The 288,358-nt window shown below is 39.5% G+C and overlaps 6 protein-coding genes across 9 annotated transcripts; 1 reads left to right on the top strand and 5 right to left on the bottom strand.

Moving 5' to 3' along the window:
- Positions 1 to 4,874: 4,874 nt before the first annotated feature.
- arhgap21a (Rho GTPase activating protein 21a) lies at positions 4,875 to 84,146 on the bottom strand. Of its 2 annotated transcripts, XM_079447655.1 has the most exons (24): positions 84,010 to 84,146; positions 36,102 to 36,287; positions 34,999 to 35,020; positions 26,044 to 26,136; positions 25,235 to 25,313; positions 24,488 to 24,542; positions 20,275 to 22,129; positions 18,043 to 18,189; positions 17,859 to 17,961; positions 17,733 to 17,775; positions 16,317 to 16,442; positions 15,255 to 15,542; positions 14,753 to 14,817; positions 14,515 to 14,663; positions 13,675 to 13,817; positions 13,438 to 13,596; positions 13,273 to 13,351; positions 13,048 to 13,121; positions 12,855 to 12,944; positions 11,964 to 12,089; positions 11,817 to 11,858; positions 11,631 to 11,736; positions 9,705 to 9,736; positions 4,875 to 7,269 (listed from the first exon to the last, which is right to left on the bottom strand). In XM_079447655.1, the coding sequence occupies exons 1-24, from the start codon at positions 84,079 to 84,081 to the stop codon at positions 5,710 to 5,712; spliced, it is 5,694 nt and encodes a 1,897-aa protein (XP_079303781.1). In that variant the 5' UTR covers positions 84,082 to 84,146; the 3' UTR covers positions 4,875 to 5,709. The 2 variants fall into 2 exon arrangements, with proteins under 2 accessions (XP_079303781.1, XP_079303782.1); XM_079447656.1 differs by lacking the exons at positions 24,488 to 24,542; positions 25,235 to 25,313; positions 26,044 to 26,136; ... (1 more) ...; positions 36,102 to 36,287; positions 84,010 to 84,146 and adding an exon at positions 22,316 to 22,423.
- Positions 84,147 to 91,206: 7,060 nt separating this feature from the next.
- Positions 91,207 to 97,888, bottom strand: prtfdc1a (phosphoribosyl transferase domain containing 1a). The gene is made up of 8 exons (XM_079447704.1): positions 97,563 to 97,888; positions 97,356 to 97,462; positions 96,621 to 96,804; positions 95,890 to 95,955; positions 94,558 to 94,640; positions 94,389 to 94,435; positions 94,222 to 94,298; positions 91,207 to 91,656 (listed from the first exon to the last, which is right to left on the bottom strand). Exons 1-8 carry the CDS (start codon positions 97,668 to 97,670, stop codon positions 91,609 to 91,611), a joined length of 720 nt encoding a protein of 239 aa, XP_079303830.1. The 5' UTR covers positions 97,671 to 97,888; the 3' UTR covers positions 91,207 to 91,608.
- Positions 97,889 to 98,259: 371 nt separating this feature from the next.
- enkur (enkurin, TRPC channel interacting protein) lies at positions 98,260 to 102,327 on the bottom strand. The gene is made up of 5 exons (XM_079487718.1): positions 101,943 to 102,327; positions 101,173 to 101,318; positions 100,793 to 101,022; positions 98,719 to 98,865; positions 98,260 to 98,614 (listed from the first exon to the last, which is right to left on the bottom strand). The coding sequence occupies exons 1-5, from the start codon at positions 102,020 to 102,022 to the stop codon at positions 98,441 to 98,443; spliced, it is 777 nt and encodes a 258-aa protein (XP_079343844.1). The 5' UTR covers positions 102,023 to 102,327; the 3' UTR covers positions 98,260 to 98,440.
- On the top strand, positions 102,319 to 106,100 carry thnsl1 (threonine synthase like 1). Of its 2 annotated transcripts, none has more exons than XM_079487715.1 (2): positions 102,319 to 102,516; positions 102,786 to 106,100. In XM_079487715.1, exon 2 carries the CDS (start codon positions 102,811 to 102,813, stop codon positions 104,992 to 104,994), a length of 2,184 nt encoding a protein of 727 aa, XP_079343841.1. In that variant the 5' UTR covers positions 102,319 to 102,516; positions 102,786 to 102,810; the 3' UTR covers positions 104,995 to 106,100. The 2 variants fall into 2 exon arrangements, with proteins under 2 accessions (XP_079343841.1, XP_079343840.1); XM_079487714.1 differs by having other exon boundaries at positions 102,325 to 102,351; positions 102,786 to 105,297.
- cfap52 (cilia and flagella associated protein 52) lies at positions 105,374 to 110,505 on the bottom strand. 2 transcript variants are annotated; one of them, XM_079487716.1, is made up of 14 exons: positions 110,348 to 110,505; positions 109,528 to 109,727; positions 109,246 to 109,382; positions 108,902 to 109,030; positions 108,614 to 108,713; positions 108,389 to 108,505; positions 108,101 to 108,201; positions 107,825 to 107,995; positions 107,547 to 107,695; positions 107,191 to 107,336; positions 106,701 to 106,852; positions 106,442 to 106,544; positions 106,159 to 106,270; positions 105,374 to 105,858 (listed from the first exon to the last, which is right to left on the bottom strand). In XM_079487716.1, exons 1-14 carry the CDS (start codon positions 110,496 to 110,498, stop codon positions 105,683 to 105,685), a joined length of 1,944 nt encoding a protein of 647 aa, XP_079343842.1. In that variant the 5' UTR covers positions 110,499 to 110,505; the 3' UTR covers positions 105,374 to 105,682. The 2 variants fall into 2 exon arrangements, with proteins under 2 accessions (XP_079343842.1, XP_079343843.1); XM_079487717.1 differs by lacking the exon at positions 110,348 to 110,505 and adding an exon at positions 109,847 to 110,086 and having other exon boundaries at positions 105,375 to 105,858.
- A 1,841-nt stretch (positions 110,506 to 112,346) lies between these two features.
- dpp6a (dipeptidyl-peptidase 6a) lies at positions 112,347 to 228,301 on the bottom strand. The gene is made up of 26 exons (XM_079447605.1): positions 227,955 to 228,301; positions 183,356 to 183,470; positions 169,251 to 169,349; positions 152,786 to 152,880; positions 152,178 to 152,252; positions 149,138 to 149,190; positions 147,928 to 148,009; positions 144,798 to 144,918; positions 138,222 to 138,376; positions 138,046 to 138,143; positions 137,779 to 137,902; positions 136,111 to 136,149; positions 135,481 to 135,588; positions 133,408 to 133,499; positions 132,954 to 133,001; positions 132,742 to 132,860; positions 126,854 to 126,901; positions 124,445 to 124,543; positions 124,267 to 124,336; positions 122,321 to 122,515; positions 122,092 to 122,146; positions 120,451 to 120,550; positions 117,378 to 117,436; positions 117,219 to 117,291; positions 117,063 to 117,136; positions 112,347 to 115,109 (listed from the first exon to the last, which is right to left on the bottom strand). The coding sequence occupies exons 1-26, from the start codon at positions 228,009 to 228,011 to the stop codon at positions 114,960 to 114,962; spliced, it is 2,403 nt and encodes an 800-aa protein (XP_079303731.1). The 5' UTR covers positions 228,012 to 228,301; the 3' UTR covers positions 112,347 to 114,959.
- Positions 228,302 to 288,358: the final 60,057 nt, after the last annotated feature.

Here is a 288,358-nt window from a genome sequence, read left to right on the forward strand (position 1 = left end):
CCTGTGTATGCCTTTCGTTGGGGTTTATTCTAATTCTTTGGGTGAAATTCCCAGAGTGGCGTAGTCGGAGTGTGAATGGTTTAAGAAACCCCCTTATTGCCCTTGTGCCACCCGCCACATATGCAAGATTAAAAAGATGCGTCTTTCGTGTAGATTTAAACTGACAGTTTGTCTGCCTCCTGGACAGTGCAGGGAAGACTGTTCCAAACTTTAGGTGCTAGATAGGAAAAGGATCTACCACCTGCACTTGATTTTGGAATTCTAGGTATAACCAACTGACCGGACGCCTGAGAGCGTAGTGCACGTGAAGCACTGTAATACAAGAGAATAATATCATCATACTTTTCCGTACGTGTAAGAACTCGAGCTGCCGCATTTTGGACCAGTTGGAATTTTTGTAATAAGCCTGCAGGGCAACCACCTAATAGTGCATTACGGTAATCTAGTCTTGATGTCATGAATGCATGAATTAACTTCTCTGCATCTGATGGTGACAGCATATGACTGATATTTAGATATATTTTTAAGATGGAATAAAGCAATCTTACAGGTGTTGGCGACATTGTTCTCAAATGACAGAGTACTATCGAATAAAATACCAAGATTATTTCCTGACGACGAGGGTTTTATGTAACATTCGTCAATATTTAAGCAGTATTCTTGGTAGTTACGTATGGCGGTTTTCGGTCCAATAAGTAACACTTCTGTTTTGTCCAAGTTCAGTAATAAAGAATTGCTTAGAGGAAATATAAAGTTGTGTATCATCAGTGAAAGCTAACTCTGTGTCACTTTATTATATCTCCTAGAGGTAGCATGTATAATCCAAAGAGCATAGGCCCTAAGACTCAGCCCTGTAGTACACCATACTGGACTTGCGATTTGCGTGACACCTCATTGTTTATTGCTACATATTGAAAACTGTCTGCTAAATTAGATCTAAACCATTTCAAAGCTATTCCCTTAATGCCGACATAATTTTTGAGTCTATGTAGGAGCGTGCTGCACCAATAAGGAGATACAACCTCGGTCAGACGCCAAAAGCAGATAATTTGTAATTCTCATCAAAACAGTCTCTGTACAGTGATGTGCTCTAAATCTAGACTGGAAATCTTCATTGATGTCATTCCTTTGGAGAAAGAAACACAATTGAGTTGAGACTACTTTTTACAGAACATTAGATGTGAAATGTAGATTTGATATTGGTCTGTAGTTAGCTAGTTCTCAAGGGTTGTGTTGGGTTTTTTTGACAAGGGGCCTTATAACAGCCATGCATTAGGCACATGTCCTAGTGTCAGAGATGAGTTAATAATGCTAAGAAGAGGATCTATAATTTCTGGGTCTTTAATCACAGTGTTAAATGAAAACCTAGGTTTGTGCTGGTTTTCTTCTATTAGTGATGGAAAGTAGACGGATCTAGACGTTTTTAAGGATTTCCTGTATTTTTTTAAAACTATCCTTCCATGCTGTACAAAATACCTCTAGTTTAGTTTTCTTAAAGATGCGCTCCATTTTTCATGCCGCTTTCTTTAGAGCCTGAGTGTGTTCATTATACCACGGTGTCGGGGGGCCATTTTTAATCTTCCTTAAGCGCAGAGAAGCAACTGTGCCTAGTGTTTCCCAAAAGGTGGAGTTAAAATTTTCAATGGTAAAGTCAAGATCTTCAACGTTATTACTCATACTAGAGATTTAAGACAATTCAGGCAGATTATCACTAAAAGCACCTTTGGTAATTTAAGTTATTTGTAACAAGGAGTTTGATTTGCAGCCATAGGCCAGTGAAGCAAACATAATACCACATAATGATCCGAAATGTCTTTGCTCTGCTGAAGAATTTTAACGTCGTCCACATTTATAGCGTAAGACAGTGATAAATCTAAAGAATTATTACGAAGGTGAGTGGGTCCTGACATATGTTGTCTAACGCCCATGGAGTAAAGAGTGCCTTTAAAATCCATTCCTAAGGCATCTGTATCGTTATCTACATAGATGTTAAAGTCACCAACGACAAGGACTCGCTCTGATAAAAACCCATTTCTTTAAAAAGTTGAGCTTTCCTGTAGCTCAGTGGTAAGAGCATAGTGTTAACAATGCCAAGGGTGTTGGTTTGATCCCAGTGGTTTGCACATACGTAGAAACAAAGGAATAGGACAATGCAATGTAAGTCACTTGAGATAAAAGCGTCTGCCGAATGCATAAATGTAAATAAGAAATAATCTTTAATCAAATCTGTGTGGTGCCCTGGAGGCCTATATACAATAGCCAGAATACATTTTAAAAATGTTTAATCCTTAGTTTTAGGTGTGCATACATGAAGTAACATGACTTCAAAAGAATTGTATTTAGGGCTAGACTTCTGGAAAATGCTAAAAGAGTTATTGTAAAGTGCAGCAACACCTCCACCTCTGCCTTTTAGGCGAGGCTCATGTTTATAATAATAATCTTGCGGGACAGACTAATTTCAAGTAATATAGAGTAATCATCTGGCTTTAGCCATGTTCCTGTCAGACAGAGCATGTCTATTTTATGATCTCTTATCATATGGTTAACAAAATGTGCTTTATTAGAGAGATCTAATATTTAGCAATCCGAGTCGTAACAGTTGATTATCTGTATTTTGTTCATGTTTAATTAGTTTAACGTTATTTAAATTACCTTTGAGAGATTTACGCATCATTTTATGTTTGCTAATCCGGTGAACAGACACAGTCTCTATTTTATGATGTTTGGGATGAGGGATTATCGCATGTTGTGTATTCTGCGACGTGAGACGGCAAGCAGACCATTGGTCATGCCAAACCGTCTGAAAAGTGGCTTGTCACTGTTGACCTCTATTTTATGATATGCATGATGGTGGCATCTAAAAAACCTCAGAATGTCCTCAGTACGAAGGGGCGACTGAATGACAGGAAGGAAATAAATATCATATAATTCAGTTAAAGGTTTACTCAAAAGTGCAAGAAGGCTCGAGTTGCATTTTGGCTGTACTTCCTTTATCGGCAATTCTGGATCCAGGAAGTTTATGGGATTGTGTTGTGATTCTATTAATGTATGTACAGTCCAGACATTTTTCTTCAGCTGACATTGAAGCTGCCAAATATGTTAAATATACAAAGAGAAGCAGGCCAAGTAATTCTTCATGTTTGGTGTACTGTGACAGGTCCAGTGTTGAGTAAATTACTCTGGAAAATTTATGAATTACTAGTTACTAATGACATATTCAGTACAGTCATAAGATTACTGTACAAATGACTCTCTCCAAAAAGTATTGAATTACTTGAATTATTAATGACTTTATTATTAATGACTTATATCAAACTTGATTATTTAAGTGATTCAAAGATAGACACAAAACGACTTTAATTCATTCCAGTAAATAATATAAAACTACACGAATGATTCTTATTAACTGACTAGTATAACAAATCTGAGAAAGATACATTAATGCATGCATTTTAAAGTTAGACTTTGAATTCTAATGTCAATTCCACGATTGCATATATTACTCAGCATTTAGATCAATTACATCTGAAGTAACTGTAATTAAATTACAAAAAATGTAATCTCTCACGTAACTTTTTCCAATTTATTCAAACAGATTCTGGGAACACTCATAAACGGTTTGTTTAAATCTAGGGATGTCAGAATCGACTGAAATTTTAACAGTTTGTTGAAAGGAAATCATGAAATCCTCCTGAATAGTAGTACGGCGCATCACTGATTTCCTGTCGGCATTAAAAACGGAACAAACAACTGTTTGGTTACAAGTCTGACGCTATAACCAATTGACCATTTATTTAATTCATTTCAACAAAAATAAACAGTTTATTGGATTGTCATATCAGTTTAAGCAAATACTTAAGAGACTATGATGATATCAAAATGCATCAAGATTGGGACTAAACAGCTGTTTGGTCACAAGAAAATCCACTAATCTGAACCAAAGAATTTCAGGGAGTATAAAGAAAGACTGGACTGTGAGATGGATTGAGAGCATTAACAAGGGCATGTGGCCTGATAGGTCCATATGTATGGAGCAGGGCTCAGATTGTGAACATGTTGTTAAGAGAGCATAAGCAGTCATGGACTGGCCACTATACCCTCCCCATGTTCAGTCCAAGATTTCGACCAAAATGAACGCAACTCCGAACGGAGAAAATGTGACATTGTATAAGGTTGTAGAAACAATGCCAACGACAAATGCAACAGAATCAACGTGACTCTTGATTTAGTCTGGCAATGTAAATGCTTCACCCCACTGTTTTGACTAATGGTTGTACAATGCCCTCTTCTGTTTAGAGCATGAACAACACGAGCATCAGTCTAAAATAAAGCACACTCGCATGAGCCGTTTTATTCTACATGGAACTGATGTGTAAACATCACATTACCGTGTAAATATTCATCACTTGAGTTTTTGTTATTGGACATTTTCACTCAAAGAATAACAAGAATCATGAAAAACGACAAAGATATGGTGCATTTCTACAAAATTGAACCACTTCTTTACTTATTAGTCAATGATAAAGAAAAAAGAACGACAAAAGACAAAGAGGATCATTTAATTCCAGTGTTTTTTTCTCTTTCAGTTGAGAGTCACACATATGAGCATACAGCGGCTGATGAAATCTGTCATGCACACTCTCCTGAGGAACTGCTTTCATGCTGGCTACTTCACTGGTCGGCTCTGACAAAGTTTTGTTTTGACAAAAGGTAAAAATATTACACAAATTTAAGTGATGACTTCAAATAAAAGACCAGGGTAAAGAGCAAAAAACGACTTAAGACTAGACTGAGGAAGCAGTTGAAGATCTGGGTCTGCTTTAGCACTATTTTGTATTAAAACGTTTTTTTTGTGTTTCTTTTTCTATCTTAAAAAAAATCTGTCATATTCCATACGAACAAACGACACATTTAACGGATGGCACCTTTTCTGTCACCAGAACCACTTGAGAGGCACTTTTTCTTGTGAGGAACTGTAATTTGACGGCATATTTGCTGTTAGTTTGCATTCAAAAGGATTTACCGTGACAGTACCAGTTAGCCTGGTACCGCTACAGAAATTCTGGCTCTGGTGCATTCAGTTAAGCATTCACAATCCTGTAGAAATATAAAAACATCCAGGTATGCGTCTGGCTGTTACGATGCACCGTAAAAGATTTTCACAGTGCACAGCTCAGAAAACAGCCCCCATCAGGGCTCACCTTTAGATTAAAAATTGTTTTTCATTCAAGTACACAAGCTATTTACACTTTTTCACTCATGAAAACTGCAACAAGCCATTATTGTGTTAGTCAATATAACAGCAAGCATATTACATTCTTCATACGAGTAACATTGGACGAGTTTTTGACAGCCGTATCCTTGGAGACGCTTTTTCTTTTGATATTAGTAAATGTCCAAGTCAGAAAATTTGTGCTGTCGCAGCAGCAGGGCCGGGAGGTACTTCATAACACCGAACCACTTCATCTGTACACCACATTAATAAGAAAACAGTTCTAGGACTCCAAAAACAAACCATTGTTAAAATTATTCCAGTAACTTCGCTTATAAGCCTATACATATAGATATATACAATTTATATTTATAATATATATATTCATATTTATAGATGCTTTGTAAAAAAGGGGGATGGGGTAAATAAAGGTGAAGTAACCTTTCCTATCATACACATACATTATGACACACGCACATTCAGATGATCCTTCACTTTCAAATATATTGGTAAAACCGTGAGCGCACCACCTGGGCTCCTGAAAGTTTCTGTGGATGAGCATCAGCTCCTGGATTCAGGATGTTTTTGGATTTGCCTTTTGACGCACCTCCGTTCACTTGCTCGGAGCTTGACTGGACACATGGAGAGGCAGAAGTAGTCAGCGGTTCCGTACTTCCTTCTTGATTCCTCACCATTTCCACCTTGTCTGAAGCAAACTGACCCTCCGATTCCACTCGACACTGCTCGCGCGCAATCCAGTTCCGGATAGAGAAGTCCTGAGAGTTGCAATCGGGATTTAAGCGCTCCACAGCAGGCAGTTCTGCACCTTGATCAACCCCGCCCTGTTCCCTCCAGTCATGAATTACATCAAGCTCCGCAAAATCCCGCTGACCGCCCAAAGTATGTCGGCGTCTGATACCCTTTTTCTTGTTGCGTGTTTCTGTTGAGCGGGTCTTCACACCGAACATGTCATCAGCGGAGCCGCGCAGACGCAACAAGAGTCTCTCTGTGATTTTAAGATGCCAAGCTGGCTCAACGCGGTCAGATTCGCTGTGGCCTGATGCACTGAGGCTACCGGTGGAACGGCCTCTCTTCATGACCCTCAGAACTCGAGAGAATCGGTTTGATTCATTCTTGACCCCTTGATTCCCCGTTTCAACTGACGAATCGCTGTCCATCTTCTGTCGGAGAGACCGCCTCCTCGATGACCTGTCGCTCTCTAGCAGCTTTTGGCAAGATAACCCGTGACCGTCCAGCTTGACTGTGGCGTTGCTATCACCCACCGTGGTTGGTATGCCAAAGGCAGAGGTGCCAGGACAGAACAGGGGGAAATCACTCTCGCTGTCCGTCTCCATTGGCCGTCCTTCACTAACAAGCTCACTGCGCTCATCATCTGCTTCATCCCCTCCCCGGCTCTCTGTCACAGACTGAACTTCCGGGCTTAACGTGACGGACTCCATCCCCGTCAGAAATGTGTTGGATGAAGTGGTAGAGTAGTCTGAGGTAATAGAGCACACCTCTGCAGTCACGCATGCCCCGCCACGAACCTGTAACAGTTCAGAAGCCACTGACGTCACTGTGCCCCATTTTCGAGGTCTGGTTCTGGAAACCGAAGCTCCAGAACTCATGGTGCCCAAGTCTGAGGTGGTCTCATCGAACAGATCCGAGAACGACGATTTGGGAGGGCAAGAGGTCTGGCGGATGAATCCAGGTGAACATGAGAGCTTGGGCGAGGTCTTCATGAAGAACGAGTTCCTGTGGTCTTTGTTCTTCGGGGTGGACACTGCACCGATGCCGTTCTTCTTTTGTCCAGGGGACTTTCTGTCCGCGCTGCTGCCGGACCCTCCTGGAAGTTTCTCAAGGTTTTGGTGTTTCTGCTTTTCACTCAGGCTTTCTTTCATTGTGAAGATGGTATCGAGGTCGTCTTCAGAGCTGCTGGGCTGCAGCTTGGCCTTGTGCTTTTTTCGTTTGTGGTTGGCTGCAGCAAAGATGGAGGAAACTTGTGGCTGAAGGAACTCCCGGCTGCAGTGATACTTCCCTGAGCCCCAGGAACCCTGCTGAGAAGACAGAGCGAGAGAGAGGAGGAGACAGAGAAAGTGACAGATTGAGAAACTGTTGAAAGCACCGAACACACAGTCTACACAGCACTGAGACCTAGCAGAAATAAAAAACCATAACCGCTGCCCTCGTGGGTTGCTAAACCAGATACTCCACCTGCTTCTCTGAAAGCAGCTCAAATCAGAGGTTGAAGGACTTGAACATAGAGAGAAACATTAGAAACATTTACAGAGCTCCATAGAAAGCCCCTCATACCCAACAGTCACATGGCACAAGCAGCACTTGCAACACCAACAGCACCGGTGCATGAAGAAAAGCTGCATAGTTTGCAAAACAAAGCTGGAGCCAAATGATACGAATAGGGATGGGAATCTTAACCAATTTAACATTCTGGTTATGACTTTACTTAACTCTATCCAAGCCAATGACGAGTTATCTCCTCAATTAAGAGACAACGCTTCCCTGCCAAAGATGAGATTTTACAGCATTCCTTGTTTTTCGCATTTTTGTAGGAGCTGGCACTGTTTTACACCTTTTAAACAGTACAACACACAGGGACAAAAAAGTTTATATTCTGTGTACTCTTAAAGACCCCCGGTGGTGAATGTATCATTTTAAACCGTTGGTGAGTATTTACTCCATAAAATTGTTTACCAAAGACAGCTTGAAAGATTTGGTTTTAAACTGCCCCGGTTTGTGATGTCATAAACCTGTGACCAATCACATCAACTCATTTTACGCATGAGGATCAGCAGTTTGAGGCATAAATATGCAAGGCGCATATGATCGGTCTGAATCGATCGCTGCATTGCTGTGTGAGCTCTCAGTTTCACTTTCACTGCGATGGAGTGGAGGCGTAGCTAATTTGCATATTCATCTATCTGTGCATACTTAATTAAGTAAGGAGCTACATTCAAGGAATTCTAAGGCAAGACAATTTATTTTCAAATGAAAAAAACTTAAAAAAAATGATTTTGATAGTCAAAGATTAGTTTTAAGAGATAAAATGATGTACCACAGGGGGACTTTAAAAATGCTGGTGGGGAATGATTTATGCCGGGGCCTCGACAAAATATTATGTTAATCTTATAAGAGTTTCAATCTGTGACGGACCACAAACATGAGGACCAAAAACAACCGCACAACAACAGATTTTCAAAGTACTGACTGTGAACACAGGAAATCTCGCAAAGTCTCGAGAATACGTTTTTATTATATCACTGTATTATATATGTGTACATATAACCTATTATGTGATTTTTCAAATATTATTTATCGTTGAGAAATTGCTCAAGCAGCGTCGTCTGAAGCATTTAAGGTGGCACAGCACTAGACATAATTTTATTGCAACTCAAATATTGTTGTCTTCACAGGAATTCAAAAAGCATATTAATACTGTTTTGAAAATAATAGCTTCAGACATAAACTTCACTAGCTCCACTGGACCTATATTTTCAGTTCTACCTTAAAGCATCAGCACACTTGGACTCCAACCACTACCGTCACTTGCACATAGCCTCATTTATTTGATTGGATTGCTTCGTAATTGCGAGGATAGTGTTTATAATGCTTTTGATTGAAAATTGACAGAATAAAGAAAAGCGTTTGGTTGAAGTCATGACTACGGTGGTTGTGCTTCTGTCAGCTGGCTTTCTGATTGGGTATCGTTTGTTCCACATGACAATCAACAGAGTTCTTGTGCGTTTGTCCTCGGGGTTTCCCCCACGCATCCGGATTTCTGATCGTATATATTCAACATGTTCAACATGATTCGCGATAGGGGGTCTCCGATGTTCTTCCGATTCACGCTTAACACACATCACAACACAGGAAAATCTGTTAAGACAATCTCTAGAGCCGTTTAAGATCTTTACCTAGCATTGTCAGATCGGCCCGATTATCATCTGGTGAGGCCCCGGCTTTAAAGGAATAGTTCATATTTTTCCTTTTGTGGAACACAAATTTGATAAAAAAATATCAGCCATTTTAAACACTTGTGAATGTTTTAAAAAGCACATTAATACATCATTAAAGTAATCAAAATGACTCGAAGACTATTAAAAGTTAACTTTTGGTACGAATTAGCTTCAAATCTCGATAACTTCAAATCTCATTGGTTCTTTTAAGACCCACCGACTGAACCATGTCAAGAAAGTCTTACGGTTCCAGTATTTTCGAAATAATAAGAGCCGTCTCTCGATTCCCAACCCTAGACACATACTGCACATTTTAGCACCGACTCCATTTATGGCAGTGAATGCAGTAAGCATGGCATGATGGTCTCTGATCCATCTGTCTTTTTTTTTTTTCGCGATAGCATGGCTCTCATGTGCTGCATTGGAAGGGGTGGAGCGTGTCAGACCGATGCAAAGACAACACTCACCCGCTACACCTGACCTATCAGAGAAGCGGCCACTGTCCTGGTCAAACTCACCTTAGATCTGGCAGAGTCACTGGTTGGTGAATCTGTGGAGTAAACACAAGTAATACACAGTTAGTAGCTTGATCGTGTCTACACAATATTATATCATGAAACCCACGTTGTGCATGACGACGAGAGAGTGGCAAACAAGGAGAGAGAGGGATAGGCAAAGATAAAAGACACAACAACAGCAGGCATGCATGCAGATGAATTTCAGTGAGGAGCGATCATGCGTGCTTTGGACCGCCCAGCAAACACAGACTATAAGAAACGTTCTCGTGGTTGCAAAAGAGAGCAGCTGACATTATTATTTAAATGCCCTCAGTCAATGTTTGGCAGTTGGTGAAATATTAAGGATAATCTGCTGGATGTATGGAGATGACACAAGTCGAGTGGACATGAGATGATGAGTGTCATGCAGTCAAATATCAATGACTTTGATCGACTTTAAAGTCAACATCAAATTAAATCAAACCTGTTTACTTACAGAGACAACTAAAACAAAAAAGTCAAGAATCTGCTGCGATGAAAATTATGGATTACATCACGAAATGACCACGCTGAAGCTAATATGGTGCGTGTAGTCATCACAACAATAAAGACGAGACATTCAAGGCAGGGTCAGAGGTGACAGGGGGTCAAAGAGGGGCTAGCTACTGTACGCACAGCAGATGCTCTATGGGAATACAGAATTCAGCGGGGAAAAAACTACACAACTGATTCACAGCTTCCATTTCATTGACTGCTACGGATTTTGGAGGGTTATTCCTTCAGTGTCCAGCCCCCTGCACACCCCTTTGTGGTGACGAATGGTATGACCGAGTGATATTCCTAGCCGAGGAGCATTACCATGCTGTCTCTCCGTTTGTCCAGCGTTCAGAGAGAGAGAGAGAGAGAGAGATAGAGAGGGGCGAGAGATGGCGGAGCGCCTTTGAGACAGCAGCACTGCTCTACGCCAGGTACACTGACAAACACCACACACGCCCCCACAGAACCCCACGCTTTCCCTTTACACTGTTTCTCAGTGGGCGACATCATCATCATAAAATGCCAGTGTGTCTGCAGACTAGGCAGCTACACTGCGGGCAACAGTCCTCCCTCTTCCTACAGTTCCAGCTGCCCATCACGGACACTATTGAGTCCATCAGGGACATCAGGGTGTGATAGACTCCGCCCTCTTGGCCTGTGTCAAGATCAGTATGTGAGAATGCTGGGAAAGCCTTTAGGACACGCGACAGAGGGGCACTAGGGACAGAGGGATCAGAGATTGGCAAGCGAGTTCGGAGGTTTGGCTTTATGCGTTGTTGCCTTTCCCTCTTGGAGAAACAACACATGCCGTGTTAGCGCAGACAGCGAGAGAGAACATAATAGAGCAAACATGAATCTCAACAAAAATATCCAGGACCTCTTTCACCCCAAAAAAAGAAAAAAAATATGCGAAAACAAAATAACTATTTCTATTACAATTTAAGCACCAAAACACAAACATACACACAAATCTAAATCTAAATAAACTAATCTTATATAGCAACAGAAATAATAAAATAAAAAAATTGCTAGAAATGTAACTAAAATTTAAATTTAATAATTAAAAAATATGAATAAAACTGAAAATAAAACTAAAATAACCCTGCTTGACAGGTTTTGTGAGATTCATCTAAACATTGATAATAGTAAAAAAGAAATAATCAAAAAATAAATGCGAAAAGCCGTCTGAAATCAACAAAAGGGATAAAGAATAAAAAAAATCACGATCGAATGTCACACAAAAACAAACCTCCTTACAAACCTCTGCTTCACAGCCATTGTAATTGTCATAGCACAGCTATTATACAAGTGTAGAAAGAAAATGCTTCTGTTTCCAGAAAACCAACACATTTTTATCATTACAGATGTGGAACCCATCTCAGAGAGGGTCCGACCCAGGGCACACATTACCTGATACTTCCCCTTGAGAGGTACCGGTCCGGCCAATGTTCGTCAGCAGGTGATCGATGTTTGGGACGGGTTGAGACTCCACAGCACTCTCCTCCTGAACCGTCGTCTGAATAGTGCAAGGGGAACACAAGTCACAATTTTAATTTAGGAAAGAAAGACATAAAGTTGTTGTGGGTTAATACACACCGTTGGCTCCATGTCGCCCTCCTCAGTGAAGAACCAGTCATACTGTGAGAGAAGACCACACTTCAATTCATTTTATTGAGGCTCAAAATTGAGATTCATTTAGGAGAGATGCATTCTTTTTTTTAAATGATGAGAATGAAGACTCACATGCTGAATGAGGGTTTCCACAATCTTGTACTGGTCCGGCATGTGTGTAACCATGTGAGTCATGTTATCCTCTGATGTCCTCACCAGTGTTGGGCCGAACACAATGGCCAGATTCCGTGGCTCCATCTGAAGAATGAGATGAGCTGTCAGTATGAGTAGAGATTTTCTCTTTCTATACATTACAAACACTAATACCACGGCACTGTTGAATGTCGAATTTAACATCACCTTCGCATAAAAGGCAGCGTTTCATATGATAGCAGCCCCTATTTACAGCTAATTTTGTTTGTTATACTGTATCTTAAATGTAAAATAACCTGTTCTGTTTCAATATACCCAAGCGTTTAACATACAGGTTTGTGGCGCTTCATTTCATTTTTTTATTCACCATTGTAATGTGATATTTACTAATCTTTTTTAGAAATATCTATAGGATTTCTATTAAATCTATAATCAACAACTCGCTTGTGAATCGAAACATCAGAATCGATACCCAGCCCAAATTATGTATTTACGGTAGGAAATTTACAAAATATCTTCATGGAAAATGATCTTTTATCCTAATGATTTTTGAGCATAAGAGAAAAAACGATCATTTTGAATGTATTGTTGGGTACTCTATTGCTACGAATAAACCTGTGCTACTTGTGACCGGTTTTGTGGTCCAGGGTCAAAAATATCTTATGTAATTTTGCTCACTGTATGTATCTTGACTTAAAAATGTTTAGTTCATTTGTACAGGAAAACAAGACAAAAATACTAAATAAGAAAATATTTGAGCTTTTTGTAAGTATTGTTTCAACTACATTACAATGAATCGTACAAAATATCATCAGAAAACCACCAAAGCCTTTTACTGGGATTCCATAAGACCATCTCCAAATGTCTTACCTTGTTCTTTTCTGAATTTTCAGCTATGGTTTTAAGATGTGCAGAGAGAAACTTCAGTGTTTCATAATGATGATCAGGCAGCTCGTGAAGCTGAAAAACCATGAGGACTATTCAGGATTTCCATAACATCAAGTAAAGCTATAAAGGCTTCGAACAAATGTTTCATGTGAGGTGGCTGTATACGGCTTCTTACCAGTCTCTTCAGCACTTTGAGTCTCTCTACAGGATCCTCTATTCTGTTGCCTTCAATAAAATCTGCATACCGTTCTAAAGAGAGCCAGAAAATTATAGTCAGCTTATGAAATAAAGCGTCTGCTCCTCTCACATCCACTAGAGGGCAAACTTCAAGTGCGAAATGCACAGATGAAATGTGAGTCATAGAGAGCCTGGGGCGCGGGATTTCCAAAAGGACTTTTACCGTCAGTGAAGAGAGGTTCAGGAAGTTTCCTGAAGAAGGATTTGAGTAAACTGCTGATCACATTTAAGTCCCTCCATTTCTGTCCAAAGACACACACCCAAAAGATATTAAACATAGGTCCGGTCCAATATGTTATAAACACCAGAACCAGAAAAGTTCACCCACATCGTCCTGAACATCAATGTCTCCCATGCCCTTGTTGTTGAGCTCCTCCTGCATGATGGAGATGGCGGCGTTATTGCCCGGCACTCTATAAATGCCCGTGTATTCCAGTCCGCGTTCCTCTACCAGCTTACAGCACACTTCCACTATCAGAGGAACAAACTGAAACACACATTTCAGTCAAATACATGCGAAACAAACCCTCCGCGAATTCTGCGAATCATGCAAGCTTGTGTTTACTCTGTTAGTGTGAGCTGGAGGACAGTCGTCTAGTCTCACTCCAAACGTGACCCCGTGAGACACTTTCTTTTCAAATGGTTTTCTCATCAGTCCAGGGATGCCCTTCCTCCAGGTGACCTTATCCTTGGGTGGACTTGTTTCATCTGTTCACAGCGTGCACAAAGATGTGTCAAAGAGACTGTTTCAAAACCAAGGGAGCTATTAAAGGGACAGTTCACCCAAAAATAAAAATCCTGTCTATAACTCGCCCTGAGGTTGTTTCAAACCTAAATTAATGTATTTGTTCTGCTAAACACAAAGGAAGATATTTGGAAGAATGTCAGTAACCCAACAGATCTCATTCCCCATTGACTCCCATAGTATTGATTTTACATTTTTCCAAATATCTTTCTTTGTGTTTAGCAGATTTCTATAGCAGTGTTTATACAAGTTTGGGCGAGTTATAGATTACAGAATATGTCCCTATAAACTGTCCCTTTAATGCCCGCATCCCACAAAAAATAAATAAATACATCTTCTGCCAGCTGGGACACCATATTTCAAAGCGATTCAGTTAAAATGCTATGATCAGAGGACCAGTATCGGCCTTAAAGGGATAGTTCACCAAAATATTTAAATGTATCATTTTTATGTCATTTCAAACCTGTATGACTCTTCTGCAGAACACAAAAGTAGATATTTTGAAGAATGTTGAGAAGCAAACAACATTGGCCCCCATTGACTCAACCTCAGAGACATTCCTCAAAATATCCACAGAAGAAAGAGTCGTACAGAGCTTTTTGAACATCACGAGGATACATAAACGATACCTTTTGTAACAGATAATTCACATGGTGTTACCTTTATGCACTGCTTTTCTGTCATAGTCCTTGTTTGGTGAGTGAGGGCTGGTGGCTTTACTCTCCCCCTTACCCCCCAACAGCGTCTGTCTGAAGCTCAGAGACTGGCGGGAGGCCTTCGGAGACGCTTCTGCCTTACTGCTTGTTGGACTGCAACAAAAAAAGCTTTCAGATCTTTCTACCGAAGAGAGAAGACCAGTGAACTCGCACCGATGGGAAGCCTTGAGTTTCCTGCTCACCTCATGAGAGTATTGTACTCTTTTATTTTCCGGTTGATCAGGTCTGTGCTGGTAACAGTTGCATTCTGTGAAAGGAAAGAAGGAAACAGACGGGAGACAAAAGCCGGTGTCAGATGAGCAGACGTAAAAGTGGAATCCCCAAACACACCAGAGGGCTTAAGGATATCCCAATGCTATCTGAAAACTGGAGACATGTGATAGTGTAAACGTCATGTGCTTTTCCTGAACATCAGGCCCTAAGGATATGCTCACATATTGTGAAATGGCCTTAAAATAGGCTCATTTCTCCATGTCATATAGATGTTCAAAACATCCTCTGTATCAAAGATCAGGATACACTTACTCCATATATGCCATTTATTAGGAGTATAAAATGTTTTTTTGAAGTTCAGATTCTGTCAATAAAATGTTTGCAGAGTTGCATACGCTAAACGTATATCTCGCTTAAATGCATAACATTGGTATTGTACAAGCTTGAGATTGATGATCGCAGATGGTCCACCTCATCATCCAAGTTGCTGTTTTCCTGAATGACTCGTATCCAGGACAGCATCTCCTCGCGGTCCTCTGCCTGGAACAGGTATTCGGAGTTGGACGTGGTCAGCCGCAGGACGTTCTTGCGCTTTGTATCACTGTACGAGATGTCAATCAGACAGGCTTTGATGCTGATCGCAAGAGGCTCGTCTTCTGTCAGAGAGTTTTGGCCCTCCTTGTCTTTATACAGATAGAGACAGTGACCGCGCAGCACAGCGTAGATATGCTTCCATGGTCGCATGCCACTGGCAACACGCTGCAGAAGAACAGATGAAGTCATTAAGAAGCTTAGATTTCATAGTTCAAACAATTTTTTTCGTTTTCTTATGTCCACTTTTTCACCTTTTAATGATGAAATTATGCGTTGTCAAATTTGACAGGCACTTTTCAATACTTTTATTAATAAGGTATTTGCAAAACACAGAGACAAAAATTAAGGGTGACTAATATTAATAATTTGCTGTGAAATACTTCACATCAAGTGAATGAGTAATGTAAGATAGGTCGCAGGTGTAAACTTGTTTATTGTCATTATTAGTCATTATTTGTAAGTAGTTTTTTAAATAACAATAATAAATATGTGAAACTCTGCCGGTGTCTCAAATATCAATAATAATCATAATAGTTCCAATGGTTATTCATAATGGTAAGTAGTAGTATAATTAACAATAATAGTTATTATTATTATGGCTGCTAGTATTTTTATACGTTCAGAGTTTTAAAAAATATTGTTGTTTTTAAAATGTTTGTCTATATATTTACAAATAACGACTAATAAATTAATAAACATGTTCATTATTATTATCATTCTTGGAAAAATGTATATTGAAGCAATAAAATACACTATAGTGTTTTAGTTCTATGTAGTTTTAGTTCTTCATAGTTGAAAGCTTTGGCAATACTTTGTGAAACATGAAATGACTCATCTAGATTGAACTATTTCTCAGTCTAAATGTTTGGAATAAATGGTGTTTCAGTGTTGGTGGATGTTAAAGCACCACAGATTTGAAGCTGTGAATTTTGGTTGTACCTTGCCCTTATCTGAGTTGAGCTGGCGGAAATGAAGCAGACCCTCCTTTGTGGCATCAGTGAAGACATCTGAAGTGGAGTCTCTTCTGGAGCTAGAGCCCGAGTCCTCAGATGACTTATCAACAACCTGAACATGATTCACATTTAATTCATCAAACATTCTGCTGAAGAAAACTATAGAAGATATGTTATCAGTCTAATGACTGAAGACTCATTGTGTCAGAATGGAAGGAATCGAATGATAAGTCAGCTAAAAGTTTATCTGGAAGCAGTTCACTAAGCCTTTAACTTTCAGTCGTGAAAAAATCTTTAAGGGACAGTTCACCCAAAAATACAAATTCTGTCATCATTGCTTCACCCTTGTGTCATTTTAAACCTGTATGACTTTCGTTCTTCTGCAGCACACCAAAGAAGACATTTTGAAGTACATTAATAACCAAACAATACTATACAATAATAAACAATGCGCGATAAATTATCGTCCTGATCTGTGTCGGCCGATAAATTATCATTTTTAAGGTTATAAGTGAAAAAATTGGCCGTACAGTACAGCACTGTCTTTCTGTTGTGATCATTCACTTACTGCTATTAGCAAAACATTGATCTAGGTAAAAGCATGTCGTTTGAATCAGACTGCTGTCTGAATGCTTTCTGTCTTGAGACCCATTAGACTTGTGGCTACTGAGAACATTTTTCTGGGTGGCTCGGGAAGAACATCTATGGTTTGTTTATTAAATCAAAAATATACCAGAAAAGTTTGAAGGTTAAAGAATCGTTGTAAAGTAGGTTTGGTACACGATTTTCAGGGTCCACTTTTTTCATTTTGTTTCAGTCTTGAGGAATTTTATATTAGTATTTAGATACTGAATATCAGCCAACATATCGGTTATCGGCTTCCAATGCTTAAGGATATCTGGTTATCGGCCAATATTTACATATCGGTACATCCTTAACCACTGAGACATTTCTCAAAATATCTTCTTTTGTGTTCCACAGAAGAAAGAGTCACATACAGGTTTTCATCCACATGAGAGTAAATAAATGAGAGTATTTTCATTTATTTCCTCAAGTGTAACAGCATGGAGGCAAAGAATATATTTTCTTAGTTAGAAATAAAATACAATAAAAATTTAATCTGGTGATTTAAATTTTTGCCACGGCCTTGCCCAGTCAGTATTAAATATATCAAGGTTAGATTTTGTTATGTTTTCTACATTATGTAGGATGATTTTACAGTATGTAAAAAACGAATAAATCTGGGTTTTCACAGACTGGGTCACAATTGTTTGACAGTCCAAGTTTTAACAGGAGCTGAAGGAGCGGCTGGTCGGACTTGTACCTCTAAGGTGTGAACTAATCATTATGAACTTAATGAAAGTGTTACAGCCATTTATTACTATCTCTAGAGAAGTCTCACCTTTCTAAGGCCTTTGAATTCATGGGTGTGTTTACCGGACCTCCTGTACAGACACAATAAACAAAGAGGTCATTTAGTGACAGACGCAATGAGGGTTCTTAATACAGGACCAATGCAGTAACTCACCCTCTCTCCTCTTCTCTGTAGTTATCCAGGCCCTCATCAAAGGATCTGGAGCGCTCGGTTTTAGCCCCCGAGTCTGATTCCAGAACCGCGAGTCGTAAAGAATCTACGAAGGATCAATTCAGAAATAAAAACACAAAGCCAAACAAAGTTATAATGTAACCGTGTGGGTAAAGCGGTTTCTCACCCTGGTCGTGGGAAAGTTGGCGGCGTATTATGGGACACAGGGAGGTCGGACTGGGTGGGATAGTGGTTATGACAGGCGTGCTGGAAATCACGGCGGATGCAGGAATGTGTGTGGTGTCGTGGTCATTACTGGAACTCGATGGCTCATCTAATAACAACAGAGAAACGTATTTCAGAGCGAGAAGCACTGAAGTCCAACAGGGACATGAAAGCACAGAATCAGACTGTCTGAAGGAAACAAGATTACTCATACAGGAGTGAGCAGTCATTACTCTGATAAGCCTTACACACACAGAAAGATAAGAAGTAAGCGACAATATTGCATCACTGGAGCAGACGTGCTGATATATGGTTCAGCAGATAGATTATACTGATAAAACATAAGGCTTGAATGTAAGTAACTTTGAATACAGGCATCAAGAAATGTTTTAATAAAAAAATGACGGTTCATTTTTCCACAGCTTTGGGTTTATTATATTGCTTATATTTTGCCATCTAGTGATCTCATGTTTGTACACTGCTCTCTAAACAAAGAACCGATGTCAATATCAAATCGAACATAAAACAATCTAACAAATCAAACCCAAACACATTTTACTACACAAACCACACAAATGTTGGCGTTTGAAATTGGTATCAAAATCAGCAGTTTCCACTGAGATGTCCAATTGCTTTATTATGACATATCTTGTTTGTTTTGGGTTTTGGAGCTGTGGATGAACTGGAAAGAGTGTGAATATGTCAGGGAAGGAGCAGTGGAAGTGTTTTCCTCCTTCCTGCTGCTTCGGGTGGAAAGTATCAGTATGTCACATTATCTGTGCCCCTGTGGACTATGATGTCATGACCTATCACTGTACTGGTGTACATTACACTTTGGAGATGCTCCCAGTGATGCTGTCGGCTCATGTTCATCGCGGTGTTCATGACACTTTCTATAAATAAATGTGCAAGCTGGTAAAGTATGCGGAGAAGCATCGCTATAGAGTACCTCAGAGTATTTTTGGAGGCCAACCCAGAAGTTAGTGCTGGGCTGGTCCCCAAAACCGAAAGTCAATGCCTTTGAAAGGCACATAGACTTTTGGAAGATCGCAAAAAATACAGAGATCTTTGATTAACCAATGTTCATGATGTTTACACGATTTGTCTATCAAGATAATCTTTACAAATGAGCACAACGTGTGTTACGTTTAAAGAAAAAAAAGAAACCAATAGACGTTGGGGCACTGGAACCGGAAGTCCTAAAATGCAAACTCGCTTCTGGTTTTGCATACAAATATCTCTGAGGTACTCAATTTAGAATATATAGACTTTGTTTAAGGTGGTTGTTGTGAACAGTATGTTATGCCTAGAGTACACAATATCTTAAGGAGCTGATAACTCATTTACATTTTCATGCATTTAGCAGATGGTTTTATCCAAAGTTACATCCCTACATGCATCATATATGTGTTCCCTGTAAATCCAAAGCATAACCCTTGAGCTACAGGAACATGAAACATATCAAACATGAAAGACATTTACATTGGGCTGAATCTTTCATCCTTATCGCATGTAAACACCACTGTTGTAAAACACTGTATCTAAAGCTATATGCAAAGCTAGTACTGTTATGGACGGAGACACAGTGTAGCTTTTATGATTTATCTGATTAATGAAAAGCAATTTGATCATGTCCTACCCTTCTGTAACAACGCAAAGAAGCAGACAATGACTGCCTTGTTTTGAAAGAACAGTAATGGTTAAAGTTCACATATGGCTCACTATGAGCAATGTAGAACAGCAAAACAAAGTGTATTTCGTTTCTATCAGCTACTAATGAAATATACAACAATCCAGTAGAAACTGTTCTGAGAACCAAAAGCTGTATAGGATCTTTTTGACTTGGACAACAATGAGGAAAACAAACATAACAGCACATGATCACGAAAACATTCACAAATGCCCTTTGCAAATGTCAACATCTAAGGTATGGCATCAAACTCATTGGACAAGTCATATACATTTACATTTATAAATATCATCTAATAGCATCTAACAGACACACTTATCCAAAGCGATGTATTGCGCTGCCAATTAAGCTACAAGAATGTCTGAGCTAGAGTTTTAAACCAGGATAACAAAAAACTACACAGAAAACATTTTTGCACAACCTATTAGCCTACAACCTATACAGAGCAGTTGCTATAGTAACAACATCCACAGTACTCTTATAAAGTTAAAAAAGGGTGCTTACCTATGAAGGGGATGGAGTCCAACGAGCCGTCAATGTTGCTGCAAAAGGAGGCTTTGCACTGGTCACTTAGTTTCCTCATGTGCATTTCACGCCGGGCATTATTTGGCAACAAGCATGCGTTGGAGTCGGCAGGCGGTTTCGCTGCTCCCTCCGTTTCATTAACTGGCAGAATGTAAGAATAGGGTTGGATGGGTTGAGATCCAGACTGCTCCCTACGAACCACTACTACAGTTGCGTCTGGACCCTCGATACCCTCCTTCTCATGGGGTTGTGTAATTTTGAGCTTGGGCTGCTGAGGACCTGTACAATTACTGGGCTTGACTCCACCCTGATTTGTTCTATGTGGTTTGGAGACGGCCGAGCAGGAGGAAGAGCGGCCTCCACGGGCTACCTCTCTGAATGGCTCCCGAAGGCTGTCGGCCCGAACTCTGTGCACTGACTGTTTTGCATTGTGGGGTAGGTGATTGGCAGTGGGAGTTGTTCTTTGGTCTGTGACAGAGTTGGAGCTGTCGCGGATGTGTCCTTGTATTGAGGCCAGGGCAGAGGCTATGTAGGAAGCGGCAGCAGCAGAAGGGTCCAGTTGCATTGACTGTTTGTTTACAGAAGCTGTGTTACCTGTGAGGAAAGACTCTGTACCTCTGTTGAAAAGGGAGGTGACTGGCAACCCTGGGTAGCTTCCCCCTCGCCTATCCGGACCGAACACCCCTCTGTGGTGTTGGGGAACCGTTCGTAAAGATGCAGACTGTCGGCTGGCTCTTGCATCATCCCCTGTACGCATGAGTAACCGCTCCTCTGTCTCTGTTCTGCAACACATCTGCCTGTCCAAAACGGACAACACACTGTCATTCTGTTTGCCCAAATAGTCACAAGAATACGCCCTTGGTTTAGGCACTCCTGTGGGTGCGGAAGGCAGGGAATCCTGGGAAGCACTGCGAGGCCAGTTACGTGCCAGAGCACTCCGCTCTGCACCCCCAATCCTCTCCTGAGAGGTGCTGCGCAGAGGGGACAAGCTGGATCCCTGATAGCAACGATCATGAGAGGCGCTCCTTTGTCTCAGCTGTGCTCCACAGAACCCTCGCGAGGGGGTGGCTGTTGTAGATGCACTTTTCTGCTTGTTGCAGTCCGGAGACGTGGCTCGCAGACTGTCTAGACGCTCCTGAATGGTTCGGCAACCGTACATGTAGAGTCGCTTGTTGTCAATGTACTCCTTGTAGGTCGTGTAGTTCCTCCAGTCAATATTTTGGTGAGGGGAACAGGGCGAGGGGGTGGCTGGTGGAGGGGACGGTGTGTATGGGGTGGGAGAGGTGGCTGACTGGACGGCATCTGCTGTTGTAGTCTGTCTGTGGCAGGTAGCAGGGGTATTGTCCACATACGTCTGTGCAGTGATGGACAACCCACTGAGCTCTGCAGTTGTCGTAAGTACGTGTTGAGATTGTGCTGTTCCAGATTGAGATGAGGTGACTTTTGAGTCTTTTGAAGCGACGTACCGGTTCTCTTCGGTTCTGTGGCTGGGAGAAGCCCAGGTCACGTGTGAAGTCCGATCCGAGGATTCGGCAGACACTGCTGTTGTCCTCATACTCTCATTAAATACACGCACAACAGTTTGGTTCTTCTGGTCCTGAGAGGTTTGGGGTGGGGCGGACATATCCGCATGGTATCCTAAGTCGGCCTTGGAGCATCGATTTGCTCCGTGTCCTGTTCCACATGAAACCTCTGCATTGCGCAAAGGATCTGACAGCTGCGTTGAGGTGTTGGGCTCTATCCGTGGGTAACATATCGGGGGAGGCTCAGGAATGTTCTGAGCATTTCCACTATATGCTTCATTTCCTTTAAGGTACGCATCTTTAGAATAGGCCTGAAAGAAAGAGTCGTTTTATTAGCAGTGATAAATAAGCAACAAATAAATAAGCTTAGGTTAACCACTAAGTCAAGTCCTTTCCAATTTGTGAAAAAATCACAAGAACAGTCAAAGGGAGGGTAAGGTCAAGTAGTCAGACTCAAAAACCTGTAACCTCAAGAAGGGATCAGATGGCTTACCTACCTTCAGCTGAGGACAGTCAGCAGTGTTTAAACAAGAAGACAGAACAAGAGGACGACAGCCTTTCACGGAGCATCCAACAGATGCTAGTGGCAGCTCTGTTATCATCTCACAAAGTCAACAACTGACTAGAACCCTTAATACTAAAGTCCGCTCACTCCTGACACTGGTTCATACATTCAATTATTTACATCCCAACTGTGTTAGGGACGGACCTGAAGTAAAAATGAGAGCGTTGAAGTGATAGCTGGACTTTTGACTCTACACCTGAAGAGTCAAGTTACATTACTCTTCGTCAACAGACCTGTCTGTCCCTCCCTTCCTCGCTCTCTTTATCAGCCCTGCCCCTCCTCTAGAAATAAATATGACTCACATGGTTACAAGTTAAAGGTGCAACCCCACAGCAAGGACAAATTATTGTTTGTTGTGGTTGATGTGTTCAATACATATGCACTGTTTTAAAGAATGGTTGAGGCTACTTTTGTAGTTTAGCATCAAAAAAGGCTAAACGAGAGACAGACATGCACTTCCATGCACAAGCAAAGAAACACAGACAACACAGAGCGAGACAGAGCATGTGACAGGTTTAGCTCCTTCTTACCAGAGCTGTGATGTCCCGGGAGAACTGCAGCCGGAAAGTATGATTGACAAAAGGAAAGAAATAAGAAAAATATGAAAGGAGCTTACACCGGGAGATTTCAGCCACTTTTCCAGTGTTGCTGTCATTCTAGTGCAGGATAAAGTGTTCTATAAATATACACTGAGGGAGCGAGGCTGCTGGAGAGGTGCCATTTCAACACCAGAGATGAATTAGGTGGAAGAGGACATGCTTGAGACTATCAACCGCTGTATCTCCTATGCTTGCATTGTGTACACAACAATTCTCATTTAAAGACTACTGTTAATTCAAGATTATTTCAATTTAGCGCAATTCCTTTGTTAACCAAAATAACAAACACAAGTTTCATTCATAAGTTTTAAAGGATAAGTTTATCAATGTCAGAAAGTGATTGAGGTATCAAGCTGTGGAAAAACAGTAAGAGCTTGTGTGGCTGGGCATGTAACAGCCTGAGATTCAGATTTTTGTGTTCAGGTATGGGGGTGGTATAACAGCACCCGTTTCTGAGGAAAACCTCATTATAAGTGAATATAACATGCTCATACAGTACAGGCGCCATCATGCTCCTCTGCTCTACTGGATGACTGAACTCCGACAGAAAGAGCATCACGATCATACAGAAAAGAAAACTCCGCTATGCTCTCTTTCCCACAGTTCCTTTGACTTGAGTCATTTCATTGTGCACTGCAGTTTATCTATTCAGAGGATCTTTAAGACAAAACAAGTGCTTAGCATTCACAACTGACATCATATTCCTCAGATAACAGGGTTAGATATAAACACCTACAGTATTGTAAACTGGACCGTTTAAAGGGACAGTTCACCCAAAAATGAAAATTCTGTCATGAATTACTCACTCTCTAGTTCTGTGTACATTTCTTTGTTTGGTTGAACACAGAGAAGGATTTTTGGACGAAGGCTTGTATCCAATCAGCTCTTGGAGCCCATTGACTACCATAGGAAAAATAAAAATGGAAGTCAAAACTATCCCAGAACTTTTTGCTTTCCTACATTCTTCAAAATATCTTCTTTTTTGTTTAACAGACCAAAGAAATATAAAGTAATTAGTCCTACTACTTTATGGTAGTCAGTGGGGTCAAATAACTGTTTGGTTACAAGCATTCTTCCAAATATCTTTCTCTGTGTTTCATCAGAACAAAGAAATGTATTGAGATTTGGAACAACATGAAAAGTTGTATACATGATGACAGAATTGTTATTTTTGGGTGAAATATCACTTTGAGGTTGATAGTTCGCATGACACTTGTTTAAAACGAAAAAAGTTAATTTTCCAATAAGATTTTCCCTCTGCTGTGAAAGACAACATGCTGAAGAATGTACTGGCTTTTTTGTTATTGTCGTCATGCTAATACAACAAGACCAAACCAACATCACAAGACACGTTTGAGTATATTTGATCTGAGAGGATTTTCAGTGAAAAAGACTTGAATGTAATGTACTAATTAGCATTTGAAGACAAACCTATCATCATTTCTACTCATTTTCTTTTATATTGACTGATTTTTAAGTCAAATAAAATGAGAAATACAACCTACCAGCTGTAAAATGTCTTCATCTTTTGGCATCACACAGAGCTCCAGAGATGTTTCACTGTTAAGAAAAGTTTTAAAAAGTCATACCTTACATTTTATAACGTGTCAAGTCCTGACACTATCATCTTTAAAAATGTGTATAGTTCAAGGAAGCACTATTATACCAAAGAAAATTGTGTAATAGGGAGAATATCTGCTAAACTTCCTCAAGGACCGAGACATTTCTGTGGAACACTTATCAGGAACAAATGAGGAAATAAGGAAAATATAAATGATGCAGAGTAGCAGGTTTCTATTTTGAAGGAACATTTCGCCCAAATACGTCATCCCAGACAGGACAAAACGCAACATGCAAGAACCAATGAGATTCCAACGTGCCATCATATCTAATCGATATAAATACTGTATGTGAATATAATCGTGCTCTGATCGGTTTGTTTATATTTCAGTTTCACTCGATAAATGATTTACGTATTACTTGTTACTAAATACATTCATTACACCAGTGGCTCCATTTTGGATATTATATGAATATATTATTTTTTGGAGTACCATATCAATTGATATATTTCTGCGATGGCATACAAATTATGAGAAATTCTTCATTGTCATATATCTCGTAACATTAAAATGTAAATCGAGTCTCAGCTCAGAAACTACAGTATTACCGATTTGCAGTCCTTATCTTTAAACATGAGTCTACACCGCTCCTGAAATACACAGAAATGAACAGTGAAACTTCTGCCCTACCTGTTTTGGATCAAGGCGATTACTTGGGAATATGTCTTTCCGATAATGCTCTCTCCGTTGACTTTAACAATACGGTCCCCTGAGGAAAGACAAACAGAAAGACAACCAGATGCTGTTATTTAGTTACATGAAAAGACTTTTGAAATCTATACCCAGATTTGTAACACAGTGTAACATCTCTTCGACTGCTCATCCGCATGATGCTCTGGTAAGATCAGATCAAATCTGTGCTGAGAATAAACGTACAAGTAATTATGTTTGTTCAAATACGCCGAGCGATTTGTGCTGCAGAGGAGATCTACAGGAAGACAGTCAAAGAGGGACAGCGGTGGGTAATTGTGGGAACGTGTGTTCCAGACCCTCCCAAATGTCTGTCCACAGAGACGAAGGCACTTGTAATAAATTCTCAATGTTGTGTTTCAGTCCAGACCGATCAGACTTGCGTAACGCTTTATCTGCGTTATGAGTCCTGCCGATACATTTTGGATGGAGGTCTTGCTAGTTCAGCTCCAACTGTTTATTATTGAAGCTTTCCACAATAAGACACACAGACCGTGGATTTGTGTTCCGTTGGGCCAGTTTTCACTTGTCGGTGGATAAACATATGTCAGATGGATGTCTTTTTTATTTACGTCAGAGTTGCAAGGCAGAAAAATGGACAAACCTTTCACGCATGTGTGAAAGGGGCTTTCAATTATTTTTCAATACTGTGTATACGAGACATGTCTTGAGACTCTTCATTTCTGTTCTGCTTTGTTTAATGATGTTTTATCTGAGACACAGCATGTCATGTGAGTACAGTACAGTACCTGTGCAGAGGCCAGCTCCGTGGGCGGGGCCTCCCTCTTTCACCTGCTTCACAAAGATGGTGTCCATTGGTTCCAGTCTGTTCCGCGGTCTCCCTGATGATCACACACAAAAGATCAACATGTGTATTAGATGTTATGTGCTACAGCATGGAAACTTAGAAGTTACCATGAAACTTGAACGCTATCAAAGCAGGTGCCTTAGATGTTAAAGGAGTAGGTCACTTTCTAAATGAAATTCAACATTTACTCTTATAATTTCAAACCTTTATGGCTTAGAACACAAAATAAGATATTTAAAAAAATGTTGGTAACAGAACAGCACAGCCCTCCATTAACTTCTATCGTAACCAATGCAAGTGAATGGGGGGGATGTTAAAGACCAACATTCTTCAAAATATCTTATTTTGTGTTCTGCTGAAGAAAGAAAGTCATACAGGTTTGAAATAGCAAGAGGGTGAGTATATGATGACAGAATTTCCATTTTGAAGGTGAACTACTCCTTTAAACGTTCCTATTCAATTGAATTCGATTGAATTTGCATTTCAGAACATACATTTTTGCAGTAGAGACATTAAAAAACAGCACAAAAACAAGGAAAAGTCAAATAAATGTATACTCCAAATTAGCAAATTCACGGTGCCGTTGTACTCTTTAGATGTGCTGACACAGATTCTGTTGATGGCGACATTACAACATAACCATATCGCCAAGAAATGTGGCCTATAAAAATGAACAGCCATCAGATACACTCTTCTTACACATACTGTACATGTTTGCACTTTGTTGGGTAACAGTGACAATAACGTGGTGTGTGACTCCCTCTATAGGCCAAAGAGGCATTACAGAAGATTTCTGTCATGTACTGTATCTGAATTTCATAACTCAAACTACTAAACTGACCATATAAAATACTGTACAACATTATACTGTATATGACTTAATAAATAATAGTGTAAATATTCTGGAGGACGGCCTACTGACGGAGTTACAATGCACAGCCCTCTTAAGGGTAATGCACATCAATCTGTCAAAATAACTGCCTCATGGTCATGTTAATGTTACGGCACACCAGTTACAATCTGGTCAAAGCTGACAGACAGTCGAGGTTTAAAAAAAACGTGAAATGGAAGTCACGACTCAGTTTACATTTACAATCCATCAGGAAACATCTCGAACTGGCATCCCGTTAGTGAGGAGAGTACCGGCTGTAACTGTAATGCGGTCTGAAAGTGTCCACAGCTCTCTAATCTGATATCTAAAGCGATGATATTTCACACTAGCACGTTTGCCAAATTCTCTGCCGTCCCTTGGGTGATTCTTTCAAAGCCAGATTGCTTGGACACATCAATAGCGGGCATTCTAAAAAGACAGGTTTGTAAACCTCCAGCCCAGCCTTTCGTCTTTGTTAGACTGTGTGTGTTTTGAGCTTGTGAATCAGGAATAATGTCCACACAACAAACGAACGGCTTCATTTGGCCGTGATGTGCTTCTCCCTAGCTCGCATTAAACCCAAGAACCTCTGTGCCGGAGTTAAGATCATGTCCCAGCCTTGTGTTCTCATCTCGAGCGCTCTTTTCTCTTTCACTGTGAGGTGTATAAATGGCAGATGCTTTCAGCTTGAACCGCATTCACCCTCCAAACCCAGCCAGTGTCATCACAACCTTTGGGACATATTGTGGGAAATCCAGGGAACAATTGTCACTTCAGTTGTGGGGCGGGTCATTAAAAACCAAATAAAAAGAAAACGTGTGGTGTGTGCAATTCCCTATTGCCTATATTCAATATTTGGGAATATGTATTTTCATATTTTATTATATGTTTCATATTTTATTATATATTTTATTATACGTAGGCCTACGCAGCAATGTAACTTTTTTTGTGATGTCCCCAAACCAAACACGTTACGAAAGCGCCAAGCAGCTCCAGCCACAACAACAAAACAAGCTGAGAAATAAAAGTGAAGAGGTGCAGGAGAAATTAAGGTCAGGAATTTACATCATTAAAAGAAAAGAAGGTCAAGCTGCTAATCTTTGGGACCGGTTCTCAGAAATAGTTGCAGCAGGAGACAACAGCAGTATATTGGCTACGTGAAGTGCAAGTTTCTATGGTTTCTTAAGCGTGTGTTGTTGCCAGTTTACGGTGCGACGCAATCTAACGGCTGTTTCCAAGCACTTTAAGGCTGAAATAAAGTCGGTTTTCATTTTCATTACAATGCCTTGTATGTCTATTTAATGGTCGCGGGTGCGGGCTGGTTGTAAAAATAGATACAGTGGTGCGGGGCATCACTAATACGCAACTCAGCCGGCTAACACGCGTGAGGAGAGAGTGTCAGGCGGTTGTCAGGTACATATCGCTCTTGGGTTTGAGGGGCAAATGAGTTCAAACAAAAGCAATAGTGAGACTTCTCAAATATATGCAATTTTCTGTTGTATATTCAATACTGCAAAAGAATGCTGTTGAATATCAGCAAAAAACTAAACAGATGCACCGAAATATAAACTTTTTATCCTCTGGTGTATCTTAGTCTCAGAAGAATAGACTCGACAACATTGACCTGCCAATCAAAACCTATTAGAGTTTAAAGGGACCATGCATTTAAAATGTAAAAAATGCAGCACGCAAGCTTAGAACGAACATATATGTGTATTCAAACATTTATTCAACATGATCGCTTTTTAATATAGTTATAAAAATCTATCTTGGTGTGCGGGCCTTTCGAGTCGCCATCACATCATTCCCTTCTTTTTCTTCTTCTCTTTCTTTATTGTTTTGGCTAGTGTCTTGTGCACAGCTGGACCTCCTGTTGTTTTGTGTTGGATAATGTTGTTTGGCAGTGGCTGGGAGGACGCCCATTCTTTTTATTTTTCTGAACGTTACACAGCAGGACCAAATTCCTGCATTTCACAGCCACGGACTCTCTTTCTCTCTCTCTCTCTCTCTCCGTCTCTCTCTCTCTCTCTCAGAAATGAGAAGCACTTTATAACCAATGATATTTTTCAATGTTTTTTGGCTCTGCCAACGAAAACAGCCCAAACTAAGCAATTTAGGCTCAACATTGCATGATGGCACGCAAACACATAGACTAAGTTTTTACAATGTGTATATATAGGAATGCTGTTATATGAAATTATGGGATCAGAAAAAAGAACAGATTGATTGTTTAATTCTACAAAATGAAAACTCATATAGGTATGTTTGTCATGTTGAACACAATGAAAGTTGATTTTAAATCCAGTATACAATTACCAGATAGAAACATAAGTGACCTGATCAATACTCCACTGTGTTTTAACCTTTAGCCCAGGGGCGATTTTAGGGTTAGAGCTTTAGGGGTGCTGAGCACCCAATGAGCCCCACTGCCACCACCCACCCTCTTTACACACAAAAACAAAAAATGTGTCTATTGAAAAATAACTTAATCATTTTAACATTGATTCAACTAACTCCAAAATCCAGATTTTCTTTTTAGACACCTTTTTTGAGACCATTTTTTGCAGAACAGAACTCCTTGCATGGCAATCCCTTTAAAGTAAGAACGTCAGAACGGAGCCGTTTTAACTAACTAAACCTAAAATACTGAATGAGTGGTCGCGAACACATACAAACAAGGTTTGAGACCTTTTTAGGACACCAGCTTAATTGTGAGAGTTCACACATACAGCCCCCTGTAACAAACACAAAACCTTCTTCACACAGCTTTCCCTGACCCTTAACTCCATATTCCTCCTTCTGTATCAACAGTCATCAGATTGGTTAGATTAGATCTTTATCGTCATTGAACAAAGTAACAGGTACTTGGACAACAAAATGTAATTCATCTTCTGTAAATTATTTACAAATGGCCATCTCTAACATATCTGGTCGCACGCCAGTCTGAACTTTCATAAACCAATATAAGTTATCAATAAATAAAATAAATTTAAAAAAGAAGGTAAAACCAAAAAGTCCAAAATATCCAGATAATTTATAGAGGTCTTGAAAATACTTAGAAAGTAAAGATATAAAAAGGAAATAGAGGGAAATCTTTAAAGTACTTCCCCTGAATCCCCATTTGGCGCCGCACTTTGAGGCTGGCAAACCTGTCAATGACCCTTTGGGGTTCAATTATTTCAAGCAACTCCTTCTCAATAGACATCACAGCTAGGTGCTGGAGTCTGCTTTGGCCTGTGGTCCTCCTGAGTCATGTATGGAGCCGACGCAAGGCACTAAAAGACTTTCAGTGAAGGGAACACGAATCTGAACTGTACCAGACTCACTCTTGCGCTTCAGAAAGAATCACTGCCACTGACACTCTGGTCCAAACGCCAGGGCGATCATGTTTCCATGACGACTGACCAGAAAAGACGCACGTGACGTCATGTTTACGTGACTCCAGACTGTTAAAATGAGTATCAAATGAATGATAAACTTTAACAACAGAGACACAGGTCCGCAGTTTAGTTGTTTTTGTTTCACGCGCTAGCAGTTAATAAACAGAACTGAATGCGTCTTGCGGAAGAACATATTACCCGGCGCTACTTCTTTCCGTTTATGACTATAGACTAAAATAGTCCGAAAATAAACACTTGTTATAGGTGTACCAATGTGATTCAGGATACTGACTCCAGTACTCACCGCTATGGTTTCGGAATCGGAACAACTCTATGTAAAAGGAAAGAAGTGTGAGACAGCTTTGGAGCAACTTAGTTGATTCACAACACTACATAAAGGGTTCTCACTCCGCGTGTGTTTCGTGCTGGATGACGCTCGCGCTGAGCGGTGCAGGTACAGATGAGAAGTAGAAGAAGAGAAGAGGATGACACCATTTGCTAAGCGAGGATGTTTCATTTTCATCCTTAACACATACATTTTAAACAAAAAACTACGGAGTATTTTTTGCACATTATTTATCCTTGTAAAAGACGATTTTTCTTTTGGAATAACAACATTTCTTACTCCAAGTTTTAGGGGTGCTGAAGCACCCCTAAAAAGGGGCTAGCTACGCCCATGCTTTAGCCATCAGTTATCACACATCGCAATACGGAAGACGCAAAACATGCGGCATTGTTGTTGAAGACACGAGGCATCTGAGTAAAAACACACAGGGGTCAATGCATCGACCGATCATACAGTCACGCGTCTGGATACTTGTTGGGGCTGCAGTTTGCTTTGACCAAAACGGTTAAAAATCATATTGTGAAAGAGATTTATCCTTTCCTGCTTCATCAAAACTTCACCTCATAACACTGAACCTATAAACAGGTGCAGCAGTTCAGGACAGCAGCCAAGCCCATTCCGCTGGGAAGCCAGAACTCTCTTATTTATGAGATTTGTCCGCATCTACTGCACCTGAGCCAGCAGATACACTGGAGTTCACATCTGAAGAACATCCAAACTGTAGGTGGAGCTTTACAGTAAAATTTCTCGCAAGAATTGTGAGGAATTATTTTTGCTTGTGCTATTGCACATATCCCTGTGTTCATGGACACCACCCAAAACATTGGCGTGAAAATACAAATGAAATTCAATATCTCCAGCATGTATTTTCACAGAAAAAGGAGGACAAATATTTAAACAGATGTTGAGATTTTCTTTTGCCGTGGCATTATTAAACTGTTACAAAGATAAAACTGCAGTTTTCCAACTGGGATCTTGAGGTTACTGAACAAATACTGCTAAACATACAAACACAGCGTCATTTTGCAAAAAGGACACATTCACACAGAAAACAATGACAAAATGTATTTTAAATAAACCCGAAAATTAAAAATGTATGTGAATCATCTATTGCGTAATCACCTTTTATAGGAGAAAACATCGCAATATTATTCTATTTAAAGTAGTGCTGCCAATCGATTAATCGCGATTAATAGCATCCAGAATCAATGTTTGTGTTTATACAATATATGTCTGTGTACTGTGCGTAAAAATAATTGCATGTATAAACACATACACAAACATGCATACATATAAAGAAAATATGTTTATGTATTTTTTATATCTGGATGCGATTAATCGCAATTAATCGTTTGACAGCCCTTATTTAAAGTGATGGGATGTGAGATGAAACTGTGAGGAATAATTTCAGAGCTGTAAAACATGAAACACACACACACAGATGCATTCAGTCATGCTTTCAAACACATTTTTAAGTCATTGAGGAGCGACGATCTCGCAAAGCTGTTTACACACAGCATCTACTGGAGCACATCCAACCGTTCCACCCAGATTGTGTACACGTGGTGAGCAGATTTCCATTCACACGCACACACACGCCTGCCTCATTAATATTCGAATACTGAATATTCGTCAGAGAAAACAATCTCAGGGTGACAGAACCCAAAAGTGTGAACGTAAATATTAAAGACAAACAGATCCGCAGGCACAGCACTGCTCTTCCTCTGAGCTTTGAGAAGCCTTCAGTGGAGTAACACAAGCTGCTAAATGAAGGCACGTGTTACATATACAGGGCAGCATTTCCTTAATACTACAATACATATGTATGTGTGTGTGTGTGTGTGTGTGTGTGAGAGGGACTCAGGTTACACCCCCCCTTCTCTGGAATGCACCATTTAGGAATGGTAACGAGACATTTCTGCAGCTCAATTTCCTGTAGGAAAGCCTCTTTATCAGATCTATGAGGGCAACAGGCTTTATGCCCAACATCACAGGCAGAAACCGGAAAACTGGTCTCATTGCATCCGGTTCAGATCTTTTGCTGATTTACTCAAAATCCTTTCAAAGCTTCGTTATTTTTCTTTGCCTCACTGACATTTCAACTTTAAAGGGGATGTGCAACAGTGTTTCATGCATTCTGACTTCTTTACAATGTTAAAAGCGTTGTCTTCTCACGCTTGATATGGTCAACTTGTCAAAAAACAAGTTGGACGTATCACGTAGTATTTCTGTGCTCGATACACTCCCTCAGCTCCCTCAGTTTGTTACGAACATGAAAATCCGTTTCGTAACGACTTTTCTTGGGTAATTCTCCCAGAAAAGCACTGCGTTCGCGAAGTTCAGCTATGTTTGTTGGTTCACTGCATTTTGGTGATGGATGTTAAATAACTGGTGTATATAACGCTGTATCTGGAGATCGTTTGCAACAGATTGATGAAGCGGTGCCAGCACTAAAAGATGGCGGACATGAACCGCATGTGGTAAGTGTAACTGAGTCATATGTCTGTGTTTTATTGGTAATGGGTGCGCAAATAGTTCCGCCCCCGCCCACACGCACCGTTCGTTTTCGGAAACAGTCGTACAGCTGCATCTGTCTTTTATAAATGTGATCAAACAAAAGACTCTAAGGATATTTAGAGGATGCGATACTGTTCTGCAAGTACTCCAGATTAACATGAAACAGTTTGAGTAACAGCCATTTTTAAATATATAAAACACCAAAAATGAAAATGACAAGCTAGGTTTGCTGATTACCACAAATATTCACCTATTGCTGTTAGTTCACACTGCTGTTACAAATTTCTATGACAAGCGGATGAAATGAGACCCCTTTCCAGTTAAGTCATGAGATTTTTGACGGATATCCTATTGATTCGCCACGGTCGTCATACAGTTGACACACAACAGCCAAAATGATTTGTCATGGGACATTGTCATGCAATTCACTCAGTCAGTGAAGGACTAAAATTGGAAATTATATTACGAAGACATCTTTACCATGTCGTAATGTTGCTTCAATCGTGTGTTTCAAAGAATGTGTACAAAAAGCGTATTGTATTAGTGTAAAACCATCAGCTCTGTAAATTACAGTGCATACCTGTACATTAGATGTAGAGTATGTATAGTATGTGCTAAAAATTATCTGTGTATGTGGAACAGATGAAAGCCAGCGCGGGTCACGTTGGGGTGCAGAACACCTTGCCTGTCACACGTTTCTTCTGTTTTTCTCACACCGATCATTCAGACACGCATCCCATGATTCAATTCACAAACGTTCACGCACTGTTTTTATGGGGCAGATATTCTGAAGTCGAGCGTCTGTCAGTGTGAACTGATAAAGTCATCTGACTGCATATCTTTGGACACGTGAACCGAGCTACAAGCGCAGGAGCATAAAAATAAGAAATAATCTCAGGTACTTAAACAATGGCCTCGCTGTTTATGCGAATAAAGCGACAGAGCCAATGAAATGTCAAAAGTGACATTAATTCATACTTTTTATGATTAATTGCACAAAATGCTTATGAAATCCTCAGTGCTGCATTATAAGTAAAACATTTAAAGTGGTAGTTCACCCAAAAATGAACATGCTGTCATCATTTACGCACCCTCTTGTCACATCAAACCTGTGTGACTTACTTTCTTCAGCAGAACACAAAAGACGATAATTTGAAGAACGTTGGTAACCGAACAGCACTGGCTCCCATTCACGCAAGTGGATGGGGGCCAGTTAATAACATTCTTCAAAATATATATATTTTTTTTAGTGAACTATCACTTTATGCAAATGTATATATTTCAATATAATATACATTATTCTCAATGTATTTATTTATTACTCTTTATTAAAAATAAAGCCGCGAAATTGACTTTATTCCAGCTATATCACACAGCTTTATCTTGTGTATATTCCACTGACTAATACTATGTGAAATACAGATTCCTACCACTACACATGTCTTTTGCAGTCCTACAGTAAGAAACCCCAAAACACAGCTGCTCAACCACCAGACAACACTGCACTGCCAGCTGGGAGTTTTCCTGCCCCGGACTTCATCATCAAACATTCCCAACTACTCATATGGTCCAAGGTCAAATACAGGCCGCTGAACTCTACACCTCGCTCATGAGTTTACAGCAGATCCTGCTGGTGTCATCTTGAAAATGTCTAATTCAAACAAACGATCAAAATCACCTCAGCTCTAGTTGTGTTCATGTGACGCCTCGTTGATTTAGCTCTGTCCAGAAAAAGCCTTAAAAAACCCAAGGCCAGGTAATGTGGATGACAGGTAAACTCACCTCTGCTGCTGTAGTCTTCATCCTGAAAGAGAAAACAGAAGGAAGAGAGTTAAACTGAAGGTCTTGAGTTAAAATCGTCTTCGGGGTCACATACATGTGCAGTGTGATTCAATGAGTCGTGTTCACACAAAGGAAGGAATAACAAAACACTACATTAATATGTATTCATGAAATCCAAATGGGTGAAAATCCAAATAGTTCTACATTATCTACAATATCATTAGTTTACTTTTAAGGCTGTCAAACGATTAATCGCGATCGATTGAATCTAGAACAAAAGTTTGTGTTTACAAAACATGTCTGTGTACCGCATAATCATTTTGTATTTATAAACAAATATATTTATACATATTTAGGATAATATTTAAATGTATTTTTATATCTGGATGTGATTAATCGCAATTAATCGTTTGAGACGAAACTGTGAGGAATATGTATTTATATTTACCAATAATTAAAATAATATATAAATGTTTATATTTAATTTTTTTTACTAAATATATGCAAGCATGTTTATGTGATTATAAATACAAAATAAATATGCTCAGTACACAGAAATATATTAAGCAAACACAATCTTTTAATCTGGTTGTGATTAATCGTGAATAATCATTTGAAAGCCCTCTTTATTTTCAGTTAATAATAATGAACTAATACAATTCATGATTTAAGATGATCTTTTTCAGCAATGCATATGAATTACTGGGACCTACTAAATTAAATACAATATCATTTTTGCCCCTAAACTGACTTTGCTTCATTGATTAAAAAAAGCATCATGCATATTCATGTTGTGACCGTGCTTTGTTTTCAGATTTGTGGCGATCACAGGGATTACCGCGAATCACATGTTTGCTGACATTAACTAAGCTGTAAAGAAGCATTATCTGAAAGCGACAGGATTGATCTGCCAGGTTTCCATTTGAAGCTTTATCTCCAGAAGCTTCAGAAATTCAGAAATGGATGGTGGGAAAACAATTTTACACCAGTTTTTTGCGCTGTTAAATTCTGTAGAAAATACACAAGAATGTCTGCTGAAGAGTGACAAGAACAACCAACCCAACCATCCGAATGATCCTTAGTGCGAGCGTGTGTTTTCTGACCTTAAAAGAGGATTGCACGGCAGACTCCGGCGGGTACACGATGAAGTGCCGGAGAGTGAACCCAAAGCCGTGCGAGGTGCGGTGTAGATGCAGCGTTTTAGGGCCCGGCCATGAGAAGAGCTCCTCTTCAGCGGTCGGTGATAGAGCTGAGGTCTCGCTGCGCTCATACCCATCCTTCTGCTTGGCCTGAGAGAGAGAAAAGAGAGAGTAATTGGTAATTTAACTGCTGCTTTTATCCAAAGTACCTTTAAGTACATCCATGACAGAGAGACCTGTGGTTAAGTATATTGACTGCTTGAAAATCTTCCCCATGGCATAGCTCTCAAATCTCATTTCCACATGACACCTCAAGACAGATTGCACCATGCATTTCAATTGTTTTGAAATGTATGCATATGATAGTGGTCTCCAACGCTTTTTGAGGTGCCCGCCATGCACAGGGCTCGTGAATTATGCTCATGCACATGCACATGAATTTTGCTCTCGACTTTATCGATCGGGCGAGTGCTGCATCGTCATGAAAGTTTATCATTTGCACGTATTTTAAAGCTCTGCTGATGTAAATAGATGCAAGTGAAAAAATATGTAAAAGGGAGGTCAATTTTATCCATTTGAGCTTGAGAAGATGTGCGTGCTGTGCGCAGACATCCTGTATCAAACGCGAAGACACACATAGATTTTAAAAAAGCGCATAAAAAAGTATGCGCTGATTTAAGTTGGATACATTTTTATCCCACAAGAAAATGATCCCACAAGTTAAATAGAATTAAACAGTATATGATAAATACTTAAAGTGAAGGTAGGATTAATGTATTTAACTTAAAGTCGAGTTTATGCAGTATTATTTTACATTTGATTATTTTATTCAACTTCTTTATGAAAACTGAAAACTGTTTATACAATTATAGGTGTAATAGCCATAGGCTCTGCTATCATGTGAATGGTAGAGGTAATTGACTGTAACAAAAAACAAAAACCTTAAAAGTTAAGTATAACAAAAAATTATGCAACACATTATGCATCAGACAGTTTAAAGTTTGAAATTATTTTCTCATTAACAAAAAGGTTAAACACCCCTGGCATATGAAATTGATTTCAGTCTTCAGTTATCTGTGTAGAACAATGAACATCTCTGAAGGGCAATAGGTGAGGAAACAGAATATTCTGTGAGTGTTTACAAAGCATCGCTAACATGACATCTCAAATATCTGTCATGACATTCGCATCCACAATGAAAACACAGCGAATCAAGGCAGACGTTTTTCTTTCCTATGACCGATGACCCACACATGCATGTACATGCATCAAAATACAGTCAGCCCTCCCTGACACCCTTATCAAGTTCCTCTGGTAGTCAGAGATGGCATTTCACATTGAAGCCCATTCCCCATCTTCTAGAGGAAACTAACTTCATGTCATTTACATGATAAAATAATGCCAGTAAAATCCCTCTTTACCGCAGAGTGTGTGTCTGTGGTCAATTCTCACAACATCGTATTGACTTCAGATCAGTCTTTGACTGCCAAACAGAGCATACTGCGGAGATGGATAATAAGCGAATGGATGTATTTTAGCTGGTGGCTGGGCTCAGGTACAGACAGCTGTGGAAACCTCTAGAGTCTGGGCTGGGCTTTTACATAATTGAGCCTGTGAATGACATCACTGACTTTCAGTGCTGGACACAATCCACAGCAAAGGAGAGAGAAAGAGAGAAAGAAAGAGAGAGAGAGAGAGAGAGAGAGAGAGAGAGTGAGAGAGTGAGATAGTGAGAGAGAGAGAGAGAGAGAGAGAGAGAGAGAGAGAGAGAGAGAGAGTGAGAGAGTGAGATAGTGAGAGAGAGAGAGAAAGAGAGAGACAGAGAGAGAGAGAGAGAGAGAGAGAGAGAGAGAGAGAGAGAGAGAGAGAGAGAGAGAGAGAGAGAGAGAGAGAGAGAGAGAGAATGGAATACAACTTTACTATTTTTGCATTACGCATAATGTATACTGTTCATGCAATATTTTCAAAGTTAAGGATTTTTTGGCAGTAATGCAAATGTTTATTTCATGTATTTCCCAATGCACAAAGAAAACAATTTGGAAGAATGTCAGCAACTTACTAGATATCATCCCTTTCTGACTCCCACTGAATGTATTTTTCCTATGGCATTAAATGGGGGGCGGGATCTGCTCCGTTACTGATACAATTTTACAATGAAGAGTTGTGAAAAGCATTTTAATATAGAGTTAACTTTAAACTTGAATATGCATTCTGCACGCATAGAACACCTGTTAATCTTACTACATTTGTAACAAATGCAAAACTTCTATATTGACTTGTGCAAAGACAACATGACAATGGTCTTTACCATTTTATTAAGGTTACATCATTAATACTGATTCTTATATATAGAAAAAAAATCATCTAGTTTTTCGATAGTATGCTGTAGAAAGCATGCAATAAATCATCTTTAAATCATAGCCAATAATAGAGGAAGTCAAAAGTATTGTTGACTTAATTTACTACAAATCAAAAAACAATGATAATATAAACGTTTACTAGTGTCCCCCACAATCCAATGCGGTTCATTTGCCCCGTGATTTCCAGGTGGATTTTTGGTAATGCCACCTTGATTCACACACATGGTTTTACAAACGGTTAACAAAAGTGTCTAACGAAACTTTCCTCTGCCTTTCATTTTTTATTTCCCACCCAACAGCCAGTCCTTGTTTTTGTGTTGGGCATGTAGTTCTGTTTCCAATGCTATATTTAACCTGTTAAATTATACAGCAGGAAAAAGCACTATTCTGCACTGCTGAAGGTCCTGCAGAGGAGAATGGCTGCTCTGTCCGAGACTCAGAAACACCATCATTCAGTCTGTCAAAAAGCGTGAATAACACACCCAATCCCATCGGTCACATTCAAGAATCAATAACATGCTCTCATTTCACAAACACATGCTGTTGTTGTTTAAAACCTATTTTGAAAAAACTACTTGTACGGTAAAGATATAGTGTAATATAAAGCATCTCATTTGTTTCTCCTGACATTAGAGGTAATAAATAAGCTAATGCTGAAAGAGGACGGTTTGCTCCAAAATAGAAATGATTTTATATTTTACTTACTGTCATGACATTTTAAACCTGTTTGACTTCCTTCTGCAGAACACAAAAGTAGATATTTGAAGAACGTTGGACAGAACAACATTGAACCCCATTGACTTCCATTGTATGGACACAAAACCACAGAGACATTTCTCTAAATATCTTCTTTTGTGTTACACAGAACAAAGAAACAAGTTTTATCCCACACGATTTTCCCACAGAGATTTTTTTTATATGGTGTGAACTATATGCTTAATTTCTGTCGATTAAAAATAATTAAGAGATCCTTAAATTAAAAGTACGCATTTTCCAAGCTGTGACAGAGTGACTGTAAAGCAAATTTTCTCCCTAATGTTGTTAAGATGAAATGCATGAATATTTGTCCTGTAGCAGTTTAGTTATGGCAGTTGTGAGTCATTCCCGAGCCTCAGTGGAACTCTCTGTGAGCGCACAAACCTCTCTCTCTTCCTGAGACACACATGCTTTTCCGAACATAAAAACATAGCAACTCGACCCCTCAAAAACGCACTTTCAAACAGATATTCCACTTGACGATAAGATGCCAGAGGTTACCCACAGCTGAATTCAGAAGTCTCTCTTTAGGACCATTGCTTAAAGATTAACAATAACTGAAACGTAAAACCACGGCACGTACACGCATGCCTGAAAAATATGCTAGATGTTGGGTCAATACGAGACTTGAGCAACCACCCTGGACGTGAATGACGCACAGAGCATTCCTGAGATCTGTCTCCTCACCCCCCTCAGCCCTGCGTAACTCAATACACCACCAGGAGCCAAAAACCTCCATCCCGATGCCAGATATCCTTACCCAAGACCGCATGCAGTTCCTCGGGGATGTCTTCCTCGGCCTACGCCAAGAGACACCCTTCTGGGCCTCCCGGAGCCCCAGTTCCACGTCCCCCCAGTACGCCCTGGCCAGAAGCTGGAACCAAAGGCAGGAGGTGTCCGATAAACAGCCGTTCACACCCGCTAAACAATCCCAGGAACAGTCACCTATGGAGCAGGTACAGTCCGTAACGTCCACCTGATCCGAGGCATCTTTACCGGGCGGAACGCAGCTGACACACGCCCCGTTCCTCTTAGTTAGCATGGCAAAGCCTGCTGATCTCTGCTCTTCCAGCAGTCCTCGGCTGATCTTCTGATGTTGTGATTCTTTCTCCTCAGCGTTCCCTCCCTCTCTCTCTTTCGGAGTGGGACGGGAGAGCACACATGCATGAGGTTTCCATTGAGACTTGTCAGGGAGAGAGTGAGGCTGGGAAAGAAAACGTCAGAGTAAACCGAATTACCGCACACGCTCGCATCTGACGGTGCTGAGAGCATTTCCTCTTTTCTCTCCGGTCACTTTTTCTTTGACTTTCCATGTTCTTTGATTTGTTCTTCGTTGCTCAGAGGGTTTGCAGCTGCCAGAACTACCCGCCAACACACATAACATTAAACGGCATAGCATGGAAAAAAGATGCTCTTTTGAAAGAGTTTATTCTACCGTGTACACTCTCCAAGGGCGTTTTCAAACCTGTAGACAGATGGCTCTGTATTGAAACAGGGATTACACTGGTACTGTATTGCATTTTTTTCTCGGTTTAGTTCGAGATGGGCTCAAATTTGTTTACAAGAGCCATGTGTGAGTGAACTATCCTCTCACTGGTCAGTGTGTATGCGTTTATGTTTTGGGGGTTTCTTCTGTTGTAGTCATCCATCAAGACAACAGTTTTGGGAATACCCGAGCTTTCTTTGCAGCTCTTATACTATTTTATCATTTTGACTGCAGCATTGTTCAACGCAGGGATTCGAGTGCAAGTTGTTCAAATGCTTAAATGATTTATTCCATTAAAATGTGAAAAAATCTAAACGGCACTACTTGACCCATCGAATGAATATCTGTTACCAAAATAATGAACAGCAAATGTTTAGTTGCATATGCAAAACCCTCTAGGGCTGTCACCGTTATGACATATGGCATTTGATTAATTGTCTATTAAAGGGGTAATATGGCACGAATACGTGTTTTTCTGTGTCTTTGGTGTGTTAAAAGTTGCCCATGCATGTATTAGACACGTAAAATAGCAAAGATTTAAGCATCAGAACAAAAGATGCATTCTATCTAAAAGCGAATGCTCATCCAGACCTGCCTGAGACGCCTCGTGTAACCACACCCCACAAATGTACGACAGTTTGGGTATGACTTGACTATGACCTGTCAATATAATTGCTTTGGAACCTGATGTTCCAAATATGGTAAGAAGCGTTACATTTCCATCACACGCTTACAGTAATCGACCAATCACTACGCACTGGTTAACTGGCCAATCATAGCACACCTCGCTTTTCAGAGCGATGAGCTTTGTAAAAAAATCCTCGAGTACATAGATCAGTGGAGCATCTCCATCTGTTCATCTGTTGTGTAGTGTTATTTAAGGCAAGAGCTCAGTGACAACCAGAACATGCACTTTAGACCCTCAGTGCAGCTTTATTTTTAAGGTCCACATCCCACACTGACCAAGTAAACAGTATCCCGCTGAGATACATCTCAAACAAGTGCACTGATGCGGATCCAGACATTCCTGCATGAAGCCACACAGCACTTCCTCAGAGAAGCAATAACTTGTCTATAAATTCACACTCCCTATTCCACAAGCATGTTCTGCTCTATTTTTTGCGAGATACACAGAAAATATTCCGAAATGTGAAAACAGGAAACCGACGATGGCATGTTCATTTTCATTCCTCTACACTAGCATGGCATCTCATTACCACACGCATTCCTTTAGACATAAGCAACCGCTCACACACACTATTGCGTATGGAAAAATATCACCAAAATAACTCGTCCAGACATCCGAGGCATCCTTGTTTGTGAGCCTCGGGGTGAAAGAGCTCTCAAAGAGGGCACTGTGTGAGCCCTGCCCATATACCAGCCTCAAAAAAAGAAGCCACGCTGCGGTATAGCTTGGTGTTCATGCCGACGGCTTTCGCTCTGGACGAAAAAACGTTCCAGTTCGTCTGACATCAACGTCTTACAAAAGACAGCTCATAGTTTGAATGCGCATTAATGAAGTTTAAACACGGTGCATGAGTGCTGAAAGTTGTCCGCGTTTATGGCACATCATAAGAAATCCACAAGCTGTATATAAAAACGTATTCCAGCAGGCTGATGTCATATTCATGGAGGTTATTTTATAGAATCAAGAGGGCAGGAACTCCCTGCTGCCATGGAAACAAACAGAATCACAGGACATCACAGCGTGCTCGACCGTGGGTGTTTCCTTACAATTTAATTATAGACAAAGTGGTCCCAAAAGTCTTTCAACACTTAAATCACACTTTATGTATAAATGCCTCTGAATTATATATGAAAAGTTTCGTTCCAAAATGAGATGGATATGTTCTTTTTCTTCCCAAAATCATGTTTATTTTGCATTACAAATAATATCAATCAAACTGCAGTTGGTTTTGTTTGGATTTAACCCATAGAAACCCCACAAATACAGCTAACTAACACAAAAAAAACATGATAAAAACATGATTTTTGATTGAAAGAAAGTTCTCATTTTGGAACCAAATTCTTCATATATATATATATATATACACGGTATATAAAATAAATGTTTGAACCATTATGAGCATGTATGGATACTGTATGTAAGAAGTTTTATAATACTTTCTGGTAGTGAGATGTAAACAAAATCACTAACTATGCAGTTTTTCCGAAAATAACACTTTAAAGACAGTTTTATCTCAACAACATAAACAAACGGTACTTCGCAAACGCACTTTTGTGACCCTACATTAACTTCCAGTACACATTCACAACCAATAGAGTGCCTGTAGATTATTTCTGATAACAATCCAAAGAAACTGAGAAGAACCGTTACTTGGCTAAATTTGTCCCTCCAATATTTTGAATTGCTCAAGCTCAGCCGCTAGATGTCAATGTACCGTACGGTGTTTAAATGCGACCAAACTACATAACCCATTCCAAAAAAATAGTTTATTAAATAAAATGAACAAACAACAAAATTCAACAAATCGTTGATTTAATACAATTATTATTCAATAAAAAAATCATATGAATTTATATTAACATAAATATATAAAATAAATATATAAATATATAAAATAGTTATATTATTAAGACACTAGACAAACACAAACCTGAAGTTAACTGGGTATCAGGCACACGCACGTCCGAATGAAATGGTCTGTGCAGCCACTAAAATCACCTTGTACTACAAAAATGTGAACACAACTTCATATTAGTATTAAAGTTGAACTCGCAATGATATACAACCATAAGACATTTGATTATTTCAGTAAACCAACCGCATGTTAGACTGGAATGTGATCGTTCAGTTAAGGCCATCAACCACAGCTGGGCATAGAGTCAAAATGACGTACTTCAACAATGAAAAGGATGAAAAGCCATGTTTGCAAATTTTTTTCAAAGGCTCACATGCATTCACTTCAAAGAAGCCACACAGTGTCTTTTGAAAGCCAGTTAGTAAAAGCCTTTTGCCGTCACAGGTGCTTAATCAATTGCTTTTCAATCTTTTAGGTGGATCAATAATGAAGCAGCATAATAGTTTTCCTATGACTCTGCAACATATACTTGTATGTTCTATAAAAGTTTGAATAATTGTTATTATTATATTTATTGAAAATTGTTACAGACTATCTCTGCTGTGAATAACAAAAAAGATATTTGACACATATCCCAGTGGTTTTGTGTTCATAAAATGACGTGAGGGTGAATTAACAATGAAGTTGTTTTACTGCAAATACCATAAACACAAATTAATAATTTCACAATGACATTTTAAGCAAAGCTATGATACAAATAGTAAACATATGGTAAATGTAACAAGATCCATAAAAGTAAGGAAGGAGGCGGGAACCAGCGAACGTAACAAGACTTTTAATAAAATAAACAAACAAAGTAAAATGCCATACACACACAATAATACACAACATAAAATCCAGGCGCGGTCCTCTCTCACTGTCGGTCCGGTCGCTCGTCCTCTTACGCTCCCGATCTCCTCCGTGATATAAGACGTACAGCTAATGCTCGTTATCACTCACCGGCCTTGAATCCCAGCTCTCGTCCCGCCTACCTCACTACAGTAAAAAATTATACTATATATTTTTACTATAATAAAATCATGATAGGTTTCATAAAGGCTGCTCCAAGCTAGGGTTGGGCCGATAGACAATGACACCATCCATCGCCGATGGCTGACAGCCATCAGTTCCTTCCTTACATGTTGGGCTGACATCGTGATTCCACTGCATGACGAAATGTTTGTCATCAGGACGGTGCGTGGTCGTCCACACATCCATTAAGTGTACAGCAAATTCCCAAGATAAATGTTGACAGCCGAGTCCACAGTATGACATTCTGCACATGTGTCGAGCTCGTCTATTCCCAGCTAACACAGTTACGTTGTGACAACGTACCTGGACCGGACCGTATTCGTTGCCACGCTTTACCATAACAACGTTCCAGCGACGTAACTTTGTAATTGGGACATTGCGATTACCTCCTGAAGACATACCTGGAACGTACCATATTTGTCATAGCGACGTTCCAAATAAAGTTTCGACCAAACAGTCACGTTGTTAAAATCGTTTACTTCATATACAATTACCGTCCCTCACATGGAGGATTAAATTAATTTATGATTTTATCTGTCTGTTATTAAATTTTATCTATAATTGGAGTAATTCTCTATTCAAATATGTATATTTACTCTGATCATAAAAACATGTTATTCGTGGGATTACGTGGCTAGGCTACGTTTGTAGAACGTTAGCAACAATGACCAGATTAATTAATCAAATGACCAGTGTCCAGGTTATCTGAAGTCCAGTATATCAAGTCACTACAATGTTCTCCATGAGATAAATTCACAACGTTATTTGATGATGTGGCTTAGACGTTTCTGGAACGTAAGCAAACGTTCTAAGAAATGGAAAGTCCTGAAAACGTGGCCACAAAGTAATGTCACGGTGACCAAATGAAGACGAACTGGCGATGTTGTCAGAACGTACCGTGTTAGCTGGGTTCGCACTTATCCGCAGTTGAGTATTACTTGGAAGCTGTGCAACGCGTGTGCTCGAGACTGACGTAGAAAGTGAAAGCAAACAGTGAATCACAGTGCGCTCACGTTGTGTGTGTGTAAACTTGTCAATGACGACCTGAACTGTGCGCATCCGCAACGGCAGCAGGAAACATCAGTGACCCGAGTAGTTAACTAATAACACACAGCCTACACTGGCGGGTCTTTACACATGAAATAACAATCTGGAACAAATTCCTAATTCGCAGGTCGTACATGCGCGAGTACTAAATGCTCACACTGTCCAGCAAAATGCAATTTTGTCGCAGTCGGGAGCACTGATAAAGCCCTTGCATATTGCCATCTAGCAAACTGATATATCCCCGCCTCACGGTATCATCGTACATCGCGATGTTTCACTGTAGGCATTGTCCGTTGCCAATTTGGTTGACATCGCCCCACCGCCTTCCCAGCTTGTCTTGCTGTAATAAATGCCTGTAGTCAGAAACTGAGTGTGAAGATGATCCCAGCTCTGAGTTCCTCTACAGATCATCTACAGACAGCAGCATTTCATTAAAGCTCTTCTTGTAGAAGGTTACTTTCCTAAACCGCAAAATGACTGCCTGTTAAATTAGCAGCAGATTTAACATCCCTCTGAGCTATCGTCTGCCTGCTACCTTTAACACATTTAGACACTCACACACACAGACAAACTACATTACAAACTGAACCATAACCGCATCAGACGTGTACAGTATAATATTGTGGTATTCACAATTGTTTTAAAGCACTTTGAAGGCTGATGTACAACGGTATCAGAGTTATCCTCTAAAACTGCACCATCACCATTCTATAGCAGGTTTCACTTGATTTCTACATTTTTTGTCTAATTTGTTGTCTTTTCTCAAACCATAAGTCAGCCCTCATGGCACAGGAGTCCTGTGAGTGGCTGTGCAAGTGGATTGTGGGTAAATGCATTAGCAGACTCCAGGTGAAACTCACTGAAACAGAGGCAGGTTGTTTGGGTCTTCTGGTCTTTATAATTTGGCAAACTATAAGCAAATTAGTGTTGAAGAGATCGTCCTAAGGGGGAAAAGCTAGCCAGCTTGTGGATGTAGATGGTTAAACACCATATTGAAATTCTCCAGACCAGTAACTTTTCCAGCATCTGATCTACCTCAAGGTTTTTCTTAATATTTTTGCGTAAAAAGGAAAACCTTGCCAAATTAACATAAATGATGCAACATGTTTTATAATGTTACACTTAAAGGGGTCCTATTTTGACAATTTGACAAGTCTTTATTTTGTTTTTGATGTGCTACACAGTGTGTGTTCATGTTTGGATTTTAAAGAAACTTCTATCATTGGACCTCCCCTTTAAATAAAACTTTAATAATAAAATATTTAGAACTATTTAGATGTACACAATTAGCAGATGCTTTAATCCAAAGCGAATTATCAGTCCGTTTGTTCCCTGGGAATTGAACCCTAAACCGTCGCGCTACCAAAGGAAACCACTGAACCACAGGAATACTAAACAAAAAAATATACTCGTATTTTAAACCGAAAGTTTTGTCAAAAAGGGACGATCCAAGCCGCTGAGTTACATTAACCCAAAAATGGTTAAAACAATCAAGCATAGAATAAACAACAACCCAATGGTGGGGTTCATTCCCTTTGAACCCAGTGCTGGGAGGAAAATAACCCAGCATTTTTTAGATTTAATCTTAAATTTAAATCTGAAAAATTATAATTCTGTCCCTCCGAATCATCAAATTTCATTAGTGATACAAAAAAGGATCTTTGTAAGACACAGCCGTTTATTTACTTAAATTCTGCGGGCTCAGATTTAATCAGCGGGATTTGTGAGACAAAAGGAACCGGGTTACGCTCAAAGACAAAAGGGATGAAGTGGATCGGCAGAAAGAGATTACAGCCACAAGACATTCACAAAGGAGTCCAAGAAACCCTGAACATCCATACGAGAGGCAGGCATAAGAAAGATTAGCCTCCATTCAGAATGAATTGAATCTGGACAGACTGCATCTGGACTCACTGAGGTATGCCTTACATTAACAAAAGCAGCTCTTATAAAGGCAACGGACGAAAAACCGCACCGAGACCTCTCACACAGCCCCCTAGTCATATGACATTTAGTGTTATAGCAGTCTAACTAGCTCTGCCTCCTGACCTGGTGATACTGCCACACTCCACTTCACGACATGCAGAGCAAAGCAGCGAAATAACAGATGGGCCATTATGTGTAATAGAGTTTCACATTGCTTATGTCCTAGAGGTGTGGAAGTTGTGGGAAAGTCAGAGGGATATTTCAGCATTGCTGGTCATGAGTAAAGTCTGAATGTATGTGGCTGATATGTGGCAATAATGCTTAGATTGGGTAAGTACTGTTAGTCTAGTGTTGAGCATGACTGACCTGAGAGGATTTAGTCACACACTGGTTTTCCCCTTCCTCATGAGGAAAAGAATGAAATGAAACAAACTCCTACACACATTTTCTGCCAAAAACGTACCAGTGAAAATAGACCGACGCAAATGATCCAAAACGTAGGCCTATTTCATTTTTGCACAGCAAGTGTGAGTCACACACCAACCACATTTTTATCAATAGAATAGAAACCATATGACAAAATAAACAAAGCATGGATCTACACGGAGAACACAGTGGTTTCCATTAGAGAATCAATACAAGCTTTATTTACATCATTTGTAACATACTGAATAAGGCGATTTATTTATATTATTATGATTTATTATCTTATTGTGTTAGTCTTTAGCACCAAATATATATTGAATGACTAGAGCTGCAGGCACAGAGAAGATCCCTCGTTCCTATAAAGAACAGTAACAAAGAACCCAACGCAGTGGGGTGGGGGGCTGCTGGGTATGAGGTGTGGTGGCTATTGCTCAGTGGAGAGCTCAGCTATTGTCCCCATGGGTCCCTAGACACCTACGGACAAATGCTCATGTCAATCACGCAACCTTTCATTCATTTCACAGCAGCTGCTTGCGTCCAGAAAAGAAGAGAAATATTTCTGCGACAAAAGAAGAGAGTGATGATCCTTTGAATATTTGCATGCAGACAGATTGTTCCTGAGGGAACCAAGATCTGAACCAGATCTGACAAACAAAACCTGAAAACTGTAAGGCCTGTGCATGACATTCAATGAAAGAGAAAATCGCAATGTGTGTAGCTTTCCTTGCCGCCACTACAGTTATTTTAATAAGGAACGGTGTTCAGTTAAGGGACATTCTAACGGCCGATCACACATACTGACATGTGCATATTATTTCATGTGCCCATGTTAACGGATGGGATCATTCACGCAGCACGCGGATGCGGTGCGGTCCGTCCGTTACAGATGCGGTATGTCAATGGAGCGATTGTTTACACATCAAGTGTATTTTTGGGGTACAGCACGGACCTTTTTAAAGTGATGGCACACGAATCATGCTTAAAATGACACAAATTGACAGAGAAATGCAGTGATTTCCCGATAAATGCACAATTTCGTTTAATACCCTTTTTAATGTATGGGATTTGTTTAATTAAGCAATAAAAGCTGATTAAAATGTTGTGTAGACAAAAAGCACCTTGGAGAAACTCAACAGCGGTGCAAAATATGAAAAGACAATGCAGAAAAGCAGAGCGCTTGTGGCGAAAGACAAAACTTGTAGTCCATTATAACATCTACAAAGACACCATCCATGCTTTCAATATGGAACTAGGCAAATCTAGGCAGACTTTCTTCTCAAATATTATAAACAGCAACTTAAACAACACCCGGACTCTTTTCGCTACTGTAGACAGACTGACAAACCCCCCCAAGCCAGATTCCCAGTGAAATGCTCTCAGACAGCAAGTGCAGTGAGTTTGCATCTTTCTTCTCTGATAAAATCAATAATATTAGAAAGGTGATCAGCACATCCTTGAGTAGCGCTGGGGTCGGGCAGATCACACCACAACCTGAGAAAGTAGTTACAATGTCTGATTTTGAAGAAATTGATGGCAAAAATTTGGAAGAAACCGTTCAACACATTAAAACATCAACCTGCGTCCTTGACGCACTTCCCACATCTTTTTTCAAAAGTGTGTTAAACTGTTTAGAAGCAGATCTCCTAGATGTGGTAAATGCCTCACTTCTCTCTGGAAGTTTCCCAAACTCCCTGAAAACTGCTGTTGTCAAACCCCTCCTGAAAAAGAGCAATCTGGATAAGACCATATTAAACAACTACAGACCGATCTCAAATCTTCCCTTCATAGGTAAGATAATTGAAAAAGTTGTCTTCAACCAGCTGAACAAATTCTTAAGCTCAAACGGATACTTTGACAATTTTCAATCTGGGTTCCGCCCGCATCACAGCACAAAGAGAGAGCGCTCATTAAGATAGTAAACGACATTCGCTTAAGTACTGATTCAGGCAAATTATCCGTGCTGGTCCTACTCGACCTCAGTGCTGCATTTGACACGGTCGATCACAACATACTTATAGACAGGCTGGAAAACTGGGTGGGGCTTTCTGGGATAGTCCTAAAATGGTTCAGGTCATACCTAGAAAGCAAGAGGTTATTATGTGAGTATAAGTGACCATAAATCTGAGTGGACATCCATGACATGCGGAGTCCCCCAAGGCTCAATTCTTGCGCCTCTCCTATTCAACCTGTACATGCTCCCAATGAGCCAAATAATGAGAAATAACCAAATTGCTTACCACAGCTATGCAGACGACACACAGATATACTTAGCCCTATCGCCTAACGATTACAGCCCCATTGACTCCCTGCTCAAATGCATTGATGAAATAAATAGTTGGATGTGCCAAAACTTTCTTCAGTTAAACAAAGACAAAACTGAAGTCATTGCGTTTGGAAATAAAGATGAAGTTCTCAAGGTGAATGCCTACCTTCACTCTAAAGGTCAAACAACATAAAAATCAAGTCAGGAATCTCGGTGTGTCTCTAGAGTCAGACCTTAGCTTCAGTAGTCATGTCAAAGCAATAACTAAATCAGCATACTATCATCTGAAAAATATTGCAAGAATTAGATGCTTTGTTTCCAGTCAAGACTTAGAGAAACTAGTGCATGCTTTCATCACCAGCAGGGTGGATTATTGTAATGGACTCCTTACTGGCCTCCCCAAAAAGACCATAAGACAGATGCAGAAAATATGATCATATCACACCAGTCCTCAGGTCTTTACACTGGCTACTAGTTACATATAGGATAGATTTTAAAGTTTTATTATTGGTATATAAATCGTTCAATGGCCTAGGACCTCAATACATTGCAGATATGCTCATTGAATACAGACCCAAAAGAACACTCAGGTCATTAGGATCGCATCAGCTAGAAATACCAAGGGTTCTCTCCAAGCAAGGAGAGTCTGCATTTAGCTATTATGCCAGTCGCAGCTGGAACCAGCTTCCAGAAGAGATCAGATGTGCTCCCACAGTAGCCACATTCAAATCCAGACTCAAAACACATCTGATATACTTTGCATTTGATTAATGTGCCACTGTGCCTCTGTCCGTCCGACTGTTTGTGCTGTACTTTATTTTATTTATTATCTATTCTAAACTATGTTTTATTTTATTTTTATTCTCAACTGGTTAATTTTAATTTTTATTATTTCTTCTAAACTATGTTATTTTATTTTTTATTCTTAACTGGTTACTTTTATCTTTCTTATTTCTTAACTGTTTTATCAAATGGATATTTTTAATTTCTTCCATGTAAAGCACTTTGAATTGCCATTGTGTATGAAATGTGCTATACAAATAAACTTGCCTTGCCTTGCCTTGTAGTATTCTTTAGTGGTTTTATTTGCGTGAGGAAGGTGCTTATATGCAGATAGTGACACGCAGTTGGTCCAGAAAGTACAAGACGGCAGGGCGATGGATGACACGTGGCTTATTATTGAGGTAGAGATATTTTATTCATGTTTCCAGAAGTGATTTATGACTCAAGTACTGTTTTTATAAAGACAAGAATGCTAAAGTAAAGGCATGGGAGGCAGTTTCATCGGCCACTGGAATGGATGGTAAGTTATATTGAAACTCTTTTAATAGGCTTGTCTAATATGTGTGTCAAGTAAGCATCAAGTGTTGTGAAGTACCATCCTAACATCAAAACTACAGATAAAATATCATTTAAATAGTATGTTCTTTTCAGCTATGTGCTTAGTCCTGAAAAGGTTCATAATTGTATTTCTGTGTTGTCCTACACTTAATTCAAAGTCATGTTTTTTAAACTGGATACACCATGGAAGTTTACGGTGGATGCCGTTATATATCTATCAACCACTCCCAATAAACAAAACAGACGATCGCGATGATGAAAAAAACATTTGATAAACCCTTTTTACAAACTTAAGTTTTGATTAATCATATATGGGAAGTACCCATTGTTGACTGAATAACACAGAAGCGCGCTACAAACGTAGTATGTGTGGAAGCACAATGGCGCATGACGGATCTGTACTGTATACGTGTTGCTCTACGCACCGCATACCCACTGCACACGGAGTATGTGTGAATGTAAACATAGGGGAAGTGTTGTGTTTGCAAAGCAGTGATTAAAAATAAACAAACAAACAAACAAAACAACAGAGTTTAATTTAAAAACATGCATGAACGTTTGAAAGAAATAACACTAAAACAAAACTACACAGTGTTTGAGGTAGCACCCAAAGCAAGTTAATGGGCACATTATTAAATCTGACTGATGTACGATGAGAGTGTATTTATGTACAGTATATTAGCATTTTACAGTGTTGCACATACAACCAGAAAGTAAAGTTGTCAGATTTCTTGATTTTGTCAAAAATAGCGCTGTAATGCTATCATCTGAAATTGTTTAAATTCTTTGCATTCCACATTTCACACACGTGCAAGTCTACACCGCACAAGCACCTGATTTATTCATAAACTGCCCAATATACAGAACAAACAAATGGAAATATAAGGAACACGTGAAGGTATAGACTAACTTTGCGGTGTGTCAAATGACTCATACGCGTTCCAGTGGGATGAAAGAGGTCTCAGTGAACGTTTGGAAGGACTACATTAACTTAACTACTGACATAAAAGAGACGTACAGCAAAAATATATCTCCCTGAGATCACAAAAAACATGTGTCCTTGCATTTCTTTGTGTCTCATGTCTTGTGTACTATGTGATACACGCATTGGAGATAATGAAAACTGAGGTTGTCAAGCTCCACCCCTTTGAAGATGTGCCGATTTTTTTGCAGATTGATTAAAACAGTTTTGCAACACTAACCAGAGTGTAAATGGTTTAACTATAGTTACCTTTTTAGGTTTTATTTGTAGATAAATATTTCCAAAACGGCTATAAAGACCAAAACACAACCTATTTGTCAACATTGCACATCACTAGTTTACCAGATTGTAACTGTCAAGCACAGTGCTCATTACTTCTTATTTGATGGACAAGAGCACCGTGAACCTTTTGCTAAATATTTTCTTTTGTCGTTAAACCATCATGGACATGATCAGGGTGATGTGCTTTAACAAGTGTGATGCAACGTACCAGGTAAAAACAGAGAGAGGCTGAAAAAACAGTATAAACAACATAGCACAGATCCTCCTAAACTGTTCAGGACACACAAATCCTCTGTGTTTTTAATCAAATCCTCTGTGCCTGAAACTGCCATGAGAAATTGATTTCCTATTCGTATTGCTGAACTTTATAAGCAGGCTTGAAACGTAACACTTGGTTGAAGCATTCTCAGGTATACACACACGCATGTTATTGACTGCGTCTGTCTATTTCTGTGTCTGGTGAAATATTTACAACCCGAATCTAAAATGTATTAGCGCTTTAAAAGACACACTTAATCTAAAAATAGTGTGTACATGAAAGTTTCCGTTGGTCAGTTATATAGTTTACATAATATTTCTTAAGCTTCCAGCATTATGATGTCATATTAAAAGTAAAGTGAAGTAAACATGACTTTTGCCAGTTTGGCTGTTGGTTTTAAAGGGCTTTGAGTTTACAGAACGCTGGTCCAGACTTCAGACTACTGGAAACAGATCTTCTGAAATCACTGGAGCCATTCATGTGACAGAGCAGCCCACACCCTTCAAAACTAAACAGCGAGTCATAAGTTGCAGAGTGGGTAAAACAATATAGAGGATTGGGGCACAAAAATAATGATTGCATAAATTGAGTCATCTGAACTATCCAAGCATATGCAAGTAAAATGAGCCTGCTTAGACACGGCACTTTTGTTTTTTCCCCATGTAAACAAGCCTTGAACCTCGCAAAACAAATGAAACAACAATGTGTTTCCACCACTATCGGCAGATGGGTGTGTGCTGCTGTTCCAAACCTGCCAGTCTTATTCATTCTGTGCTTTCAGATGAATAGTTTACCCATGAATAAAAATCCTGCCATTGATTTACCTTCACATCATTACAAACCCATATACGACTTTTGTCTGTGGAGCACAAAAAGAGATGCTTGCAGAATATTCACACTAATGTTTTCCATACACTGCAAGTAGATTTACAGGCTAAAGATAAGCACTAGAAGTAGTCCATACACTCTTAAAAATAAAGGTGCTTCACAGCGATGCCAAAGAAGAACCATTTTGCTTTCACAAAGAACCATTTAGTTTAAAGAACCAAATTAAAATACACTATCAAATGGGTTGATTCAACTCATGGTTTGGGCAAATACGGACCAATTGACCTAGAAAAACCGGTCTGAAAAAATGTACAAAGTTCATTATACGGTGATTTAACCCAGAGGCTGTTGGGTACAGACTACAGGATAAAATAATGTTATTTTAATAAAATAAGAAAGACTTTGGCTGAACTGAACTTAATTTTTAATACAAAGCATCGTTTTGTATCTAGCTGGATTCATGCTGTTTCTCGAAATGACAACATGTGGCATTCTTCTTAAAACTGTTTAGACTTACACCGTTTAGGTGCTTAAAAAGTTATTTGATGCCATAAAAGCACCTTTTGGTACCATAAAGTACATTTAACATCTGAATTTCTGTTTCACAAAAGGTTCTTTGGCATCAGTCGAAAAAAAGGGTTCTTCACATTAAAAAGTAAGAAAAAGATGACTGAAAGTAAGAAAGATCAATTTACTGAATGCTTCTCCTATGGCATTGCTTTGAAAAACCTTTTATGCACCTTTATTATCAGTTGTCACGTGGTACTTGCTGTAGCTCTCTGAAAACTCACAGTCTACAAGCTGTATCTACAAGCTTTAATTCAAGATGTGAAAGCGTCTTTATTTTCCGGTAGACGTTACACCTTTTACAAAAAAACGAACACGGTTTGAACTGGTTTGCTTTCCTGTAATCTCTGCCACCATGAAAGCCTATGATCACCCATCTGAGATAACAGGGTACCCTGAAAACAGTAGAGGAAATAAACCTAACACTGACTTTACAAGCTGACTGTCCATCTGACTCCTCTGAGGCATTCCTCCACAGCTGAGTAAAGCGATCTCAAGAAAGATTTGCTTTGATTTACTGTCTCTTGTGTTGTAAGCTGTTGTAATCAGTTGCTTTGCGTAACGTCTGACGGCGCTGAAGCTCTGCCATGAGGACAGGATTGAGGTCAGGTCAGAAAATGCTGAAAAGAGTGAGGCTGGACCGCATTACGTAATAAAACTCTACAGGGCGTTCACACGGACAGTGATTTGTAGTTTATAAAAGTGATAAACGCTCAACTTTATACAAAGTGCAGTGACTCTAGATAGCGACTTCCAACCAGAATGCAGTCAGTGAAGCCACCACCTGGTAGAGTTGATAATGCAGATGGTCGTGAATGTCTCATACCATGCCATAAGCATGGGTACGTTTAAATTAAATCAAATCAATGATTTGTCAAAAATACATCTCTACTAATGCATTGAATAGTTGTCTAGAAACAGCATCTAAGCACAACCAGGGCACATGATGTGTTTCAAAGGGGAAAACCAAGGCGACTGTGGATAAATTTGGTTTAATCTTTTCCACTTAGTAACAGCAATGCAGTTTCACAACGTTAACAAAACTTCCGCAGATGTTTGTAGTGCATTACATGCATGTTTTATCAGAATACAGGGTCTCTCCACAGTGCGGTTTCTCATTTGCTCTTAAGTCGTGCTTATGCAATCGGTGTACCAGAGCCAGAAGAATGCTGGAACATACCGTTAAACACTCCACACCTCCATGAAACACTGCGTCACCAACTCTTGGAATTCTGAACATCAAAATGCGCATACACTTACCTTTAGTATGGTTGTATCACTGTAACTCTTTATCACTAAAATGGTTCATACGGCATGGCGTCTGTTTGTTTGCATCTTCGTGCAAAGACTCAGAAGTGTCTTGGATTAAACTAAATGGTTATGTTCTGTTGCATTTCCTTTAAAACAGCATCAGCTTGTGTGTAATAAATCCAGAGAAATTGAGAATGCAGAGAATGTCTTTAGTGAGAGCATGCTTAAGGATGTTGAAAGACAGGGTCACTCATTGGCTGCAGTTGTAACTCGGCTGGATACAATTACGCAACTGTAAAAGCTTTGTTTGCTGCAAGTTTGTAAAAGCAATGCTTCTTCATAATTATATTTTCCATGGTGTATCTGACATTTATTTAATAATTCATTCATCTACTGCTGTGACATAAATAATCTATGGCAACCCTACCCCTGGCCTGCAACTGTGAGGTCTCTCCATGGATTACCAAGAAGACTTAATCAAGTCAAACGAATGAATCAATCAGTCAAACGCCAGAAGTGACTTGCATCCACAAAACAAACTCTTGCTTTAGAACCTCACCCTCTGTCAGACTGATCTTGTTAAATTCAGTCATCAATCTTCAGTTAAGTAAAAGGGACTTATTTGTCAGTTATGGTGACCCATAACCGAAATGTGACCTCTGCATTCAACCCATCCATTGAGTAGTGAAAACACACACCCGGAGCAGTGGGCAGCTATGGCTGCAGCACCTGGGAAGCAAATCAGGGTTACGTGCTTTACTCAAGAGAACGTCAGTCGCTACATGCTGGCCCTGAGAATCAGTCGAGTTCGAGTCTCTAACCCCTAGGCCACAACTGCCCAAAGAGTGTGATGTTTGAGATAAAAGACTCTGGGATGTGTTTTCGCTGGAGAACATAGACCTTATGGTCATCAAGCTATCTACGGATTCAAAACAACAACATAAACATACGTTACTGCATTTACATAAACAGACTGCCCTTACACATCTATACCATTTTTGTTTTTAGAAATGCACCGATATTGCCACAGATGCAATCATTATTCATAGTGATATTTGCAGACACTTATTCTGAAGATAAAATGAATATATCAACTTGAATGTTATTACTTCATTTAATGACTATTTACATTGAACATCAAACTGGTGATGTTTCTTAACATTTTCAATGCTGATTATTGGTCGACATATTTCAACTGTATTGCAAATTAACTATAGTTCAATAGTATATTAACTAGGAAGAGATTGAAAAGTGAACCGATATTTTACGGTTTTGAAATGATTGGCTGAAAACTGCCCTTTTTGGCCAACTATCAGTATCAATACTTTCAAGTGTCTTTCTCAATATCTACAAATAGTAAAACATTCTTTTTATGTTTGTTTGTATGTTTCAACTCTGGAACTAAATGGACTTTCTATGATGTGTAGATATCAATATTATTTTTACATGTGTGCGTTTGTCAGAAACTTTTATTCAAAGCAACTTACATTTTTGTTTGTTCCCTGGGAATCAAACCCACATACTTTGCACACAATGATCTACCAGTTAGGTTACATGATCACAAACATACAATACAATATATCAAACACTGGCCACTCTTTTGGATAATGCCAAATCAGATAATGACTAATGATATCCCTACAGTGAACATCTAGTGTACACAACTGTTCAGTCCTGTGAGAAGGATCATAGGACAAAGGATTTTTCAGGGTGGAGCTTTGTGATTTCTGGTGAGAATAACTGTTGTGAGAGAAGCTCACGGTGCCGGTGCGGTCCCAGATTGATGGCCAGATGGCTCCACCAGCTAACACCAACATGAGCTACTCACGCTGGGTGGGGGCTGGTTAAGCTACAGTGACTGATTAAGAATCAGCCCTTAATCCTTGAATCAGTGTGGGCCACAGCCTCCGTCTGTCTTTATGCCAACATTTAGAAGAAAAAAATGGATGGACTTCGAGAGAAAGAGGTAGGGTGGAGAAACAGGGGAAATATACTTACTGACAGCAGGTGCTATGCACCTGCAAAATAAAGTGCAGTCCAGTTTTCTGTTAGACTAGTAGAAAAGTACATTTGATCTGTAGCAACCCCTTAAAAACTTTGCCAACCTGGCACAGGGCACTGGCAATACAGTTACAGAGTTTATCCTGCATAGAAAAATTAGACCACGGCAGTGAATAATGGCAGTTTCTCAATTCCAAGAACGCAAAGAATGGACTTGTGTTCTCATGTAGACCAGTCTTGTGAGGCAGCCTCGGAAGGACGAACTTGCATGGACGCGCTGCAGTGACTTCTTGGACTTCAAGCGATTCCATACGCACACAAGGCTGCATTCGATGCCTCCTTGATAGTTTTCTCATTGAATCAGCGTTATACTGTACACACAGAGTTCGTCAGTATAAACCAGTCCTGGGCATTGGACGGCCCGCGGGCCGATGATTCTGACCTGCCTGCGAAAGATTACATGATAATTAGAAAATAAAACATATTTTCTAATTATCTTATGGGTGGACAAAAACCGCATTGCTTTTATTTTGAAGCCCATTTATTCTGACAGTGCACGCAATCGTGCACGTGAAATGCGTGTGATTGACAACCTGTCTACCTTCCTTGTCACCCCTGAAAAATGCGAAAATGTCGGCTCATGCCAAAAAGAGGAAAGTGGATGCCGAAAGCAGAACTTTCAAACAAATATGGACTACAAATTTTTTCTTTACTTAAGTCAAGGGTAAGCCTGTGTGTTTGGTTTGTGGGGAGCATATCGCCGTGTTTAAAGAGTACAATTTGAAACGGCATTACGAGACGAAACATGCCGAGAAACTTGACTGATGCCGAACGAGCGCTGACATCCACGGACTTACTAGCAAAGCTAGAAAAACAACAAGGCTGTTTTACAAAGCTGCATGCAGCCAGAGATGCAGCGACCAGGACCAGCTTAGCCCACAAAATCGCCCAGAACAGTAAGCCATTCTCGGAGGGGGAGTTTGTGAAAGAGTGGATGGTCGAGTCTGCAGCACTGCTATGCCCAGAGAAAAAAGAAGCGTTTGAAAACATCCCGCTGTCCCGCCGCACTGTGACGAGAAGGGTGGAGGACATAGCAGAGAATCTGGAGTTTCAGCTGCAAAGTGAAGTGGGAAGCTTCGACTTTTTTTCTTTGGCTTTGGATGAGAGCTGTGACGTCCGTGACACAGCCCAGCTGCTCATATTTCTCCATGGGGGTAACGCGCGACTTCAAGCTTACGGAGGAGCTGGCAGCAATGCGGCCAATGAAAGGAACCACAACGGGGAGTGATCTGTTCACTGAGGTTAACGCATGCATGCACAAACTGGGACTCGAATGGGACAGACTGGCAGGTGTCACTACGGATGGATGTCCGAATTTGACAGGGAAAAATTTGGGGCTTTTGAAAAGAATGCAAGATAAAGTGAGTGAACTCAACGCAGAGCAGAAATTGGTGTTTATACATTGTATTATTCATCAGCAAGCGTTGTGCAAATCAGTGCTAAAACTTAGCCATGTGGTTGATGTTGTTAATACAACAGTTAATTTCATCAGAGCGCGAGCATTAAATCACAGGCAGTTTGTTTCACTATTGGAGGAGCAAGAGAGTGAACATGGTGATGTCAGGTACCACACAGCTGTCAGATGGCTCAGCCTGGGCAAAGTGCTAAAAAGGTTTTGGCTTCTGAAATCAGAGATTAAGGAGTTTTGTGAGATGAAAGGCAAAACCATCCCAGAGCTGTCTGATAAGGACTGGATGGCAGATTTAACATTTGCTGTTGATGTGACTGCAATGATGAATGAACTGAACTCACAACTGCAGGGCAAGGGCCTTTTTGCTCATGAAATGCATAGCCATGTGAAAGCCTTCATGACAAAGTTGCAATTAATTTCAAGGCAACTAGGCAGCAACAATCTCGAACACATGAAAACCCTGAAAGAAGTCAAACCATCAGCTGATCACCGGCACAGGTACTCATCCATGTTAGGAGCACTGCATGATGAATTTTCAAGGCGTTTTCAAGATTTCAAAAAGGTTGAGGATGAAATGCAGCTGGTTTCCTCTCCCTTTACCTGCAGTGTTGATAGTGCACCCACTGATGTTCAGTTTGAACTCATTGACCTGCAGTCTGATTCACTACTGAAAGAGCACTTTAAGTCAGCATCACTGCTAGAGTTCTACTCTGCTCTCAAGGAGGAGAAATTTCCAAACATGAGGAGACATGCTCAGAAGATGTTGGTTCTCTTTGGATCCACCTACATATGTGAACAGACATTCTCAGTCATGAAGTTTACCAAATCCAGGTACAGATCCTCTCTCACTGATGAACATCTGTCAGCTGTGCTTCGTATCTCCACCTCAGACATTCAACCTGACTTTGATGGACTTGTTAAAGCTCAACAGAGACTGGATTTCTCACACTGAATGAAAAAATAAAAGAACTGAAGAACACTAAAATGTGGAAGAAAATTTTATATTATGCATAATTGAGTTCGGCATTTTGGCCCGGCCCTCGAAAATATTTTCAGTTGCTCATTTGGCCCCCTAGGAAAAATAATTGCCCACCCCTGGTATAAACGCATGTTGTGATCAGAATGATTCGAAAACGAATGATCCATTTGAACAGATTCGTTTGAACAATCGAAACTGCTCAGTCATTTGGCGAACACAAGATGTCATTGAATAATTTATAGCTCAGTGAACCACAAGAGAACGCAGTTTGTGAATGAGATTTGCTCATTTAGCAAAACTGGTTAATTCAGTTGGCTACTATGGCGGAAAAGTTAGTTGAAAACGATAAAAAGCTAATATTTGATTTTAAACAACGTTTCTGTAAACTGTAGATAAAACTGAGGATGCACAAACTCTTGTTATTAAAGCAAATCATAATTGTCGTTTTTAACTACATTTTAGAACTTTTGTATGTTGTTTGTAAAGTGTTTGGTTAAGCCACTTAAAAGTACGGTAGACCAACACATCAGGATCAGGATGGCACCACCTCCGCCTCATTTTGAGACAGGAACAACCCTTTATATGTGTGGAACATGAGACAGCTAAATCTGGACTTGCTCACAGTCAGTAGTAATACATTGAGAAATTTCAGAGCATGATCATAAAGCACTACATATAAGCCATATATAACTGGGATGGTTTGGGTTCACTGGTTCAGATGCATTTCGTAGAAAGCTCTTTATAGACGGGGAGATGGAGCGGAGCTGGCCAGTGATCTGAGGATGACCATGTTATGACAAACCAGGCAGAACTGAGAAGGACAAAAGGGGACTGTCCATTGGGCGAGGCTAAAAACTAAAACTGAGAAAAATGTTTAACAGCTTTCAAACTTGGAGACAAAAGTGTGGATGCACGAACGCTTGTTATTAAAGCAGAAGGATTAGGTCATTATAAAACATGGAAGATATCCAATGCATTACTCAAATGTATCTTGGTCAAATATCCTTTGTCCCAACAACTGACTAGTCAATAAGTGAGATTCAATGAGTGAAAGAGTAAAACTAGTAAACAATGATTTGGAAGACCATTAAGTTGACTAGTAACGCAGGCAAAAACAAGTCGATTTATATACAGTTTTAGATATTTTGTTTTAGACATTTACTAATCATGGACTGTCATGTAGTAGTCCACTGGGATGTCTACGCAGCGTTTGATAGACCACATCAAGTGCAACATCTGAGATACAAATGTGGACAAACAGCACAAAGAGAGACAGAAATGATGAATTCTGAAATGTGTGTGAGGCTTCAGAATAATGGCTTCTATTGGAGTGCCAAGTCATTCCTTAATGTGCGATTTGAACCTGAACAAAAGACGAGCAGATGAAAAAGACGAGATTGAAAGCCCTAATCTTCCATGCTTAAATTCAACATCACCGCAAAACCTCATCTCATCCCTCCCTCGGAGTTTGGCATTGAACATGTTCCCAGAAGTTTGAGGCTTAGAAAAAAAACGAAACGATCCTCTAAGCCTTTAAGAGGCACTGGAATCTGCTAAACTGCGGATCTATAATGCAGTCCTGATAGGCTGAGAGCACGTCGCTCTGGGTGTAACGTAACCCCTCAGAAGAGGCCAAACATGACTCTGAAGGGTTCTACTACAGTAACCAGGTAACCTGACAAACACTGCCCGAGCGTTTACTCCAAAACAGTTTCAAAGTCCTGTATGAGCATATCAGGAAATTACATCATGAAGGACCTTCCAAATACCACTGCAAAGGAGGGAACGAGGTGATATTAGTTACAGGTATCCCCCAGGTGCAGTTTAGCATAGAGTAGTGATGCCAGCAAATAAACAGAGGCTTCGCAAAACAGAGTAAACAACGTTGTCTTCTCATGCATTGTCATGGGACCATATTCCTGGCTCATGACCCGTTCAGGCCCAGAGTGTCCACAAAAGAGTGAAATACAGGATTTGAATGACATGAGAGTAAATAAACGACTGAATTTTAGATACTGAAAAATGTGAATGAAGAGCAGTGCAAGCACGTTCAGGACAGCCACTAAAATACCAACAGAATACCAGTCACAGAAAAAGAAAGCAGTCTGAGCGAAAAACAGACTTGTTTGAGCCAAATTCTTCTTTTTTTGACAGCGCTCAGGCCTGCTCTCAGCGGAGGGTGAAGTCATACAGAGAAGAGGGCTGGGTCTAGTGAAATATGTTCGCTATTAGAGTTTAGGGTCTCCCCCTCCCTCTGCTGTCCCACCCAAACCTAAAGCAGCTGGGCTGCCTCGTGACCCACATGATTAAAAGCAGTTGGGGCCCTTGGTGAGATATGGCGACTGGAATGCAGCGACTGGATATGTGTGTGTAGCTTAAAATGATCCTTCAGGAAACGCATCAATCCACGAGAGGACACGTGTTCCCATACCTGCGTCACACCTGATGCATGACATTACCTCAGTCTCTGTAATTCATGGCGTTTATTCAGACCCCAAACTTGCGCGTATGAAAACCACAAAACTAAAAACTTTTGCCTAGAGTTATACTGTTGTAGCCCTTTATTAATGCTCGTTTTATAAAAAATTCATGAAAATTATTAACAATACAAAAGCAATTATGTTATACTTATACCAAACTATTTAATTTTTAACTTCCTATTAAGATGCCAAATATGTAGATCCAAAGCCAAGGGCATACAGAACACTGTAACCCAAGTTAACTCAAGTATGTCAAATGATGACGTTTCCGTACAACGGGTCAGATACAGGTCGTAGACTGTAGGTGAGTGGTGCATGTTTAACGTGACCAATCACAGGATCGGCAAAGTCTGCCATTGTCCCGCACCCAAAGTCTCAGAAGTCAACACGACGAAAAAGCGAGTGTTGGGCGGTTGCGAGAGCGTAGAGAGAATTGAGCGATACTGTTCTGCGCGCACGTAAAGCGTAAATGGACTCTCACGAGGTGTGTTTACGCTCGTGGAACTGTTCTGTGCGCTTAAATCACGGTGCATGTGTGGTTTTCATGCACGCAAGTTCTGGGTCTAAATAAACGCCATAGTAATTCCCTGTGCAAAACAGAACACAATGAAACAAAACATAACAGAAACAAAATGTAAGCAAATATTTCGAGGGTGTACTAAAGTCACAAGACCACCGGGCTGATTCTAGGAAACACTTCACATAATTCCGACCACATCAAAGTAACAGGAAATGAGGAACAATAATGCTGATTGAATGTGAAGGGAAAGAAAACAATCCACACAGAAAGATCAACCCACACAGCTTTAACACACTCCCTGATGACCCAATACAATCAATCAGCTAATTCAGGAAGGAATTCAGCAAGGAATGTATAAGTCATTACCTATGAGAGAGTGCAAGCCATGGGTTATAAAAGAGTCACATAGATTCGCTAAATGTAACCCTAGACAACAAATGGGTCTTATCTGGTGGAGATAAAACTGTTTAAAACTCTGGAATCTGAGGGTGCAAAAAAATCAAAATACAGAGAAAATTGTCTTTGAAGTTGTTAATCAAAGGTACTGTAGCAGGCCATTCACTTACATAAAATAGGTTTTTAAATATTTAGGGTAGGAAATTTACTAAATATCTTCATGGAACATGATCTTTACTTAATATTCTAATGATTTTGGCATAAAAGAAAACTTGATAAGTTTGACCCATACAATTTATTTTTGGCTTTCACAAAAAATGTCCCTGTGGTGCAACTTAAAACTTTTTTTTGATCCAGGGTCACATATATCAAAAGTTAAACCCCATTCCAAACGAAAGCCAAGTCAGCCATCACGGTTCCTGCTTGAACTTCAGGTTAGTGGATTGTTCTAATCTTTAACCCCAAGTATTCAACTTTGGTAAATAACTCAGACAGCACTAATAAACGCAGTAATAAAAACATGTAGCTTGTAAGGAGATGTATTTTTTTACTTTTCAAATACTGCAGATCATAACCTGGGCAAAAAATATCATATTTAGATATAAGGACCCAAGCTACATCTACAGACCAGAAGAAATTTTAGATTTTGGATGCTGTTGATTAAGGAAAACCAGTAATCACTAGTAAATCCAATCATTTTTAGCAACTTGTTAGCAAACGCTGTTTTTAAGACAAAATAAGGCTTTAAAAATCACAAGCGGATTATAATTGGTGTGTTTTATGTCGTATAAAAAAACGTGAAAATATTTAGAGGTTTTGTTTACCACAGACCTTATTTCGGGCGATTTATCAAAAACTCATTCAAAAAACCCATAGACTTTGGAGCAAAAGAACTAGAAGTCCTAAAATGCTTAAAGACTTCCGGGTTTTGCATACAAAAATTTGTCATCTCTGAGCCTCCCTATAGCCAGAACAACACTATTACCACCTACAGTGACAACAATACCATAGCAACCATGTATGGCAATGGCCTACGAACCACCCAAAGAAATGCCTTAGAAAGCACCTACACCAATACCCTGGCAAAAACCAACAGTAATATCCTAGCAACCACCTACAACAATACCCTAGCAGCCACCTACTGCAAATCTCAAGCAGCCATCTACTGCAATTCCCAAGCAGCCACCTACTGCAATTCCCAAGCAGCCACCTACTGCAACTCCCAAGCAGCCACCTACTGCAACTCCCAAGCAGCCACCTACTGCAACTCCCAAGCAGCCACCTACTGCAACTCCCAAGCAGCCACCTACTGCAACTCCCAAGCAGCCACCTACTGAAACTCCCAAGCAGCCACCTACTGAAACTCCCAAGCAGCCACCTACTGCAATTCCCAAGCAGCCACCTACTGCAATTCCCAAGCAGCCACCTACTGCAACTCCCAAGCAGCTATCCTACTGCAATACCCTAGTAACCACCTAATGCAATAACCAAGTAACCACCTAAAAATAAATTCCCTATCAGCCACCGACTGCAATACCATAGTAACCACATAAAGCAATACCCTAGTAACCAACTACTGCAATACCCATGTAACCACCTACAACAACACCAAAGCAGCCACCTACTAGGGCTGTGACGGTGACAGTGACAACCGCACCACCACGGTGGTTAAGTGCCATGACTGGTGGTAGTGCACATCAGTGTGCCAAATATCTATGTGCCATCTATAAATTTGTGCTCCTGTGCACATCTTCTAAACACGCATTTAGAGCAGGTGTGCACATCTTAATCTGGACATTGTCAACATGTTAGTTTTCCATCAACCCGTAGGAATCTGAATAGGAAAGCCAAGGTATGTTTAATCAGTTTGTTTCAAATGGAATTCTTTAGGACTTAATTGTTTAGGGTTAATACGTTAGGTGCTGATACAGAGTTACTATTTTCAACAAAAGCTAGACCACTACCTGTTGAGAGTAGAGGGTTAATGTACAATTTTCTTTTTTTTCATTTGTCTGTCAAGTATTCACAGAAGAGGTGTGTTTTAAGTAGTTTTTCTGAAGGTTGTGAGAGATGTGGTTGACCAGACCGCGTTAGGAAGAATGTTTCACCAGGAAGGAGTTGTGAAGGAGAATGAGCGGGAAAGAGATTTAATGCCCTTATGAGAAGGCATTACAAGTCGCCGGCCATTTGCTGAACACGGGGTTCTTGATGGGGTGTAGGAGTGTAGTAGGGTGTGAAAGTATGCCGGTGCAGATCCAGTGATAGTCCAGAAGGCAAACATCAGTGACTTGAATCTGATACGGGCTTCAACCGGTAGCCAGTGGAGAGAGATGAAAAGGGGTGTTACACGAGCCCTTTTGGGCTGTTGGAAGATGAGGCGTGCTGCTGCGTTTTAAACCAGCTGAAGTGGTTTGATAGCCTTAGCAGAAAGACCAGCAAGGAGAGCATTACAGTAGTCCAACCTTGAGATTACCAGGGCCTGGACGTGACAAGTAATTGTGCTGCATGCTCAGTGAGGTAGGGTCTAACCCTTCGAATGTTGAATAAACATTTAGTAGCCACCTAAACAACACCATAGTAGCCACCTACTGCAATACCCTAGTAGCCATCTACTGCAATACCCCAGAAACCACCTACTGCAATATCCTAGTAACCACCTACAACAATACCCTAGTAGCCACCTAAAACAATACCCCAGTGGCCATCTACAAAAATACCCTAGCAGCCACCTACTGCAATACCCTAGTAAGCACCTACTGCAATACCCAAGAAACCACTTACAACAATACCATAACAGTCACCTACTGCAATACCCTCGTAAACACCTACTACCAAGGCCCAGCAACAACCTTCAGCAATTCCCTGGTAACCACCTACTGCAATACCTTAGCAGCCACCTACAGCAATGCACTACAGCAATACCCTATAGTCACAGAGAGCAAAACCCTAGCAACTAACAGCTTACCAACAACACAGACACAGAGAGCATGAACTGGTTGAACAATGATAAAGTTAAAAAATAAACAAGTATGTAAGTAGCATTTTTCTTAAATACGGTGGATTGGGTGGTATACACTTCAGTCCCGTTCCAGGCAATAAACAGAACAGGACGTGCTTGCATGACAGCTGACCTGTCTGCCCAGAACATGTCACAATCCCAAGAGCAAAACTTCAACCAGCTATTTATGAACGAGCAACTCATTCATACATGATCGAGGTGGCATCACAGACCCAGGCATGATGGGAGAGTCAGTTGGCTTCAGACTAGATGCCACTGCAATTTCTGCCCTCATATGCAACCAAGCCAGCACACACACTCGTGTAAGACGGGGCCGTTTGGCAGCGTGCTCAGAAACTCTGACTGTAAGCTCTCTGCGGGTCTCTCAGCCAATGACCACACCCCGGGCCAGCTGGACCCAATAAAGAGCCTATTATATACTGCTCTATTCAATCTTTATATGGTTATCTCGCACACATAATACTTTTTCGTTTCTGTTGCATTCTATCCATCATTGTGTTGTTCATTGTATCTGCGTAATAGACCGGGTCAAGCGGCTCACAGAAAGGAAATACTCGAGCACTGAGAGCTCATCTCTGGCATGCATGCAGTCTCTTCAACCACAGCAGCACAGATCACGCAGTATCATGTGAATGTGGTCTGCTACCCAGACTAACCAAAAACACACAGTCAACAAGTCTCAAATGAACTTTAGATAAGTTTCATTTATCACAGAGCAACCGACATGTTTTCAATGAGCTATAAAGTGCAGGCTTGAAATTAAACCATCTTCATAGCTTGCGTGGTTCTCGTCTTTGATGTGTTGAAAAAAACTACATTGAACAGATGTTTCATTAACAACTGCTCTAGTGCAAAGAAACTCGCTGTGAGCAAAACAGACACTTGTAAAACATGCAATGATGTAACAACTGAAAAGTTTCCTGCAGCATCTACAAATGGCAAAGAATCCCATTTTACATAACTGAATGTGAAGTGTTAAATTAATTTACCATTTCTTTCTATTGTGTTGTACTCGCTGCATGCAAAAATAAACACACAGTGCAGCTCTCGTTCAAGTAATTTGAGTCAATTTTACAGAATGAATTATAAAGGACCACACACTATGTGGTTGAATCACTTGAATGAATTATTCACCGAGTCAGTTCACCAAACAATTACCTCCAATGCCTTCCATTCAATGAACACAAAACCATGTTTCAAATTATTGTATTGCAACATTTTTGTAAATGTCCTGGATTCCAATAATACACAAATTGTATGCATGGCTGCAGTACACGGTGTGCGAGTTCTGTCATTTCTCTCACTGCATGTGGATTTACGGCCGTGCATCACCGCTGCTCTACTTCTTTGGCCTTCATGCTGCATGTGATGGTACCACACACTGTTGCCCTGGCAACCGCCTCTTCTTTGACCTGCGTTTGTGATATGCATGTCAAGAAAGAATCATTTGGAGCAGTAGTGTAGTACTGTGCATGTCAATTGCATTCTATATCTGGGTGTGACAGAGAAGCGTAGTCATAAAACCAAACTCCTCCCACCCCGACTCTCCGTCTAGCCACACCCCCTCCTGCCTGCATTGCACCAAAAGACCTGCGTCGTTTCACATGAGATGTCTCACATGCTCTGCCTCTCTTCTGCTTCACATTCAGAGCGCATTACACCCCGTATAACAGCACATAACAGAGAATCAATGCAGAATGACTGGGTATTCTCTGTTCATGTCACTTACACGTTAACCAGAAAAGAAAGATACAGATTGAATTCCACAGAACAATGTGTGCATCTGAGATATTACTGCAATTGTTGTCTGTATTTGTTAAGGCAGCGTTAAACATATAAAACCTTTATAAAGTGTGGTTCTATAAAACAACATTCGTGTCAATATCATAGTTATCACCATTTACTGCTTTTAGCCCTTTACCATCTTACCAGCACAATGCTTATGTAAGGCCAGCAGTTTCATTTTAGCATTTCTATTAGAAAATTGGAAAGAGTATTTCTGCTGCATAAACACAGATTGTCTCAATGTGAATATCAGAGCCAAGTAACTGCACAAACAGTGTTTTATACAGCAAAGATCATTCTGATGTACCCAACCCGATCATGCTCATGTCTTTGTGTATGTGTGTGTATTATCAAATAATTTTTAATTTAAGTCTTTAATTTAATTTCGATCACAACTCTGCAAAAACATACATTTCTACTGGATATCTGCATCTGCACAACTCCACAAAAGAATTTCTATAGCTGGCATGACAATGTGTATGGAATGTTTGAACGTAGGGCTGGGCGATAAAACGATAACGATATGTATCGCGATAGACATGTAATCAATATCAATAAAAAATGCGCTCGATAAAAGTTCGATAAAGTTTTTTTTTTTTTTTTTTTTTTCTTCGTCGGAAGAAACCCATGAAGAAACCAGAGGTTTCAAAGCAAGTTTGGTTGCATGAACAAAGGCACTCGCTCTCTGGTAGCCTAGCAACGTAGGGAGTGACAAGCTAACAGCCAATCGTGTAACAGTATCAAGTTTGGTTGCGCTGTTTCGTTGTCTCGTGCTGGTCTGCTGGATTCCTCTCAGAAACCGGCGACTGATAAGCAGAAAATGAGTGCCGCGGCGAGCGAGGAAATTGTAAATAAAAGAGGAAAAGTCAGCTCGCCAGTATGGCAGTTTTTTGGATATTACAAGTCTGACCGTAGTCAGACCAATGTTGCTGCAAAGTATGCAAGACCGTTGTCCCCGCCAAGACTGGTAATACCACAAACTTGTTTTACCATCTTAGTCGCGCTCACCCTTTGGAGTACAGCCGTATTCAACCAACAACTTCTGCAGCTGCTGCAACACCGCACAAGCAGCAGACTATCATGGAGAGGTACTCTGCATCAGTGCCTTATGACAAACAATCTAAACGGTACAAAGATATAACGGAGGCAGTGGCATATCATATAGCCAAAGACATGCTTCCGCTTAGCACTGTCGAGAAGCCAGGTTATAAAAAGCTCATACACGTGCTTGACCCATGCAAGCATTTCTTACATTTTATTTCCATTTTGCACCTTAAATGTTAAGAGATAATTGTTAAGTGTTCATTGTGACTTTAGACTTATGTTTACATTTTAATTATTTGAGTTTTGCATGATTGTGTTGACATTTCTGTCTCAATAACTGAGGGGTTTATGATCAGAGGAAGTTTAAGTTTAAAATAAAAATGTTTAAATGTACAATATTTTTCTCCTGGTCCTTATTTTAAATGGGTCATAAAAATATCAATAATTATCGATATCGACCGATATGAAACACTGATATCGTGATACAGTTTTCAGCCATATCGCCCAGCCCTATTTGAAAGCAAGATTATAAACGTTACTGCACATCCAAACAATAACGGTAACACTTTAGTATAGGGACCATTCTCACTCGTAACTAGTTGCTTATTAGCATGCATATTATTAGCAGGGCTCCAGACAAAAAAAATGAAGGAGCCCTTGGCTTCTATAGAGCTTGTCAATCGACATCACAGGGCATTGCATGCTTGGGCGGCGCCGCCATCTTTGAAGGTTGTTTACTAGCGCTTGATACATGAAACATGATCCTCGATGTGATTTCCTTCTTGTGGTTTACAAGTCAGAAACCTTGTATTCCGTTGTCTAGTTTCTGTCCTAAATGACTGTGCGACTTTGCCGTTGCAGTTTATAATACAGCAAAACCGACCCACCATGTTTATGTCTTCTCAGTAAAACGGAACAACATTGAACTGAACTCACTAGCAGAAAAGAGCTGCTACCACCTACAAATATGGACGCGGCACCCAGCATGCAACACGGCGTGAGGTCAGCGCCACATTCTCTATAGAAGAAAAACACAGGCACAAACTACTTTTTTAAGAGCCACATAACATGAACTTACATTTTAAGTGACGTATTTTTAGTTATCCTGTTGTATGTACATCTTGCCTCTCATTGGTTTTGCTCACATAAAGTATTTTTTCAAGTTGTTTATCCTCATAAGCAAGGTCCTACGGAACATGCAGACTTTTCATGTCAATTCTGAACTAAAATTTGCCAATATCCAAACTGAGGCAAAAATTGTAGTTAATGCTTTGATAATAGCGAATTTTTATTTTTTTGTTGCCTTTATACATAAACTTTACATTGGCAGATCATTTACTGTACAAGTTTGCTCTGTTTAAGAACCAGTCTCAAAAGTACACAGCTCACGTTTGCAAGCCCTCGTACAGTAAACGATACAAAACATGGTGAGGACACTTGCCATTAGCCAAAAACGGCACCACTGCCCTGCAACAATCTCGTAGTCCTACATCTCTACCTCTCTTTCTATTTAGTCCTGTTTATTTCCTCATTAAAGGTGATGCCATATGTGGCCCAAGTTCTTCTTTGTAAAACAGCGAGAACCGAGGAAATCGGAGATGCTGCAGTCTCGATGCATCTCCCCATGAATTAAACAGACAGCGGGTTCTCTAGGGAGCGGGTGGAGTGAAATGATGTCAGAGTGTGTGGTTATCAATGTTCGATCTGTCTTTGATAAAGTAATCCCTCTCATGTCTCTTCCTCCACACACTCAGATTCCTATCAGCTCTCTCTGAGTGGACACTGCTAGAAGGCGTTTCCTTATTTACCGTCACGGATCATGTGAAGACGCCCTGTGAGAGTTTGCATCCCAGAGCCAAAGCACTATATTTAAAGTACTCTACCAACTACTCTCATCCACATTTACAGAAGCGTTTTGGTAAAGAAAAGCCCACAAAAGAAGCATGTGACTGATCTGATGGGAAGTTTTTTCAATGACATTAGGGAGCATGTTACTCTAAAGAAATATGTTTTGAATCAAAGTGGAACGTGCAGTTGTGCTCAAGTACATCCCAAAAGAAGTGAATTTGATACTAAATGCACTGATTCACATTTAAAGTGTCCTAACAGACATGAAGACATGAACAATAAAAGCTACCATGTCAATGTAAATCACAGTGCGTGTCCTAACCAGCCTTGACAGTAATACGCGCCAAGCACCAATGGATTCAATTTTGGAAACTGTTTTTATGAATTAATATGAATCAAACATGGATTTACTTCAGATCTTACTAGAGGTATAGGAAACAAGAACATCGAAAACCACAAATGTCCACATTCCAAATGGAAAAAAACATTCTACGATTTAAATACTGTTTTGTCGGAGTTGACAAGCTCTTTTAAATACTTTTTAAAAGTTCGATATTTTCAAATCCCAATAACAAACATCCGTGTTTCCCACAGAAAATATTGCATATTTTAAAGGTAAATGCAGTGATCTGGTGCATTTTAAGAGCAAAGTAAAAGTGACTCAATCTATAAAGAATACAATAGCTATAGTAGGAATTTAGTCATTGGCTCCATATATAAATAGTGATAATAGGGCACAACAAATGCTAAAATGGGAGTTCACAAACAGTCAAAACATGTAGAGCATGAGCCATCAAAAAAATGGAGCAAAAAAGTGTTAAACAGTAGAACTAATTTATTTATTACCACACATTAAAATGCGGGCCGGGTATCAGGCCTTTTTCACAGTGCCATTGTCCCACTCCCCTGCAGGACAGTATCCCTTTACTATCCGGACCAGAGCAAACACACATTATGATGCGCCGACTGTTTAGAGTTAAGCCGTAAGAAATCGGTACACTCTCTCAGTGATGTTAAGATTGTGATTTATTATGTTTTCAACCTTAGTTGATATTAAAGTAACACGAGAGCTATTAATGACAGACGATCGGTCTGAGCACCGCTGCTTGACCAAATATATTGACACGGTGACACAGGTCAGCATATAATCGTGTGGGGCGTGCACCAGTATACTTTTACTTCTTTTTTCGTACTTTTTTCTTACGGGGACAGCTGAAACTAATGGAGGAATTTAAGCAGACCCATGCATTCAAATCATTTAAATTGGCGCGGTTGGCAATCAAACTTTGCATTCTGCACTAGAGCCACAAACCAAAAATATTCTAAATTAACTTAATAATTTACGACAAAACTAAACTATCTCTACTGTTTCATTCACATCATTCATTCAAATCCGCGCTTCAGCGCAGTTAGCAATCAGACTATGCGTTCTGCAACTGGCTGAGCCACAAACCATTAATAATACAACTATTTATTTCTAGGGGTGTCCCTGAATAGTGGAAGATTCGATCCTTTGGAGGACCCCGATTCGACTACCAATCTCACAAGAGGTGTTATACAATGGGGATCATGCCATTTTGGTTATATGGGCAGCAAAAAAAATTATAATGTAAAGAAATGGGACATTTTAAGGGTTGGGTACCGAAACCCCCGGTACATATGAGCACGAAGTCTGGCTATGACCCAGTGCGTCGTCTGTGAGACCGTGTACACAGTTTCCACACATTTCTCACTTACTGATTGTTTGGGCATATAAATATGAATTAAAACGTTGTCTGTAAATGCACGTAGTTCAGTACTTACACTGAACTTTGAGCTGCATGATACAAAATGGCAGGCCGCCATAGTCTCGTCAATGGAGAAACAAAGTATTAGATAACAGCAGCGATGGGCAAACTCCAAATTAAAAGAATAAACAACTGTATTTCATAAAACAGTATTGTGAAACAGTCTTTAACTATGTATTTTAATTAGGGCTGTCGACGTTAATGCGTTTCGCATGCGTTTAATTTTTTTCAGAATATTGAAAATATTTAACGCAATTAATGCAGCATTCATGTATTTTGTCCTCCATTGTCTAGCGTTACATTATATAATAACGCTCTTATTTATGTAAAGGCCTTTAAACCATTTTTAACTTTTGCTTTGACACGTTCAGTATAGAAAGACAGCTTCTAGCTGTGGGATGCAACACAACACGCAACATGACAGCTGTCCAGTCTGGTGTATACAGTCACAGGCTTAATGTCGCGTCAGTGAATCTCTGTCAGACAGCGCATCAGTATTAAGTTCTCTTTCGTGCTCGAATGTACAAAAACAGACAAGATTATGCCAGAAAGCCCGTTTTGACGAATATCTTTATAAGCACAGATTTCAACGTGTTAAATAAAATCCTAAATGAATGCAAAGCATTGTTAAAATGGGCAGCTCTTAAAGGGGTCACGTTCTTAAACCTGCTGCTGTGACTCCTGTGACACCAATAATGTTAATGTTAATGTCTGTATATTTCCTACCTGTTGAACATGATAGCTCTCAATTATACCGTACTTCAATGTTGAACGGCTATAATTAATGTCAAAATAATGAAAAAATAATACATTTAATGGAGACATCAGCTGCAATACTAATATCAGAACGACAATGATGTTGTTAATGAAATCAGTTCATTCTACATTCATCTTGAGATTAAATGTGAAATTATTAGCATGTAAAAGTATATTTCAAAACATTAATCTTGTATGCGATTAATTGTAATTAATGATGAAAAATCGTGATTTGTTCCATTTATTATTTATATTGCGTATTTTACCATTTTCTATGCCAGTGCCAGATGGCGGCATGCTTGCAAAGAAAACTCGACCAACTTGACCGTCTCCGCCTTCTGATTGGCCGATTTTGTTGCATCTCATAGTTGAGTTGTGTCTAGTGAGGACAGACAAACAGCTTCTTATTGGAATCCTATCTAGGACAGATTGTTAGGTATCATGATCTATAGTAGAAAGTGTTAAGTTGACTCCAAAAAAACGTTAAACTTGGTAAATGAGTACTAATTCCCATTAATAATTAATATTATATCAACTTGGCACACAAAGTTGGTTTAAATTACTTTTTTGTCACTCACACAGCGGCACAGAAGGTAAAGCCCACAGGCGGCATCATTACTGCAGCCCAAAAGTAAAACAGCTCAGTCTGGTGTCTCTCTAATTCTTTACTTTCCTTCAGATCCTGTTCGCTCTCATACAGCCATTCACACATTCTATGCACTTCTCTTCTGTGTATTGTCAGGGCGGTGTACTGGAGGGCGTGATGTGTGCGAGAGCCGGGGCCCCTCACCCTCAGCGGAGCAATTAGAGTCCCCATGGCCTCCACAGATGCTCTCAAACCCCAATATAATTGGGATCTTCACTGCCGGTCACTATGAATTATTAACATGCACTTTGAAGGATTGGATGGACAGTGCCTTGATGATGAGACTAGCAGACATGCACATTTAACCTAAATGAACCGAGTTAAGACAATAGGACACAATAAGATGTTCTTCAAACAGCATTTGGCCGTTCCGCAGGGTTAAGGATTTACTCAGCATGGGGCAGTCTGTTTTAACACTCTGACCAGGTGCTGGAGAGTGAATACAGAATATTATACTACAGACGGAGCACAAAGACTGGTTTCACAGTCTTTAACAGAGGCCCGTCAGTTCTGCATGCTCACAAACAGAGCTAAAATTAAATTAGTTCAAGGGGTAAAGCAGGCGGGTACTGGGGAGCTAGAGCCGACACAGCACGACCCGCGTCTCAGATCACACGGAAAGACAGAAGCTGGACAATGATTACAGTCTCTCACTATTCTGTCTACGAACCGCGTGCCAAATAAACGCACACACAAAACACATACCAAGCATGTACCCACTATCTGTGTGCTGAGGTTGCACAGCATACTGGAGAGAAACCGAGCTAACACAAATCTAAAACAACATTGTACACTTATTTCAACTCATGTTGGAGGACATTATTATAGCAGTTATAGTATAACAACTGAAGAAATGTTTAAACATTCAATAGATTCAGAACATAATACACTAAGAAAAAAGTGTAATATTCTACATACAAGTAACAAGTAACATTCTACATACTGTCTGTCTGTGTTTGGTTTGCATTAAAGGGATAGTTCACGCGAAAATGTTTATTTGTTCACCCTTTCATACCTGTATAAATTAGAGAAATATATTTGGAAAAAGTTAGCAACATTAAATTCTGTGACATCATTGACTGCCATAGTAGGAAAAATTTAATTGTAGTCAAACGTGTCCCGGAACTGTTTGTGTTCCTAAATTCGTCAAGATATCTCACGTTGTGTTGAACAAAACAAATAAATGTATATAGGTTTGAAACAACCTGAGGGTGAGTACACAAATGTAAATGTTAGTTTAATGCCAATACAAATGCTTTATAGTTCGCTGTGCATTAATAATGTTTGCAGATACAACATATCTTTAAATATGTATATTTGTAAATGGTAAAATGATCATGAACTGCGCTATAAAAGTATCGCTCATTCATGTTAGCTGAAGCATTTACTAGTGTTACTAAATACAACATTGTTGTAAAATCAAAACATCAGAGATTATTCACAGTAAAACTAGACGCCACTGCGTGATCATTTGTTGTTTGTTTTTGCTGCATTCCCATGCGGCAGATATACACTGCATAACTCTTTGGTTCAGATGAGTATTTTCAAGAGACAAACTATAGGAAGTGCTGCCAGGATGAGAACTAACAATTCTGAATATCTGCAGAACAGTGCATTTTTTTACTAGAAATAATTTGCATTATAAAAATGCATGCACGCTAAAACAAGCCTCATGCACACACAGTCGCATACTACCTGACTGTTAAAAGCACAGTAGAGGTCACATATCCGGCTCCATTTGTGGCTGATCATGCAATCCAGGACTCTTAAGTGAGCCATGATTTAGGCGGCACCCCCGCATCCAGCTGTACCCGTGTGATCTGTTTTAGCCCGGCTCTCCAGTCGCTCCCTTGGAGCCTGCGTCTGGCACAGAGGTGACGGGGGCGTGAGGACGCCGTTTCTGAGCCCATCTGTGTGCCCAGCAGGCATGCTTTCAGCCAAATACATCTTTTCCAGAGCTCATTAGCGCTGGATTAATAATGCATACGGGCACCAAAATCTACTCCTACAACACTGAGAAGGGTCCAGATAATCTCCAAATAAAAGGAAGGTGATGACCCCCTAAGGTGCTAAAAAGCGTTCAGTAATCTCTCTTCCTCACGTTCGCTCTGCGATTCGATCGGTCCATCTGCTTCTCTTCTCGGAGTGCTGAGTCAGGTAGCAGTGCCGCAGCAGGCTTAACCACTGCAAGAGTGAGACAGGACAGAAGTGCACAAGACAAATCACATCCCTTGGACCACTAAACACCACACTTTAAAGAAAACACTCATCGTCTTCTCACGCAAACATAAGACTAGAGCTGGTACAGAACATGACAGTTGGCTGAAATGTGTTCTGCATAAACTTGGAACACTATTAAGAAATAATGTGACTGGTTATTCTTTCTCACACATTTAAGCTGTTTAGAGTGGAGGCTTGGACTCAGAAATGATATTCTTTGCGTCTCATGGTACATTATATACTGTATATACCTCCATTCGTCTCTTATCATTCGAGCGCCATTGTAATTTTCAATTTTCAAAAACTAACACAAAGTGAAAAGCTACATACAAGGGGTCAACTACACATCTGTGTTATGACAGACGTGTTATGATACTGTAAGCATCGGATTCGTGATATCTCAAGCAGAGCTGTTGCAAAACAGTGCCAAGGTGATTCGGCAGGACTTGGCGCAAAAATGATGCACCAATCACCAAGGGAATCCAGCTGTCAGCGGATTGGTTCCACACATGCATTTTTAATAACGTCCAAATGCCAACTGTCAGTCAGGCAAAGGGAACTGGCAACCAGAACCACGTCAGAATCAGTAGCTAAATGAAAAGCAGGGAGAGGGTTGAATGCAAGCTGTTTGGAGACATCCACACTACCGTAGAGATGGTATTCTCTGATTATATCTTGTATATCGTTTTTTTATGTTGAAAAGATTAGCAACGCTGGAAAAAATAGAAAAATACATAAAATCTGCATGGAAACCTGCACGAAGCGAAAACATACAAAAGCAAAACATACAAAATGCAACGTATATAGACCGTCTATGATATGCGGTTATCTTGTTTATTTTTATTATTGAAAGTCTGTTCAACAAGCCGACGGTTAACAAGCCTTCAGCAGAGAATACATGATGCTCTTCTCTAACTCCCGGTAACAAAACCCAGAACTGACAAGAATATCTGTCTTTATTGTGTGAGAACTTAAAATATTAAAACTAGCTTGAGATCTGACTGAACAAAGATTAAAACAAAACCATGCCAAATTATTTTTGGTGTTTTCTGTATATGATAAAGTCATTGCAGACGAAGTGAAGAAGCGTTAAAAAAGACGAGACTATTCTAACCCTGTGGTGACGCGGTTTTTGTATTCTTATGAAAGATATGAATATTCGAATTGCATTTGGAATTTTTCGAATACTTACTGCAGATGGAATTTTTGAATATTTAAACATCCGTGCACATTTTATTTTTATTACATGTTGTTGTGACAGTAATGAAGAACTGTGTGAATCTCAGCCCAACAGAGACCACAAAATGGATCAATCTGGCATCCACGACCTCGTATCAATGATCTCTTCTAATCAGCCCAGGGGACTATTAGATGAAACCAATACTGGTGGTGATGTACCAATTCTCTCACTGCCACTGAACAGGACAATCTATAGAGAACTGAAAACACACACATGACACATGGGGTTACCCGTGTGTGTTCAATGTGACCCAAACTCACATGAAACTAAGCTTGAACATAAGTCAGCAGATGAGACCGAAAAGAACAGTTTCTTGGCTAAAAATATTTTGCATTTAGACTGCGATGCCAAGCTCAACCGCTAGATTTCAATGTACCATACGGTTTGTTTAAATGCCTTAAAACTAAAGGATGTCCGATGAAATGGTCTATAGCACTATTTTATATTACAGACTGTGAACCTGACAAGTCCAAATCTGAAAAAAGGACTTTACTAGGTTCTGTGCTGTAACAGGACTTCATTTCCAGGCAGACATGTGCACCTGATTCTATGAAGCTATGAAGAAATATGGGCGAATATAATCTGATATTAAAAGCAGATCTAGATACGATCGCAAAACACTGATTCAAATACACATGGGTGAAATAATCTTATGATAAACGCAAATAAAAATTTGTGTGACACAGGCAAACAACTCAAATATACCTTTATGGCTGTGGTCCGCATCACATGCTAAAGTTATACAAAACATTCACTTTATCCGGACTAAATTCAGCAGGCCGGATGAAAACAGTGAAAATGGAAAGTGTAACAGAGGAATGTGGTGTCTATCTGCTGATATTAGAAAAAGCTAGATTGGATTCAATGTTAATGAATGTTTAACAAGCATCTCTTCATTCATATGGACTTTTGGTCTCAGCTAACATCTCTACAGAGTGAAAAGTAAGAAGAGAGAATACAGTGGCTTAATGCATCCTTCAGAGGTATTACTGCTCGATCTGTAAACATTTACCATGGTAACCGTGCATCATCAGGTTATAAGCTGCATCCGTGTTTTACCCGCTGTAAATTACATCAGCGCAGGTGGCAGCATACGACGCAGGTGTGTTTCATTTCTCAATGACTAAATACTCTCAATGTGATCCTTCAGTGAAAACCACTGTGGAAAACACAATTCATTCTTATTTTTTTGCATATTTTCATCATTCACTTATGGATTATGTACACAAATGATTAAATACACATTATAATCTAAATGGCAACAATCGCTTTTTGATTGAAAGTTTTTCTATCCAGATGAGACACATGAGCGTCTGAAAGGCTTGGCTGAATGATAATAATTGGGAATGGGATAAGTGGCTGTTTTGTTTACACAGGGGAAGTCTTTAAATGAAACACTCCTCATGTTTCCCAGGAGGCCTGAAGCTCTGACAAGCTTACAGACAGAAATGTCTGTCTCCAGAGTGGATTGAGGTCAGGGCCTGGCACATTAGAGCCGAGCTTCACTGACAACTATTGAATCCAGTGGCGTAACATCAGACAGTGCAGACAGTGCCACTGGGGCTCGCAGCGAACGCAGGTCGTGCCCGCATCGCAAGAGGACCCCTGGTGTGCCTCGATGGTCAAGTGGTTGAGGGTTCTAATCCACCCTCGTACATTTTTTTTCTCATTTTAACCTAAGGTGTTCACATTGTGATTGTATATCAAGAGCAAGAACACGTTTGTGTGCGTTTTGTTTTGTGCTTTTACCGGACCGAAGCGCTCGATCGCCTGTGTGAAGAGAGAACTGATAACAGCATCAACGACCGCTCGCCATGATTTCAACAACACCACATTCCTGCTATTTAACACGGACCGATATATTTCTTTACGAATGGAGACGTTTCTTTCTTCAAGGTTGTCTACACCCCTGCCAGTCCATCTTTGAAAAGTATACTTCAGACAGATTCTGGCAGAGACAGAGGGCTTGCTTACTTACATTTAGCCCCGTTGCGCTCAACCGCGCCCGAAAAAGATGGTCAATTGATTGAAGTACATAACAAGCGAACAAACCATGTCACCACAGCCTCGGGGTGAGGCTGAAACAATACGTTGTTGTGTTTTTAATCCATTTCTTGAATACATGTTTTAGACCTACTTAGAGTAGATTAGACACACACATTCGCTTATACCGGTTCCCGTCTATAGACGAGCGTTGTGTGTTTGCATATGCTTCATATCCTTGCAGCCCAGGAGGCCATCGTAATAGTGATGACGGGCCCCAGTGCAGGCTATGTCACAGCACTCATTGAATCAAAGAGGTTTAGTATTCAGGGATGAAGAGTATTTCGCATTTTGGTTCACTTTCGTCTATTTAGTGAAACAAATCCATTTTCAAGACTGTATATATCGGTCAGTGCAGTCAGAGGTGAATCCACATACATACAGAAATCCAGCAGCTAACTCACTATCACCCTCGGTTTATCTGAACAGACAACAGAAATCAATGCACTGAAAAACAACATCGGCGGATGGAGGCCTGGACACACAAACATCCCACGTCAACACTGGATTATGGTTTGATCTGTTTGATTTCATAGGACAGTGTTCAGATTTAAAAGGGCTGTTTATAAAGGGCGTCTCCACATGATCTGCAAAAGCATTAGGGCTGTACGTTAACGTTTTTTGCACGTAGCGCCGTTGCTACAGAGGTTTGAAGTTTTGTAGCACTGGCCAAACAGTTGTAGCACATCTTTAAAAAAACGGAAGTGCAGGTCATCACATAAGTAGACAGGTAACTGAAAAAGGATATTAACGTTATACAAATGGATAAAGTAAAACCATATCATTTTTTGATCTTACCAAATTAGTTATTTCCTTTTTATGAGTTCTGTATTTTCAATGCTTCACTATACAGTACCAAGTAAATACATTTCTCCATAAAAATACTTTAATATCCTATAGAAGTTAAATTATTGTGCACCATTGAACCTTACTATTAGGGCTGCAGCTATCGATTATCTTACCAATCGAGTATTCTACCGATTTTTCCATCGATTAATCGGGTATTCGGATAACAAGTACTTTTTCTAAATATAAGAGCAATACTAAATATACAAGAGAATACAAGACAGGTCTCTTAAAATTTAGAAAAGTGAAAATTGCATACGTTAATATCCTTGAAAACTAAACCCATTTAGTGCATTCCATTGCCATATTAATTTCTAAATGCTAATAAGAAATAAGAGACATGAACAAAAATAGAAAGAATAATTTCAAAGGAAAAAAACTAACTTCAGTTTATGGATCATAATGGTCCGTGGGGAAATGCAGTGCTCCGTGTGTAAAGTTAGTAAATGGATTAAACAAAGCTTCCAGAAAACAAAAATTCCCTCAATGATTTTTTGTATTCAAATTACTCGTTTACTCAAGGAATCGTTTCAGCCCAACTTACTTTACACTGTAATAAACACTTTAATATTTACTAAAGTATTATTTTATCATCTGGTTCAAATGAAGAAGAATGTTATTTTTTGCGGGTCGTCACAGAGACAATTGAGTTTCAGTTTGTTTGACAGTAGCTTTACTCAAACAGTGAAATGTAGACTTAAATTTCTTAAACTTAGTTTATGTTCATGTGTTCATTTCCTCGTATAGTAAGATACAGACAAATCCACGAGTGTCACGCTTGTAACATGTTAAAGTTTGCAACTCTTTCACTCGCAGCACAAGCAGATGACATATTTAAATAGTATAATTCTGCTTTAGGGATTCCTGATGTTTTCCCACATCGCGTAGATCATAGGGCTCTGGATCAATGTACTTGATATGGGGGCCATAAATAAATAAAATAAATATTGGGGCGCCATTAGTTAACCTTACACAAGAACAAGCACAATGACAAACGCACTTCACACAAACAAGCGGCTCTGTCTAATGCACCTGGCAAACCGAATAGCACGCATGCTACACTTTTACATTTATTCTTGGCACAGTCAGATTTTTCCTAGCTTGTGCATCATACTGTACATGTCGCGTTGTACAGCCCTGCAAACCCTTATTTATTTCAGCAAACCATTCACAGATAAAGTGAGATGTATTTTAAAGGCATAGGTAAAGAAAAATGTCATTCTAAACCTGTTGAGGGATTATTTATTCTTCAGAACACAAAAGACATTGGTAACCAAACAACACTGAACTCCGTTGACTTCCCTTGTATGGACACAAAACCACCACAACATTTCTCAAATGTTCCACAGAAGACAGAGTCACATACAGGTTTAGCCATTGCCAAACCTCAATGGTTGATGTTGCAATTTTAAGAACAAGCGAGCAATGCTTTGAAAGCACCAAAGAGCAACAGCGTTTACACTTCTTAGGAAAATACTGATACCTATGAATGGATAACTAAAAGCTGCCTTTTTAAATGTGAATAAAAGGAAATGTACAAATCAAAGAAAATACACTTCAAATTGGAGGTGTATAGACAAATGTGGAAGTCAGATAAGTCAGACAAGGTGACCCCAAGGGGGAACACCATATTGTGTGTGTGCGGGGAGGTGTAACAGCAAAGAGCAGCTGGGCTTTAATTACCCTCCATGGCACTGGTGCACATACAGGGGGCTGGGTGACCGAGGGAGAGAGACACAAAGAGAGAGAGACAGACAGACAGAGACGCCCTCCTATCACCCTCATTAAACATGGAGGACTAGATGGAACAGAACATTGGGTCCACCTGAGACCGCCGGGCCTATTGAACCCTGGGAGGTGTCTAATAATTGTCAGGGGAGATAGATGCAGGTACAGTCCCGCACCTGCCAGTGCCCTACAAGGAAGTACATAAAAAATAGCTTTATGATTGAGGCACTCCCGCATAATATATGTAACCTAATCTCACGTTGTGTGAGTGTGTGTGGGGGGTGTTATTGAGGTTGAAAGCTGGTTAACTCATGTTTGACAGGAAGTGGAGGACTCCGGGGTGATAATGAATTAAACAAGCAATAACAGGCGTGAACACAGACGGCCCCAACAATAACAACAGTAATTTGCACTGATCTAATAACAACATTTTAGGCTTTTCTAACACAATCATTCATTTATTGTAGCTTGACGTGTATTGCCATCGCGACTGGTGTTTACAAAAAATGTATGGTATTTATTTGCAGCGTCACGTCTGGGGTAGACATAGTGTTAGATTCAATCCTTGGCGTCAGTTAGATTGTTGTCCATATGAGCAGTAGACAGTAAGGTAGCTTAAAAGCTTTTGAACAGAACTCATATCTGTTTTCCACTTCAAATACAATCTATGATTATATTGAAATATTAATGCAAATGTGAATCACGCTGGTGGAAGGGTAATGGTGCTTACTCGAGCCCACAAACAAAACAGTACACAAACAGAGTGTATCATTTAATAGTGTGGATAAAAGCATTTTCTGCTGGGGGAATTCAGATACCTGCTGAGAACTTCAGTTATCGTTTAACCTAAGTGGACAGCACACGGATGACCTGATGCACCCTGGACTGAGACAACCAAACCGGACTATAACATCTCGTGATCTGAAACCGTCTGACAGCGTGAACTATGTGCAACCAAACAGAGTATTCAGAGATTTCAGAACACATTATTCAAGTCTACGGTAAATTGTTAACAGTTCAGATCACATCCATTATAATGAAGAGAATAAAAAGCATGAAACAAAACAATGTTGAAGTTACATAACAAAGCTCTTTGAAAAAAAAGCGTCCCTTCAAATAAATCAGTGTTATTTAAAATTATTTTAGCATTTTCACTGCTGTGTTTAAATTTTGACTTTTGAAGGACTGATAGTCTTTGAACACATGCTAAGTGATCCGTCCACATGTTCACCTCTGATCCTGTACAGTTATGACACCCATTTTACTCTGAGCTTACTCAGTAAAGACCTTATAAACACTGGAATCCGCTCTAACTGATAGGATCATTCAAGCCCTGCGTTATACACTTATGACATGCATTCATCGGTCAGGCTCTCAGTGATGATGTAATGCCGTGAGAAGAGTCACAACTGCCAGTGTTGTTCTAGTATTCGAGAAAGTGACATTACAGCATTGGCAGCACTGACGCTTCAGACATTATCGAGATAAGATAAACAAGAATTCTGATCATTCTGATGATCGAGACAAATATTCATATACACGTAATGATGCAAGCAATTGTCTCTACGCTACTATAATAGTAGGAAATGATTTTCTCCGTAATATTGTTTTACAAAACAAATGCTTGAAATGCATTAAACCCTTACGGATAAACTTTCAATGCACTTTCACTTACCTTGCAAACTGGCGACACGGCAGGATTGGTCTTCTCATCGTGGTGCGTTGACGCAGCCCGACGCGTTGCCATTATTTCATTTCAGAGCACAAAGGCAAAGGTCCTCTGGAGGCCAACATTGAGTCAAGAGAAATCAAAATCTTATATTCCAAATGATCTAATCCACACCGTCTGAACTCTTCATGCCCGTCCACAACACAGTCCTGCGACCAAAGAAAAGTTACTGAAAAGCCACACAGACCCAGTAGAGGAGAGATATTCATTTAGCAGTACAGCAGATAAAAGCAGATGGGAGCTGGGACACGGGTACAGTACAGTAGCTAACAAAGCATTCTTTAGGGTTTTGACTATATTTTTGTGGCAGACTGCTTAACGTTTGCGAGGCCACGGTTCACTTGTTGTGGTGAGACCATGGCCGACGTAAAAACTTGAACAGAAAGTTCATTTCTTTAAAGGATGGTTAGGAGTTGTTAAGTAAGGAGATCAGCGGGTAAAGAGAGAAGCGGAGCGAATAAAGCAGAAAGTTGACATTTGGACTTACCAAAACAGAGCAAATGAAAACAGCAAATATAATGTTGTTTGTGTAATGTACTGAAGATTTGGGGGAAATAAACATCACCCCACTTACATTAGTAAACAGATATGTGTGATACTACTGTAGTCATCTGAATGCTGTATTATATTGGTATGATGAAGCGCAGTATGAGCATCTGCTCTGTCTGATACACTATAACACGAAAAGCTTGTCTTTTGACACACTGTCCGTCACAAGCATGTCAATTCTGGTCTTTTTCACGTGTTACACATAGGGATGCTCCGATCCGATATTCGTATCGGGTATCGGCGTCGATACGTAATAAAATTCTAGATCGGGTATCGGTGCAATTTGTCACCGATACCCGATCTGACATAAAATTTGTGCTAGACGATGTTAAAGTTCATGGAGACACCGGCGCTTAAACTCTCTCGTGGGCGGCTGTGCTTTGCGCAACGTGTGACACCATACGCTAGCAACGTGTGACATCATACGCTAGCAACGTGCGACATCATACGCTAGCAACGTGCGACATCATACGCTAGCAACGTGCTCTGTACGTAGTGCACGTGAACAAGTGAACATATAGCAGCGAACAGCATGGAGCGAGCCAAAATATCTGTCATTTGGAGTTATTTTACAACCGCTACGCCAATAAGTTCCACCGCTTTCATTGTTATGGATGGGCAACCGCTGTCCGTCGTTGCGAATAATGGCTTCAGACTCCTTATAAACCACCTGGAGCCGCAGTACGACACGCCGAAGCGTAAATATTTAACTCTACCTTGAACTGTACCGAAAAGTCAAAAAGCAAACACATATCCGAAAAAATTAAAGATGTCAATGCGGTGAGTCTTACAACAGATATCTGGAGCTGCGACGTGTCCCCCGTGTCGCTTTTAAGTTTAACCGCAAACTGGTTGGATGAGAATTTTGTGCCACAAAATGCCACGTTAAATGCAACAAACATGTGCAGTTTTACTCAGCTAGGGAAGCTAGTGTTTTATTCATCTGTTTCTGTGTTGGATGTTAAATTTTATTTTCACTAAACTTTAGTTTAGTTAAGTGGACTTTGCTTTAGTAACTAAAGCATTAAAAAGATCTGATTCATGTTATTTTGAATATCTAAAGCAGTAAAGCTATTACTTTTTTGCTCTATTTCAGCAGCTTTTTTGCGAATTGATTTTTTAATTATTTTTGCACTTTCTTAAAAATTAAGAGATTTTGTTTCCATTTATTTATACCCGTTTATTAAGCTAGTGAAGCTGTTGTTATATTCAGCTGCTTAATTTGCACTTTAATTTTGAATGTCTTTTGTCCAAAGATAGTGAACACTTTTGTTTTATTTTTCATTTGTTTTGCACCGGTGCTGGTTTAATAAACTATTTACTAAATTTGTGAATCATTAGTTTGTTATTTTGTTTTACGGGGTCAGGAAATTTTATGTTAAGTCGAGCCTGATGTCTTGCACAGCAATGCACACAGTTTATCAAGTAATTGTGCACTTTAAATTTTTTACCTTAGTATCGGATCGGTACTCGGTATCGGCCGATACTGAATCTCAGGTATCGGAATCGGTATCGGAAGCAAAAAAGGTGGATCGGAGCATCCCTAGTTACACAGCGATCTGGGCTATTCATTTCAGTGACTCTGGTCTATATGAGTAGAGAGGGTCAGTCCAGCACAATGGACGCGCGCTGTCAGATGCGAGGGTCTGATCGTGACAGGAATGTGTTGTTGTGTATTATCATATTGTTTGTTATCGTTGATCAGACAAACAACGTGACGGAGTCATTTCGATCCGATTGTCCCCTGCCAGCAGCATCTAACGTAATGTTCATCCTCACCATCCCGTTTCCCTTCATTTCTGACACGACACCTTCCCATTCCTACAATAGTACACTGACTGGGGTTTTAAAGTGCAAGCGATGGGGTCAATAAGACACATACCTGTTCCGTTTAGTATGAGATGACCATGAATCAAAATGCATCGTTTCGGTGCCCAACGCGCGATTAATATCCACATACGAGATGCGTCGCGATCGATTTTCTGTCTATCGACCCGAGATTATATACAGTATTCCGAGGCGTAAAGTGAATCTTCATACTGAAATAAAACAACACGGGAGTACGAGCATCACACCGATGCGGATGAGAAGAATGACGGTCGTTTAAAATGCAGCCCGCGTTTGTAGCATCGATTTCAACGCGAGCAGATTGATCGCGGTTACTTCCAGCTGGCGGCGCGACAAATTCTGGTGAGGTCCGATTCGCGGAGGAATCGCCCTTGCGAACTGGTCCCTGTTGGTGAATCGTTGTTTGCGTATAGTTTGAACCGACTCTCCTTGATTTGCGAGTCGTTTCGCTGTTGAACTTGTCGTAGAAGATCGTCGCGCTTACAAATTGCAAAACTACATTAGTTGCAGCGAGATAATGTTGTTTTGCAAGAAAACGCGAGATAAACGCGTCTAACTCAAATGTATTTTAATATCTAAAATGCGGGATGTCACGGTCAAATAACGACTTAGTGACTCGGTTAGTTTGAAGTACATCGAACACTTGAATCGATTCCCTCAACTGAATCGAACACCCCGATCCTTGCAGAACGTCTACATCGACTGACCTTCACATCCCGCCCCGTGGACTACCCGCCGGTCTGGTGACCAATAACATGCGATATTCAAATTTTCCTTTAGATTTCAACCAACCGGATTTCTTCTTACGTAAGAAATGCATGCGTATGTATTTTCTGCTCTATTACACCTAGTCAATGTTATTAATGCGGATTGTGATGGTTTGTGTAATTCATGCATTAAAGCTTTATAATGAGATTTCTAAACAGAAGATATAAGATCTTGTTGTAAACATTTAAACTGCGTAAAATTGAAATGTTTAAGTATTTTTCTGTGTGTGTGTGTGTGTGTGTGTGTGTGTGTGTGCGTGCGTGCGTGCGTGCGTGCGTGTGTGCGTGCGTGCGTGTTTTTATACATTTACATTCAGTCATTAAGCAGACGCTTTTATCCAAAGCGAATTACAAAGAGTTCGGGGATGTGTCATACAAAGAGCAATAGTACAATATGTGCTAATACAACGTTAATATTTTATAACATTAATACTACAGCAGTGCAAACTGCATCTTTCTGTGTTTAAAGAGCATGAATGGATGCATGCAGCTTTAAAGGACAAATCCATTGGCTAGCAGTGTTTTTTGTTTGCCTCTTTTCAGCACAATGCATTGGAAACAATAGAACAAATCTTCTGAAAGAACGCCTCCTAAATCTCAAAGAGCAGCTTTTTTTCTATTGTTTGGAGGCCTGGTGTATGATTAACCAAGACAATCTGAGGTATACTACTACTTTGGTTAGATATCCAAAAGAATAACGTATAATACCAACTACAATCCAGCCAAGGACCGGTACATGACCAGCTATGCTTCTAAGCATACCTAACCAGCATATGCTGTTTTTTCAACAGGGATGTTAAATGATGGAAATTATTGGCATTTGCATTTGCACCCTAAACATTTATTCGGCAAATCGGCTTGTCCTCTGCCAGGGAGCCTAACCCAGCATCTTAGGCAGGGGCAGGGTACATCCTTCATAGATGGGCATCCTAAACAAACAGCCTTAAAATAATAATGAACACTGTTTACCTATGTTGGTTTAAACCCATGTTTTGGTTTAGGTGAATTCATTATAGGTGAATACAAATGGTGACTATCCACCCAAAACATTTCTAACTCGTGTAAACTCCCTGGATTAAAATAACTAATATGTAAGTATGGAAATGAACAATTGAGATTGTGTACAAAATTGTATTATGATGTGTATTAAGTTATAATTAATATTGTTCAGAGAAATATAATTTTAATACAGCCTTTAAAGGACATTGGTATTCATTGTGATATGAAACTGTATTCTCTTTTCCAACGGTCTTCATACAAAGACACTCAAAGGTGCAGTGTTTATTGTGTCTTTTGTATGTCTTTTTTCTATGATGTTGTACCTCAGAGGCCTGGGTCAGCATGAGAAACTCACCTGTGTCTTTGTGTGTGGATCTCTTGCTTTGGATTGATGGGAGAGTGCCAGACTCCCACAGAGGTGTGCAGCGTTTATCCGTCAGGGAAGTTTGGCGTTTCTAAGTGCCGATGTTTGATAAGAGTGAGCGAGTCACAGCCAGACCAACAAAGAGTGACTTTGTCACCACTGTCACATAAACCCAAAATGCCTCTTTATCCAGAGGACAATATATGGTTTTTATTTCTGGGTAATCTCTACCTATACATTGGATACTCTAACTAAAAGAGCCCTCTGTTTCATAGCCCTTTACTAACATGAGGGGTACATAACACATAACACTGAGACCTATATGAACGTATTGTAAATTACAGCAACTCGATACATTAAACGTTGGAGACTTTCTTTTATTATTTTGTAGCTGTTGCTAATCTTCACGTTCAACCCTTTTCAGGACTACAAAAACTGATTCTGTCAGTGTAACTATCACATATAGTAACAGCATTGGCATGGTTCATTCCCTGAAGGGGTTTCCTTCCATCTCTGGTTCCATGTTCTCCTACAGACTCGAGCATTAGGTTGTCATCGGGAGCTGTTTAATCCCTCATCAAGCTCAACTGTCTCCGAAATGTATCTGTCAAAAAAAGAAGAAAAGCAGATTGAAGGAGGGATCTGAGCCATATTCGCAACCACCATTCATCCACCACCCTCTAGAAATCAAGTAGCAACCACGCAGAACACCTTGGTGAACACAGCAATGCAAAAACAATACGTAAATGATAAATAGAAATATAACCAATAAACAAATGAAACCAATAACTACAAAAACTATGAACCACAAAACTGCTGTCACAAGCACGCCAAGCCCCACACGCAAACTCTCCTGAGTATTAATCACCTGCACTTGAAGATCATCATCACCTCATCACCATCAGTATTTAAGCAGCACGCGAACACGCAGTCACCGTCCGGTCTCGTTAATACTACACAGACATCAAGGACTCTCACGATCTCCCTACCTGAAGCAAGATTATCTTCTGTCTCCATCGTCTCCAGGAGAAAAGACACAAACTGTAGAGGGCTTTTCTATCAGTCTGCCAGGAAACTGAAGAAAAGGAATACGTTGGGGGAAAATGTACAATCACTGGATTTGTAAAATTGTACAGGTGTATGAGATTATATGTATGGTAATGCAGGCTAAATTAAAGGGATAATAGACATAGTAAATGATGTCCCATGTCTCACTATGTTTTGCACAACACACAAGAAACTAGACACAAGGGAACCAATGAGATTCCAATTTTTCCTCGTACAGCTGCTTTGCAACAAAGTAACATTACAATGCCAAGAAAAGCTAGAAAATAATTTAACTCTGATTGTGTTCAGCTAAAAAAAGGAAATCATATATACCAAGGATGGAGGCGTAAGGGTTAATAAACTATGATTTAATTTAAATGACCAGGTAAAACAGTCTTTCAATTACACATACACAAGCAATATATGAAGTTACTTGTACTGAATTTTTCTGATGTTCAATTCTGTCAACCAAGTCAAAATCTAGTCAAACAAATGAATTGGTAGATTGCCTAGGTTTAATACGAAATGGCTAGTGATGTTGTGACTATGTGATGAAAATGCCGATTCACTTTGGCATGCTGGGAGATTATAAACCTGCTTCTGATAAAACCTGTTGGTCCATTTCACATTGTGAGGAGCTGATATATTTTCACAGACAAGGCTTAAAACGAAAGTTTGAGCTGTCTCAACTGAAATTAAATTGCTCTTACATATCTTAAAATATATCATTGCCATTGTTTTGTCTCAAGATGCACACCAGTATTGTTTTTATCAATGGTATTTTAATAAAATCAAACAAAATGTGCTGGTTTAACTATAAGGCATGGTAAGGCTTAAGCTAAGCTTTGTCTGTGAAACCGGGCCATTGAGTTTGAACTCATATTAAGTGAATAATAGCCTTTATTTAAATGCTTTCTACAACTTTACAACTTGGTCTGTGATGGTTAAACTAAGTTCACAAGACAAATAGTGATGCACTTTATCGTCATGCATTGTTATTTGATTGAATGAAATAGAGTGTAATTGTGTGTGCAGTGCAGCGCTGCATTCTCCAGTCATGAGGTCCAGTAACTGATGGCAGATGGTTGTGCGTTGGCATCTGTACCCGCCTGGCGCCCAGACTGGGTCATGGAAAGCCATGTTCACGGCACAAAAAGCATTCACTCGGCACTTTAAATGACCCATGCAGAACAGAATCATAATCTCCCTCAGACACAAAGAGAATAAGTTTTATTAATTGATCATTGTTTGCTTTAATTTTAGTTACGAGAATATCTTTTCACATTCCCTTGAGTGCTTTGAGACAACAGATCCAAAGCAGATGAGCAGCATTTTTTTTTTGTCAGAGAACATCAGCTTTGAGTTGTCAGTTAGCAAAGTAAATTTCCAGCATGCTCGTGGCTTCTCAGAGATGTGAGATAACAGATAGCAGGTTGTAAAGTAAATCAAACCCTCATGTCTTTTGTCTGCTGGTTGTACACTGAGAAAGAGGTCAACCCTCAGACCAGACGCTGCAATAACAGCGTGATCCAAAGATTCAATAGAAATGACTGATAAATCATCTTTATTCATGGCTGTTCAGATGTTCTTTATTTAGATTCCTCGTTTCTTTAGAGCAACGCAGAAGTCAGAAAGTACATACAGTTAAATTTATTGGTGACTTACCAATGTTTGTGTAAGACATTTTGTTTCATTTTTATATTTTATTTTAGGTCAACTTTCCCTTCAGATTTTTAGAAACAGTGTGATGACAAAAGAGACATTTGCTGGGTCCCAAAAAGTGATAGAGCATATAAAACTGAACAGTTATTCTATTTTCTGCATCACGTCATATGTCAATAATGCAACGACTATCCATTGCGTCTAGAAATCACATCTCACATATGCAAACACAGTCCTCTTGTGTTAGAATAAGGTATACATTTGTAACGGTCATATAAATGCAAATTCCTTTCAAAAAAGAGGAGTTTATCACACTTTATATTTCTGTTTCCCCGTCTCACTGATGACGCAGATGTGCTGTGAAGAGAAAGAGTCACTTTTGTGAGTCCAATGATAAATAAAACAAAAGTATACACTCTAAAAATCAACCATTGTTGGGTCAAAAAAAGGCCAATCCAGTTATAATAACCCAGAAAATGGTTTATATTTGACCCAACCATGGGCTAAAACAACCCAGCATTTTATGTTAAAACAACCAAGAATAGCTTCATAAATAACCCAACAGATGGGTTTGTCCCTTTTTGACCTAACACTAGGTTAAAATAATTCAGAGTGTCATTGAAATATGTTTCCTCGTGCTTGTTCTGCAGTTTGATGTTTTTCAGCATGTTTAATGCTTTAGGAGGAGCTGCACACATGATATGAAATACTGATTAGAGTTTTCTAGGAAAGAGAAATGCAAATTTGGATGTTCCCCAAGCCTTGTTTAATATATTACAGTTCATTCATGGTGTAGATTCAAGATTCTTGCGTTATATAATGATGTAGCACAGTATACTGTTATGAGTTTTGTTTATTGTTGAATGTCTTTGCATTTAAAGCTGCGGTGTGTCATTTTTTGTGCAAAGATAATGGTCCAAAATTCGCAAAAACCCGCCCCCCTCATTCCTGTTGCTATCGTTGGGTATCAGCCATGCACTCCCAGTGTAAATGGGGAAATAGTGAGGAATTTCTGAAAAAATGACACGCTGATTTCAGACCGAAAGTTCTGCAATATGCATTCTCGGGATACATTAAGGATTTGAGATAACTGTAACAATAATTATACCTATATTTCCCCGTCCACACCAGCAGATGATAACGTTACGTTCATTCTAATCTCGCGTAATGCAGCAGGCTACCACTGTCACACAAATGGATGTAGGCCTATAGCTAACCTAAATGTGGAGTAATACGTGTTATTTAGTCCGGAATTCGAAGTAGCGAAAGTTTTAGAGAGAGTGACTTCTTGTAGATTTTTGGTCGGCCGTGATCCTTCTTTGCGAAAACTAAAGTAAACCTTCAAATATTAGTTGAGTACAGAAAAGACTAGCAGTCCATCAGTGTCAATTATTTTATGATGTAAATACAGCAAACACAGCACTGCTGTTGCTTTACGACTTCAAAATGTCTTTCCTTTAATATGTCACTGCGAATGAAGGCTGAGGTGACCTCATCGCATCACAGGGACAGGAAAACATATCTCGCCAGCTTGCTCATACATGTAATGATATGTAAGTAATATATCAATAAGTATTATAGTCCGCCTTAAAACACCACTCCCCGAACGCTTCCGTTTGTAATTCATACATTAATGATTCAATACAATACAACACAATATCGTGTCTCCTATTTGTATTGGTATAGTTGTGATGTGAACTCCACTATTCTCCTTCATTTATAACTTAGTCATCGTTTATGGTAATAGTGTGAACGTCCATTAAAGCTGGTTGGCTATATATCTCTCTGTTTACTATTACAATAATTAAAATCACCAAAGCTCTACTACGCCAGGCTTGTTGGACTGGACAAATGGCGCTTAGTCACGGGGGCACATAATATCGGAGTTATGATTGGTCAGAATGCCTGACGATTAAACTGTTTGCGAAGGGTCATTTATGTAGCTTGTGAAACGTAAAATATGTTCTTTTTTTAAGTTTTGTTGTTACACAGCGTTTGGTTAACAGACGACTTAACGCATATTAATAACAAATATTGCTAGTTTGCTCTGGCATCTTTTTCAAAGATTTCCCATGATTTGATCGTGACAGACCCACGTTTTTTTGTGTGGAAGCACATGGCCATTGTTTGTTTTTGGTGTGCCATGTGCTCTCCTGTCTCGTCTCCTCACCCCGCCCCCTCTTTCCTCATATATTATCTTGTAATTGTTTCATGCCCCTCACCTGTTTCCCTTTATTATTTGTTCCCCATTTAATGCCCTTGTGTTTGCTGTCTTGTGCCGGTTCGTTTTGTGTGTATTCATACCCGAGTGCGACCTTGTGTCATTTTTGAAGTTCCTGAGTAGTCAAGTCTAGTGTCAGTCAAGTTTATTGGTCTAGTTAGTCTGTTATTGCACTTTGTCAAGCTCCCTGTTATTTTACCCCCTCATGGGATTCGTTTTTCCCTGTTTGTGTCAATAACTCGCTGTCTGGGTTATTTTCATATTGTGTCCTTGTGAATGACAGGCCCATTTGTTAACTGTGCACGGTTGGTGCTTTCTGGTTAAAATTGACTGCCTGTTTTTTTATTTACTGTATTTGTCTACACACACAGTACAGATGTATGAGGCTGTTACAGAGAATAATACTCTGATTTTGGTAGTATAACTAAATTCATATTGTAAAAATAGTAAAAATATTAATAAAAGAATATTTGAGTACTATTGTATTTGCATTATCGTATTTCAAGATTCTGAATAAATTATAGTATAACTATGATACCATGTTAGAAATACATACTAACTCATGCGGTCAAATTTTGTTAATGGTTCGAAATTCCAAAATTACAGTCTGATCTGAACTCTGGACCTTATCAATCTCTAAAAGGTCATGAAAGTATAAATACAGTTGATCAACGTTGAACTGATGTGATTTGAGCCCTTACGTTGAGGTCTCTGAAGTATTCATTGTAGTCCAAAGCGTAACCCACCACAAAACGATTGGGAATGACAAATCCAACATCTGTGAAGAGAAACACATGACAACACTAAGAATCAATCCACCCTGCTGATGTTACATATTCCCATTCACTGAGCAAACTCGAGTACTCACAGTCTGGGAGAGTTGCAGCCCTTTGAGGAAGCCGCTTCACCAGAAGCCTGAGACACGGACACACAAAACCATCACACCAACTCAAATATAAAACCTCACTCAAATCTACAAAATGTTTGTTTGCCACCAAACAAACCGCATGGTTTAACACACTTCATTCTGCTCTCACCCTGCAACTTTAACCAGTTTGGGTTGGAAAGAGTTCACATGCTGCAGAAGAGCTCTCATGGTTTTTCCTGTGTCCACTATTGCCTGTGAGGAGATCAATATTTCACTAAAGGATGTCATCCGAACAGCAATGGAACATTATATGTGACTTATCTTAAACACGTTACAAAGAAAGCAACTAAAACTGAGTATGAAGTTGAAAACCTGAAAATTGACTCAATATATATTGAGTATTTGTATTTGTATTCTCTCATCTTGCAATCTACATTTTCTATAAGGCACACATTTTACTTTGCTTTCGAAATAGGCAGCTCACTAGCGTCAAACAAAGTTAATGATTCAGAGAAGAATGTAAACAAATGAACAAAAATGAATGTTTTGCACAACATTCCTGCAAAGACATTAAGCGTTTAGCAAGAGTTGATGGGGGGGAACGATAAATTCACCGCACTCTCAGTCAATAGAACGGCACACGTGTGATTAAGTGATCAACATGGGTGATTTCAGACTGGAAAATATCTGTTGTCAAAATGAAAATCTGAAATGAAAATACCTTTCCCCACTATTGTTTTCCAGACAAATCCCAGACCACCCCGAACATGTGCCATGAGGATTTTACATAACCAACAAGACAAAACAAAAGTACTGAGATCGCTCTTTTTCCCTTGAATATATTTCATAATAATGTAATATTAAGCAAGGCCTAATCAGATAAAACTGTTATTTCTTTTCTTTCAAATGTTCATGTTTTACTTTCCACGATAAACAACTAGAACAACTTTTAATCAGTCCGCATTCCTCTCCACCCAAAATGAAAACACTTGTGTCTTACCTCCACAATCAAGACATTCTGCGGAATGCATTCATGTGGAAAAAGAGAGAAGGTGTCAGAATTAAAAGATGCAAAAGATATTCAACTAACATCCAATAACAGCAGAGATGTCCTCAGAAAATGATAACCGCACCCTTTGTGATTGTTATTAGTAATGTAACGGTTTCCATGGCAAATGGAATGATCACCTAATGATCTGCCAAAGACTGAACTGTTGTTTTTTGTAAATGAAACTTTTATGAAACGCTTTCGAGTGTAATATGACAGTAGTATTATGGCTGCAATACACTAGAGATTTTTTTAAATCTAGACATGATACACTAACTGATCAAATCTGCAGACTGGCACAGACTTTCTGCAACAAGTCCAGACTGAAAATGTGTGTGTGGGTTGTGCCAAGTTAAATGTGTATATATGCCAGCTCATGTGAACCGAATCAACAAACAAAACAAAAAGTGCACGTAACATTTTCTTGTGACTCAAACTGGTTCATGTTGATACCTTTCCTTTCAGCACAGAGAGGTCCTCTGGTCCAATAATTTGCAGGTCTTCGGTAGATTGATCATTCTGTAAAACGCACAAAGTCTTCTGCTATGGGTCTGTCAGCACATGTATGGTTTTACATAGACACAATCGAACACTGTCCACCGGTTAGACACAAGCTACTCTTTGTCTGTTGAGATAAATGGGTCATGTCTTCTGCTCGGGGTCAAGCTATTTCTCTGTAAAGGGGTGAAGGGGTTCTTCAATGCTTGATAGATTTAGTAGTAAAATAGATTTGAAGCAAAAACAACCGAAAATATCTACTTTGCCCAGCTTTATGACTCGTCGTGGCATTTTGTAATCGTACCGTTCAACAGTGAATGTTTGAGGAGCCATTGGTGTCTTCATAAATCTTTGCATTGTTAAAAGCAATATAGTGTTGTCATTGACACATTGATGTTTAACAAGAGAGCCTGTTTTCAGAAGTACTTCAATGGCGCCATGTCTATGCTCACTAGATTTAAACGATTTTTATATTTACTTTACATTGACGAAATAGTTCACAAAAAGCTCATAAAAATAGTTCAAACACATGTGTTGTTATTTTACAGCCCTAGAGCGCCACCTGCTGCTTACAGCTACACTTGAACATTTACAATCCTTCAAAATATTAAAGGCATTTGTGTGTCAAGGAGAAACATGACTGTGATTTTATTGTTTTTGCGTGTGATCCGTGTGAAAGATCTCACCAGATAGCTCTTAAAGCGGATGAACTCAACTCTGGTGGTCAGTCTTCTGTCAGTGCTGCGGCTCTGAGCTTTGATGGACTCCACCAGATCACAACAGAATTTATATCCTCCCTTCAGAACACACAGAACCATCATGTCATCACCTCCAGTGTCTTGAAGAATGTCTCTGGCCAGACACTCAATCCTAACAAATCAAGTTAAAATGTCATGTGAAGGTCATGTGAATGTTGTCTAAGGGTCACGTGAAATGAATATGCAGAGTGGCAGCCCGGATTTCTGAAGAACCTGATCGCAAGTCATGAAACTAAACACATTTTTAAACAAATCATTTAATGGTGTCAGTTGCTGTTTGCAAATCATTTCTATAAAAAATAGAAAAAGAAAAAAAGAAACGATACGCGGAAAATATAACATATATCAGAAACCCTATATATATAGACATATATATATATATATATATATATATATATATATATATATAAACAGAAAGTAAATATACAGAACATATATTACAATTATATCAGAATATATTTGTTACATTTGCAACACGGGTGATCGTAAGGCAAAATGATGTCAGATGAAAGATCAAATAAAAATCTAATAATTTGTCAGTGTAACAGTTGGCTATAATAAGACAAATATTTCAACATTGCCTTTAGAGTAAAACAATTCTCTCATTTATGTCTATTTTATTTATCTATTTTAATCGAAAGTTGATATTTAAAGAGCGCTTACCTGTTCATGATGACTCCATGAGAAATGTAAACACACTCCAGGTCACCGTGATAATGCTCAGGATAATTGAACAACTCTAAACTGTAACCTGGCCAGTCGTCGTTTATCTTCATTATTACCAATAATCAAATAAACATAAGCCAAACAAAAGCTCTTATCATTTAAACTGCAACTGTAATGAATAGAATCAATGTGAAATATATTTACCTCAACGGCTTGTTGATTCCTCTGCTCATCTGCCATGTCGGTGCTCATTGGGATTTCTGAGCAACAGGAGGAACTGCTTGTGCCTCCGCCCTCATGCAATGTTTCCATCTCTTCTTCAATAACTGAAATTTTGTCATATTCTCATGAAGGAATATCTACACATTTCTCAGTAACAATGTTAATGAAACGTGTGCAGCTATGAGTAAACTAGCCCTAAGCATGGAATGAGGAAAGTATTTAAAAATCTTTCTCATAGATTCCATGAAGTGTGTTAAGCGGATAACATAACTGAAGTCATACTGAAGTCATTACAATACCAAAGACACATTCGACACGAGAGAATTCTCTCACAATATAAGCACATGATATTGCTCTGACAAATATTCTAAACACACGGCCTGTAGGAAATTGCTATGCTATGCTAAATTGTACAAAGAATCGTTCGTGCACAAGAGAGGTTTTGTGAATGATGTTAAAGGGTTGTATGAAACCACAGCCTAAAGTGTGACAAAGAACCTTTAGTTTTAAGAGTGAGGTAATGCTTGCTTAACAAAGTACTGCAGACAAAAAGAAAAAGCATGAAAATGAATCAAATGTCTTTTGAATTGAACTGAAAACAGTTTATACCGTACTGTTTGGGCGAATCATATCAAAACAGCTATTCACAATAACATCATTTGCAACAAAGACTTCCACTCATGGTTTAATCTAGAATGATCTTTATTGTATGCAAACCAAACATTAAGTTGTGTGAGGCTTTATGATTGATATACTGTAATGTTTTAGATGAAAGGAGAAGACAAAAATGCAGTGGCAGTTTAACATGTTTTGACTCTCAGTCAGACATACAGTAGTGCCCAACCAAAATAACATCGCACTCAGTAGTTAGCAATGTAGATGGTTTTGTATCGCTCAATCAGTTCAATGTCTCTCTCCAGCTGCTTCATTTCCAGCTCGAGACGCTCTTTTTTGTATTTTTTGGGGGTTGTGTCTATGACAACAGAGAGGCCTTGATATTGGTGATGGAGATCATCCCAGTTCTTCTTCAGCGCCTGTAAACACAGCATTAAGTATAAAGTTTAAAACCTCCTTACAGAAAAACATCCACAAGCACAAAGTTCCTCCCGTTTCTTCAAGACTCCATTTTTCAGTTTACCTGCAGGATTTTGTGGCGTTCGGGGTCAGACAGCTGTTTCATAGCTCCATCTCTCATACGATCTTTCACATAGTTGTTGTATTCCTGCTGAGCCTTCTTCACCTCCTTTCTGCGCTGTAGCAGATACTCTGGAGTTTGACCATAATCCTGACGACAAAGACATGTATCTGCATTATCGTTTACAGCATGTTTATATTACAGTCAGAGGAAAAGAAATATCACAAAAGTACAATACAAGGCGTCACGATTCATTTTAAAGACTTTAAAAGACTTTTGAATGATACATCTACACCAAAATATCAATAACATGTAAACATACAGTATACACTCACCAGCTACTTTAGGTCATCTAAAAAGGATTTGTTTTCTCATAGTTTATTCGCACTCATCTCATTACAAACCCGTATGACTTTCTTTCTTTTGCAGAACACAAAAGATGAAATTTTTATGAACGATGGTCACCAAACAACCAATTGACTTCCATTGCATGGACACAAGAGACCTGATAACATGTTCCACAGAATGACATGAGGGTAAATAAAGTATTAACTTTAAAGTATTAATTGTATTAACTATCCCTTTAAGCACTCCTGTTCAAAGGTTTAGTGCATGGTCTGAAAAAGGAAACATTGGTGGCAGTTTTCAGAATGCATAACACATTTAAACTGTGACGCAGATGGGCAACTGTTGCTTGCAGAGAAGCCACACAGGAATGAATACAGTAAAGGGGTGATGTAACGCTGTTTCATGCATTCTGACTTCTTTACAATGTTAAACGTATTGTCTTCTCATGCGCAACATGGTCAACTTGTCAAAAGACGAATTGGCTGTATTACGTAGGATTTCTGTGTCATGGTTCTGCCTTCTCTTGTCTTGATTTGATTTTCTGGTCTAGGGGCAGAATCATGACAGACCCACGTGTTTTATGTGGAGAGAAACATATTATTGTCAATCAGGACATAATATGCGTTCTCTCCAGTCTCGTCATTTGGCCCCGCCCCTCTCGTTCCTAGTATTGCTTTCCACTTGTGTCTTTACCCACACCTGCCCATTGTTATCTCCTTTGTTAGTCTACCTATTTAATGCCCTCATGTCTATTGTCTTGTGCTCGTTCTTTGTTTCAAGGTCCCTGTTATAGTTTCCTTGACTGCCGTGCAGTTGTCCTGTTGTAAAGATTTATTATCTTTTATGTTATGCCGTGTACCCTTGCGTGGTTCTTTGGATTACCCTGTCAAGTGTGTTCCCGTTGGTTTGTATAAGTCTAGTTCTTTTTTGATCCCCCACGTGGGAAGTGTTTTGTTTGCGTGTTAGTGTTTATTTACCGCCACCCCATTGTGGGTCTTTTGTTTCATGTCATTTATTAAAAGTCTTGTTCGTTCATCCTTGCTGCCTGCACTTGGGTTCTTCCACCACGTTCAGCCACACAGTTCATGACATTCTGTGCTCGAAACACTCCCCCAGCTTCGCACACGTTTCGTAAAGTTTTTTCCAACATGAAAATCAGTTGCATAACTACTTTTCTTGGCCCCTTATTGGGCAATTCTCCAGGATAATCACGCCCACGGCAAGGAGAAAGAAATAGCCATCCACGACTCAAACGACGAGCAATAGGCAGACCTGCTTACTATCAAGATTGGCTGTGCAGCTGCAGCTGGTTACTCTTGTGATAGTGAGAGAAGTTGAGGTGTGTATGTTTGTTCAAGGCATTTTGGTGATGGATGTTATATAAATGGTGGATATAACGCTATATTTGGAGATTATTAGAAATTTATCGATGGAGCAGTCCAAGCACTAAAAGATGCTGGACATGAACTGCGCGGTAAGTGAAACTGAGTCATATGTCTGTGTTTTGTTGGCAATGTGTGCGCACGTGCCTTAGTTCCAACCACCTAAAGCTGTATCTGTCTTTTATAAAACTAAAGACTTCAAACGGATATTTGAAGGGTGCGATACTATTCTGTAAGTACTTTAGATTAACATGAGATGCAGAAACTGTCTGAGTTATGGAGGTGTACCTAATAAAGTGGCTTTGAGTGCGTGTATACATCTACGTTCTGAGAACAAATGTGCTCACCTTCTTCTTTATGTATTTTGGGACAAGCCCTGAGTTTTCCAGGATTTGTTTGTCTCCCTTCTTGGTATCGGCATAAGTGGGGCGTTGTTTCTTAGGGACTGCCATGATGTTCTCAATGGCGTTGGATTGAATATAGTTCTTGTTGCTGTGGATACCCATGAGTGGCTTGTCCGTCCGTGCAGGAACTGGTGGTTTACTACATGTCACATCCTCATATTGAAAGGATTTCTCTGTAACAATAAAAAAATACATATTCAGTGTCACAGGATTTAAAATAACCATGCATGATTACAGCGAGTAAGATTGTAATGTAAAAATTGTATCTAAAGTTCAAATAACAATTCATTTATTCATGAACAAACAATGAAAACAGGATATACTCTCAGGAAGTTTAGGCTCTTTGGAGTGTTTAAGTAGATATTTCTCTGTAGATGGAACATCCACTTGTGCTGGTCCCATTGTTTTATTGGAGGATTTGTTGATGTCTTTCTGCAGCTTCACTTGCTCGCTGAACTTTGACATGTACCTGAAGACAAGAACATTATATACAAAAAGACAAATGACATTGAAACTCAAACTGACTTCAAACACTCAGAAAATCAGTAAAGATACTGAACATTTATTTATAAAGTTTATAGATGATATTATAGAAAACAGTCAAGAGACAATGAAGGTCATATCAGTTTTTGTTTTGATATCTCCATGCATGTAAGGCACTTTTCATAAACGAAATTAGCATAATGTGAAAATCATCATTATATTTAGCCTACTGCAATTTCTGTACTGTACTGTACTGTACTGTACTGTGCCATGCCATACCATACCATACATTATTATACTATATATTATACTATACTGAACTGTACTGTACTGTACAGTACAGTACTGTGGCATGCCATGCAATGCCATGCCATGCCATACCATACCATACATTATTATACATTATTATACTATACTATACTATACATTATTATATTAGCAGGCTACTGTTTGTGTTTTCCCTGACAACGAATCAGACAAAATGTAGTTTCTTACCCAAATGAGACCATGAAGCTGTCAGTTTACCCTCAACAACATCACACAAACCATAAACCACCATTTAAATCTTGAAACAGGTCAAATAGTGGATGACAAGATAACGCGTCTCTACCTCGGCGATTTGATGATTTTTTCTTCCTCTCTGGGAATGAGGTTATAGATGCTCTCTGGTGGGCAGATAATGTCACTCATGATGACCGGTACGGAACAAAAAGCAATGAAAGAAAACAGAGAGGTCACACACTACAGGTCGTTTTAAGACCAGCTTTATGAGCGATGGCCGATAGAATCCGTGTTTATCAACCGTCTCTATAGCAACCGCTGCCTAGCAACGTTAAACAGGTTCCCTTTAAATATACTTGTTTCTGTTCTCGTCATATGATGCTTTATAACACACGGTCTATTGCAATTAATACGTAAATTAACGAATGAAGATTTGATTGTTTTAGCGCAGAGCGGATAAAAACGCAAACGGGAATTGTCCCTTCGCTGTTGCTGTACGGACGCGCTTTGTTTACACGGTACATGCTGGAAATCTCGATCTGAGCGTATAGATCAAAAAACGTTGTGGTTTAGTTCATGTCTGTCTTATAAACTCAAAATATTGTGTAATAGGTCTATGTGCGAAACTTCTGTGTACATATTTTGTAACTGATACGTGAATACAAAGCTTTACCATATCCAAGGTAGATACTCGAGATGTATGTACACTATAGCCTACATACAATACTGTTTCTATATTTATTGGTTTTATTTATGTTTTTAAGTTAATCAGTACAGTTATAATGAACAACTTGTTTGTGTTGTTAAGCCTAAATAAACTGCCACATGTCCAGATATAAACTGAATTAGGATTTAAGTTGCATACCATCTGACAAGTGTTCAATGAATACATGTCGAGGTCATATTACTGTGTTACTATTAGATTTAATTGTAATTTATCTCTACTTTCCAGACATTCCGATCCTTTACTGTCCAAGATGAACCCTGCAAATGTCTCTCAGCTGTTGGCCAAAGTATGCTCACTTTTTCCACTTGGGTCTTCGTACTTTACCATACGTAAAGCGTGGCTATCAAATCAAATCTCTAAACCTCACAAAAGGAACATTCTTCTGATGGGTCCCCCAGGAGCAGGAAAGACCAGCGTGGGCCGGATTGTGGGACGCAGTTTAAGAATGCCTGTTATTGATATTGATGACGATGTTCTGGAGAGGACATGGGGAATGAGTGTAGCGGACAAACTCTCTGAGGTGGGTGGAGATCGTTTTATTGAAGAAGAAGGTAAAGCCGTGTGTGGATTCACCGCTGCAGGAAGTGTTATCTCACTGACCGGCTCGAATCCACTGCATCCGGACGCTATGGAGTATCTGAAACGCTCTGGACTGGTTGTGTATCTTGATGTTGAAACGGAGGATATCATCCAGAGGCTCTCCAGAATGAAGGTGAATCGGATTGTGGGTCAGGACGCCGGTATTTCCATGCGAGAGATATTACAGTACCGGAAACAGTTTTATGAGAAATGGCTTGATGCACGAGTACTATGTGGACCAGGAGACTCCGTGGAGGACGTGGCAAGAAAAGTGCTCAGGACTCTAAGTAGATACGAGGACTCAGAATCAGAGACGTTTATCTCAACAAGGAGTGAGACTTCAAGCGAAAATGATCCTAAATTCTTCAGTGATGTGATTGTAGAAGGTCTTGCGCCAGACGGAGGGCTTTACGTGCCGAAGAATGGATTTCCCAAATTAGATCAATCAGACTGGTTGAGGATTGCCGACATGCCATATGCCATGAGAGCCGTGGCCATACTGGAAAACTGTATTCATCCTATGGATTTGTCCCCTTTAGAACTGAGCACGATGGTGCATCGTGCCTACCGGCAAAACTTCACCAGTCCATCAGTGGTACCTCTGAAACACCTAGAAGAGAATCAATATGTTCTTGAACTTTTTCACGGTCCCACTGCCTCTTTTAAAGACCTCGCGCTGCAGTTAATGCCACAACTCTTCGCTCACTGCCTTCCTCACATGTGCAACTACCTCATTCTGGTGGCCACATCTGGAGATACTGGCAGCGCTGTGCTTAACGGATTCAGTAATCTTAAAGACGCCGACCAGGAGAGGATTGGAGTCCTTGTTTTTTTCCCTGAGAATGGTGTGAGTGAAATCCAGAAAGTGCAGATGACCGGATTTCAACAGGGCAATGCCAGGTCCATCAGTGTTTTATCTGACTTTGACTTCTGCCAGAGGACCATTAAGCGTATGTTTGGTGACTCGAGCTTGACGGGACACATAGCTGTAGAATATGCTACGGTCCTCAGTACCGCAAACTCAATCAACTGGGCACGATTGCTACCGCAGGTGGTGTATCACTGCTCGGCCTACCTGGACTTGCTTGAAAACGGAGTGTTGACGTTTGGTGAACCTATCGATGTTTGTATCCCCACTGGAAATTTTGGCAATGCCATGTCAGCCCTATACGCAAAACAGATGGGAATCCCAATTCGTAAGGTTATATGTGCATCCAATGCTAACCATGTCATATCCGACTTTATCAATTACGGGGAGTATGACCTTCGAGACAGAAAGTTGCTTGTTTCAAGCTCTCCTGCTATTGATATTCTTAAATCCTCTAACCTTGAGAGATTAATCCATCACGCGTCCGGTGGGGATGGCAAGCTTGTGAGAGACCTGTTCTTGAAGCTGGAGAGAGATCAGTTTTTTGACGTGTCAGAGGCTTTGTTGCAGGAGATAAAAAGGGACCTTCAAGCAGGCTGGTGCTCTGAAGGCGACTGTTTGAGAGCCATTCACGAGGTGCACACCAGAACAGGTTACGTCATGGATACACACACAGCGGTTGGCAAAGTGGTGGCAAGCCGCATACATGACAAAACCTGTCCGCTTGTGATATGCTCCACAGCACACCCTGGGAAATTTGCCCCAGTTGTGTTAAAAGCCCTCCAGTGTCAAAATATCCCAAAGGACCCTACTGAGCAGCTGGATAAACTCTGTACCATTGGAGGCCAAGAACACATGCATGAAAGTCTGTCGAAGTGTCTGAGAAACAGCAGAGATCATACATATAAAATATGTCCAGCTGACTTTAATGTGCTGTCAGAAGAAGTAGAAGCGATGATTCAAGATTCCTTTATGACAGTACATTAAGAAGACCCACAATACATTAGATACTAACACCAAACATTGGTAAGACCTGTCCCAAAAGGGTGGCATTTGGTGAAGTCAACAAGACTGTTGAGTGTCCCGTTTGCCATTTTAAAACTGTGTTCGAAACCTTTGTGCACTCAATGTATATTTTTGTAATACAGACTCAAAAATATTTGATACCCATGAGTCCTTGCTGCATATGCCGTTGCCCACAGCGGATGCGGAAGTGTCATGGAATGCAAAATCCAAAGTGTTGCATGCCGTTTTTGCACAGTATTTTGTAAAATATATGATTGTAAATGTAGCATCTTGTTTGAAGTCCCATTCGTATCAGTAGAACATTTTTAAAAAGGTAAAAATAAGGTTCCCATGTTCCTTTCAGTTCTGGCAGTAAAATACTTTATTATACAATAATGTTGTTCTGAATATTACAGTATAGTGCCAAATTACTGTAAATATAACACTATCAAAATTGTCTTGCATTCCACATGCAAATGTTTGGTAAATATGATGTAACAGCATTGTTAATATCTAATATGATTATTATTTAAATATCAAGGGTCTTCTGTATTCATAACCAATACATTCTTCTTCGTCAGAGATATTCAATTCATGTGTACGTAGTCTGTATGAAATATAATCTGGATGGAAACATCAAGAACTGTGTCAAATGACCTTCATCATAGTTCTATGGACTTTGTGGGTATCTCCACCTCAGGACAGCTCCATCAGCACTGGTGCTCACGATATATTTGCTGTTTGGACAGATCCTCACATTTGTGATGCTTCCGCTTTGTCCGATGCCAACGTGTGTCACTTCACCATCAGTGTAGAGCCAGAGCTTCAGTAGTTTATCATCTCCACCTAAAAGACGTATATGTTTACTTGTCAGCTCATTTTAGCCACAAACACGTTAGTCTGCACTTAAGTACATGAAGAGTCAAAACAACAGCAACAAAACATTAGATTCACACTTCAACTCAAAACTGTGAAACATTTTATTATTTGAAAATATGATTGGAAGGATCACTATTAACTATGCAAATGTTTAAATGACATCTATCAAACAGTGTTTTATTACTGTATTCAATTAAATGTTCTATTTTATTGCCTTGGTATTGTTAGATCCATCACATGACATAATGTGAAATAAGAGGTACACACCAGTCACAAAGTATTTTCCATCCTCAGAAATGTCGATGCCATTTATAGCCCCAGACAAGGAGCCGTCAAGTTCTCTGATCGCAGAACCGTCATACACCTCCCAGTAGCCAATCTGATGAACAGTTCAAATTTGCATAGAAGATCTAGATGTTAGTTGGTGGTATAAATACATGACAAATGTATTTGTGTGCATCTGACCTCTCTTATCATTCGCTACTTCTTCCTTCAAACATACAGAATTCTTTCTCCCAAACACCCAACAGTCACATAAGGAGTACTGTACCTTCCTGTCAGTGCCACTGGTGATGATCTGGTATTCTTCAGGGTGGTAGCACACAACACTGAAAATAGTGTTGGCCAAGACCATTTGATTCCTTACAAACCTCCTGAATGGGAAGAACCCAACACGCATCAATCCCAGTATGTTCACATAGCAAACCATCAGGGTATATGAAGGTTTTAACTTTAACGCCAGCTTGTATTGAGAGGAATAGCAGTGTCTATCTGTAAAAAAGATCCCCAGTGTATAATCTGAAACTTACTCTAGGTCCCAGATGATGCAGGCTCCATCCGAGCTGGCCGTCACACACTCTTTATCATTACTCTTTATCTTAATGCAGTTGACAGCAGCTTTGTGCTCCTTCATGGTCTCGATGAGTCGGTATGAGTTCTGGAACAACTCCCAAAGTCTCACCTTCAGTACAGAAAAGGAAATATTCCACAAAGACAGTATTGCATTAATAAAAGCTGAACAAAGAACACAATCAATTACAATGAATCAATACATATCATTACTTATGAAAGTTCTGGTCCTGTGTGCCCATTGGTCAAGCTGTGGTTTATCCACACATATTATAATAATGACCTTTCAAAGCGGTACTACCTGTATATTAATATCATTGAGCTAGCCAATCCTTATTTCTACTGCACAACAAACTTCCTGTTTAATAGAAATAGTTTTTGAATAAACCAATAAACGTAGCAAAGACTTCTAAGCAATGATATATTGATGGGATATGATGGTCTCTGTACCTGCCCTTCTCCTCCTCCACTGACAATCCTCCTGCAGTCATTGGTTGCTGCTATAGCAGTCACACCCATACTGTGGGCATTATGAATGATCAACCTCAGCTTCCCGGTCTCTGGAAAGAAGACTCGGATCTTCCCATCATTCCAAGCTGACAAAAATGAAAAGTAATAATGAATACTTTCTCATCTGCAACCGAAGCCAAGGTAAGGAGTCGGTTTTAAATACTCAGTAAGTTCTTTTTTTATTTAAAATTCAAATAAAATGATGGATCGTATCTTTAACACGTCGACACAGAAAGGAAACCACTGCTATCAGAACATTTCCGCACAAGCATTAAACCCATCAACCTGAAACTCACCGCTGAAGATGCTCTTGCCATCCTTCATAAGGCCAAGAGCATTGCAAGTCACGTTGGGCACCACAATCCGCAGAAGCTCCTTGGAGGACTCAGTATGCCATACCCGGATATCATTCTGTGAACATGTGGCAAAGAGCTCGGAAGTCCCACTGTTGAGAATGTGATAGAGATGATAATAAATACATTTTCCAAGTCTAGCTAATGCAAAGGGCGTGTCTCCCTCTAGTGGCTAAACAGAGGACAACACAAAACTTTCAATTCATGTATTTATTACTCACAAGGGAAAGGCCACGTCCTTCACAGCACTGTTATGATGTGTGGCAATAAGCTCTGGTTTAAAATCAGTGTAGCCCAAAGTGTAGATCTGTGCTGTTTCTGTTGCGATGAAAATCTGTTGTCCCTCTCCACGCAGGGCTACTGATGTCACTGATCCTTCTAGCTGAACACTCCTGTCATAAATGAAAAGGAATTCAGTTAGTGCTAGTGAAATGAGACAAGAGAGCAGAACATATTTTAAAAGTGTAGACACACGAAAGGAGAGGTTTTTTACTAACCTTATAGTTTTGAAATTCCCTCCTGAGCACATGGTTAACATGCCATCTCCGGATCCAACTAAAATATCACCCGTCTTCAGGACTTTAAGAGTGTTCACTCCCTGAAATAACAAGAGTCCCTCTCTTATTAGAAACTATAGTTTTATAGAGAACCTACAGTTTGATCTCCTTTTTATGCAAAAAATGTGTTAATATTAATACAAATAAAATGTAGATTCATAGTATGAAGACAACCGTATTGAGGTGTAAATTATAGCAATATTCAAAAATGTATAGTTGAATATTCACCTTGCTGAATTTTTGTTTAACAGGACCACAGCTGTTCAGCAATCTAGTCTTTAGGTTCACTTTCAGAATATCTCCACTAGTTGTTCCACAGTAGAAATAACTATCATCTTTTTGAATCTGCAAAGCAAAAAAGCATATGTAAGTGACATTCTACATTCATATTAAAATGAAACTGTTGCATCAGTAGATAAGAATCAGAAGACCCAAACCAGCAAAGCCTCCCACCTCGATACATGTGACAATTCTCTTAAGCTGGCCTGTTTGACATTCGGTGGCTCTGATCTTTCTGTTGGCCAAATCGAGCTCCCATACACGCAGAGTGCCACTTTAACAAACACAATGACATCACACAAATAAAATACATACAGAAATGTGTCTATCTATATACACAAACAACGGATTTCTCAATGCCAGACAGATATATTAAAGCCACGGGTGTGAAAAAGCTCATTTGATGTGAATTCTATTACAGTCTATTCCTATAATGAAAATAATGAATATAATGAGACTTACTTTCCAGCTGAGATAAAGACTTCATCACTCAGGTTGGTGTACTCTATGGTGAGGCAGTGACCAGCACTTTGTGCTGAAGCAGGACTGCCACAAATTGCCTCCTTAGTCTCTATGTTCCACACCACAATACTACAACCATAAATGAAACATGCTCTATTACAAGAAAGCACCATGTATATTCTCCTTTAGATTATTTTCATCCATTAAACAGTATACCGGCAAACGTGAATGCTGACATGGTAAATTAAAATGACATTTTATGCATGCAGTTACACATGTTTGTGCGTTCTTTGGAAATGATCAATTCCATCACCTCCGGATCAATGACCCGAGAAACACTTTACCTGGCATCGTCCTGCCCACCCAGAGACACCAGGTACTTTTCATTCGGCGAAAAGCTGAGATCTTCAACTTTAGCTTTGTGGAGCACCAGACGGGCATAAATCTCTCGCTGCTCATAGTCCCAGATGATAACATCAGCCTGGGGACAGAAAGAAACATTTTCCTTTCACACACGCTTTAAGTGTGGTGCGGGTAAAGGGTCCACGCTCTCTCGGTATAAAATGAAACACTTACACTGTTATTAAGTCAAGTGTAAATATAGGACCAGTGTTTCACCAACTCACCTTAAAGCCCATAAAAGTGACCTGTCCGGATGCAATATAGCGTCCACCTCTGGACACAGCTACGCAAGAGACATTGTTGGTGTGGCCATGGAGGAAAGCTTGCTTTCCGCTCTTCAGACTTTTAATAATAACAGTGGAGCCCAGAGGGTAAATAAGATGTTCTCTGTCAGGGTGAAGTTTGAGGCCAGAAAACACGTGTCCTGCGTGAACAACACATGATGCACATGTTGGTGAGTAGTAGAGCAAACATTTGGGTTACGCCTCATTCATGACACATTTGATATGAGTAAATTCCCATTCATTTACGCGTAAAACGGACCTTCCCGGAAACGGTCCTCCGGATTCACACATACTTCGTAAACGTCACATTTGATAGTGAAATGTGTATGTTAATGAATTACAATCGCTCGTGAACACGTTTCTGCGCTATCGATGAATGGATTCTCAGGTTTGGCTACATTATATAGCATAAATGCATAAGAGACTAATAGGATATATGCCTAACAATACATTAATACATTAAACTGTGTTAACCAAAGCGTTTATAGCCAGCTGACTTGATTAGTCTGACGTCACGAACCATCATATATGGAAGGTCATATACAGATGCTCTGGTCAAACGAGCTGTAAACGGGCTCTGAGCTCTCTCTCTCTCTCTCTCTCTCTCTCTCTCTCTCTATATATATATATTATATATAAATATTATATATAAGCTAAGGGTTCGTGCATTCACAGGGCCGTGAGTGACCGTATGACCCTTCGAAATTCGCACTACTGAACTACACGTACACCTGTAAAATACGACGTTCACATAACTTACCGTTGAAACCAATAACTGCTTCTAACTCCAGCTTCGGGACCTCTTGCGTGTCGTCTTCGGCCATTGTGGTCAATTCATTCAGTTTTGAGTGAAATGTGTCGGGCTGCTGGTTGCCGGAAGCCAAACACTTGTAACCAGGCAACAGTAGCATGTTTACTTTCGTCGCTTAGCAGCGTTGATCAGAGTACTTATCAGCGAATCGATTCATTTGATTCATACGTACTGCCTCATTTGATTCATATGTACTGTCTCAATTGATTCATACGTATTGGCTCATTTGATTCATACGTACTGGCTCATTTGAGTCATACGTACTGTCTTATTTGATTCATACGTACTGTCTTATTTGATTCATACGTACTGTCTCATTAGATTCATACGTACTGTCTCATTTGATTCATACGTACTGGCTCATTTGATTCATACGTACTGTCTCAATTGATTCATACGCACTGTCTCATTTGATTCATACGTACTGTCTCATTTGATTCATATGTACTGTCTCATTAGATTCATACGTACTGTCTCATTTGATTCATACGTACTGGCTCATTTGATTCATACGTACTGTCTCAATTGATTCATACGCACTGTCTCATTTGATTCATACGTACTGTCTCATTTGATTCATACGTTCTGTCTCATTTGATTCATACGTACTGTCTCATTTGATTCAAACGTACTGTCTCATACGTACTGTCTCATTTGATTCATACGTACTGTCTCATTTGATTCATACGTTCTGTCTCATTTGATTCATACGTTCTGTCTCATTTGATTCATACGTTCTGTCTCATTTGATTCATAAGTACTGTCTCATATGTACTGTCTCATTTGATTCATGCGTACTGTCTCATTTGATTCATACGTACTGTCTCATACGTACTGTCTCATTTGATTCATACGTACTGTCTCATACGTACTGTCTCATTTGATTCATACGTACTGTCTCATTTGATTCATACGTACTGTCTCATTTGATTCATACGTTCTGTCTCATTTGATTCATACGTACTGGCTCATTTGATTCATACGTACTGGCTCATTTGATTCATACGGATTGGCTCATTTGATAAATCCAAATCATTGTTGCGACTTCATAATGATAAAAGTCCTTGGTTTTCCATGCTTGATTATGTATATGAAATAAAGTTTATTCCATATTTACCTCTACTTACACACATCATTCATGAAACATGTGCCATTACACCTAATGTGCCATTTCGGTCCGCAGGACTTTATATTTATAAATATTGGGGCTGTCAGATGATTAATCGCATCCAGAATAAAAGTTTGTGTTAACATCTTATATAACTGTGTACTGTGCATTATAATTTTGTGTTTATTGAAACAACTGTATCTATTTAATCGGGGTGTTGAAGCTCAGTTTCAGGTCGAAGGTGGAGGCATGTTTTTACATCGATATATTTATTTAATGGAAATTATTTTGACTTAATTCACTCATATTCACGTTCAATATGAACACAAGATGGCAGTGTAGTATTAAAGTTTCAATGCAATCGGATATGTTAAGAACCTGTTACTGCAATATGCACCAATGCCTTCTTTATTTCATTCCTATATTTAAGACGGAAGGCTACTCACAAAAACAAATTGATAACTTTTCAGCATGTTTCATGTCAACATAGTTATTCATGTTCACGGTGCATTAACTAATGTTAACAGTGACAACGTTTGATTTTATTAATGTTTTAGTAAATACTGAAACTAACATGAACTAACATTAATAAATGCTGTAGAAGTATTGTTCATTGTTAGTTCATGTTAGCTAATGCATTAACTTACGGTTAACAAATACAACCTTATTCTAAAGTGTTATCATATATTTCTGTAGTATTTCTCGCAGAAATGACACATTCCTCATTACACTCTTCATGAAATTTTGGTCAATGAATGGGTCAAATAAAACAAATATTTACTGTTCATTTGTCACAATGAAGGCTCACAATTGAGCAAAAATTATTACATATGGTAGTGTGCTATTATGAACGTATGTCGGCCCTCCCATCATTTATTCTCCATATTTTAAATATCCATCATCAGTGATAACATATTATTTACAGGATTCATTGTTATCGAGCAAGACATCAGGGCATCAAAAATGAAGGCTTTCAGTTTATTTTGGTTACTTACGTATTCATCCCTTTCCCCCAAGTGAGGATCAAAACAAATAACTGATGAAACAATCATTTGTATTCTTACAGTTGCCACAATATGTCTAGTCCTTACTCGGTCAGTTAACAGCAATCCCATTGTCTTGGTCCCACGTGATTCTTTCATTTCATTAAAGTTTGTAACAACACTGACCTCCACCACACCACATTCTGTTGGAAACAGTGAAACAAAAAAACCTTCAAATGCTTTATGTACAAGAAACACTCAGATATTCAGAGACAAAAATGATATTTGAGTAACATTTATACATCAAGCAGACAAGACTGAGATCTTACCCACAAAACTACTCCAAATGAAATGCAGTTTGGTAAGGAACATTCAAGCTGTCAAAAATACTATGCAGGTATTTTTAAAAAATAGCTTTTGAGTTTGACATGCATCGAGATTAACCAAGAATTCATTCCAACTAAATTTAAGACGCATTTCATCCTCAAGAGCTTTAACAGTATATGCAAAAAGTACAACCGATAACTGTTACTGTACAGTACTGTGCAAAACATTGAGACAAACACGCAAAAATACTATTGATGACTACTTCTTGAAAATAAAGAAAAGATGATGGGAAACATTTGCACAGTACTGTACTTTATGAGTGTGAAAGGAATGGTTTACTCAAAAAACTCTGAATATGTCATTTCTTCACTCTCACGCTGTTTCACATACTGCATGACTCTGGAAAAACATGTTTAAACGAAGGTGCAAGCTGCTCTTTTCCAGTGACCGTGGACGAGGCTGGAAAGAGTGTCATAACAGGAAAGTATACAAGTAGTCTGTATCAATACATATAGTGTAGTGTATCGAATGTTTTAAGAATGACAATTTTGGTGTCAAATAAAATCTATGGCTTCCGAAGACTCGCAGATGTTGAGACTGAGATTATTGAGGTCTTTGTCCACCTCACACCACCACCACTAGAATTCATGTCATTTTATTAAGTATACTTAAAGCAAAGTTCAAGTGTTTTTGCAGTAGTTTACTTGCAATTTAGTATTTGCAATAGTACTAAACTGGCCCAAGTTGTCGTTTAATGAATGTTCTTTTAATAAATATATTTTAGATGTAACAAACATCCCTCCACTTCGCGTGGTTCTTGGCCTCCACGCTAGCTGTGGATTATCCCTTACTTATGCAACTCTATTTACTCTCATTGTCTGGAAAAGAACAAGTGTGAACATTATCTTTTGTGATCCAGGAGGGCGAATAAAAGATTCATCATTTTTGGTTGGACTGTTTCTTAAACACCCGTCACGCTTACTGTATGATACTTACTCAGATATTTCGGGCGTGCATCAACAGATGTACTACAAATGTACTACAAACTGGCATTTGAAACCCTCAAAGAGGTTTTAGCGTAATTCTGAGGTAATGTTGAAATCATACGTTTTAATTTCATGCTCCATTACTCGATCCTTAAAGTGAATGGAAAACCACTATTAGCAGGACGCCGAGCGAGTTGGTTTTTGTTGACGATAAAACAACACTAGCTTACACATGCACAAATAAGAAGTATGATATAATTGACTAAAAACAGCATCATCAAAATGCTATTACAGTGAATTGAAGTACAGACATGAATACCATCAATCAAACGTAACAGAGTTTAATAACTCGTGTTATTTATAAGGAGGCTCCTTGTAAGGAGGATTGTTTGCCCCCATAATAAGGCACAGTGACAAAATCAAGAAAGTGTGCTTTCTCTAGCACTAACGGAAAACAAAGCAAAAAGCAAGTGAAGAAGTAGCATCAACAGTCTTAAGAAACTGTCATGGTCTGCAAGAATAATGCTCCCCTTCTGCTCGATGAAGTTTTGGCAATGAATAAACACCATCTAAATACACACTTGAGGTTATACGATTTCCACGCTTGAACACTGAAAACAAGTATTATCAATATCCAAGTGAATGCAACACCAGACACGAGCACAACTGGACATGAGAAGATCGTTTGAACCACGAATGACACGTTCTCTCTACAACGCTTCACTTCCCTTCGCAAAACACAGAATATCTATTGGAAACGAACACCAAATGACCCCTCCGTCCCGCTGTTTCAACTCCAGGTATTGTGCGGCTAAGCCTTGAGTCTCCTGTGAGTTTCACAGCTTACTGGGATCCCGTCGAGCTGGCAGCATCTCATCTGTCGACGTGATGGACAGACCCGAGACTGCGTCTTCTTCATAACCCTCTCGTGAGCTCACAGCTGGCCAGCCGGGTTGAGAGAGATGGTGCGGCCGGATGGAGAGAGAGCGTGAGGAGCACCTGAAGGCAAGTCGAGGCGGGGCAGTCTCAGAGTCAGCATGCTACACCGCGAGGTGCGGAGGGACCGTTGAGAAGAAAACTGAAGAACAAATCTATGGGTTGCATATTATGTGGCAAAAGGAGCTGGCTTTGTGCTTGGACGTGACGGATGAGGAGTGTTAACCCTCTTCCTCGCTCTCCTCCTCTAGCACCTCCTCGAACACTCGGTCTGGGAGTCTGAAACACTCCTCAAAGAAGTTGACCAGCGACTGGCTGAGGTGCTGCCGCGTTCTCTCGTTGTGAATGAAGTGACCTTCATCTGGATAGATCTAATGAAGAAGAGCGACACGATAATAAAGCAGTGGAGGACAAGCTGATGTCAGACATCAGGACATTTCACAGAACAGAGCGACAAAGTTCATTTTAGGACACAAGCTTGTTTGGTTAAAGCTGAAAGCCAAACTCTGTTCCACGTGAAATATAGGGATGTGTGTGAATAATGTGGTGCTGAAAAATGTACATATATGTATTAATAATGGCGAAACGATGCGTGTGTGAGAGAAAACGCTGAACATTTCGAGCATCTTAGTTTACTGTTTAACAGCAGCGAATTCACATGTCTTGTGATGAAATATAATATGACAATATGACAACTAACATGAGAGAAGCAGTGAGATGTGAATTTACGTTAATGATGGATGTTTGTGCTTGTTTTGCAGATCCCATAGACGTACAGTACCTGTCAAAAGTTTGGAAATACAAATTGTTTGTTCACTTTTTAACTATTGGAACTGTTGGAATTGTGACTAAAAGCCAAATGTCAAATAAATCAAAACTGTTATATTTTAGCATCTTTAAAGTCGTCATCCTTTGACATCCTTGTGAATAGAACTGGTCTATTAAGGGATGTTATTGACTGCTTTTGATCATCGTTTGGTTTTCCATTTAAAAATATCAAATATGGGTTATATATGGATGAAAGACGAAAAGGGGTTTAAGCATAAAATTGCATTACTGCTTTAAATTGTTGTTGTTAAAAAAAGTTTTCTATTTAATTGAATTGCATTTTTGTTTTTGTTTTTCTGAGCAAAAAATAAATATCATAAATGTGTCCCTGATTTAAAGAAGACATCCATTAAAATGTAATTCATTGTAACAATCTTGTCAGGCATATTAACAACAAAAATCTATTCATGACATCCTCAAATGCCAATAAAATTTGCCACTATCCTTGGTTTTGCGCATTTGCAAATAATAATATTTTACTCATTTAATACAGAATAAAATGTACTCCTTTATTATTTTATATATTTTAATATGCACAAGTTAGAATGAGCATTTTGTTTGAATTTGTACATAAATATTGTGTTACACTGAATGACAATCTAACATTATTTCAACCAAATTTCCAAATAAAGATGAAACCATGAAGTACACATTCTACTTAAATTTAATGTGCTGTCCATGTACATAAAACCACTTTTGTACATTTCTTTAAATGGGGACATCTTAACGTCTTTGACCCTTATATATAAGTTATATCTTTGTCTACAAAATGTATTTTAATGCACCTTGAGATTCAAAGATTTCTAAAATCAGTAGAAACATTTTAGTCGAGCGTTTCCACATTTTGACTGGTACTGTAAAGTGATGTCTATATTTATTGAATTTAAGCGTTTAACTGAAGAAAACACGTCATATACTGTACATCTGCGATCTCATAAGTGTGAGGGAATGTTCAAGTTTTGGTGGCCTATTGGTTTAATAGATGATAAATTGAGAACGGCAGCTTTCCACGGCAGCACTCGGGGATGAATATATGCTGTAATTAATTCCACAGTCATTCAATCCTCAGCAACTAATACAGAATCTGTTAGGAAGCAGAACATGGAGAGTTAATCTGCTAGTGAAAGAATATAATGGGATTATAGAGCGTGCGGCTCATGAGAGTGGTCTGTGTAATCTCTTTAAATGAGCTGCATGTGTTGAGTGTTTCTAATCCTTCTGCTGGCAGACGCTGTGTGATACAGACACATATCTACACACCTCACACACTTATATATAAATAACATCTGCAGCTGAACTCAGTTTACACAGACACAGTGTGGCTTGGCACAAAAACTGTGCATACTGACAGCGGGCAGCATAATATAACAAAACTATTGAATCGTTGCAAATAATTTTAGGTGGATGCAGATAGTATAAAAGTACAGAGTTGGATATAAAACTAACTATGTAAACAGGAAGGCCTCTGTTCCAGTGCGTCGCTCGGTGTCTCTTACCTGCAGAGTGTAGTTTGCTCTCTCACTTATTAATCTGGAGATAAATTTGGCTGTGTGTTGAAAGTGGACGTTTTCTAAAATGTAAAGGAAAGAAGTGTTATTTTAGAAGCCTTCGGCCCATCTCAGCACCGCTAGAGAGTTGAAGACACTACTCACCATCTGCAGTTGGATGAATGATTAAAAACTTCTTATCGATGAACTGAGATGCTCTGTACGCAAGGTTGGCCATCTGTGAGAATAATAAAAACACTGTAAATACAGTCCGCAAACAGTGTTTGCAACAAAGAAAATTCACTTCAAATTTGCGAGGTGTACCTCGTACGCTCTCCGATCCGGTTTAGGAGGACCCATATATCTTTCTGAGAAAGCTGAAGCTGAACACAGGAAATAAAAGAACAGTATCGCTCAACAATGAAATCTGTCGCAAGATCATTCGAAGGTGTCTGACCGCCTGACTAAGGAACTTTTTAAGATGTGAAGTATCGATTATATTGACCACACATGCTTCATTTTTCATTCTTCTGTTCCTCCGGTACTCTCCTACAGCTGAACTCAGAGTACTGATGTAATTCACATGTCATATATACAGACATACATACAGTACACACATGAAACTGCCTTGTTTTCTTTTTGCCATGGCTATGATGCTATAACTGCAGAATGAATTAAGGACTTCACGGGCGATAAATGGCCTCCAACGTTTATTTTTTTCTCGAAACTATGACGTACTAACATATGTGGAATTTGCACCGCAGCGCCCCCCACACCTTGATGATCATGACAGGAATATATGGAGCGATTTTAGTCTCATTAATTATTCACGTGTAAAACAAGATACATGCGCATGCGTAAACAGTTTTGCATGCATAAAACCTCATTTACGTGCACATAGTATATATTTACATTTACGAAAAGCAATTCACGTGCGTAAAACAAAACAATTTTCTCACAAAGTACATTTCGCAAAAATACAATTGCGCACAAAACTTTCGAAAGGTTAAATTGTACACGTTTGTATTGTTATGCGAATGTCCTTATCGTCACACACGTGTGAATCGCCTTGGACGTGTGTGTGTGTGTTTTGAGACTCTCCTGGCAACGCAATCCCAACCACTTGAGTTGTCGTACTCTTTAGCCAATCAGATTCAAGCTTATCATACAACCAATCACAACCCGCTGAGGGCGCAGGACTCAAGGAAAAGGGCTCTGCGCAGCTTTAGTGCAGTTTGGCTCAAATAGAACGGAAATGACGCATCACCCTCACCGCACGTTAATCACATTACGATCTTTCCCACGCTTGCGCAGCTTTGTGGGTACAGTTTATTATATTTTTTACTGTTAAATAAAATACAATACTCAATTTACTTCGCTGCTGTCCACCTGGTCTCATTTCACTATGCGTTCTGTCAAGTCAGTTTGAAATACTGTAATGTTTCCCCTGACTTTGCAGTTCTTTCTTCATGTAAATGAATATAGTCTAGTTAGACATACGTGTTATGTTCCTTATTGGCTTCTGTAAACGCCATTGAAGGGATTATTTTACTAATTTAGATTAAATGGATAGATATATTAGCCTATATAGACCCATACTAATAAATTACTACATTTAAAGTTAACTAGTATTATCAGATTTTAATAAAAAAAAAACACACAAACCGTCTTTGACAATACTACTGACCGCAGATAGAAACACGGTAAGGTTAATAGACATGATACAGCAATGAATCGCAAAATGGGAGGAAACTGAAGATTTGCAGTCGATAAAAATACTTTATTCCACATGTAACCAAAATCATCTATGTTCATGTAACAACTCTATTATTTTGGATTGGCAACCACATAAACACATCATATTCGTAACGTAAGCAACATTTAAAAATATAAAAACAGACTCGCCGTGAACTATGTAACGTTCAAAACAAAATATGTGCCACCTGCACCGAAGCTGCGCAGAGCCGTTTTCCTTGAGTCCTGCGCCCTCAGCGGGTTGTGATTGGTTGAATGGTAAGCTTGAATCTGATTGGAGAGTCTCAAAAAACACACACACACACACACACGTCCAATGCGATTCACACGTGTATGACGATTAGGACATTCACATAACAATACAAACGTGTACATTTTAACCTTTCGAAAGTTTTATGCGCAGTTGTATGTTTGCGAAACGTACTTTGTGAGAAAATTGTTTTGTTTTACGCACGTGAATTGCTTTTCGTAAATGTAAATATATACTATGTGCACGTAAATGAGGTTTTATGCATGCAAAACTGTTTACGCATGTGTGTATCTTGTTTTTTGCGTGAACAATAATGAGACTAAAATCGCTCCATAGGAATAGCATGTATAGTAATCTTTATTGAAGTAAATTAGGTTTTATTCACCGTCATGCATGAATAAATAATATTTTTGCTATTTTACACATAATAATCAATCATGATCGCATTACACAACTGAAATTGCACTTCAAAATATTCACATTGTCAATATTCTTTGTCTTAAATTTCTTATTAAGGGGAGCCGAGCTCCCCCTAGCTCCCCCGTAGTTCGCACTATGCACAGTACACAATCCCCTCCATCTACCTTCAGTTGTTTCTGAGGCTGACTTAGGCTGTTTTTTACCGTGTCTTGCACCATGAACAATGCCTTGTATAGTTTAAAAGTCACGCTTTTTGTTACACAGAGCACCAGAGTACACAAACAGCCGGAACAATGAGTGTATTTTATTTAAAAGATGAAGAAACGCTCTTTATACAAGGTCACTTTCAAAACCCGTGACACTGAATTTACAACCCTCACAATCTTCATCTGATAATTCATTTTCATCCATTTCTGGGAGCGCTTATCTATCTTACAACTATATTACATATGTTATCAAGTATTGAACAGAAATGTGCCATGGCAGCAGTACTTGTGCTCTCTCTAGGAGTCGTACTTTAGCTGGTGCTTTGAAGTCACTTTGAAGAAAAGTATGTGTTAAATGAATAAATGTAAACGCCAACATCTCTAAAATGTTCTGTGTGGGATGTTTAATAATAAGTAGGAGGTTGTGGTTTACAATCTATGTGTAGCTGCTCTTTTTAGATGTTTATCATTTATTTATAGGACACAAATGCAGACAGCATTATGTATAGATGTGTGCTGGGTTTATGGCTCTGATGTCTACATCAAATCATCTGGTGAAAATGCATCTATTCTCATCAAAGTTTAACACTTAAGCCAAGACAATTGTACTTCTTAATTTTGAAAACGGAATTGAATGATAATCCGAGCCTGGATGTTTTCCAACCCGTGACATTTCACAGCTATTTCTGTCTCTGAAGTCCTGTGCGTATGAACACTTATGTGCTAATAAGAGACACACACGGACACACACACACACACACTGTACCGTAAAGTGTAAAGTCAGTGATGGGTGAGAGCACTGCAGCACACTTGAGCACAGACTCTTCAGAGCTCAGCAGAAGACTGGTGATATAACCTCCATACACCTGAAACATCAACACAATTCAACCCTCATCACATCCTATACACTGAATTGTGATACGATCACACCTCATGGAAATGTGCAGCAGAAATCCAGTCTTATACCCTCTGAACGTAGGTGAAAAAGACGTAATCTTTCATGAGAAGAAACAGTCATGAGTTAAAAAAGAGCTTGTGGTCAGAAATGCATGGATTCTTTCAATGAAGTTCTCTTTGCCGCGTGAAACCAATTTGCTCAGGACTTAAGATAAGAGAGAAGTTATGAAGTGTAGAGATCAATTCAAATGTCTCCCGCTTAAAACAGCAAAATCGTCATGTTCACCAACATTAAAGCTGTTCCAACCTGAAAAATCCTTCCAAGCTAAATCTATAAATTCATCAATCGCTTATATAACCCTATAATATTATATTAAAAATATATATTAGATCGTGTTACTCAGGTTTACCTTTGGCAGTCTACCTCAACTATAATAACAACTTGCCAATATCAACAACTGTTAAAAATCACATTTTACTTAAAAGGTTATTTCACCCAAATCCAAACATTCTGTCATCCTTTACTCACCCTTTTGTCATTTTTAAATCTACGACTTTCTTCCTTCCGCAGAAAACAACAGAAGATATTTTGAAGAATGTTGTCAACGCCATTCACTTGCATTGGTTTCGTGTCCATACAATAGAAGTGAATGGGGCTGTTTTGTTACCAACTTTCTTCTGCAGAAGAAGAAAGAAAGTCATGCAGGTTTTAAATGACAAGAGCGTGAGTAAAGGATGACTGAATTTTCATTTTTGGGTGAACTGTCACTTTATAGAGTGATTTGAAACAGAAGCAAAACTGTGACCTTTTTCAGTAGTGTTGCATTAGCTCAGCTGTTTCCAAATTATCATAATAATTTTTGGTGATCTTGATGGAAAGCATGACAAAACTTTAAAGTGCAGCTTCGATGACACGGTGAATTGCACACGCAGCACACGAGCAAACTGATGCAATAATTCAATCTGCTTTGGTAGATGCTGCTGTTCAATCTCTAGAACTCCCACTGACTTCAAGTGTTTCTTTTTTTTTGTCTTTATTGTTTTATGCTAGGGGAAGGGCAAATTGCAAACTCAAGTGAGCATCCCTGTGCTGTTCTTCCTTTGAAGGGCTGTGCCCTTGAAGTGAGCTCTTTGAAGGGTGGATTGCATTATTGTATCATGTATGTGTTTGCACTGACTGACCCAACGCCATCAGCGGTTGCAAAGAGATACTATTATTAACATTTTCTGTCATTGTCAATTTTAAATCTTTTGCCTTTGTTGCTTTCAAATGTACCGTGACCCACATCACGTGGCCATCACGTGTATCCTTTATTAACTCTGGAAGAACTCTTCAGGAAGAAATCGAACCGTTTTGCAGTCCCCTTAAAAAATGCAAAAACATTTGGAATTTACCCAAATATTTTCCCACATCGCGCAAGAATAAATAATATTATCTGAACAATATATTGACGTAATACAGCGCTGTTCAATTGTAGCGACACACTTCTTAGAAAACGAAAGTTCTTACCTGCCCAAAAGCTCCAATTCTGGTCTTGTCAACGTACGGCTCCTTCAGCATAACTCTGTCAAACACATTCAGTCTTTCACTGATCAGATTTACGGTGCAGAATAATGAGAATCTCAATCACAGTTCATAGATCGTCTGTGAGGGTTCATGGGACGTGTCTCATGTTTATCAGTACGTGTACAGCTGCGTGTTGGCACTGGTGGATATTCACAGATGGTGGCTCGACTACCTGAGGGCCTCCAGCTGGTCTTTTTCCTCGAACATCCCCAGCCTGCGCTGCACCTTATGGAGAAAGTTAGTCCCTTGAAAGCCACTTCCACGACCGTCAAAGCGCACAGCAACCGCCCCGAAACTGCTGACCAGCACCAGCGGCCAATCAATGTGGAACTGCTCTGAGACCGACTGACTGCCTGGAGTACCATCTCTGCGAGAGAGAGAGAGAGTGCAGCACTTTTAGACATAATTGGTTTAATCGCAACAGCAGAAATTTGGGTCGGCATGAATAGAAGCTGCCTAATGTAAATAGTTTAGCTGTTGAGATGATCTGTTTCTATCCCGCATGTACTGACTGCATGTGTCTCTAAAGAGAGTTCAGGTGACCGCTGCTTGTTCTGACGCTATATGTCTGATGTGTGCGGTGGGTTAATTGAAGGCCGTCGGTAGAAAAACTAATCTGTGGTGTTATAACAGCTGCTGAAAGTGTGCGGCTGAGAAGACAAAGATTAATAATACAGACTGAAGTCTATTTCAGAGTTACATTCTTACTCTTGATGAGACCTGAAGCACAGCATGAGAAGAGCTGCTCTTCTGGTAATAACATGACCTGCAGCACTTCTTTAAAGACCTCATATATTGGATTTATATAAGGGTGTCCAAAATAAAATAAAACAATTCTGTGAATTTTATATTCTGAAATACATATTATAAGGTCAACAAAACTGTGTCATTAAGATTTTAATCTACAACATGTTTATTTTTATATTTGTATTTTAAAGTGTGATGGGACCTGTTGTCCTCAACTCCACCGCTGATGGCCATCAATCGTACGGGAACGAGATATCATGTTAGCGGATGAGGTAAAGTAACAAAGTTTTATAAATGTTGCGTATAATTGTGGTCTATAAAGAAGTGACTGCTCGAAACAAGCTTGGGATTGCTAGACACTACTTCCGCATTTGTCCACGACACTGTTGTCATGCGGTTTCTACGTCAGTGAAGGCGGTAACAAAGGGTAACGCGGATATGACGCCATTGGCAGGCAACTGCACAGCACCCTGTCAATGTTTACAATGGCGATTTACTCATGATTTACAAGTAGTTAGAAAACTTTTGTGATATTGTTAGTACTCATCTGAACAAAACACAGTATATAACACTGGTTTTTGGATATTTTACTGCAAAATTGTTACAAACTGCACCTTTAATATACAGGAAAACTTGAAAATGTGCTGCGGTAAAGACATTTTTGCTAATATTGCAGCTAATTGGAAGCTAGGAAGGTCTTCTACATTAGTTTTGACTCTTAGCATCTTTATATACATGAATTAAACCTAAATATACATACAAATTTTCAAATGTATTTAATTCGATAAAACTTGCCTTTTTTTCATTGTACTCAATTGTACATTGGACTCAAAAGTGTGGGACAGGCAGATTTACTTATAACATAAAATTATAAAAATATGTAAAATGTACACAAACATTTATGATGCTGTAAATTAATATCTATATTAGACAATTCCATTTGAATAATGTCAAATTGAAATTCAATTAGCTTAATATCTTAATATTGTTATTGTGGGACATGAACAAAAACGGTGTTTGGACCTGTAAATGCTATCATTTTATATCACATTAATCTTTAATGATATTTTTCCAAGGTGTGTGATGACACTGTGAATATATTTATAAAGCGTCATATGACACATTTTTACATAAATCGAAAATTTCACTGCTGAGACATAAAAGTGCCCGCAGTTGCAGAAACACCCATATACTGTTTTTAAGGGCTCATATAAATACATCTTACATAAGGTCCTCTCAAACCATTTTGTGAAAGTAAAGCATGAAATATTGATCTTGCGAAGAGCAAAACTAGAATAATAAAGATGGGATTCATAAAGCTGAAATGGGTTGTGTGGAAAGAAACGTGGTGAATTGTTGGCATTTACTCACACAAGAAGCAGTAGCGGGTAGTGGGATGTTTCTACGAAGCCGGCAGGTTTCAGGATCTGCATGCTGAGGCCTGAGGACGACAATCTGACATTAATCTGCATCTGTATTACATAAATATCCCTCTTAATCCTTCTAAACGGTTCAACGCAAATATTTAAACATGATTTAGATAACGTACTGTAATCCTCTATATTTATCTCTCTGTATTCCACACGTGGCATCTGCACTGAGTCCACGCTTCTCCTCAGGTTCAAATTCAGCTCAATGTCACACACCTCTGTAGATAGAAAGATATTCATGTAGAAAAGTCAATGGTACAAAAATATGTTTTATATTTGCTGAAAAACATTCACATAAAGTGCCTTTAAAACTTTCAGCAGTAGGTACTACTGTTTAAAAATTACTCCTAAAGCAACTGAGAAATACTTGTACACTGTGTTTTATTTAAATGCTTTAAATGTCCAGTGTGTCATTTTTTTAGGATTTGTTGACAGAAATGCACTATAATATACATGACTATGTCTTCAGAGGTTTATAAAGAGCTTAAATAATGATGAGTTCGTTTTTATTACCTTAGAATGAGCTATTTCTGTCTACATACACCGCGGGACCCCTTACGTAGAATTCTCCACGTTGTTTCTGAATGCGTTTTATAAATACGTTATCTCATTCAGCAAAGACACGAAAGTGCTTCGAAAGGGAGGGGTGAGCGGTGGAGTGAGCCGTTGGTTGTAATTCGCAACCTCACCACTAAAATTCACACAGACCCTTAATATCAATTATATTACATAATAAATTTAAAGTCCCAATGAAATTAAAATAACAATTAAAATGTTTTCACTGAATATTGCAGTGTTTGTATTATAAACATTATAAGTGTAGATCGTTCTCGTTTCAAATATCATGTGCCCTCATATTCTTTTATAAACATCTAAAAATGCACTTCGGCCCAACAGCGGTGATCCATCTCTGATGATGTCAGTTTGACAGTTTGGGCGTCGCATCCATTAACTCCCTCCCTCCCTCTGCTGCCATTTCAAAATGCAACACCTGTTTTTATATATCCAATCAAATCGAATAGGAAAACACAAGCCACGCCCACAATTGTCCTCATTCAGTATTCTGTTTCACTCTGAAATGCGCATAAAGCGATCAGAAATTCACGGGTACTTTAATGTTAAATTAAATTATTTTTAGTATAACAATATTTATTACCAAATATTTGCTTCTTATTTTGTGTTTATTAGAACATTTTACTGTTGTGTTGAGATTCATAACATTTCCCTGCACTGGTATTGACTACTATTGTTTGGTCGTTTGACAACATTAATTTACAAAATCCATTCTTTATCTGAAAGAAAGCATCTGCGGCTCTTTAAAAACCTTCTCAAAACCCCCAGAAATGAGTCTAGTATTCCTAAAGGAATGGGTCTTGGATAAGCAGAGGCTGATTTATAGTTGTAGATGTTCAGAGGTTTGGGGAGGTCAGTAAACAGCTGTGCTTTCTGATAGAGTCTAAAGAGAGCAGATATCAAACCAGCTGCTGTAAACACACACAGATTCTGTTCTGAGCAACAGCGATAGAGTCTTAAAAGCTCACATAACAATTAAGAGCACATGGCGGTTCTCTTTAACACGGCCCTATCAGCGCCGCCTCAGACTCAAGTCCCACAAAGCGCACTTGCTCCCATCGCACCAATGCTGAAGATTTGAAAACAAGCAACGAATCGACAAGGAAAAGGATCCGCATGTCTGCGAATTTCACCTTAGTGTCACATTTACAATTTACGTAAACATGTGGATGTGAAAAATGTGGATACGGTAAGAAAAAAAAGGAAAATGACGGGACAAGAACTTTAAAGATTAAATTTGAATAAACACTCCTCACACACAGATATTGACATTCACTCCAATGTGATATTATATCCAGAATAACACAATTACTGGCCTCTTACAAAGAAAGGTCACATTATATGGAAGTCACGGAGCATCAGACTATAATCCAATCATGTGTGAGTGTTCTCAGCGTGGGGCTGAGAGAAGATCTACTCATATGCATCGGCATGATGCTGTGGGCTTATAATGAAATGAATGCTGGGTGTGTACGACCGGTACAGTGTGAAGCATCTTCACAACTACTGTTATTGTGAGTAAGTGTGTCTGTGTGCGCAGTCTAGTCTAGTCGTATCGTTCATGTTGAAAGTTAATTTTAGTCTTGTTTAAGTGTAGTAAGTCTTAGTCCTGTCTTGTCATGTTATTATTTTCCCGTGTTTTGTTATGTTACCCCCTAGTGGGTGTTTGTTTTATATTTATTATAAAAGTCTCACCCGTGATCATGACCACTTTTTCAGAGTAACTTAGCCAAGGACTTTCCAATGTTTTGTCCCCTTACCTTATCCCTAAAGCTAACCATGGTTTAGCATTTTTTTTTTAAACAAATCATCATTTAGTATGTTTGGCACACAGGAAGTGTCTCGGTAACCATGTTTATGTTTTTATACACATGCCATTATTCACATTTGTATACAAGTACACACATAGCCACATGCACACAAACATTGAGAGACAGAGAGGACTGTCTACTTACTCTGTTTGTCCTGGGTGCTGTATACTGCCACAAAAGGAACTCCAGGACCTGATACAACACAGCAACACATACAAAGTTATTTGCTCTATTTGTATCTTTCTATAATGAGTTTATTACTGAAGCTCAAACAAATGTTATCACCTAATGAAAACAGTATAAAATGCAGTCTGAATTTGCAAAAGCAAATGTGTTTTTTGAGTAAGGGAAATAGTGAAGTTTATTTCTATAGAATGTGAACAAGCCAGAACGCACCTGCTTGAGTGGTAAAACACTGGCCATAATGAATGTTACAATATCAGGAAATGCAACATTTGAGTGTCCAGGAACACCTGAATCCTTTGCAATTCTTAAGGTAGTCGAAAGGATCCCCTTTGCAATAACAGCAAGCTGCTTGCACATTATCCCGCTTATTACACGGCTACTTGCCACATGAGAAAAAAACTGGACATGAAATGTGAATTTTTTACACTTTTATTAACTCATTTTTACCGAATGCCGACCTTCTGAGGAATAGAGCAAGCGAGCAATAAACGTGCCGTTAAAGATCGCTATATATTGTGCATTGCCTGGTTGTGGAAGAACACAGCCGCTGCATAACCTTCTTTGGATTCCAACATTAGGAACTTGTGGTTATTTTCAAAGACGTTCCAGCTCTGGATTTGCGGAGAGACTAAAATTAAAAAGCAGTGCTGTACAGTCATCCGACAGGAATGGCGAGGCAATCTTATGTGAGTAATATTTGTACTTTGTTAGAGATCGCTGGATATATTCTGATTATGTGTAACCTAACGTTGCGTGTCTAACCAAATTCACAGAAGGCTCCAACTAAGTTTACTATGCAAACTGCTATCCAATCATAGTCCAAGTCTTCAATGCGGCACGCCCTCAAAACAGAGCGTTTGTCGAGCTGGGCTCAAAACCTGGGTAGAAAATAGCCTATTACTTATTGACTTGTATTCGAATGTAAAAACCACGCAAAATTCATATGTAGACCTCAGACAACAGTATCAAATAATAAAAATGAACAGTTCAGAACATCTTTAAAGGGGATGTGCAACATTGTTTCATGCATTCTGACTTCTTTACAATGTTAAACGTATTTCCCATGTTAAATGGCTTCTCATGCTTGACATGGTCAACTTTTCCAAACACGAGTTGGACGTATGACGTAGTATTTCTGTGCTCGATACACTCCCCCAACGTTCGTATATTTTTCGGAAAGTTTTTTCGAACATGAAAATCCAACTTTTCTTGGTTCCTTATCGGACGTTACGCCTCTTTCACAATATGGCGACAGAGACCGGAAGTAGGGCAAACTTTTTCCACTCAATGCATTAGCTTCGTTCACTTCACAGAAAAGATGTGGAGACTAAAAGAAGTTAGGCTTCTAGCGTTCCCTTTATGGTAATTTAAAAGAAACAAAAACATATTTATAATTTCATAGGTTTTTCCACAGCAGTAATTTAAAAAGTGATGAATTTAGGCCATACCAAGAGAAGAGGGGTGCCATTACTCTGTGGGATTTTCGAGCGGTCACTCGAAAGGAAATGCTTAGATCCCAAAGCGATCACATAACCTGCTTACTATTATTATTAATATTATTGCAAATTAAAGATTTTCTATACCAATATATTTTCAATATATCAATATATGTAAATGTATTGGTTATTCAAAATTTTTTCGTATTTCTTATCGATTGTTATTATTATTAATTATTATTCATAAATAATTCATATAAATTCATTTTTTTCCCCAAAGTGCTATAAAAATTAATTTGAATTGATCGTGGTCAAACTATGTGCTATTTAGAGATGTTATATTTTTGCGGAATTGTTAAATTATGCTGGAAATGTATAACAAGTGATGATACACACACAGAAATCAAGTTTTATGTAAAAATCAACAAACAATCATTCAATTTGCAGGACTTCTTCATTTTTTTGTGGCATACACTCTTTCTATTCCAATCACATATTGGTGGGGCAGCAGAGCTAGTGTAAATAGTCTCTGCCAACAAGGTGGGCTTTTTATTCTATTCGAAATGTCCATTAAACCCACCATAAACCAGAACTGAGTATGATTTGTCTAGCAATAAATAAATCGCTCAAAAAAAGTGTTATGATTTTGTATTTTTATTTTTACATCTCCAGAAAACCATTAACAAAACAGACAACATTCGCTTCTGTCACTTTTTGTAAATAAATGTAAGCTTTGGAGCAAAACAAGCAGCTACCGCTCCATAATAATAATGAATGGCTTTTAACTACTTCTGCTAAAAATAGGCGAATTCTCCTGGAAAGCAGGCCCACGCGTCAACCAAGGAGACCGAGCAAGCGCATGCGTGTCAACCAGCTGGAGCAAGAGAGATAGAGAGCACCGCGTTTGCAAAGTTCAGCTGTGTTTATTTGTTCACTGCATTTGGGCTTGTTATATAAACGGTGGATCTGCTGGATTTGAAGATGCGGCAGTGCCAAAGAAATAGAAAGCCTTTCTGAAATACAATCCACCTTCACTCTTGACGTCGCTGTCACAGCTGCTTAGAACAAAATCTCGGTTAACACATTTGACAAAGACATTTTATTGTGTGTCGCGGCATTGCGTTGTGTCTGGTTAGGACCCGGCGTTAGGCACCTCAAAGCATATTTTATAGACAGCCCTTTTACAAGTGCTTTAAAGTTTATCTGAAAGACCGCAGAGTCACTAAACTGAAAAAGTGCATTAAAGCTTTCACTGTCTAATGAGCATCGGCTTGAAGAAGCTTTTCACAAGCTTTTCTTATGAAGCAGACAAACGTCTCCCATCGTAAACACAACAACCGTTCTTCCAGGAGTTCTGTCATGATGCTTCATGAATACGACCACTAAAGCATCCAAGCCCTCAAAACAAATCGGCCGCAGTAGGAATCAGCCATCCATTTGAGAGACAGAGAAAATGAAATAATCGATGCACTTTGCAGAATGGAAACTTTTGAACAATAAAGGTGCTGCTATATCGAACCAGTGTTGTTAAAGTAACATACTCTTTATGAAACTCACGCCGTGACCTCTCTGCAGTTGTTTTCATTTATAGCTCTGCGGTGGTGTATTTGTATTGTTCCCTGTTCGATACCCGTCAAGGCTACATACGTTATATATTATAACTTGAGGGGAAAAGTAAGCCTCTTTTTCCATTTCTGCCAGTACGATATTGCACTAATCTCGGGTGAATTAGGCTGGTCAGAACACAAAATAAAAGTACAGGCTCATGGTCTCCAGATGGACCATCACTGAAACATTGAATTCACAACTGTTTACTGAAGTCGGGGTTAAGATGAGGTGAAAGACTCCCGTTACAGCATCTTTTGCTCTAACAAAACAAAGATCGAACAAGGGATCTCTTGACATTCAGCATTTCTGAACGAATGTACACTTCTCTGTCTTACACTCAGATGCTCCATTCATTCATCAATAAAATTACAATCTTGCAAATGTTATCACATCCTGAATTTAATAGCAATATGCGTACTTCAGTAAATTGGGTTCTAAAATTTCAAAGCCAAATGCGAGTAAAAAACGAATGTAACAAGACAATACAATAGAGTTTCTACCTCCTCGATACTCAGATATATACACAATCATGGACCAGTTGTGAAGGTATAGAACGTTGTGGCGAAATCAAATACATTTTTATTTTCCAACTAATACTGTGATATGTAAATAAGTGTGATTTGATATTCACTGTATAAAATCTATACCGTGGAATACAGTATATCAGTATCGAGAAATAAAATGACTCATACCGTCATTATGTGCACACCTAATGGAATAATATTATAAAATGTACATTTATGATTTAAATGAAACCCAAATGTCTTCCAAATGTGTTCAACAGAGCAACCAAATTGAAACAGGTTTAAAACAATCTTGAGGGTGAATGAATGATCACTTTTTTAGGGGCAAAATGATTCCTGAAAACATGAAAATGTTGTGCAGGGGTACATTGACATAAAAAAGATTAACCACCAGAGAGAATGCACACAAAATGTATTTCTATATTCAGTGTTTCCAACAGAATTGAGTGAGACTATGTGGGCTAAACGTATTTTTCTCCGTGGGGCATGCATGAAAATTGTGAATATTTTAAATGTAAATGCTGCAATCTGGTGCATTTTAAAATAATAATTAAGTGACTCAATCTATAAAGAATACAATAGCTAATGTAGTAATTTAATCGTTGGCTCCATAGATATAAATGGGGAAAATAGGGCACAGCACATGGTAAAATGGGAGTTCACAAATATGTAGCAGTTAGCAGCAGCAGTTGGATGTGGCCAAGTATGGTGTTCCATACTCTGAATTTGTGCTCTGCATTTAACCCATCCAAGTGCACACAAACAGCAGTGTGAACACACATCTAGAGCAGTGGGCAGCCATCGCTACGGCGCCCAGGGAGCAGTTGGGGGATCGGTGCCATCAAAAAATGGCAAGAGCTGTCAAAAGATGAGCCATTTTGAAGGCAAGAGACATTTTGGTAAGAGCCATCAAAAAAGGAAGCATAAAAGTATTTACCAGTTGAACTAATTTATTTGTTACCATATATTTAGAACCAGCGGTGATAACATGGTAAATAATTTTCTAACGTTTGCTAGATAAAACAATAAATGAATTATATCTTTTTACTAGAAATCCCCAAAATATATTACCAAAATGTATCTGATATGAGTAATTGTATGTCATGACAACAAAATTTTGGATGCTTGAAATAGAGTTTTGGATTTCGAGCCCGACAAATTTAAGCTCATAGGGTTGTGCTTCGGGCCAGTTTTCAAGTCCGGGTATCAGGCCTTTTTCACAGTGCCATTGCCCCACTATATAAATGTAAATACACACGCAAGTCTGTGTATTGTAGTCGTGCTGAATTACATGAAAAGAAAGTGCTGAGTGACATTAAAAAAAAGATGTGTTCACTGACACTGCTGCGAGACTGGGTTGGATTGTATATTTTTTTCTTATGACGACAACCGAAGCTAAAGGAGGCATTTAAGCAGACTCATGCCCATATTGCTATAACTAATTTTCAACAGTTTAAACGTTGTCATTCACATCATTGATTCGAATTCGTGCTCCAGCGCACTTGGCAATCTACGCGTTCTGAACCTAAGCCACAAACAAAAAACACTCCAAACCTTTTTCTAAATGAATTTAATAAAGAAACGAAATGACAACAGCCTGTGTAATGCGGAGGTACAAAACAAACACTGCTTCAGTCGGACTCAGAATTCTGTCTCGGGCCACGCCTTAAATTTGAGGTCTGTGCTCGAAGGCGCTAAATAAGGATATTAGTGCCGAAAGATCATCATTATAAATGTCATGGGTGTGCGTGATACCTACAGCTCCGTTGTGTATATGCGATGCTCTTTTTAAACGACGGAAAGGGTGTTTGTCAAATGTCCCTAATTGCAGACTGCTATTTTAACTGGAAATAATATAGAAGCTGAACATAATGATGCTAACGCCATGATGTATGCTACCTGTTTGCTCTGTCTCTGTGAATGGGAAACACTGTATATTTTCTTTCACTTTGGATGGCAAAAAGTGATAGAAATTCAGAATAATAGTGTAATGTTGTATTAATTAAAACAAGTTTTTCCTCAGATGTGTTCATTGTCGCAGCAGAAACCTTGTAAACACAAGTACAACAAAAAGCTGTTCACTCTATAAACTCATGGAAATTACAAAGCAGTTAAAGCCAATGATTCTAAAACTGGCAGTAAGTAAACAAACCCTGAAAGCAATGCAAGTCAGAAGAAGAGAAATAAGTCACACTCGATGGTGTATTCAACAAACAAGACTACAGCTCTTCGATCTTTATGATGAGAGGAAAGAGAAAAACAAAGCAGTGATATCTACCTTTACAGTCAAGCAGAAAGTAATCCCTGCCGTGACTGAAGGAGCCGGTGACGTATCCACAGCTGTCAGTGAAATCACAGGACAGGCAGCGGCGGTTGAAGGTGCCGACCGTGTCTGCGCTGAAACAACCACGGACACATCAACACTGTCAGCGAGACAACAGCTGTGACACCAGCAGTCACACGAGTCATGAGTATATACACTACATGTACCTGTACAGATGTCTTCTTTTGGGATTGTCCTCAGTGCTCAGGAAATATCTGTTCATTCAAACAGCACAATATCAACACATGACTGACCGACACATGCAGTGAACACAAACAAATATTTGGACTATAAAGAGTGACATATACGTTTTTTAAGAAATATAGCTTGTCGCTACAAACCCTGGAGTAAAAGTTCAGTTACAACAACAATGACATTTAGACATTTTTAAGTTTGACTAAAAAGATCCATACAGTTTGTTTATGGAAGTATGAATATACTTCCATAAACAAAAATATCTCGATAGTGTTATACGACCGGAAATTAGCCTGCTGAACAAAAGCTCACCTGTGCCATCTAGCCCATTTATTGTATCTAAATACATTTAGATGATATCAACATGTATCATATTGTCCCTTTTGTACACAATGTACAGTTTCTGGCTTTGGTTGTTTTGCTCACATTAACTGGCTGTCTTCATCATAGGCCAGAACACGTGTGACGTCCCAGTCTCCAGATGTGATGGACTGTAGAGTATCTGTGCTGCTGTTGGGCTTCAAAGAGAACACATAACATATATGTCATTCATACTGATGAATCGGAATAAAAGCCAGTACAACAGTATAATGCTGATGGATTGCTTAAAATGTATTTATTTAGTAAATATAGTATATTAATGACAGAGAAGTTCTGGCATGAAACTCTTGATGGCGCAGTCCTAAAGTCTAAACCAATCTGACAAAATAACTTTACTACAAGGCGCAGCTGATTGGTTTCTTCCGTATCAGCAGCCAATGAGCTTGCTGCTCTACGTTTAATCTCGGCTTGTGATTGTTGTAGCACTGCACATATTTCAGAAACCCGCCTCCTTCCCCAGCTCCACCTGAATAGATCTGCTATAAGGTGATCATGTACCCTATACGGGGGTTATTCACATATGTTATATGCACACAGCAGCATTTTGTGGATGTATTGGCAGTAGCAAGTCTCCATTCTTGCTCCGCAGCAGCAGCGTAGCAGATCTATTCCGCCAAGACCAAATACATGTATATGTCATGTACACTACCATGCTAAACCCTCCAAGAGTTGTCATGACAGAAATGTATTAAAAATGTATTTAAATATATATATACCATTCAAATGCAAGTAATACATAAATAACATTTTAGATATTCAATTTTAGATTCAATGACCTTAATCCAACTGTTTGCTACCATCTAATGTTTTTGAAAAATTAAATTGACATTTTACCCCAGCAGGCATGTAGCCCAATTTCATCTTAATGTGTGTGATATTATACAAAGAGAAGTTAGGCTTTCTAAGTCTGAACAATTTACTAGAGTAACTAAAATAGCTAATTATGTGGAAACCAATTTTCTGTGTAAATTAAACTCCTGCGCACTGTAGAAAGCTGACTTTAGCACATTAGGAAACCAATTGCCTTGGGAAAATGAAGTAAAGAATTTCATTTGAATGAACCAGTCAGGAATCTTAACTTAATTTTTTGTAGCAAAATTAACCACTTTGCTTTGGAGTACTGAGAAAAATGCACACATGTCTACAGCCCAGTATTTCTATTCACAAATCAACTATGAATTATATGTTATTTTTTGTCATATGTACTAGTTGGCTGGAAGCTTGGAATTTGTTTATTCCTTAAATTTGTTAGTTATTGTAATATTTTTAAACACTGGAAAAAAAGTCAATCTTTACTGATTGACTCTACATTTGCTTCTTGCAATCTCGACTGTATTTAAAATATGCTGTTTTATCTCAGGTATCATATCATATTTTATAAATAATCAAAAGGATGTAAGATACATTGTGATTTACAGCTTATTTTCAAGTTTTGTTTCTAAATGTACTTGAAAGTAACGCGATTAGAATAAACAGCACACGTCCACTATTCTACTGTGTGTTAAACTGCACCACAATTGTCACATTAACCTTTTCCAGTAAATGCACCACCTCTGCTTTTCACACAAACAATGTTTTTTTCTTCTTTAATTGGTATCGCTAACATTCACACATTAGCACCAAAATGCTGTTGAAACTCTGTGAAGTCATTTGCCAGGAATGACCTTTAAACAGCTGCACCATTTCATTCCCAGAGGATTCTAGTAAGAGAATATCAAACTGTTCCAGCAACCTGTCCACTAATTTCTTCATCCAACCGGATGTAGAGAAGCTCTTTCATTTCAGCATCTGTTCATTATGATGACATTACTATGACAATGTAAAATAAGCAGGATTTTGGACTCTTGCATTGCAGTCTTAATACTCTAGTGAAACTACTGGCTCAAACTCTTCGACACCAGCGTCTGGTTTATGTTGATGCAATGTTCATGTTATCAGTTCTAAAACCTGCAAAACGCTGGAGTTGACCACCAGGACCTGACATTAAAATTTGGGACCAGTGTATTTTTGAAGAGAAAAATAATTTCACTTGACCAAACAGCAAGTACAAACTCATAAATAATATTAATAATGATTTATATTTGTGTGGGCTGCCCCTTCGCGTTTTGCTGATCGTACCTGTGAGATGGACATGGAGATGTGAAAGAACTTTCCTCGTCCTCCCTGTGGGATTGCTCTGGTGAAGAACAGCCTGAGTCCATCTTTAGAGAACAGCGGCTCTTCGTTCTGTTGAGAAATGTGAATTTAAATGATCATTACCGTCATTATTTAGATTTTCTCCTCTCGTGGTATTTTTGATCATTTGGTTTCCTCTGCAGATTTTCATAATGGCTGAATTATAAGAGCTGCGGGAGCACTGAAGTCCACAGCGCAAAGCGGCCATATTTCTAAAACTCCCAAAACATTTCAAACAAAACAACATACATTAGAATGTGAATGATTATGATGATGCATTGCTTCTGTAATGGTGCGTCTGTTTGCGCCATGAGGCCTATTTCTGCAGGAGCAGTACGATCCTTTATTCATGATATTGCACAACATTTCATATGGCAACTCCCCTCGAGCGAAAAACAGTCATGAAAATCTAATCAGGAAAAACAATATCAGCTCATGTACGATACTGCAGGGGAATATGATAAGACAAACAACATCAAACATCCTCAACCATTCAAATCCATTACTCTAGACTAACACTGACACATCGCCGCGCTTTTTGCTTCAGTCAAGTCAGAAATGAAAAATACTGACCTGTCTGTGTAGCCAACCCTCGCTTTCATCCTCGTGTTTCTGAAACAAAGAGAAAATCAGATAACTTGGGAAGAATGCAAAGAAATATCTTACTCAACAATCACAAAGGTGTGCATTGCTCTCTTCAGAGTGTCTGATTTAAGACAGGTTTAGTCCAACCCAAACTCCTTTATATCCAATGAGGGGTGAGAGTTGAAGAGACATACGTGTCAGCGAACAGAATTCTACTTTACTCAAGTGTAACAATGTCACAGCTATGGAAGCACAGAGGGTAAATATCACAAGATTGATGTTTGGAACTAGAAGTCGATTGAGAAACTCTGCTCACTTCTGCACAAGATGAATTTGACATTTGGTGGTGAGGATTTTTTCTGTTGGTACAGTCAGGCCAGTGTTTAAAGGGGAGGTCTGGTGGAATTTCACTTCTTTAAATGTAGTTAGTGAGTAGTTGTCATGATTCCGCTATCATGTCATGTTTATTCTTGGTCTTGCAGCAGAGTCATGGCATAGCCTTAGGTTTTGTGTGAGAAAGCCATGTGCTTTCTCGTGTCTCGTCAGTGTTTCCCGCCCTTTTGTCTCGTTAGCCTTCCCATTAGTGTTTCATTACCTTCACCTGCCCCTTAGTAGTTATCCTGTGTTTGTTCCCCTATTTAATGCCCTCGTGTTCATTGTCCAGTTTATTGTATCCAGTTTAGTTAGTGTTTTCCCATTGCGGATGTTTGGTTTGTTCTTGTTATTTATTAAAGTATATCTGTTAACCCCTTCATCTCCGTTTCGCTGCCTGCAATTGGGTTCTCCTTCAGTTCCATAACAGTAGTATAGCTGTTGGAGCATAAGCGACATCTGCCAAGTCGCAACGCTCAAAGTTCATAGAATAGGAAGATATGTTCTTTAACAGAAATCACTTTTTAAAGACTTTGGACTACAACAAACTTTTTCCTGGGTTAGTGACATCACAAATCCTAAAATTTACATTGACCTTGCCCCCTCTGGAACACATAGAGGTGATGTCAAAGCAATGTCCATATCACAGGAGTTTGCAGTTCTAAGATAATACAAATCATGCGGTTACACTCTTAAAAAAAAAAGGTTCTTCGATGCCAAAGAAGAACCTTTTGGTTCCATAAAGAACATTTAACATCTGAAGATCCTGTCTGGTTCACAAAACGAAAAAAGATTTTTCAGATTATAAAAAAGTAAGACTGTCATGGCTCTTTAAAGAACATTTCACTGAATTATTTGAGAGAACCTTTCATAATTTTTAAGAGTGTAGCTTTGGCAGGTTTGTGTAATGCAGAAAAATGGATGTTTTAAAACTATGAAATCTTTGCAGTACTTTCTTCCCATTTCATTTAGCTATTTAGTTTCAAATGAATCTGTTGATTTTGAAAACAAACACATTTAATTCAATTTCTATGCCTCCTCACTTTAATGCTATAGTAACTCATTCACTGTCTGCACAATGATTAGCAATTTCTGAAAGTTTTTCTGACTGGAAAAAATACAGCAGTGTCCTATCTGAGCATATAATGTTCTGTCGGCTAGCCTGAATGTGTTCTTGAGCTCTCTGGTTTCCAAAGGTTTCCATCTTGTTCATTCTTTCATCTTGTTTCGTACAAAACTTGTTTGGGTTGGCATATAAAATGCAAACGGTACATCTTAACATACCTTGGTGCAGACACCTGTTGTGGCTTCACAGAGGGTCAGGATGGAGATATTCTGAGCTCGGTTCAACCAGTTGACAGCCAGTTTAGTGCTCGTGGCCCATTTCACCATTGTCACATAGTACTCTCTGTAATAGACACCACAAAACCACAGCATGTGTTTAATATCTACAAATGCACATAATCTCACATTCACACTATTTCAGCTACATTTATGTAGAAAGTGCAGACATGAATTGTGTTGGCAAACTATGAATGACAAATATCTCACCCTATCCTCTGGTCTTCGGGCCGTCTCATCTCAATAGTGTGTAAAGGACCATTGAGGTTCACGACATACAGTGAGATGACAGGGTTTTCCTCTCCTGCCTGTAAAAAAGTCTTTTGTTTATGCATAAGAAATAATAATCTCCAATTTTATACGACCATCTAGCGCACAGTGCTTACTTTAGGATAGTGGTATTGTCTAGCCGTGGGGTACACAGAGCCGGTGAATATCGGGATCTCCATATTGGGCACCAGCGTGTTGTTGATGGTTGCGTATGCGAGTCTTGCTCCATCCGGAGACCACCAGTGGGCGATATGGGACTTAAATATCTCAGCTGTGAAAGAAAGATTCAGAAGTCTCGCTCAGTCATATTTCAGCGGTTCAATCACTTGAATAATTGCAGGAATGGTAAAAAGAAATCATCTGTGACACAACGTCTCCGAGGTCCAGTTCCGAGCATACCTCAACACACACACAAATTGCCCATCTCCTTTCAGACACAGTGGATGCACTCGGTACGATTAGAAGCATTTCACCGTAACCTCCTGTTTCTATCTGTCTTTGCTTCCCTCGCACACAGGAAGGTTCTGGCCCATAAATCACAGGGCGGGCTGTAATCTCAGTGGGCCGGTGAGACAGTGTGGGTCCTCTCCATCAAGTGCCCCTTCCACAGTCTCAGAGAAAAAAAGCCTTTCTGGAGTCCACAAAAGTAAAAAAATGGGCCCTGACCCCTCCTTCTGTGCAGCACTTCTGCTCACTTCATCAAATGCTCCTGGAGTGAATGTGTTCACAGAGCTTATGGGCAGATTGAAGGCTTTTGGCAGATACAATGTCAACCTACTTATGACTTAAAGACTAATAGGGATGTATCGATTCACTGTGAGCAGGTTGAAAATCATTTATAATATGTGACGAATACAAGTTTCGAACAGCAGGGGCCAATGTGTTTGCTGCAAACTTGAAAAACTTGAATATGCTGATATTTCTTGAATGGAATAAAAATCCAAGAAAAGTACAGAGACTCTTTAAAGAGACTTTTGTGTTATTCCTTTTATATTTGATTCAAAATTTGTTTTAAAATTGCAGTTTAGTTTTATTATTTTACATAAAATATATTTTTATTTTACAAAGAAATGTGCAGCATTTGGGAAATAATAAAAGGGCAGCTGTTTATTTCTAATTCGTCTCAATAAATTGCATTGTGAGATCACTATTGTGAATCGCATTGCATCATGAGCTGGGTGAATGGTTACATCCCTACTATTTAAACAATCTTTTTTAGTTACTAACAAAATATATTGAAGACACAAACAGTAAGCAAAAAAAATAAAGGGATACTTCTGTCATTATTTACTCTCCTTTGAGTTGTTTCCAATCTTTATTAATCTCTTTGTTCTGATAAACACAGAGAAAGATATTTGGAAGCATGCTTATGACCAAACAGATCTTGCACCCCATTGACTCCCATAGTAGGAAAATATTCTTTAACACATTTGTTGTTCTGCTGAAACAAGATATTTAGAAGAATGTAGGACAGCGAACAGCTGACATTGTAGTCAATGGGGAGGATCTGTCTGGTTATAAGCATTCTTCCAAATATCGTTCTCTGTGTTCATCAGAACAAATACCTTATACAGATTTGGAAACAGCTCAAAGACAAGTAATCAGTCTCAAGTTTCAGTAATATATTTGAATGTCTGTAGAATATGATGTAAATGTTTTGGAGGAAGTTGTGGTGACTATCATGGGAGCTTTATGGTGAATCTGATCATTAGAGAGACACTGACCCCAAGATGAACCAAAGCAAGCCTGAAGCACACATCTCTGTACAAAACAGCAAAAAACTCCACTCATTAGATGTAAAATGTCAGAAATCCCTGCAAACACGTTTCTCTCTTTTATCCCTGTCGTCTCTGCTTCTGTCTGCATGCCCTTTACACTGTAACGCACACAGACACATGCACACACGCACACAGACACTTGCACGCACGCACGTACACAGACACACGCATGCACACAGACAGACAGATGCACGCAAGCACACAGACACATGCATACACACACACACGCACGTACACAGACACACGCACACACAGACAGATGCACGCACACAGACAGATGCACACAGACAGACAGATGCACGCAAGCACACAGACACATGCATACACACACACACGCACGTACACAGACACACGCACACACAGACAGATGCACGCACACAGACAGATGCACACAGACAGACAGATGCACGCAAGCACACAGACACATGCATACACACACAAGCATGCACACAGACACACGCATGCACACAGACACTTGCACGTCCGCACACAGACAGTGGTGAGGCAGGAATCTTGCTCACACTGGGAGGTTTAATGGCTGAATTGGAGGACAGATGAGACAGAAGTGTGTGTTCCGAGAGCTGCTGGACAATGATACACACATACATGTACATACATACACACACCACACCGTGCTCTCACCTATTATCAGAGGATACAGCTGTAGAAATAGGGATTATGCCATGAAACTTTACTGTTGACTCTCAAACAAAACAAACAAAAATAATCTTGCTTGATTTTAAAACCTAGCGAGGTCTTTCAACAATTTAGGTTCTTCTATAAAGGTTTCGTAAGTAATATTTAAAAATAACACCCAAACAGACCTATCCCTACACAATAAACCACACTTCTTCCTTCATTGCTCATCCCTCAAAAGAATGAGTCCTCGCCCCTCATGAGTGTATACGCCTCATGTTGCTGATTGGCTAAGAAAGTGTTACGTTGTTAAAGGCAGATCAAATATTCACACATTTTTATTTTGGGTCTAGATTTTAATCTTCAACAGCGTTTCGCAGAAAAAAGCTTACTGAATCTCGGTCAACTCAACACAGGGCAAATTATATTTATTCTTGCTGAAAGGCAATCCCAGAATGCACTGTGATAAACGTAATATGTTTTGGTTAAGGCTTTACACACCAATAAACAGAATTGTCCACACCACTTGACTCCTCAAACTTTAAGAATGAACATCATGAGAAACATTTTCACAATGTAGTTATCACACTTGGTGTGAACGGGCCTTTAGTCTGAAGCATAAATCAGTAATAAATAATATTTATTATTTTACCGTCACATGCTGTTATTATAACAATTCTGTTTGATGACATTAACGTCGCAGGAATTACACACTCTGTGCGTTCTGTATTAAGATTATTCTCTAAACAAGCCTGAAGGACAATAATACAAACATTGTCTCTATCATTAAACAATCAGACTCACATCCGTCACATAAATCAGTTTGATTGACAGCTGCACAATCCCTTGATTCTCCTGCACATATCAATTAAATTTGACCTCACATCAGCGCACCCTTCCATACCCTTCAGAACACACATCTAAGATTCTCATCTCAATCTAAGAGAAGCCTAACAAACACAACTTTACTGTTCTTCTTCATCATCCTCATTAGACTCATCCGGGTAATAACAGACTTCTAACAAATCATTAGCAAGTTAATTAGCTGCTGTTCATTTGGAAGATTCAATGAGAGAGAGAGAGAGAGAGAGAGAGAGAGAGAGAGAGAGAGCCATCACAAGTTAACAAAATTCCTCAACTAAAGTCTTCTGTCATTGTAAACCACACCATAAACTGCACATCAAACCCACTAAGAACAAGCAGGATGTCGTGTCACGTCGCGCCCGGTGTAGGCACGGTGTGTCAGCAACAGAAAAGATCTCATCCCACATTGACTCCCCTGGAATTTATTTTCCTTACTATGGTTACTGACATTCTTCTAAATATCTTCCTTCGTTGTCATAAGAACAAAGACATTCATACAGGTTTGGAACAATCTGAAGGTAAGTAAATGATGCAGCATTTTCCTTTTGGGGTGAAGTGTTCCTTTAATGGCATAGTTTACAAATCCCACCTTTCTCTTCATTTACTCATGCCATACCAGACGTAAATGACTTACTTCTTTTATTCCAATACAACAAAAGAGTAATTCTTCTCACATCTCACGGGACAAAACCCCGTGTGCAGGTTTAATCACCACAAAACAAAATGTAACTGCTGTGTTTAACAGCCCTGCTGATCTATGATTTTCACCGCCTTTTGACTAAATTACTTGAATATTTTTAGTATGAATAAGTAAATGCATTTTTTCGTTTGCAATGAGAATCCGTTCAACATAATTACATTTATTTTAATAATACAAATTAAAACTAATGGAAAGAAATATGACAATCTTCTGTCTCTACATCCAGATGTTACACCAGCTCTAGTTGCATCAGCAGGGGGCAGTAAAGAGCCTTAAACATTTCAGTCAAATGTAATGACACGTCATCATGATATGACTGCACACACTTGAATCAGACCAATGATCTGGGGATAGCAGAGAGTAACAAATAAAACACAAACACCCAGTTTTGACTGTAAGCCACATAAAACGTGTTCATATAGTTAGTTAGTAGAGAAAAGGTCAAGGGTTTGATTCTCAGGCAGCACACATATTGATTCAAATAGAGCCGGATTAACTGTTAATAGATTAACTGTTGCCTTGCATACAGGTATCTGTCAATTATGTAGATGAAATGGTGTCATACACAAAATAGTGCAGCTCAACACATGAAGTGGACGAGAGATTTTAGTTTTTAGAAGAAATGTGCAAAAACTACGTTGGGAACAACGATGTCAACAAATCATGTGACTCCGCCCCAGTGCGCGATATAATCCGCAGTCCGATGGCATTGCACAGCAACTTGAATAATGTTATGAAATGCTTTAGCCAAAATCTGTCTCGAAGGTGGCTCACGTGTGTTTATTGCATTTTGTCTGTGAGCTCTAAGTTACAAGTAATTTATTATATAAACATTATTTATACAAGGCAACCTACCGTTCTCCTACTAGAGAAACTTCCCTCATTGTCATGAACTGTAACACTGTGTCTACACCGGACGCGACAAAAGACATTAGAAACGCATTAAAACCCATTATAATTGAACATTTTGTCCACAATGTATGCGGCGCGACCGGACAAACCCATTAAGAACAAGCAGGTTGTCCGGTGTAGACTACTCACGGTGTAAAAACGTATTCTTGTCATGCATTGAAACTGTGTTAGAAAAGTAAACATTATTGTGCTTTTATACAGAAAAGCTGCAGCTGCTTGGTTTACTTTTACAGTAATGCCCTCCCATGTATCTTTGACATTCACATTTGATTCAGCAGTCATCTATGGTCAAACAAGTCAAACATTTCCAGACTCAGTCCCTTGTGCTCTCGCTTCAGATCCGCAGTTTGATGTACTGTAAGGCTATAGATTGCTGGATATTTTGTTCGCCGTGATCTAAACTGTCTTTTCACAGATGCCGTAAGATCGCATCCAGTGATCTAGTAAATTCAATCTATGATCTTCGGTAAATCAGACGTCTGCCCAGCAAGAACGCCTTCAGTTTCACGTATTATCCAAGAGTAATTAAAACCCAGCATTGATTAAGGTCATTAATATCCTGCAGGCCAGTGATGCACTCCACTCCACAACCACGCAACAATCTGTACCGTTCATCTCCAAATTATAAAGAGCAGAATTGATGACAATACTTTGCTCAAGATAACTTCCAGCGACTTTCACAAACGTAATCCAACAATGCGTACCCTTCTGCCCTAATGCAACTCTACATCTGGACGAATTAAAATGGCACCTTGCACTGATGGAAACTGTTGTTTTGGCCTTTTTCATTGCCATTGGTAATCTGAATTAACATACATTAACCTTTTGCTAAGCACTTTAGGGACCACGTGGCAATAACTCTGGATGTAGAAGGGTCCGGAAGGCCTAAGCTCAACCCGCAATGAATGCACGGCCACCTGTTCTCTTCAACACATACAGCGGACTCAAGATTTGCATTCAACAGCCTCAGACCACAGCGAAGCTTGATGGACAATTAATAATTCATCATTAGATCTGCCGGTGAACCGACACATAAATAATAACACAAAAACGCATAGCAAGTGATGGATTTTGTTAGAAAAACACAGCAATAAGGGCTCGGTTAGAGATACAGTTCATTATAAGAACCGTATGCTTTTTATGGTTGTCAAGAAACCTGACAGGTTCATTTAGAATTCACCTGATGTGCGCTCACCATTTTACATACATCGTCTTGTTTTTGACGGCTCAGATCTTACAGCCATAACAATTCGTTTTATAATTACCATTTTGCGGTCTGATCAATATCCAGCTACTCTGAGATCTCCAGGAAAATCAATTTGAAAGAATACGGAATGCAAACATGTGTATGTGATTGACACGCCGGTGAGATGAATCATATATAAAACAGAAGCAGACAGACACTGGGATCCCGATAAACAGAAAGCGGCCAGAATGAGTCTCCGCTCTCTTTAATGCATTCATCTTTATCAATAAATAATAAGTGTCGATTTCAAGATGTTCAGAGCCTCATGAAGCCAAGGGTCAGCCTCTGCAATATGAACCCGAATTAAAGTTTAAATGGGAGACTCGCTTTTCAAAAAAATCCACAAGCGTGCGGTCCGGTCAAAGGTAGTGGTGCATTCTGGGAGCCGTGGGGATATTGATTCCTCTGCATTTCTTTGATTCCTTGACAATACACTAAAACGGCATATATCAGCATCCATAACTCTACTGTCATCAAGCATTATCTAATAAATACTGTATCATGCACTCTTTTAACAAGATTTCTACAACGGTTTATTGACTGGCTTGATTCTTACCTTCGTACAGCCAGTCGCTCAGGCCGTTAAATATCACACCTTCCTTTCCAGTAGAAACCAGGCGAATGGATCTGTTTCCCACAGTGGCTCGGTAGTAAATGTTATTCTCAAATATAAAAATCTAGATTTGAAGAGAAACAGAAAGAAAATGCAATACAATTTTAATGGTCTTATTGGAAAATATGCAAATGCCATGGGTTTTGTGTAGCCTATATAAATAATGATATATTTCACTTCATTCAGATATGAGTCAGAATGCTCCCGGACCTCAACAAAACTTTCTTAACTTGCATTGTGAAGAAGAATGGAGGTCCTAGGCTTGTCAAATTATTGTGAGTCATTCATGGCAGAGTTTTCATTTTTCGACCGAGTTCCTCCTGAACTTTAGTGAGTTGCATCATTGATATGTTATCTGTTTATTGTGATGCTGTAGAGGTGATTTAGTGTCTCGCTCAAAGTTCTACTAGCCAAAAGATCTGGTCATAGTATACATGACTATCCTTACATTAGTAATATAAGAAAGCCGCATGACGCAAGCCCTTCCGTTTGAAAGAAATGTCTGTATCCTTGACTGTCTCTGACACATTCAGAAGAGATGCTGTAACCGGTGGTCCTCCACAGCCTCATCTCTACAATAACCTCTGTGTTCAGAAGACTTAAAACATGCTTCACATGGCCCAGCAGACAGAACTGGGTGAGTATGATGATTTATTCAGTCGCTTGGAAAATGTTCCAATGTATTTCAACCGAACTGACCTAACCCATATTTCTCAGATTTAATGAAGCGTCAATGTAATGTATTGTGTCATATATTGACCATTGACCACCAGAGAGACCATGAAGATGGCTAAGGTAGCTACAAATCCTGGCACACGCAGCAGCTGCCGGTCGATATATTTCATTATCATCAGCGTGTTTTAAACACACTGCTGACTGTTAAAAGAAGCTTGGGTTTCAAAACTTCAAATTATTTGATTGTAGATTTTCTGTCTGTTTGTGAGCCACATTTCTGTAAATGAATGTCCTTGTGCTTTCATCATGAAGATCTTACTGCCAGTTTGTGTGCTGAACAGAATGTGAATGGTGTCAATAACATATCAGAAAGAGTATTGACAGTGGACTGGCTCAGGAGAAACATTGATCTGTAGTCTTTTGTCACTGTTTATAGAACAAGATCATTCTCGTACATAATATCTAATAAATGCAGTTTATTTTGCATTAAGTGAATACTTGGCTGAAAAGATGTGTCTTTAATCTCGATTTTAATTGGGTGTCGATGTGTCTGACCCTCGAGTAGTGTCGGGAAGGCTATTCCAGAGTTTAGATGCTACGTATGAGAAAGCTCGACCCCCTTTGGTGGATTTAGTGATTCTAGGTGTTATCAAAAAGTCCTGAGTTTTGAGATCTTAAAGAGCGTGATGGGTTGTAGTGTGATAGAAGCTCTGTTATGTAGGTAGGGGCTAAACCCTTTAAGGTTTGTTAACCACCAAAACAGCTGCCCTGTCAGTCAAGGATTATAGCCCAAGCGCTCTAGTTGCTGTTAACTTTCATCAGTTTCTCCATCATCATTGCAGTCTCCGGACGTTTTCAAGCAACTGTAAAGTTCCGTCATCAAACATTCGATTGGATAATAGAAAAAAATTGCATGACATTAAGCGCCTTTTTTTCAACTTCAGGAGCCAAAAACGCGAGGCGCAACAGGTGTCGAAACGTGAGGCGCCGGGCATGCATATGTAGCGCGCAAAACGCTCCCTGCCAACTGAAAACAAATTTCGAAAGAGGCGTGTTTATTCTGATCGACCCCAAGCAGAGCGAGCGTTTTTCAATTCATTTGTATGAGAGCTGCTTGATTCGCTTTGATTGCATTATGGGATCGACAGCAGGGTGCACAATGCATTGAGATCGGCCGAGAGCGTCAAAAAGGTTGAGCTTGGCTTTATGCAAATGTCAATGTTGAGCGACAGCCAAAGTAGCCGAGCCAAGATTATGACGTATGTTTCCAACTGTTTGAAAATGGTGCTTCATTTCGGAGACGTGCTCGTGCAAATTTACAGACACGCCTCGAAGCGAAAGCGTCTCAGCAACCGTTATAAAAGGTACTCCTGACATTTTATCAAACAGCTTCTTCGGGTCTCGGCGAGTTCCCATCTACAGTGTGTTGGGTTCTTGACATTTTAAATGAATTTAAAGTTATCTATTCAAAAAATAACTAAATAAAAACAAATAAACAAACAAACAAGCATTTCAAATAAGTGACCTCAATGACTTCTTTCAATTCCCATTCAAGCTATTTCTGAGATTTCTAAAACCCTTTTTGGAGTTCATTCACAGCTAAGCCATGTTTAAATAGATTTTAATGAATTACCTTGACTGCTACAAATACATTTCCATGGTCAAACACTGTACAGGCGAGCTATGACTGTATGAGAAATGTGAGAGTTTCAAGGTAACATCAAGAATAATCACAGGGATGCAAAATGGAGATTATAACAGCAAGCAATTTCCACAAACGTCGGATTGCTTTATGAAATGTTTCTCTGTTGAATGGTTGGATAAGCAATGAATTGCCAATTGAGAAAAGGCTTTCCGATATTTATTACAAAACACCAAATGAATCACAGCAAACACAGCTGAAGTGTTCTGCTATGCCAACAAAAAGAGAAGCGCGTGAATATATGATGAGCTGAATTGTTCTGAATTCATTAAGGTTAAGTTGTCCTGAATTGACAGCTAACATGTTCTGGTAAAAATGTCAAGATTACTACCATCAAGTCAACAAAATAATTTGCGTCCAATGTGTCAATATGTCATCTCACATCATGCAAAGATGGATATCCATGATGCGTCATTATAAGACAATAATACACAATGCATCAGATGATACGAGGTTTTATGACTGGTTTTAATTAAACATTTGTTTCATTTTGGTTCTGCTTAAACCGTTATGGAGAATCCTGAAGGAGTAAGAATGTGTCCTGTATGTGTTGTTTTCAAGATCAAGAGAGAATGTCAGGAGTAAAGTGAGGAACAGTTATGTCAATAACTTCTTCAACTGAATGTATTGGCCCATTTATAGGCATTTAAAGCGAGTTGATGTGGCTCCAGATGATATGGGAAATGTTGTTTTTACCAGCTGCTGGCCTCGTGGACCCCATCCAGCAAACGGCAGATGAGCGTTGCGTACTTCTGGAGGGTTCAGGATCCACGTTTCTCTGAGAAAAAAACCATGGAGTCAGATAGAGAGAGATAAGGATACGCGGACACCAGACGCAAAGGAGGCATGTTCACAACAACAAACTGAATTGACGGGTTGTCTAAAGGAATCGACGAGTGAGTCTTAAGGATTACAATCACACCACACAGCAGTTGAATACGTTTAAAGAGGACTCGCTTCTGCATTCAAAACAGCTGGACAGAGATCAGCAGAGGGACTAAACACAGGGCTCCTGAGAGCACATTACAAAACACTCCATGTTAGTTTAACAATGTGTGTGGCAAACAATATCTTCATTCTAGTCAACACACATAAACAAGATTATCTGTAAATAATGACATTTAAATTAGTTTGTATGTCGCTTTGGAAAAAAATAATAAAACCCAACCAAAACACAATCGCCGATGTAATGGATTAAATGGTTATACGGGAAATTGCTTTGGTTTTATATGTAAACTACAATGGTGTCTACTGGTATGCGATGGATTGTGAGGTGCTATCTGTTAGAGTAATCCTACTGGATCTAAGGAGGAGTCAGAAAGCTTCTAAAACTACCTTTATTTGCGTTTTGAGGAAAATGGAGGTCATACCGATGTTAAACTACTTGAAGGTGAGTAATTAATAACTTGGTGAAGCGAACCGTGAGCGAGCAGAGATTGTTTTCATCTTGGTGTATTACATTGTCAGACATAACAGCGAATAAAGCAGCGCAGGGAATTCATGCGGCAGGAAATCAAGTATTGATATTATATCCCTGTATGCCGTTACATCCAACCGGGGCAACGGCCTTGTGCTGAGTCCGCATCTGTTCTCTTCACAGAGCTCATAAATATAGATCCTTTATCCCACTGCCATTTACAGAAGCGCTGCGCACTTCTGGCCAGAAAATGACAGGTGACACGAGGTGTGCGTCTGTTTGCTAATCACAAGAGAGATGAAACGTGGGCGTGATGCTGCGGCCGCAGGAGAGAAGCGTTGAAAGACAGCGTCCTCTGATTTGCTTTGACACATGGTGTGATCTATATCTGCCAAATGCTGCATCAATGATTTTTTCGGTTGGGTGTATAATGATGAATGGACTTTGTAAAGTAATGCGACTCTTAAATTGGTGAGCTCGGTGACTTACGGGTTTTCTAAGCTGCAGATGATGTAGTCTGCAGTAAAGGAGTGCTCATACACCTGAGAGACAATAGGAAGAGAAATACAGCAGACAGACAGACGGACAGACAGACAGACAGAAACAAAGAGAGCGAAAAAGGTAAGAGATAAAGAGAAACTTCATTGGCAAACATGCTTTGTAAAAGCAACAATGCTGTTGTTAAGCACGATGGCAGGCGGACTGATTTTGAAGATTGAAAAATCACCTAAAGACAGACTTGATTGGCGATTGTTTTGATAAAAACCTGGCAACAACAATATGATGTAGGGGCGGTTTCCCAGACAGGGCTTAAGACTAGTCCCGGACTAACTAAATGTCTTGATCGAAAACAATTTGCACTGATATATCTTAAACATATCAGTGCGATTGTTTTGTCTGGAGATTCACACAAGTAATGTTTTTTAAAACGATATAAATACCCTGATTTAACTAAAGCCTAGTCCTGGTTTAAGCTAATCCCCGTCCGGGAAACTGCCCCTCAGTGTTTATAACTCAACACATGTATTATTTTTAATTATCACAAATGATTCTTTCAACAAGTAATGTTATTAGCCTGAAGCCTGAATCACTGCACACGTGTTTGAATGCAGATGCAAACTCATTTTGAAACATTGCATTGGGGTTGCCAAGTATGCGGTTTCCCCACAAAATTGGACCAATTTAAAACTGTTGCTGCAGGGGTTTTAACGGGTTAACATTGAATGGGTTTTGTTGAACCCTGTCATTCTTAATGTAGAATGAAGCTATTTACGGACAGAGACTATACATTGCTTCTCAAAAATATTTTTTACATTTTGCCATCTTTATTTATTATCAATTCATATTAATACTTTGATATGTCTTTCTTCTGCAGAACACAAAAGAAGATATTTTGAAGAATGTTGATAACCAAACACTGAACCCCATTGACTTCCATTGTATGGACACAAAACCACAGAGACATTTCTCAAAATATCTCCTTTTGTGTTTTAGAGATGAAAGAGTCATACACAGGTTTTGAATGACAGAAGGCATATACAGGTGAATGTTTTATTTTTTCCTAGCTTTCCATTTTATTTCTTGAACAGCAGGACAAATCAGTGCGTGATTTTATTTCTTAGTGCCATACAAAAATTGACCCCACACCACTTAATTTTTACCCAATAGGATTGCTTACAACGGGTTCGCTGGATTTTGGAGATCGGAAGTGGAAGAGGTTCACACAATGGAGGTTAGAACAAATGCAAAAACCTGAAAAAAAGACCTAAAATCGGTCACAGCACATTAAATAAAGCTGAACTGATGTGTGCTCACGGATGTGCATATATTTTGACTTTAAATGTGACTCACTCCATCGGATTGAGAATCCGGGAATGATGTGTGATTGGTGTAAGGAGACAGGGGAGCAGTACCCGGCTGATGTTGAATGACTCTGAGGACAGTGTCAACAGCTGTCTGTAAGTCAGAGGGCTGACCGCAGCATATGCTCACCGCTGACATCAGCTTGACACGTGTGCTGTAGAAGAGCTGTTAATACTGTCAAAGATTAACATTCAACACCTGTACTCTCCAGCGCCACACCCAAACCCTCTCACGGACCGACCGAGAGAGAAAGGGGTTTGTGAAGGGCAAGCAACGCCATGACAGAGTTTAAGAACGAGGGGCGTTTATGAACGTCTCAGCGTGCGTGCGCGCATGTGTGTAGGCAATGACAGCTGGGGGACGAGGCTGTCATCCATCAAGGTGATGCTGGAACGGGCACAGAATAACAAACTAGCCAGAGCTCAAACACTCTTTTTGTCATGTGAGTGTGAAGTGCTTTGGTGTCACTGTCCCAGTGTTGATCACACCTTTTCCTCCATCTCTGGTTCTTTATGTTGCCGTGATCAAAATCATCTCATCACCTGCTGCTCAGGACTCCATTGTCTGTGACTCGAGCATTCTCCAGCGATAAGCTTTAAAGAACACTTGTGTTTGCCGCTCACATGTTTTTTATTTAGCTCGACATCTTTTGATCTGGTTGGGTTGCGTGACGTGTTTTAGTGATATGATGTATCTGAGTTTGGTTAGTAACAGTGGTTCAGGACACATTTCATGTTTTTCAGGTAAAGAATTTCACCTAACTTACACCTATTGATGATTTAGCAAAATTGTCTACGGTGATAAGCTCACTTCTTCATGAAAAACTTCCTTTACAGCTATATTATATTATTGCATACAGGCACCTCATTTTATAAGGCAAAGTATGTGTTGTTTAGTTTGGGTTTATTTATTTAAATGGTTGACAAATGTGTGAAATTTGCCTTCAGTTAATAAAAAACTGCAAAAATGTGTTTAATAAATTGAAAAAATATGCTACTGCCCACTCGCATGTATTTGTAACATTTAAACATAAAGATATAAGAGTAAAAGATATACTTTTAGAGTTTGTGTTTGACGTATTTACTTACGTCAAACATATGGCAACCCAACTCTAAGCTTTGAAAGTGAAGTTCACTCAAAAATAAAATAATCTGTCATCTGTGGAACACAGAAGATTATATTTTAAGAAATGTCTCACTGGATTAGTGTCAATGGGGCAAATGTTGTTTGCTAACCAACGTTCTTCAACATATTTTCTTTTGTGTTCTGCAGAACAAAATGACACGAGGATAACATATTACAAAATGTTCATGTTTGGTTGAACCCTTCCTCTAAAACATTTGATATAAACTCCTCACACGCTTCAGACAGCTAAGGGTATGCACTCATGCCACAGCATCATTCACTTTGACAATGCAAATGTACCACAGTTCACCGGCAAAATAATACAATCTGAAAAGGGACCTGGTGGGCACAGGGTGGACGGGGGGCTGAACTCAGGCAAACAAACCGAGTGTGAAATCAGCCTTAGTCCTTCTCTAAGCTGGCAGGTGTGTATGTGTGCGGCAGGTCTTTTACTGTGTTTGCTTTTGCTGAAGCGATGGAGCGTGACTGTGCCATGATTACTACGTCTCAACACACGCACACAGACAAACGCAAGCCTCACCGGTTGAACGTTGTAGGCCAGCAGGACCAGTTTCATATCCGGGGAAACTTCATACTTGCTGGCTTTGTACATTTCCTGGACAAGACACAGAAAAAGATGTAAGATATATTGTTGCATAAATAGTTTGAGCAATCAAACGAGGACAGTTGCGGAAAGTGTGACATTTATCAGATCTTCATTTATTTTGATTCGGAGCAAACATCATAATCTGTCTTTCAGACTTTCTTTTTTTCGCATCTACCGTGCGTCACATCTAGACAGACGTTTTTAAAAATCATTTCATGCGGATTACAGGCTACAAACAACACCGCGCTAATGATGGATGCCTTCAGCTCCATTAATAACAATAGAGATGTCAGCACTATGATCTGCTGACCAAGACGGTGTTGTAATCGAGACCCCACAGCATGTTGCATGCTAAAGCTCAAATGTGCACGCATGTGCAAAAGATGACAACATTTTTATCTTCCAAAATATATTAAACAGATAGAGCAGGACATGTTACGTGATGTTCGCTATCATTACGTCTTGCTGTTTTAATTGCCAGAGAGGATTCGTGAGATTTAGGGTGGAGAAAGAGGAAGAGGGAAAGCAAAACGTTAACTTACAAACTTCCTGTTTGTGACCAGGATTGTGCTCTCATTGGTCTCCATGTTAAAGCGGACCACATCCCCCTCACGGGTGCGATACAGGAGCTCATTATCTACATGGGGAGAGGATGAGAGACAGTGTTAGTGAAATAGAGTAGTGGGGCTATGAAGGACAGGAGAAAATGAATCAGCATGTAAAACGGTGTGTGCACTGCAAATGATAGATGATGTAGCTGCATGATTATACGGTGATATTATCTGTGTGTTAATATTAATGAACATAAAGGGACACCTTTAGGAAACACACATACATTCCACTTCATTCAGTATTTGATTTTGTCAGACATGCAAAGGGTTGGTAAATACATATCCTTGAGTTTATCGCACAACAGGGCATATACAAGTGTACAAATGTAATGAAAATACTGAATGTCTTTTTTTCAATACACGTTTCTGTCATGGCCAAGTGCTACGTACTGAAATGAAAATGAACATTAAATATGAACAATTCTTTATATTTACAGATAAAAACTATAAAATAAAAGCCTCATGCTAAGCCTTCTTGAACCAGAAATCCCCATTCACCTTTTTTTCTTCAAATTGTGGTTCCTAGAATTCTTTGCATGAGGCTGTTATTAAAATTTGTTTCAGTAGAGATAAAGACTTTTGTGTTTAATGTTAATTTTTCTTTGAACAAAAGATAACTGTCATGTAAATACTTGTAAATCTACAGTAAATTACTGACAAACTGCAGCAGTAATACTGTAATGTTATTTTCTATAGTGATATCCGACACAGAAATTGTCAGATCTCTCAACATTACCGTCGTAGGGGCTTATGAGAGCATCAGTGACGATGATGAGTGGGATTTGTGAAAGATCGTAAATTATTTAAAGTCTATAGTTTGTTATAATCCACTGATGATAATGAAGATACGCAGAACACTCACATTCTGTTGAAAACACACAGATTTTTAAAGGGGCTCATGTAAAATTCAGAAGTGTTTGTTTGTAAACACTAAACAGTAGTTTCATCTTCAAAGTAACACATTTTACATTCACTATAGTTCATTTAAATGTCTGTGACATTTCTACTACGCTTTACTGCTGCACAAAATAAATACAAATGCAGATGCTGTAATAAACCCTTTCATGATTATGTGCACATCGGTCATATTTGTAACCTTAAATTAAAGTTCTAAGTGTAGGTTTGGGAGGAGCCTAAACATTCAGTACAGCATCCATTCTTCCAGCATCCCTCCTCATCTCTTCCTTCACAGCTCTTGTTCTTCCCCTGTGCAATTCCATTACAAGGGCGGTTAAGCTCGGAGTTCAAGCCCCCTTCGAGGTCAGCAAGCCAAGTTCATGAACCATTAACTCTTAAGACTGACATGTGCATTCATAAATGGGTAACTTTACTATAGACAGTCCCTTACCCTCTATGTGTCAATGATCAGTAATCCCGTAGAATATTCTTGAGCTTGGCTAAGCTAAAAAGATATATAACTGTGTAAAAAATCAAAGACCGTTCCAAATTGTCATTTCAAAAATGTCTAAATGTATTGTGGCCTTTTCAGTCCAGTGTCTGTTGAATTTCAACAAAATCAAATCTCAGAAGTGACATTAAATCATGAAACAGCAATGTGAACGACTGACAGCATGTAGTCATAAAAATATAACTTTTAATATCAACTTTTCCTAAATACAGTATATGTACAAATATTAATGTTTTGCTTAAAAGTGAATCTTATCTGCAGTATTTGATGTCTGAAAAAAGACGGAGCATCACTTCTGTTATTTTCACCTGTTTCTGGCAATAAATGGCAATTGAAACAATATTTTTTAGGGATGCACAAAAAAATGATCGGCCATATCGATTTCGGACGATAAATTGTCATTGTTAATGTTATTGATTGATTATCAAATTAATGCCAATATATTATAGCCGATAAATCATGAATCATTTCCTCTGGTTGAACCACTTCAGCTGCACGCTGCTCACAGTTAAAATCCTTTCTTTCTGTTGTGATTATTCACTTATACTGCTATTAGCAAAACATTGTTGATGTAGTATGTAGATATTTATGAATGTGTAAATTATAGGAAAAAAACAGTTTGAATCAGTCTGCTGTCTGAATGCTTTCGGTCTTGAGACCTGTTAGACATGTGGCTATTGAGAACACCTTTCTGGGTTGCTCTGGAAGGACATCTATAATTTGTTTATTAAATAGACATTTATACCACAAAAGTTTCAAAGTTAAAGAATCTTTATTTATTGTAAAGTAGACTGTTAAGTCTCATGTTATATTAATATTTAGGTACTGTATATCGGCCAATATATCATTTATCGGCTTCCAATGTTCAAGGATTATCATTTGTCGGCCAAACTTTCGATATCGGTGCATCCCTCATATTTCTTATAAGAAATGTAAGAGAAATATTGCTAGCAGTTCACAGAATGAAACAACAATTTGACCTTTAAATGGTATATTCAGAAAAGCTGAAAATAGTTTTAAATGCTCTCTCGGCTGTATATTTGTTATGTAACAACAAAAGTATTTGAGTTTATTCGAATGCTTGTTAATTTCAAGTCATCCTGCGGCACCCGTTAAAGTTTGTCGAGGGTCCCCGGATGAGAATCACTGATCTGTTGCATGTGCTTTCTTCAGCTTCACCAAAGGGCTGACAGTTGAAATAAACAGATAAAATTTATTTTTCGTTTTTTCCACAAGTGACGATGACTTTGGCAAGGACATCATCCAAAAGCTCTTTGAAAGGTAGCACATGGCCCTCGGTTAGAGGACGGCAACATGAGCAAACAGCCCCATTGTTAGTTTTAATTGGGGATTAGGAAAAAAACACGCATTGGTGTTTTTTATATCTTGCTTGCATACCTAATGGGTGATAAGGGGTGACACAATTACCATCACAATCACATTAAAGCCAAAGTGGAAAACACTGAAATCACAGCAGTTCTAATGGGTCAGATTGCTGGAATCCAATTAACACTTTTTTCTACACACACATGAATTCAATGCTGAGAATATGAAGTAAATAATCTGAGATAAGAGATATTTCACATACTGTGTGATGAATGAGAATGGCCCAAATCATGTTTTTTTTCCCTTTAATGGTTGTTGTAGTCCTCTGAATGTTAAATTATCTCATTTTATGGTGATTGTTAGAAGAAAGGTGCCCTTCGCTCTGGAATGTCCGTGCCAGTAATTGACTTGCAAGTTGATAAGATGCCAGAACAATCATTTGTCCACTTGACAGATTCCCGCTTTTCTCACACGTGCTTTTCTTCTGACCTGATGTCAGGCTGTAGATTCAGATCAGATCCTCATCAGGTGTCTTCCTCCCCTCTGCTGTCATTCATCTCTCACTATCTATCCATCACACATCCAGACAGATGCACTCCAAACACAGATCACTCAATCTCAGCTGTTTCAGTTCGAGCTCATTTACATCAGTGTTGTCTTACACACCACCAAATTACGTTCAAGATGAATCTGTCATTGGTCCTGTACAGAAACAAAAAACGTGTAAGACTGTACCTGTTAGGGTAATTCCTGTCACTGGGTGGCACCTCATGTGTACCCTTTATGTTCACCTCAGAGTACAGTGCGCTTTATCAAACTTACAATGGTCCTTAAAGCAAAACTGTTGCAAATTCATATGCAAATGAATGAATTAGACACAACAGGCAATGAGCCATACCTGCCTAAAGTTCATGTTTAAGGAGCAACACAAACCCCCTTTGCCAACATACCAATGCGATCAAAACCACTGGTAAATCATTGGCTTTTAGTCAGTTAGTTTCTACAGTATAGTCCAGCTCTACAAGCAAATCACTTTGGAAAAAAGCTAAATGAATGTAAATATAATGCAATGTTATTTATGCAGTGCTTTCCCCAAAACAGCTACAGAAAAGCATCACATTACAGTGTCTAAAGATCTAAAGAGATCACAGTTCAAGAAAATTACCCGATAATAATATACTAGCCAAAGACAACTAAAGCTAAAGACAACCGAAGCAATGAACAGTAAACTATAGTTCACTATTTGAGTATGCACGAAACAATAAAACAATTTTAAAAGTGTGAAATGGACTTTTGGGGCTGATGACTGCTAAGTGCAATTTAGTGCTCTTTTATGTTTTGTGAAAGCAGAGCTTTGTGTTTTGCATGGAAAAAGCACTGTCATGTTGTCCCTGAGGTATTATGGATGGGGGTTATTCTCTGGTCATTTACTCACAGTGACTGTGATAACCCTCATGCATATTTATTCTACAGTCATTTCTGTTTGTAGTCATTTGTCTCATTTGTAAGCATACTTTGTAAGCAAACAATTGCTGTTTTATGTAAATAACTTTTTTCTGTAAGTATCAATTCATGAAATGAATATATACATTTTAAAGGAAACTAAGCCCACTGAAATTCCTCAGCCATGGCGGAAACGGGCTTCCATAAGATAGAAATAGCTCTACTGTAATAAAAACATAACACTTCATTATGTAATGTCTTCATACACATAGAAGAAAATAGCATTTTTGTCAATAGATCCTAGAAACAATTACACACTCGACCTTAGAGATGTAACAATATTATCGATATTGTGATATCACAATAGCAAAATTGTCTTAACATTATCGTGGACATATATAGGTATAGGTATTGAGGGCCAGACAAAATAACAGTCGCTAGCTTTGTCAAGGTCCATCTGGTGCAATGATTTAATTTGATAAAAGGGATTTTTAGGCAATTTGACCCATCTAATACTGTAACTCATACCTCTAAGCAACATTTATGAGGATAAAGAAAAGACGATGCTCATGGAACGTTTCCAAGTAATTATTAGCCATTTTAAATAAAGCAATGAATACCGCACAGTGGACTTTTAAACCGAGGTGTTATTGTGCAGTAAAACAATCTGAATGCTGTAAGCTGTTGCAGTTATGCTACCGTATTGGATATTTTCACTGAACTTCGTGCTTTACTGTTTCGCCATTCGGCCTAAAACATGCTTACAAAATATCTACATTAACTGTTTTTATTTAGGTAAACAACAGCAAACCAACCCATATCTTTAAGTGGCCCTGCAACGGTGTTTCATGCATTTTGACGTATTTACGATGTTAAACGTGTTGTCTTCTCATGCTTGACATGGTCAACTTGTCAAAAAACGAGTTGGACGTATGACGTAGTAGTTCTGTGCTCTATACACCCCCCTCAGCGTTCGTACAGGTTTCGGAAAGTTTTTTTCGAACATGAAAAATCATTACTTAACAACTTTTCTCAGTCCATTATTGGACAATTCTCCCGGAAAAGCATGCGTCATCAACCATTACCGGAAATAATCGTACAGCTTTATCTGTCTTTTATAAATGTGATCAAACTAAAGACCCTGCGGATATTTAAAGGGTGCGATACTATGCTGTAAGTACACAAGATTGTTATGGACGCTTTAACATACGAAAAACTAATCTTTATGTGTTTGCTCGAGCAGAAAGAAATTCTTGTATTACCAATTGCAGTTTTTTGATGGAACTGAAGTGTAACAAATGATGTTTATTTGTGGATATAAGTTGTTTGCCATTGTTTCAATTTTAATTGACTGTAAACAGCTGCCCTAAACAGCTATTAGTTATTTGCTCAAAACAGCAAGTGAATTATGCGTTTCCCTGCTTTGAGAGCAAAATGTGTGCCCAACCATCAACCACTTACATTATTTTTTACAAGCATTTACAGAAATCAGAAAGCGAGAGACACACATGAACAGTATTCTGATATTCCTTTGATTTACAAGTTTACTTGTCTCACATCAAATTGTTGGCTTACCAAACAATCGCAGCGGGTCAAAGAAAACAAAGTGTTGTGGTCAGCAGTTTGTATAGACTGATCTAGTTGCGAAATACATAATAATGTTCACATGTTGATTCAGAAACAGTGCTTTTGTCTCATTCAAACAAAAACAAATTTCCCATTTCCTAAACCGCATCAAAGAAAATTCCAAATCAACCTTAGAAAACATCATTTTCACTTGGAGGTATAGCTGTTCTTACATCTGCTGGCGCCTACAGATGTTGCCTACAGGGGGAGATTCCTTAAGTATTCAATGTCATATGCTCTGTGATGTTTACACATGTTTGTTTATTTATAAGGAGCATGCTCTTTCTTTCAGTGAAGTCTCTCAGAGTTTCCTTTGGCCTGGTCTATGTCGGTGTTCTGCGAGTCTTTTTGAAAGAGGTGAGGAGAAAACAGGAACTGGCGTACATCTCTTCCTGTAGTGTGCCTCTCTGGGTCATTCACTCAGAGTCCGTACTTACCTTCTGACTTCATAGCAGAACTCACTCACCATCGACCGTCCTCCTAGAACCTCAAGGTCATTCAGTGTCAGTGTTCAGAGGCAGTACAGGAGCATCTTCTCCTTTCAGTTTGTGGATGGTGTATTTCCTCCTCTGGCCGCTTTGTAAACTCAACAGAAACTCATCAGAATGACAGTTAATTACTTTCGGCACTCTCTCACGCACTTCTCACCGAGGGCAGGAGAGCAAAAGCCCTATTGAAGGCTCTGCGGTGATCCTATAAATAATTGGAGGTGTGTGAAATTGTGTAACCTCTAAAGCCAAGAACTCTGTTCTCAGAAAGATCAAAATAAGTGTGAACGCACAAAGACCGCACAGCAGAAAGACTGTTAGAAAGATGAAGGCATATCTTTCATAGAACATACAGTACATGCCATAGAACTTTGGGATTCAAGTAATAATGAAGATGAATACGATTAGTGTCACACTAGCTCTATAGTGACCTCAAACTTTCATTAGGAGTGCTCAACAGGATCTGGATCAAAACAGGCAATTTTGCTATTGCGATAACACGCTAACGGTAATATCCCTACTATCTTCAGTGACAGCACAGCTCATAAACATAATTTGAATGCCATCCTCACACCGACTGTTACTATGCGCATGATGCTTCATCAACTTTTGATGCTAAAAAGCCGATAAGTTCACAGTTCTGATCTCTGATAAGACTTTAAAAGACCTTTCATAGCACCCTATCGCTACAATCCAACACTGCGGGACTCTGAAAGGACAAGGAACAAAGCATCTCCACAACAGCAAAACAAGAAAAAGATAGCATCTGTTTCTGGTCGAGGTGTTTTAAGACATAACAAAAAGCTTTTGCTTATAAAAACACAAAAAAGTATCTATGGACATGCAAGAGAAGCTTTAACAAACCGCTTCAAAAACTATTAATATTACCCAGCAGTCCATTACGTCACGTTGTTATTCGGGAATGAATTAAATATTTATAAAAATTTATTTGACATCTAAAAACGTATCTAAGCTTTCCTGTAGCTCAGTGGTAAGAGCATTGCGTTAACCACCCAAGGTTGTGGGTTTGATCACAGGGGATCGCAGATACCTTTGTAAAATGTATAGGATAATAAAAGCGTCTGCCAAATGCCTAAATGTATCCAATGCTGCATTATTTATACTATAACTCGGGCACATCACATCATTAAGGTTAACCAATACTTTATAAATCTGAACATCACTGCTGCTTTTGCAAAGAAGCATTTGAGCTTAACAAAATGTTAAGTACTCGACTGAGACTCTGGCACCTGAGCATCGATGCACAGTCAGTACTCCTACAGAGCTGTGCTAAAAGACTCTGAGCAAAGGGAGGGAATTTATGTTGATTATATAACAAATGTAACTTTTTACACTCCTGCTCCGGCGAAATATCTGATTAAATTGATTTCTTCTTCTTGTACAGGTAATTCGCTGGGATCGGGGGGCAAAGGTGTGTGCTACGGCTCGAGAAACAGAGCTTGCTGCAGAAAATGTCTGAATGGAAAATAAAGGCAATTCTGCAGTAAATCCACCTCAAATTGCAGCTGCCCTTTGGCACACGACAGCTATAAAAGGAAATGAAATCGTAAATGAGTCACTTCAAACGATCTACCTTTCCTATTGTAACATCCTACATGCAACAGGACTGCTGTTAATGCCATTTAATTCCCTTAACTCGACGAATGGACTCATTGTAACACATGAAATAGTCCATAACGCAACTACATATATTAATGACAAAGTTTTCAAACCAAATTATTCACAAACATTTGCGAGACGCCTTATCCAAAGTGACTTACAGCACATTCATTCTGTACATGTTTTAAACACATGACGTTTGTCTTGCTAATGTGATGTTCTATTCCATTATTTCAGTTATAGGAACAAAGTCATTACATTCATTTTAGGTACCCTGGAGTGTGATGTAAATGCCATGGTACTTGGCAATCATTTAGTACCATGGTATATAATAAAGTATGTTATTGTGATTTATTATACTCTACCATCATCTACAAAGTGATAACATTTTAGTTTATCAGCAAAGTTAAACTTCATGAGTCATAATACATGCACACACACACGCACACATCCACAAGCGCACACAAACACACGCGCGCACACAAAAAACTAAATTAAAATGTGTCGTGATCAGGGGTGGAAGAACCCAAGTATGAAGGGGTTAAACAATAAACTTTAATAGTCATACAATCACAAAACAAACGCCTACAATGGGGGATAAACACTAACCAAACTGGATACAAAAACTGAAAACAAACACTTCCCACAAGGGGAGCAAAAATAACCAAACCGAACAAGGTACTTTAGCGTATCCATACACTGTAACATGGACAAGGGAACTTAGAACAACGAACGAGCACAAGACAATGAACATGAGGGCATTAAACAGGGAGAGTAACAAAGGAGATGACAATGGGCAGGTGTGGGGAATGAGACACAGGTGGAAAGAAATACTAGGAACAAGAGGGGCGGGGCCAATGACGAAACTGTCTCTCTCCACATAAAACACGTGGCTCTGTCATGATTCTGCCACTAAACCAGAAATCAAGACAAGAGAGGACAGAATCATGACAAAAGAGCGTTAAAAAATGTCATAGACCATCTTTTGCCAGTTTACAGTAAACATCAGGTCAATACCCTATACCTGAATGAGTGTAATTCACATCCCCAGCTTCACATATTGTAATCTTGGCCCTGTATCCTCAGGGAAACCCTGTCACCTTCCCCTTCAGAGCAGATATCAGGCTGCAATATAACAGAATGGGTCGCCAATGCCTCCTGCCTGCCGCTTGAATGGGCATTTTCCCTCTGATTTATAGTTATCAGCAATGCTGATCAAGGTCGACCATGTGGCTCATTTTTCACAGCCCTCTGTCAGAACTCAGAGTGCAAGGCGACTAGCCACAGGAAAGCCGTACCCACATTAAAGAGCAGAGTGCTTTGTGATACAGCCACGGCTGTCCATCATAAAACTAAACACACACACACAGGTCAGATACACATAATGGCAAGCCTACAGGAGGGCTCACATTTGAGTAAATGGCACCCAAGAGAAGATCCTATTGTGAAACAAGAACAGTTTGTTTACACACAGAACTTTCCCAGTGTTTTGCGCTCTATTGTGTCATTTTGTGATATACAGTATATTGTAGAAATAACACACACAGTCTGAGATCAAAATCAGTATAGGGGGCAATTCTCGCTATAAACAAAACAATAAACTACGACTTTTCCCTCAATAAACTTCTCTAAATTGCATTTTTTAGTTAAGTACTGTGGGTTTTTAGTTTGTATGTGTCTTTGATTAAAATGAAACTATGTTAGTATATCAAAATATTTTAGTCTTACATTTGTGTGCTTTGAACATTGACAATTCACATTTAGTTTCAAATAGATATTAAGCATTTACTAAGCAGTATGTGGATCCACAGATTTTATGACATTTTGCACTTGCAGTAGTTTCTCATCTGATACAAGTGAGATAAACAAAAAAAAAACGATTATGTGATGTACTAGTTCAGTGGAAATTTCTTTAATGCTTCAAACAAAGATGCTCATTTCAAGGCCCTACGGTGGCTTTTTAAGTTATTGTAAAACAATGATGATGTTGGAGTTACAAGCCAACTGGTGAGTCCTAACCTGGACCTTTTTTCAACTTGCCAATACCAATTTTTAGACTCATTTAGACACGATGCATAAATAATCTTGTTCTTCTGTCCAGTTTACTGCAAAAAAAACACATCCAAAATGCACATCCATACATTTCCCATCTCTAAAAATCAGTCACACGTGCCCACACGTTTGCTTTTGGTTGTGCGGGCACTCAACCGTGATTCACAGGTTACACAAACCTCAGGATGTTTCATTAAGGTTGCTTTCTCAACCTCTATGTACCGATGCAATTATCTGCCCCATAATTCTCATTCAGCCAATAGAGCGCTGGCGGAAAACAGTAAAACTCTCACGACCTCTCCATGTTTTACAAGTCAATCAGTCTTTGCACTCCCGAAGCTGTACAAATATTAGGCAGGTGTCTGCTTTGAGCTGATGTTTTATAGCGCTCCGGCTAGTGTTTTAAAGCAGAATAATTGTTTCAGCAAAGTCGTGTTTATTGATGTGTGTGCACAAACCGCACACAAGTACAGCTGTGAACAGAAGGTGTGAACGCTAATCAAATTAAGAGACAATTGAGAGCAGGGGTCACCTCCCACACCCAGCATGAACACAACAAAACCTTTATTATAACTAAACACGCTGATGCATGCAACAGACACCACGTATTCATAAACATGCAACTCAATCTGCTTTTGTCTGAGTTGCTTACATTTTGTATTAACATGTTGTCTAATGCATACAGATAGCTAAATGTTAAATATTAAAGGTTATTCCACTGTCCCGAATGAACAGTGACTGTAATAACGTTTGGCTAAGTCAACAGTTGCTTTGACGCTAGGGGGTGCCGGTCTGCATAAAGCACCTGCTGATGGGGCGAGCCAATGACTCACATCAAGGTTACAAATCGTTTGTTCCACCAACATAGCTAACAGCATTTATTCAATCTCTCTGTGCACACGCTCGGCGTATATCAGACTCCGCGTGGCTGTTTAGGCCGAGGACGCAGAGGTGGAACATTAAATGGAAACCAGATGTTTTAGGCCACAGCAGGCAGGTTTAATTTCGGATTGCGCTTGTTGAATATTGTCTATGATGTATCTGTTGTATTTAGACTAGAGAGGCAGATCAATGGGCTCGGTTAATTATGCAATTATATAGCTGCTTTGATACAATCAAAATGGGGGCAGGCAGAATGGAAATGAGAGAGTCTATTACAGGCAAAGAGACTTAGAGGACAGAAAGGAGGAATGCAGAATGACAACAGCCCTACTGCAGCCAGAGAATTCAAGTTTGTATTTCCTCCAGATTCTTTAGAATACATTGTGTTTCTTTAAGAGGCGATGATGAAATCTGGATGCTAAATTCGTTAACATTTGTCAGGAGTTTACACAAGATTGCTGTGAGGGAGGCAAGTGGTCGATGGTTGGAGAGGCCCAAGCAAGAGAAAAAAATGACCCGTATCATTGATTCACTTATAGATTCATTCAATATAAGCGGCAACGGCTGTGACGCTCTGACTTTGATTGATGACTTGTGGGACCTTCCCGGAAAAAAAGAAAACAAATTCTGGGCCGAGTCGGGTTTAAAAATTCAATTTCTGGCCGTACTCGGAAATCAAGTAATAGTTAATGTTCCAGACGGGAACGACGGACCTTGTGTTCTGCGAATCATTCTAACTAAGTGTTTCTGACACGTTAACCAAGATCTAATAATTAGTCAACTATGGCCGGTGTAATGCTCTTTCCCCTTCTCTAATCTGCCGTGGAAGGGCCAGACCCTTTACAGACAGTTATAAATTCATTCACATGGAGAGCGGCGTAATCTTATTAACACTGTGTGAAACCACTTCATATCCTTTCTTTCAAACATGTGTGAAATGTTTAGGCTTCTTCTGTCTAAAACACTATTGTCCACGGGCATTCTGTTTCTTTCTAATTAAACTTGACATGAACTGCAATTGTTCTCTTGTAATGTTTGCAAGATTTTTGCATTAAATATAATAATAAAAAATGGATACATCATTTTATATCCCCTTTTTTAAGACACTCTTATGTTATTCATGTTCGAGGCAAATTCAAGACTCAAGGTCTTTGCATTCTCCGTCTGTAATTTTCGTATGCGTTTTTCGTATTCGTCATCCTAAAAATGTGTCACACACAGAAACCTTGCACAGAGTCTGATGCATATCTTATATTTATATAAATCTTTGTAGTGGGAGTCTTTGTACTCCACGCTTTGTTTCTCATGCAGTGCTTTGTGCTGCGAGACAAAGTGAATCAACTTAGACGCCATCCTGGATTTTGCCGTTCGCTTGTACGGTGACTCTAAGTTGTCAGAACCTCTAAAATGCCTGCTACAAATGCGAAAAACGAACCCGGTCCGAATTCTTTTATGACGGATGAACAATTTGGAGGCAGTTTGTAAATGTGATTTGACACAAGGTAAGATTGTATTTACTTTTCAACGTGCGAACATTCACATGTAAACACCCGCTGTTGTGATTGGCTTACAGTTTTGCATGTTAAAATGCTGCAGTGAAGAAACAATTTGGGTGATTTTAGTAAAAAAACTTTTAATACCCAGTATGATGTGTAACAGACAAAGCAATATGGTAAACATGGTTGTTGTGCATCCCATATTAGGTCAAACTGCTGTTTAATTATTAAGCCAGCTTGTGTTTCAGCACGATACATGAACATAACTCACAGGTGATCCCTGCACACCGCAAGACAAAGAACAATGCTTGCCTTCTTAGAGAACCCAGTACCATTAATACAGTATATTGAAATGAACAAATCATGATGTATAATTTTCTACAATGATCAATGATGCGAAAACATTGTTAACTCAAACCTGTGTGTTGCTACATTACTATCAGATCCTCTATAGTACTGTAAGCACTGAATCATCTTTTATGTTCAGTCTCTCTGAAAATGTTGCATTCAGGTGTCTTGTTTAAAAACAAATGCACAGTAAACTGATTCAAACAAATGAACTTACTGATGCGGCAGATACAATCTGACATATAGTGTTTTAATGGCTTAGGACGAACAAGAAAGTTTTAAGTTCTGAAACGTATCGTATGTTTATATAGTACAGTGACCTCTTATAGATCCAAAGGTCAAGGGAATTTTTAATATTCCAATTCATTCCCTCTTTAAAGGGATACTCCACCCAAAAATGAAAATTCTGTCATGAATTACTTACTTTCTAGTTGTTCCAGACATGTTTACATTTTTTTGTCCGGTTGAAGACAAAGAGAGACATTTTGGAATAATGTTCGCAACAAACAGTTCTGAAGCGCCATTGACTGCCATGGTTTTAATCTGAATAAAGCACAGCTATTGACCAATTAGAATCAAGGACTGGAACTAATCTTTTATAAATAAATAACTGTACGCAGCACTATACATTATAACTGTTGAGATTTAGTAGTCCGACCAGCCCAACATAACAAAACGACTGGTGAGAGTTTGAGGCAGCACTATCCATCTGTCCAGGCGAAAGCAGAGAGGGATGTGTTGGTAAACCTCTTTAAAAACAGTTGTTTTTTTGGTCATTCTATTTGCTGGCACTAGTGACGCTAGTGTGGAGAGGTTTTCATGTTTGTCTCTCTGAGAGATTGTGCATGCAGTGGCTCTGTGTGGACGTTACAGCAGCTGTGTTGATTTATGGGAGCACGGGTGTTGTTGCATTGCCTCGTTCATATGAAGTGTATACACAGTGTACAACACTCTTAATGCCTGAATGACAGTGTTATGAGGAACAAAGACGTTATCAATCATCTTTGTCATTGATAAACAGAAAGCGTTACATATATTTTCACGTAAGGAACAGGTGTGTAGTTTTCTTGGTGGAACACATTTACTGATAAAAATGAATAAGCTTTGGATTAACGTGCCTGCCAATTGCATTATGGTAAAAGGTAAATTATTTGACAAAGTAACTCCAAAAAGTAAGGCAGTATTTAAAACACATTATATTTAGAATTGATTGGATTTCAGACAGTTTCAATGAATTAAGTTCATTAATAAAAGAAATAAAAAAATCTACAAATGTGAAAACAAGAAAGTAAAATATTTGCATGTCCAGCACAAAATCACTATTGAAACCGAAAGGCAGAGGTTCTCACAATCTACTCGCCGCCGTCAGATCTGTTTACCTTTCCTCAACTGACATGAACGATAACAAGCCAAAATGATGGTGTGAAAAATGGGCAGATCATCAATCAATACAAGAGCAGGACATTGTGCCATAATTTCCAGCTAAATTACTCCACCCGCTCCTGCAGGGGGACGTTTTTCTAGGCGGTGAACTGCGCTTTGTTATGTTATGAATCAAAGCCAGATGAGATGAATGAGCGTGAGCGCTGAGTTAATGTCCCCGTGTGAGAGCGATGAGGGTCCGTACAGCTGCAATGCAGGAACACGAACGAAAGCACCATCTAAATGATCTTCATTACAGTTTAAATGCATCACACCATCGTCGGATGAGAGCGGGAACTACAGCAGACGGACTGATAGCTTTGCTGAATCATCTGGACAGATTAAACAACTCTTTCACCGCGGCTGCATGTTTTGGTAATGTCTCAAGTTGATGTCTGACCAACATGTACAACAACTTACATCACAGTTTGAAGTTGATGTTTAACAGCACCTGCACTAGAGAAAGCTCAGGTGGAGTGTTTGACAGGTAGAAATGCTTGAGATCTGTTTTGCTGTTGGGTTTACGGTGTGAAGGTGCAGCTTGATAACACCTAGAATCCACCAAAGGGGGAAACCTTTCTCATACCTAGCACCTAAACTCTGAAACAGCCATCCCGATACTCTTCGAGGGTCAGACACACTCTCCAAACTTTTCAGCCAGACGTTCACTTAATGCATAATATGCATAATATGAAATGAATGAACAGCAGCGTGGCTAATTATTCTCTTTCTGGCTTCATCCAGAGAATACGCCAGGCCCAGACGAACGTCATATGCCCATCCCTATCTAGAGATGTCGCCAGCTCCAGCTGAAGATCCTGTGCCATCCTCCTGCGAGACCATGCGGACTGACTAACCATCTCATTTCCAGCTCAGGCAATTCCACCCCAACCAAGAGCAAAGACGGAGTGCTTGTCACTGGCCCTCTCGGCTGAGACTGGTTTATTTATCATTGGAGTTTGGGTTCCTTGCCACTGTGCCGTGTTGGCTTCACCACCGAGAGACTGCCTCTATTAGATATTATTTACTAGAACGATCTTGCTTGTTCTATAAACACCATGCACTATGCTGTGTTTTACCTTTCTTGCGTTTTTCGGTTTTCTTTTTTTCTCATGTAAAGCTTCTTTGGAACAATACACATTGTGAAAAGCACTATGTAAATAAAATATTGAATTGAAACAAACAGAAGTTTAGTGAATTGGATTTCTAGCCAAACGTGACCCCCGCCTCTCATAAAGTCTCATTACACCCTTGTCATCTGCCTCAATCTGACATTGTTGAATTCACAATAATAGAACACTGTTCCAGACCCTCTAACATGATTAAATAATGATGACATCACACTTGAAAAATTAATACAGTGGCTTAGTGAATACCACAAATATAAAAAGCTTTTATATTTATTATTATTTAACTTAATAAAATCTTTTAAAATAATTTAAAGGCTGAGTAGGCAATCCTGTCCAGAAACCTTTTTTGTCCTGCTGGTTGGAAGTAGGGTGACCACCAACCAACAAACCAAATGTGGGACAGGTAATCCGTTTGTATGGGACAATGTCGGAAACCATTCACTGAAAAAAATAACCTGTAGAATTTACTTTAAAAAATCCTTGTAAATGTTTTTATGTTAATACGCTAACCACAATTCTGAGTGACTCAGATTTACTTACGTTTACTAAATTTTAACAGTATATTTGATTGATTTCAAAGCTTTAAAAAGTATCTCTGGGTGACATTAACAGAACGTAAGCTGGGAAGAATTGGGACTGAAAGACTTTCTGTCTGCAAACTCCAAAGTGTCTGATTAGAGGAGACAGCTCAGTGAAGCTTAAACCAAATCAGACTGTCTGATTCATCTCCCGGCTGATAAATGCTTCCCTCAGTTTGGTTAAATCATCCGTCTGAATGCAGAATAGACGTCACGATCCAGACTCACGTCCGTAAAGATTCGCTCGCAATTCTGTATTACAAAAGTTGAGTGTCAGTACAAAGTGAAATGTGTTTTACCGTTGGTCAGTGGGGTTTTATTTCAGTAAAGTTTCAGTACGACCTTAATGCTCCAAGGCTTGCAACTGTTTCCTCTCTCACTCACGAAAAATCCATATTTAGTTTTACCTTAAGGAAGAAATTAGTGCCTAATGCACAACCTCTGTATTTCTCTGCATTGATTCAGCGCACAATGAGACTTTTAGTTTGTTTGTGAAACCATGGTCAGAGAATGTCTTATGATACATGACAGCGCTAATGGAAGAGCAAATCAAATGTCTGCTGATGTGAGCACTTACTGCTGATCCACTTAGCATTCGGGTCGTGAACCTTGAAGTCTTTCTTGAAGATATCTTCAACCGTCACTTTGCCCTTAAGTGCCAGGCTATCATCCTCACCTGTTGAAAACAAAAAACAGACCAAAAATCAGCACAAACACATCCAGGTTTGCTTGATACAACTCGACTGGCAATCTCAACGCATTCACCCACTGCTGAGTTTGTGTCAAAAACTCTCTGCTTTTCAGGGTCACAGGAAGAACACCGCACCGGCATTAGGCTCGATTGGCTGACACGCTCTTCTTAGAAGGAAGCCTGATGCTTTTTGTCTCCGAAATAGGAAACCGTCCCATCTGCAGCTACTGGGCTTGATGTGAAAACCGCAGCGTTCTCTCTGAACACAGTGTTGGAAAGTTCTCACTGTTCCGGCCTCCAGCTGAGCTCGAGCTCATTATCTCAGCAGTGCCACTGGGCACGGGGCCGAGAGATCGCCCGCGTCAGACCACCTCTGTTTGACATTACCTCTCATTCCTTCAGCATGCGGCGAGAATGCGCTGTCGCAACAATCCCTAGAAAGAGAGCGAACGTGCGCTGCAGCGGAAAACCATTTAAAATCATATGGGTTTAGAAGATGGCGGCGGAGCTCTGCATTAAATGACAGCCCCATAAGGTGAGAAAGAACGCTAAAATGTATTCAGTGTGTTTGACAGAGAAAGCAGGGAAGGATCTATCAACTCACGCGCACTTCATCTCGCTCCGACCAATATTACGCTGTCACTTTGACTTGTGCGTGCGGGTTGGTGCGTGGGCCGAGAGCAATTCTCCGACATCGCCGAGGACGAATACACATATCGGAGTAAACACAATCATGTGTCCCTTCAGGCTTTGCTTAAGACTAGTTGAATTTTCCATTATTAAAACGGGCTTTGTGCATTTACAGCTGACGCCGGCAGTAACCTGATTTATTTAGTCATAATTCTGCACATCAGCTATGATCATAGAGAGCTTGCGTCTAGCATTTGACTCATTTCATATGCATTGGAAGACAAAGAAAAGGCAATATCTGATTTGTTCTGTTTTGCTGACAAGAGGAGCTGCTTTTGTATTTTATATGAGGATATGCGGTACAGCAAACCTGAAAAATTCAACAGGAAATCTAGAAATACATTGGTCAGGGACCAACATAAGGCCATGACACATCATACTGATGGTTGACCATCTGGAAATAGTTTTTGAGTGTCAGTCAGACTAGTTTTTTATGTTTGGATGTGTATGTATCGACACTTTGGCAATAGTCTGACTGTTGTTTTCTACAAAATTCAGCATGTTGAATTCTCTGGTTGAGCTTATGAACTATATTTGTTATATACAAAATAAAGCTGAAGAAAAAAATTGGAGACCACTCTGAGTCTTTCTGTGTCTATGACTGATAATTTTTGTTTTATTCTGTGAACTAGTTATCACATTTCTCTTAATTCATTTATTTGCACGAAGTTGAAACAGGACAAACTAGTGAAAACAACAAAAGATGGTATGATTGCATACTGTAAAAAGACATGTTATTTTTACTTTGTTCACCCAAAAAAGAAAATTCTTCAAAATATCTTATTTGTTTGGGTATACTATCACTTCATTTTTTTGCACAGCCGTATAAAAGCTTTTATACATAATTTACGTAAAGCAACACCACAGTCAGATTTTGTTACATCCTTTTCTTTGTTGGGCTTTAGGCAGATTTTAGTTTTATATAGTTACTTTGGTCTTATTTCTGGTCAAGAAATGGACTCAAAACAATGCTCAAGGACAATATAGAACATATTTCCATTGCTTTTCCAGACATGATTAATACATAAGGAATGAAAAAAAACATTTCTGTTAGAATGGACTAAAAATGGCAAACTACAGTGTATATTTGTGTATTCACAACAACATTTTTATACATTTTCCATGCTTCTAAATGTAAAGACAAGGCGCCTGATGCTTACACTACAAAACAATCCCAGAGGATAAATCAGCACATAAACAATCAATCTATTAGGCAAATGATATATAATGACCCAAGAGTCATTTTAAATATATAAAAACAAATCTCTGTGTGTTTATGGCCTGCTGTGTGTGTGTGTGTGTCGAACTGACAGCTAAGGGCTGATGTTTCTGGAGACATGGTGCAAAAAGAAGAAATGAGCCCAGCTGGAAACTTCTCCGGCTGGCTGCCCGGTACAGACCGGCTGGAACGTGCTTACACTACTGGCCAGCATTGAAGAGGGATAAATATTCGTCACTGTGAACACACATTTCTGAAGCGCAATAATCATTTGTTCAGTAAATAGTAAGCAGCCGTTTAAAGCACAAGACTCAGTGAAGAGACATAATAGTTGGAGTATTGCAGTCAAGCACTTTGATGAAAGAAAACTTGCATGATCTGCGTCGCACGTTGCACATTCTACCACTACACTTAAACTATGAACTTCACTGGTGATGGGAAAGGCGAATTGTTCGGTATATGTAGTATGGTTAGTATTGCAGATGTACTCATTGTAAACTGAATTTTTTGAGTACTAAAATAGTTAAAGTAGTGTAAACTTAAGTTTTTATTAAAGATTACTAATTTAAATATTTTAAGTTCCTGTAATTCTTTATTACTTAGTAATTTTTACTTAATTAAACAAGTTAATTTAACACGATTTGTCGAGAATGATTTTCAATTCCCAGCATGCTTTGCCTGCGACTGCATTAGGAGAGTAAATTCTTAAATTAGGTGTCATTTTAATGCTTTTTTAGAGAGGACAAAGCCATGTTAATGATGGCTTGTGAAGTGGAAGAAGGGCTGGCAAGACCAGGGAGCAGACTGATGGTGACAAAGCCAGTGTAGGAGGAGCCCAGGGCGGAGACGAACAGACGGAGAGCCAGGGTGATGCAGAGGATCTGGAGGGCCAAGGTGGAAGTGGCGCCTCAGTCGACGGAGGCAGGGATCCGAAAGACCTCGGCAGAGCCAGAGCGACCAGGAAGGAGTAGCCTGACAAAGCCATAGGGGCAGAGTGACATGGCGTAGCTGGAGGACTGGAGTCTAAAGGCGGCGGATGGCCAATGACTGACCAAGGTGGAGCCGGAGGGACATGGGAGCCTGGTGGAGCTGGGATGAAGGGCCACAGAGGAGATAAGAACGCCAGGACCCAAGGTGAAGCTGAAGGGTTGAGAAAATTAGGTGCTGGATGAAAAAGGACCAGCGGGAAAGGGAGCAGCCAGAAATTATCTTCATTAGCCCAGTCAAAAATGGCAGAGTCCAGCAGCAGCTCACCCTCCGCGACAGGAGAGGGGGCGGGGCTTCCCTCCAAGCCCATAATCTCCACCAGTACACGCACCAGGTCAGACGTCTCTTAAGGTTTAGGCTCTGGGGCGATAATTGGCTCAGTCGCTGGTTTAGGCGCTGTCTCTAGTGTTGCGGCAGGCTCTCTGTCTGCGGTGGGCTCAGGGTCCGTGCAGCAGGATGGCGGTTCGCTTGTCTCGGGTTCGGGAGTGGGGCTGGAGATATAATAAATATAAAATGAAAGAAAGACGCTGCTTAACTTACTGTTAGGTCCGGTAATCTGTAATGGCTCTATATAAAGCACACGAAGAAGGACTCAAATTGCAAAGTGAAGTTTCTTAATAAATCCACAGGAGAGTAAACACAGGAACATAAACAACATGAAATTACAAACAATACCAGATATTGAACTGATGCAAACACAGGACTTAAATACATGAGGAAACACAATCAGGCAGAACGGAAACAGGTGTGGGGCAATTAACAAGCAAGGGAATAAACGCAGTAGGAGAATAAAACACAGAAAACTAAACCATGGATCTCACTTGTCAGTTAAGGAAACGATTCAAATGAAATGAAGACCTTGTGTTTTGCGTGGACGATTCATAGTTCTTAATACATGCTTGTTTCATTGATGTGGAGAAGCGGAAGAGACACTTTATTTTCATTGTTTGATGCTGTGAATATGCAATGAGACTGCCGTGGGAGGGAAATTATGAAAGGCTGTCTGTGGTTTTGATGCGTTGACAATGTTTTCATCGAATCTTGTGCTTCAAAAGTTGTGCACATAGGATTGTCTATGTATTCCGATGTTGTTAGTATTCAAGTGAGACGCCGGTGTCACTGAGCCAATTCACATCTGCTGTCAGCTCAGATATCTGCAAAATATTCAAAACGCATCTAAAATTCACAATCCAATAATCTCATTCCGGCAAAAACCTCCAGCGTGGAAAATTTCCGGAGAGTCGTAAGGTGACCTACCTGACCTCAACACGCAAAGACAGTGTAATTTCAGTAACAACAGGAAATAACTCTGGGGAGGTTCTCTAACAGACCTCCTGCTTCGATGCCGCTGTGTGCAACACCTCCTGAGAGGTTTGGGAAATCAGAGAAAAAGAGAGTTTCCATCACGATTCCTCAGAGAGACGTGATCCTCTGACACGTCCAATTAGCTGTCATGGTGTCAGTCAAGTGTCAGTCCACCAAGAAATGTTGCCTCCAAATTTTTTTCATAATAAAGGCAGAATAACCTGACCCAGTTTTTCGCTCGACGCGCTGATCGAGCCTTTTCACATCAACCTATCTGTTACATGAAAGAGAGGACGTGTCACAGCCAGACATGAGCTGAGATTGAGAAAAACACTTGGTTTCAAGGAAATCCAGAGTAACATCATTGATCGAGCGCGGCTGGGTGTCAGAAGCGTTTTGTATCTGGCTGAGTGGATAACACTGAACCGTTCATCAGCGCTGCAGTTTCTTCACAACGATGCCATAGAAGAACCTTTTTTGGTTCCACCATTTAGTCAAAGGTTATTTAAAGAACCATTTCTTTCTTTCTTTTTTATAATCTGAAGAACCTTTTGTGAAACAAAAAAAAGTCCAGACAAAATGTATTTTGAAATTAAATAAATATTTAATCAATTTAGCCCAGTTGGATATACTGTAAGATATAAAAAAGATATGATCTTTTATCAGGCCATTTATTTTATATTTTGATAAAAAAAAAATACTGACAACATGCAGACAGCAAATGTGATGTAACAAAAAATGCTCTCATCATAAACAGAAACAAAGTTACTTACTAAATTAGCCTTTCCATGCTCTTCATTTCAAAACTACTTCTATCTTAAAATAATTTCCCAATTAAAACGTTGTTCATTGCAAAGGAATATTCTGTGACAATATAACGATATATTTAACATTGATTGAATAATACCAAAATCTTAGTAAAATCTTGAAATTAATCTTTGATGCTTGTTGTCTAATAATCAAGTAGTTTATGAGATGTTAGCCTGGGTTTATGCTAATGCTAAATGTAGATAAAAACAAATCTGGTTGTAAGGCTGGAGACATATTGCAAACAGTAAACAGACTGACGGATACAAATGCTTTAATATTTGCTGCATTTTGTTTACTGTTGTGTGTCCGGCTCTGCGTGTCTGCAATAGTGTTGTTAAAATAAGCACGTGTTTGCTGCTCTTCACGCAGCGCGTCTTGGAGCAGAAAGGGTTAAAATTAAGATTTCCAAGGATATAGCGGTAAAAGATCAATTATATAAATGTTCCTGAGAGCGCGTGTGATGTGATTATCCGTTGTGAAGACACGCGGCTCATTTTAAACAACTAAAATAGTCAAACGTTTTAAATGGTTTAGTAGGCCGAAGCAAAGGTCTGGATACGGATCACGGTCCGCTATTGAGGATGACTGTTCTATTTTTATGATTTAATTTTTTTTATTTTTATGCTTTTCTGAACTGTACCTTAAATCATGAAGACCAATGCAGTTCATCTTTACATGTCCCATCTAAAAAGTGTTTAGATAGTTTTACAGAAAATGACATATTTTTGCAGTGTGACACTTGCTGGATATATCAGGAGAACCTATATAAATTGACCTGGTTTATCAGGAGCAGTCTGTGGAGATATTGGAGAAGTGACGCTGTGCTGTGTCCTGTCAGGCAGTTTTGGAGAGGCGTCAGGACTCAAGCTGAAGATGCCACCTGCTCAGTCTCCACGGCCTGCATTCTTTTTTTCTCTCCTCTATTAGACTGAACCGTCCCCTGCTCCAGTTTACATCAAAGCACAGCAGTGAAGGACTGCAGTCACACCAGCTGTCCAAGTGGACACGAGACAGCACACAGACACAAACACACATTGATGCTCAGGTTTTTAAACACACGCACACACAAACATACACACAAACACACATACAAACACACGCTGATGCTCAGGTTTTTAAAAACACGCACACACACGCACACACACACAAACATACACACAAACACACATACAAACACACGCTGATGCTCAGGTTTTTAAAAACACGCACACACACACACAAACATACACACAAACACACATACAAACACACGCTGATGCTCAGGTTTTTAAAAACACGCACGCACACACACACACAAACATACACACAAACACACATACAAACACACGCTGATGCTCAGGTTTTTAAACACACGCACACACACAAACATACACACACCCTGACAAACACATCCACACACAGAAACACACACACACTGATGCTCAGGTTTTTAAACACATGCACACACACAAACATACACACAAACACACATACAAACACATACTGATGCTCAGGTTTTTAAAAACACGCACGCACACACACACACAAACATACACACATACAAACACACGCTGATGCTCAGGTTTTTAAAAACACGCGCACACACACACACAAACATACACACAAACACACATACAAACACACGCTGATGCTCAGGTTTTTAAAAACACGCACGCACACACACACACACACAAACATACACACAAACACACATACAAACACTCGCTGATGCTCAGGTTTTTAAAAACACGCACACACACACACAAACATACACACAAACACACATACAAACACACGCTGATGCTCAGGTTTTTAAACACACGCACACACACAAACATACACACACCCTGACAAACACATCCACACACAGAAACACACACACACTGATGCTCAGGTTTTTAAACACATGCACACACACAAACATACACACAAACACACATACAAACACATACTGATGCTCAGGTTTTTAAAAACACGCACGCACACACACACACAAACATACACACAAACACACATACAAACACACGCTGATGCTCAGGTTTTTAAAAACACGCACACACACACAAACACATCCACACACAGAAACACACACACACTGATGCTCAGGTTTTTAAACACATGCACACACACAAACATACACACAAACACACATACAAACACACGCTGATGCTCAGGTTTTTAAAAACACGCACACACACGCACACACACACAAACATACACACAAACACACATACAAACACACGCTGATGCTCAGGTTTTTAAAAACACGCACACACACACACAAACATACACACAAACACACATACAAACACACGCTGATGCTCAGGTTTTTAAAAACACGCACGCACACACACACACAAACATACACACAAACACACATACAAACACTCGCTGATGCTCAGGTTTTTAAAAACACGCACACATACACACAAACATACACACAAACACACATACAAACACACGCTGATGCTCAGGTTTTTAAAAACACGCAAACACACACACAAACATACACACAAACACACATACAAACACACGCTGATGCTCAGGTTTTTAAAAACACGCAGACACACACACAAACACACATACAAACACACGCTGATGCTCAGGTTTTTAAAAACACACAAACACACATACAAACACACGCTGATGCTCAGGTTTTTAAAAACACGCACACACACACACAAACATACACACAAACACACATACAAACACACGCTGATGCTCAGGTTTTTAAAAACACGCACACACACACACAAACATACACACAAACACACATACAAACACACGCTGATGCTCAGGTTTTTAAAAACACGCACGCACACACACACACAAACATACACACAAACACACATACAAACACTCGCTGATGCTCAGGTTTTTAAAAACACGCACACATACACACAAACATACACACAAACACACATACAAACACACGCTGATGCTCAGGTTTTTAAAAACACGCAAACACACACACAAACATACACACAAACACACATACAAACACACGCTGATGCTCAGGTTTTTAAAAACACGCAGACACACACACAAACACACATACAAACACACGCTGATGCTCAGGTTTTTAAAAACACACAAACACACATACAAACACACGCTGATGCTCAGGTTTTTAAAAACACGCACACACAAACACACACACACAAATACACACACACTTATGCTCAGGTTTTTAAAAACACGCACACACACAAACATACACACAAACACACATACAAACACACACTGATGCTCAGGTTTTTAAAACACGCGCACACACACACACAAACATACACACAAACACACATACAAACACACGCTGATGCTCAGGTTTTTAAAAACACGCACACACACACACAAACACATCCACACACAGAAACACACACACACTGATGCTCAGGTTTTTAAACACATGCACACACACAAACATACACACAAACACACATACAAACACACGCTGATGCTCAGGTTTTTAAAAACACGCACACACACACACACACACACAAACACATCCACACACAGAAACACACACACACTGATGCTCAGGTTTTTAAACACATGCACACACACAAACATACACACAAACACACATACAAACACATACTGATGCTCAGGTTTTTAAACACACGCACACACACAAACATACACACACCCTGACAAACACATCCACACACAGAAACACACACACACTGATGCTCAGGTTTTTAAACACATGCACACACAGACACACACACAAACACATCCACACACATCCACACACAGAAACACACACACACTGATTCTCAGGTTTTTAAACACATGCACACACACAAACATACACACAAACACATACTGATGCTCAGGTTTTTAAAAACACGCACGCACACACACACACAAACATACACACAAACACACATACAAACACACGCTGATGCTCAGGTTTTTAAAAACACGCACACACACACACAAACATACACACAAACACACATACAAACACACGCTGATGCTCAGGTTTTTAAAAACACGCACACACACACACAAACACACATACAAACACAGGCTGATGCTCAGGTTTTTAAACACATGCACACACACAAACATACACACAAACACACATACAAACACACGCTGATGCTCAGGTTTTTAAAAACACGCACACACACACAAACACAAACATACACACAAACACACATACAAACACACGCTGATGCTCAGGTTTTTAAAAACACGCACGCACACACACACACAAACATACACACAAACACACATACAAACACACGCTGATGCTCAGGTTTTTAAAAACACGCACACACACACAAACACATCCACACACAGAAACACACACACACTGATGCTCAGGTTTTTAAACACACGCACACACACAAACATACACACAAACACACATACAAACACATACTGATGCTCAGGTTTTTAAAAACACGCACGCACACACACACACAAACATACACACAAACACACATACAAACACACGCTGATGCTCAGGTTTTTAAAAACACGCACACACACACAAACACATCCACACACAGAAACACACACACACTGATGCTCAGGTTTTTAAAAACACGCACACACACAAACATACACACAAACACACATACAAACACACACTGATGCTCAGGTTTTTAAAACACGCGCACACACACACACAAACATACACACAAACACACATACAAACACACGCTGATGCTCAGGTTTTTAAAAACACGCACACACACACAAACACATCCACACACAGAAACACACACACACTGATGCTCAGGTTTTTAAACACATGCACACACACAAACATACACACAAACACACATACAAACACATACTGATGCTCAGGTTTTTAAACACACGCACACACACAAACATACACACACCCTGACAAACACATCCACACACAGAAACACACACACACTGATGCTCAGGTTTTTAAACACATGCACACACACACACACACACACACACACACAAACACACATACAAACACATACTGATGCTCAGGTTTTTAAAAACACGCACGCACACACACACACAAACATACACACAAACACACATACAAACACACGCTGATGCTCAGGTTTTTAAACACACGCACACACACACACAAACATACACACAAACACACATACAAACACACGCTGATGCTCAGGTTTTTAAAAACACGCACGCACACACACACACAAACATACACACAAACACACATACAAACACACGCTGATGCTCAGGTTTTTAAACACACGCACACACACACAGACACAGACACACAAACACACATACAAACACACGCTGATGCTCAGGTTTTTAAACACATGCACACACACAAACATACACACAAACACACATACAAACACATACTGATGCTCAGGTTTTTAAACACCACACAAAACAAACATACACACACCCTGACAAACACATCCACACACAGAAACACACACACACTGATGCTCAGGGTTTTACACACACAAACACAAATACACACTCAAAAACACACACACACACACACACTGATGCTCAGGGTTACACACCCCCACACACATGCACACACACATACACAGATGCTCAGGGTTACACACCACCACACACATGCACACACACATACACAGATGCTCAGGGTTTTAAACACACACACACACACAAACACAAATACACACTATCTTGCTCAGGGTTACACACACTCACAAACACACTCACACACTGATGCTTAGGGTTACACACACACAAACACACTCACACACTGATGCTCAGGGTTACACACACACAAACACACATACACACACACACACACACACACACACACACACACTGAGGCCCAGGGTTAAACACACACTCACAAACACACTCACACACTGATGCTCAGGGTTACAAACACACAAACACACATACACACACACACACACACTGAGGCCCAGGGTTAAACCCACACTCACAAACACACTCACACACTGATGCTCAGGGTTACACACACACAAACACACTCACACACTGATGCTCAGGGTTACAAACACACAAACACACATACACACACACACACACACACACTGAGGCCCAGGGTTAAACCCACACTCACAAACACACTCACACACTGATGCTCAGGGTTACACACACACAAACACACTCACACACTGATGCTCAGGGTTACAAACACACAAACACACATACACACACACACACACTGAGGCCCAGGGTTAAACACACACTCACAAACACACTCACACACTGATGCTCAGGGTTACACACACACAAACACACTCACACACTGATGCTCAGGGTTACAAACACACAAACACACATACACACACACACACACACACACTGAGGCCCAGGGTTAAACACACACTCACAAACACACTCACACACTGATGCTCAGGGTTATACACACACAAACACACATAGACACACTCATGCTCAGGGTTACACACTCAAAAAACACACAAACACACACACACACTGAGGTTTAGGGTTAAACACACACACACTAACACACCCAAACATACAAAAACGCGCTGATGCTCAGGGTTACACCCACACACACAAACACAACACACACACAAACACGCGCTGATGCTCAGGGTTAAAGATGGAGCAGAGAGCAAAAAGATTTAGCAGTAGGTTAAAGTTCAATCTGTGTCTCCCATTAAAAAGATTCTAGTGATATTTATTAATTGAAAATAAAATGTACATGTGTGCAAAACTACTCGATTATGTTCTCAAAGACTGAACCTGCTAATTTAATTGAAACAAGCCAGCATTCACAGCACACGAATTAAAGCAAGCTCGACTGGGAAATGTTAAATAGATTTTAGAGCGCCGGGGAGAACAGAGATTTATATTGGCCGGTAATAGGCTTCACTGGCGACATACACACTGCAGATAAATAAGAGTGTTCCCTTCTGAACGTTTAAAAGAATAGTTTGACAACATTTGGGTCTCATAAGGACGTAAGGACAAAGTTTGTCATTTAGGGAAAGTACAACCAACAATCACAAACATGATCTACTGAATTTTATTTGAAGTTCACATTTTGAAATGTCACAGCATGATGCTACTTGCTTGTTATCTTGATATGTTTCTCGAGGGAACAGCAATCTCATTAGGGACTGGTCACAACGGTCGATTAGTTGCCCAACAAGAGCAGTCAGTGAAAGATTTACCAGTTCATCCTTATTTTTTTCTTTTAGTATAAAGCACTTTAAAGGACTGCCTTTGAGCCATGCACCCTAACCTTTGTGTCACATCTCATACTGTTTAAAGTGCCCTGCCAGGGGTGTGGCGTTTTCAAGAGTGTGTGTCTCATACCACATTTTTTACCCCATTCTGTTGCACTCTGTCCATCAGTTTATAAATGGATCTTTCATAAATGCCCCATAACACCCTGTCTACACCAGACGCGAGCGGTCCATTAACAACAAGGCATTTGTTGCGCCGCATCCAGTGTGGGCAGAATTTACAATTATAATGGATTCTAATGTCTTTTGTCGCATCGTGTCCGGTGTAGACGGGGTGTGAGAAGCACGTCTGAGCGCGCTGCTTAAGTTGTTTAGGAATCATTTTGAAAACGTGTAATTTTGCATAACCCCAGTTTTCATTCCGAATAGCAGTTCTTGTGTAGTCCAATAGGAATTATCAATATTTTAGTCGATTTTAAAGGAATATAAAGTGTACATTTTGTATAAGTGTACATAACGCCCCTTCGTTTCTGTAGACAGGGTTTAGATTGAATAAAAGAATCTCTCAAATAATGTCACTGTATCTTTACATGAGTGATTGTGGAGATCTAACAGCTCTGCAACTGGACATTCAAATGCCTTCATGTTGCTCTCATCTTGTTGTTTATTTGGATGTTGTTCTGGCCTGACCTGGATTGAAATGAACCCAAAAAGATTGAGTCAGGGCACAGAACACACTCACCTATTATGGAATGGCCAAGTACCAATGACGGATCAAAGATGTTTACCCGTTCAGTTCTGTTGTTTGTGAAACAAAGCTCAGTTTGGCTTTATTTGGGTCAGATTTTTATCAATATTACATGATAGCAGTTTCGTTTTTCAGCACATTCTGGTGCAAAAGTTACCACAAAATGTTAATGTTGTTAATCTAGTCTTTCAGATATAGTCTACATGTTCAACTAGTCTACATGTTATTGTAGTAAACACTCTTTCTTTTAGACACTGTGTCTCTTTCAGGCGCAGTTGAGGTAAATCACAGAGCCTAACACTAGTTTTCCTCTGTTCACTGTAGTTTCCCAGTCTTTCAAGACTTACAAATGCATTAAGATTCTGAGAAAGCATGGTTTTATGAAAAACTTCTGGCATTCATGCTTCTGTTCACGGACAGAAATGCCAAAAAATTGCTTTGAAAAAATATATATTATACATCGCAAATGTAAATGTAAATGATCATAAAGGATCTTGTGACTCTAATGTACAGTGTGTTTGGCAGAGTAAATCCTGTCAGACACTTCTGAAAATGCAGTGAATGCTGTGAAGAGCATTTTTATTCGAGGAAAACCCTTAAAAATCAAACAAATGAATTAAAACAAATAAACAAATCAATGCATTTTTATGTAGGACCTCACAGTGAGTTTAATAATATGTGAGTTGTGTTATTTAAAACTACACCGAATCAACATTTGAGAAATATTTTTTTAAAGAAAATTTGGCATTGGTGTGAATAGTTTCCGTGCCAAAAACAGTTTGCATATTTGTCATACTTTTATTTGAATGATGTGTTTTTGTGTAAAAGGCCTTCTGAAGTGTGCTGTTGTGTTGCAAAGTTGTGTCATTGTGTTAAACTGCAAAACTCTTCAAATGTTGAAAAGTTGCTCCGAAGTTGTTCAGGCAGAATGTGTTGACATAACAGGCGGCATGTGTAAGAGGATTGTGCACCTGTAAGGAAGCCCCTGAAATGTGCGGGTTTGTGTACGGCGCTAAACGGGTGTTTCAGCAGTCTGTTGTGCGTGTGTGCAGTGTGGCCCCGAGGCTCGTGGCCCTGGGCCCTTTGTTCCCGCGCTGTGTACCTGGAGTCAGCAGAATGACAGAGGTGACGATCAGAGAGCAGATGACCAGAATAACAAGCAGTGCGATCGCTATTCCCTTCCAGTTCCTCTGCGAGGGGTTACTTCCCACCAGCTCCTACAGAAAGAGACAGAAAGAGAAAGCATGCGAGTCGATGAATGCAAATGGGAGGTTAGTCAAGGACAGTTGTGTGTCAGTGAACAAGCGCTGTTGTCCTAAACCGAATTCTGTCAAAACCAAAGAGTCATTTAGCATTGAATCATTGTTTTGGGGTTAAAAAAGTTTTATCGGTTAAATAAAGATCAAGCTGTAAAAAGCTCCAGGCCATTTTGATTTCTTAAGGCGGTACGAATCATACATCATTTGTATTTCGCTCATATTTCATGTTCACGAACACGACGGACGCAAAACAACTCAGATTGGAGAGAAATCGTTATTATCGTTCGGCACCAAAACATAGCAAATCTTCTCGCTAAATGTTTTGAAGTCCCACTAAATGAAACAAATATGATTCATGAATGCAACATCCTGCATATAAAAACATTCATCTAAGTGTGACAGGAGCGAGTTGTTTCAAACCGGCGATGAATCAAAAAGAAGAGCAAGTTACGACAAGTGTGAATTACACCCTGCAAACGTGATAAATCGCTCTCCTCATTAAAGAATCAGCGAGGCTTATATCTCGTGACTCACGCTCCTACAGACAACAAGAGAATCTTCTAGAAAACCAGACAGAGGCGCCGACGTCGAAAGAAAATGGAGTTGTACGGCTGTGTTCCTGCGGCTGACGTTTTTATTGGACTCAAGTCAGACTAATGGAGTGGAAGTCTAGCGGTGGGGGCAGCATTAAACTCTTTAAGGCCTGAGCTGTTAGTGACCTTGTTCCTGTCCTAATTGAATAGCGCTACAGACATCATTAGCCTGGAGATAACAGTAGCCAGAGCCTGTTTACTGGGACACCCATTACAAGGACTCATTAAAGTCTCGTTCTCCATCTCTCTCTGTGTTTTTTTTCTTTCTAAACACTATCTTTCTCTCACGGGTCACATGAGCAGACTCGTCTCCAGTATGCAGACAGAGACACAGTAGCGTTTACGGTGCTAACCACCAACAGCGCCTTTCACCCTGTCCTGCTCCACAGACGCTGTCTGAATGACAATTAATACGCTGAGAACATTACAGCGACAATGCTTTGCTGCTTAAATATGACACGAAACACATGAAGAGATCTTGATAGGCAAAGAGCCTGATCAATGCCTCAACACATACACACACTGTCCATTGAAGGAAGAGTTCACATAAAACTGAATAATCTCTCATAATTTACTGATTTTCATGCCATGCCAGATGTATATAACTTTGTTTTTTCCGAGCTTTCTTTATGAAAATATCAGTCACTTTATATACATACAGTATAGGTTCCAACAAACACATCCATCATTCAAGTAATCCAAATGACTCCAGTGGGATGGATTGTTAAGAAAATCGATAGGTGTGTTGGAAACCAATTCATATTGTGTGCTTATTAAGTGAAGAAAAGCTATATTCTTCAATAACCTCAAATCTCTGCTTCTTGTGTCTCGTGACTAGTTGTCTAATGATGCTTTGTAAAAAAATATTAATAATAATAAAAATAATAAATACATATATTTGTTTGTAAATTTAACAAATTATGACATTCAAATGAAAAATATTATTAGTAATGATACTATAAACACTTTTACAGTAACTTACTGGTTACTTTTTACAGTAACTTAAATTTACAACAAGCTTTTTACAGTACCATTATTAACTTTGGTAAACTGTAGTAAATGTTCTAGTTAAATTGTCAAAGAAATACTACAAAAAAATTTTAAAGGTTTAAAGTATTTACTGTAGGTCAAAAGTTTAGAAATACTGTTGTACTACCTAGGAATTTTACTATGGCCTATTAAAACGTACTAAAGTACACTAAAGCATTTTTTTCATTTGGGAACAATAAATATTTTTGTTGTATAGTAACCATATCACTATCTTACACATTGTATTATATTTTAACTACATTTTATATTTTGATTATTTGAGAATTATTCTATATCTATTCTAATCTAATCTATTGGACACCTTCTATGTTTCATTAATTTTTTTGTGAATTTAATTATTTTAATTCAACCAGGCAGGCATTTTATTTATCATTGTGTTTAAAAATGTAAATGTTAACAACAAAAGTCAAGCAACTTTATGTATTGCATTCCTTCCCCCTAACTGTACCAAAACTGACAAAAAAATGAGTAATGTACCAATCCATGAATTTTGTGTATTATAACTAAAGACATTTGAAGTCTTTATTATTTTTATTAACGTAGTTTGAGTTCAGCTGAAGAAAGGAAGTCATGTTCATCTGGGATGAATTATGAGAGAACGAATTCCTTTGTCAGATTAGTATTGTCCACAATAATGGTAAATGTTTGCCAAAACCATCTGAAAGCTGTCTTGCTATCTGCAACGCCATTTCTGGAAATCAGGGTGCAGATTTGTTTACAAGATACTGAGCTGATAAAACAACAGCTTCTCTTTGCATTATTGCCAAGATTCACAGCATTAAATCTCTGAAAGGAAGAGTTTTGAATGAGGAACTTCAAAACAGGTTGACGGGATACCCTGGAGCTCAACTACTTCACATTGTTCTCTGAGCCTTATCTCTCATCTCTCATATCCAAGTCCTTTCTTAGTGAATTTATAATTCTGTTTAGTAATGAGAGTAGTATGTAATTCACACCCTTCATCTTGAATCGGTAAAGCAGGCATGACTATGTTGATCATATCAAATAAGTTCTACATATATCAGTCAGATGTGCAGCTCTGATTGAACTGCATTGCTCCTGGTGACCAGTAATAACCCAACACTTGCATGTTCACTAGACAAGTACATGACAGACAGAAGGGAATGTGGGAGTGCAAGGGACAATCCAGTTCTCGATCCATTATTATCATATAATCGTGTGTGCCATTACAGCATTTTACCCAACAAACAAAAACCTCACCCCCCTGTCACAGTCTTCATGAACACACCACTTCTCTTTAAACAACCAACACTTACCAACAGGAGAGCTATTATGCCTAATAATGCCTGCTGTCCACAACACTATAATCATCTTTTTATAGTTTTGATCAACAACTCAAAACAACATAACAAACGGTCACACACACACGTCATGGTTCTGCCTCATCATGTCATGTCTGTCTTGGTCGAGTGGCTGGATCGGGACAACGCCTCAGGTTTTGTGTGGAGAGAAATATATTATTGTCGGTCATAACATATGCGTTCTCTCCGGTCTTGTCTTTGACCCCGGCCCTCTCGTTTCCTTGTCTTGTCTAGTCTAGTCTATTCCAAGTGTTGTCATAGTCCAGTTTTAGTTAGTTTACGTTCCTGTGTTGTCTGGGAGTACTATCCCTTTGTTTTACCCCCTCGAGGGTCTTTGTTTTTGTAAAGTTTTGTCAACTGCTGCCTGCATCTGGGTTCTCTTACTGTGCATCCACCCTCCCTGACACACACATATGGCAATTCTCACTATTAACAAACCATTACTAATAACTACAACTTTTCCCCAAATAAACTCTTAAATTGTTGCTTATTAATAGTTAGTCAGGTAGGATCAGGGATGTAGACAGAAGCGGTTATAGGCACGGGCAAACCGGGCAGTCGCCCGGGGCGGCATTTTTTCATGTCACATGGGGGGCTGCACCAGCACGAGCAGTAAAAAAAGGTGGTCTCGCCCGGGGTGCAATTCAATGTAGAACCGACAGTGGATGTAGAATATGGTCATTCAGAATATGGGCTTTAAACGTTCTAATAAACAGCCAGTGTGCAAATAATAGGCATGCCAATAACAACTAGTTAATATTGAGAATATCCCCGTATTCTGATGTGTTACCCAACAAACTCACGCTGACCGTTATCAAGAGCGTGCTTTCATAAAACACAATACCAAGATCACGCATATGAGAACCCACATAATAAACTGCTGGCATGATGTGTGCACAAAGAAAAAAATGTAAGAGAAAAATAAGTCTTTTGGCAGGCGTGAAAAGAATACAGATCTGTGGATAACAAAAGAGAGAAGCTGAGCACTCCAGCCTTCATTACTGATTGGAGGAGACTACAGCTTACAATGCCAAATGAATGAAACAAAACTCACTTGAAAAGACACTACAGCCTCAAAACAGCTCAGAATAAAACTACTGAAACACAGAGACGGGAGGTGAAATGCCAGGAGAATGTATAAGCTGTTTTTAAACCATCGCAGTAATCAGTTTAGGATGCTGTGGGTGTTTTAGAGATACATGCAAGGTGAATTATACATGCACTGCTGCAAAAGCTTGACTTGAGAGGAGATAGATGAACTTGAACTCTTCAACATCCTTTATTAAACCACCTTTCTCTGACAAGCAAACATGCTTTACTGTAAACTTTGTCAACTTGTTGGTGATATGCACTCACTTTGAAAAGATTTGGTCCACTTAGCAGAGCTTCAACTTAGCTTGCATTTGCTTTAACTGCGACTGCGTTATATAGGACATTTGCATCATAGATTTTTAAAGTCTAACATTTTCTCCCCAGACTCACCCAAAAATAAATTTAAAACATACATTTAAAACCTGTATGACTTTCTTTCATCCGCAGGACACAATTGTTTTTATCTGGCCCCCATTGACTTGCATTGGGTTTGTGTCCATACAATAGAAGTGAATGGTGGCCAGTGCTGTTCTGTTACCTACTTTCTTCAAAACATCTTCTTTTGTGTCCTGCTGAAGGAAGAAAGTCATAAAGGTTTGAAATGACAAGAGGGTGAGTAAATGATGACAGGTGAGAAGACCAGACAATTCTAAGACAACCAACCAGTTTTGCGGACCAATCTAGAAAAGCTCAACGGCATGCTTAGCAATGGCAGACGCCAGCTCCAAAATGCTTTGGAAAAAAGAAGAACTCAGCCCAGCTTGTGGGTTTAGACACAAAATGTGAATGGCCCCTTTTAGCTTTCAAGAATTAAACAGTTAGTACAATTTGCTAAAGTTTTAAGATAAATCAATTTTGTTTGACAATTGAAGGACTTAGTACAAAGTAAACAAGACATCCTTGACCTCTACATTATACTTGATATTCATATATCGCTTTGCCCTTGAGTTACAGCGTATACGGGTCAATCTACAGAGGCAGGCAAACTGTTCTGAATTTTGCGCGAACAGGCGTTATAGCTCAGTCTCTTGTGTTACCAATGCAGCACCTGACGCATTTGTGTTTACATACTTAAGATTTCCGTTATCAGCCCTGCGGTGGAAAATGAAACCATTTACGTACCGGCTGGCATGGATCGGCACAATGGTGGAAAAGCGCTCAATGTAACAGGATGCCGTACATGAGCACACACCACACCAGAGATCTGTAAGACATTCTAAAGCAGAATATTATTACTCCTGAAGCACAACACCTGCTGAGCGCTCTTCACTTTAATGTGCTTTACGGTGTGGGCTCAGCACAGTGGTATGTGTTCCTCATCACATACAGTGAGAGGTGTGGGGCTTAAATGGGAGATTGCACATGTCTCCCTACTGCTTTTGAAAGCTTTTCATCAGAATGAACAAATCTGATACTTTTTAGGTTTTTCTTTTCTTTTTTTCGCCCCGAAATACATCATTGGCGCTAGATTAGTTTGTGAATAACTATACTAAACTCTCAAAATAAAACAAAGATAATTTTCTTAGGAAATGGACTGTTGCTATAGAAGCCCTCAATCAACCCTCTCACTTCATACATTATACACTGCTTGTCACTCTCCCTCATGCTAGATGATTTTAGCATGCATCCGCGATTCAATTTCTACGTTCACGTTTTCTCTCAAAAGTCACAGTGGGGAGCTGGCCACAGAGTTATTATAGTTTTGATTTTATTCATATTTGAAAATATCTTCTATTTTTAGATTTTAAGTTTTGATAAATTATGCTTTTATCATTTTATAATTTATAGTTTTTTTTGTTGCTATTGTAGCCGGTCCTTCTCGCCCCGCTCTCCGCAGGCTTCAAATCGACGTCGGTCCGAATGGGAGACGGGCGCTTTAACGAGGAGGCTAAAGACCGCAGTCTCTGGCGTCTGTCAGTAGAGCGTCTCTGTTGGTCGGGGAGTGAGGCTTACACACTGCACAGCTCTTCACTAGCTTGCACCCGTTACACTATATAAGATTTATCAATTTTTATTTTAGTTCTATTTTAGTTTTTGTTTATCATAATTTAACTGCTTTAAACTTTCTTAAGTTTATTTTTGCAACATTTAAATTTTAAATTTGTAGGTCAATATTTTATTTGCTTTCAATAAACAGGAACGTTTTCAACATTTTAATTTTAGTAAACTAAAATGACCTTGGCTGGCCATGATTCTTCATGGGTAATTGGCTAAAATAAACCTACTACAGTATTAAAATTAGATTTGTCACAACATTTACATTTGACCACTCAACGCCAATGCTAATTTAAATGCATTAAACACAAGTTTGCGAGGAGCCTGATCATTCCCTACTATCTCAAGCATTGCCTATAGCACTAGTGATGATTCTTTCTGCATTCCTCCTCTTCACCAGCTCCTCATAAACTCTGGTTTAGCTCATTTTTCAGATTTTGTAGTCTGATCAGGGATTTAACAAAAATCCAAACCCAAATCGTCCTTCGAGGACACCAAATCTGTTTACCATTTTTCAAGACTGGATGAGCAAGTGAACTCATAAAATCCTTTGACTCTTGGTACTAGTGTTGATACCACAGCTAAAATTAGTACTAACTTTATAAAGGAATATTTCAGCCAAAAAAATTAAATATCGCCATGTTTTACTCGCCCTAAAGGCATCCTATTTGTATATGACTTTGTATATATTTACAATATTGTAATACCACATATCCTGGGTTGTCCGTGCGACCAGAGAAATATATCCTAGAGAAATATCCATATTGATAATGTTATTAAGGATAATTTCGTGAACGAGAAGGTTATTCCAGCAAAGTACAGTGACGAATGCGCCCCCCACAGAGGAGACGTCATCCTATTAGTACACAACGAAAAATGCAGTTTTTGTCTGACAGATTATGGAAGTTTGACATTATCATTAATAAAATTGTCAATATGGATATTTCTCTTATACAAATGCATCGATTGGCATCATCAGGCCTTTATGTGGAGCAGTTTTTTGATCAATGGATGCACTTTTTGGAGCTTCAAAATCTCATCCACAATTCACTCCCATTCTTAAACTTGGACCACCCAGGATACATGGTATAACAACTCAGATTGAATTATTCATAAAGAAGAAGTCTTACACATATAGGATGCCTTTAGGGTGAAAAAAAACATCGCTTTAAGTGTACAATATTTTGATCTCAAAGCAACATGGTTAACAGAGATTGCATTAAAAGAACAACATTAACTCGGATTAAAGGCTTTTTAGATATCAAACAGCAGTATCATGTATTCAGAATTCAGAAACACTGTTGAATTTCAACAAAACAAACCTCAGGAGTGACAAAGTCATCAACAGCATTGTGAAAAACTGACAGCATGAAAGGTTCAAAAATAAAAAAATTGTGAGAACCTGAATTTTTATCAGTTTTAATTCAGGTTCTCACAATTTTTTTATTTTTGAACCTTTCCTAAATACATGTAGAAATATGACTGTTCTATTGTTTAAAAGTGAATATGAACTTTTTCAGTATTTCTCCAGCATTTTCTGCAAATAAATGCATACAGAAACAATATTTGTATTTGAAATATTATTATTAGTTCACAGAATTAAACACAAATGATGACGTTACCAAACACACACCTATAAATAGTAAATTAAGAAAAACTTAAAGTAAGTTTAAAAGTTTAATTTTCCGTATATAAATAAATATAATTATATATATTAACTTCACAATACAATATACATGTCACACATGCTCTTAATTCATATGTGAATGATGCAGTAAGAGCAGCAGCATCATGGAAAGGTTAAATGCCATTTGTGCACTATTAAATGCTTAAGGAGAATGCACAGAACATTTTGGTCATATCTGTTTTATTGCTTGTAATCCGTAAAAATCACATCCCTGCTGAAAGGGAAATGGAATTGATAATGCGGCGATGGTGAATATCAGGCTTCTCTAATGTCTGTGTCAACAGAAAGCGGGATGAGCGCCGGTCAGGAGAACGTTCATGCTGTGATGTTTTGAGTGAAAATATGGAAATGTAGGAGGCCCTCTTGAGTGAGTCTGGATAACTGAATGTTTTTTAACCAACGGTGTTCTTAAGAATAACATTAATTACAACATTAACTAAAATTGTAGTGCAAATGGATATTTTTGGAATAGCAGTAGCATACTTGCATATTACTCCCACATGCGTACATACGGTAATAAGCAAAATCATATCTAATGTTTATAGTGTCTTTGTTCAATCATTTAGTGACCAGACTGAATTGAATTAAAACCCTATTACAGAAAACAGGGATAAAATTGGCAATTTTTGGGGCAATGCTTTTTTAAGTGTCCCTGTATAAGACACGTTGTAACCGAATGCCACTTGCTGAATGAAACATCCCACACAAAATCCTCATCATGTAACGACAATGTAGCATCATTTTTCATATATAATTTTAAATAAATGCCCAGCAGTATATACTGCACTCAGTACTATAGTATTTCTTTCTCCACATAGCCAGTGACCCACAATTTATAAGAGCTTTCTTTTGCAGATATAGTAAAGGAATGAAAACCTGTGTGAAACAAGAAAGACTCTGTATGTGACAGTATGAAAAAATATCACCTACACAAAACAACACCTAAATGCAACGTTTTTCAGACCTTTTACACTTCCTAGCGACTGCATATTAATACATGTCACATAAACAGTTTAATTGTTGTTTTAACAAGAGCTCTTTGCTTTAAGTGACCATTTAACCCATTCCTGAAGGACAGATTGCTGTGATGTTAACATGGTAACGGTAGACCTTCTGGCGTTCTGTGTATTTGAGAGCTACACTTTTCCCCACTGGCTGCTTATGGAACAAAACAAGCTTCGACCGTCCATGCATGTGAAACATGATACTGAAATTTCACACTTCACAGCAGCTGATTTTGAATTCATCATCGACCAGCATCAGTGCTTGAGTAAGAAAAAGAAAAGGAGAAGAGAAGCCCCTAATTCCCCAGCCTGCCTAGCTCTAAATGCATTCCTGCTGTGCTCTCTTAGCTCTGAAAGCATTGTTCAGACGTCTGGCAGGTTGCAATTGCCTGGCAATACTCTATGGAGGAGCATCAAACACTTTTCTTTTCATTTAAATAGCAAATATAAACCCACCTTTATTTTTTATTTGTCATTAAGTAAGGAGAGGAAATGCATGCTTTCTGAGAAGTGATATTCTAAAGCCATCTACTCTCACCGCTATCTGGTTTTATACAGATTTGAACGGAGCTCATCTCTCACTGCCCGGCAAATCTGCTCTGCCTTTGTTTCTCTCTCCTGGAAAGCTGAGGATTTTCCAATTCCCAGTTGACTATAATGTGGTGGATAGCAATCTTGTTAACAACGTGTAATTTCCAATTGCTAATTGCTTAGGATAAGATTAGGATTAAGTGAACCCATATGATATGATGTAATATGAAATGACAAGAGACAAACGCAGCATCAGAGTTCAGATTATCACTGTATCAACCAACATGAAGCTCTAGAGTGCATTAAGGATGACGTATTTTGGAAACCCTGGAAGCGAGTTAGCATTTCAGAACTTCCGGTTCCATCGCCCAAAGTCTTTCACCATGTCTACACGGCAACAATGGAATGCACTAGAACCTGGTTTTATTTTACATTTTGTCCACATTGCATACGTCGCGACACGACAAGAGGCTTGTTAGTTTGTTTATTAATTTATATAGCACAATTTAATACAACTGGCGTTGCCCAAAGTGCTTCACAATCACAACTAGAAAACAAAGAACAATAGAATAAATAAACATATCAAATAAATAACACATAGACAAACCCAGTTAAAATAGCTCTCCCTTAGAATAAAAAAATGCTGTTTTAGCATAGCTTTGAACATGGATAAGGTTTTGGCAGATCTTAACGATTGAGGGAGGTCATTCCACAGTTTAGGTTTGTTCTAACACAGGGGTCTTCAACCGGGGGTCTGCGGCCCCTAGGGGGTCCTCGGTGGAACTGCAAGGGGTCCGCTAATTACGGTTTACTCACAGGCAACTTTTTGTAAAAAATGTTTATATTACAACCAATCTTCTCTTTAAGCTGCACACGTGCATGGCCGCGCGGACTCATTGAAGCTCCCGCTTATTGCAAAATCTTAACCTGCGTCCAGACAAAAAAATCCATTCAGGCAGCAGAGGCAATGGAAGAAACGTTACATCTGCTTCATCGTCTCCCCTACGCTAAATTCAGAGTACGCATGAAAGTTGTGTGCAAATAAAGTGCATTCTCATATTTTTCTGAACTCAAATATGTTAAAGCTGTAAAGCGCTTATTTGACAGACACCACACCGCTTTTGCATTGTAAACTCTGACAAAACTATTGTACGTGTTTAAAATCAATGAAACGCACACCGTTTACTGATGGTGCACGTCAAACAAGTTGCCCGAAATATAACATGGACTCATGCATGTTGCTGTCTGATATGATGCTCTGCAGAAAGAACTTGTTCATTTTCGTGAAGCGGAAGAAAAGATGTCTGAAAGCGTAAGCTTTCGGAAAAGAAAAATACACGAACAACTGAGTTTAGGTGATCTGTGATTTTGTTGTCTGTCATGGGTTTTGTGATAGCAATGTGATTAAAAGATTTACACGAATGAGCCACCTTGTGAAATAGGTATGTATTCCCATCGTATTGCATCTTTATTCGTTGCATTTATATTATATGTATAAAAGATAACTAAATTACATATAATGTGCTGAGTGACATAAAAAAGGGGAAATTTGTTTCCACGAACACGAATCAATAGAGTAAATGTCACAAATTCCTGTGAGACCGTGTTGTACAAAATGACCCTGATTTTAGACACACGGTCCACTGTAAAACAAACACAAATAACCTGTTTGCTTTTGTAGGGTCTGGTTAGCTCTCCATTTCTCATTACAGGTAATAGTGTAAAATGCAATAAAGTCATGTTCTTCTGCAGAGGAGGACTTTGAAATGGAGGCTTTCTGTTGGTTTGGGGAGAATGTGACAATCCATAAGTGAGGCTCATTACCTGCAGCGCAGCCACCTAGCCAGTGAGTATTGAACAAAAACAAGCTGAGCAACGCTTGTATAACACGCCATTATTGATCAATGCACGGCGGAGAGCCAGTTCATCAAGCACTTTTCACTTTCCTCTAGCCAAGTGAGAACCAGGAGTGGACAAGATGGTGAACATTCTCTCGGCTCAATCAGGCTTATTTTAGCACATTTTTTTCATTTGTCATCTTCTCTCGTTTCAACCCCACCACCCCTAACTGAGAGCGGAGAGACTTGGAGCGTGGTGGATAACCTCGGTTCCTTATGATCTGCAATTATGATAATGATGAGGAGAATTAGTTGAGCTCCTGGGTTAATGAACAGGTAATTTAAGCAGATAGACGTAATGCTCAGAACATGAGTGGGAGGTTATGGGTGGGTGGTGCGTTCGTCTAGCCGAGAGCCCTGGACAACGAAATAGATAAAACAGATTGATATCTGTGAAAAGAAACAAAAAAAGGACTGCATTAAATGAGATGCGATAAAAAAACTACATTTAAAATAGCCCGAGGGCATGACAGCCTCTAATAAAAGGAAGGAAACATAAATTGTGTTTGTTCTACAAATATTAGCATGTTTTTGACTAATTTAATATCATGACATATCTCTGTTATTATCAGGGTCAGTTGAAAGCGTAACATTTATAACACCATATATACACTAGAATATCTTAAAAACGACACATACATTAATAAATAGCCTATGATCGCCTATAAATTTCTTTCCTAATGTGTCGGCTGTAAAGTGACGTGTTGTTTATTTGCATATACTGTAAGTACTGAAGTGTACAGTATTATGTCTGTTGCATAACATTTTTCATCAGGTGAAATCATAAACAATTGCAAATGTATTAGATAAACTAGCTAGTACATCATTAGCCAAGTGTCTTAATAAAACACTTTAAAACATGTTCAAAACAAGTAATCTATTCTAATGACAAAAGTTCAGCGACAAAGCATTGGCCTAGTTGTAAGGTAAAATCAAATCGGCCAAAAACAAACACCTATCGGTGCATCCCTAGCGTTTGGTGACACTTATGCCATAGACATGTCTATGAGTACAGTAAAACGTGTTTAACTGGGTGGCAGTACCATAGGCTACTTTATGAAAACAAATGAATAAACCATAGAATACAGTATGAAAAATATACTAGGAAATGAGAAGTAACAAATCATGGCACGGCGTCAGCGGTGGCCTGGCTACAATAAGAGTATGCAAATGTCCATTTGGAGTTAAAGAAAATGATTCTCGAAGCCACAAAACCATTCTTAAAGATAGCAACATATCCTAATTTGTTTGACAGTGTAACGGGTGCAAGCTAGTGAAGAGCTGTGCAGTGTGTAAGCCTCACTCCCCGACCAACAGAGACGCTCTAGCGACAGACGCTCTAGACTGCGGTCTTTAGCCTCCTCGTTAAAGCGCCCGTCTCCCATTCGGACCAACGTCGATTCGAAGCCCGCGGAGAGCGGGGCGAGAAGGACCGGCTACAACAGCAAATCATTCCACACAGCCATGTCATTTATCTCATGCAGTTCGTTTATTCAGTATTGAAAAGTATGATAAAGCAAGGATAAATAAGACATTCTTTGCAGGTCCAAGTGCAATAGACCAACATGTCTATATAGAGCTCTTTGTGAATAAGTTAAACAACTAAGTTCTTACTGTGCTTCAGTACTCAAATGAAAGCTTGAGCTGGGATCTGCTCGAGGTGACAGTCATATGTTGAGCTCCAGGGCAGAGCTCCGAGAAAAAGCCCTACCACTCCACCTCCGGCAGCAAACCACTGAACCTGTGATCCACATCATAGACCTGAAGCTAAACTCACGAAGACAACCTAAGACATCCAGGTGTCCCTTTGGCCACATGAATATAGATCAGTTAATACAGTACCGGTGGTCCGGAAGAGATCATCATTCAATCATCCTTATGCCATTCCAGTAGGAAGAATGTTCACATTGCTCTTGTACAAAAATAAACTGTAGACTATTTGTTTTGGGCAAAAAACCTTAAATGAGCTGCATTAGTAGTAAGGATTGCTTGCAAAAACCAAAACATAGCCAGGAAGAATATAAACTCAGCCTTTAAGCCAGCTTCTTTCAATAAACATCAGATATTCTGAAGGTGTGTGTCAGGGGCTGCAGGTCTGGACAGAAGCAGATATCTGATGTGAGATGTGACTGCATGCTCGTGTTTCACAGAGTGATATGAGACACTTATCTGCTAATTCTTACTCGTTCTTCTCTTTATATTCCAGCCATGTCCCCAGTTGCCAGCTAATGTGAAACAAGTAGGGTTTGCTGGCTCTTCAAGCATCTAACACAAAACAAAAACTCAGTCTGAAGAAAAAAAACAAAGCAGAGCCCATGATACATATGAAATCTGGCATACTTTTATTCTGCATTGGCAGTCTGACCTCAGGATTTACTTCTGCTCCAGTAAAAAGAGTCTGTCTATGGGTATAATGGACTGACCAATTGGATCATTTAAACTAGGGCAAAAGTGCACCACATTAAACTACGAAGACAGCAGTCTCACCTGAAAGCTATGATGACTTCGTGAAACGAAAGTGACTGAACAATTGAAGTTTAAAAGACTAATGCGAAATGCTGCTCTCTGAAGTTGTGACCACTATGACCTGAATTAATATTGAACAATTCAGTTATTTATACTATTTAGGTACTACATTTTTTATAAAATGTATATAAACCAATGTATCTGGTATGCAATACTTTAAAAACCATGTTTGAATTTATTGCTATATTTTCTGATAGTAGCTGCTGATAAAAAGCATTGCCTCAGTTCACCGATAGACATTTAAACTATCCATGCAGAGAGAAGAAACACTGAGATAAACTCATGAATACTCATAAAGAGCACTGAAGTGAACAAATCGCAGATCGCCTGACTATGCCAGCGAACGGTTTCATTTGCAAAATACATATTCAGAGAGGCAAGAGTAGCACTAGACTGAAGGTAAATGTGTCTCAATGCAGAACTTTCTTTAAAGTCAATTGAGGTGCAAATCAAACACCGGTGTGAGCCTGTGCTATTGCTATTCACGCTAGGCTGCCTAACCTCCCAGGAACATTAAGAATTGAAAAGTGACTTTCCTGTTGTTGTTATCTATCAGCCTTCATTCCCTACTGCACGCTTGTCATGCCTGTGAGAAATAAATGGCTACCATGGAAACAATACCAGCAGTCATGCTCTGCTATTCTTCTGCCTGCAAATGGAGTCTATGGTTCACAAGCAAGGCTGGCAATAATTTAAATGCCTCACATATCTCTAAGCATACTGATATCAATTAAAATATTAAACAACCCAAAATATTTTTTTATTAAACTTATATAATTTTCTTTGATTGACAAAAAATATATTAATGCAGAGTGTCCATGTCCTAAGCAGTAGTCTAGATGACTTAAGCACTATATTTAAGTCTTCTGAAGGCACTATTTATTAAAAATATTCATACCAATGCATACTGTATGAAAACCTGATGCATTGCTTGTCGTGCAAAACACAATAACCATTTGAGAACATTATTTACAATATGCAAACACTCATATTCATAAATCATAAATTCCTAATAGAGGGCGGTTATCTGATCATGCCACTACTAGATGAAACACAAGGGGGGTTAGCGAATGTTCCAATGTCACCACACAAGCTTTGTGGAACATGCAGAGCTGTTGAAAAACAGAGTTACGACAATTGATCTTGCTACCGTGTGGTCACGTGGTTCATGGAGCTCCCAATAGTTCCAAACAAATCTGTGCTATCAACCTATTTGAATTGGTTTTAATGGGACAGACATAGCATACATTTTTCTAAATATATTAGCCCATTGTGTACAGCAAATACTATGTTGACTACATGTATAGCAGCATTTTGTCTGGGGAGTAATATGAATAAAAGATCTATGAAAATAAGATATGTGCATTGTTTGGATCGATTGGCTGCTCCATGACGCGAGATACTTCCTCATTCCATTCTTACTATGGGTCTATGGTAGTGTCGTAACTCTGTTTTCAACGGCTCTGGGAACATGGTACTGAATGTCATGATTTAACCACTCAGACACAAGAAACAAACAACTCAGATCACAGGCTCCCTACAGCACCAGGGACTGTGGCCCTTATGATGTGTTATTGATCCCCATGTAATTTTGGGGGATGATGCTCGGGGGCCATCATGCATTTCAATATCTTCTTCGTGAATGCAATCTTCTCACTGCACTGTGCTTGAAAGTAAAAAAGAGAGAGGACAAAAGCAGACTTAAAGGTGAAGTAATACCACTTAGTGTCACCAAAAAATCGACACAATAATGACACTCCTACACTGGAAGAACAAACAGTTTCACTCCAAACTCATGCCAATGCTTAAGCCATTTTGCTATGTCTGCCTGGTTAGGTTATTCATGTGTACAGTATAGAAGAATGGAAGACTAGAGACAGAGCCACAGCATTTACACTTTTTCAAGGAAGGCAACCTATAAATGACTTAGAGTACACACGGTCAGCAATAAAATAACTGGCTGCCTTGATCATCTAGAGCTAAAATGATTAGATACAAAAAAACACATACGCATTAAATGAAATTCTGGGCTTGAACAAATATACACAGAATTTGTTGGAACACAATATTATTTTGTGCAGAAAAGCATATTTTTTGTCTAGAAAACATTGATTTCACACATGTTTAAACATCTTCTGGTGAGTATAACTTCACCAAGTGGTTTTATGTGTTAAGGAGTCGTCCATCCAGACTATTTCCAGTACAAATGCGTTCATCGATTCTGGGATCCTGAAGCCATTATGATGTGTGTATATAAGGTCAATATTCTGCTAAAAGATCCAACCTCTGCCAAGTTTGAGCCCTCTGACAAATGCAAACAGATTTTGGGATAACATTTCAGGTATTTAGTGGATTTAATAATGCAATACAACTACAACTTTAACTTCTTGACTATAGATCCGGGACTCCAGGACAGCTTCCCAAAACATTGCCAGCTTTTCTTTGTATGCTGTCCCTTTTTGCTCCTAGGAAAGACTTCTTTATTTGATTTCTTCCAAAAAACCTTTTCATCATGCAGGAGGCGTCTAACAGTTTGAAATATCAAAACTGAAAGATACTGTAAATTTACTAAACTGCTCTTTGGGAAATCTTTGTGTTCCACATTAGGTCTCATAGCATCCTCCATTTTATGTGGGCATCCATTGTCCTTCTGCTATTTTTAACACCATTTTTACACTATTTCTTATCACCATCTGTGAAACTCTACAAATTCATTTGAGTTGACATGTCTTTGCTTTTACACACATTGATGGATGACACAGAGTATTAAAATGGGTAAATTGGGTAGCTGGAGAAACAAATGATTTTCTAAAATTCATTGTTTTTATGTACAATTTGTTCTGTATTAGGGGTGCCAATAATGGTCCTCCATATGCTCTGAAAGGAATACACTAAATGAAAATGAAACTAACCGTCTGTAGGAAAAATTTCTACTTGATAAATGATACTTCACTTCGAGGAAGATTTAAAACATTTTCAGCAAATGCAGAGGGCTTTTCCACCATCATGCCAAACCGTTCCAAGCATGGGCTTGAGCGAATACAGTTGTTTCCACGGCCCAGTTTTTGGCCCAGAATTTTCATCATGGTTGTTTAACCGTGCTGATAAAAGGATTGGTCAATTATCATTTGCCTAGATACCAGTTTCTTTCTGTAGCAAACATAGCACGTTATTAAAAAAGTGCCTGTGCGACTCCACTGAGCAAAGACACAAACAAGGCACTTTAGTATATTTAATATACCTTGGCTTTTACTTTCCTTTTATACTAACAACATGTTTCCAGTTTATTCCTGTACGCCACCGCAGAGATGCGCTCACTCTCACGCGTGTCTCATTTACACCTCCCCTTATACACCTCTGTCTCTCTCTCTGTGGGTTTCTGGAGCTGCCAGTCAGCTGTGAACAAGTCTGACTTCATCCATGCTTTTGCTAGCTAGTATGACGTTCACATTCTAGGTCTTACTGAGACATGGATTCGTCCTGAGGATTCAGCCACACCCCTTGCTCTTTCCACAAACTACGCAAAACTGGAAGAGGAGGAAGCACAGGTTTGCTTATAAACAATAATTGAAAATATTTCCCACTATCTTCACTATGCAACAACTATTCATTTGAATACCACGCTGGTAATATCACTTCTCCTTCTGAGCTCAGTGTTGTTGTAGTTCACCGCCCCCCCAGGTCCTCTTCACAACTTCATTGAAGAGTTAGATGTGCTGCTCTCATCATTCCCAGAGGATGGCGGCCCTCTTGTAGTCTTTAGGGACTTCAACATCCACCTGGATAAACCCTATGCTTCTAGCTTCCACACCCTCACCGCCTCGTTCAACCTCATGAGCCTCACCACAGCCTGTACTCACAGATCAGGAAACCAGATTGACCTCATCCGTAACTGCACCACAGATAACATTAAAGTCACACCTCTTCACATTATTAACCACTTCTTCATCACTTTCACTGGTTCCTTCCTACATGCACTACATCTACACCACCACCAGTTTATTTTAGACGGAAACCTTTGCACCCTCTCTCCTAAAGTGACATCCTCTCTTTCCTCTAACTTTGCAGCTTTTCAAGACATTTAACTCACTTCTTTGCCCCATCCTCCCCAACCTACTTCATCTTTGACTGCGGAGGACTTTGCTGACTTTTTCACTGAAAAAACATCATCCATCAACAAACAATTCTCAGCACCTCAGTTCACTACCCTCACTTCAAACATTGAACTATCCTCTTTCGCCCCACTCAATTATACTGAAGTCACCAGACTTCTCTCCGGCTACCCCCCACCTGTCCACTTGACCCAATCCCCTCCCATCTCCTCCAGGGCATATCCAGCACACTCACACCAGCACTGACCCACATCATCAACACCTCCCTGCTCACCAGCACTTTTCAATCCACATTGAAGAAACCCACATTGGACACCTACTACCGACAGTTACAGACCTTCTCCCATTTACAGTATTGTGAAAACAGTTGAAAAGGCATTTTGCAACCAGGTGTCTTCCTACCTATCCCAGAATAAACTACTGGATGACAAACAGTCTGGCTTCAAAACAAAACAAACCACTCCACTGAGACTACACTGCTATCGGTCACAGAAGCACTGCGGATAGCTAACAAAGAATCTAAATCCACAGCCCTGATTCTGCTAGACTTATCTGCAGCATTCGACACTGTAAATCACCAGATGCTAGCAACCCTGTCATCACTAGGAATCTAAGGCACTCCTCTCCTCTGGTTCAAATCCTACCTCTCTGCAGATCCTTCAGGGTGTAATGGAGGGGCTCGCTGTCCACTTATCACCACATGATCACTGGGGTCCCTCAGGGATCGGTGCATGGACCGCTCCTTTCTCCATCTATACGACATCCTTGGGACCCATCATATGGGCACACAGCTTCTCCGATCACTGTTATGCTGATGACAACCAGATTTACATCCCTACGGTGTAACACAATCTGACCATCCAACTTGGCAATACCACAATCACTCCTTCCAAAACAGCCAGGAACCTCTGAGTCATGTTAGATGAACAGCTGTTCTTCAATGATCACATTGCAAAGACATGGTCATGTCGATATGCCTTATTTAATATTAGAAAGGTTAGACCCTATCTCACTGAGCATTGTCCAGGCACTTGTAATCTCAAGGTTGGACTACTGCAATGCTCTTCTTGCTGGTCTTCCTGCATAGGCTATCAAACCACTTCAGCTGGTTCAGAATGCAGCAGCACGCCGCGTCTTACAACAGCCCAAAGGGGCTCATGTGACACCCCTTTTCATCTCTCTCCACTGGCTGTCGGTTGAAGCCTGTATCAGATTCTAGCCAGTAATGCTTGCCTTCAGTACAATTACTGGACCTGCACCAGCATACTCTCCTACCCTCCTACACATCTACACCCCATCAAGAACCCTGCGTTCAGCAAACGAGCTGTGTTTTACATTGGCTTCTCAAAAGGGCAGTGAATCGCTCATTCTCCTTCACAACTCCTTCCTGGTGGAGAATTCTTCCTTACGGTTTATTTTGAAAATATGGCAGGAAAAATAAGACTATGGTGGGCTGCTAAATACACTGGTATTGTATAGTATAGTTGTATCTGCATATTAGGGCTTGATAAGAGAAACTTTTTAACACCAAAACAATTACACACCTCACCTTTCAAAACAGAAACAACTTTCCTCAATTTCATGTATCAATTTGGGTCAATTTGTTTTGATTACCGCATTACAATATCAACCTGGCTTGGGGGCGAATACAATTAACATGGGCTGCATGTTTTAATCAATTTGTATACATTTATCATGTAATATAGCCTCTCAGGAACACCGCGCCAGCTAATGCGCATCACACATAAACAAAATCCTCAGATAACCACCAACAACTGATTCATAAGCTAACACAAAAAACATAGGGTCTAAAAATGAATCGCACTGAAACTCTTTATGAGATAAACTCTTTTTCAAAACAGAACAGTCAAAACAGTCTAGACTAATTTGAAACTAAACCAAATTGAACCACACCAGGCATCTCCTCCATATAAGACCAGTCAGCGTATAGGCTAAATGCAAGAAAGCAAAGCATAGCTTAAACCAAGTAAATATAAACAAACAACGCTTTAAAAATGTGTACGTGAGTCATGGGTAGTGCTGGGAGACATTAGTCACAGAAACGGCACAGCCATGAAGGGGTGGCTGATGGACTCCCCTCTAAAAACAGACCTGCCGGTGACAGACGGCCGCGCTGAGAATCTACCCACCATCTACAAATCCCAATCCAACCCGTCTCTGTGACACACACAAAGGTTGAATCCACTTTATGAAGATTTAGTGAGCTCTGGGAAAAGAAAAAAGTATTCCAGAGCAGTGAAACACACAGTCATACTGCTTATTTTCAGACAATTGTGTTGACTTGGGTTGGTATTTATAGTGGCTGCAGTGGGAGAGAGCTCTGTGCCACCATGATGGAGGGAACGTAACACCTATACACATGATGGATAAGGCAGACAGAAGTGAGCTAATGAGCTCAGTCTAAAAAAACAGAGACACAAAGAAACTCTCACTGGGATATTTGGAAATCTGTTTAGGAAACCTTTGCATACAGATCATTTGAAGTAGAATTTAGGACAAAACCATAATATTTTCTGACATGCATGCTGACAAACAGCAGCACGCTTACTTGCATGCTCATCAAAACTGAAAAGAAAGAATGTTTTTGAGCTTTGCTGCAAGGCTTGTGTATTTCTCTTTGATTTGAAATAAGCAGAGGCTGTGGAGGCAACCCTTGTTTTCTCCCTGAAGCTATGCTATGATCTCAGTGAGGCACACAGACCTGCACAGCTAAAGTTTATCAGACAGTCAGCATGGGAAATCAGGAGGATCTCCTCAAAAGACCTCACTACACCCTTCACCCCACTAAACAACAAAGACCAACAGCAGAAAGAGAGAGAGATGTGTGGGCTGTTCAGTGTTAGATTAAAACTGCTAAGAATATCCTTAAAAATACTGTTGCCATATTGGCAGTTTAAGAGAGTTAATGCACTCACATTAACATGCAGGTTTAAAACCTGTATGTGACTCTTTCTTGTGTGGATCACAAAAAAAGATATTTTGAGTAATGTGTTAAAACCTTAACTGTTTTAAGATGTGAAAACTTGTGTCAGATTTGTACATTCCATAGTAACTTTATATTGTTGTGATGCCGTGACTGTATAATGACGTCATCACATCTGCATGTATGCATCTAGGCTGTGTAAGTCATATTCATGTTACAGTAGGATATGGTTTTGGTGATGTGTATATGATTGGAAGAGACATGTATTGATTGTTTAATGTCTTTATTTAGAAGTATTCTTGCTTTCCGAAATCGTCAGATTTCGAGTCGTATTTATGATTGCTATTTTGTGTGCAAAATTATTAAGTATCGTATTAACTTTAAAGTTCTTTTAATCACTTATAAAGCCTTAAAGGGTTTAGCCCCTACCTACATAACAGAGCTTCTATCACACTACAACCCATCACGCTCTCTAAGATCTCAAAACTCAGGGCTTTTTGATAACATCTAGAATAACTAAATCCACCAAAGGGGGTCGAGCTTTCGTAAATTGTTAATGTCTTGCCATACTGAATATGATTCGAGGTAACAGTGTGTGTTAAAAGAGCTATGTATATGTGTTTTGCTTATATGCATGCATTACGCTGCTGTGAGTATGTGTGAAAATCTCTATCTGACAAGGTTTCCAAATAAGAGTCTGCTGACGTCGGTCGCAGCGGCGTGATGTCAGTACACCATCTCATTAAAGACACAAAAATAGACTTGTGTGCATGCAATTACACATTCAGCAATGAGTGATGCTCTAGAAATATCACACTATGCTTCTCCCCAAGAGCTTCCTAACCCTTACTGTTTAGCATCTCTGCAAAAAAAGCCTGTACAATTTGTTTTCAGAAAAACGATTTTAGATTTAGGAATGGTAATGGTGACTCACAGTTTACTCCTAACAACCTGACGGGGGCCATAATCGCCCTTCTAAGGATATGACACATACAAACAGGCATGTGCAACACATTTTGGACATGCCAACTAATTTCATTAGGAAATAATCGTTGAGTAGTTAGAATGACTAGTTAACCAGCTGGTGTAGAAGAAGCTATACAATAATATTTACAGTGACCACCAGCCTCACATGTGATTCTCACTAGAATACATTTATTTCTTTAAGTCTTCATAAGAAATGCTGTGATGCTGATAAAGACTAATACATATTTGGTGCATCCCAGAAGCAGAAAATAATTGTGCTTCAATGTATCCTGAGTATTTGGACAACAAGTTTTACAATCCTTCACTTTATAATAGGAAAAAAATGTCTCCTACATCTGCATACAGTGTGTAACAACCATATTTTTCTACTAGTTTCTGAAAATATTAAATATAGTATTATTTCCAAATCCTCGTTATTCAGGAGGAGAGAAATACCCAATGCCCTACTCCATCCACAGAGATCTTGATGTGTGCCTTGGATGGAAATATTTCAGTCCCATGAGGCCACAAGAGCTGAACAGCCAGATATTCTGAAAGTTAAATCAATAAAAACTACAGAAATATGAATCAGATGGATGTTAATTGTGATACACTGTAAATTGTAATAGTCAGAGTACATTTATGTTTTTGTGATTGTTGATTCATCATAGGCCAAATAATATACTGTACATGTCACAAGACAAAACAAACATGGTAGATCTAGTCTGTCCAACATACTACACAAAATACACACACACTGTTTCAAGTATCTATTGGCACAGTATGTGAATGTGGACACAGCGTATTGTGTGTATATCAACAGTCTGATGAGACATCCAGAGGTGAAAACAAATCAGCTACAGACAAGTTAATTTCACAACACAGCAGAAATGATATTGTATAATGATGGTAACATTGCTCACAACAGGTGAAATGAACTCCAGCATTGACTGTCTTCACTCATTGCTTAATATGCTGGAGCTTTAAATGAGTGGAGTTAAGAGACAAAAGATTTTAATGTGTGGCTGCGAGTACGATAAAGCACAGCATTCAAAAACATTCTAAGACAAAATGTGTCTCAATTACTTGAGAACTGCGTCTTAAAAGCACCAACATAAGCGACTAATTCGTGATTTTAACAGTCAGTACCTTTACTTCAGTACATTTCAGTATTGTTGTGTTGTCATGAATATAGCAAGCTCTGTTTGAATGTGAACGAAATCCTGTCGAGCATTTACTTTTGAATCTTGATTAAATAAGACACAGTCAGCAGACTTAATATATGAATGCAAGGTTGAAAACGAATCCTAAAAACTGAACCCTACAGAGAAAGAACTATGCCTCTAAATTGAAAATGGATGATAAGTCTACATCTAGATGAGAGTTTGTATATTTGCTGAGATCGGCCATTCCATCCTAATAATGCTAGTCACTAGGGCGAAACCCTCCAAAGTGGCCCGAAATACTTCAGTCGAAAAGATTCGTTCTCCCTTTAATTTGTATGAGTAATCCATATTAAACGGAGTGCAGTGGCTGAGACTGAATGCTAGATTGCCATCCAATTTAATGTCTGGCAGCACATCTATCAAATATTGCAATTTCACAGAGGCAATATCTGCCCGGGGCAATCGTCTTCTTTATACGATGGGTTGTGTCGTCGCTGAACATTATAAGGCAGAGGTATGACAGTGATATTTAGATAGTGTACATCGCTATTAGAAAGGGCACAAAATAGCGAGAAATTACATTGGATGTTGTATCATTACATCCTCATCTACCGCCTTCCGATTCTCTTATCTGACCGTCCGCCTGTCAACGGCTTCGGGAGTGACAGCCACCCAGGCGGCGGTAATATGATTTTCCCCTCACTTACGGTTAATTTTACATTGATTAATGTGTTTTGAGAAGGCAGTAATAGTATTTGGGAGTTACTCAGCATGAGTGACTTGCTAGAAAGATTATAGCAGCCGATAAAATCTTAGCTTGTTGTGCGAACACAGCGCGGTGTAACTGCGTTACAGTGCTACAGATTGGGGCAGATGTGCAGCACTGCAGCGCTGAGAACATTGAGTAGTTGCTCTCTCTGCTTCTGTACATCAGGTTGTGGCACTTGGCCAGATGAATATTGGATTAAGGTCCTCTTCAAACTCTCTTCCCCACCAACTCCACTGACCTCTCTTTATCTATGACAGAATGCAGGCTTAAAAGCAAAGGGCAATGGGTGGATCATGGGAATTCTCAGATGACAAACATTAGTTTCCCAGCCTGCAAGTCTGTAGTCTTCCCACATGCTGTAGTTCCTTTTAAATGATTTGCTGGATTCCCGGATAAGCGTTATTAGCTCCAAATGGCAGCAGAGGGCAAGGAGCCTTGTGAAGTTTGAAGACTTTTCAAATGGAAATTGCTGGAGCTATTTCAGCACAGTGGCCTGGGTCAGTTTTTCTCTATTTCTCAAAAATGAAACTAACCACAACTGGAGTAGTATCATGGGTTAGATGCAGTTGTTTATTTTTATTGTTTCGGTGTGTGAGTACAAAAGCTGTTGACACGATTAACCCCAGGTCATTTTTAAGCTATACAAGCGTAATACTGTGTTTTACACTGGTTATACTCCTACACCCTCTGAGTTTAAGATTTCACACTCAGATTTCACTTAATTTGTAAACGATTCTTATTTGTATAGTTATAATGGTAATAACATTAATTTCAAAAGTATTATATGATGTGGTCACATTAATCTGCTAAACAATTGAAAATGCACAACACTTGAAGCTAAACAGTATGATAAAATTTCTATGACCACAAATGCATGAATATTTAATCTTTGACTTGTATCAAAAGTATGAGAAGACGCAAGTGATTCAGTCATAGAAGCTGTGACGCCTGAAAGTAGATCGGGAGGCGATCCTCCCATGGCAATTTCAGACTGACTGGGGATCTATCTAAACGCCCCAGCGCTTGCACCGATATCACAACCTCCAGCAAAGCGACCCTGACTAGGCTAGCGAGTCACAAGAGTGCTACCGCGAGATGTAATCTTCCAGTCATATAGTATTGGTCACACTGAGAAGCCTGTACTGACGGCCTCGCGGACAGTGGCGTACACCTCTAGTAGCGAAGAGCTGTCCGGAGCCGAACACTGGGGAAACACTGCTCCCCTCTTAGAAGAGTGTGTTACTGAGGCCACATCCTACCCGGAGGGGAGGTTACATGTGCAAAAAAGGTGTCAGCCCGAGTAGGGGGACAAATCCAGGTGGGATTACCATCGGCGGGGAGGTCACAGATTCACCAATCGGGAAATCATGAGTGAGAAATTCAACACACGGGATGACCCAGAGGGGAGTCACTATGTATGGGGCACTAGTCCTAGTACAGGGGTCTACCTGAACAGGGAGGACTCTACCTATACCGGACCTGGTTCCAACAGACGGCTCCGCTCTGTCTGTTACCCTCCCCGGGTGCTGTCCTCAGTAACAGACAAAGAGCTGCTCGGAGCTTCTTAGGCTCCGTGTGCGGTCCAGATAGAGGCACAGTGCGCGTACTGGACACAACACATTAGAGGTTGGGTCTTCCTCCCCTGAGGGGAGCGCCTGCAGGTTCACCACCTGGTCCCGGAAGGGAGTGGTGGGAACCTTGGGCACGTAACCGGGACGGGGTCTCAAGACAACGTGAGAATCGCCGGGCCCGTACTCTAGGCACCCTTGGGACACGGAGAATGCCTGTAGGTCCCCCACCCTCTTGATGGAGGCGAGCGCTGTCAGGAGTGCAGCTTTCATCGACAGATGAGGAAGACTAGCAACTCCGAGGGGCTCAAACGGGGCCGTACCAAGGCCCTGCAGGACCACGTTAAGGTCCCAAGAGGGTACGGAACGCGGTCACCCTTCTCGCGCCCCTGAGGAACCTGGTGACCAGGTCGTGCTGACAGAGAGACTTACCTTCCACGAGATCGTGATGCGCAGCAATAGCAGCAACATACACTCTCAACGTGGAAGGGGAGAGATTACTCTCAAGTCTCTGTTGTAAAAAAGCCAGCACTGACCCGATCGGGCAACTCCGCGGGTTCTCCTCCCTGGGAGAACACCAGGACAATAAGAGGCGCCACTTATAGGCGTACAGCCGCCTATTCTCTCCTCGCACCGAGGTGAACAGAATGCCCCGAAACTTGGGGGGGCGCCTGGCGAATTGGATCGAGTAACCGAGACGGATTGTCCTCTCTATCCAGTGTGACGGTCTGGTGCGCTGCCAAGCGCCCAAGAACCGCGACAGCGGGACCAGAGGGACAATCTGCTTCACCGTGCCAGGGGAGGCTGGTTCGGTGGCTGACAGTGCGGTCACCTCGCACAGGGGGGACCCCCAGGGAGGTTGTCGGCTCTGTATGTTTACCTGCTTCAGGCGGCCTGACGCAACGTCCGGGGGAGATTGTAGTCGGTGACCCGATCCATCTAAGACACCGTCTAGACGAGAGTGCTGTGGAGGAAAACCCAGGGGAAATTTCTCTCTTTGTGAGTATGTGGGCAGGCAGCGTCCCTCCCCGATCCAGCGTTGGAAAGGCCGGGTTCGGGCCCAATGAAACTTCCTCCAGGTTCGTCCTGTCAGGGCCGCTTAAAAGAACTCTTGGCGGACTGCTGACGGGGGACAGATGCCTTCGTTCGCGGGGCTCGACGTCTCTGGTGGGTCTGCCTGTGGGAGGGTCCTGGAACCGGAGGGGCCACCGCGGGAGGGCGGGGCTGCTGGGAAGCAGGCTGCGCTCGGGACCGTGATGACCTGCCGGTGGCCACGTTGCGGCAGGATCTGCTTGATCGCCTCAGTCTGCTTCTGAACCGCGGAGAACTGCTGTGCCACGTCCTCCACGGTATCACCGAACTTCTGAGCGTCGCTCATCTGCGCAAGATTAAGCCACAGATGCCTTTCCTGGACCACCATTGTGGACATTGACCGACTCAAGGCACGCGCCGTGGCCTTCGTCGCCCGTAGCGCGAGGTCCATGGCAGTGCGCAACTCACTCATGCGAGTTGGGTCGGACTTCCCGCCATCCAAATCCTTCAGGACTTTCACCTGAAAGACTTGGAGGACCGCCATGGCGTGGACAGCAGAGGCGGCTCATCCAGCAGCACTGTAAGCCTTCGACACGAGTGTCGAAGAGAGCTTACATGCTCTGGTCGGAAGTCTAGGTCAACCCCTCCAAGTGGCAGCCGTCTGCGGGCACAAGTGACCCGCGACCGCACGCTCCACCTGGGGGACGTCAACATGGCCTCTAGCCGCTCCGCCATCCAGGGAAGTCACAGCCGCCGAGCCCTCCTTCCTGACACGCGCCGAAAAGGGCGCATTCCAGGACTTGGAGAGCTCTTCATGCACCTCCGGAAAGAATGGCACCGGGGCGGGAGAACGGCACCGACCCCAGAAACCATGCATCCAGCAGTTTCGGGGAGGGTGGTGCCCGAGAGAGCATGGCCGACATCTCAGCGTCAGCGTTCTCCGGCACTCGACTGCCTGACGACAGGAGATCAGAGGAGTCTTCCGCATCCGATGCCAGAAAGCAGCTGTCCGATGCAGCGACAGAAATGGAGTCATCATCCCTACAGGAAGTCTTGCGACTATGAGACACCCGTCTGCCGCTCGTAGGGGACGAACCAGGTGAGCGTACAGGGGTATGGACGGTCCGCGAGCATGAAGCTGACAAAGCGACATCCATTGGAGTCCCCAAATCACCCCCGCTGCTCACCAAAGCGATCAACCGCGCCGAAACAGCGGCTGAAGACGCCTGGAAAGCAGACGGGGTGGTGGCCGCGCTCACAAAGAACGAAGCCAACCGTGACCGCAACACCCTGATTGCCATGTCCGCACACACTGGACATGCCGAATCAGTGAAACCTGCCTCAGCATGCTTGATCCCCAAGCAAGTGACGCAGGTATCATGGCCGTCAGACTCCGGGATGAGTCTGTCGCATCCGAGGACACAGCTACGAGACATGCTCGTAGCAGGAGGGTCTGTAGCCTTCTGCCGAAACGCCCAGGGGAAGTCCACCGAAAGGAGAGGTCCGCTGCTCCGCGTCGTAAATCCAGCAGGTTAAAATCAGTCTCGAAGTCGAGTATCGCGTGTAGCATGTAGCAAACACACAGGTTCCGAAGAACAAAGGATGAGTGAATGACCGCCGCCATCTTCCTTTATACCCGTATGTACGGGGCGGAGACTGGCATGCGCGTGCCATTCGCCAAGCCCAAGTTTTATAATTAATTATCTCGGAGAAGGTAGGTTCTCAAGATCAAACCCCAGTCAGTCTCTCAACACAATGTCGAGAGACCGACTGAAGGGGAACTGTGTATAGCCTAAAATAGATTTTAAAAGAGAAACTTTTTCATTATGTGTTCGTTTCTTTATTCCTTAAGTTTTTTCTTTTTGAGAAGATCTTCAAAGTGTACAACATGATGACTCCTCGTCTGATCTGCCCTCAAAATAGAGACAGATGGGCGGGCATGTGTGTACCGACCCGAACACAGAACTTACAGAGTGTGTGTGTACATGCTATGAGACTGCTCAGGTAGCAGCGAGAGTAGAATTCGTTCAGTTAAGAGGTGTGCTACCACTAAAATCATTTTAGAGACATTGGCCCCTTTTCGGAAGAGACAAGTTTTCTGAACGACGTCCGAGTTACAATTGTTCTCTGTGATTTTATGTACTGATTCGGACAGGACTAGATCTCTTTATTACCGAGGTGGGAGTGTCTGTTTCATACGCTTGAACGCTGCAGAAGATCACATGCTCTGGATACGTGCATTGCGTATGGTCATATGACCCAACAACAGCAGCCTGTTTATAATAAGGCAGCTGCTATTTGGACTAAGTGTAAATAGCAGTATTTTCTTTGGATTAAGTAGAAATAGTAGTTAGATGCTTTTGGTACTTCTAAATAGTGGAAGATAACGTTTCTATTTGCACCCCAGTATTGTTGTGCATTAAACATTATGCTATAATTACAGAGTGTAAATCATTATATTTACAAAATATTCAAATGATGGCAATTTATTGAGACATTAAATCTGAATAATGTCGAAAGGCTACACAGTGTTGCTTTAACAACATGCGCTACTGCCATTACAATGAATGGGGAGGAATGCAATGCTCAATATGCAATATTAGCAAACCAATGTTATGGTACAGTTTATGTCAGGTTTAATTATTGGTCGGAAATATGCTATTTGAAGGAGTAGTTCCCCTTCAAAATCTCAAGATCTCTTGTCATTTTAAATTTTAAAGACTTTCTTTCTTCTGCACAACACAAAATACAATATTTAAAAAAAAAAGCTGGAAAAAGAACAGCAAAGCTCCCCATTCACTTCTGTTTTATGGAAACAAAACCTGTATATTCTGATGAAGATAGAAAGCCATAAAGGTTGGAAATGACAAGACTGCATTTTTTATTTTGAAGGTAAACTCCTCCTTAAATTCTATGAACTAAATATAAATATTTGCCTGCTGTCTTCCAATGATGTACATAGCTGACTGGAGGCGTTGCACACATGGCCGCAGAGTGTCACGATTCCATAAATGGACTTTGGTTTGGTGTGGTCTAAATGATGAATTTAGGTTTGAGTAGAATTGAGTTTCAAACTGCATTAACACAAACTCATTATTAACCCCACTCAGGTATAGTACTTTCAAAATCCAAGGTCAACTTGTTAACTCTCCAAATTCACAACTGTGAAGTGCTTAGCACAGGGTTCAAAAATACATTACTCTGGATTAAGTGTAATGTAAAAACCCTTTGAGAGATGATCAACTGCATGGACAAATTCAACATTTTTGTCGCAGCTATTCAATGCGACTATAAAGAACCATGTAATCAAGCAAAAAAACGGTGTCTCACCAACACATTATCACAAAAATGCATGTGAGTTTACCTTCAGGATTTACACACTGTAAGATCCACGCTTCATCTAAATGAATCCTGGGAGTAATAAAAGACTTGATGAAATGTTGTTTCATGAGCAGCTAGAGATGTAAAAGGGCCAAAGCTTTATACAGCTCAATGAAACCATATGCCATACGTCACCTCTCCCCAGAGATGCCAAAAAAAGATAAATCCACCTAAAAAAGACTGTAATGCACTCATCGATTTGACCAACTGCAGGGTCAACCACCTGCTCATTTATAACAGTAATAATAATTGAGTATAATATGATATACAGTACTTTTGATCATCTAGGACAAAGAGCACTGTAGCTTTCAGACCCTCTATAAATGAAACAAATATGACGTGTATAATTTTAAAACTTGTTGTAATCACAGATATTGTTTTCAACATGCATGCCATTCATCTAGTGGAACAAGGTCTGGTGTAATGTGCAGAATTTTCCGCAGCTGCAGCATTTGGTTCAATTCATATCATAAATGCCACTTTTCCTGTAATTGCAGATTACCTATAATCACCAGTGGCTGGTGCTCCACACGTTCCACCTGCTGAGACCACGCAAGGCAACACTTAACGCAATGACCAGTGGTGTAGCAACATTCACACCGACAGGCTATGATGATGCATGGATGGGAGGGAAGTGATGGAGTGAGGGAGGGACAAAGCAAGCGAGATTGCAACTAAAAAAGTGTGAAACAGACATGTGCTGCTCATGAAACGGACATAATCCCTCCCGCTGACACCCACCTAAGGGCCGGTTTATTCGATCTCAACAATTAGCACAAAAATTAATCCAGCTCAAAGTATAATCCTCACCACGTGTATTAAATCATACTTTCAAAAGCAACCTCTCCTCAATGAAAACACGTTTGAATTGCAATCTCTCAACAACATGCTTGCTACGGGATCGTGGCCATCAGGGGAACATTGCGCTTGAGAAGACAAAGTGGTTTCTCCATTTTTAACAATCTCTAACAAAGCAACCCCTCATTAAAAGGCCACAAAGGGAAAGCAGAGTGTCTCCAAATCCGATCTTTTAATGCAACCTTGATCAGTTGCAGCCAAATATAGGCCCTGCCATCTAATTCCCCGGTCTGGTTATGTGGTCATAATTGGGGGTTTATTGATTTCCAGCCTGTCGTCATGGCTGAGGTGACCTTTTGTCTGAGAATAATTGCTCTATTAGAGGCTTTATAGAAGCTCCTGCTGGGGGCCTCACATTATTATCTGATATATAAAAAAACGGCCAGATATGAACTGACCCTCCTTTGATCTGAGGAGGCTGATATATTCCTGCCTGAATTGAATCAGTTTGCAGAAAAAGAGACAAAGATGAAGACAGAAAGGGAAGGCGACAGAGCGAGAGAACTTCCCATTGATATCTTAGACTGCATCGTCACAAGAAATCTGTGCTTTGGAGTATACGGGATCATTGAGGTATTACAAAGCTAAATAGTGTAGTGGATTTCAGATAGACGGCAGTGTGGAGTTTAAAGAGAGGTGACCTGGGTGCAGGTGTAAGCAATCAAATGGCCTCTTAGAATAAGCCGCCTAGAAATAAAACTGGGCAGTCTTTAGTAGAAATTGATATCATAACTGGATCGTGAGTGACTCAGCAAGTCCATAGAAAAGTCAAATGGAAAAGGAGTGTGTCAATAAGATGAAGAATGAATCTACGGCTTCAGTTTTAGTCTCTCTCGTGACTCATACAGTAGAGGCCACTCTTGTCTGTCTGAGGGTCTATGATTACAAAGCGGATGAAACACAGCTGTTGTGGTCTGCATTAAGGTGGGGTGATGTCTACCAAATTGGCATCGGATGATATGACTCGAAGGGCCTGTTCTCTACGTAGAGATAATCTTCAGCTTTGGCTTACACCTAGCAGATTTTTCACCATGTCCACAGCACACACGGCACTATGCGCAACATTTAAAAATGAAAATATTCTAATATAGATACTATTGTAGCTTATTGCCTGTTTTTGATTTGTCAATGCCTGATAATAATGACACAATTAAGAGCCACGGCTCTGTTAGGCTGACTTGGTTTTTGAGTGAAGGTAGGGTTTAGTTTTGTCTGTGTTGTGCACCGATGGCTCTAGTCAGTTGCCATCAGCTGTTTTTGTGCAAATTTGGATGTTGAAATGGTGACGGAAAACATCGGCGAGAAAGAAAACTCAGATTGGCGGTTTTGCTTAGCAAATGTGCACAAGAACATAGACGAACTTAATGTAAAGCAAACAATCCGCTGTCGCAACAGTATCTACTGTCGTGATAGAGGTGGAGAAGAACCCAAGTGCAGGCAGAGGGGATGAAGGGGTTAAACACGAAGACTTTAATAATCATAATAATAAACAAAACAAACACCCACGATGGGGGACAATACTTACAAAACTAAAATCCCAAACTGAAAACAAACACTTCCCACAAGGGGGACAAAAGTAAACTAACTACAGACACGACGTCATACAAAAGGGATTCTGTTGGCAATTGGCCAGGCAAGGCGGGGGAGCAACAAACAAGGTAGTATGCACATCTTACAAGGTATCTTTTAACAACGAACGAGCACAAGACAATAGACACGAGGGCATTAAACAGGGAGACTAACAAAGGAGATAACAATGGGCAGGTGTGGGGAATGAGACACAGGTGGAAAGCTATACTAGGAACAAGATGGGCGGGGTCAAAGACTAGACGAGAGAATGCATATTATGTCCTGATTGACAATAATGTGTTTCTCTACACACACAACACGTGGCTCTGTCACGATTCCGCCACTAGACTAGAAAATCAAGACCAGAGAGGGCACAATCATGACAATCCACAATTTCAACCATTTAGTCTTGTTTCTCCTTATCCTTATCGTATCTTTATCTACAAGTCCAAGGGCTGACAATTTCAGTGTTATTTGCAACTTAGCAAACATGAAGCTACAAAAATCTGTCAGTAATGAGAGCAGCTGATGTAAGCAATGGTAAAAGCACCGCTAGCTCTTCCGGTTTCCCAGTTTGATTGACACATACAGAGTACCGTCACCTGCTGGTATGAAGTAGTCACAGTTAAGCGTCAACTCTAGTCTGTAGTGTGACGCAGGTGATGCGAAGAAACACAAAAGATTGCAAGTTCTTGGGCATTGGTTTCGGTGTGTTTTTTCATCTGTTTGCAGTCACATAAGAGTTAACTGAATGTGTTTACATTAAAATCATGTCAAAACACACAGTCACTCACAGCTGCATTATCACTAAAATAAGCACTAAATACACAGAACCGACACAAAACACACGCATGTTCAACATGTCGGTCAAACATCAAGTCAGTAACGCAGAAAGACTGGTATCATTGTATATGTTTTACATTTTAGTGTGTTTACTGATACCAACATTATTTTGAATTAATATTATTACTGTAAAAAGAGGGTCAACCAGTTATTAAATTCAAGGATAGACATACACTCTGAATGAACACATGTATTTTCAATGAATAAAACATAAGTTAAAACAGACCATTGTTGCAATTTGATAAATTCACAAATCCAATAATCGCATCATTTTTCCTGTAACTGTTCATAAGCACATTTCTCTCTCACCTGTCTTTCACTTTTACAGACAGAAGCTAGACGCTGGTGGCAGAGATGCTTTTAGCACCCTGTGAACTTCCATGTAAGCTCACCTACCAAAACCATGCAGACAGATCAATAATTAAACACAGGTAAACATACCTTCCCCAACTGTCTCCTCAATTCACCCTTTTTTCTAGTCTAAAACAGACTAACACAAATGAAAGGTTTTTACAGGACAGCAGGAAGTACATTTTAAATCACAACATACATTTTTGTATCTGCCGCTGATCACAATGACCTAAATCTCATTTACAGTAAACCTGCAGATGTCTTCAAGGGAAAAGGTGTTGTTATAGGTGACATTAACACCTTCACTGAATATGAATATCATCAATATGTGTGACTGTGACCACAGCACGAATCTCTGCCTCAGAGAGCAGCACAGCGTTTGAAGTCTTTCACTGAATATTTATTCCTGACCGTATATAAGCCTCAAATGTGATACGCAGAGTCAGACTGATTCTCTCTACTCAATATGTTTTTTTACCATCAATACTATCTAGGGAGAGGTGTAAGGGTAAGATCTTCTCTGAGTCTACAGTGTGAGCTCAAAAAGGCAAAAGTTACGGACAGGAGCTTTAACAATACTGTAACTCACCTATGCTAATGGAATGTAAACTTTAGTTTATGGCTAGCTAGAGAGTTAACTGAATCTTTCGAAACAATGTCAGTATTATTATTCTGGATTATAAACATTCACACTAAACTACAGATCTTCAGCCAATGTTTTGGGCCATTTACAGACAGAATGTTGCCAGAATATAGTTTTTCACTGAGCTGGCTGTCTTTCGTCCAAAAACGCACTACTATTGTTCTCATATAAATCCACATTTTGTGTTTACACCCCTAAGATTCAGCTGAGAATTCAAACATATGTAGAGAATTTTCATCCACACTTCTCCCAGGAAGAAGCTCCTTTAAACACTTGTATTGATGGTGTGAGAAAAGTGAGAACTTTTTCATGCATTGTTCGTTTGGATTTACAGAATTTACTTGTTGACAGAGCTCTACGTACAAAACTTTGCAGAGTTGAAATAAATATTGGCTCGTCTCTGGTGGATAATTCTTCTATAGAGACGTAATTGCCTATAGCTCCGTCAGATGCAAGATCAGTCGTAATTCTGCAGTTACTGAACTGTGTCATTCTGTCATTTTTACCCAGCCATAAGGGTTCCTCTGTACAGTCCATCAATGAATGAGAAATAAAAGGCGGTGTGATTATTAACATGAGCGCCCATGGCAGAGAAAAGAGCAATTTTTTCAATTTGCATATTTAGTAATTCACCTGCATCTGACATCAGCCTAAGGAGCTAGATTACAAACTCAAGGGTTCATTACTGTGTAGTCAGAGAAATAATGGAAGAGAGAAAGACTGGGCTGACTCCTCCGGCCAGCAACACGGAGACAGACCGATCTCGATTAGAATCATTATTAGTTGTAATGAAGCAACCAAATGCACACTGGAGACAGCGGTCTGGATCAAACAGATCCACAGCACTGACTGCTGAATCACTGAGAGGTGGAAAATGGAATGGCATTTACTTTCTTTGATTGCTGGGCTGTGGCTCAAAGTAAAGCTGATTTAAATTGCCTACACATGCTCTCATAAAACATGATCAACTTGGAATAAAATATACCACAACTACGCATTTCCAGGGTAAATTTACTCTAATTGTCTGTCTACACATAAAGAAATGAATGTTTTGGTAATGAAATACCATTCAAATTATTCAGAAAACATCTGAGAGCTGTACAGACTCTTTACTGATATGTGCAATTGGATTTTTGACCAATTACCAATTATTATTTTATGTAAGTACATGTATAATCATTTTCAAAGACATTTAATACATTTGTATCATTTTATTGAGAACATATTTATCTTTGTAGGGTTCATATCATTTCCATATGTCCATATGTGTATATAAAAGGCTACACATATTTTTTAGGAATTTACTGAATCTGATCTGAATTCTTGTCAAAAACTAAAAGTTTTCACACTCGGCTCATACATAAGGAGCAGAGAAAGCTATTTTTTCATAGACGAACTGAAACACTGGGAAGTTTCACATAGCTTCACACAGCCAAGAGCTGCCTGCCAAGGTAAAAGTTTGATGTGGATTCAATGCAGAGGCGGTGGATGGGCACTTCACAGAGAGGAAGCTGACAACGGGAGAAAACAAGCTTACAGTTAAAAAAGAGGGATGTTAAATAACATCGTATTTGTTTTATCCTCTTTCATTTAATCGTGTTTGTCATGATCACTTGGGAACATCTTAGATTTATTGGTGACATAAAATATTTGACTTACAAATAAGGGCTGGCCTAAATCTTTAAAATGTTCCTTATTCAACATGAAGCAAATGTAAAAGATCTAGTTAAAATTTTTGAGGTATGTTTTCGTCTTTTTTACTACATTTGGAAAATGCCTGTGGGGGTGGCATTCATGAAAATGTTTAACATTTTGGAATGGATTTTATAAAGTGGGTCATTTTTAATAATAAACAGTTTTATACAGTTCAGTGTGAGCTTCACACATGAAATAGAGTCCTTTAACACACAGAAACAGTGAGCGCTTTTTCACCATCATGCCAAACCGTTCTCGCTACTTAAAAGGCTTTTACTGTGTACTAGTGTGTTGACGAATCGACACAGTGACATTACAGCAACGCGAGAATCGAGAGCCGTATGCTTTTAAATAGCTCACTCAGTACTGCGATGTCATCCGTCGATCGGTCTGCGTGGCGCCGAATGAAATCAAACAAATAACATGGATTACCTCATCTAACATTATCCACACGAAGACGTCCTTGCTTTTCCTCGCCATCATGTTCATTTTGTACTGGTTGCTCAGTGACTAGTAACCAACTGTCATCAACAACAAACTTATGTATGCCCATATAACTGTTTACATACTGTATATGTGAGCATGCCCAGCGTGTCTTAAGGGTCATGTGACATGCGTTTTCGATAGTGTAGTTAAACGCATGTGGAAACAGCAGTATAAACGAGGATAATTTGCATTTGAAAACACTGTTTTGTATGACAACAGGCCAATGAAAACACCACATTAATGTGATCTGATAACGTAACTCTTCAGTACGTAAACCAAAACGAATAACTTGCTGCCTTGGTAAAGCAAGAGACTGAGCAATGACTTGATTTCTCCACTCCCTCTGTTAACAGCTAAGTTCCTTCCCTTCTTCAATAACGCGTTATTTTGGCTATGGAGAGGAACTGGCATCTAGGCAACCGACGAGTGACCTATCATTAGTGGTGACCACACACATTCTATCAGCACGAATTACGCACAGTTTGGCCGTTTCAGACCATGCTGGTTTGGCACGATGGTGGAAAAGCGCACAGTGAGTTAAAGATATTTTTATAATAATGTCACAATTTTGTCTTGATCAATTGTGCAGTCTCGATGGAAATCGTGGAAAATCTAATCTTATTTTATAGTAAAAGTATTGATTTTTAAACCTACTGTGTTTCTCCAAAATAAATCTCCTTTTTCCAAGTCGGTAATTGTTCATTTGCATATAAGAGAATCTGAAGAAAAAACTGGATTGATATTTTTCTGCTGCAGATTTTCTGGTTATTCACTACATTTAATATTGTTTCATATTCTAGTAATAAGTATTTTCTATGAGAAATTTTGAGTGTGAATGTCATATCAGTAACACTGGATGTCCCATATCATGAATATTTAATATATAGTATATTGCTAAGCCCAAAGTAAGAATATGAATGATATAATAATATAACTTTTTTGCAGATGTATAAAGCCTTATATTTGACCAATTAATTAATTCTATATCAACATGAGAATAAAGTCATTCTGAGTGATGCTTTGAGAGCGGATAGGTCAATAAATACATGAAATATGATCATCAGGCCTTTGTTTATTCAACACAAATCACATGAGAATGAGGGCCAAATACCAGTGTCATGGCTCTTATTTATATGGACACCCATGAGACCTGGGGTTCTCCGTATCTCGCTAACTCATTTAGCTGGATTTGATTGTTGGCGATTTCACATGATCTTGGATTGTTCATCCAATCATTTTTGTTTTAGCAACAGGTGAGTTTGCTCGGGAGCAGGTTTATTTCATATAAACAGGATAAGATTGCGGCCATTACGCAGTCAAGTCGGCTTCATTCATACAACAGCAATTTGTTGCACAAGATACAGGATTTATAGAAACAGCTTTGCGAATTTAACATGTAATGAACGCATTGTTTTGCTTTTAGTACAATATTTATTGTGATATAATATAATATACTTATAACCATTTTTATTTGTGTTTACTGTGAAGTCTTCGGTGAGGACTGAAATTAATGAATTAATAAATAAATATAATATATTTTTTTATTTTTTTTTATAATTTATAATGTTTTTTGTTCTTGTGAATGAAATATTTGTCATATTAATTTGTTGGACCTTCATATTTAATATACAGTATGTTAAAGCACATACAGTGCTTATGTATATATGAAGAGTTTGTTTCCGAAATGAGATAACTTTGAAATAAAAGTTTCAAAAATGTTTTTATTACAATAATCATGGTTATCTCATTTTGGATAAAAACTCTACATTTATAAAAAAGATCAAAGTTAATTTATCAGTTATACAACTTCAGTTTACAACTGCTTTAAAATGTAATAAATATCTCTAAATGTAATCTGTCTGTGCATCATCTGAAGTGTTCCTGATATTTTAAAAAGGTTATAAAACTGTCATAATCTTCAATCAGCGGTAAAATATATGGATGTAACTACGTCTTTTGACGTAACAACCAGCCAATAGCAGCGCTGCTGATCATATCAATATATGCTGCCTTTCCAAACAGTGCATGAGCGTGCAATGATCCCAGACAATTTCATCTTGATATACTAATCATCAACAACAGGTGCGTTTCTAAGAACCGAATTATCCAGATCATGATAAACTGGATTAGGTCATCCGGGTTGTATTATTTGATCTTGGATGTAGTAAGATGGATGTACCATTGCTTACAACATACAAAGACTGGGCCCCAGGTTGTCATTTATCCTGGATCACAAAGCCTTTTTGTGTTACAAGTTGAGAAACAATCAATCCATATAGGAGTCTGATTAGAACCGAAAAACTGGCCAGTTTGGGTAGTACAAAACGTTAATACAGTAACATGTCACGGATGTGTTAGAGAGAACCCAATTGCAGGCAGCGAAACGGGGATGACGGGGTTAACAAGGACTTTAATATAAACAGAAAACAGGAACAAAACAAAAACCCACGAGGGGGTGACAACAGGGTAAACAATAAACTGAACTAACTACAGACTAAACACTTGACAAGAATTACAACTACAAAACACTCACACTGACTAGACTAACAACTCAAAGACATGGCATAGCATAAAGCATAAAGCATGAAATAGTAAGGCATACCAGTACACTAGATGCAACGAACGAGCACAGGACAATGAACACGAGGATGTTTTAAAGGGAGACAGACAAAGGATAATAAACAAGGGTCAGGTGCGGGTACTGAAACACTCAGGGAAGGTTAACGAGGAAACGAGATGGCGGGAAACACTGAGGAGACACGAGAAAGCACATGGCTTTCTCACACAAAACCTAAGGCTATGCCATGACTCCGCTGCAAGACCAAGAATAAACATGACATGATAGCGGAATCATGACAGTAACAACAACACTTTCAAGTGCCTGATTCCAATATACATTTCCCAAATTATAAAACGATCAATATAGTTCACACAGTGTTCATTTATTCCTGGTTTGCTGTGGAAAATTCATTTCTACGGTGGGAAAAATCAATTTCCTTTTTGAATGGCTCTGTCCTTCTGTCATTTTAAAGATATAGCTCCTTATCTTTCTACATTATTACTACGATACAATTAGGCGACATCTCTCATTTAGGTGTGATAAAAAGGTCCTACAGATAAACCAGGCGATTTCTCCGTTCACTTTGAATTGCTCATGCATCAGTCAGGAACAAAGTGAAACGGACAAATACAACCGGAGCATCTGACCTGACTGTTGTATAATAACCATATAATATGCACCCTGCAACTGCAGACCAATATTACATTTTTTGTGGATCCAGCAAGATGCTTTGATCATCACAAACCCTAATGAATCATTTCACACAAATAATAAAAGTGGTCTTTGGGAGGAAAGAGACCAAGCTGACAAAATGCCAACATGTTATATCTAAGAGGTTTCCCATCATTCTCACACTCCCTAAGGTGGACATCAAATACAATTTTTCTCATTTTCCACTCACATTTTAATCTTTGTGTAATGGAAAGGAAATTAGTCTGGGACAGCATGTTGAATGCATCCCTTCAGGGTCAAACTTGATTAATGGCCCGCATCAATTTACAAAGAAAAAGAATGTTGCTAAAAAGAATGAAAAATTACAGCTATGGGACCAGAAAAGTCCAAAACCTCAAAACAAAAGGGTTTAGAATACAGGCAAAACGTACAGACAAACACTGTCATAAAGGAATATCACTTCACCATTCCTAATGATACACTCTTAATAAAGCTATAGTCTTCCATAAATCATACCCAGGGCTTTTGTTGAATGTGCAAGCACAAATACTTTCAACATTATACTACCTTTGCAAGCAAATCTGAGACTAGACTCCACACTCACACACAGCTATCAGAAGTGTAAGAAAACTGTGGCATTTCATTTGACAGCCAGCATGGACATGAAATGAGCAAAATGTGGATGTGTTTGTGTAGCGTGGGTCCTGAAATCCAGTTTTATCTGATCTAAGCTTAGCCACAACACTGTCTGGTGAAGAATAGTTGCTTTTGGGCAGGGGGCAATGATGGACAGATTTCAATCAGTGCAGAAGCTAAAGGCTCTTTTTTCACATTGTGGAGAAACATTTCCTCATAACAATGTCCCGGACAATGTGACAAAATTGGATACTCTCTTAACTTTGATCTAAAGCGATACTGAAATCTTGATTGTCCACAGAAAAAAATGATCCTCGAAAGCTTACTTGACATACAGTTAAATGAAATTGAAGAAGCTTTAAATTACACAACACAATGGAATCTTAAGCTACCGTTCAGGGTTTAGGGTCACTTGACTGAAATGTGTCTTATGACCTTTTAAACTAAAGGTTTATGCCAAAATGTTTGAAAATCTTCAATGACAAATTTTGAAATGTGCCAACATATTCACTTCTTTCAGCGGAAAACTAAACATTATTACAAAAAATGTTTGGTAAAATAGGACTTTAACAAGCATGGATGCTCACTGTTGGTTCTGGAGATTTACTCTACTCTGCTGCAGATTCAATCCTTTTTACTGTTCTCTGCACTTATAATCTAAAGGGAATGTTGCATGTAATGTCGCTCTGAGCGACGGGGATGTGACCAAGTTAATCTTGCTTCAACATATGGGATCGAATATTAAAGGTTGCTCTGAAGGATGGGAGCTGCCCCAGGAGAGAGGGCACCTGTGGCCCAGCTAACACACGTCCCACTGTCTGCTCCGTGTGTTCTCTACAAAACAGCTTGACAGCAACAGATCTTGAAAAGCCTGAGTCATGCATATGTGTCATTCAACAGCATCTACCCCAGTTTATTCTGACAATAGCGAAAGCAGTAATACATAACAAACATGCAGTAAAGACATCCTAGCATCATACCCCAGAAGTCCTATATAAAATATTGGACTGATAAATATCTGCGATCATAAACAAAGATCTGTGATGGAAAGATGCACTCTCTTGGCTTAAATGAAATCCAATTATGCCCTTGAGGGAAACTGGCATTATGAAATAAATGTCATCTAAATGAATCCACAACTTGTGGATATCTAAACAGCTTGTGGATTGTGCACACATATTCAAAATATTGTGTTGACATTTCAGCGGCCAGTGGCACATTACAAAGCCATATTAAATACATGCAGAACTTCCCGATCGGTGGCCTGGCTTGTGGTCTTTAAGGAAAACACTCTCAAGAGGGAAGATCAGTCTACTTTGCACAACTTCTTGCTTTTAAAAATTTACCATAGGGCTTGTAATTCTTCAATCATGTAATTATTTTAAATAAGGCCATACTGTAGATCTTACTACTCAGCAGCATACTTTAAACAATATAAGGTATTTTTATAATAAACAGTAGCCTAATGATTGTACAAATGATTAATCCTTACACTGCAATACACTCTTACAAACAAAGGTACTTAAAAGGTTTTTCACAGCGATGCTATAGAAGAACCATTTTTGGTTCCACAAAGAACCATTCAGTCAAATGTTCTTTAAAGAGCCCTCACTTTCTGACCTTTTTATAATCTGAGGAACCGTTTTCACTTAACAAATCACCATGAGTGTTGCATGGAAATGACCATACCATACTATTCCATACAGTATTCTACTGTATAGTATAAAGTGCTTCTTCTGTAGAACTAAATGTTTTGCTTTTGCTTGAAAGACCTTACGTGTGATGCTCCTCAGCTACCAAGTATCCAGGCATCCAGGCAAGCTTGACTTTGCAATTCAAATAAAAAGACTTAAACTCTACTGACTTAAACAGTTCTGGACACCAGCACCATTCCTTTATGCTCATAAACTGATAAGACATTTAGCGAAGATTTAGAAAAGAGAAGAGAAGCTCTATTATGATATTTTTTCACCACAGCTACTGGCAGGAGGCATTTGTCTTACGAGTGAGGGTGCTTTTGAGGGTTTATGGGTATATATTTATCTCACTCACAAAGCTATAGTGGGTAAGGGGCTCCTCGTGCTTTGTTAGTGTGAATCTACACTCTTGAACTGTAGTTATCTCTTAAGAATTTTTTGCCTTCCTTTCCTACACATCTGGTCAAAATTATGTTTTAAAAGTGGATTGCTCGTGACGTCAAGAAGCTGCACTGCCATATCGATAGGCCTGCACTACTGTATTAATAGGAAATCATGTGATTTTATAGGACCAATAATTGCCCATATATTTATAATTTTAATATCTGACTTTACAGCCTTACAATGTAAACATGCATAATGGTCACGTTTCCGTTTGTTGCAATTATATACATTTAAACCAGACAAGCCTGCAGTCAAGTCAACTACATATATTTTTATCAAACATCAAATGATGTGCCTTTTTGCAACGACAGCAGGTTGAGCAGAGTTATATGCAAATGTCAATAAAACAACAGGTTAACAGCAAGACTTGTTCCTGCTATTTCATCCTTACTAGTAATTTTTAGTCTTGTTTACAAGGAGGAGTTGGCTCTTGGATTTTACAGTAGGTCTTCACAATGTAAACCTTAACCTTCTACTTAGCACTACCTTGTGGCGCATGACTGAAGATTTAATTTCAAAAGTGATGATACCAGATTATTTCCAGATTGCAATTATAGCAGGGATTTAACACCACGACCAGTGTTGGGCAGTAACACAAACTCGCAAACAAATTCAGCATGGAGAGAGAAAAGTATGCGTTCTATAGCTGGAAATACACTAGTATTTTGAGATTATTTCTGTCAAAGGCAAGAACATTGTTGTGCGTTGTCGGTCATGGGGAGGTAAGCAAAACCCTCTCACCCGTGAAAAACAATCTTAAAGGGCAGTACAGTATGCTTAAACTTCTCGGGAAAGTAACGTTACCAGGCTGGTATTAGCAAACGTATTTTTATATTTTGCTGCTCTAACACTGTTACTTTTTTTATATGAAGAAATCATCATAGAAATATGCAGAAGCGCCATTTAAAAGATATACAATTTATGAGAAAACTAAGGCGACTTTTTACACTATGGAGTATGCAGGTTTAGAAATACTAATATTAAAATGTTTTATGAGTTTTATCATTATTATTATTAGTGATAGAATTTGTTAAAATAAGAAAACAGGCTGAATTTTGTTTGTTCCCACTTGCCAATAAAGTTTGGCCATGAGAAAGCTAAAGAGGTTATTTCGGTTTTTGAGGGGGTAGTAATGTAACTTGTAATGTAACTAAATACTTTTGAAATAAAGTAGTCAGACGTAATCAGTTTCACATTTCCAGAGTAGCCATTATAATTTATGCCACTGTCTAGTTTTCATGGCGTAACATTGCAAGTGTCAATTTATGCAAGTAGATACAACGGGTAAGTGACGGCGCTGTCAACTGTCCCCGTGGTTGAGCTTTGCAGCAGCTAGGTGACCTCCCACCACTTAATCGCTTTCAGAGTAAACACCACTTTACTCAGAGAACAAAGAAAAGACATTATTTAAAGATTTGGCAGAATTCTGTAGGGCAGCTGTATCACCGTCTCTTAACTCATCTGTCACGCAACAGAACAGCTACACAGAGTCTCACTAAAATGTAACGCTGCATGTTAATGTGTCCTCTATAATCTTTCCTCTTGAAGTGATTGTTGCTTTAAGACGTGTGGCTGATGTGGAGTGAACAGAAGGTCTGTGCTTTTCACTGTCAAAGTTTCCCTACACTTGACGTGTTCACCTGCCCTCCCGCTGGCGTCTCTTGCGGGAGCACCCACCTTTCACGTTGCTTTTTTTGGACTTCGCTTTGTTCCTGTCAGTATCGCCCGTGGCTGTTTCTGTACCTACTTCCACTGTTCCTCTCCATTGAAATCAAGTACAGATTTCACAGTAGCCTTGGTCAAGTCGGTCGAGAGATGTAAGATGATTTACACTTTCGTGTTCACATTTAACCATTGCCAAGAATATAATGTGTTTGGCCATTTTGATAATGAGTAAAGTTGGTCAATTAAAATGTTATTATTATTATTGTGTAAATTGTTTCATATGACCGGAAGTTCTGAAACAATATAAGCAAAATAAGATTTTCATATGAAAACCAATGCTAATTTATCATCTAACACATACCCTTAACAGATATTGCAAACAATTGTGGCTTTTTCTAAGAATAAAAAAACATCAACAGCTTTTATTATTAAACGTGAATTTATGGCTGGCATTTAACTTTCTACGACTAATAAGCGCACTTAATCATCACTGATAAGACAAATATCATCGATTAATCAGAAGTACTGTGGCCATATTGCTGGTCCTTATAAAAACATTTCAGAAATGCGACATTTAAAGTGCGTTTGTGTCAGTTTTATAAACAATTGAATACATGTAAAGTGTCGATCAATAACTAATGTACGTGTTTATTTTCTTATGTGTTGATTTATAAAAGAGTAGGCTACCTGTTCCTGCTGATGAGCTGATTTGGTCGATACATTTGACTCCTTTGCTGTAGTCATGATGACAAATTACCACATACAGCACGAGACGTTCAGTTTGTGAAGAGACCGCCGGTGAGACGGGCAGAAGAGAAGATGCTGAGGGGAAAACGGCAGAAATGCGGCAAAATCCCAGTGAGAGGCGAGATTTGATCTTTATGAGTCGATCTTCAGAGGATTAATGCGCCTCCGCTGCTAAATCGCAGAGAGAGAAACGGTCGCGGAGAAACACCGATCATTGCCCGCTAAACGCCACCGGTCGACTGCGAGACTAGTGCGGGAGAGCTTTTCTTATCCCCCTTCACGCGCTTGCCGCCTTTTCATCCCCGCCTGCGAGAACCACGCGCACACGCGCGCGCTTGCCGCCTTTTCACCCTCTGCCTCGCGCACAGAAAACAGAAAAGACAGCAAGTGTGTGCGTGTCTTGATCATAGGCTGCTAATGATAACTGTTCATGTGTACACAAACTTTGTAGGACGAAATGTAAAAATGGTTATTAAAAAGGATTGTAACCATGGCATAAATGTCACTGCATTGGCTTGGAAATCCTTGTGTTAATATAATATTGCCACTTTTTATGACGGCGATAATGCTATATGATTAAAACGTGTGAAAACAATGGACAATTAATGGTAAGGGTCCTGTTGTGAAAACAAGTGCGTCAAAACGTTCTCAAATATTCAATTGCAAATTGTAATAAAGAAATTAATTATAAATGACTGGAAAGGTAATTGAAATTCAACAGGCAATAAGTGAACTGCTGAATGATGAATGAGACTATACTGTAACCATGAATCCACAACACACTCTCACGGAAATGTGTATTTTTGACGAACTGTAATCTGTTAATTCTACTGACACGAATTTCCCATTTTTTCTCATTTTCTTTCAACCAGCACGACTTTCAATCGGATGTAGTTTAATACGTATTTTCATACTTATAAATCATGCATGTAGCTACAGGTGGGCCTGGGTGGACCTGGGCCCACCCACCTGTCAGTCATCCCCCCCAGTCAGCAGCCTGGCATGGTATCTTAATAAGGGAATTATGTGTCAATTATCACAAAACGTGACCTATAACAATAAATTGTATTGTTTCTTGATTCTTGTTTGCCATATAATCGATTCTGTCGTCGATCTATGTCATCGTATAGTTGTGCAAGCTTGGCATGTCTTCCCGTTTTGTTAGGAGTCTAATAAAACCGCAGGTCGAAGCAACAACAGTCACGATTTTATTTTGTTCTACAAGGTTAATGCCCTTTTTGTTTTAGAGTTTATGCATGCATCTAATAAAGGTTCTATGAATTGGTAATAAAAAAACAGGATTAAAGAGAGTCATTTATTATTTGTACAAGTTAAAAAATAACGCTGCACCCAAACTGAAACTAATACCACGGGGCTGTTGAATGCTTTAATCTGATTGGTTAACAGACGTTCTATGGGTATTCATTCACTTTCGGTAATCGCACACCTGTTCCAGGTCTGCTGACTGCATTACAGTATATCACTTTGCCACGTTTAAATAACAGGTTACAGTGTATAACCGTTCTGAACGTCTGTCAACCAATCAGATTGAAGCATTCAACAGCCCCGTGGTATTAGTGCAGTTAAGGTGTACCTAAGAGACGACGGGAAACGCAGCCCAGGTATCAGCACAGCACCCTGCTCTTGAGCTGACGTTTATAATGTCAAACTGTTAATGGAAACGCGTGCACAATAAACAAAGCATTTCATAAACAATATAGAAATAAATATACTGACATCGAATGAATGAAATCACTAAATAGAAAACAAAATGAATTAATAAACACGGATAGCTGGCGGGTTCGTTTTCCTCTTCATGCTGCATATAACTGATAACAAATATGTTTTGATAGACCTTCTCTTTCAAAGGTTTTTGTGGTTTTTGTTGCTGCTGTGATACAAACAATACGAGGGATAAATAATAATAATAATATTACCACTGGCGTTTCTGTCTCAAGCCTCTTGAAACATTACTGCAAACACGCAGGTGTGCGTGCGGTCTCTCACTCACACACACACTCACACACACACACACACACACACACACACACACACACCCACCAAGTGGCTCAAGCTTCCGAGTCCATTCGCTCTAACGGACGCTTGAAAGAGATGCACAAGAAAGTAGTTCTACCATCAACAGCATTTAAAGACGATAACATGACAAACCTTGAACTTAAACATTAGTCAGAGTCAATGTGGTCAAGCTTCACAAGAACAACCAACATGTTTGGTAATCCAGCAGTCAGAATATTTGATTCACATGTGTCCTTGTTTTAATAGTGATGGCATATTTATTTTGATTATACACTAATGTCACTTTTCATTGTAATAGATGAATTGAGGGATGATTCGGAGAGCTCTGAGCAGGAGAGTGAGCCAGAGCTGCCAGGAGATGTCATTGACTAGAGCCTCAGCTAACCACATCAAGCAGCAGATATGCTGTTCCAAAAGGATCCAATGGTAGGCCAAGTCTATATGTGAAACGAATTAGTAATCATTTACACAGTAGCTCTCATTAATATTTTATTGTTTATTTACACATTTATAATACTTATACCTTTTCATAGAGATGACACGTTGTTTATATATATGTATTTCCGATATCTAAAGATCAAGAGATGAGGGTCCATGTTTGAAAACATTTCCCAGAACCCAGTATGGTACCAGGAAAATAGCTTTAAACAGCACCTGGTAAGGCCATTCATGGCTTGAATATTCTGTAAATCAAGACTCAAATGATTGTTTTGCCTGTAGGCATTTTTACTTTGCCAAATACATCTGATAATCTGCATTTACATCACAGGCTGGCATTTGTAACCGGAAAAAAGCTCCATTCAGAAGCAGAGCATCACATCAATGCCATGTATGCTTGGAATGAGTATAAAATATCTGTTGATAGCAACTCATCAATGCTTGATGTCATGGATGAAGATCGTAAAAAGATTGTGGAAGAAAACTGCGCTTACATAAAAACCTTTTAAGATGTGCTACTTTTAACTGCCACCCAAAATATAGCACCGAGAGATCATCGAGAGTCTGATGACTCTCACAACAAGAGTTATTTTTTTGGCAATCTTAGATGAAATGGCAAAGCATGACCCTCTCATAGAAAAAAGGATGACTGCGTGTAGCAATGCTAAGTACACAAGCCACCAAATTCAGAATGAAATTCTTCAGGTCTTGGCTGAAATGGTACAAAGTGAAAGTAAAAGAAAGTGAAGTTTTTTGTGAAGATTTAAAGAAAAAAGAACAGTTGTCTTTAGTCCTCAGGTGTTATTACACTTTCAGTCAGCTCAAAGCTTAGATGCTGCAGGTCTCACAAAAATGATAATTGACCATTAAGAACAGTGCAAGATTTGCATTTTATGTGCACTGTAATGCACATTGTTTAAATGTGGTTCTTGTCGATGCTGTTAAATCTGTGCCTGAGGCAAATGACAAAGCATGGTGTGTCAAAATAATTGTGAATAATTTTTTTAACCCAATCACGTTACAAACACCAGGTTAAGTCAATTATCTTTTTAACTGATGGCAAGTTAAGATTTCACTTCCTACTGGAGTAACGTTACTTTTGACTAAATAATTTGCTTGTTATATTCCCTGTTGTACACTTTATAATAAAGAATTGTGTTTGCCAACTCGTGAAACCCGCAATTTTAGCTAAATTAGCCTTTGCGGGGTGAAGTATGGTGTTGGTAAGCCACATCCTAAAAGATTTACGACTTCTTTTGATCAGGGCCATAGCCAGCCTTGTGGAAGTGGGTGGACCTTTTTTGTCATTTCCCTCATTTCTATTTGAGGTACAAGTACTTGTATGCCCTATCTCTAAAATTTGGAATACCCCACTGTCCATACAAATGGTCAAATGTGTAATCGGGAGGACCACTACGAATCCATCTGCTCATTACAAATACCCAGAATAACTCATTGTTCTTTATTAAGGGTCCATTTGGTAAGTTTGACTTTGAGGTGTTAAATAATACATTAACTAACAAACATGTTCTATTATGTAGTTAACATGGGCAGTTTTAACACATGAATCCTCATGGCTCCAGTTTGACCTAAGGGTAGGCCTTTCGTGGCCGTAGCCGTGGTTTGAAAATTAGTGAGGTGTCAATAGTTATATCTAATATTACCAATAAATGCTATAAATCATTCAGCTTTAATATATATGATTGTCATGACCGTGCTCACTGACACAAAAAAAATGTGATATTTGTGTCCATGAACACAAAGGAATAGATTCCAAATTTCATGTCTATGCCATGGACTGGCAATTGTTTCTCATAGGGACTTAATTTACAGGGGGTAAATGGTGATTTTATTGACGTCTGAATCCAGAACGTCTGTGTTTTTCTCCCACCACCTGCAGAAAATTACCTACCTACCACTGAATTGCCGTCCGAATCCACATCTCTGCGTTTATAACAGGTGTTAAATCCAAAATACGTTTTGTAGGTCCATTCGGACCACTTTAAACCACCACATTGTGTTGCCTTTTAAAAGGTTCGGGGATTGTAGTGTGTTATGCATTGAAAATACAGTGAATGGCTGCATAAAAAGCACAACATGACTCACGTTCTGCACCTGAATGAAGGAAAAACACGAATTGTCCTGTTTGGGCCTACTAAAAAAACTCAGCATCAGCCATTTAACACAGATTTTCCTGGAATGTGACGTGTCACATGGTTTAAAGGCTGGATTTTATCAATATCGTTAGGGCTTTTTTGCTCAGCTACAGTTCGAAAGAACTTTTCAACGGTTAGACCCTATTTAAGGTATTTATTGTAAAATACTCATTAAGGACGTAATCGCTAAGTGATTAACCTAATGTTCATCAAAGAACATCATAGAATAAATGTGTTTTGTAGCTTTAATGAGAATTCTTCAGAATTTAGCATTAAACACTGTAAAGTGTTTAGACTGTAAAGAACATCATTCAATTTATGTAGAGTATGCGAACTTGTGCTTATATTAAATAGAAATTAAATAGACGTATTAATGAAATTACTATAATAGAAAATTAGATAAAATCATTAGAAAAGTAAATAAAATAAAAAAATATAAAATGAAATTCAAATATTAGAAAACTTTATAAAAACCATTATTTAAATAAAATGATAATAGCAATAAAATGTAATAAGCACTGTAAAAGACACTGCTGCGTGACAATAAATTGAAGGGGGCCCTTGGGTTTGCTATAGCCCCAGGTTGCAATGGGTTCTTATTCTGGCCTTGCGAATGGCTGTTAACGTGATCGCGTAGATATATCACGCGAGCACACACAACATAACCTATACACACTCACACACAGTCCAGTTCACATAAATTATAGCTGACTTGACCGATAGATCAGGATCGCTGCTTCACTGCACAATGCGGGAGATGCTAAGAACTGAAAGAAGACAAGAAAAACATGAAAACCTTCCAAATTGGCATTTTCTTGAATTCCATTATAATTTTTAAATCTATGCGAATTGTCATGTGACCGAGAACGTGAGAAGAGCATTTTCCGGGGTCCCAAGGTTTACAAACACACACCTACACTGTGAATTTGTGTTTGTCAGAATGCATGACTTTCATCACCAAGGAGCCATGCAGATTTATTTTTACAGACGTCCTTATGAGAAACAAGTAGCATCCGAATAGGTCTTATGATGATTATGTAGATGACACATGTTCACATACCTTGTGCAATCGTATTATTCCTGACCATACCAAGTGCTGTCCATTTTCAGAGACGAGTTGTCCAGTCAAACATTTAGAGTCTAACAGATATTGTTATATTTGGACCAATGCTGATAGGTTACCTTTTCTTCACACCATTCTAAATGTTAATGAATTCTCTCTTTATTATCCTCAAGGTCTCTGCTGTTCTGCTTCTTGAACATGCTCTGCCTCCTCTGTTAATTAAGGCCAAAGCAAAGTGTGTGTGTTTGTACTGGGCAAATTATTCTGGAATCCCCATAGGCATCAGTACATCAGGGGTCATGCAATTCCAAAACCAAAACTCAAATTAAGGGTATGCTTACTTCTTTCAAGCATGGAGCTCTGAGTTCGGTCTTTTAGACACGTGGAGGGAAACTTTGTGCCTGCCGCGTGTTCCCTTAATGAACACACATAAGGGGCTTTATCATTTTCGCCCGCTGGTGAAAGAGAAGAGGGAAGGCCACGTGTGCCTGAACGCATACTGAGCAACACAAACTCAATGGTCTGTCCATCACCATTAAGAAGAGGTTGGAAGTCGACGGTGTAAGAGTGGGAACTCAATGTCGATACAGTGTCCTTCTCAGCGTATGTATTTTAAATGGACCTTGAGAAAAAGCACACAAAAAGTTGTCATTCGAGCGAGTGACTTGCAGTCTTAAAGTTAGGATACTTAATCTAAGCACACAAATCCAACAACATTTTGCCACCCAAGTTCTGCTCTACTACTTGTCCTTCAAATCAGCTCTTGATTTTCATCAGCCCTTAATGGATGAAATGAAAGATCCCTTCTAAGCAAATCAATCACCTCCAAGCTAATAACATTCGTTTTGGTCACAGTTGCCAGCAGCATGCGCTTGCTGAAGGATACCTCTTCTCTGCTGGCCATGTACTGTAATAGATGTTATTATACTGCGAGCGGTGTTCACACAACCTGATTGGTAATACTGACAAATAACTGTTGCGAAAATGATAGATGACCTTGGCCGACTGGTCTCTTTAAATACACATTTGGCAGATTTACTCTCTTACAAAAGCAGCCAATATGGTTACCTAATTATAAGAACTCCAGTGCCAATGTAAAAGGCAGGCACTGTTAAGAACACCATAAAGAAGTTTTAATTTGAAAAATACTGTTAACCATTTATGGTGTGTTGATTTGTCCAGACCATATTTGATGTTTTTCACAGACCTGGTGAAAGCGATAAAAGTACTATGAATCCACTCATATTCACAATATTGAACAATATGGAAAGCAAAATAGGCAGTGAGTGCGTTTACATGAACAAAATAAACGGATATCTATCAAAGATCTGCTTAAAAAAGAAACCTGTTTTCAGGTGTTTACATGCATAGTAATAAACCGGCTACGCAGAAAACTGCATTTACATGGAAGCTGGAGACTTGCGGGTTTCTCACGTGCAGTGACGTCATCGTCGATAGTCTGTTTAGTAAAAATGCAGCGGGAAACGGAAAACGGTCTGAGGCTGTATTTTGATATCTTTTCTCATGTCTGCAGTACCTGTAATATTTCTGCCTTTCTACATCAACTGCATTATTCCAGAGCGGGCTTTCACACGTTATTTTACTATTTCGTCCGTTTGGGACTTTTACTACTGCACTTTCAGATATGCGCACATAAACAAAACTGAGAGAAAACCAGTAAAGGGCGTTTATATTCAGCACGGAATCGGAGTAATGGGCAAAAAACTACAAAAGCCGATCGTTCTTTGCTTAAGCCATTTATGACCTTTCCCCGATAAAAGAAAAGCGTTTCACTCCTTTACATGACCTCACATATATCGGCTTGTTTAGCATAATCGGCGTAAGACTGTGCATGTAAACGCGCTCAATGATTGTGATTGTCTTTATACCTTATGCTGTACCCCTCCAATGATCTGCTTTGTTCTCTACCGGCAAAATTTGATTTTGAGCATTTTGTACAGACGGTTTCATCGGGCGGAGGCGCGCCTGGCCCGAAGTTAACTTGGCAAGTTTAGATTTAATTTAATTTATATTCAAATTTAATTGTATAATAATTTAATTAAATAAAAAATTTGTTGATTTTCATTGTGTTTATTAATTTCATTAAATCAACTATTTGTTGAATAAGTCGTGTACGTTTGTCGCAATTATATCCAGCCAAGTAACAGTTCTTCTATTGGTAATGTAAATTTGTGCCAGAAAAAGCGAGAATTTGCAGTAATGTTTGTTTATTTTGTTTGTTGTAGAATAGTACAGTCACTATAAATAGGCTTTCTTTGGGAAAATGACATTTGACATAAACATACAGAAAGCTAATGTTAGCATCATTTACCGGTCTATGTCCGTGCATTGCGTCTATAGCACTTTATTTGTGTAGAAAATGTTGTTCTCTGACAAAAACACAATTCAGATGGGCGTCCTACATCACCTCGGGGGTCCTAATGCTGGCGTGATTGCGACCGGAAAAACGGCCTGAGGGAAAACCTAGTTTGCAAGGTCTTCGTTCCTAAAATGATCTAGTGGGAAAGTGGCTTTTTTAAGCCCTTTTTTTGTTTTTTTGTGATAATTCATGCACCACAGGGTTAATGAACAGTATATCTTCTGTTTCTTAATAGTGTTTTCAACAGGGAAACCGACATCATAGCTTCAGTATGTGAATGCTGAGGAGTGAAGGTAGTTCAATGAGTGAAAGCTCTTCTTGCTGTGAGCCCTGATTAATTCCCTCAGCTTTGATTTTGAAGGCCTGTGTGCTCTTCACCGCACACCGCCGGGTCTCATGAACAGAGAGGTCATGAAACAACAGTACAAACAAGCTATTACGTTATACCCCTGGAAAAACAACTTCTACTTGTAATCATTATCTCCTTTTGAGAAAACGTACTAACATTAGGTGAAACAGGCGATGTTAAAATATCCAGAAAAGTGAAACCGAGCAATTTGGCATTTTCTTCTTCGCAGCTGCTGAGGAGCAGCAGACTGAGCGGTAATCCAGGCTTTACGCTAAGATAGTACTGTCATTCCTTTGTTGGCTCTTAATGCAGGATTTTAATTGAGATTTTTAAAGAACTGGCCTTGCGAAATCCCACGCCTAAATCCAACCAAAACTCAAGGGCCTTACAGATAAAGGCAAATCTGCTGTTGATTTGAAAGTCAGAGGTTTCTTTTGCCTCTCAGTGAACTTACGGCCATCCTTCATAAAACCAAAGAAAAGTGAATATGGAGGAAATGTATTCAGAAGAAGTTCTGATCTATAGACATTTCTTCCAAACATGTCAATACATGAGCTTATTGATTTGATTAAAGAAATATAAAGGGATGAAAGAAGTATTAAAGTATATATGAGCGTGTGTGAATGTTCGTGTGTCGGTGAATGCAAGTGTGAATTAGGACTGGGAGTTATGGTGAAAATTTATGATATATTCGGTTCACATTATGGGGGACATCATTCCTGATGACTGAATTGAATGCACTTGGCCGTCATGTTTACTGACTGTGCCAGATGGTTCAATTCTCACATGCAGAATACCGTACAGTACCCGTTATGTCACTAAATACTAGATACACAGAAGGACAAACATGTCTTATTTAAACTTTACAAAAAATAAAGAATTATACAAAAATACAGCAAAGTGGCATGTATGTCTGTTCATTTCTGTCTGTAAATATATAGGTAAATGTTGCTACGATAAATATACAGTAAAATAATATAAGCTTGTATAGTTTCTTCCAGTTCATTTATTAAACATTTATACCAGTGTGTAGTCAGTGAAATGCTGTTTTTTTTAAAGCGATGTGGTCGTTCTGATCAGAAAAAAACACGTGGCTGAATACAAAGTCTTCATGTGAATGTACCTCTATCCACTCACAGTGTTATGAAGACAAAGTGGAGGTAAGGTGTTTACTGACACACACGTCTATAGGGAAAATGAAGTTGAAAATGGCTTTCCAAATCATATTCCTCGCTGGTCTTACAAAAAGCTCCACACCGTTTCGAGGTGCCAAAGCAATCGCTCACTGTTACATTAGCTCTGATGTCAAAGTCTTCAGCTCAGCAAACCACCGGCAGAAAGATTACCCATGAGACTCGCAAGCTGTGCATTGACTCAGAAACACAGGGCTGATCTCTACAACCGGTCTCTACACACAAAAGTGCTCCGTCCCTCCTGTTTAAAGCCATTAACACCAGACAGTGACGCTATCTAAGACAACCAAAAGAATCACGGCACAGAAATGTGTTACAGCGCTCGCATTAGAAGAGATAAACATCTCTTTCATCCCACAAGACTCCAGCTGTAGTAACTGTGACATTGTGACATGCGAAAAACATCAGCAATTTTAATGACTTCACTTTTTTCAATGGAAGAAACTGCAGTTGTTATAGTGCTGCCGTAAATCAAGACCATATTTCATCCTCCCTACATGGAATCTACGCCACAGATTCCAGTACTATATGAACAACAGTCATTCCCCAGCACTTTGAGTGTTTTTGTTCAGTAAATGTTTCAGGTTACTGTTTTTTTTACATTTGGTGGGTCCTGTGAATATTACATTCTTACCGAGAGCATCCAACAAAATCTCATGCAAATCATAACTAGTTTACAAGGCTACTAGTTCATATGAACGTGTGCATGCTAATTTGAAGGACAGTGGTTTTCAAAAGGGGATCAGCTGACCTTCAAGGGGTCCTCAAGATCTACAAAATGAGCACTAAAATACTTTAAAAAAAAGGATATTTCTCATATTTGGCAATATTTATAATTAATAAATTTTTTTAGTTAATGTCAGGTCTAAAACATTTTATTCTGTAGAATTATTTTGTGAGCGGGAGGGTCCTTTGAATATTGTTGAATAGAATGGGGGGCCTCGGAGTAAAAAAGGTCGACAACCTCTGGTTAAACAGCTTTATTCTTTCTTATTACTTGTACATATTGTAAAACTCCGTACAAATCATTCCAAATCTCCACCTGATCAGGTGAAACTATTCAAAAATTTTTGAGAACAGTAATGTTTAAAACTGAATGAATGACTGCATAAAATCTGAGTTCTGTGGTTGCCTGGTCATCTCTACAGATCAGTCAGCTTTTAGGTTCTATAATAACCTATAGACTATATAATAACACTTTTCTTTTACGTACGCAACGTGCATTTACACACAAATACAGTGTGTGAGTGTGTTGGGACTGATCACAGTGCTTCACACTCGAGCGTCGTGGCAAATAGGCACATCAGTCCTGCGGGCATCAAACCGGGAAGTCTGCCGAATGGGAGTCGCTGTATCGCCCACTAATAAGCAGGACACTGATGTGTGTGTGTGATACACACAAAGTCAGAAGAGTGTGCATATCCACCTTTGAGAACAGAGTGTGTGTGTGTGTGTGTGTGTGTGTGTGTGTGTGTGTGTGTGTGTGTGTTTCCGGTTGACACATACACATGTTGTTGTTTGAGGTTAGGCTGTTTGGTCTGGTGTCAGACCTCTTCTCCCGCTAGCATTTAGAAACACCATTAATGACCTTACATGAGGACTCCAGCTAATGAAACCATGACAAGTGGCCATCTCTCCACTGAAATTAATCATTCTTAGAAATGGGAAAAAGGTTTGATATGATTTCGGAATAGTCATCTTTTCATTAAAGTATTGTTGCCATGACGACTAAGTGCATATGCAGCAGTGCATGCCCTGAGCGAGAGCGACGCATTTGTGTGCGAATGTATTGTTCATTTACGTTCTTGTTTGGCTGAATGTGTTTCAGGGCCCATTTAACAGCATCATGAGCATTTTGAGCCCTGACTAAAACATGTCAATATCTTGACAAAAACAGTTGCAACAAAGTGACAGCCAGGGTAATTATCTGGAAAAGTATGTTTTAGGCTTTGCATTCAGTTAAAACATATTGCCATTGAAACTGAACGTATATTTTGCATTATTACATGGACATTAAACATCATCCCAAACTTTTGTCTGTAGAGACATCAAGATACTTTATGCTGCACCCTGAGAGAGGACTATAGACGCTTTCATAAGATAACTTCCGCTCCGTTTGTTGATCAGTCTGGCTAAAACTATTAGTATTAATTTATTTTATGTTAATAATTGTATGAAATAAACAATATGTTAAATTGTGTACCTTTATCGCATTTAAATGTAGTAAAGCAAAGGTTCTTCTATCGGTACCCTAAAATAGCCCACTGTCTAGACATACTTTTAACTTGCTAGCTAGTGTACTTTCCTCGCTATTCTTTTGCTTGTTCACAGAAATAATCTACAGGGAGTCTATTCTTTGCTCATGTGAAGCGCAAGTTAAGTTTATGCTTGTTTACGTTGTTACTTGGAAACTGTCTATTGGCTACTTAATAGGCGTCAAGTAAAAATCTCATGCCCACCAAACACAGTCAGACATGCATTTCATTTAAACTAAATCATTTTATATGGCCAGTAAGTCTTACAGCACACAATAGGAGCCTCAATTTAAACTTTCCCATTTCTGCGGTATGAATGTAACAGCTCTTTTGGACGCTTTCAGCTGTGTTTAATGGACAGCTCCCACACACTAATGAGAGCTCTCGAGCACTGCTGCACGAATGGCCCTGTAGTGTGTTTCAGCACTGATAAAAGCAAAGCTCCCAAAATACCACGGTGTGCCTGGGCCGATGCCACATGGACAGATGCCAGCCAACTATCACACTCGACATTTTGGAGCTTAAAGATTGCCATTGTCATTGTTCTCGTAAGTCAGTGTAAATTGTCTAGGTTTGTGCCATTTCTTCAGAATTCGTGTAGAGCTGCTGGCTCACACCAGGAAGATAATGTGAATATCTCGGCACAGGTCTGGTCATTAGATGACTAATCTATACAATGATGTTGAACTGCATCAATATCCTTGAACAATTTCCCTTAAAGGCACTGTTCACCCAAAGGTAAAAATGCACAGACTCATATTGCTCCAAAACTGTATTCGGCTCTTTTCCGAAGTGTAACAAAACAGAAATCTACTAATTGTACATCAGTCTATATGACTTGAGCACCATTTTCATGCATATCTACTGTCTCAATCTATAAATCCATCCAACCATAAAAAGCTAGTAAAAGCCATTCTCCCCCTATGCTTTCAAATGTAATTCGTCATGAACTGACACAAATGGTGATTGGCACTTAAGGTTTGAAACCCGGTGCAACATTTCTGAATGCATTTTTTTTACATGTTTAACATGAGCATTAAGGAGTATGAGCATTGTCACCAAATATTGACTTTAATTCTGCTTTGTTCTTCATAGTCATTTCATTACAGTATTTTCAACACAAAGGAGAAAATATTTGAATTAAGCCACTACAGGCTGGAAGAAAAGATATTGTTTAAAAAGTAAGCATGTCATTATGTAAAAGCAAAGTGCTAGTGTATGCTGTCTGTGCATTTACACACACATACATCTGAGCCTCTAATGAAATGTCTTTCTCCTCTCTCTCTCTCTCTCTCTTTCTCTCTGTTTCTCTCTATCCCCTCTTTTAGATCACAGAAGCGCCAGAGACAGGACACCTTATTTGTGTCCATGCATAAACACTAATTTCCCGTCTTTTGCCAGCCGTGCCATCAAACACAATTAGTTCTGCCATCTTCATTCAAGACTCTGGCCTGTTATTCTCGTTCACAGGCGATGAAGAACACAAATGAGCTTATTATTACTGCACTGCTAATCTCTTCCCATAATGCGGAAAGGCCGTATTATTGCCAGATCATGTTAGAAAACCACTCAATGATGGACAACTATTTGTGCCAGCAAATGAGATATCTATGAAGTGCAGCAACATATCTTGTGAATGAATCTCAGATTCTGGGGATCGGTGGCAATGTTTCAATATTTTTTACATTTGATGTGTGATGAGATGAATGTTCCAGACAACGTCTGTAGTCACTTTTAGTAAATTGTTAGCCATCGTCTTTAAAACACTTAAAGGGATACTTCACACAAAACGGAAAACTCACTCTCGAGTTCTGTATACATTTCTTTGTTCTGATGAACACAGAGAAAAATATTTGGAAGAATGCTTTTAGCCAGACGGATCTTGCCCCCCATTGACTACCAAAGTAGGAAAAAATACAACAGAGGTGAAAAGTGCCTCAGATTATGACTGCAGGACTCTTACATATAATATTAGGAACACAAGATCAAGTCTAAGACTTGCTTTTCTGGGGAAACTGCTCTTGGTTCTGGCTTGTAAAGAATCTTATGTTAGCATGTTATGTTAATTTTGACCTTTAAGTTTGTGGTAGTGACACATACCTCATCACACGTCCAATGAGTCAAGACAGGTATGAAGCCAAAAACCTCCAGGCTAATACATGTACTTATTAAAAGGTTAAGTACAGTAGTATTATTCATTTCAGCAGACAGTAGAGAGGAGATGTTGCCTTTCAAAGCCATGTATATTTTTATAACAATTCATCATCATGATGGAACATATGATTCATCTACTATAAAAGTGTTATGTCAAAAATATAAAAAACATATTGAGTACATATACAAATCAGATACATACACATCTGTTTTCAAGTCTTGTATGCTGGATTCTCTTATTAAATGTCAGCTTCCCACAGGCCCTGCCTTTAAATCTTTTCTATCACTGTAAAATCTGCTCCTCCTGTTTAGCCAAACGCAGATACACAATGTCATGTAGAGATATGAAAATGACAACTGACTGCAAGAGAAAGGCTAAAAAAGAAACACAACCCACTCTTTCTCCAGAAAACGAATCTACTCGAAGGCATGGGTTCTTCTCAGGAGACCATTTCTGTCACGACCAATTCCTTTCAAATGTATGCCTTTTTTTACTTCAGTCTGGGATTGTCTGCAAGAAACAACTGGGACAAAAGCCCTATGTTTTTTTTGCTTTACATTAATATGTTCCCGAAAGCAATGCTCTCCATCTGCGTTTATAGAGGTACAGTATATATTGCACTTGTCTGTCCCTCCGCTGTGATTAACTTTTTTCTTCGGGAGGGAATTTTCTTGCCCTTTTTCGGTCTTCTGTCATACCAAATCTGACTTTAATTCCTCAAACGGGTTGTGCTGGAGTTCGTGCAGTTTGAAGTGTCCTTGGGCTTCACCTCAAACGCATTCAAACAGCAACGAGAAGGTACATTTCCCTTCCTCTCATCCAGTGAAAGAACAACTGTGCCAAAATGCATACACTAAGCAGTTTATAAGTAACACCAAAGATGTATTAGACATGCAGAGCATTTACATTGCTGCAGTTTGGAATTGAAAAGTCTGTTTCAAAGCGTAGGTGAGCAAACTATGTTGTCTTAATACTAGTGGGTACTTCAAAAATAAGGCCAACCCAGAATTCATTGCAACAAGATCAAAAATGAGTTGTCCTTCAATTTGTGTGCATGTGAGAAAAATATATTTGGCGAATGAATAAAACAGATTTACTTGCCAGCTGGCGGACAGATTTTGAGTAAAACCAAAGATGCATTAGACATGCAAACAATCCATTCAACACAGCTGCGTTTTGAGTTTCTTTACCTCTTCAGTCCAGATTTTTATATTCTTCAATTACAAAGTCCAAGAAACATCCAAGGGATCATCAAGACAAAGCATAAGCTTAAACAAGAAATTACATCTGCCTTGATATCAGAAAGGTTTACACCCACTGCATGCCCTAGAATCAGGTATTTTTCCCACCATCTGTGGCCAGTCAAGGCGATTGTACTTGTCAGATCTTATAACTTGTCTAACTTAGGCTTAAGGTAGGAAATGTCCCTATCATGGTTTCCAAACCCAGCACAAAACGAAGTGAGATAAGCATGTATGGAAATAAGCAAACTATAAGAGCAAGATGAAGCAAGCATGTGGCAGGGGAAAATGGGTCAACCCAGCAGGAAAAGGCAGGAAAATTGCCATCAGTTCAGCAGTACACCAATAACTCACACCATCAGCTCTAACAAGCACAAGCGAGGTGAGCTCCACGCTCCACTGGCTCCAGCCTCGGTACACAGGCCACCATTAAGAATGCATCAAACACACGAAAGAGACAGTCACTCTATTGGCATCTGTTCATAAAGCCTGTAATCGTATGTAACCATATGAGCAAAGGCTGAACGTGGAGAAATAATCCAAAGAAAGACCCAAAACATGATGGATTTCTTGTTAAAAGATTGATGCTTTAAAGGGATGTTAAAGGTTCAATACGATTTAAGCTCTATGTTCATCGTCTGTGACTTGATGTCAGTAAAAAACTATATTGGTCTGCAAACTAAAAGAAGGACTACATTGAAAACACGTCAAAGTATTTCTGAGCCTAGAACTTACCTTCAAACATAGCTTCTATAAAGAATAAAACCCATTCATTTAACCGTTTTACTTTCTTAACAGTTTTCCTTGTGCATAACATTTTTTGTCATTTTGATCCACCTTGCATCTTAAATGTTATTGTGATAATGTAATTATTCCAAAGTTAATGCACAGCCCCGAGGTTGTAATGGGACAACGACGTGCAGCCGGGTGTGCATTCACACTCGAATCATTAAACGTACCCAAGTCAATTATTCAGCTTGTACCACGGTTACCACACCACAATTTCAACGTTTGTCATGTTATTGTCTTATAAATGCTCTTGAAGGTAGGACTACTTTCTTTCGCATCTCATTGCAAGCGCCCGTTTGCGTAAACGGACTCGAAAGCTTGAGCCACTGCAACTTGGTGGGTGTGTGTGTGTGTGAGAGAGAGAGCGAGAGACCGCGGGCACACCTGCGTATTTGCAGTAATGTGACTGGAAAGCCAGTGATAATAAATAATATATTCCTCATATTGTTTCTATCATCAGCAGTATAAAAAATCACGCAAACCTTTGAAAGAGAAGATATTTCAAAGTATATTTGTTATCAGTTATAAGCAGCATGAAGAGGAAAGGCAATAATGGCCTAACATTAAAAAGCACTGGATAATGAATCTGTTTTTGGAAGGTAACAACCTTGCTGTTTCATAAGACAAGTTATTTCATTTATTGAAATGTTACGTTTATTTTATTCTTTTTTTTAAAGTTAGCTTTAAAAAATAACTTAGTATTTGCAAGGGAAAAATTATGATTTAATAATGTTTTTTAGAAGGTAAATCTTTAAAACATGGTTTTTGTTCAAATTCAGTTGCATGCTCAGTATGATTCAACTTACCCCTGACGTGGATCAACTTACCCCTATCAGGGGCAAACTGAGCCACAGGAGCACTTTTTTACAAGAAGCAATATTTTTAAAAGCGTATGTCATAGATGTGTTCTTATAATTCAGATTGATTGGACACATCCTGAAATTAGATGATATACTTTTATTGCACTTATGCCTCATTTTGTTTCATCTTGAGGACCACATAAGTAAAAAATGCCAGAGGGGAACTTCAAGCCCACATATTATCAAACATGCATTTTAAATTCCAGATATGCTTTCGCCTGGGTATGTTCCTTTGTACGTGGAGGAGCTGGGATATTAAAAGGTGAGATTGCTGGTGTGGAAGACTCTGAAGAGAATGCAATAAAATAACTCATTAAACCCTTCGTCTCATAAGGCTTCAGATAAGCAGCAGGATAAGCGTGCGGAATTTGCAGAGACAAATCAAAAGAAGCCCACCTCTGCAATTCATTATCAAACGCGTCTCTTCCGTTCGCCCGCGCTTTCTTTATCAGAGACTGTGCGGGTCTGAGAGCCAGAGTTTCTAATTGAGCTCCAATTTTGATTCCATTATCAACTGTCATAATGAGGCCAGAACCACAGATACGGGGAGGGCATGCAATTCCGTTCTTGAAACAACGTGGACAGCACTGAATGTGCATTTTTTGTGTTCGGATTCACCATTCAAATGTGACTACAATACATACATGTGTTGAAATGGTAATGCTTTTGAGGTTTATTTGTTTTTGATTAAGTCATAAATCCATAAAGTATACAAAAAAGTTGAAGAGAGATGCTCAACAAACCAACAAAAGATCATAGTAATTAGAAAAAATTGTTTAAGAGTTCATATAAATTCATATAACGTTAACCTGATATTTTGTGATAAATTCCTGAATTCACTGTTAAGGTATATTTTGCCTTTACAATTAATGGTGATGTGTAATTTTTTTGATATGCAACAACACAATGATATACATTAGAGATACTGCTGATTTATATGAATCCATAATTATAAACAACTCGCGTTTATCAACACACATGCACGTGAACATACAGTACATCATCTTCCTGCACGTTTTGGTATTATTGCAAATTGTTCTGGAATATTGTAATTTTAGGCAACCAGTCCTGATAACAGTATTTAAAACAATAATATACATAAATTAAATATACTCTGATTGAATAATTTACAGTTTCTGACAATCCACTGACATCAGTGTACATTGCATAAAGAAAAACTTGCAATAATACCCTGTATCTTAATACCGTATATTCGCTTAAATCTTCCCACTAGTATTATTTTTATAAAAAAAATGATCAGGATGTATGTAAAGCTGCTTTGCAACAATGCCAATTTTGAAATTTGTAGTGTGTGATGTATTAAGCCGTGAAATCAAAGTGCTCCCTTTCCGGTCCCCTTTACTCAAATCATATTAGAGGTGCATGTAACTAGCAGGTGTAATGAGCAGTGGGTTTTGGCTGACCGCATGTGTTTGGATCAGCTGAGACAGATGTTATTAACAGGTGTAAAGAGGGTCTTTAATTTCTCCTGCAGACCTCCAAAAGCAGGTGCCCGCAAGTACTGCAGCTCGCAAATTCACTCAGCCAAATGAACTGTGTGTCCAATAATAGCTGATGGGTGAATAATGCATTGCTGCCTACTGATGAACACCTAAAAACAATACAGAAAAACAAAACCCTCAACATAGTGCACTTAACTCATGGCCCGGCCCCTACAGACAGCACTTCCCAGGAATCAAGTTTGGCAAGTAATTGCAGCCGAGGCAGGTAACTGAGAGGAAAAAAAGGCTGGAGAGAGACCGAATGGATTTGAGATAAGGTAAGTGTGCGGCGAGCAAGAAGGACGATAGATTCGGGGCGGGAGATGTGTGTGCAGGTAAATTTGCGCTGATGGTAATTGCAGTACAGCTGTCTGATTTAGCTGTGAAATGGCCTGCCGTGTCCCGCAGCGGGGAGGGTTGAGAGCCGACTGAAGCTAATGGAACATTACTGTGATTGCATCGAGCTGTCCGGTCTCTGGACTACACGGGCGAACGGCCAGATGCTGGAGCGCTTGACCTTTGCGAACTTCTTGGAGAGTCGCTAACTCTGTTGATATTCAATTGGCGCAGGACATGGCAGATCATTTTTTCTGTTTGAAGGCTAATATGCCATGCCACAAATATTGACGCTGACAGTCAAGAGAGGTTAAACTGATTAAATATAGAGGACTTGAAACGGCAGTTGACCCTCAATTCAGTTTCAATGTTTACCCTGACCTCTCACTTTTAGAGACACATCAGTCTAAACCATGTTTTAAGACAACGTAAGTCAACGTGAACTAAAAACTTTATTTAAAGGACTTACAATAGGCTGGACACATTCATCAGTAAACGTTATGTGAAACAGGCCCTACAAAAAAAACATTTGTTTACTATCAAATTATATTTTTTCCCCTGATACAACTTCCCTTTTAGCTGATGTCTCTACTTGACTATATAAAATTCAACTAACTGGTACCAGTGGTGTTTCAGGGGTTGGAGCAGTTAACACTTGCATTACGGAAAGTTCTGTCAGGTTCCATAAAAACATTTCAACACATTAAGAAAGCAAAAAGGTTTGCTTCCAAAATCGGAAGGCTGTTTGTAGATGTATAAAGCAAAGGCAACACTATAAATATGCTTTATGGATAAGGCAATCACAGAAAGCAGCAGTGTCTTCAGACGCAGAAGAGAAGGTCTGGACTCCATAGCAGATTTAATTGGCCAAGGACAGCTCAAGAGGCCACCTGACTGACATAAAAAGCAACCAATCACTTGGTTTTGTTTTTGACACACGTCTCAGAAATTTGGCAGAATTCAACCAGATCAGATGATGGCTTTGAAACTTCTGAAGTGTTTCTAATTTTGCGTGCTCTATGCATCAGATGTTCAGCCAACATGCGTCACATCTGATGCGAACGTCATTTAATTAATGACAGGGCCTTTCATTTTGAAAAGATGGATAAATCATGCACAAATACACCAGAAATCATGGATTTCACGTTGCCTTTTTACACGTCTTTAATCAGACTGTCAGCACATAGGTAAAGGAAGTACTGTAGCCAGGTACACTTGGCGATAACGCTTTAGTTATGTACTGTATAATTAAACAGGGAACAATATGTAAAGTTTGGGGAATAAAGAGGTAAGAGTAAGGAACATTTTAAAAATATATCTATGAGGGAACTGCATGCCATGTCAACATCCAATTCAAACCGCTATTGAACTACTTGATTATAGTCTCAAAAGGTCGACATTGATTTTGCACCGTTTACACATTAAAACTCTATAAAATAACTCATAGTGACCAACACTCATAAAACCAATCAAATAAAAATGTATCCTAAAGTTAAAACTCTGTAAAATTGACAGTTGACAGTAGCTAATTTATGGGTACATTGTTAATACACAATGTAGTGTATGTTCACGCTAATATAGTTGTAAAGCAAACTGCAGGTCATGCATGCCACGTAATATTAAAATAGTTACCCCTTAGTTTTAAAGATTCACTTTATTTTACAGTATGTGTACCCAGTGGCTGCTCCAGACAATTTTGATTGGGGGGCAATGGGGGGTCTTGGTCATTTCAAGTGGGGTCTCATGAAAACCAACAGAAAATACAGTGGACACAGCTAATAACTGCATATTAATGCTACTAAACAAATAAAACAACACAGCATATCAACTACTTTGTTTTTAATCAATTCATCAATTGTAGTTTGCAAACAATATGCTCGAACGTTAATTGTCATATCCACACCCACTGCCGCTTCTACCTATATTTGTGCCCTAAGCATAATTCCATTATGATGCCCCCCCACCCTGAAATAAAAAAATGTTTGCCAGTTTAACTTTTTATTACCAAACATATAACTCAATACCAATAACACAATAGCAGCATCACAGCATAAAACTTAAGAACACTAAATAGAGAAAGTAAAATCTTCACAGCTTTGCTGACTTTGTAAACATATGTAGAAAAGCCAACACACACTACACATTTGAAAGTGCAAACTTTTCTTCAGTAAACAGAATCTATCAATATATCTAAAAAACGATCAATGTTTAACAATAAAATCTCAATTCAGATTGCAAGCTGCACCGAAATGAAAGTTATAGCAACATAGTTACATAACATATGTAAGCAAGTTCGAGGCGCATTACGATTAGTAGCAGCACATGCACATTTCCTGAATTTAAGTTGATTAAACATGGACATACTTGCAAGTGATGCACACGGGCATCATCTCGCAGTTTCTTCTTCTTTCTTTTCTTTTCTCTGATCCTGACTCCTTATGTCTTTTCGGGGCCATTTCCAAATAACTTGCCCAGGCTACCTTCTGTCAAACTGCCTCAGGCACACGCGCGATCAACCAGCGCTGCCGCGCGGGCCGTACATGGGCGGGTGGTGGTGTGGGATTGTTCGGACGTTTTTTTTTTACATATACATGGCTAAAATGTACGCTAATGTACGTAATATATATCAAATATTTTTTAATCAGGAAGGGGGTGGGGGGTCAAATGAGGGGGTCAAGCCGTTTTTTGGAAGGGTCTTGAGACCCCCCAAGACCCCCCCTGGCGCAGCCGGTGTGTGTACCTATAGTGTACTTACCTAAGAAAGTACGGGTTTTATAAGGTAACACAATTTTTCTTTATTCGCCAAACTTTGCATATTGTTCCCCTTTACCTACAAATATGTACTGTAGAGGTAAACTTTAGTTACAATTAGTTACGCTATAAATTCTGTTTAATTATGTGGTACATTGCAGGCCGTAATCTAAAACGTTACCCACTTGGCTTCTACTGTATAGAGTATAGAATGTGTCAATGCAAATGAAAACACAATGGCATTATATTGACATTTTATTAATCACACTGTTTGTGAGTGTACATTATGTGAGAACCAAATAATCAAGAAAGCGCCACTATCAGCAAAAGGCAGCTGTTTAAACAACAGGCCCATGGCAAAGCAGTGTTCCTTCCCTACCCGTCTGTGTGTTTACCATAAACCTCAAATTTCAGCAAATCAGCCCCGTAGGGAAAACCCAACACTGAGCCACTGTTGTTTGTCTTAAATCCAGATGAAAACATAACACGCTGAATATTAAATCTGTCTTTACCTCTTCCTGTGGAATTTAATACATTGCAGTTTCAGAGCAGATCAGTTTTGATAGTGTCACCCATCCCAGAACACAACTCACCTCTCTCTCTCACACACACACACACACACACACACAGCAATGAGTAAAGATAAGGCCAAACACATACCCATACAAGTATGCAAATGCAGTCGTCACAATGCATTGCACGCATTTAGACCTGTTGTACTCTAACTTGCTCAGAAAGATTCTGCTGTGAATGCACATACTTTTCTTTCTCTATAAATTGCACATTGAAACATTTAAGAACAAAAAAAAACACTGAATCGTGCTACACAGAAGCAACATGTTGTGCATAACACTTTTTCCAACTGGATACCAAGTCTCTAAGGATGCACAATTTGTCTGGACAATATCATTGTATATGCTGCATTTTTTAAGTCACATGTGTAGAACAGGATTTTGGACAAATGAAAATTCAGTGTAGGAGGACCCACTCTGTGACATCACAACATTTAAGCAAAATAACAAAATGTCCTGCCGCTGCTGGTTAAGACAGTGGAAGCCTGCAACTGAGAAACAAAGAGCTGTGAGTTCATTCGGGACTGGTAATGTGTGTCATCTCATTCAGTACTAGATCCTCAGAATAAAAAACACTTCTCATTTTCTGTCTGGAGCTAAAAATGAAGTCCAATTAACTTGGCATTCTTTGCGTCTCAAAACCGCACAGAGAAAGAATGTTCCTGATTGTTTGGAAGATGACAACTTCCAACTCATGTAATTTCCGAACGAACATTAAACATCTGCAAGGCACCAATCTAGAAAATTGCCCTCTCTGAAATTAAAGTAGATGTTTAAAACAGTGTGACTCTCTGATGAAATTAAATTCAGTCTATTCCTCAGTTTCTCATCTTCCCTTATGCATTACCTCAGTAGAGTTGCATTACTTGGAATGGCCGCATTATATTGCAAGTGGATGCAGCTGTGCAACAAAGCGGCCTACAGATGCCCATGAGAAACATGATGGATGGTAAGCAAGATACGTACAGCTCCTTCCAATTAGAAACCCACACTGGTTCAGGTGGTTATGGAGAGCTGCGCTTACATCTGTAATTCCCTAAAGGAAACTCAGAACATCTCCAAGAAAACTGAAGAGAAAGAAAATGCAAAATTCTTCTGAGAATATTGAGCTGATGTGCTTGCATCTACAGTATATTCCTGATTTAGCAGATACAGCCTCCAGACTACCAGTCTACATTACACACTTCTCTTTCTCTTAAACTCTTCTGCAAGATTAGCAGTAACATATCAGATCCCATTTGAGTATACGAGTAACAGTGGCCATATGCAGAACGCCAGTCAATCACAGTAGAACTCTAGGAAGAAGGCCAAGACATCCCAGATCCACGCAAAAATCTGCCAAGGCACAGATAATGTTAGCTGAGGTGGTCAATACAGCAGCACCAAACCCCATCGGTCTGCCCTGACACTTGAAACAACATGCACTCTTGCCCACCAAGTTCGACCTGCTCAAGTAATATACACGAGCGGGGCAAATGTTAATGTTATTAACATCTCATTACTTCTCACATCCAGGGTCAGCAGAAAACCTCTCTACGAAACAAGTCTGCTAAGACTTCAGAACAAAAAATTCAAAGCTAGTCAAAGAGACATAAGCTTCAAAGAAAGATAATTAGATTGCAAGGGTCCAACACTGATTATAGTTTCTCTCCAAACAAGAGCTATACAAGCCCTCTTGTTTCTGTTCACATGAAATCATGCTGATTTAAAAAGGTGGGCAGTACTTCTTTCAAGCTTTAAGATTGATGTAGAAGATATGTTTTTTCCCCAGGAGATGAAACAACTGGAATCCTCTTGGAATTTGATGAGATAAAGAGGTCTCCGAAGTCTTTCAATACCAGTGCGTTAGCAACCCTGCATTATTGTGTTTTTATTCAAACCTAAAAACAGCAACAAAAGTGGATGTTTTTACAATTTCTGAACAAATATGAGTGGTTTTAGCTTGAGCCAAACTCCAGTATTCTTAGTGGTTTTGGTAGAGTCTTATACAGATATCAACATTAAAGATCATTTATGGTTTCATTGATATAAAAATGTCTAACTTTCATTTCTATAGCACAAGCATTGATACATACGTGTATATTACATTAAAACTGTAAAAGTGAAAAAATCCACAAGACTGACCACGGAGCCAACCGATCCACGATTACCTGATATGTTTTGTTTACAATCTTTTACATTTTCTATGAATTTTTATAATACAAGAGTGGTATTACATCCACTCACACTGCCATCAACACAAGGATAGTGATAGTTTGCGACAGAAAGTGAGTGTGTCTAGTGACGTGACAAAATTGATATTGCTCAGCTTTATGCAAATGATGAGCGACTTTCGGGAGCCATACCAACAGGAGTAGCCTAAAGCCTTGAGCAGGGGTCTTCAACTACTGTTCTTTGAGGGACAGATTCTAGAAGTATAACTAGGATGAGGGCCAGTTATTTTAACCATATCATCATTATTTGTTGCATTTCGTTCCTTTTATACTGTTTTTGTTATTGTTATTTATAGGTCATATTTATGAAGGTATTTGGTTAAATGAATGAAAGAAAGAAAGTCAAATTAGTAAAAGTCAAAAACGCTTTAAGTAAAGCTATAGAACTAGATGTTTCAATCCATTTAGTAAGAAACTCTTGATGTAGCAGTCGGTGTGGAGTGGTGAAAAAGAGGGTCCAGGTATGTCAATGGGGTCATCAGGTGTGCACCCTGCTTCATCAACGTTACGTTGATTGAAGCCCACAATGTCTCCAGAAGGCTCAAAGGTGTACCCAGTGTCCCAGGACCACCCCCCTCCATGCCATACTCTCTATATCTTTTTTCGGCAGCACTTGACATGGACTTGATGGCCTGTTGGAGAGAGCAACCCTTCACCCCTATTTTTCTCAGCAAACTGGTGGAAGATGTTGACACAAATCCCCTGCCTTCAGCTGCTAGATAGGAATAATAGTTTTTTTTCCTCTCATAAGCCTCTTCAACCCCATCTTCCCATGGCACTGTTAATTCCACAAAATATGCCAGCTTTGTTGTTGGAGACCACAGGACCATGTCTGGCCTGAGTGTTGTAGCCACTATTTCTGGGGGAGACACAAGCTTCTTACTGAGGTCCACTTCCAATTTCCAATCCCGCGCTGACTGCATGATACTTGCATCCTTAGGTACGAAATTTGGGAAGTTGACCTGTCCTGCCAATGTTTGTGGGAGGCTGTTTGTGTGGTTTGCTTTTGTTCCAGTATTGATGCCAGCTCTGTGAGTACTTGGTTATGCCGCCAATTATAGCGCCCTAGGGTCAGACTTGTAGTACACCCTGATAGAATGTGCCTTAGGGATGAAGGGAAAGGGAACAAAGGGACAAAGGGAACAGGCGGGTTCTTCTCCATACCACTGTTTCAGATTTTGGGGGATGATTAACAAGTTGCTCTGATGCCACATACTGCCACCACCTCTTCTCCAGGTCCTACCAGGTGCTCCATCTCCCCTGCTTGGCCATTGAGACGGCAGTCTTCCTCCTCCTGTCTCCTGACTTCTACTACCACTAGCTGTCTCTTCTGCACTGATGTTGCTTTGTGCCACAGAGGAGTTTTTGGGATGAGTCCGAACCCTGCCCACCCATGCTGTACTTGTCCAACCACATCTCTGAATTGAAGCGCAGACTTTGCACTCTAAACAAATTCTGAGGGAGTCCACTTCCTGCCCGCTACCACCAGGGAGGCCGCTCTTTGAATTACTGCATCCTCAGATTCAGTTATGGTCACGACAAGCCTTGTTTTGGTGCATTTGAACTCTTCCACAAGCCCAGTGATTGGTAATTTCAATTTACCATGTCCTTAAAATCCGACAGAATTTAAACAACGTGGAAATCCAAGCCACTGCTTCAGCTGTATGCTTATCAGCCGTTCCAACTTTTCAACCTTGGTGATGGGGATCTCATACACAGTTTACAGCCACAAGAGTCTTGTGAGTATGCCACACTGAAAGCACCACAACTTGAGTTTTCCTGGCAACCATGTCTTGTTGATGTGCTACATGTACATGCTGGTGTAATTTTTTAGTTGATCAAACTGCTCTGTGTCTTTGAGCTTTGCATCATACCATCTCCCCCAAGCTTTTTACTGGCATTTCTGAGACAGTTGGGACAGGTGTTCCGCCGACATGAAATCTTTGGTCTCTGACTTGGCCTTCAAGATGGAGATGCTTCTGCACTTACTGGGCTTTAACTTCATCCTTACCCTTGTTATATTTTGATGAAGTTTCTCCAGCAGTCTCTTGGTGCAGGGGAGAGTTGTTGTGTGTGTTGTCCATATAGGCTCAAATTGGTGGTAACCTCTGATTACATTGTAGTCGTTCTCCTCCCATGACCCATTTTGAGGCTCTGATAATAATCTCAATTGCCATCGTAAAGGCCAATGGGGAAATGGTGCACTCCATTGTGATGCCACACGTTAAAGTTGCTCCACTTATTTGAAATGTAAAGGGCAAGGTCAAGATGATTGACTAGTCCTGGCCTAGAGAGTTTGTTCATAACTGTCAATAGAGTATTTGGCCCAAGTCAAAGGAGTCCAATCCCGACATTTCATGAATTAGAAAATGGCTTAGAAAAGTTATAGCACTCCACAGCAAGCCACATGTTTTGAATGATATCATTCATATCCATGTACCACCAATACCATTATTGTAAATGCATGTAATGCTTTATTGGCAAACACAAGTCCAGTTGGCTCATTGTCCCAAAAATGTAAAGCTCTTCCTTACGTTACTGACGGCATCATGCAGGAGCAGATCAACAGAGCAGTGCGTCTGTTATCACCACTGAAAAGCTTGTGCCAGGCACAGCTGCTTATCAGCACGTGTCGTTCCCTCTTCCTCAAACAGCCACGAAGACCTTATCATCAGTTCTACCTCATTGGCAGCACTGCACAGCTGTCCGACAACGTGTGATTCTGCTCTTATCGGCTGCCGAGTCAGTGGTGTCAGCATCTGCTTCTAACCTCACCTCATTCCCCACGGGCCAAACATGACCACTCCGTTCACATGCACCAGCAAACCAGTTCCTGTAAGGACACAAATTACACTGCATTCCGAGAGCTGATGATATTCAAAATTGGTTTTGAACTTTGGTAATGTCAGGCAATTAGGGTGTGTTCATTAAACATGTGAAAGTTTAGTCTTTATACACAATCCTTTATTCAGATAAAAGCAGGGTGACATTCAGGAAAAGCTTTTGATGTCGGTTATGTTCATAGGAGATACCAATGCTGTTCTTATTAGGTCTGCAGTATAAATTCTGTATGCATTTAGCAAATGTACCAATGCACAGATCAGTATGACAAATGTTTAGAAACTTGCGTGTTGGGAGGCTAGTTTAAATTGTAAAAAAAGTTATTATTACAAGTTATTAAATTAAACATTTTTGCTAAGCTTGTATGGCGTCAGTAGATTTCAAGCTGGGTAAACATAAAGGGTTAGTTCACCCAAAAACTTGAACTATTTACTTACCCTCATGTCATTTCAAAGCTGTATGCGTTTCTTTCTTCTGTAGAACACAGAAGAAGAAAGTTGGTACATTTGACCCCACTGTCATTCAGACATTGCTCTAAATATATTATTTTGTGTGCCAAATAGAGGCATATACAGTCACACACAGTATATTTGAATGACATGAGGGTAAACAACTGATGAGAACATTTTCAGTGACCTATTCCTAAAGTAGGGTACATAAAGTCATCTGCAATTCAGACCAATCAAACGGGTCTAGAAATCAATTGTGGCGGGTAGTGCTGTCTTTTTATAGGCTAAAGATTATTTGTGAATATGTGATTTGAACAGATGTCACTGCGCAACATCCGGCGGTGCGCAGACCTCCTGCAGCTAACAACTTGTGTGGCTTTTGCACACTTTGTATGTGTGAGCTCAAGTATCAATGCATCACAGTCACATGTGCGACCTCACAGTACAACCAATGGCTCAGCTTTATACAGCTAAGATAGAAGAGTAACATGAAACCAAAAACAGCAGTTTATAGCTACATACTGACAAGATAAAGTCTTGTTCAGGAGCTGTTGTCTGTATTCGGTTGTGATTTCATTAAAGACCTCTAATGTACTCTAAAGTAATCTGTGGACTTACTCTAAAGTAACACAGGAGACTTTGTCATCTAGACTATAACAATATAAATATTTCATTAAACATAAAAGGTCTCGCTGGCAAATTAGCATGAGCTCATAGATTTCAGCAGCATGAGTGGAGATTGTTCTCTCTGCACTGAAAACAATAAACACAACAGAACTTCCGTTACGATTACATTTGTACATTGAGACCGACAGACCCATCTCATGTTCAAGGTTTATCCCAGCTCAAATCTATCTACTGTCAACCAAGAGCAGAGACCTACAACTTAATGTTAATATATAGTAAGCCTAACCTTAAAAATCACATTAATTAAAACCTGCCGGTTTCTCTCAAGGTTTTTCTTTCTCCACTAGAGTTTTGGTTACTTGCCACTGGTTTGCTCACTTGGGGTTTTATGTTATTATTACAAAAGAGTCTGTCGTGTACATTACAGTCGAGGCAAGTAGAGCGCAGTCTCGGGAGTACCTCCCAGGCCTGTGAGGGGCGATGGGGGTATGCGGTGAGCAGGGCGGGACGAGAGTCGTGAGGGAAAGGTGCGAGGCCGGTCATGTGAGTGATAATGAGCATCAGCTGTGCGTGCACCGGTCTCGCATCAGGGAAGTGCGAGAGAGGACCAGGCCTGGACTTTATGTTGTGTTTAGCTGCTTTTTTTGGAAGAGTTCATTGTTAAAAATCAGTTGTGGTAATTCACAGAGGTCTCTTTTAAACAGCAAAATAGGTAGAGTATATGGCAAAAAGCAAAACGAACCTTCTCGTGAAGACATTTATGCGCATTCATTCATCCGCAGAACAAAAAAGTTCATCCTAGGAATTGGTAAGCCAAAATATATTTTTCCCTTCTTGAAAAAGATTGTCAGTGATTTTATCTGAAACCTATAAGGGACAGAAAGATTGGATTCCCAGAATAAACCCATCAGCCTTTCCACTGAGCGGCCACAATAACCGAGAGTGAGGACGGTTCTTCTGTCGGGTTCATGCCGAGAGTCATCAGAGGTGTTAAGGCCTTTGAGGGACATTCTGTTATAGACCCGGCACAGGTGACAAAACGTTAAGACCAGCACCTTCTGCTCATCACCCATCCCTTAGTCTCCAACGGACATTAGGCTCTTACAACACAATGCCTTTATCAGAGCTAACTCTCTGTCTGGAGAGAGTGGTCTGCAGAAGAGAAGAGGTGGCGTTTACATGCTTCTGATGAAAGAACGAAGAAAAGTAGAAAAGACAGAGACCTGTGAAAAAAAGAAAGAGCTATAACATCAGATTCTGAAGGGAGAAAAACAACTAAAGAAACAACAGACTGCCACAACTAGCAACAATTACAGAGCACGCCCATGCATGAAACGCATTATCAGAGGCAGAGAGAAAAGATAAAGAACAGCTTTCTTCAGTCGAGGGATCACTGACCGCAGCACTGAATTTACACATCAAGAAACAGAAAGATGTGTGATAGAAAATGGAAAAAGTTCGGGAAGAGTCATTACTCACCATGCCGTTCGGATGTGAGTTACACGAATATGTGCAGCTCTGTAATATACAGGTTAGGTGCAGCCACCCTGCAATGAGTATTAGGGCAACACGGGTGCCCGCCGTTTCATTTCATTTGACAGTTTAAGTGACTGTGCGGCAAAATGCTGACAGATCGGGCACCTGATGAATACGGGTGAGCGGCCGGTGCCGAGGGCAACTGAATCAAAGACGTCAACAAATGATTCTGTTTGAGACTCAAATGACTTTTCATTTGAATCACTGTACACATTTTCAAAAGAGGCCATCAAAATGGTGGTTTTAGCATCATTTCAGAACATTCTGTGGGCCATGTTAATTGTTAAATGGCTTATAAGGGATGTAGCTTTTCACAGTTCACTACTGTTGACTATGAACTGAGTTAACTGATTTAAAAGTAGATTTCAGTCTAAGATTACAGTGAGCATATCTGAATGTTACATATACATTCAAGCATGCAGAGTAAACATCAATCAAATGCAAAATATATACAGCAGTGGTTCTCAAACAGGGAGGCACTACAAGGGGGTGCAGATGTTGAGGGGTGTGACCATTAAAAGGTTTGGAGAGAGGAATTGGAGCGAGCTTGGAGTCTGAATACAATTTGAGAAATAGATTTCCTTACAATACTCCTAATACAATAATTATTATTTATCCTATCGTGCTCACTGTTATGATCTAAAACAAGTTCATACTCGGTGACTGAGAGATGTTTTGGTGTTCTATGAAAGTCACATTTGAACTCCTAAAATGACCTAACGAGTTAAAGGGTCAGGGTCATGCCCTACCAGCTGTCCTGGCAAGGCTGAGGGGTGGCATTACATCTTTTCGGACACAGCTGTTCTGGATTCATTCCGCCGGGGATATGAAGTGTTGTTCACAGGCGGAAAACATCTGCTGTTGCTCTGCCCGCAGAGAAAGAGGGTCAAAGACAATTCACATTCGACACATGCAGCGGGTAATATGTCTTATCTCAAATACACATGTGCCATCTATTTGACTGGCAGCTCTGTGTGTCACACACAGAAAGCAGGAGAGCTGACAGCTTCTTAAATAATGTGTGATCACTGTTTCCAAAGCAACCGCCTTCTTCAGGATTTTATCTAAGACCAATGCTGAAATAAACAGTCTAAACCTGTGGTGGTCTTAGCTGGTCTCCCAGCCTTAGACTGGTCTGGTGTTAGTTGTCGGGTCAAACTTGATGACCAGCTGATCAAACAGATCAAATTAGTTTGGTCGCTCTTATCGTATACGGATGTTCTATGGCTGTGTTATGAGTAGATACCAACCCTGAACCAAACCCTTATCTAGTTACCAGTATTTTGATGGGGAAATACGCTATAGAGTAAGTACACTGTAAGTGCCAGTACTGTCATTTTAAGTGAAACATTTTTTTTCTTTTCAGCAGGGAGGACTGAAAAAACACTTAGGCCTTGCAGACCAAGGAAGCAAGGCTATGCAATGAGCAAATGACAAAGATGGCAACAGATGGTAGTAGGAAACATTCAGGACTAATGGAGGATGTGGGTGGTGATGTTAAGACACTGGACATGTCCCTTGACACACATTAGCCTAGAGGACACAGTGTGGCGGCTGTCACTGATTCTATTGCTATGGACCTTTGCTTCAACCAGATAGATGAGTGATTTCTGCTGATGGAGATGCATATAAGCACAAACTGACAGCAAAAGCGGTGGGGGACTGCTCTGTGTTAAAGGTCACATTCAGAGCTCTGTGTCAGGGTTAACAGTAAGGGCACTTCACATTACTTTTTTCCTTATGCATTAATTGCTATGGAGTTAATCATCAAGCTGCAACATCAAGTTAAAGGCCAAGAGTCATGTCTTGTGGGTATATCAGTACAATATTTGCTTTTAATGCTCTCGGAGGTTCAATTAAATCATCAAAATATATAGATAGATTAATGGTGCTGGTATCCCAAGTACAACTTTGCAATATAAACACAACGCATGGAGCATATATGTATTATGTACTATGTACACTTCACGTTTATTGCTGCCTAGCAACAGCAAAAAATGCTCCTTTCCTCGATCTGCAGAACTTTTCAAGTGGAGGTCAATATGTTACTGTGCTTATGTTGAAAGGTGCATTGAAGTGCAAGGGATCTCACTGTAACTCATAAAAGGCTAAAGTTTATTGAAGCTCTGAAGGATTTTTCTTCTAGCTGATTTTTCTAATGTAGTTAATTGACCAGCCACAGTTGGGTTTGTAATGAGCCCAGTGGGATTTCTAATCTACTTCTTTGGGTTCCTTGGCAATATCAAGAATCAGGGTCCAGATTCCCAAGGGCCAGATGCACAAATGACCGGGTGAATCATTTATTTGAAGGTTATTTTAACCTGGAGCATCCAAAATTTAAAGAAGTTTGAATCACTTGAAATCTAATTTCCTCTCACATTATGAGGTCACAATGACTGCAGAGGTAAAAAATCAAGGTCGTGGTGCTTGAAGGGACAGTTAACTGGCTAAAAATGAACTACACTGGAAATAAAACGGCCACTGAAGAAAAGAGACACTTCTGACTTTAACAATGTTAAGAGTTGTATGATTACGGGATCTTATTGCTACACTGTCAGGATAAGCTAACAATATATCGACAGAAGGACGACGAGAGAGAGATAAATATAACTAGAGCCAAGTCAGGAGGCCAAAAGAGATTATCGGGGTGGAGGACAGAACAATCTTGTATCTTACAAAACAATTCTACAATCTCATTCATCCAGGAAAGAAGAGACTAAGATGAGGTCACGGTTGATTTAGAGTTGATTTTCCTACCTCTTATAAATAATACAAGCAATATACTTATAAATAAGATTCATCTACTGTAGCACCAAATACAACATAACACAAACCAGAACATGTGTTATTTATTTGTTGGATTGTAGCAAAAAGGACCTTCACAAAATATGGTAAAAATGATCACTCTGCTGAAGTAAGTTGACGCAATTAAAATAAGACAAATACATACAAACCATCTGCTATAGAAAACATCACCACTTGTTATTTATCCATGACAGTTTGTCTGCCTCCGGACATTCAAAACCAAAATATGAGGAACAAAATCACAACGTGTCTTTGTTTTTCAGATGCCGTCTTGTCAAAAAACACTGACTGACTCACTCACGCAATGCCTGTTTACCATCTGTCAATTTGGAAAAACACAAAAATATTGTTCCCTTTCTGTCGGTCTCTCGATGTTGTGTCGATACTGACAGAATGGGGTTTGACTTGAGAACCTATAATCTCATTTACATTTACGCATTTGGCAGATGCTTTTATCCAAAGCGACTTACATTACATTATCCTATACATTTTTGTTTCTAAGTACAGGGCGGGCGTCGAGGTCCCAGACGGCATCCCAGCAGACCCGCCCCTCCGTACCTCTGCCCCCTGCTCAGGCGGCCCCCAACGGACGGAGGTCTCAGCAGAGGGCATCAACTCCCTGCCAGCAGCCTTCCAAGGAGACGCAGAACATCGGGCGCCCACTTGGTCTCCAGGAGAGCTTCCTTCTCCCTGGGTGCCCACAGCATGCAGCAGCCTCAACTTGACATTGTGACATGCCACTTCCACAACCCTCCACACTCTCCATGTGATGGTGCATCCGGCAGCAAAGACTTAAGGAAGGTATGTCAGCAGACCCCGCCCCTGGTGAGACAGACATGCTTTCCACCACATAACCTTCCAGCTATCTAGTGGCCTGGTCAGAGTCGGGTTCCCTGGAGAGCGTGGCATACCGGCACAACCGGTGTTCCCATCACGTCTTTCTGCCAGCGCACCATTGCCTCTTAGACAGACATGTCCTTCTCTGGCTGGAGTCCCGTTAGTGCAGGTGGAGGCGGGTCGTGGTACAGACGCCTCCCTGCAGTGTGCAATGGGCAGGCTGGATCGGGGCACCGGATGGGCCCCCACCTGCAGTGGCATACCAATTGACTGAAGTTGCTGACAACTTGTTCATTCATTCAATTTTATTTATATAGCGCATTTCACAGTGTGCATTGAGCCTCAGAGGCTCAGACGCTTGTTCTGCGATGAAGAGGCCCGAGCCACTCATGCGGGGAAATCACGTGCTGCTATGATAAGACAGCATGACTGCCGAAGCCACAGATGTCACAACTCGCCCGATGCTTCCTCCTCTGGAATCAGCAGCGGGTGGTGACCACCTCGGCATGGATGCCTTTGTGCACACCTAGCTACGCGACAAGCAGAAGTACGCCTTCCCCCCAGTGAGCTTTCCCGGACAGGTACTGTATGAAGCCAAGGAAGAGGAGCATCAAGTTCTGCTAGTTGCGCCGTATTGTTGCTAGTTGCACCACACCATCAGGAGGGTAGGGGATCAGCATGCACTCTCCTTGTCCAGTGAGTGCCTAGAGTGGCGGGTACCCCTACGTGGGCTTGACCCCAGCTTGGCAGAAAGGGAACGTCTTGGTTACGGATGTAAACCTCGGTTCCCTGATGGAGGGAATGAGAAGTTGTATCCATCATGCCACAGACACTGTGCCGGCCTGCTGCAGCAAACCTCAGCCCAAAAAGGTGAATGAATGGGCACGCCATCTTCCCTGGCGTGCCATCCCATTCGCCAAGTTCATTGGCATTTTCAAAGTATAATCGGAGATGATAGGTTCTCAAGTCAAACCCCATTCTGTCCGTCTCGACACAATGTCTTGTTCCCTCCATCAGGGAACAGAGGTTACATCCGTAACCAAGATGTTTATAATGGCCATGCAATTTTTATAAAACAATGCAGAATACATTTTCAAGGTTATTGAGCAATATCGCATGCCAAAGTTAAAGGGAAAGTTCACCCAAAAATTTAAATTCTGTCATCATTTACTCACCTTTGAGTACCATAGTAGGAAGAATTACTTTATAATATATTTTTGTTCTGTTAAACACAGAAGAAGATTGAAGTGAAGAATGTACAACAGCAAAAGAGGTCCTTTTGACTACCATTGTAATTTTTCCGACTATGGTAGTCAATGGGTGTCCAAGAGCTATATGTTACATATGCTTTATAAAAATAGCTTTGAATACTGTGCTAGGCTTTAATGGACTAGTTTTGATGCACTTTTTATTTGATGTTGTTATAATTGCTTCCAATGTTTCCTCATTTGTAAATCGCTTTGGATAAAAGCGTCTGCTAAATGACTAAATGTTAATGTAAATATGCATTTGGCAGACACTTTTATCCAAAGCGACTTACATTGCATTGTCCTATACATTTGTTTTTAAGTATGTGCAATCCCCTGGGATCGAACCCATGACATTTTGTCATTGCTAGTGCCATGCTCTAAACACTGAGCCACAGGAAAGCATTCATACAACATTCGTACAAATATCTTGCTCTGTCTTCAACCAAACAAAGAAAGTTCTACAGATTTGTAACATCCAGAGAGTGAGTCATTTCAGACAGAATTTTCATCTTTAGGTGAACTGTCCCTTTAATACCCAATGGGTCGTATTTAGATTCATTATTAGTAAAATTATCTAACATGATTAGTAAAATCTTTGTAGCAACTCTCTTAGCATTCCAAACTGTTACTGCTTTGTTTCTGGCAACCAGTAGAAATCTGCCAAGAGACTAAAAGCAGAAACGATGAATCTTAAGTAGCTCACATAAGAGCACACTCGTTGCCATAAATAGAAACAGTCATTTAGAGCTGAAAAAAACATTGGTTGTGGTTGGTAGTAGCTACAGGCTTTACATTTGCATCAGTACATCATAACATCTGCTGCGATTAACCTCCTGCATACACCGCTGTACACAATTAGCCTGATTAACCACATTTAACCAACAAGCTGTTGAACAACCCAAGAACAGACACACAGTAAATCACCATCTAACTCCATGAATCTGATCTCTTCAGCTGAACACACTCAAACAAATCACTGGAATAAAGCGGCATTTACCTTCCAGAACTTTTTGGCCGTTTCTACCCTGGAACGTTTGCGTGACGGCAACACCAGCCTTGTAGGAAGCGCGTGGTCAAAAATCATTTTGAAGATTCGCTCTGATAATATGAACTGCGTACAATGAGGATGCTTTATATTGCTCCCAGAACCCCTGCAATTATCAGACACTCTCAAACGGTAACAACCAAGCCCATTTCAGAAGGAGATCCCATTACAGCCTAATGGAAGAACGGACGGAGCAGTCGTCTAGTCTGGCAGACAAGTAGCGGGATAGCCGAAGAGCGCTTCTTCCGAAAACAACATAATGGTTCCTCGCTGGGGACATCAAACTAAAGTGGGTTATCACTTTAATGTGTGATGTGATTAGAGTTTACAAACACTCCAGAAACCTGAGTTTAGGTGCTGAGTTTAGCATAAGTCTCTCCCGGAACTTGATAACTTTTAAAGAGCAAATGGTCAATAAAGGTTTAAGAAAGAGACTCAAAATGATTTTAGAGAATGTACACACATGGGCAAAAAATGTTTTACGAGAGTTTGAACCCCAGAGCTTTTATGAACCCAAGTCTGTTTGGCGCCAGAGCATGAAGGAACCGCAAAGCAGTCCGAATGGAAATGGTGGTTTGGGGTACGGTTCATTGTGGACTGCAGGGCACTTGAAAATTGGTATGAAAACAATCGAGCTGATTTGTGGAAATGCACCGCTGCCTAGCACCATGTAATGCGCCATAATACGGCATAAAGCATTTTTCATTACTTTTCGTCCCTGCTGAAGTCACCTTTTATGAGCAGCTTGCGTTCTTTGCATATCTTGCGATACATCAGAACAAAATATAAATCATGAAGTCACACTGCGGCAAATCTGACAGCATTTCAATTGAATGATGCGTGAAAAAGTCAAAATCTCTTTCTCGCTTTCATTTTTATATAAGCTACACACTCAACCATCAATTTTATTACAAGAAGATGAAAGTGCACTGTGACCCTCAGGTTAAACCGACCCGACACTCTCTTTTTATCTCTCTCAGAGTACAACACTCATGTTAATAAGGGCAACCCTGGTCCCCCTCGGCTGAGTGCTGCCAATAAGGGACTCTTGTCCTCGTTCTGGCCACGGCCTGCTGGGCTCCCGGGGGCCGAGGTTAAGTGACGGCAAGCACATCACACGTGTTCAATACAAAAGACCACTCGGGAGACCCTCGCGAGCTGCTAATCACACGAAGACCCACGTTGCCTGTTGAATTAGCATTAACCACCCACGCTCCAGTACTTCAGCCCGTATCTGTTCATCACAAGCGCTCTAAACACCCTCTCCAATACCCTGACTGACACCCGGGGGTGTGATTCAGGCACAGACGTTGGAGTTGTTTTATTTCAGGACTTAATCGTGATACTGGATGGGTCGAATAGAGTTCCATGAGGTCGGGATCACCTGTGAGGAGAGAGAAAATTCATCCGACTAGAGTTTTTTGCTCAGGTCTGAAGAGTGACCCCTGATGGGACAGAGTCTTGGGGGGCCAGAACCCCTAAACATATTCTAATAAATCAAATTCAACAGTCTGCACCAAAAGAAACTAACCTGTCAATAGGTAAGTCAATAAAATACAAAATAAATACAAAATAAGTCAAAAATAAAAAAATTGGATCTGTTCTGATAGGGGCATTTAAAAACGTATGAAGTTGGGTATAGTTTCCAAAGGGAAGTAAAACAACCTTGAAAAGAATAAAAAAGGACACATTTTGTCAGGACATTTTGTTGTTTTTGCTAATAAATTGCTGTTGTTGATAAATCATCCAAAAACGGAAAAGAAATCTTTCATCCATAATCTTAATTTAAATTTGTATAATTTTTCTTCCTCTGTGTGCATTGTAAGAAGACTAGCTGTACTGTCATTAATTCCTTGTCTGACTTTATTTGCCAGGCTGTCAGGTCAGAGGTGAAGAGGATAAACACGGTCTATGTGTTTTAACTCTACACTTGATTTTCCATCCTGTTTGTGGAAACAGTGCTGACGCAAGCTTTAGAGGCCTGATGCCCTGTCAGCGTCTGCAGCGGCGAGTAGGGTCACGCCGAGATGGGAATACGGCAGTGCTCATTTACAAATCCCGCCGCTGGTCCCCGGGTGCCTGTCAGATTACATGTTCCTTGACACAGACTCCAGTTCTCCAGGGCTGAGTGGTGGATTTAAAACTCCTCTCAGCGCTCAGCAGCGTAAACATATCATTCTCAAGTGATACGAGTGACATTTTTTCAACTAGGCTTGCTGGTGAAGGCGAGGCTGGGTGTTAATTCGGAGAGGCTGAAGGTGATTGACTTAGCAAGCTTCATTAACATAGCAAACATTGGAAACTCTGCGCTGGCGCTGCGGATTTAAACACTTAGGCTGGTAAATAAATACAGCAACGCACTGCAGGGGTCAAAGTCTTTCAGCTTCATTAAAGAAGCAGCTCATATTTGTGGGGTGAATTCTTTACAAGAGTTTTGCAAAGAGTTGCAAAACAGGGTGTTCATCCCTGTCAGGTGTCTTTCATATAGACAGGACTGAAACTGAGTCTTTGGACGTTCTGAATGTGCCATCAGCATGGCCGGGACATCGTATCCCTGGTACAAAATGACAATGATGAAACAGTCCTTGTTTCTGATTGGTTGACCCGAGTTCTAAGCTGTTATAAAATACCCTGATTTACATAACCTTAATATCACTTTATTCACATATTTTTTAAGATACCTTGCTACGCATATGGAATAACCATTTTTTAAACGCAATAAGCACCGCGAAGTAGTGGGTTACAGTGCATTTAATAACAGCTGTTGCGGCTTATTGCTTTCTTCGCATGTCATTTATCACACAGAAACGGGATTGTTTTCACCCATGAACAAACATGACAGCACACAGGTCGTTCTTCCAGAGCAGCATGCGTCAGCAGAGAAACTGCCATCGGGATGAATGGGAATGCTAATGTACAGTACACACTATCTATTATAGATCTTCGTGACTAAAACTAATGGAACATAGCCAAGGTGGTTAAAATATATTCAAAAGAGATGCATTTTCTTCTGATCATTTTCCTATTGTCTTGGCATTTCCATGCACTGGGACTCTACAAGTCCTCGAACGAAATTTGCAGGTGTTTTTGCAGCCTTCACGGCTTTGCCGAACTTTGCAATATTCATTTTGTGAATTGGGAAGGATACTGGAACCACAACGGCAGCACTATTAGGATTGTGTTCATTTTCAGTCAATTCCCACATTTGGTGTGTATGCAATAAAAATACTTTTCTGACATTTTCCTTGTTCTATGCATTACATACACTTACTCTGCATAATAACTTTGCATTGATTTCGAAATATCATTCATTTTGAAATAGCTATGGCAGGTAAGGGCCTTTGCAGAGGAATATATTGTTTTTATGCACACATCAGAAAGGAATAAGCGATACATCGCTACGACTTTCATCTCAGCTGGAATGAGAGAGGCGCTGCAATTTAATATCTCAGAAATAAGCCTGTCATACTGTATCACAGACAAATATGATCTCCCTCAATTCACCTATATTCTCCCCACTGCATTGATAGTTCTTCTCATTTCATTTTCGCAGACATTTTTAAAGATATACAGATGTCAGTGAACTCTGCAAAAGCAATAATGTTCGGCTGTCAAATGTCAAAGTAAAGCCTTCGGAGCGGAAAGCATCGACAGCATAACACAAACAGCCGCTCTCACCACGGGTCGTGGAAAACCAAACGGGAAAGGTGAACAGAAACAGCGAGTGGGCTTTATAATGGAGGAGAACAGAAAACATTTAAAAAGATGAAAACATTGATGAAGAACGGAAAAGATACAGAAAGATCATTTCAAACACAATTTTACTCATTTCAACCAAATGACAGTGTAGAGGTCGTCTATTAGCGCTCGCTTTAGAGGTCAGCTCCGCAGTAAATACTCAAGGCAATTGTGCTGTGAGGATCTGTCTCGAGCTGAGAGATATAAAGCTTGTTGTGAGCTGACCCGAGTCTTAAAGTGCAAACAGAGAGGACAGCGATGGGCAGTAATGTTCTGCTTCACAGAGCCAACAATGTTCTCTTGCACACTGGGTCTGCGAGCTGAGAATTACTGCTGGAAAAACTGAGGAGGGTGAGGTGATCATTTTGTTTCCAAAAATCTCCTCAGGTTGCATCAGTAACGTAATCGCAAACATATGCTGCACACCCACCTATTTTTCTAAGCATTTTGTGTATGGCCCCCTAAAAATGAGTAATGATGCATAACCAGAGCTGATGCTGGAATATCTCGGGTGAGCATTTGACCCAACATTTTCCAATGGCAGTTTTTAAGTGGATTTTATAAAAAAAGTATATACTGTTGACACAAGTTAAAAAGACCACCAGAAGACGATTTTGGCCAGGGTGGGATATTTCTCCAGAAGCCTTATAAAAGACAGTTTGCTACCCACTTACACATTACATGTTCTTTAATGCAAAAAGCTGTTATTCAAAAATAACAAAGGAAGGCTGCTCCAAGAATGTAGAACACCCTAGTAGATCTCTACAGGTGGTGCTGGGGAGGAGGAGGAAGAATAGCATATTCTGCGCATCATCACACGTCAGTGTGCAGCATCCATCCGGATGATGTACCGCCACCCATAGTGCACCAGAACCTTAATCACACACCAGATATTGGTGGAAACAAGAGAGAATATTGTACAGCCTAACTATGAATATAAAAACAGTAGGTGATACGTGTTCGTATCATTATGTTGAAGCATCAGGACCCACACAGACCACAGATCGAGGACCGCTCACTAACAGATGCGGTTACCTGTGCAAAAAATAGCTTTCTGGATTTAAAGGAACACTTCACCCAGAAATGAAAATTTGAAAATCATTTATTTGTGCTGTTGAACACAAAAGAAGACATTTTGAAGAATGTAGGACAGCAAACAGTTCTGGGGCACTTTTGACCACCATTGTATTTTTTCCCCCTACGGTAGTCAATGGGGGACAAAATCTGTTCTTCCAAATATCTTTCTCTGTTTTCATCAGAACAAAGACATTTATACAGATTTGGAATAACTCGAAGGCGAGTCACTGATGACTGAAGTTTCATTTTTGGATGAAGTATCCCTTTAAGCTTAAAGGATTGTCTTTGGTGTGCCATCATTTCTGTAGCTGTCAAATCATGTCTGGACCACAGAAACCTGATTGTTTCTGACTGTTTGGCTGTGAAGTAATCAACTAAACACAGAATTTCATAAACACCATCCATGATAATAAGCAAACATGTTTGTACAAATTATTCCTCTGATTGATGCAGTTAATGATTTTAGCATCGCAAATGATGCATCACTGATGTTCTCTGCAAAACCTACTTGTTATGCAAAATAATTTTTGTAAGACTTGTTGTACCTCATTGAAGAGAATGTACAAAGTGCCGTTTCATGCATCCAGATGTTTAACACAATATTGTCTGAAGTACACTAAACAATGAAGTGTTAAAATAGATTTATGACAGTCAGAATGGGGTATGAACACATTAACATGGATTATATATTTTGTCAAATACAAAATGTCCGAAGCACCAAATTCATTTCTTCAACATTTTGGAAAATAATCGTTATATTTAAAGAGTTTCACTGGCCGCAACGGAGAGACAAAACTGTAACAAAGAAAAACATTGTTTTCAGACCAACCAAAAGCATCTGCCAAATGGTTCAACTGCCGATGTGCAAGCGGAAGGAGCCAATCCTACCATGGGTACATACCAACATCTGCCTTTCAGCAACTCAGTTTGAACTAATGGGCAAATATCGCGCCACATGATGAATATTCATGAGCCAAGCTGTTAAGTGAACATCAGTTATTCTCTGTGCTGAATTCGGTGTGCGTCAACAGAGTTGTTTCTAAACACCTTTATTAGTTGAGTGGTTGAAGTTGTATGTACACAGAAAGCTAGTTTTCAGTGGACATTGTAAATGACATGCTTCTCGTCATTTTGTTTATAATATTGCGTGCTTTGTATGTTGTTTTGAACAGGAGATTTGGTTCTGGATGAACTTTCCAAAATCTATGCATTGGCAAAACATGACTCTTAACTCTAGCGACCTCTGTGCATGAAGGGTTAATAGGGACTTTAAGCAACAGCTGTGGATGGAACGGCAACGCCGTTTTGTCATTGTATTGCAAATTCGTGACAGCGCTACCTCGTGGCATTGTACTGTAATAACCACGGGAGAATATAGTGTTTGCCATAGTGGTTACTACGTGACAAATTAGGTAAATAAAGGTTATGTTTAATGGCATGTGACGCTGTATTTTTAACAGAATATCATTCTACTATTAGTCTTTTAATGTAAATTGTGTTAATATGTTTTAAATGCAAGCTAATGCTATCGATTTTCTGTTTGTTAATAGGTCTACGGTTGGAGACAACACTTCAGGAGAGCAGACCTTGACATTCGACTTGCTCATAGTGGTTTGCGCGTTCGTGGCTACGCCAGTTTAACCGCCTACTTTCAGTCGGCGTAGCCGTTCCATCCGTAGCTGTTGCTTAAAGTCCCTAATATGTTCTCAATTGGTTCATTACTGCGGCTTTTTTACACAAAATATATTTAGCAAATTGGTTGCTTTCACGCTTCTCCTCATCGTTCTCTTTGTTCTCCTGACCACCTACATCTGCACCAAAGACATTTACTTTCCAAGGACGTTCCTTCCTTCCCGAGTTATTCTGGGAGGATTACGGCAACACTGACAGAGAGAAATGGAGACATTAGAAAGCATAAAGTCCAGCTGACCATTGAGTAAAAAATGAGAAGGAACAAAGTTGTGTGAGCAGGACGGAAAGGATATATTTCTGCAGAGAGAGAGAGAGAGGAGGAGTAAGGACGAGGTTTAAAGGACAAAGGAGAGATGGAGTCAGAGAGAACAAAAGCATGGGACTGTTGGATGGAAAGAGCAGTGTGCCAAACCTGAGTCCAATTAGAGTAGAAAATCCAGCGGAGCAGGTGAATCTGACAGAATTATTCTGTTTAAGTCTAAGAAACATGTCCAATTATACTGCCGGCTCTGCAGTGACACGTGTGCGTGTGTTTGAGTGTGTAGATCTGTTAACCACCCCCTCAATGCAGTGTCACTGGACAGTGGCAAACCAGCGGCGATACGGTCAACAGAAAGATGATCAATTACTAACCCTGTTCCTGTGGTCGTGAGCTGTCTCTAGCACGCAGTTTTATGACACACTCATCAGCACCGGGTCTCAATACTGTGTGTCCAGGGGCTATGAGTGTGTCTCTGTACAACATGAATCTGTTCGGCATTTGTGTCGAGATTTAGCTGCGCTAGGCTTTAGACAGCGCTGAAAACCATCCAAAGTTCTGCTCCTCTGCAGAATGAGTCCACAGATGGCTGAACCTCTCACTCTCTCTCATTCTCTCTTTAGTTGGCCACTCCAAAGCATAGCATTTCACTGCGGAAAAGGCATCTTTCGTTCTCATTCACACCGCCCGGCTCAGAAACAGAACATCTACAGAATCGGTTTCCAGCCTTAATAAACAGAAGCATCAGAAACAATAGAGCTATGTATTACGATGCAGAAAGACCTCAAATGATGTCAACTAAAGTAAACAGATCACCCAAAACACAAATGTGCTCACCCCCAAGCCATTATAGATATATTACTTCCTTTCTTCCGACACAACTAAGATTTTTAAGCTGTGTTTAAGACAAAGTATATCGTTCATGTATCTACCAATACTGTTTATTAACAACATTTGATCGATGTTAAACCAACAGCATATCGGCTGTAGCAAATAAGGCAAATACAACAAACAAAGGGTTTATTGATACAACGTTGGATAATCCAAAGTTAAACTTTGGTGATACTGTATTGTGTTACATATGCACACAAGGCCTTTTTAAGACGTGATCATAATAGTGATCTGTTTTAATGACAAATATATTTAGAGACAAATCTTGGTATTGGCAAATTGTTTGTAAAATCAGTATTCTGTAAAATCCGTAATCTGTGCACCTCTAATGTAAACTAAGTTAAACGTACTGAACTCAGAATCTAAACAAGTTACATATGGTGGCACACCTATAGTAAAACCTTAGTGTCTCGTGCTTCATGACTTCAACACACTAACCAATGATGATGTGATCAATGTGTTGCCATATGTGATTGAATTTCAACCTGTTACCACGTGTGTGTTCAGCTGAAGAAAGTCATGTACATCTAGGATAGCATGAGATAAATGATAATAGAGTTTTCATTTCTGGGCACCGTGCGATGAGTATTTTCATTAAGTCAACGTTGTTATTTACTCTGCAGTCCTTTCCATAACAGAATGCAAAGTATTCACAAAAGCCAGCACTGTTTGCAAACTTATACAATACCCACAGAAATGTGATGGTAAAAAAGATATATTTAATCTGGATGATTCTACACATTTCTAGTGTGTCTCTACAGTAAGAACGTGTGGTTCACTTCCGATGTTCACGGTGTGCAGCGTCAGGACCATCAGAGACCTTCTGTCTAAATCGACTGCACAGATCTTGTCATTTTAACACTGGTCTACTGCAATGCTTTGTTGGCTCTTCTTCCAGCTAGCTAAATCTTCAATCATCCAGAAGGAGCCGCATTGCACTTGGTCTCACTCCACTGCCTACTGTGCCTGTAGTTGCTCGCATCAAATTCAAGGCTTTGACATTGGCCTTCAAGACTCAGCACTTCCATACCTGACATTCTCCTTCAAACCTGAGTCCTGTCCCCTAATAAAAACAAGATACAAACTTTACATGTTGTTGGCTTTCTTTTATGTTTGGGCATACTTTTTTTGTTTACAAAAGAAATGTTTGGTTGTCTCAGGCACAGGGGGGCTACTAAAAGCAAAAGCTCAGAAATGCCACGGCACATTATTTAAAAAAAGTTTTGAGTAGGAGGGTAATAAAGTCAAATTTACTACACATAGTTGATTTTTTTCCTCATATTTTCTTAAGACAAACAACGAAAGAACGCTATGGTGATCCCAGATGGTTCTCGAAAGAGCTTTAGAGTAGCGCAGAGGAAAAGAACAACACAACACCACCTGTCTCAATCTGATTTATGAGAGAACAAATAAGGGCAGGTGTTTGCAGGGAAAGCTGCAGCATATTGTGGAGGCATAAGTTTTTAAATGCTGTGGAAATGACTCTGGATTGCCGGCTTCAATTTATTCTAACAAGAGAGCGCTATTTCTCTATTGACACCCAGTGCTCATGAATTATGCCTATATAACAGCAGAAGCTGTGAACAAATAACTTGTTATAAAGGCAATTAATTTTCTTATTGATTTTGTTATTTATAGGTATACCCCTTTTGCACATCAGTCATAGTATAGACAAAGAAACTGTTTCATTTATAAGCTCAGGCAGACCTGATTCAGATAGAGAGTTAGTAATGTGAAGAAAATGTGAGTGCTGCTGTAAGAATTACTGTCACAAAAACAGCTGGTTTGAAGTATATGTCATGTCCGTAGTACAAGTAACAGGTAGTAAAAGTTATGGGTTATTTTCAACCTTGTGTAGGGGTCAAAAAGGGACAAACCCTGCCGTTGGGATAAATTGATCCAGAATATGGTTTATATTTGATTCATCAGTTGGGTTTATCCCGTATTGACCCAACGTTGGGTTAAAACATTATAGAAAGTACATTTATTTTGTATCTATTACAAACATTTACTGAAAGTTTTGATACAGGAAAACAAAACCAGAGCCAAAAATGTGACATTTTCATGGGTCCTGATGCTCTTGTAAAGTAGTAGAAACATTCAGCCATGGTGAATAGCCAATGAAATATGTAACAAATTGATGGTTGGGCTTGAATGACAGAAAAGTATGTGCAAAGTAAGCTCTGTAAGACTTCCACATCAGAACTGTGAGGCTTTCAAAAGCTCTTTTGAGGTGCTCGGCTTTCATTGATTTGTCTAGATGATTAGCTGTCATATCCACATATTACAGGACACGACAGCTTCCAGCCATCACAATGGCTCAAAGGGACGTTCTTGATATGGAAAGTGCGAGTACAGACAATAAGGAGAAACTGAACAAGGTCACGGGTGATGAAACGCATCAAGTCGTTTCTTGAAGACATCAGAGAAGGGCAACAAGAAGATGAACCTTTAGACCTTCAGCCAGCACAGAAAGCAAGAAACATTCATGTATCTCTCTAGGGAAGTCTTTTTCGAAGCAATGAAAAAAGGCCATTTGAAACACCATCAGACTGAAGACATTAATTTCAAAAGATTACTCATGCTTTCTTTCAATCGCTTTTTTATGTCTTACGAAATTCAGCTTACCAGCCAAGGGAGGCGTACAAAATATGCTTGCGCGTCTACAAATGTGGCTGTTGATGGTTTATGGTTCTCTATGCTGCTAGTGTTTTTCTTCAATCTCAGTAAAACAAAAAAGCATCATAAATTATTACTAAATAAGCACTTTGGCTGTAAATCCATGAGAGTAGATGTCCCGCTGCTCTTCTCTTAGTGGGATATAGAGGAAGCGCGGCATGCATTGTTCCCTTTACTTCTTGCTAAATCGGAGTTATCTCAGTAACACTCCAAATAAAGTCAAGATCGCATACAGTAGGGCTTTCTAGTTTCAAGTTTCAATTTGAAAAATGGTTCCCAGTAAATATCAAAAAGTACAGTAACTTGTACAGAGTACTGAGAACACTAAAATATATCACCTGAACGAATTATTTCATTCCGAATGAAATTTGCCTGTAACTCAATACAAAATTACATATGGACACATATTTTGACTAGAACTCGAATTTGAGTTGGACCATATTAACGTATTTTGTTAAGTAAGATGCTTTTTATTTATTTTATCAAAGTTATCTAAAGACACAAGAAAGTCGGCAGGAGACATAACATTCATTCTTTTTTTGTGAACTTCTATATATTTAGTGATTCTGTTTGATGCTGATACGAACTAAAAATCTCTCGTCTGTTCTAGAATGAACATTTAATAATTGAAAAGCACGGCAGATTAATTATCATACGCAATATAATCATGAAATATACGCTGATTATTCCCAGAAATCTTTGTGCCTTCCTTCTGCAGGGATTCTTTTCGCTTGTACATTAGCAACAGACGTGTGTGGCCGTACATGATGGCAGATTAGAAAGGTCATGGATGCACGCTGCTGAAGGCAGAGTTATATCACACAACACTGTGTATCTTCCGGAGGGCCCCTGTGGTAACAGGCGGAGATTAATCTGCGTTAGAAAAAGATGAAGTTATTAACGTCTGCCATCTGTCCCAACCCCTGTCAGAATAAGATGAGACCCACACTGAATCCTTTAAGCTGACCGCAGACTATGAGATCTCGGTTCAGATGAATTAAAAATATCCATGGTGATAAGCTGTTGTTAGGACTCTGTCCTTCCTGTCTCGAGCTTTCTAGCTCCCTGGGCAGAGTCATGACATTGCCACGTCTTTCGGGTTTCTGTTGTGTTATGTGTGGAGACATGTGGCTTTATGTTGTTACTTAATGCCACGTGTCTTCCTGTTATGTCTCTCAGCCCCACCCTCCTATCTCCTGTAATTTTATTAGGGTTTCATTCCCATCGTCTGTTTTGTAATTCACCTCGTTAGGGTTTCATTCCCATCAGCTGTCACCACTCTCCCCATGTAATCACTCCTCGTTAGTGTCTCCCTTTATATGGTCTCAGTTTCAATCTGTTCAGTGTTGGTGCATTGTCTTTATCTATTGTCTAATGTTTGTGATCACTGGATGTCTTGCTGTTCTGTGGACTTCGTGTTTTGGATTACCTGTTTCTAAGTTTGTGGATTTATATAGTTTTTCCTGTAGACCACGTTTTGTCCCCAGAGAGGGAAGTGTTTGTTTTTCTAGTTTTGTTCACATTTAAATAAAATTTGTTTTATCTAACTCCTCGTCTGCCTGCATCTGGGTTCTGTCACGATATGGCTTGGACAGAACCCAGATAGGAGGGTGGGGCTGAGAGACATAACAGGAAGACACGTGGCATTAAGTAACAACATAAAGCCACATGTCTCCACACATAACACAACAGAAACCCGAAAGACGTGGCAATGTCATGACTCTGCCCAGGGAGCTAGAAAGCTCGAGACAGGAAGGACAGAGTCCTAACAGCTGTGTTAGGTAGATGTCACTTACTATTTTATCATCCCTACCCTTTGATTTCAATAAGAATGACTGTCTAGCTAAACACAAGGAAGTTTAGGAATACAGCTAAAAGTATTGAAGGACAGTATGGCTAAAAGTATTAAAAGACATATATTAACAGCATTTGTAAACCTATCGCAGAGTAAGCATACGGTACGAGTAAACATTTTCGAGGGTATGAAAACACTGAAGGTAAAGACGGATCTTAACCACAAAATTGGATTGCACCGTGCCACAGTGTTGAAAAGCTCCAGGATTCAACCTTGAAATAGCATACGTAGTCTCTGGGTATGAAACTGGGACACCTGAAGGTATTTGCTCATCCCAAAAAACGGCCTTATATACACGCCTGATAGATCATTCTGATCAAATATCAGGATCGTGTTACCTCTCCAGCTGTAGCAAAGAGTTTAACCGTGTATGACACTCCTCATCTAGAGCCGCCAGCTCACATCAGCTGAATAAGTGGCATTATGGACCCGCGCGATGCAACTTTACATTTTGCCAGCTCCAGCAGAGAAAACAGTGCACCCTGTAGAGAAAGCCTTTCTGTTCTGACGCTGAGCATCTACAGGCCCGAGCTGGGTTAAAAGTACAGACTTGAGATACCCTACCGTACTGTAACTTTTCAACTCACTGGGTTTATAACTCGCTGCATGAACTGACTGTATACCAGTGGCGTAGCAAGTCAGGTCCGGGCCCATAGACAAACATTTTGTTACTTAAATGTAGACGCGCTCAAATAGTAACGCAGACCCCAAAGGAGCACAAACTCCCAAGCGCCAGAAAGAGGGAAATATCGAGTATTTTTACACGCGATGTGGCCATAACATGTATACGATAATACAGTTGTCAAACATTACTCATATAGCTACTTACATCTGGCTCTTTCACTCTTCCAACCTCGGCTTCCGTCAATATGGAAAATCCCGCCTTCTTTCATATGTTTGGCCTTCTCAAACAGCTCATTCAGAGTCTATATATATTAAACTTCATTCCTTTTCGACATAGCAAGGTAAACAAAGTAATGTTGCACATTATGCATTATATAATAATAATAGAGTGTAAATAATTCAATGTATTATCCATGTATTTAATGGATTCAAAATAATTGGGACAATAAAGACGCCTGTTAACCATTTTCAGATATTTTCTTCATTTTGTTGAAAAATAAATGCTTGTATGATGTGATGTGTGATGTGAAAATGCAGTTCGGCGAAAAGAGGATTCGATTTTGTGTTCACATGTAGCGTCAGAACTACTTATCATGCATCTTACTCACTACGTCACTGGAGCTTCTGGTGAAGTGGCATTGTTTTTACACTCTAATCTGACTAGACCAGATCTGAGATCAGTCATCTAACATTAGTCATTTTCTACAGTATTAGTCGTCCATGAATAAAACTTACCGGGCCCATATGCACCTACATACCCTGCATACCCGGACGCTATGACACTGCTGCATACGTATATACAGAACTACTTTATCAGAGCAAATAAACACTCTTCTAGAAAATCTATTCTAATCTTGTAGCTGTGTTTTGGAACACGGTAGCTGGGTAGATTTTGGCCAATAGCTTGAGCATTTTGGACCATCAACAAACCGCCTACCAGCTGGTCATACCATCTTAAAGTGTTCGCACATGGTGACTGACAGATCAGCCTATGACCAGCTTGGACCAGGGAATGTCCAGCTACCCTTGGATTAAAAAAAATTCTTACAAGCATATGCAGAATATGTTATAGACAATGATATTATTAACACACACAGTATATAACTCTTCTGGATATATGTAGCTATATGTTTATAACATATTTGAAATGCCCATATTCGATTTGTATATAAATATATATTAAAGCATTGTATAGGATTTATTTGTATATGGTATTGCATGTTGTGACCATATTTTTGATGACCATTTGTTAACAATATATATATAATTTATATGTGCAAGTTTATTAGTCATATATTCATAAAATATATTGTTTATTATATATATTTAAATGATAAACATTTATTTTTAATTCAGTTTTCCGGGGGAAGAACTACAGATGAATTAATAACGTGTTCAGAAAAATGTCAATTATTGGATAAGTTACTTGTTGTAGAGTAAGGAATGCTTGATTTGTGGAGTTGATTTGACTTCTTGTCCATATGCGCTCTCATCATTGCAACTATCGTCGCATTATATGCTACACGCGAATGGCGGAGAGCAATGGCTGCGGCTACACAGTCATCTGCCTTGAGATGTTTTTCTTAGCAAGTGTAGGGATAACAAATGTGCCAGCACCTTCACATAAAGATTAAACGACGATTATTTTACAGACGGGCTCGAAGACAGACGTGTGGAGCACCGGATGAAACGCTCTTGTTTGAGATGTGCAGGTCATTTACTCTTTACCATACGCTTATATTAGAAAGTAAGTGACATATTCAATTCTATAATTGCTTTGCACAAAAGCGTCTTTTTTTTCCCGAAGTCCGAATTTTAATGCAGTTTTAGGCCCGCTTCTGAGCCGGATGCTGTTTGAGGTGAGCAGCGTTACTATGCTGTCTGATAAAAGCATTTCCTTTGATCCGATTCCAAGGAAGCTTGTCCTCTCACGAAGATAGAAGGAAATCCCAGGTTCAGTGAAAATATCAATCCGGCGTGGGAAATTGTTTTGAGAGAAATCTATGTTTTAAAAGTACAATTTTGAAAGTTAAATGTAATGTTATGTTTGAAATGATTTTAAGGAATTGTGTACCCTGTTTGTGAAAAGTGTTTTATAGTATTTTTTAATGGGTAAAGCAAAAGAATTTCTCTAAAAGTCATAATGAAATTCACAAATCTGCTAAGATGCAGGTGTATGACTTCAGGCGTGCTGTACATGGCAGCACACAGTTAATGATTTGTTTTCTTTCAAAGACAAATAAGGATAAATAACATTTCTAGATTACATGATCATTAAACTTGTAGATGCAGGTGTGTAAAAACATGGTACAGTTCGCTTTTTAGTTGATAATAAAACACCTGCTGCACAAAGTACTGCATAGCAAAGTTTATTCTCCTTAGTTTACAAATAAATATAGTTTTGCACATTTGTAAAACTAGAAATGTATTCATGCTTGTCAGCAGCATTGGTGAGTTGTACAAATGTCTACCATCATTAAGGTAGAGACTGCAGATACTGTGTCCAGCAGTTTCAACAGTGATCCACCGCCTGGGCAACTGTCATCTAATTCTGTCTTTATTGGCAAACAAAACCCAGAGCTGTGCCAGCTGTCGTTCATTTGCGTTCATTCTCAGCATCTCGCTCTGGTTCCAAATCACCCATCCCGTGATACAACAGCTGCTCCAGAGGGCCTGTCTCACTCCACCAGCTCTGCCAGGATGCTAATGTCTCTATTATTCCATTCATCTGCCGCATTAGGGCCGTGATTTCTCTCCAACCACCCTGATTGTGTGCACTGTGACCCTGGAGCCCGTGGCTATGGATGTCAAAACTTCATAGGAACATTCAGTCACTGGCTAGATCGGGCCTTTGGGGGATCGTCTGGTCAGAAGCCAAGGCAAAAGAACACTGTGGCTAATGTTGACATTGTTTAGCTATGGGTTTTACACTGACCCTTGATTCCATAGTTGAATGAATCGTAATGAACTCATTAGGGAGACAAATGTGGACTTTCTTGTTCAATTTCAGGTGCCAGGTTTGCAAAAAGAATTATACAATTTGACATTTCAAAGCAAAATAAGAGTGCGTTCATATTTGTAGTTCGGTTCTTTTGGTCCAGACCGCGTTCAGACTGGCATTTAAATAGCGAACCTAAGGATATCGAACCCTAACAGCTTACGTGTAAAGTCGCAATGTGATTGGACAGTTTGATTCATATTACACAACGGAACTTACCGGAAATCCCAAACAATTCTGTGTGCTGGCTTATACATGCTCACTGTATGCCTGCGCATGAGGGTTTTTTAGCAAGTCGGTCACTCGCAAAGACCTCATGAAGTGTTTTAAGCAGTCAAAACGGCACCAGGAATTCCTCCATTACATGTGCAAGCACAGATCTAAAAAACGCTCCTTTTATATTACCAAATAACTCGATTTTTTCGGGTCGTAAATTGTTATCACTTCCTCTTTTTGGTTCGGTTCGATTCCAACGGTCCGTGTTGCGTTCATATTTCAACAGAGTTGTTTGAAAGTGGACCGAGACCCATCTTTCCAGCGATCTCGGTCCGCTTGTTTGCTGCGCACCAGGGTTCAAGGTGCAGCGTTCACACTTCCACAAATAAACCGCACTAACAGAGCAATCGCACCAGAGTTCGTTTTAGTCGAACCAAACATGGCATATGTGAACACACCCTACAAGTTAGAATGTCTGGACCAGATTGCAGTTTGTTATTGGCAAGAACTGCTCACTTAGACAGGAAGAGAGTGTAAAGCAGACCGGCATGCAGAGCAAACACAAAAACCTGGGTAAAATTACTAAATACCATCTCGACATAAGATTACAATTCATAAAACACTTTGTAACATATCGGAAATAAAGATAAACCAAGCCGCACGGGGGTATTAAAGCAGCATCGTAAAGCAGTCATAGAATAGTGCTTTATCATGATTAAACAATGGAAGTTGACCAATCGTCATCAAAAAGCCTATCAATAAGACAAATAAACTTGTTTGACAAACAAAACACAAAGCTGGAAATACAGTCCTTCTTGTACATGTATAGTTTAATCTAGTTGAACTGATGCTTAGTGCCTCAAACAAAACTCAAGGATTCCACCATCCTAGCAAACTTTTACATATCCAGTGACAACTTTAGTTCTTCCTCGGAGATGCTCATTGTATCAACCCAGTGCTTTGTAGATTAAACTACTTTTTTCTGTTTCCAGTAACCCTGTTACTCCCAAGAGATGTGTAAAAACAACCCAATTTCAGATAGCTCTTGCCACTTTTGAGTGCAATATGCGTCAGTCAAAGTGTGTGGGTGTACAGACTTAGACTAAATGAACACCAGTCGAATGTCAAGTGACATGACCTCCTACCGACCATCAGTTCCATTCTGTCAAACTCTTTTTAAAAAGCATTTTTACTTTTTGACATTTTGCGATTCATTCGTTTAAGCTAAAAGACAGAGGTGATAATGAGACAAGCCTGATTTAAACTCACGTTGTCTGCATGAGCCTCATACATTTTATCAAAGCACATGTACAAATCTCTAGGCTCCCGACCTGAAGCATAATTTGAATCTGGAACATCCTCAAAAACAATGCAGTAATGCTTCCATCACAGGTACTCCTGAGACCTCACATGCAAATGAGACGTTTTTTTCACAGTGGTGACTGTGGGCGAACATCAAAATTCCAAACATGACAGACAAAAAAACAACAAGCAAGGCCATATAAATAGATTCTATAACAAGCCCTGATAAATAAAAAGTGATGTTCCAGAAGCCTAAAGGAAGAAAACATGACAAAGACCCTTTGAGCGATACAATCAGTAAGGACAGCTGGCTGCCCCGCTGTGACCTGTGTAAATACCCTGCAGGGCATGCTGGTCCACGGGACTTTACCCAGCCTGATAAAAGAAAGCTTTGGAATTGAAAAGGATATCTGACCTCTCTCATCTAACATTTAAGTGTCTGAATGATCAATGGACTTCCAGACATCAACAAAAACATGCATTTATCAAATCATTTACTATTTAGCATTTTTATTGCTGCTTTGCATCTTCATTCATCTGAATAAAACTGCTGAAAGAACCCTACATTCGTGACAAACTTTAAAAGGATTTGGAAATACAAGCTCTTTTTAAGGAAATGAGTGGTGCTTTCCTTGCATGCTGGAATGACTGCTGCCAATGGTTGTCCTACCAATGCATTATTATATTTTGTTTGATCATTTTCAGCACACCTGGTCATAGTGATTTTGCCAAGCAAGAAGCATTTCTAGATCAAAATCCTCTTTTGGTTCTGGAATACAGTAGTCATCCTGAAGGTCTAGGAAGGTCTTTTTGTTGTTTTAAGGCGCAACGCAACATGCATGTTTCAGACAGATCAGAGGACGACTCTGAATCTGCTCAAGTGTTTCCTGTTAGGTGTTCATTGTGCATCAGACAACAGAGTCTACCTCTGTGTCATTTTGCTTATTAATTGTCATGGTCAACAAAAACGCAGATATATGGAAGACATCACAAGCTTGTTATCTCTTGCCGCTATATTGTGCCATGCCTGGTCAGCAACAGCATTAATATAAAAAACAGCATCAGCGACACTTGCTATAACAAACCCCATTAATAAGTTCACACTCCCTACACTCGGCTTGGATATCCATCCGTAAAAAAAATTCAGCTGCTCTAAAGTTCTCACATTTTGGAAATGAAACCCCATGCTAGTCTGCCAGAAAACTGCATCTGAAATCTTTGGAGTGAACCCCTGTGAGGCCTGTCACCATCCCAAACTCTAAAAGCCATCTTCATCGACAGTATGAGGTTGAGCGTGTTGTTAAAGTGACAGAGCGACATCACAGTCTCTCCAAACGTATTTGACATGTTGTGATTTGCACCCGTAATCACACGGGACGGGAGAATAAAGAGGTGACACGACAGCATCACGTAAAAGCATGCGAACGGAGCTCATCTGCATTCTGCGCCTCAGGTGAGCGTGCTTAACCGAGTATGCCGTGAAAAAGATTTCTCGCGAAGGAAGTTTGATGAGATTTTAATCAAACATCTCTTCATGCGGAGACTTAGCGTTCGAGATTAAGCCGACAAAGCCGACGCGTGGTATATTGACAAAATGGGACTTTTGCACAACAAAAGCTGCAGCTCAAGCCTCATAAGTACATAATTAATCGTTTTAAATGCATTGCATTTTTTTTACAGCCACGCTAATTCCACATCGTAAAGCCACTCACGACCAATCGCCTAAATCAATAGAGTTCAATTAGCCTTGCTTGGACATTTTCAGCCGTGTATTAAAGGTGCGTTATGAAAGCCTGTGGTCGGCTGGATAGAGTTCTTGTCCTCACGAGGCCAACGAAAGGTGAGAAGATGGGAAAAATGAAAGGCAGCCTGCTCAGTACGGACAGATTAATTTGGTTTGCAAGCTTGGAGAGCGTTGTTTTCACAAGGGTGCCTTGCTTTAAATGCCACCTTTCATAGGCAGCAGGGTTAGAATGAATAATTAAGGTCAGTATATTCAATTACAGACGTGAGATTGAGAAACGCGGTTCGAACGATCCGCACATGAACGCAGCAGTCAGTTCTGCTGACATATAATAGTATTGACATGTTCATTTGAATGTATTGATTATATAATATACTGTGCATGTTTGAGCATTCTGGGAATTGAAGTGTTCATAAAATAAAGTACTCTTTCTGTGCCATTGACAGAATGTTTCATCATTTATGAGCCAATGCTAACTAGGACAATTGAAGATTTTGATGTTATACTGTAGGGGGGGCGCTGTTACCCACCTTCTAAAAGAGTACAGCATCTACAGATCAAAAAGCAGCAAATATTGTGTTTTGATCGTCGTTCTGAGTCCGATCTGGACAAAGTCTTTAACAAAACCACACTTTCCTCTGCTATTAGTAAAAATGGTTGTATTTTTGAAGAAACCTTCACATTTGAGAATGAAGATAATAAAATATGATAACAGAATAACGTTAAGGCTCTTTCATATGATATATTATATGTTCTTTTATTTGTAGAAAATATTTCTTGCTGGCTAGCAACTTACAAAAACGAGTTCAATTTTATATGTGAAAGAGAATTGTGGCTCCTGTTAGCAACTTGAATGGAATTGAGTGTGTGTTCACACATGGCAGACTTGCTTTGAAATAATTGAAATAATCTTCTGAGTGTTTCATTTACTGCAAATCCACTGTTGTCCATCTGTACATGTCCTGTTAGCTCAAAAGCACGTAACACGATGTGTGTTTCAGCACCACAGAGAGACACCTACAGTACAAGGCTGAAGACACACTTCCACAGGCAAATAAAAACCACGTCATGACACGCTGCATTAATAATGACTGTAAAATATGCAGTGTAGGACAGGACAATCGCTTGAGAAGCAAAAATCGGCACCTGCTGTTATGATAACCGCACCATAAAATATGAATGCCTTATAAACTGTCAAATTGACATTTATATGGTTCTGCATTTAGCTTAAGGTGGTTTGCTGGTCTTTTCTGGGGCTCAGCTAGCGACACCTCTGGTGCCAAAGGCCCAAAAACTAAACCGGGCCCGATAAACACTAAACCTGACAGACCTCATCACTGGAAAGCTGCTAAGTGGCCAGCATTAATGGCGCTTTTCTACTGCATAGTACTGCACGGTACAGCTCACCTTTTGGGGGTTTACACTGGGTACAGTACCTAGTACCTGATACTTTTTTTAGTACCACCTTGGTTGAGGTTCCAAGCGTACTATACCGATACCAAAATGTGACGTGTTTATTTGCAACACATGAATACGCATTTTAATACGTAATATTGGCATTTAGTTATATGCTTCGTGACAGTAAAATAGAGATTGAGACCCTTAACGGAATGCTAAATGCTACATTAGCTTACCCTAGTGCGCCAAATGATCGTTGTCTGCTGTTTGCTGTAAGATTTCCCAAACTACTCTGAAATGTTTTGCAGTATTATGTTTTCCTGCCATCCGCCATCGATATGCTCCATATATCTCCTGTGTTGTGCGTGTGAATATGTCACGTTCTCAATGATGTTGCGGCGATAAAACGATACGTTTATAATAGCGGTACTAAACTTCTATGAAAAAGCAATGTATCCCGAAGTGAAGTGACCTGTTAGAGTTAGCTGAGTCGTACTAAACCTGACGGTACCATGCAGCGGAAAAGCGCCATTAGTTTATGTTGTGTCTTCCAGCAGAGATAATAAAAACTCCACACATTCACACTTTTGGTGCTCATAAAAGAGTAAAGTTGTACTCCTGTAAATAACAGCTTTATAAAGCTGTGATCCTGATAATCGTGCCAATGTGTGAATCTGGATACAGTGAGCACTTTTGACAACCTCAGCAAGTAAGAGAATTACTACAGGTTGCTATGTAAAGCACAGAGTCCTATAACAAGAATATTTATGGTGACAGCTTGAGCGTGTAAATCTGGGATACACAAAACTGGGAAATCAAGCCGTGGTAATTACAGTACCTTTAACATTTCACTGCACTTCCCACTAATGAATAGGAAATGATTGGATGGCAACTACTGGCACACGAGCTGTTTCTCAAGTAGGAATGCAATCATGGTCAATGGCTTAGATCCAAACACATCACAAAACACATTAAAACTTTTAACAGTCTATGAGAGAGACTGTCATTAAAAGCCAAAGGGGCATAGCATTTCTGCCACGTCACTATAAATGAACATGAAGATGTGAGGAAGCATCTAAATGTTGACAAAATCAGACTTACACAGGACACAGAAAACACAACAACATGCTGTAGTTTCTCGAACGTTCAGTAAATCATGTTTAATGGAATATTTGGGACACAAAAGAAGATATTTTGAGAAATGTCTCTGTGTTTTGGTCTCCATACAATGGAAGTCGATGGGTTCGTTGTTTGGTTGCCAACGTTCTCCAAATTATCTTCCTTTGTGTTCTGCGGAAGATAGAAAACCATACAGGTTTGGAATTACATAATTGCGAGTAAATGATGAAAAGAGTTTCACTTTGAAACAAACTATCCTTTCGATATGCAAACACGTTTGTTAATGACATTTAATGAGAGTAAGTACCGGTCACAGATCCCCTATCTGGCCGGTGTGAGTTCTATTCAGTGCTAGGCCCAACCAGCAGGACAGAGAATGATCTGTTAGCGCTTATCTTCCCAGAAAATCTCTGTTACAATGAAGCCATTAGGAAATATCACAAGATATGGCCTTATCAGAGCACACTGTGTGCTATAACCGACAAAAGGGTCTTTTAAGTCCACACACTCGACACACAGGCAGAACTGATGGAGATACGAAGAGAAAAAGTCAAACAAGCGAATCAATATGGTTTAAATTCAGCGAGTCAGATCAGCAGATCTGTGGGAGCTTGTTGGGTAGATGGGAAGAGCCGTTCACATGAGGCCTGGAGTTCAACTCCTAATCTCTATTGTCCACAAACCCATACACTGTGCTCACATCCCTCTGTGGTTGTCCCGGCCAGAAAAAACTTGAGAAGACAGGTGCAAATGTCTCTGAGCTCTTGGGGAGTCATTGAGTCTGAATAACATTGAGTTTCCTATGTGCCCTGAAAATGAGAATGATCAAGAACGAGTCACAGTCAGACAATGATGTGATACTTGCACAGAGTGACTAACTATTAGCAGTTTTAAAGTCTTCTAACTGTAAGCGAGTATCTACTTTAAAGAGTTCCCATCTCGCCTTACACTGAAAACCGCAAAGACTAGAGCACCTCCATGTGGCTGCAGAGACTTCAGCACGTTTTAGATCGAACATCTACTGTTGGAAGAATCTGAAGACACATTTTAACTTGTAATAATCAAAATTCTCAAGCATAAACCTTTTATGTTAAAGAGCTTAAATGGTAACCATGAATACAACATATGCTTACACATGAATTTCTGTACATTTCATTTGTTTCGAAATGGATGAGTTGGAGCAGAGAGTGAAGGAGAAATAAACCAAAAGAAACCAGAACAAATTGTATTTTTTCGTGAGAAGAGATATAAAAAAATACTTTATTCATTCAGTCTTCTTCAATTTAACTCAGCTTATTTCAAAATAACCTACTATAAAAGTGAACCTACTATAGACAAAATCAAGGAACCTTCTCTCCAATATGAAACTTTAATTTCAAGCTGGGAAAAAGGAGTGTGAGATTTAAGAGTGCGTTTACACGATGAAAACGGAAAGGGTTTTCCTTTGCGTTTATGAAAAGTTTCACGTACCCAGGACAGCGATATCAAAATGATCTCCATTTACACGGATCTGGGGAACCTGCCCTGCCTGGCCGGTGGATGGCGCTGTTTGCGCTGTAAAGAAACCCTTCGTGCCTGCGCATATATGCATACCCTTATTTAAGCTAAAAACGCGTTTAATACACTTTGTCGGCTTGTAGGATGCTTTGGATAAAAGCGTCTGCCAAATGCGTAAATGTAAAATGCGTGTGTGCCAAGGCATGTTCTGTTTTTTTACACAACAACATCGCCATCCACTGGCCTGCGTTTTCCTGGTTCCGTGTATATGCAGACGGTTTTGATACGTTGTCATGTGTTCGTGAAATGTTTCTGTTTTTCATCGTGTAACATGGCCTTAGAGAGAAAGTGGACTGTTGAAATCCATGAAATCATTTTATAGTCATGTGATAAACAGGGGTCGTACCATACACGATGTTGCAAAATTACCGTAACTAATATCAATCTGAGGAACTACTATATGAATTCAGTAAACATAAGAACATTTTGTCCGAAAGGAAAAGGCTTTAAATGAATGACTAGCTCTGCTACAAGTGTAATCGATTTGATATTTATTACTTTTCATTAAATGTGTATGTAGACCACCACATCTGTGAAAACAGCACGTAAGCAATGCACAAACACTGACAGATTATTCTCTTCTTTGTGCTTTATTGAGTTATCGCACAAGCAAAAACAATGACAATGACTCATGAGAACACAATGTGTTATATGGTTAAGGAACTGCTGTAAATATGGTAATGCATGAACAGTAATAGTATCATATAATCATTATAAAATATGGCCAATATGTATTTTTATTGACATTCTTTTTTTGTTAAGTCACGTTAAAAAATCAGCAGTTGTGTGCTGAGTTTTTTTGGGCTTATTTAAAAATATAAGTTGCTTGTTAGGAAAATCTGACAAGCATCTTTCTTTCTTTACATCTATGGTCACCATTTTACTCTCATGCACTGATTGACACTGTCAGATTACAGCTAATAGCCAATCAGTGCACAAATATAAATTCTGTAACGTAATTTGTCAAAACTTTTAGCCCCTCTTCCCCTCGTTGGAGAAAAATCAACTTCATTCAACGCGCAGGCGCGTCACGATGTATTCCAAGCGGCGATAGTAACATGGACATAAATAAGACATGTACATTTTAGCAAAACAATGGCACCAACAAAGTGGTCCAAGTATGGAAAAATTACAACAAAGACTGGGAAAAGAATACACAACTTAAAGACCGGATATGCCAAGTGCTCAGTGATCAATGCAAAGCGATGTGCAGGTAATTGTTAAAAAGAGATTCGTGCTCACCATAGACAACATGCAAACACAGACAAACACATGAGGAATGCTAAACCAGTTCCTCAACACGTCTAACAGATATCGGCTTCTGCTACAAGTCAAAAGGCTGAGCTTCAGCTAGCAAGCTATATTGCTCGCCACACAGCCGTCAGGTTAGTTGATCACTTGCGTGAATTAGTCAATTCTGCCGTTTGCAGATTTTTAATTTAAGTAACCTCTGCTCTTCATTTGTGGTTCCAGTTTAATATGTTGCATGCTTGTATTGTAATAAATAGTAAATGA

The sequence above is a fragment of the Barbatula barbatula genome (genome assembly GCF_947034865.1).
Source record: "Barbatula barbatula genome assembly, chromosome: 23".
Lineage (NCBI taxonomy): Eukaryota > Metazoa > Chordata > Actinopteri > Cypriniformes > Nemacheilidae > Barbatula > Barbatula barbatula.

Excerpts from the sequence above, each read along its gene's own strand:
- cfap52 (XM_079487716.1), bottom strand. The coding sequence starts at position 110,498 with ATGCTACTGTTGCCTGGTTACAAGTGTTTGGCTTCCGGCAACCAGCAG. Across the intron at positions 109,728-110,347 it reads AGCAGTTATTGGTTTCAACG|GACACGTGTTTTCTGGCCTC; the intron begins GTAAGTTATGTG and ends TTGTTCACGCAG. Across the intron at positions 109,031-109,245 it reads GGTGGGCAGGACGATGCCAG|TATTGTGGTGTGGAACATAG; the intron begins GTAAAGTGTTTC and ends TTATGGTTGTAG.
- thnsl1 (XM_079487715.1), top strand. The coding sequence starts at position 102,811 with ATGAACCCTGCAAATGTCTCTCAGCTGTTGGCCAAAGTATGCTCACTT.
- dpp6a (XM_079447605.1), bottom strand. The coding sequence starts at position 228,011 with ATGACTACAGCAAAGGAGTCAAATGTATCGACCAAATCAGCTCATCAG. Across the intron at positions 169,350-183,355 it reads TGTCATTCTGCTGACTCCAG|GTGAGGATGATAGCCTGGCA; the intron begins GTACACAGCGCG and ends TGTTTTCAACAG. Across the intron at positions 152,881-169,250 it reads GAATGCTAAGTGGATCAGCA|ATAATGAGCTCCTGTATCGC; the intron begins GTAAGTGCTCAC and ends CTCCCCATGTAG.
- enkur (XM_079487718.1), bottom strand. The coding sequence starts at position 102,022 with ATGAGTGACATTATCTGCCCACCAGAGAGCATCTATAACCTCATTCCC. Across the intron at positions 98,866-100,792 it reads CAAAATACATAAAGAAGAAG|GATTATGGTCAAACTCCAGA; the intron begins GTGAGCACATTT and ends CTTTGTCGTCAG. Across the intron at positions 98,615-98,718 it reads AACGCCACAAAATCCTGCAG|GCGCTGAAGAAGAACTGGGA; the intron begins GTAAACTGAAAA and ends CTGTGTTTACAG.
- prtfdc1a (XM_079447704.1), bottom strand. The coding sequence starts at position 97,670 with ATGGAAACATTGCATGAGGGCGGAGGCACAAGCAGTTCCTCCTGTTGC. Across the intron at positions 97,463-97,562 it reads GGAATCAACAAGCCGTTGAG|ATAAACGACGACTGGCCAGG; the intron begins GTAAATATATTT and ends GTAATAATGAAG. Across the intron at positions 94,641-95,889 it reads TCTCTGTGCTGAAAGGAAAG|GCAATAGTGGACACAGGAAA; the intron begins GTATCAACATGA and ends ATCTCCTCACAG.
- arhgap21a (XM_079447655.1), bottom strand. The coding sequence starts at position 84,081 with ATGGCAACGCGTCGGGCTGCGTCAACGCACCACGATGAGAAGACCAAT. Across the intron at positions 36,288-84,009 it reads CCGTGTCGCCAGTTTGCAAG|GCCAAGCAGAAGGATGGGTA; the intron begins GTAAGTGAAAGT and ends TCTCTCTCTCAG. Across the intron at positions 15,543-16,316 it reads TCAACTCAGATAAGGGCAAG|CGTGTTGCCAGTGGCATGCG; the intron begins GTACAACCAAAA and ends GTTCTTCTGCAG.